At 35.8% G+C, this 235,492-nt stretch overlaps 10 protein-coding genes across 19 annotated transcripts; 5 read left to right on the forward strand and 5 right to left on the reverse strand.

Annotated features, from left to right (window-relative positions):
- The first annotated feature begins 328 nt into the window (after nt 1–328).
- Nucleotides 329–25,389, forward strand: LOC137391634 (piwi-like protein 1). The gene is made up of 14 exons (XM_068078151.1): nt 329–348; nt 3,920–4,044; nt 4,182–4,404; nt 6,716–6,930; nt 9,004–9,209; nt 11,255–11,455; nt 14,066–14,174; nt 14,357–14,713; nt 16,243–16,424; nt 20,607–20,883; nt 21,072–21,246; nt 21,478–21,631; nt 23,641–23,917; nt 24,857–25,389. Exons 2-14 carry the CDS (start codon nt 3,943–3,945, stop codon nt 24,971–24,973), a joined length of 2,595 nt encoding a protein of 864 aa, XP_067934252.1. The 5' UTR covers nt 329–348; nt 3,920–3,942; the 3' UTR covers nt 24,974–25,389.
- Nucleotides 25,390–31,301: 5,912 nt separating this feature from the next.
- LOC137389489 (luc7-like protein 3) lies at nt 31,302–38,650 on the forward strand. 3 transcript variants are annotated; one of them, XR_010978067.1, is made up of 7 exons: nt 31,320–31,421; nt 31,714–32,020; nt 33,730–33,989; nt 34,118–34,622; nt 35,711–35,902; nt 38,263–38,314; nt 38,413–38,650. XR_010978067.1 is itself a non-coding variant. In XM_068075503.1 (6 exons), exons 1-5 carry the CDS (start codon nt 31,320–31,322, stop codon nt 35,854–35,856), a joined length of 1,320 nt encoding a protein of 439 aa, XP_067931604.1. In that variant the 5' UTR covers nt 31,302–31,319; the 3' UTR covers nt 35,857–35,902; nt 38,263–38,650. The 3 variants fall into 3 exon arrangements, 2 of the variants coding, with proteins under 2 accessions (XP_067931604.1, XP_067931603.1); XM_068075503.1 differs by having other exon boundaries at nt 31,302–31,421; nt 38,263–38,650; XM_068075502.1 differs by having other exon boundaries at nt 35,711–35,879; nt 38,263–38,650.
- A 12,169-nt stretch (nt 38,651–50,819) lies between these two features.
- On the reverse strand, nt 50,820–59,339 carry LOC137391979 (uncharacterized). 6 transcript variants are annotated; one of them, XR_010978191.1, is made up of 12 exons: nt 59,127–59,339; nt 58,307–58,394; nt 58,067–58,105; nt 57,810–57,895; nt 57,480–57,564; nt 56,191–56,278; nt 55,949–55,992; nt 55,686–55,776; nt 54,409–54,526; nt 53,771–53,858; nt 53,534–53,572; nt 52,478–53,363 (listed from the first exon to the last, which is right to left on the reverse strand). XR_010978191.1 is itself a non-coding variant. In XM_068078561.1 (9 exons), exons 4-8 carry the CDS (start codon nt 57,849–57,851, stop codon nt 53,311–53,313), a joined length of 312 nt encoding a protein of 103 aa, XP_067934662.1. In that variant the 5' UTR covers nt 57,852–57,895; nt 58,067–58,105; nt 58,307–58,394; nt 59,127–59,339; the 3' UTR covers nt 50,820–51,149; nt 53,270–53,310. The 6 variants fall into 6 exon arrangements, 2 of the variants coding, with proteins under 2 accessions (XP_067934662.1, XP_067934661.1); XR_010978194.1 differs by lacking the exon at nt 55,686–55,776; XR_010978193.1 differs by lacking the exon at nt 54,409–54,526.
- Nucleotides 59,340–59,481: 142 nt separating this feature from the next.
- LOC137391978 (proliferation-associated protein 2G4-like) lies at nt 59,482–73,872 on the reverse strand. Its single transcript, XM_068078559.1, has 10 exons — nt 73,763–73,872; nt 72,424–72,552; nt 69,982–70,087; nt 64,346–64,517; nt 64,054–64,187; nt 63,227–63,387; nt 63,050–63,101; nt 62,849–62,943; nt 60,051–60,178; nt 59,482–59,892 (listed from the first exon to the last, which is right to left on the reverse strand). The coding sequence occupies exons 1-10, from the start codon at nt 73,845–73,847 to the stop codon at nt 59,788–59,790; spliced, it is 1,167 nt and encodes a 388-aa protein (XP_067934660.1). The 5' UTR covers nt 73,848–73,872; the 3' UTR covers nt 59,482–59,787.
- A 229-nt stretch (nt 73,873–74,101) lies between these two features.
- On the forward strand, nt 74,102–123,718 carry LOC137391056 (CLIP-associating protein 1-A-like). Its single transcript, XM_068077401.1, has 36 exons — nt 74,102–74,397; nt 74,752–74,947; nt 77,509–77,587; nt 78,465–78,568; nt 80,123–80,217; nt 80,944–81,019; nt 83,848–83,945; nt 86,170–86,258; nt 97,231–97,332; nt 98,262–98,323; nt 99,757–99,849; nt 100,382–100,527; nt 100,879–101,014; nt 104,459–104,529; nt 105,579–105,716; nt 106,098–106,295; nt 106,832–106,846; nt 107,122–107,183; nt 107,307–107,468; nt 108,587–108,679; nt 109,257–109,409; nt 111,301–111,410; nt 111,683–111,819; nt 112,853–113,000; nt 114,494–114,657; nt 114,909–114,987; nt 116,606–116,836; nt 116,996–117,126; nt 117,428–117,568; nt 118,906–119,053; nt 119,288–119,418; nt 119,858–119,987; nt 120,281–120,409; nt 120,559–120,765; nt 121,291–121,407; nt 123,063–123,718. The coding sequence occupies exons 2-36, from the start codon at nt 74,771–74,773 to the stop codon at nt 123,120–123,122; spliced, it is 4,212 nt and encodes a 1,403-aa protein (XP_067933502.1). The 5' UTR covers nt 74,102–74,397; nt 74,752–74,770; the 3' UTR covers nt 123,123–123,718.
- A 121-nt stretch (nt 123,719–123,839) lies between these two features.
- LOC137391057 (myosin-2 essential light chain-like) lies at nt 123,840–128,157 on the reverse strand. Of its 2 annotated transcripts, XM_068077403.1 has the most exons (7): nt 128,052–128,157; nt 127,743–127,776; nt 126,447–126,584; nt 125,900–126,064; nt 125,728–125,805; nt 124,983–125,012; nt 123,840–124,190 (listed from the first exon to the last, which is right to left on the reverse strand). In XM_068077403.1, the coding sequence occupies exons 1-6, from the start codon at nt 128,052–128,054 to the stop codon at nt 124,984–124,986; spliced, it is 447 nt and encodes a 148-aa protein (XP_067933504.1). In that variant the 5' UTR covers nt 128,055–128,157; the 3' UTR covers nt 123,840–124,190; nt 124,983. The 2 variants fall into 2 exon arrangements, with proteins under 2 accessions (XP_067933504.1, XP_067933503.1); XM_068077402.1 differs by lacking the exon at nt 124,983–125,012.
- Nucleotides 128,158–133,688: 5,531 nt separating this feature from the next.
- Nucleotides 133,689–206,874, forward strand: LOC137389756 (putative elongator complex protein 1). The gene is made up of 30 exons (XM_068075844.1): nt 133,689–133,858; nt 134,954–135,097; nt 140,988–141,174; nt 141,986–142,118; nt 144,627–144,770; nt 145,179–145,302; nt 147,191–147,269; nt 147,539–147,760; nt 148,331–148,498; nt 149,538–149,640; nt 150,707–150,850; nt 151,334–151,434; nt 153,010–153,095; nt 155,289–155,445; nt 157,867–158,059; nt 161,211–161,369; nt 161,741–161,881; nt 162,865–162,950; nt 163,599–163,726; nt 165,373–165,496; nt 166,828–166,925; nt 183,595–183,683; nt 189,535–189,647; nt 190,494–190,618; nt 195,985–196,156; nt 198,769–198,865; nt 199,340–199,467; nt 203,920–204,071; nt 205,185–205,272; nt 206,491–206,874. The coding sequence occupies exons 1-30, from the start codon at nt 133,703–133,705 to the stop codon at nt 206,565–206,567; spliced, it is 3,918 nt and encodes a 1,305-aa protein (XP_067931945.1). The 5' UTR covers nt 133,689–133,702; the 3' UTR covers nt 206,568–206,874.
- An 829-nt stretch (nt 206,875–207,703) lies between these two features.
- LOC137390229 (protein lin-31-like) lies at nt 207,704–209,120 on the forward strand. The gene is made up of 2 exons (XM_068076542.1): nt 207,704–208,012; nt 208,145–209,120. The coding sequence occupies exons 1-2, from the start codon at nt 207,769–207,771 to the stop codon at nt 208,783–208,785; spliced, it is 885 nt and encodes a 294-aa protein (XP_067932643.1). The 5' UTR covers nt 207,704–207,768; the 3' UTR covers nt 208,786–209,120.
- A 647-nt stretch (nt 209,121–209,767) lies between these two features.
- On the reverse strand, nt 209,768–213,919 carry LOC137390711 (uncharacterized). Its single transcript, XM_068077034.1, has 3 exons — nt 213,884–213,919; nt 210,704–210,859; nt 209,768–210,472 (listed from the first exon to the last, which is right to left on the reverse strand). The coding sequence occupies exons 1-3, from the start codon at nt 213,917–213,919 to the stop codon at nt 210,002–210,004; spliced, it is 663 nt and encodes a 220-aa protein (XP_067933135.1). The 3' UTR covers nt 209,768–210,001.
- An 818-nt stretch (nt 213,920–214,737) lies between these two features.
- Nucleotides 214,738–232,485, reverse strand: LOC137389718 (UDP-N-acetylglucosamine transporter-like). 2 transcript variants are annotated; one of them, XM_068075797.1, is made up of 7 exons: nt 232,335–232,485; nt 224,656–224,857; nt 223,790–223,944; nt 222,283–222,405; nt 221,298–221,469; nt 220,524–220,642; nt 214,738–215,117 (listed from the first exon to the last, which is right to left on the reverse strand). In XM_068075797.1, the coding sequence occupies exons 2-7, from the start codon at nt 224,840–224,842 to the stop codon at nt 214,902–214,904; spliced, it is 972 nt and encodes a 323-aa protein (XP_067931898.1). In that variant the 5' UTR covers nt 224,843–224,857; nt 232,335–232,485; the 3' UTR covers nt 214,738–214,901. The 2 variants fall into 2 exon arrangements, with proteins under 2 accessions (XP_067931898.1, XP_067931899.1); XM_068075798.1 differs by lacking the exon at nt 232,335–232,485 and adding an exon at nt 232,189–232,233.
- Between the last annotated feature and the right edge of the window lie 3,007 nt (nt 232,486–235,492).

The raw sequence follows: 235,492 nt of genomic DNA on the forward strand, positions 1-235,492 counted from the left end.
TTACTTTTATTATATTGCTTGTAATCGAATTGCAAAGGTTAATGTAGGTCTAGGTCGGTGCCGTTGTGAGATATGTATAACACTAGTAAACTATGATGGGAGTGATGAGCGTTGTTTGGAGGTAGTGCTTCGGAGAACCTGACAGTCATTGCCGTCGAGCTTTCTATTGGATGGCTCTATAGGCGGGGCGTAAAATTGCATAGACTTGGTTCGATAAAGGCTTGAGCGATGCGTTTTTGGCTATCAGACTTTACTGAACACTTCAAAGAGTAGTAAAGTCGTAAATACTGTAGCTCAAGCTATGATATGTAAATTAGATACAAATATATTTCGTGAACGTCCGTGAAGGTAGCGGTATTAAATTTAGTAATCGTTTGCTACAAATATTTTGAGTACAGCTTATTTTGTTCGATATTTTAAACGCAAAACACAAGTTAGTTGTTTTAATATGCGTAAAAATAAACTCGCTCATAAATTGCTGATTACGTTGTTAGTTTCTCATTTACTAGTAAAAAGCTGCCAATGTAATAGTGCTGTAATAGCTTTGCTATAGATCGTGTAATAACTTTAATAAGCGTGCTTGCAATTATTTGTCTCTATTTGTGTACTTTATTACGTTTTGATCAATAACATCGAAGAGGCGTTATTACAGGCATGTATTAAATTTGCATAGGTGATGCAGCTTCAAATTTTGGTATCCCACGTGCTTATCAATATGGCGGCTATGTTTTGAATCTGCGTCGACTGGATAAAAAATCAAACTGAATATTACAAAGTTTTTATTCATATATATCAAAGTTGATCTGGTTTTCGCCTGTTATTTCCATGTGAGCTTTCGAGCTGCACACATTGCCGCTCTGTGACAGTCTACATTTGTAATATACCTACATTCCCTTGCAGAAGGCTAGTGACGCGTTTACATTGGTGTTTCACATACTTTGTTCATGAAACAAAAACATCTTGTTCATTAGCAATAATTACAATTAACCTGATCGATAATTCATTTCATAAATGTTCAATGGCTGTAAAAATACAATACTTCAAAAACTGTCTTGAGCCACTAGATAACTGATTTCCCATTCACCCATTGAGATAAATATGCAATAATTTGAACGTTAGCAATTTGCTACCAACTCTTGGACCAGTAAACATTTTTTTCACATTTTAAAAGCCTTATGTTAATGCAAATTTTAATGATTTTTGTGCTATCATTTGCTCATGAAAATGGCTAGTTATATCTCAATCATTTTTGTACTTCATGGTTTTTATTAATTATGGATTTTGTTGAAACAATTAAATTCATTATCACCACAATTTTTTCGCAAAATGAAGTTCGCCAGCTCTAAACGACCCAGGATGTGAACCTGAAATGTGATTATGAAAAGGGTCAACATTTTCTCCTAAAGGTTGACTTTTAACAAATTTCACATTAGTTATTTGGTATCAAAAGATTCACTACGTTTTACTCTGCCGTGTTGTAGGCGCACAATATGTGGAAATGTGATTACAAGCTCTTAAAAACTCAAAAACGAACAGTTAATCGCAGCCATCAGAAAAACGTCGTATATTAAGATCTCTTTCTAAAACGGCTCAAATAGGACATAACTGAACAAGATGGCTTCTGTTTACGCTTTCATGCAACCTCATTCGTCGAAATGTTTTCACAAGTATACTTCTCGTATTCAATAAAACCATGTCTATTGTCCTTACACGTCTTTTTCAACATCACTGTAAAGGTCCGGCCACACGTAACGAATTATTCGTTCAATCTGACCGAATCCACGAATTTCACAGAATTCACAGATTTATTCTGCCGAATATCATAGATTCGTCTGAGCTGTGCATGCGCACCGAATTCGTTAACGAAACGCGTTTAATTGGCTAACCAATTTTTTTAGCGAGCACGATTCTAGTAGCTTTGACAAGTGGTATAGTCCAAGACACGTATGACGACACACAATAAAAGTATGACCGCGATATGACTTGACACATACGATGCAACTGCCTATATGCGCTAGAGATAGCGACTGTTTTTGCGACGGAGCTTTTGCAGTATAAAAAGAAATTATTATTATTGAAAAAGAAATAATTCATAGCTTCTAAAACATATAAAAGAAAATTTTGGATACACGATGAGAAGTTCCTGTCATGGTGAACCAACGAGAGAGAACCAACAATAGCGCATATAGGCCGTTGCATCGTATGTATCAAGTCATATCGCGGTCATACTTTTATTGTGGGTCGTCATACGTGTCTTGGACTATACCACTTGTCAAAGCTACTAGAACCGTGCTCGCTAAAAAAAATTGGTTAGCCAATTAAAAGAGTTTCGTTAACGAATTCGGTGTGCATGCACAGCTCAGACGAATCTATGATATTCGGCAGAATAAATCTGTGAATTCTGTGAAATTCGTGGATTCGGTCAGATTGAACGAATAATTCGTTACGTGTGGCCGGACCTTAATGCTGTCATTCCGAGCACTGATATCTCAAAACCCACTAAAAATTTGTATCAATTTTTTAACCTTATCTCGAAGGAGTGCATAGCATCCTCTAATAAACATGACAAGCCTGTTGATCACCTGTGGTATTCGAGGAATGCTGTAGAAATTATTCGCGTTGTTTAGCAGTAAGTATAGGTCACGTGGTCAGATTACGATTGGGCCAAGCCGAAACATAACTATAAAGTAGCGAGCATCTATATTTGGTAAGGGCTCTTCGGTAAAACTCCAAGTGTTTGTCATAAACTAGTGCTACGAGAAGTTTTATATTGAGCCTTTTATTGACCTTTTTGTTCATGTGAAAACATCATATGTCAAAACAATAACCAAATCGTTTAAGTACGTCGGAGAAATAAATTGATTGCAATCCACGGCGGTTTTGTGATGGCGACGATTAACTGTTAGTTATTGAGCTTTAAAGAGCTTGTAATCACATTTCTACATAATTTGCACCTACAACACAGCAGGGTAAAACATGGTGAATCTTTTGATACCAAATAACTGTAATGTGAATTTTGTTGCAAGTAAACCTTTAAGCTGTACATGCTATATCATTCTAAACTTTTTCCGTTCACAGAGAAACGGTACATGTTGCGAACGAATTAGTAGACGAACAAAAGGCTTCGTAATTGTAATATCATTAACCCTTTCGCTGCCAAAGACGCATGTATGCGTTTTCTAGGGTCGAGTGCCGTAGACACATTTTTGGGACTTTCCCAGCAATTGCGTAATAACTTAATTTTATTATTCGTTGACAACATAACCCACGGTCTTTAGGACTTTTATGAAATGGACAGTGTTGTCGGAAGATTTCTCTATAAAATTAGCCTAAAACAATGAAGCAGTTTTAAATTTTTGTTTGAAAATATCCAACCTGAAAACATACATTTTTTGTGTAAGTTTTGTCAAGTACTGTGCCAGGCAAAAAACAGATAATTAGTTACATGACATTATAGCCAATTCAGATTTTTGTGATTATACAGATAATTTAAGTCGCAGCACTGACTCTGATAGTGGTGAAAGTAGGTTTTGTAAGAGTAAGGAATATTGTGGAGGATCGTTTTAGCTTCGCAGCGATCGTAGTTTCACATAGCTTTATCATCGCACAAAGTATAAATACATTGAATTTTTTGAATAGCGATGTTGGCAAAATAAAATATGTAACAAAATGTTCTGAATAGAGTTTGAAATTGATATCTGCAATTTTCGGTAAAATGGCTGGCACTAGGCCGATAGCCATATTTGTACATGGTTGGCAGTGGAAGGGTTGAAGGAAATTTAAAATTTGCCATTATACACAAATTAATGTGAATGTTGATATGCATATTGAGTGAACACATCATACAGCCCATTTATTTTGTACACAACTAACATTTAAGACTATCATGTATCGTTATTCTAAATTATGGAATTATCAGTTTTAGGTATCTAATTGTTAACAATGTCGGGTCGTGCGCGCGGGAGAGGAGTAGCTCGTGGAAGAGGTGCCGCAGCTCAGCCGCCTGCTGACCCATCGAGAAAGCCTGGTCCAGTAAATCCACAGGTGAGACTACTAACCGTGCTTAGTTTGGAACAAAATACTTACTTGAGTATTCCTCTTATAATAAATTTGATGTCGCGTTGTAATAACATTTTTTTACTACTTGCAGTTGCTTAAATTAGCAATTATGTAATATTTAGGCTCATGCTGGCGGTGGAGATGGTAATGGAGGTGGCACTGGTGCCGGGCGTGCGGCGCAAAGAGGTGGTGCTAGAACTATTAATCCAGGCGTTGCTGCAGTCGAAACTGGTATGGCAGCTATGGCTTTAGGCACCGGAGACCCGAGCAATCAGAGAAGAGGTAGAAGAGAGATACGTTATCATGAGCCAAATACTAGACCTGCTCATCTTACAGATAAAAGAGGTAACAGGTGCTCTCCACTTGTTAAAAGTTGTCTATTTCCGTTGTTACTTATTTTCTATTTTTGTCAAATGCTTTAATCTTTACTTCAGGTAAATATAAAACTTTCTATTGTGGCTGAATGTGAATGTATTTCTCATTAAACCTTAACTGTCACGAACAACTTTTATCGTATTTACTAGGTGAATCAGACACGCTGATTCCGATTTTGTAATCAAAATAAAGATTAGGCCACTAACTTTCAGAGTAATGAAGGACTTTTTATAGCGTTTTAATATCGGTCTCGAAAACAACACGATCGGCATAACAAGCTCCGCCCATACATACATGACGTAACCTAGCTTTTTAGGAACAGAAGTTACGTAGGGATGTTTAGACCGATTTAGAATAATAGAGATGCGTGTTTTAAAATCCATTAATATCTAAATTCAGCCTTAAAAATGATATCAGCCTTTTCTAAAAGGTAGATAAGCTATTTAGCATTGCATATTTAAAAAGCGCGATAACAACGCTAGCTATGATAAACCGCGCTTTTTTAGCTCATTTTTCTCGGCGTCCAGCCCATTTAAACGTCATGTAACAAGCTGCGAGCCATTTTAAATAGTTTATATGCTTTTCATAAAAGATCGCGATTATTTTACAGGCTGGATTTAGATAATAATGGGTTTTAAGACACCCATCTCTATTATTCTAAATCGGACTAAACATTCCTAACTTCCGTTTCTGAAAAAGCTTGGTTTCGTCACATATTTATGGGCGGAGCTTGTAATGCCGATTGTGTTGTTTTCGAAACGGATATTGAAACGTGTGGACTAATCTTTATTTTAGTAAACACGATAAAAGTTGTTCGTGGCAGTTATGGTTTAAGTTAAAACTGGCAAACTGCTGTTGTAATATGCTTAAACGTGTAGCAGGGAATAAAACTGCATGTATATTAGCTGATTATCTGCTGCAGTCAAACCTCTACTTAAGATTACACTTACATACAAATTTTTTGACATTCGAGTAGGAATTGAACAAGTATTTGTTTCATAACACAAAGTAGTTTCCATCATATGAAGTTGAAAGTTTTCAAAGGTTGTACATCAGTACATATGTTTGTAGTTCTCCTTTGCATAGTTTTGTTTGATAGTTTTCAAATAATGCTTAGCTATGTTCCACACTTACTTTTATAGTCGATTTCGCATTAAGTATTTTCACACTAAACAGTCTTATTTTTACGTGAAGTTATCAGTTTTTAAGACTTGGTTACTTAAACTTAAGTTGATTTATATGTCCCAAAATAGTTTTAAACTTTTTACTCGGACATACCATGTTATTCACTTGAGCCATGTTTATACTCGGCTATTCTACATAAAAGTTCTTCAGCTGCTAAGCTGGTGTTTTGTCTCAGGTCATTTATAATTTGCTCATATACCGTACTTTTCGGACTATAAACCGCACCCCTATATAAGCCGCATCTGCTTTATTTTCCAAAAACGATAATAAACAATACATAGGCCGCACCTTTGTTTAGGCCGCAGAGCACAGGACGGTGCTTTTTAACGCCGCATCAACTTTGCTGTTTAAAACGACGCCTTTTAACCTAGTGTCTAACGGAACAGTACCGTTAGGAATTGTTTCGTATTTTCTTTCACCGCTAGAGACGCACTAACCGGAGATCCCGGTTAATGTGCCCTAGCGGTGAAAGAAAAAGCCACAGAATAGCCGCACCCTTATATAAGCCGCATGGCTCAAATCGTCAGAAGAAAGTAGCGGCTAATAGTTCGAAAAGTAGGGTTCTAGGAAGACCTGAATTCATACAAAGAAGGTGCAATGGTTAATAGCTATTCAATTCTTCTCAGAACATTCTGATGCATCAGTTCATTGATATACTATTGCTGTATAGAAGCTGCGTATCTTGACTAACTCTGTAATATCCAAATAATTCTACAATTGTATAAATTCTACAAATTGTATAAATAGCTAATTGTTAATTACCTAAAATTAAGCTGCCAAACAATGCCTGTCAATAATTATGCCACTTTTTTAACGATGATGACAATACACACGATAAATTAATGAAACCATAAGTTGAGATTATGTTAGTGGTTTTGTATGAGCTTCGCAGTGTAGTAAACTTCAGTGTTTGGTTCTCTCTGGTCAATTATATTTCCCAACAAAAAAAGCATCATGATAGGTTAACTGCAACCATTTCTATAGAGTAACACAGAGTTCAAAATTGAAAGAGTAGCAATATTGAAAAACTCCAAATTGCTTCTTTAAAATGCTGGTATATAGGCCCCATTTTATTAGCCGATGGTATATTTTGCAGGTGCTACTGGAACTCCTGTAGCACTTCTTGCCAATTACTTCAAGTTGGTTGCTGCGCCTGGATGGCACATGTACCAATATCACGTGGACTTTAATCCACCAATGGATAGTAAAAAGTTGAGACAAGGACTATTCGGCGCTCATGGTGACAAACTCTTCACTAGCTATTTGTTTGATGGGATGACTGTGTTTAGTCCTACAAAGCTTCCTGACGAAGTAAGTGTTCTAGTCTGCAGATTTGTTTAAGACGCAGATCCAGTTTGTGAATGGTGCACTACCTGAAGTCGCCAATAAAATGCTTGTTTATCGCAGTCTTAAATAATAATTTGGTATCGATTAGTTGGTGTAGTTGTACACTTGTGTAAAACTCTTTCAATCAGCTAACGAAAAGTTTATGTTTATTCCGCTGATTGAATATTTAATGTCTGCATCGTTTGTTTGTCGATTCTTTGGATCGCCAGTTATTTTTCTATCGTCTCTTAAGATTACATCGCTGGTAATGCTTTGTGTTTTACAAATTTCTGTAGGTTTCAAGGTCGCTTGTAACACACTAAAATGTTTAGGAACATTGAGTTAAGTTCATTTTCTAATTTGCAAGCGACAAATACTTTTTAGATTCAAAATCATCCATTGCGTCCTTGAAAAGTTGCTTCTTTAAATAATCATTAACGTAATTTTCAACTTGCCCAATTCGAACAAAAAAATCTCCATATATCATTCAAAAACTATTCATGATGTTGTTTAAAACAGCGTTAATTTTAATCAATGTTATTAATCAATCATATTCAAATTGAATTGGAAAAAATACGGTAACTTGTCACTTTACGTTATATAGAATTTCTTACGTAATACAAAGCAAAAGTTTCACATAGTCTCTATGTTAAGTGAGATTAAAATAATAGCAGGTTTCTGTTATGTCCACTGGAAAGGTTTCTGTTATTATGGAATGTCTAATGTAATACGGAAGAACGGGTCCCCCTACATTCTGATGTGCAATGCAATTCGCAGACAATTTGCATGAGCAAAAAATTGATTTTGGTTTTGGGAAAAAAAAACATTTTTGAGCTTTTAAGAGCTTGTAATTACCTTTCCACATATTTTGCACCTACAACACAGCAGAGTAAGACATGGTGAATCTTTTGATACCAAATAACGGTAATGTGAATTTTGTTGAAGTCAACCTTTAAATTTAACTTGACCGTTACACCAATTTTTTGACTCGAGGAAAACCAATAACAAAAATTCAAATGAAACATTTTTACTTGGCTGGTTATACAGCGAGCAGCCAGCTCTCATAGAGTACAAGTATTAACTAGTAAAGAAGGTTATGTCTTTAGTATTGCTTTAGGGGCATATATTTGCCCATAGCTAAAGCCTACCTAACTAGGTTATTTCCTTCATCGTATATCCCAATAATTGCTAAACTGTTTCACAATTGTGAAGGATACCCATACATTTTGGTAATTTAGGTTTATACTTACATTTACTTAATTTAGGTACAGTCAAACATGGATAACTCGAACTTCACGGGACCGAGCGAAAGTGTTCGAATTATCAGAGCGCCCAAGTTATCAGAGCACTGTCACAAGTCCATGTATTTACTTATTTATTAGTAGATACATGTACATATACAAACTATAATATAAATCGAAAGCACAAATGGCTTGTTTCAAATTAAATGCTTCTAATGTAAAGTTTAAAACGTTTTTATCAAAAAGTATAGAGATTTTTCTATCACTTGAGATTGGTTCGTTGTTTGAGGTGAGGTTATTGCCAGGACGTTTTTCAGATTGACATTGGCAAAACTTGATCGTTGTTGAAATGCTCAAAAGAAAAGACATCTTTTTCTTTTGAGCGTTTTACCCACGATCAATTTTGTCGATTTTTCTTGAAGTTTATTCCAAGATTACCTCACTTTATCTCGCTTCCGAAGGGCGATGGCTAAGCGGGTGTTTGGTATAAATCAAAGTTTACCAAACCTTTAGAAAAGTCGTTGACAAAAATATTTTGCCGATGGTGGTAATAATGACGCTTATGAATTACGAAAAGTTGAGGTTTACCTCTATGGCTTGGAATAAAGTGATTTTCTAAAGCGATAACAACCGTTTCGGTAGCTGTTGGGCAAAAAACAGTTCAAATTAACAGTGTTGAGTTCGAGTTATCTATAGCAATTAATCATTACGTGGGAGTGGACCAAAGAAACTGTTCGAATTAACCATGTGTTCGAGCTATCCGTGGGCGAGTTATCCATGTTTGACTGTATATGAATTTACATTTATATACATTTAGGTGACCGAGCTATTCAGCGTGAGGAAATATGACGAAGCAAAAATTCGGATAACAGTGAAAAGAGCCGCTGAGCTGAGTCCTAGCAGCCCAACTTGTCTTCAGATTTTTAATGTCATGATGAGACATATTCTGTCTGATTTGGGCATGAAGGAAATCCAAAAGTCCTACTTTTCACCAAATGGAGCAAGGCGACTGGATGCTCACAGGTTTATTTGTTTTATTTATGTCCAAAGTGTATTCTGTAACACAAGAATAGATTTTGGTGGCTAATAGGCCATAGCACAATAGCAATGTTATCAATTGACGAGTTGGTGTAAGCAGCTGGTAGCTTGATGCAACATAGACACTATTCAGTAAGCCCAGCAGGTATTTTTCTCAGTGACACCCCAACCTATTCACATCGCTTACACTTCCTTGGTGAATTGGAAGACAGTTTTATGTATGGAACAGGTGGTGTGTGTTGTGCTTTCTGTGAGACATAGTTCTCGGGTATCAAGTCGTTAGATTAATTGTACTTTAGATTTTTTTAAATATGAAGGATGTATGGTTTTATTAAGCCTTTCAGTGCCATCCATGTACAACTTTAGATATTGGCCTAGTGCCAGCCATTTTACCAAAATTGTCGATATTTCTTCATGATATGTATACAGTATTTTTCCAATTTAAAACTCTATTTAGATCATTTTTGTAACATATTTTATTTTGTCAACATTTTAACTAACACTGCTATGCAAAAAATTCAATGTGTCTATACCTTGTTCGATGATAACGCTATGTAAAGCAATCGCTGCGAAGCTAAGACGATCCTCCACAATGTTCCTTACTTTTACAAAACTGTTACTTTCACCACTATCAGAGTCACTGCTGCTATCTGTATAATCATAAAAATTTAAATCTGAATTGGCTATAACGTCGTCAACTTAGTAATTACCTGTTTTCTGACTCGCGCGAGGTACTTAATGAACTCACACAAAAATTGTTCGTTTTTAGGGTAGTAGTTCTCAAACAAAAGTTTAAAATTGTTTCGTTATTTTAGGCTAATTTTACAAAGATGTCATCGGACAACGTTGTCAATATCTTGAAAATCCTAGACTGTGGGTTATGTTGTCAACGAATGATAAAATGAACTTACATGTACCACACAATTGCTGGGAAAGTCGCAATTATGCGTCTACTACACTCGACCATAGAAAACGCATTTATGTGTCTACTGCATCGAAAGGGTTAAAGCCATCGTATTATTAATTCCATGAAAAAAATATAAACATTTTTATATTACCTTACTCCAATTGTTGGGTGAACCATTTGCATGTTTTTACGATGAGCCTTATAGCTTGTATTCATGTGTAATACTAAATGCTTTTATTACTAACGCTCGTAATAAATTCTAATGATAGACTTTGATTTGTGGATCTTTTGCAAAATATCAGTTCATAGGTTTGCTTCTTAATCTCTTTTGCTCATTAATGATAGATAAATTGTAAGATTACTGTCATACTCGTTTGCCACGTCAATGATACGAGTGTCACGCTTTCACTGAGCGATAATTTCGTGTTTTGTTTCCATTATGATTGCTTTATATATATTTTTTTCACTAGCTTTGTCTTTAGCTTTGTACCCATAGTAACTAATAACATAAATTTTATACATGTATATACAAATTATGACGAAAAATGAGTGAAAACACATTGTGGGTCTATGGTGCGGTGTCAACACCCAAACAGAGCGGGTGGGAAGTTCGTTTCTACATTCGTTTCTACAATTATTGATCAAATCTTGAATTTTCCATTGTATGCGATGGCATACATTTCCGAATATTTTATGTCATATTTCAAAATATTCGCAAAAAAGGCCGATCCGTATTTCAAGGCATCGCATTAGTTGACTTTGAGATTAGTCAAACTATGGTGAAAAAGGACGAATGGTCATGTTTCGATTTGAATTCCTGTTAAAGTCCACTCTGGATTCGCATTAAGTTCACATCTGTTCTCACTTAGGTGACGATGAGTTTATGATGGGTGTAGCTACTACATCGATTGTGACTGTCTGTTTTCGTGTATTGTACTATTCGCCTTGTGTGAAGATTAACTGCGGGATGGGTTTACTGGTGATGAATAGTCAAGGTGTTGCAAAATCTCATAAGATTTTGACAGCAAAAATATATGTATATGTAACTGCATCAACAGTAGGATTTTAATTTCATGGTTCATTTTAATACTCTACATTTCTGTAACAGATAATTTCTTTTTAGATTGGAGGTTTGGTCAGGCTTTAATACAAGTATTCTTCAACACGACGAGGGAGTCATGTTAAATGTAGACTTGTCTCATAAAGTTCTGCGTACGGACTCTGTCTTGGATACCATGTATGCCCTCTACAACAACTCTGGACGGAACGCAAATTTTCATGCCATCTGCGCAAAAGCTTTAGCTGGTCAAGTCGTATTGACTAGGTCTGTATTTTATGTGAGATCTTCAAACTGTGCAGCGGATGTTTGCTGCCAATAATTAAATTACCTTTTATTATAATCATATCTTTTATTTATATTTCTATCACTTATAGCCATATATTTTATGTACATATCACTTGTTTGAAGGATTAGTTGATGCTGGTTGTCTTGTAGTCAGTAACATAGGTGAATCCTTTATTGAAATAACTATAAATTTTTATCAAACATAATAGCTCCGTAAATATTGTTGTTTATTACCAACAATTATATTGTACAAGTTTATGCGTTTGAATCCAATAGAGCTTAATTAGAGTGGTGGGGGTCCTACCACACAAATTTGTCGTCAGAATAGTCACTTTTAAAATCACTGTCGTCACTTTTAAAATCACTGTCGTCACTTTTAAAATCACTGTCGTCACTTTTAAAATCACTGTCGTCACTTTTAAAATCACTGTCACCTTTTTCATGTTGGTAACCAAAACAACCTCTTTCTTCACATTGTTTATTTTAATACAAATATCCATTCTGGTGGCACTGGGTTGCGTTAGAAACCTGAAACTTGCTCAGTTTGAACTTCTGCTAACCAAAAGCATGGCTCAACCAGCGACCTTCACAAACTTATTAATGATGTTTGGGAGCGTTGCTGATTACTCCGCGAAGAGTGACAGCCGTTTTAGGGCTACATTTCTTGTACTGAAAATAGACCGAGATTGTCTTTAATAATCACTGTCAGTCACAGACTTGGAAACGGATTTGCTGTCAATGTCGTGGCATTACATTGCTGTTTACTTTAATTTTTTGGCAGTCTATAAATGCAGGACCAGATGCTTCAAACCAAAACTAGTGAAGTTTCGGTTGAACGTGTTGATTTATGGACAAATATTAAACCATAACTGCCACGAACAACTTTTATCGTATTTACTAGGTAAATCAAACACGCTGATTCCGATTTTGTTATCAAAGTAAAGATTAGGCCACTAACTTTCAGAGTAATGAAGGATTTTTTAATAGCGTTTTAATATCGGTCTCGAAAACAACACGATTGGCATAACAAGCTTCGCCCATAAATACGTGACGTAACCTAGCTTTTTAGGAACAGAAGTTACGTAGGTATGTTTAGACCGATTTAGAATAAAAGAGATGGGTGTTTTAAAATCCATTAATATCTAAATTCAGCCTTAAAAATAATATCAGTCTTTTCTGAAAGGTAGATAAGCTATTTAGCATTGCATATTTAAAAAGTTCGATAACAACGCTAGCTTGTGATAAAACCGCGCTTTTTGAGCTAATTTTTCTCGGCGTCCAGCCCATTTAAACGTCATGTAACAAGCTGCGAGCCATTTTAAATAGTTTATATGCCTTTCATAAAAGATTGCGATTATTTTACAGGCTGGATTTAGATAATAATGGGTTTTAAGACACCCATCTCTATTATTCTAAATCGGACTAAACATTCCTAACTTCCGTTTCTGAAAAAGCTAGGTTTCGTCTCATATTTATGGGCGGAGCTTGTAATGCCGATTGTGTTGTTTTCGAAACGGATATTGAAACGCTTTAAAAAAGCCTAAATGACTTTGAAGGTTAGTGGACTAATCTTTATTTTGAGCACAAAATCGGAATCAGCGTGTCTGATTTACCTAGTAAATACGATAAAAGTTGTTCGTGACAGTTATGGTTTAAGTTAGAAAAGGTACGGCTACACGTAATAAATTTTTCGTGGGTTCTAACCGAAATCACGAAATGATTGAAACACAGAATTATTTTGAGCTGCTAGAATCGTGCTAGCGAGCACGATCCCAGCAGCTTTTGCAATTAGTATAGTCCAAGAGACGTATAATTACACACAATAAAATTATAAGTGCAATTCAACTTAGTACACATGATGCAACTGCTTAGATTGCGTTATTGTATGTATTTATTGTTTGGACGCTATAGCTACAAATTGTTTATTTTTTAATTATATTTTCTTTTAGCAGCAAAAGTTTTGTGGTAAAAAATGTTGCCATCATTAGCGCAATCAAGCCGGTTGCATCGTATTTACTATGGTTAATTTTCTTAATATTTTTCTTGAGTGTCGTATTATGTTCTCGGACTACATATATCTTAAAATTTGCTAGAGTCGTGCTCGCTAACCAATAATAGCGCAACTTAATCAGTTACATCGTGTGTTCTATGTTGAATTGCTTTCGTACTTTTATTGTGTATCGCGATACATGTCTTGGACTATCCTAATTGCTAAAGCTGTTAGATTCGTGCTCGCTAATAATTTGTTAAATCGTTTCGTCGACGAACTCGGTGGGCATGCACAGCTCAAATAATTCTGTGAATTTCGACCGGTTAATTCTGCGTTTTTCGTGATTTCGGCCGGAACCCCGAACCAACGAAAAGTTTGTTACGTGTAGCCGTAGGTCAGGTATAATTGCCTACGGTCAGGTATACCTGATCGTAGCCGTATCTTTAGTAATACTACTTACACAATCATCGTCACCTACATTGACAAATGGTCGTCTCGTCTGTCACTTTTTAAATATACCTGTCATCAGAATTGTCACAAAACATGGGAGGACCCCCCAGTGGTTAGTCACATTATCTAGCTGGTTAATTGTTTTTAAGGTACAATGATAAAACTTATCGTGTGGATGATATCAACTGGGAGATCCGACCTACCATGGAGTTTCAGAGAAAAGATAAAAAGATCACCTACGTGGACTACTACAAAGAGGTACAGTAGTTATCCGTCGTAACGATAATTTACGCGCAATTTTAAAGGTGTGTAATCCGCCTAGTACTGACCTTGTGACACTATCAATAAAATTGGTATTTCATTAAAAGGTACTGAATTCTGTTTAATAAATCTGTTTGTATTCATATAACTTTTGGCGAGTCGTGGCTCTGTTACTTTAGGTTTACAATGTACAAATCAAAGACCTACAGCAACCCATGCTTGTCAGTCGCCCAAAAAAGAAGGATCAACGTGAAGGAGCGCCAGAGCTGCTTTTCTTGTTACCAGAGCTTTGCACCATGACAGGTCTAACTGACGATATGAAGACAAACTTCCGGCTCATGCAAGATTTAGGTGTTCAAACCCGAGTGAATCCCACAAAACGAGCTGAAACTATGAACAATTTCAGAAATCAGATACGGAGCAATCCAAAGGCGAAATCTCGGTTAGAAAGCTGGGGAGTCCAATACGCAGACAATTTGGTCAATGTCCAAGGACGATTACTTCCACCAGAGTCAATCCGTTTAGGAGAAAAGACGGTTAGTTATTTTCGTATTTCTGTGCTGTTTCTTTTTGATACTGCCATACTCCATATAAGTGCTTCCACGTGTTACAACATGTAATATTTATAAAGGTTGTTAAAGTACTCCTTAAGACTTGCAATCACATGTAGTGGAGCTCTACACTTGAACACTCTACTGTGAAGAAAGTAAGATCAACTTTTCGATGCTCATAGTACCAAGGGCATATTCACTTCCAGCACATTTGTTGTTGATGGTCAGTTGGAAATCTCTTTTCCTTCAGCTAAGCTGTTTTCAATGCTGCAATTATGAGTTTTTACTGTTGTATAGGTCGTACTTCATCACTTTCTCTTTTTTCCTTGTAAAAACTTTTAGACTGGTTTGGGGATCTTTTAAAGGTTCACTTGCAACAAAATTCACATTACAGTTACTTGGTGTCTCAAAGGTTCACCGGTGTCTTACTCTGTTGTGTTGTAGAAGCAAAATATGTGGAAATGTGATTACAAGCTCCTAAAAGCTCAACAACAAACAGTTAATCGCAGCCATCACAAAAACACCGGCGTAGATTGGAATATCTTTATTTGCCTGACGCACTCCAACAGTTTGGTTATTGTTTTGACACGTGATGTTATAACGTGAAATTAAAGGCCAATAAAAGGCTCGATATAAAACTAGTTTATGACAATAACTTTGGGCTCTGCCAAAAGCCCGTATCAAATATAGATGCTCGCTACTTTACAGTTTTGTTTCAGCCTGGTCTAATCATCTAGTCGTAATCTGATCATGTGGCCCAACGTGTTTCTGCAGCATTTTTCGACTGTTGCAGTTGACTAATAGGCTCCTCATGTTCATCAGAGGATGATATGTACTCCTTAGAGCTAAGGTTAACAATTAAATGGAACTTTACAGTAGGTTTTGAGATATCAGTGCTCAAATGGCAGCTTTACAATTATGATGAAATGGACGCGTAAAGACAATAGACATGGTTTTATTGAATGTGTGAAGCATATTTGTGAAAATATTTCGACGAATGAGATTGCATGAAAATGTAAACAGAAGCCATCTTGTTCAACTACGTCCCATACGAGCCGTTTTGGGAATGGATTCCAATATACGGCATTTTTGTGATGGCTGCGATTAACTGTTCGTTTTTAAGAGCTTGTAATCACATTTCCACATATTTTGCACCTTCAACAAAGCAGAGTAAGACATGGTGAATCTGTTGATATCAACTAACTGTAATGTGAATTTTGTTGCAAGTCAACCTTTAAAGAATTTATCTGAAGATGTCTGCTCATTTTTGTGTGTTAGTTTTAATTCCAAGAATAGCGTTACGCGGCTCCTTTTTTGCAATTGCTATCACTCACCATAGTCTTTTTGGGATCTATGATTGTAAAACCAAAAGAAGTTTTTTGAGTGACACTGAACCAACCTATCTGCAACAAATTCAAATCATGGCCACCTCGTAGAGGTGGCCGTAATTTGATTGTAGTTTGTATTCAGAGTTTGTAAAAACAACCAAATGTTATTGCGGGTTGAATTTGTAGGTATCTGCTGGGCCTAATGCTGATTGGGGCAAAGATCTGAGAGGTAGGATGTATAGAGTTGTTGATTTAAGAACATGGACCCTTATATCTATTGAACAACATCAAGAAATCGCCAGAGGCTTTATCAACAATCTTCACAAAATCGCCCCACCGATGGGAATTCAAATGAATCCTCCGAGGGTGTAAGTTATCCAAATCTTTTTATTTTGTGGTTACATTATACTGTCTTTTAGCTGAGTGAGCTCTATTTCATTCTGTTGACAAAAATCTGCTTGTGCATGCTTCATGAGTATATACAGCCTTTACAAATATTACTAAGTCGTCCAGTCTTGCAACTGTACTTTATTATGCTAATCTGTCGATAGTTAAAGATGTAGTTGCGTCAAATTTAAGTTGATCTTAAAAGAAAGCATTTTTTTTTCTCTATCAGTTGATATGTTGTTTGTTGTGTTATGCGATCGCATTGCCAAGATATTTGAAGATTAAAACCGAAAAAATCTGATCGCCGTAAAAACGCTCAGGCCACAAAAACGTGCCCAGACTTGCCCAAAATGATGTCACGCGTTTGGCAACCTGTCTCAATCTCTCGTATTCACATCGGCTATTTGCGATAAAAGTCTAGTCTAAAGGCGTGGTCACACGGACACCGAACCGACGTAGGTTCGGTTCGGAGGCTGGTTCGGTTCGTGGCACACGGCCACCGAAGTAACTTCGCTTCCTAGATAACATACGTATAGAGACAGGACACGGTTTCATTAGTAGTTGTTATGTATTTGAGTTAAATATTTCTATTGTAAACAAAAAAAAACTTTGAGGAACAATTATAAATTATAATTACACAGCAGATTTATCAGAAGATCGTTCGGCTGCTCAAAATAAATCACTCGATACAAATATTTTGCTAACCCTTCCCATCAACATAATTATACTTTTTTTTATTAACATATGAATGTTTTTCTATGCTGAGTACATAACAAACAAAAACAGTCTTTCTCATAGTACTGTGGTTTTACATAAATAAATCAGTCAACGATAGTTCATCAGGATGAATATGACACATTACTTATATTCTACACGAAAGAAAATCACAACCATTCCCTTACATTTATGCAAAACTTAAGTGCAACATCTTACATTTATGCAACACAATCACAAGTCCGGGTGAACCTTGTCGTAAATTGCTTCATGTTGTTTATTTAACGAAATAAAAGTATCGTCCCATTTCTTTTTTAACTTTACTCACACGCACGTAAGAAGAAATGTGACGCGTGCTCGCTAGAATTCTAGAATTTTAACCAGCCAATAAGAGCAAGGGTTCGGCACAAAATTTCGAGCAGTACCGAAATAGTTTGTTTCGGCCAGAAATGTCCTCAGCCGAACTTTTTAGAGCTGAAAACGACGTCGTTTTGCGTCATTTAGTTCGGTTCGGTGCCCGTGTGACCACGGCTTTACGCGGCTCTATTGGCATATATCTTATTTTGTATTTGCTCATGTTGGCTAGAATAAAATTTTAAATCCTGCTACAGAAGCATTATTATGAATGTTTCAAAGGCCTCAAATAACGAAAATTGAAAATTTGTTCTACTCACTTTCTCCAAATGTTGTGTACACATTTGGAGAAAGTGTGTAGACACAACATACACATATACACACAACATTTGGGTACCGACTACCAATTCTGCCGGTCTACGGTAATTCTGTCAAGTCACTATGTTGAACGCGGTCTTTGTATCAGCAGCTACCCATTATACTAACGATATACAGTCTCTTATAAGCCCCGCCCACATTATGCCTGTCGCCTATCTTTGGGGCAGGGCTGTATATCATTGCCTACACCGTCTACGTACTAGTTTCTTATTAGTATTCTTACCGAATACTACCGAAGTGAAATAAGCAAGCCACGTCTTTGAAAAGAATATAGACAGGGATAGAGTTTTAAGGATGAGAAGTCTGCTGCAAACTGGATTTGAACTCACCTTCTCCAGTTCTGCGGACATCCATATACCATATCCAATTCACTACAATATTCTGCAAATCATGTTTTGCATTATCTTCAACAATATTATTTTATTATATAATTTTTACAAGCAAAAATATTTTCATCTCGGCATAAAACTTTTATTAAAAATATCAAGTCGTGGCCACTCAGATAGTATTAGCTGATACAATAAGACAAATTCATCTACTGCAACAAACTCAAACAAAACATGGCTTATGCAGCACGCATTCAAGTCTCTCTTTCCACTTTATGGCAGTTTCCACACTGACAAAGCTTGTTCGGCTGGTGGGACGACATAAACATTCTGTAATCAGTAAAAAAATGCAATAAATGTCATTCATAGATATGTCATTATAAAGCGTATCTATTGACAGCTTCCAAATTGGGAGTTAAATAGATTGCGAGTGTAATTTTAAAAACGAATAAACATTTAATAAAGGCACAAGCAAGCCAAGCCAACGATTCGAAGCTTTGGTTCTGGAAATTAAAGATTTGCAATGATCAATCGATTTTACCCACTTCCTACGAGTGAAAATAATTGGTAATCATGACTCTAATTTACCAAAGAAAATTCGAAAAAATATTAAAGCTAGGTAAAACGTCAGATAAGCTATGAAACGATGATTGGAGATAGCAAAGAATTATCATTTTATTAATTAGTAAATGTATTTATGACTAAAAATATTATATTTACTCAAGTATAGAAGACTCTAAGTTAATTTACCTCCATTCTGTCTTCCTCTGCAGCAAAACGCTGCTGACGCCTGTCAACAGCCTTAGGCTGTCTACTCCAATCTTTTACTAAAAGTTGCTCAAATAACTCTGAGTCGCAGTCGCTATACAAAACTATGTATAACTTAGTAATTGTTGAAACGCGTTGAATCAGTAACGTTGAGAATTCTCTAATGATGAGAATCTTCGAGATCACAGACAACGCGTTTCACGAGTGATAACATTTATTACGGCCTATATAAAGATTTCGCGCTCATGATTGGCTAACGAAGCGACCTCATATTTATCGCTCGTGGTTTCGTTTCAGATACCTTGCTTGTGACGTCACGAAATAGGCACCCGCTGGAACGTGAGCTTTTTAAAAGAGGGCCTCATTCAAACGCATATATCTCTGGACAGGGTTGGTCTACAAAGACAAAAATGGCATCAAATTGTAGCTGATGTTTTAGCCTTTTATGGGTCCTAATTGACTTTTTTGACGCAACTACATCTTTAACTCTTTAGGTATGAATGAATAGGCCAACCACAAAAGTTGGCAGTAGTCAGGGATAGCACTATACAGCTGAATTTTTGTAACTTAACCATGTTTGACATTAATTTTTTCTTCATAATCTTTCTATTTTCATGTTTCACTGGTCTGTTTCTTCAGAAAACTGCTGTTCTGAAAATTTATGGATGTAGTATGTCTCAAATTGCTTCTTATGTCAAGGCCAATATTTGCTTACATTTTATGTTGAACTTCAAGTGTACTGTTTAAAGAAATCATAAATTGAGTTATAACTATATTATTATAACACACGGCTCCAAAAGTGGTTTAAAACCGACACTATTTAGCAGCAGAATTTGTATTTCGGACATTTTATGTACAATAGAAGCTGAGTTATGAGCATCTATTCATCACAAGCCCATTTTATATAATAGTTCTGGGGTTATCAAACAATATGCTGCAAATTAAATAATCAAATAGTAAAAATAAATATACAAAAGCAAGTGACACGTGCAAACAATTTTCATAATACTTGCAAAAACCAAAATAAAAACATTTGAAAAAATAGCATTCTTCTGCACTGACACTTCCAAAAATAGTCTAACTTTCATCCGCTTTCTGGGTTTCCAGTTTCTTCTGCACTGCCTTTTAACCTAAAATCTTCTCCACTGCGGAACCAGGCGATACTAGCGTCAAAACATTTTTTTCTTAGCAGAGCGAGTCAGTTTTGTCCATTACGAAAAGTTTTAAGTGAATGGAACATAGCTTCCATAAGGGAGCTCTGTGTGCCCAAATAACGCTTTATAATTGCTATATCATGTTTACCCAAGCTAACAATTTGTAGCTATAATGTAAGTTTATAATTAGAAGGGTTTTATTAAGGTGTCTCGACCCAATACTGTCAGGGGTCGTTTTCAGGGCATGTGCAGACAACCCGATGTTGTTGGGGCCCCATCTCAAATGGGTTAACAGGTTGTCATTCATCGGCAAAGTATGCTCAATACCTAACGCAGTTTGTTGTTTTTTTATTAAAAGATGGACCCATACAAGATTATTCATGCATTGTGCCATATATGTTATGACTTTGTCAGCTTATCTATTTGAATTCGCTGTTGCTTTTTTTACTGACATAATTTAAATTTGTAGGGTGGTACTCAATAATAGTTCCACATCGGCCTTCCTTGACGCTGTCAGGTCATGCACAGATGAGACTGTGCAACTACTCGTCATCGTTCTTCCATCAAACAAGAAAGAGCTTTATGATGCAATCAAAAAGCAATGTTGTACTGAGCAGCCCATTCCATCCCAGTGTATTACCAGTAACAAATTAAGCAACCCGAAAGGTCTTATGTCTATTGTCAGCAAAATAGCTATACAGATTAACTGCAAACTTGGAGGGGAAGCCTGGGCTTTAGAAATACCTGTGAGTTTGTTGCGTTGTTACCACATTTACATAGTTCAATTTTATACTTTTCTTTCTCAAATTTGCAGATTGTACTGTTTTGTTTGCAGTTTTTCAGCAGTCTGTCCAACTTAGTCAATTTATTCCAAGTGTCTGGTAAACCGCTCAAGTTATTTTTCTACCGTTACTTTAATTTATAAATATTTCAGCTCTCCAAGTTGATGGTTGTGGGAATTGACAGTTACCATGACTCAGCCAAGAAGGGGCGTTCAGTTGGCGGATTTGTTGCCTCCCTAAACACTACTCTCACCCGGTACTTTTCACAGAGTACAATGCAAATGAATCATCAAGAACTTATTGACAGCTTGAAGGTGTCAATGACTGGTGAGTACTCCACACATTATTCTCCAGTTTGCTTGATTCTTGTCCATGTTTGACTTGAGGATAACGTACTAAGAGACTTTTTTTCATTCGTATCAACTTGTGAAAGGTTTACCACAACATGCAAAATATATTTGAGAATTGTAGATAGCTTTCGCATTCACTTGTGAGGTTGTGCTGAAACATCAGTGCAACTTTATGTAGCACCTATTCCACCTTTAAACCTTTTTGTAGCTGCCTTGAAGAAGTACCATTCTATTAACCAATGCCTACCAGATAGGATAATTGTATTCCGGGATGGTGTGGGTGATGGACAGCTCCCTGCAGTTGTAGAGCATGAAGTCAAGCAAATTTTGGCTGTAATGCCCGAAATTGGTACTGGTTATAAGTAAGTCCATTTTAAACACAAATATTCATTAGACAATTGAACCCTGTCCCGATCTGCTGATTTATATATACCGTAAATCCTTATACTCAAGCCGCGCGGCTTGTCGTTGGGCGCGGCTTCTGGTTCAAGGTCATAAGCCGCGGCTAAAGCCAAGTTTTTAAAACTTACGTGAGGCTTAGGGCGGCTTCTCGATAAATACGTTCTCTGCTCAGTTCCTCGCTATAACCATAGAATCGCAGTCATGATACATTTTTATGTACGGGATTTTGGCGACCTACTCGTTTATTTTCAAGGTCTTGTTTATGGAATACTTTAGACTAACGGAAAAATTCATCGCTAATGTATAACTCACCACACTCGTAGGTCATTAAAACCGTTTCATTCCTGACCAGCATCTTTCCATAAACGTGAAGCCCTCTAACAGCGCAATAAAAATCAAGCCGAGACATGGCAAGAAGTTTTTGATGCAAGGGTCTAGGAATTTTAATTCGAACTTGGAAGTAAAAGAAAATTCTTTTCACATGTACTGATGTAGCCTGTTTTCTTATTCAAAAGTACGAGGGTATAGTGAAACCCTTCTCAACACTCTCGCTCCTAAAGGGGTCAAGGATGACAAAACCTCAGTCATTAGCCGCGGTCAGTGGGCGTACGCGGCTTGTTGGAGAATTATTTTTTCTTTCGTGAGTCATCTGGTTTTGAGCACAAGCCGCGCGGCTTGAGGATGAGAACTTACGGTAGTAGAAGTCTGGGTTATTTAAGGCGCTGATAGTGGATATTTGTTTTTCAAACTCTTAAAGTTGTGGGAAACTATGATTGCAAGGATAGATTATATTTTTATATAGAAGATAAGCTTCACATAAGGCTAGAGCACCATTGGCAAATATCACATCTGAATGCATCCAAAAAGTGTGCAGTATTTTCATCACCCTATTAAATATTTGGTCATGAATATACCCTTATCAGTAAGCAACAAAATATTTTGTCTGCTCGTATTCTATGTGAATAAAATGAAAAAAAATTACTTGATAGATTGTGTCAGATAAATTAGTAAATTTAATACCTCGAACAAAGCATTCTTTAGACCAATCCATTTGGACATATAGATGGTCACTCCACCCAAATGATTAATTATTATACGCACTAGGGAAACCTTGTTATATTGCATTCATGTAAATGTGTATCATCTTTGTAAAACAACAATCTTTTGAGGAGACAGCAAATGTTAACATCTGGAATGATTCATGAATTCAATTTCATTCAAAAAGGCGTTTGAGTTTGAAATGCATTTTATAATGGTTTATGTAGTTTTAATTAAACTACTATGAAGAGTAACCTAACAAAGTTTACTTGAAGTATGCAAAAAGTTGGAAAAATACTCATTTATCAGACAACATTCACCAAAAAGATTTACCGCTACAATTTTCTTTCTAAAATCTACTTTAAAAAATAAAACATACATTAGACCCAACAGCAATAATTTCTCAACATTTGTTTCTATAAAAACTCTTAACTGCCTTGTGAACTAAACATAAAAGATGAACCACTTTTTTGCATGGACTGGCGCATGCAAGATGCACATTGGTGCTTCATAACTATTCCAGAAAAACGTTTCACAGCACACCAATCTGGCTCACCCGGTGTAATAAAGGTCTCTGTGTCTGTAACAACGAGTTGGGTTAAGTTTACAACAGCAATTAGCTTGCTACCGAGTTTAACCTATGTTAGACCATTATTTAACATATCACTGTCAACAATATGTCAACTTCTATTGACATGTTGTTCTTGAACATGGAAAAAACTACATGTTGTTTCAATAATGCTCAAAGAAATTCTGTGTAGCCTACTTTTCTTATCAATGAAACTTCCTTTATCTCAGTACTCTTCGTAAAGGAGATAGACAATACAAATGTATCTCTAACAAAGTGTGAAATCTGCGTCTTCTGTTTGTGATGATAATAATAACCTGTCGTCCTGTGTTAACAAGACTCATGTGTGCATGCTGTTTGTAGGCCAAAGGTTACCGTCGTTGTTGTGAAGAAGCGCATCAGTTCCAGGTTCTTCGGCCAGGGCCGTGGCAATGAATTGAGCAATCCTGGCCCGGGCACAGTGGTTGACACAGTAGCAACCCGTCCTGAGTCTTATGACTTCTTCATTGTCTCGCAGAGTGTACGACAAGGCACTGTGACACCCACGCACTACAATGTCATATGGGATGAGTCAGGTTTGAAGCCTGATCACATCCAAAGGCTGACCTACAAACTTTGCCATCTCTACTACAATTGGCCAGTAAGTATTGGAAGAAAAGTGTCAGTCGGGTGTTGATGTATTTTACATATTTTCAACTCATTTTCGCTGTGGACCCTTAATTAGCATAATATGCTAAGTGTTGGCTGTTATGTTTCTGATATCACATAGGAAATAAGTCAAGCAAACCTAGTTTTCAGTCTTGACATTTCACACCTTGTTATCCTCAACATTTGGACATGTTTGTAAACCAAGGTTAATAAGGCTTGATTTTCAATGTGTAAATTATTAATATTTAGGTATTAAAATTGATAGAATTCTTGTATGATTTTCACCAACATTTAGACAACACCCTTTTCCAAATTTGTTTGATATATGATTGAGTCAACCCTAACTACATTGTTGCGTGTCTTAGTTTCTACATTTTGGTAGAAATGAAGATGCACAAAAGGTTGTGAAATTTGGACCAATAGGAACATGATTAATTAGTAGGTATTATTTAATGCAGTGCCTGGTAAAATCTTGACTGCTTCAACGATTTATATATATTCAACGAACTTTCATATATATACACTTTAGGTTGCATAGGAGCTCATGCTGCGATTGAGTTGGTATAATCCAAAAATTGATCCTCTTGATGCCGGATGTTCACTCGCACATTTTGGAATATTATTTCAAACTCACTTTTGTCACATAGTTGATAAAATTGTAAAGGAACTGAGTGGATAAACCTCTCCGATTCATTTTTTACAAAGATATATTATTTATATATATTATATTTGGAGTGAGTTTTTCACAATTGTGATGTTCACCTTACTACTATGTGTTTGAACATCTCGTGTAGAGCATATTATTAGGAGATTGATTGATGTTATAGGGGATAAGAGGGGAATTTCGTAATTGCAAATTAATAATCTTTAATCATTATTGCATCCTCAAGTTCAGATTAGAATGGGTATTACAAATGCCACTCTATTTTAGGGCACCATCAGAGTTCCAGCCCCTTGTCAGTATGCTCATAAGCTGGCTTTCCTTACCGGCCAGTCACTTCACAGGACTCATCACACCGCCCTTTCCGACAAACTCTTCTATCTTTAGAAGAGCAGTCCTCGCTTCCCAGTCATTGCACTGGTGATTTTGGGAAACTGATCTCTGTTCAAAAACATTATGTATTATTGCTTATTTTTGGTTTAGATGATGCCCGTCATCATTATCTAGTCATTTCGGCTTCGTCAGCTGTGAGGTTTAGTTAGTTGCAGCATTGTACTCAGTGTTCGTTATACCCAAGAACCACATTCTTAGCTCAAGCATTAATTTAGCCTCCTGCATAGCATAGCCTTAGAGACATTATGTTACCTAAACACATTTACCCACAGTATTGGATGGAGATTCAGCTGTACACTTGTTAATATATATAACAGTTCATACCTTATGCATAAAGTTTCTTGCAACGATTTTTCATGTATTTTGTCACTTGATAGTGTCTGGTGCCACAATAAAGAGTATTAACAGCAGGGTCTAATAGCATAGATAAAACAGCACATTATATAAAATGGCTTTCGCTTAGGGCACTTTTGGCTAGATACCTTCGTTCAGGTAGTTGTTGTAAATATGCTCGTGGTACCGGTACATTTACCTATGCACTAGTGCTCTAATCAATGACCTTGGGATATATATATGTTGCATTCAAGGGTATCACATGAATTTTTTTTTAAAGCAATTTCTGTCATGTTAACGTAAGGCCCATACAGCAGGTTCTGTTGTTCTTGTACAAAAACTATTACACGCTAGTCCGGTTAACCTAAATACATGAAGGATATCAGTATTTTTGTCAAATGATTTCAATCTATTGAGCCTTTTGTGGCAATGGCAGTAGGCTAATATTTCTTGTTAATCATAATTATGCTATGAAAATGGATTAGCAAATGTTTCTAGAAAAGATTTGATTTTGTAGCATGGGTGTAAAAAACCCACATCGTAGTCGAAAATGTTTCCTTATTTGTATCCAAGTTGTGCTTCAACATTGGCGGGTGTGACTTGGCTAAGGCTTAAGTAATTATAAATATGGCATTTTAAGATTACCATAGTAACACCAATGATATACAGCCCCCCAGGCGGGCTGTATATCATTGGGTACACCCCATTTCAAAAATTATCGATACTGTGGTTGTATTTCTATGTCATATACAGTAATTCCACTGTTTCTGGCTTTCACTAGTGAAGCTTTTTACATCATGAAACTAACTTAGACATCGTTCAAATCTAACACACATCTAATTACTTTCTACCGTGTTTGCTGTTTGTATGATTAGTTTCTAACAGTGTTTGCTGTTTGACATTACTAATCCATTTGGGTCAGATGCGTTTTCATGGACTATCCCGAACATATAATCCCTCAAAAAAAGGTTGAAGTTTGCTAACTAAGCTAATGTTACGATTCATCTGTCAAACAATTTTCATTGGGGATTTGAGCATAACACGTTTGGTAGTGTCGGTTTAGACAACCTTGGCAGGTTAATAGTTATTGCGCCACATGCTGGTAGTCGGAGAAACTGCGTTCATTCTAATAATAAGTATGATTTCAATTTTAGCCCATCAAGCTTTTCTTCTACCCTATGAATGATCAAGTTTTATCAGGAGGCATGTATGTCCTGTATAATCTATATGACCGTTTTACCAAAAAATGCAGACGTTGTTGAACAACATTGATAGAATTACAGAATAACACATAGTTCGGGTGACACAGCAAAAGATGTTTGCAAGGGCATCTTAAAAGCTCTAGATAAAACTAGCAACAGCTTTTAGTTTGCTTTGGCTGGAGCTATGGTAATAATTACTGCAAAGTATCATCTAAACAGTTCAGGGCACGCCTATGCGATACATCAGCTTCTATACTATTTTATACCTTGATATCTACTCAATTCTTAACCATCAGATATGATGGTTATATGTAAGATATATATATGTATATATACCTTAGTGCTAAATGAATGCCCAGGTAATATATTAAGAAACATGTAATGTAAGGTATATATAACCTATAAACACATATCTTATATATATTTATCTTACATTACATCCTATACATCATCAGTGGATGCAAACTGCTAACAAGAATGCATACACTGAGCGGCATAATCATGTTGCTAATGCATTGTACTGAATTCTGTGTTAAGGCTGTCCACAATAATAAACCACAACACCGGTGGGAAGCTCCAAAGAAGGTCAATGAAAGTGACGGCACTAAGTTCCTCTTATACTTTCATATCTAAACTGATAAACATGTCTTGGTAAACTAGCCAGGTATTGTAGTGGTAGACATGAGAACAGGAGGGTTGATACAATAAATATAACAGTACCCGATAGCTACTACATATTCAGCAAAGAAAAGGAAAAGGTACAGAAATATGTCCCACTCAGAGAGGAGATTGAAAAGTGCTAGCTTATAAGAACAACTGTACTGCAGAAGTGATGAAGCACTGGGTGCAATAAAACCTGCACATCAAATGTGGTTTACCAAAAATACCGGCAACAGTCAACACAGGTCAATAGCAGAAAAGTAAATGAATTATTGCTAGGCTAAGATCTTGAGGTGAGTGCTCAAATTTCCAGGTCTCTGGTAGGAAACTCAAGCAGGAGTAGCCATTACTACCCACTTGGGGTCAACCGGACTGAGAAAACAACATTTTTAAAGATACATACATGTATATAAGACATATATCTTGTCTATATAAATGTGTACATATATATCTTATATGTAGACATGTATTAGTTTCCTAACTAATGCAATTTTCTTATGAAAAGTAGTACCAGATTTTTTAGCATGTTTATAGATACACGAAATAATTGATAATTTTGGATTTTAGAATTGGAGGAAAATTTTCTAAATTTTCCATCCTATAGGTAGCAAAAAACCATAATTCAACAAAAAAAATGGCAAAAGCGATGTTCGGGAAACATTTTGTATTTTTATTCTGCTTTTTTGACATTTTTGGAAAAGTTGCCGAAGTACCAAGAGTTCAGGAAAAATGCGGCAAAAATATGATATATTTTGAATTTGATTTGTAAAAAATAAAACTTCAAAATTCAAAAAGTTTTTACAACGCAATTTTGAGTAATTAGCTTCTGTTATGTTTCTGCACAGAAGCAATGAAATAGAGTATTAAATTAGAGAAATGGTTTATTGCACACTCCAGAGACAACTGATTTGATAACAGAAAACCCAAGTATTTATATGTTTGGTCATAGGAAAGCTTTGTAAAAAGCTACAAGCATTATTAATAGCTATAATGAGACAGTACTATAATATATTAGCTTGTATAAAGCTTTAGCTAAAAAGCATAATGTTTGTTGGCAAAGTACCAATAATACTTGGCACTTGCATGACAGAGTATGTCCTGCCTGTAAACTCGTTAGCATGTCTTATCAATCAGCTAAACAAAATATAGATCTTTAATAAAAAAGAGACAGCCTATTTTTTCGTTCGAAGCCATGACTGGATGTTGGAAAAAAGCTCGCGTCGTACCGAATTCAAACTCACTGTAAAGGAAATTGCCGTGTCCCCTTTACTGCTCCCCAAGAATCAAAATGGCTGACTGCAGAGCACCAAGACAAGTGCATGTTTAAACAATATATATGAACTAGCTGTGCTACCGGCGTTGCCCGGGTAATAAAAAAGTCTGGACAGAAAATTGATTTGTATTTAACATATAACAACATTTCCCTTTTGAACTTTCAAACTACATATCATGAGAGAAGTGTTTTGTGTAGTTGAAATAAATTAAGAGAAAAATAAAAACAAATGTAAAGGTTTTAAAACTTAGTCAAACAACTGTAACTTTCTAGCTGTTAGCCAGGCACATTGCCAATGGAAAATTCTAGTAAGCTGCTTAATAAGATAGGCTTCTAATGGCGGTAAGCCATGACTTTGCGTCTGCATTGTTGTCCAGCTACGACTGTTCTAATAATTGCTATAGCTGGACAATCAAACCTAGAATACACATACCGACATAATTTGAGAAATATATATATATATATATAGATACATGTAATTCAGTGTGGCGCATACAAAGAATGACATTCAAGATACTGCCAGTGAGCGATCTCTGTTCTCTCGTCTTATCTGGTCTCTTTATATCATTTATTATGTACTATCACACTTGGCTGTACTATTACACTTGATTGTATTACTTCCCTGAACTGCACTATTACACTGAACAGTACTATCACACTTGACAGTACTGCTACACCGAACTATACTATCACACTGGACTGTACTATCACACTGGACTACTATTACACTGGACTGTACTATCACACTGGACTGTACTATTACACCGGACTGTACTATCACACTTGACTGTACTACTACACCGAACTGTACTACTACACCCAACTGTATTAATACACCGAACTGTACTATTACACTAAACTATAATTGTTGACTATAATAGCATTGTTTTGCTTGCCAAGTTTTTTCTTCTGTATTTGAGAATTGTAGTTTTTGCATTCACTTGTGAGATTGTGCTAAAAAATCAGCGCAACTTTATGTAGCACCTATTCTACCTTGAAAACCAGTACACAGTAGTACTATATGGTGTACCAACAGAGTGTACATGCACCTACATAATATCAGTAGTACTACATTGGTACCAGTACCAAACAGCTTCATACTTGAAGTACAATTTTATTAACCAATGTTACCAGATAGAGTCATTGTATTTCTGGGTCGGGTGGGCGATGGACAACCTCAGATCATATTTGAATGATGACTAACAGCAACACTTTGGCTTTAAACACCCATCTTTACTCCATAAAAAGGTAGATTTACCTAAAAATAGCTATAATCAATGTCTAACAATCATTCTAACCCCAACAATAAACATCAGAAATCCTGTCGATACAAATACCTAGGTCTAACCTGAAGAGTGAGCTAGTTATTATTTTGGTTGGCAGTTGTCTGGCATCTCTGTGGTTTGTCTGTTTTTATAATTACAGTAGATCATCCAGTACACTGAGCGTATCATGAGCGAAGGAAAAGTGGCTGATTATTGCTGCTAGAACGACAACAAGGATTTAACTTTTGACAAGTTTGGCTTATTTGTCAGACAAACACCTTTTCTGCCTTCATTTTGGTCCATGTAAGCAGGTGTATAACTCTGTCAAGTGTATTTGATTGTTTGACCGCTTACCTAACCGCACAGATGACATTATTATTGTCAGTGTCACCGCACAAGTCTTCAACAACAACATCCACTTGCTATTGAGCTTGCACTATGACAGTCAGTGAGTGTTTTCAAACGATTATTAGCCATCATTGCCCGTGGTTGTTGATGAACTCGCATACAACGAATTGAACATTTCCAGAGCAAGACTGATCAAGAATGTCAAGGGATAACACATTTCACCAGAGTTATCTTGAAGGTGCCGGCTTATGATTAATAGGTCGGTAGTTTAAGATGCGCATGGACCATCAGTGATGTTAGGAAGGACATTCAATCGCAATTATTCCTATGGCCATATCTCATGAGCAAATGGTCGCAATATATTTTATACTAGGCAACACTTAACAAGAGAAAAGAAAAAAAGATCAGAATTATTTTATAGTTCACAATTCTTAATCTGAATGCTTTGTTATTTTTTATACAATTTTTGCAGGAGTGTGAGTTGGTGAGTTTACTTCAGGATATAGCTCATCTTGCGAAAAACAGATAATCTCAGAGATAGATATGATTGGCAACATTAATGAATATTAGAAGCCAATATTCAGTAGAACTTTAAAGGTATGCAGCAGTTAGTCTGAGAGAGCTGCCAAGTAACTTGTAGTTGTATGCGGTCTGCAAGTAAAACGGTCTGCAGGTACCTATATGTTGCTCTTCTCGAGCTTGCATATTATGAACAAACATCTAGTGGCTCTAGTATAGCTCTCATATGCACGATAACATTTAACCGTTGATTTATCTAAAACATATAATAGCTAAATACAAAGTTTGCTTCATGGAGTGTAATTTCACGTCGGAGAATCAAGTTAGATTGTCATCAAAGGGAATTGTGGCCAATTGTACAAGACTGACGTGATAGTGTAATCATGGAAAGACAACTTTCAAATTAGTGCAAAGTTAATAATTATTACAATGGGTACTATGTAGTCAACAAGTATTATTATTATCATCAATTAGGAAAATCTGCTGGATGACATACGCAATAATTATTCCATATCAAATTTACCAGTCACCCAGAGCAATCCACAAAAAAAAGCAAATGGCGTTTTCTGAAGTTGTTTTCTCACTTTTTTATTGCGATTATTAATTACACCAGCATTTTTTGGCTTAGTCTCAGTTTGCCAAATGAGTAGTGCGGTATACGGTATTTATAACGAGCATTTCGCAGTCAGGACGGATTTTGCCAGACGACTTACTGACGAGTTAGTTTAGTTTAAAACAAAATGGCGTCGGTTGCGGCGGCATTGCTGGATGAGTTGATGGGACGTAATCGAAACGCTAATCCAGACGATAAGGCAGGCAACATAAAATGGGCAGATGATGAGGTTTGATTGAACAACTATATATGTGTATACATATATTTTATCATTTACATAACATAGATCGAATATATCTAAATAGTTGCCGATACACATTTTCAATGTGTAGTTCTCTAGAAGCCAGCATGACAACTGCGTCAAGATAAGCATGCACTGCGTAGAATTTCAAGAACATCATATTTCAATCAATGTTAGCTCAGTATCGATTTTAAGCATTATGTACCACCTTCAATGCGCTCTTCTCCACATCACTTTGGTCGTCATAGAAGTTCATTTTGTTCATCAATTATATTCGTAGGTTTGCAAGCGCTTCTTGTGTGGATATTGTCCAAGTGAACTTTTTACCAACACTAAAGCTGACTTGGGGCCGTGTAATTTAATACATGATGAATCACTTCGAAAAGAATATCAAGCAAGCGATAAATTTGAAAAAATGGGCTACGAAGAAGCATGGATCGAAGGTTTGGAAGAAATTGTCAATGACGTGGACAAGAAAATAAAGCGTGGTCATCAACGCCTTGCTATGACTCAGGAAGGGGATACTCCAGCAAATCCAGTTTCTGGACCTCGTAATGACCAGATAGTGACGTTGACAACCAAAATCAGTGAGTTTTTGTGAGACTGCTTAAATGATTTTGTGAACTAGCAACATATGCAATTGTGGCAACACGCTTCATCTCTGTCAATAGTTTTGCAAAAAGGGGAAAGGAGTTTGTTGTTTTAACTTGGTTTCCGTTCTAATATACCCAGGTTTAGGTGAATTTTTAGTAAACTTTGGAGAACATTAAACTTCGTTGGTTTACATTAACTGCCACACCAAAACGATGACAAAAATTGATGTAATGAAATATCGTAAAGTTTTCCATCTATAAGTTTGGTTAAGCAGTCTGAACTTGACTTTGGCCTACTTTTGCACTTTTCATATGCCTATATGAAAATGCAAAACAGAAATAGGCAAACATTTGGGCTTAAATGTCAGAGCATTGGTATAATTGTTCCAGCAGGCTGATCCAACAAAAATGCACTCGCTGTCTGAGAGGGTTTCGGAAAAATGTTGCTGTTTAATTCACCATTAATTTTGTTGCTAGTTCAAGTGTTTTATTTCAAGTACTGAAAGTACGTCGTTCTATTTACTTGCAAAAATTTACTGTGAAAAAGTGTATTTATTTTTTTAATGTGTCTTGTATCACAAGATAAGTTCAATTTTTCCAAGACTCAATTCAAATTAAATAATGATAGCTTTGTCAAATTAAACGGGTTGAGAAGAATTAGATTCAATTTATCTGTTTCGTTGAACTATATTTCTCACTTCATTCCACTTCTGTAATTGCAAGAGAAGGTCAATGGTATTGCTTAGACCAGCTAAAAAGTTATGTGAAAACAAATCATCACTATCATTACAGAACAATAGTGTAGTACGATATTACAAAATTTAGACAGCTATTATCAATTTATGTATTGTGGCGGGAGTGTACTAGGTAGAGTTGTTACATAGTAGGTAGGGACAGCACGAGCACTTGGAACAGTAGTAATAGTGGTTGTAGCACTAGCAATAGTTGTAATGGTACTAGTTGTAGCTTTAGTAGTAGTAGTACCGGCTGAAGTAGTGCCAGCTGTAATAGTAGCAAAAGTAGTAGTATCGGTAGTAGTAACAGCTGTAATAGTGCCGGTGTTAATGGTACCAGAAGAGCAGTAATGGTGACAGCTGCATTAGTACCCAACATAGTAGTAGCTACAATATTCGTAGGAATCATTATTTCCAGCCTGCTTCAATCAACATGGACTATTGGTATGTTTATAGGGACAACGAATTACTCATAGTTGTACTTCTGAATGAAGTTTTAATTTTCAAACCTTGATTCAACTCTTTTTTAGTGCTCGTTTGAATAACATAAATACACATACGTGCGGAATACTTATTATATGTAAATAAATGAATTACTTTTATTGAGGAATGGCGAGTGTTTTTAATGGAAATCATGATGTATCATTCTTAGCACTCACCAATAAAAGGTAGTCATTGCACAATATTACTATTCACTACAGGACATGATGTATTTATAATTTATTTGAGGCTATAATGCAGAACAAACCTGCTGTTGCAGATAAATAATCATATTAAGTTAGACTAGCTCATTCCTTTAATCATTTAGTGAGTGGTACAGAAAAGTGTATTGGTTCTGCTATTCCTGCAATTAGCCATTACCTCTACAAGATTTTCTTACCCCACCTTTCAATTCATTGGCAAAATATGCTGCATATGATAGTAGAATCATTCTTTGTACGCGTTGCGAAATCAGCTATCATGTTTTAGATGACTTGGTGGAGAACGCCGAGAAGCTTGGCAATGAAGGCAAAGTGGAGGAGGCTCAAGGTGTGATGAAGCTTTGCGAACAGCTTAGAAAAGAAAGGCATCATCAGGAAAACCTTTCCAATGACCGCCAGAATCATATAGCCCAGCAAGCCAAGCAGATGGAAGTGTGCCCCGTTTGTGGTGCCTTTCTAATTGTCGGAGATGCTGAATCTCGACAAAGAGAGCATTTGATGGGAAAGCAACACATGGGATATGCACAGGTACCTGTCATTGTGTTATCTTGCTCTATGATTAGTCTACGATTGTTTATCTGTACGATTTTTATTTGTGGTATTAATGGCCAAAAGGCTAGCAAACCTGACAATACCTGTAGTTTACCTTTTTTTAGATGAGAGCAACTGTTGAGGAATTCAAGGAAAGAAAGAGGCAAAAAATTGCAGCGCATAAAGCTGAGATGGAGAAGCGACGTGAAGATGAGCGCAAAAGGAGAGAGGAACGGGAAAAAGCCAGACGTCGCTCAAGGTCTCGGGATCGTAGAGGTAATAGAAGAAGCAGTAGAGAAAGGCGTAGGTCTTTGAGCAGAGATAGACGTCGGTCTAGAAGTAGAGATCGGATGAGGCGGAGAAGTCGATCAAGAGATCGTCGAAGATCAAGATCTCCTGCTCGACGCCGTTCACGGTCCAGAGATAAACGACGGTCAAGGGAACGACGCCGATCTAGAGATAGAAGATCTCCAGTAAGGAGTAGACGTAGCAGATCTCGAGATGGTGACAGACGCAGTTCAAAGAAGAGTTCTCGAGCAAGCAGTCGAGATAGGCGGGACCGAAGCAGAGACGGCAGACGAGAACGCAGCAGAGAGAAGAGTGTAGAAAGGGCTAGTCGTGAGAAACTAGGTACGGTTATGTGCTTTTCAACAAAGAATGTGCCTTAGAATAAGTTGTTTTAAAACTAATCATTGAGTTTTTCGAAAATTTTATTTTAAATTAAAAACCTGTCGATTCCCTGAAATGTGCTTTTTAACATTGCCAAATGTTTATGTTGCACGTTTTTTTATGGTTTCATCATGGTTGTGGTAAAATATGTATGCAAATTGGAACAGCTAGAGAATTCTATCGCCATCTTTAGCGAGTCTACTAGCGCAATTGCCGTGTATGTGTTAGTTCACGAAGAAAAATTGATAGTGGCTCTAAAGTCAAACCTTACCAAGTCAACTTATGATCACCTCAATGTTTGAACTTTTTAACATGGGATGTAAAGTTTAAGCAAATTTTCGTCTTGACAGGAAATATTTTTCAGCATATGCGGCATTGGTAGTTCCTTAAAGGTTGACTTGCAACAAAATCCACATTACAGTTATTTGGTATCAAAAGATTCACCATGTCTTACTCTGCTGTGTTGTAAGTGCAAAATATGCGGAATTGTGATTACAAGCTCTTAAAAGTTAATAAACGACCAGTCAATCGTAGCCATCACGAAAGATTGGAATCCCTTTCCAAAACGGCTCAAATGGGACGTAGTTGAACACAATGGCTTCTGTTTACACTTTCATGCAACCTCATTCGTTTTTGTGTTTGCGAAGTCTATGCTGCAAAGAAAAATATCGAAGATTATGTATATAATATGTTTAAGATAAAGTAAAACAAAAGTATAAACTATAATATGAGCAGTGGCTGTCTGTCTGTCCAGTGCCAGGGTTAAAGGTTAAGATAAAAGATAACTTTCAATGAGACTCCAACTCATGACATTCAACTCGGTAGACTGTCACTGTAGCAGCTGCACCAATCAACCACCTTTAAGACTGCCAAGATACTAGTGTATCTCTCTCTTGAAACAACCGGCTACAAGAGAAATGGAAAAATTAGGCAAAAGAATAGCCCAACTGATTTTCAGATCAAATCATACAAAGCCAGTGTGATGAGGTTTTTCTCAGCTCTGCGGAGTTTTAAGACTTTTACTATGTACTTTTCATTTTTTGTTACAGAGACAACTAAGTCTGAGCAGCGAGATGATGGTTCACAAGACACTAATGGTGATGCTATCATGGCTCAGAATGGAGAGGTGAATGATCATAGTCTATCTTCACCAAAGCGCACCACTACTAATATACAGGATGATGGTGACAACTAGCCTTTTCATCCAACCCATAACCGGTATTATCAACAAGTATCATTAGGTAGGTAGGCACGATGTGACTTAGAACAAATACACGCACCTTTGGAAGGTTAGTGGTAGTTGGAGTTTGTTATTTAAATATGGTGCTGAGTGGCGTCATGTAAGCTGCTGACCCGATTGCTGTCAACTTGTTGGAAAATCAATTCTCTTTACTGCGTTGAAACGCTGGCTCTTTGGACCACTCACTCCTCATAGTTGCATACTTATCTACAAAACTTGCAACTCTGCTTGAAAGTTAATATGTGCACTGTTATATTACTTAGCACAGCTAACACACTCATCGTGGCGCAACAAAGCCAGCCATCAGTAAAATGCGTTCATGTTACTCTTGCGCTCAATGATGTGCCTGAGCTCCAACATGATCTCCGTGAAGATGTCAATGAGTAATCGCTGGATATGAGTAATAACGCCACACTGGCTGAACTCACTACTTTTTAGCTTGAGATAAAAAGTTAGAGCCTCCAATAGCTCTCTATTAATCACTTTACACTGAAAGCAGTTTAAAGAAAACTATTGGCCCTAGATCAGCTTAACCCTTTGACCAGGTATAAACCCCCCAAAAACAACCGAAACTCGTGTAATTTATTTTCGAAAATTCCATAAAATCGATATTTTATGAACATGCATAGCTCAAATCCTCAATTTATTTATATGAACAAAAATTTGTGTACATAAACATTCATTTATATATCTACTACTAAAAAAAATACAACCATGTGCAATTGTCCCTGTATGAAATGCCTGGAAGCATTTTTCTCCGGTAGAGTCAAATGCTATAGCATAGCCGTGCGAGCCACCATAACGATCGTTTTTCCTGTATATTCCAAGTAAATTAAAAGTCCAAAAAGTTTACATCACTTATATCATTTGAATTATTTTTATTCTGATCAGACAAAAAATCACTAACGATCGCAGGATCAAATAATCTTTTATTTTACCGTTTTGAAAGTCGAGCCGATGTTGACTGGTTGTTCTAACTTTTATTCTTTTCTAAGGAGGCGCGATTTGTTTAGCTTTTAGCACAAAGCAACGTCTCTCAGATAATCGTTTCATATTGTAAATCATCGACTGATATCCTTTTGATGATATTTAAAACTTACTAGTGTTCATATCCTTGTTTAACGTTACTAGGCGACAGCTTTATAAACGTCTACCGAAAGCGACATAGATGTCATTTCCCCACGCAACCGGTAAACGACATTTTGGTCGTTTCCCCATCCAAAGGGTTAAGCAATCATTTTTTACATACAATTATTTACAGACAATTCTAAGTGTCAAGCATGCCATCATGCAAACAGAACACAGCAGTGGCTGTATGGGCTAGGAAGTGATAAACATTACTAGTTGATTGGAAACTATTGTCTAGTTAGTTTGCTAGTTAGTTCTAAGCTATCATCATGGTGTGTCGTCATGTCATGAATATTATTTAAAACATGTCTATCAATAATGCAAAATGTATTTTTACTTTCGCTAGGTCGATCATATCTACACTTGATGAGTATATTTATAGATATCACACTACAAGGTATTACAATATAATAATTATTTTGTCAGCTCAGTTCTGAAAATAGACTCCTAATGGACAGGTTTTATTGCGGTGCTCGAGTCGGCTTGTTCCTACCTCATTTTTAGTTGCTAATATGGCTGTACCATTAATATTTCTCTGAATAGGAGAAACGAGTAGAGATTTCATACCTGCTCTGTGTGGGGTGTGATGTGGTGATTTTGTGCTCTTTTACCACCAAACAGGCAGCTGTGGTAGACATTGCTACCAATTTCATCCTTTTGTCAAATTTATTTTTTTCTATTCTGAGAGATAATAGTTTCCAAAGGACTCAGGTATAAATTGGATTTTGCTGTGTTATCACGGTTTTAATTAATTTCACCGCATTCATATCATGTCTACAAATGATATGTGGAGCAATTGGGCAAGAGATTGTTGTAACATGATATACCATGTACCATTGATTATGTATGAAGAGAATTGGTGGAAACCAAGACCGCTACCATAATGTACACCTGGATGGCACCAGAATCTATTGCTTCCACCTTTCGCTTTTATTGCAATCAATCCAACTTCATTCAGCCATTGGGCTAGCAGGTATTTGTCATCTCTACTGACAATGTTTGTTGCCAGACCATTAATGTCGCGGCAGTGTGTATTTTGATATTTGTGTATCGATGCCAGCATGCAGTTTATCATCATATGCGTATTCTGTGCACCGTATCGTTACTAGCGTTCATTCAAGTGTTAGCTTCAGCTTCACCGCAAGAAATCAAACGATAAAATGGAAAAGATTCTTCATTTTCAGATCGCTGCAAAAGGCATGTCGTGAAGACGATTATCGTATTTGTTTACAGCTGGCTGAATGCAGAGTCAGAGATGTGACATAACAAGATGCATCATAGAAAGGTATGATTTTTTCTTTACTGTTACGTCAAGAACCTCTGTGAAAGATGAAAGCATGACAGATCGAAGAGCAGACAGAAAACTTAAGGTATGCATTGCAGGCTGTTAGTTTTCTGCGGCCCAATAAGCTGAAGAAAAAGGGAACCCTACTAAGCCAGGTACCTCTTTTGTTCATATTGACTTTGCCCTCACTAATCTTATCCAATATCTCACTATTGTACAAATTTTTACTGTTCCTTTTCATTCTATCAACTACTAGTTTTACTAGTATTCATGTATATAGCCTTTTTCGTGTTTCATGCGTGTAGTTCCATGGAGGAAATATATATGAAATGAGGATTTTGCAATGCTTGATGAAATACAGGAGTTATTGGATTAGTGCAGCGATGCATCATGCGCACCAAACACAAATGTACCAAACTTGCCCCAAAATCGCCTAAGGTGAAGCAATTATCAGGTATGAAACATGCAGTATCATATTCAGTATTTGTAGGTAACATCTTTTACACGATTCACACTGACAGCCAAAAATAACCTATGTAGGTCAAAATTTTAATATTAGAATTTTTGAAATTTAGCAAGCTTACGGCTAAAATGTTGACTGGTAATATGTCGGCCTCATCCAACAGGTGCCATTGATGCATTCTTTGTACTGTAGTGTAAATCTCTTTTCAAAGTTGAAGAAATGGAAGAAATCTCCATCCTCTTCGTGAATTACTACTTCATTTCTTTGTATCAAAGTAATCAAGATATGCCAATGGGTTTGTTCGTAAGTGGTAAACCAGCAGCGACTTTTCATTGGTTGCTAGTTCAAGTAGATGCAAAGGCACCTGGATTTTTATAATATAATCTTGAATTTCTACTTGTATGAAGCGGTTAATATTGGTTTTATTGCGTCAATGAACGCATTTTTGATACGATGTAGATATAACGTAGAATTCAGCAAATATTCCTGTCTACACAGTAATTCCCGATATGCAACACTCTTGTTTTTGAACCATCGCAGTTTTAAAAGTGATAGTATAAAAATACCAATAGCACTTGTGCCAAGTACTATGTAATACAGTTACCTAAGCCTGATAATTTTATGTTATGATTTTATGTTATGTTTAAAAGAATGCTTTGTGCATGATCCTGTATTTTCTGATATTTCTAGTAATACCTGCTATTCGTAGTTATCCTTTTATATATTTCCTGTTTGTGGAAAAAAGGTTTGTGGTGAAGCTTTAGTATAATGTGTAATGAACGATCTGCTGCCTATAAATAGGCTTCCATGGTTAAAAAATTTTCACAACGTTGCTACTTGTTTGCTGTGCAAAGCTAATGCTGGAAACCATACATGTAACAAAACATTAAATACAAATTATTTTTTGTCCCAAACACTAAAGAAGACTAATGTACATTAGCCACAAGTGATGACTCAAAACAATAAGTAATATCAAACGACCACATTTCACCAAATTTTTGCAATTGGAAAGCATTCCATAAACTTTTCAAAAGTGCGCTTCGCATCACAAAAATAGCAAATGAAAAAGCAAGGGATACAGCAGCTCTTCCTAACACCAACATGTTAAAAGTGATAGAATTGTATATTATGAGCATCTGCTAAAAAATTTCTTTTATGTATGCATAATAAAAGTAATAAATAATAGTTCGTGTGTTATGAATTTCACGCTTGCTTTCCATTTTTCCAACCTGACTGTAGACCAACGAAAAGTTTAATGGTCTTTGTGCCAATTTCAGGAAAGACATTCTGATATACCAAAACATATATTAACACTGCTATAATGTTAGGGTTTAAAAAAATTAAATATACTCACGAGAAAAAATAAATTAAATAGCCTTCTTATATAATTACTACCAGCTGGTATTTTTTTTCATGCTGTGAAGGAAGTGCAAACATTGAATAATTCAAATTATCAGTTAATAATTGAATATTTTCCACATTTTTATTGTTTTATTTCAAGCACACTTACATATATATGAATCTCAAAGTTTGTCGTTAGTCTCTCCAGCTCATAGGTGTCCTTTAGCGGGATATTGCCGAGGCCGGGCCGTAGTCCAGACACACAAAAAAACAAAGGTCCACGTAGTTATGAGCAAAAACAAAAGTATCCACCCAAATATCTCACCAATCCGATAAGCAGCACACACAAAAACTAAACCAATCGACAAAGCCACCCATCATGTCAACATATTCCAAGTTTCAAGTCATGTCTTGTACAACTCACCTTATGGTTTCTCAAAACTTGTCCCAAAGTCCCTATCAATTTGAGACTGTCCACTTGCTGTTTTAGAAATGGTCGCCGATAGCCTAGCCTATTAATTAATTACGAGGCTAGCCTAGCCTCGTAATTCAACATTTCAGTAACTATCGGGGCATTGCTGAATGCTCCCGAACTTTTTGATTCTCTCTTTTAGCAATGCCCCGATAGTTAGTGAGATGTTGAATCAGGACGTAATTAGGTTAGGCTAGCGGCGACCATTTCTAAAACAGCAATCGGACAGTCTCAAATTGATAGGGACTTTGGGACAAGTTTTGAGAAACCATAAGGTGATTTGCGCAAGACATGACTTGAAACTTGAAATATGTTGACATGAGGGGTGGCTTTGTCGATTGGTTTAGTTTTTGTGTGTTCTGCTTATCGGATTGGTGAGATATTTGGGTGAATACTATTGTTTCTGCTCATACCTGCGTGGACCTTTGTTGTTTTTTTTTTGTGTGTGTAGACTACGGCCCGCCCTCGGCAATATCTCACTAAAGGACACCTGTGCTCCAGCTATAGCGCTTAAATTCTAGGAATGAAAAATATCTTTATAAAGGATTTGAACTCCCGAAGACTGCAACAGCATGATTGTAAACACGCGCACCTAACCACAAGGCTAAGCCGTTCTTACCAATCCTATCACTCTTACTATATGCTGCACACCTTTTTTGCGATTGCACACACTAAATTACACATTAATACAGTGCGCCCTCGGGTCACGAAGACCTTGTCTAAATATATATTTCAATGTTTGTCTGTCAGTCTGTCTAGATATAGCGATAAAGATTTTGGAATTAGACATCCACTGCGCATTGGATTTGAACTCAGAACCTTCAAATCTGCAGATAGGCATTTATTCTAATACACCACACTTTCCAACTTCGTATCCTGTGGAATAAATTGGGCACATACTCATTGCACATGCCGATCTTTCATGGCTTCATGCTCAATACGAGCTAGAATTATGTGTGAAGCCGTATTAGAAGGAAAATGCCTGCATGTGAAGAAAAATGTTTAAACTCACATAGCCAAAACTATTGCAATATTATTGCGATCGATATAGAGCTGTAGTAAACACAGCAACCGGTACAGTTGAATTACACAGAAATAAAGAGTACGAAAAAATAAACAGAACAACTGGTGAAAGTAGCACATAATTACTTAAATGAAATTTGCTTTTTTGGAAGTTCTATTAGGAATATATTTAGGTTTGTGCATGGTTGTAAGAAACCATTTAATTAATCTAATTAATAATTTGAACTATTGTATTTATCCTGAGAATCTCCCTTGCAGTCAGTCAATTCGGCTAAGACATAGTTTTAGTGTTACGATAGCCCTCCATGGCGCTCTGTTGTTAGCTGTTGTCTGCCAAGAACAAAGAAAGATTTTCTTCATATTCCGTTTGGTTGCATCTTTAAAGCTCAGTCTAGGCTGTCTCTGGTTACGTTTTTCATCATGGATACGTGAGTATAGCGACAAGATGGTAAGCCGGTCATGCTCCATCCTATGCAAACGGCTCAACCATCTGAGGTTTTAAATGGGGTTGTATGTCAGTGAGAGCAGGATTATAAATCGCAGAATTTCTCTATTTGTGATCTTATACTAAATTCCAAAATGTTCTTTAGCCGTCTCATCATATATGCATGTAGTTTATTTGGGCTCTGACCAGCTTTCGGGTCCACATAGCAGAGTCAACGACGCCACTGCTCCGTAAACTTGCCATTCACCATTGATAAAACATCTTTGTTGTTGCATAGCCTAAGCTGAAGCTTACCAAAAGCTCCACTTGCCTTTTTGTTCTGTTACGAAGCTCCTTATCGGTCTGAGAGTAGCTTGTGAGTAATACCCATGTACAGTAATGTGAAGTTGGATGCTTGAACAAGAGGCTCCAGGTCTAGGCTAATCAATGGGTTCAGGAATGGAATATGGTACGTAGTTTGATTGGCTGGCAAAGGCACTCTATTTTCTTGATGTTATTCAGAAAATTTATTTGCCCCCTGTGTGAATTTCCTCAGCATTGTGTGCTGCACTATCGTCTGCAAATAGCATTTCTCTCACGAGGTGTTTAGTGATAAGCTGGGCAATGTATTTGCTGTGAAATGTTAGCCCTATGTCTAGTCTATGTATATCCCTCCATTGACATTCTTGTATTCAGCTTGTAGTGTACCTGGTAAAGCTAAGTGATAGCAGTGTGGTCACTAACACCCATTTTCGTTTAGCACCATTTGTTACTACAAATCCTTAAGAAACTTCTCTACCTTGATCTGGATTTACTTCAAATATCTAAGTAAGTACAGTCAAACATGGATAACTCGTCCACGGATAGCTCGAACACATGGTTAATTCGAACATTTCCTTTGGTCCGTTCCCACGTAATGATAAATTGCTATAGATAACTCGAACTCAACACTGTTAATTCGAACTGTTTTTTTGCCCAACGGCTACCGAAACGGTTGTTATCGCTTTAGAAAATCACTTTATTCAAAGCCATAGAGGTAAACTTCATCTTTTCGTAATTCATAAGCGTCGTTATTACCACCATCGGCAAAATATTTTTGTCAACGACTTTTCTAAAAGTTTGGTGAAATTTGATTTATACTGCGATAAGATGAATAGCACGAGCTAGCCGGGTCACGCGCGCAAGAATTTTCGCCACGCACATACAAAACAAAAATCGCATGTTGTTTTGTATGTGCGTGGCGAAAATCCTTGAGTGCGTGACCCGGCTAGACCGTGATGAATAGTTTTCCGACGTTGATTCCGTGTTGAATCAACGTCGGAATGTTGAATGTTTAAAACGTCTTAAAAAATGTTGTAATTAAACGTATACGTTGTCTGAGCTACAAAAAACTATTCATCGCTTGACCTAAACACACAATACATGTGTACATTCAATAAGTATCTATTAAAAAAGCGTGAGTGATATAGAATGTACCGTAAAACCTCGTAAAACTTCTAATTGAACTGCCTCGGAGTGTTGCTCTTAACGAATCCCAGGTAAAGTAAGGTAATCTGCATAAACTTCAAGAAAAAACGGCGAAATTGATCGTGGGTTGATCGTGAAAATGATCAAAATTTTTCCCCAAAAGAAAAAAATGTCTTTTCTTTTGAGCATTTCAACAACGATCAAGTTCTGCCAATGTCAATCTGAAAAACGTCCTGGCAATAACATCACCTCAAACAAACCAATCTCAAGTGATAGAAAAATCTCTATACTTTTTCATGAAAACGTTTTAAACTTTACATTAGAAGCATTTAATTTGAAACAAGCCATTTGTGCTTTTGATTTATATTATAGTTTGTATATGTACATGTATCTGCTAATAAATAAGTAAATATATGGACTTGTGACAGTGCTCTGATAACTTGAACGCTCTGATAATTCGAACACTTTTGCTCGGTCCCTTGAAGTTCGAGTTATCCATGTTTGACTGTATATATAGTATAAAGCCCTTCATCATTTTGATAGCTTTGTTTGTATATCTATCGTTTTTCAATACACACACGATACCAAATATTCACTTAATGCTATATCAAATGTTTTTGTAGTCTATAAAACAAACATTCAGCTCGTTGTTCTGTGCACTTTTACAAACTTTCGAACAAATGAGGACCATTTTATTTATACTTTGGTTACTTGAGAAACCACTCTCAGTCTCGAGTAAAATCTTTAGTCGGACTTTTTTATTTATTTTGTTTGAAATGATGCATGCCATTATATTCCCAGCAATTAGTAGGAGAGAGATAGGCCGTCGGCCAAGGCAGTTTATCTTGCATTTCCGTTGGCACTCCTTTCAGTGGCAATTTCTGCAGTGATTTAGACTAATTTTGGTATAGAGAATTCAAAACTGAAGAGTTGCCGCAGCTGCCATTCCAGCCTCTATAACAAATTTGAAAAAAATTATATTTTAATATTTATCTCCCCTGTAAATAAGATTCCTTCCATAGAAGCATCAGATTTGCAACTTTTATCAATTATTTTGTAGTGATTTAGAATGGCTGTCAGTGCTGAAGTCAAAATTCATCTATCTATTTTTGAATATTCCATATCCTACGATTGTTACACGCACATGTAAACTATATACATGTATATACATATATGTACATGTGTATATAATTTTATGGTTTAATAGCTTTATTTTACTAAAAAAAATCAAAACACTAATTATATTTTATAACTTGATACTGCTGAATCATAGTAAATAACAAGAACGCTGCAAGCAGTGTGAACATGGTGATGATTATTAGCATTATTATTAGTAGTATTATGAGTAGCTAATATCAACAGTCTTACGAAACGAGATGGGATATTTCAAAATATCGCATATCCTAATTATTTGTTCAATATGTTGAGTTCTTAGTCATTGTCCTCACCATCTGCATCCTCTGCTACCCTCGCGTCAGTTTTGTCTTAGTGCATGCACATGCAAAGCTCTGTGTAAGGCACCTTTGCCATGATACTGGCACATCAGTTCCCTTGGCACCTGGATTTCTGACACTTCTATAGAACTGCTTGTAGAATATCAGGTAGGGCAATGATTCTGGTATTACACTTTACTGCATACTCATCGTTTTTCTTACCCAGTATCCACCCATGTAAAGATGGAAATGATGCATAGGTAAGTTGTGTTGTTGCCTCTTTCCATGTACATGTACATGTAGGTAGCTGCAACATAATGGACACAATGCTCACGTTTTTTCAGCGATTGAAGGGAGGAACTGACTGGCCTAGACCTAAACACAAAAAACCTGTCCCTTAATCTGTTGAAGTCTGTGCCATTTTCCTGGGTGCTATTTTCTTGCCCATAGAGTCTGCATGTGTAACTCTCACAGTGAGAATAAAGTTGCCCCGAAACTTAAATGATTCTCAGAGTCCTTTCATTGCCTGCTGGAAGTCGACTTGTGTTTTAATGAGCTTCCTATGACTCTTTTCCCTTTGCCTGCAAAGGATGAAACTACATCACAGCTAGAGAAACCGTGCAAACCTTATGAGATTTTCATGTTGAATGTTTCTCTCCGAGCTTGGTAGCCTTAGTAGCTGTATTCTTGCAATAGTTTTTGATCACAAAATCCACACAAGCAGCCTTGTACTTCTTAGTATGAGCAATAAGTACATCAAGAATGGTATCAGCAAGTTGAAAGAATGGCACTGGCAGGCAGAGCGTGGATAAGTACCATGGCATCCACAAGGATGGCCCACATCCTCAATAGCTTGGAGTCACTGCATTATGGTAGTTTGGTCATGTCCGCTGTAGATATGAACTAGTCCTCTGAGAAGGTTTCTAACTCAGTTACCCTCTGGGAACCTGGGCTGTAATATCCACAAACTGCGGTTAGAGGCACAGCTTTCTGCTTTTCTCCTTACATAAAAAGCTCCAAGATAATATAGGTAAGTAGTGAACAATCTTAATTGATTTTGTTGAGGCAAGATTGATCAACATTTTCACCACTTAAGCAGTTGGGTATCGAGCATTACGCAGATATACTCATCATAACACTTGTTTGACGAGGCCACCTCTAAAGCAACCACAGCTTGATAAAAGTTCTACAAAATACACGTTCTTCCTGTTTGATGGTAGCAGCATTCTTCAATCCATTTGCATATGTAGACAGGGGGACCGCTCGCAAAATTTGCAAGGTTTTCACCATGCAAATTTACCATGAAACTATACTTGAAGATGTCAATAGGAGTTTAAATCCGTTGGAGGGCCATAGTTCCTTGTAGGGCTATAGGATGCCAATAATTACATACCAGTACAAGTTTTTCTGCAAAACAATACAAGGCACTGTTTATTAATTACTTATCAATTACTTAATCATAGTCAAAGCAACTGAAGAAATCATATCTTAGGTTAATTTACAGGATAGATGGACATACCAGCAGACACAGTTTTGGCTACATGAAGGACAGCTTTGCAAAAAGTTGAATTTTGTGAGTAGTACCGCACCGTATTTTCACAAATCATGCATATATGTTTAAATGTAGATCTTGATGCATATAAGTGGACAGCAGAATTGGAAATTGTGATTTTCTTTGGTGGCTCGTCTTCATCTTGACAAGGTGTATAATGAGTAGCAGGTTTTCGACACTTTTCATGCGGCTAAATGCATGCCAGGACAACATTGACTGAGGATATCACTATCACTTAGTCGGCTTAGACCAATAAACTAAAGTGAATACATGCATGATTTGTCCATTTGATAAACAAGTGCGAGACTAATGGTTAGCGCCTTTCTGGATTAAAATTAATTATTTTTCAAACTGAATACAAGCTTCTTGATCAGTATCCACCACTACTAATTTGTACAGATTACAATGTCAGCATTCCTTCCATCTTAATAACTTAGAAATTCCATTGTCCTACAGCCGACGACCGAAGAGATATTGGAAAAAAAGAAAGGGTACTGATGGTTGAAAAATGCAATATTAGCCATCAAATGGCACTGCAGTGCAATAGGATAACTGCAATGGTAGCTGTAATGTACTGGGTGTGGCTGTTATTATATACAACAAATAGCAATAATGAAGGGAAAAGATTATATGTTTATATCTCTCCCCCTGCAATAAGAGAAACAATATTGGCCAATATTAGAAGCAAAATGCACTGATATTATTAGAATAACCAATATTATTAATATAGTAATAATATAAAACCAATGCACAATTTTGTTTACATTTCAAACCGTCATATCAATGATATACAGCCCCCATGTGGGGGGGGGGGCTGTATATCATTGGTCATAGCTAGCAATATCAAGAAGTTGTGATATAAAGTTTTTAAAAAAATCTGTACTACGTAGTCATTGTTCTGTAGTCATCCAAACTTATAATTAAATATTGTAATAATCTCATAAGAATCGTTAGAAAAAATATCATCATCATTTCCTTTACTTACACTGCGTTGGACATCAGTTAAAATACCAAAGTACTCAAAAGTGTCTAAAATATCAGTTACTTTGAAATCGGCAAAAATGAAACGATTTCAGTACTCCTACGTTAATTACAAAAACCTTCGGCAATTCGACAATGCTATATACTGGTGAAATGTGCACATTAATTTTTCGTGAAATGCGCATGACTTAATTGTTCTATTCTTTGTCGCTCGGCGTTTCAATTTCGGTCTTAACTTTGATAAAAGTAAGGCTTAGCAAGTTTTAATAACGATTTTCGGCCAAATAAATCTGTCTATTTGTGTATAATCCGTTCAGATGGGTAAGTTCTAAGAGACTGTCGACAATTTACAAAGACTTGGTAACATATTTAAATAGGCTTATATGTGTTTTGTATCGTTATTATACTTTCACGACTCTACAAAACGATGGTTAAATTTGTTGATGAGATTTCGAGACAAGGGTTTGCGACGTTGTTGATGAATAATTTTCGTAAGTTGTGTGCACATACATTTATCATAACAACTCTCATACTTCGCTCCCGCTCGTTTGGTCGTGGGATGATTATTAATTATGTAATAAAATTACAGAATAACTATAAGTTTGGTTATCTCACCTTAAATGTTTGAGTGGTAAAGTATCACAGCTATAAAAAAATACTCACCTCAGTGTTTTCTCTCAGCAAGCTCAATTTTGCTGTTGTTAGACTCTGATAGCATGTTCTGTAAATCTGGGAGACCTTGCAGACAAGTTGAAGGCATACACCATTGGAAACAGACCTTTCAGGCTCTTTAAAAAGTGTTTTTTCAGCTTCTAGACAGTGACTAAGTGTTTGACCTGCGTGCTTGGTCAATGTTTATCAAATTAATATTTTGAGAGCCATGTATGTGGGCTACATAAGTCATGTCAAAGCTTGAACCATGAATACACTTATCTTGTATCTTTTTTCTATGATTCATCAGTTTCAAGTTATAAAACATAATTATAAGGTTTGGAATTTTTTCGTATAATAAAGCTATTAAACCATACAATAATATACACATGAACATATATTTACATACATGTATATTGTTTACATGTGCGTGTAACAATTGTAGGATATGGAATGTTCAAAAATAAATAGAAGATGAATTTTGACTTTAGCACTGCCATTCTAAGTTACTACAAAATAGTTATGATAAATGTTGCAAATCTGATGCTTCTATGGAAGAAATCTTATTTACAGAGGAGATAAATCATAAAATATCATTTTTTATCAAACTTCTCATAGAAGTGGGAATAGTAGCTGCGGCAACTCTTCAGTTTTGAATTCTCTATACCAAAATTAGTCTGAATCACCGCAGAACTTGCCACTGAAAGGGGGTGTCAACGGAACATCATTTCTAGAGCTCCTTTGCCGGCTCGGCCCACACCCTAATAGATCTATAATCGCCACATTCTTTCCTACAATGAGCAAAACCTTTGCATTTTCTAATTGGTATTTTTTCAGACTTCTAGATTTCAACAATAAACTCGCATAACCACCCTTGCACATTCATTTCGTAAAGTTTACCCATTCACCATATGTCTGTTGTGCCGAACTATTACCGACGCCAATATAGACTATGCTTTGCACATGCGTAAAAAGTCCATGCTCGATATGATTGGCAACTTGACAGAGTATTTACTTAGGGATTTAGTCTGGCCAGGTTTTATCATTACGATTTTCATAGTCACACATATACTGCATACACATTCTGCGTAACTCAAACAGGTAAGACGCAACAATGTCTTATATCTCTCTCCTGCAACAGGAGAAATGCAATATTGGCCAATATTAGAAGTAAAATGCACCGATATTATTAGAATAACCAATATTATTAATATAGTAATAATATAAAACCAATGCACAATTTTGTTTACATTTCAAAACGTCATAGCTAATAATATCACGAAGTTGTGATATTTATATAGATTTTTAGAAATTCTGTACTACGTAGTCATTGTTCTGTAGTCATCCAAACTTATAATTAATTATTGTAATAATCTCATAAGAACCGTTAGAAAAAGTATCATCGTCATTTTCTCTACTTACACTGCGTTGGACATCAGTTAGAATACCAAAGTACTCAAAATTGTCTAAAATGTCAGATACTTTGAAATCGGCAAAAATGAAACGATTTCAGTACTCCTAACTTGATTACAGAAACCTTCGGCAATTCGACAATGCTATAGACTGGTGAAACGTGCACGTTATTCTTTTCGTAAAATGCGCACGACTTAATTGTTCTATTCTCTGTCTCTCGGCGTTTTAATTTCCGGTCTTAACTTTGATAAAAGTGAGGCTTAGCAAGTTTTACTAACGATTTTCGGCCAAATAAATCTGTCTATGTATAATCCGATCAGATGGGTTAGTTTTAGGAATTTGCGGCAACCTTTTAAAAGCTTGGTAACATATTTAAATAGGTTTATATGCGTTTTGTATCATTATTATAAACGACTTTACTGAAAAATAGTTAAATTTGTTGATAAGATTTCGTTACAACTTACAAGGGTTTGGTGACGGCCGTTAACGGATAATTTTTCGGGAGTTGTGTGCACATGTGCACTTATCATAAATCTCCCAAACCAATCGCTTCGCTCGTGGTCGTGGGATAACATGCCTTTGTGTCATGTGTTATGGGAGACAATGCATAGTAATGCACCAAACACTAAATTTTTATGACCATTCATCATAATGTATTTTTTTTAATTAAAAGAAACTAGCCCTTAAAACTTGGTGACTATGGAAGTCAGCTTTAGTGTTTTGGTTTGAGTATTTGTGTGTAATGCAATTTTAGTCCATTCCACCTACATTATTAGCTGATGAGATATTGCAAATTGTGATATAGTTTGTGTATACCAACTTGCAACAAAGCATGGAACAGAGTATTATAGATAGGATTTTGAATAAGTCGGCATGTTCAACGAGCAAGATAGATCCAATTTATTATGCATGCTTGCCACTATATATAAGCCACGGCTGGCCAGATATTAACATTACAAATCATATTTAACATGGCAGAACTAATATTTCCTGATAGGAAGGAATTTTGTAATGAGAGATTTTGCTATTCAACTGTTCATTTTGCTTTGATTGTTCAACTGTCTTCCACCATCAGCCGAAGTGAATGATGATTTACAAAAGCACAATGATAGAATTGATAGAATTCCCATTGATGCCATTGAATGGATAAATTAAACAGCTTTATTAGTTATTACTAATCAAGTATAATGGATATAGAGGAACTAATCCTCCACAGCTAAGTGAGCAGTTCACTTCATGTGATATCAGAAACCTATATCATGAGCATTTAGTCTGACTCGATATAATTACTGCGGCTTGAATTGGTACCAATCCACCCAGTTGCAAAAGCATATTTCCATCTCGAGATGGCTAAAATTCTTTCTATATTGCACAGATGATAGTTGTGATGCATACCAAGTGATAATGAATTTGTGTACAGAAATTTGCTGAAATCTAAGCATTCACAAACTACTGTCAGCCGTGTAGTCAAAAAGTGGATAGTGACGTAGATTAGAAATGCCAAGTAATCTGACATCTATAGTAAAATAGCCGAAAGACGGATTGCAGATATAACCAGAAGCAAGGAGGCACAAAGGACCACCGCCAGTCGAGACAGCAGCCAGATGGTCTCTTCCTGTCAATAGGAACAATGATAAAAGCATTCTGCAATATCAAGTAGAATGGTCATGCAAATATTGATAATCACTTAATAATTTGCTTCTTCCAATAACATTAGCCATTCTTGAAAAATTAATGATACCACGGGTATTTTTGTAACAATTATAGGGCTATCTTAACAACATCCAAATACATTAACTGAAACAAAAAACAATGAGTTCTTTCATCTTATCATGCGGATACATACAGTAGACATACCTATAATGCAAACCTATATTCCACATACTGTAAAGAATTTATGTAAGTTTTTATTTGTACTATGTAAAAAATTACATATAACGTAGTGTCAAGTCAATGCATGTTCTTCAATTCGATTTAAATAATGATAATCTTGTAGTTAACTTTGAAAATATTGCATTCTCTCTTGCCGCAGTTGGGAGAAAAACTGATGTACATATGTGCTATATCTATTATATATAAAAGTGACAATCTAGTTTGCCGTGAGTGATCATCAGATGTCTTGACAAAGCCCAGAGAATAAGTAGCTGAACAGTTGTGCAGAAAAACATGAAGGTAATTAATTGGTACAAATGTTACTGCCCGGTCTATCAACCTGACTGTCTCGAGTTGGAGTATCATCGGAAGCTCTTATATTCTAACCTTGACCCTTGGCGTAAGCAGTCTCACATTTTTCATGACACAACTAGTGTAGCTAAACACTTTGAAATTTCTAAGAGCAATAATTTGATATTTAGCAGTTACTTTTATTTCTTGTTACTGAGCCTTGACAGTCAAAACTTGATGGCTCATATTGTGAACTCAGTGTGCAGACTGAAACCCAGCACAAGCTTCTGGAAAGGCTCTTAAAGAAAAACTGAAATATGTCAATTGTATTTGTATAGTAACATATACAATGGACTGTTAGATGGCACACAACCGACTAGATTACACTTCACCAAGCCACAAACTGTTGGCTGACTTGCTCCCAAATATAATTAATACCTTTTGGCTGGTTTAGAATGACTATAAAATGATGCTGTCACAATGCGAGCCCTTGCTTCATTTTATATGCCATGTGACTGATAATTTATTTAAAGATGTTTAGTCTTTCATTTTGATATGTCTTAGCGAACATAAAATGCTAAGAGGTTCATGTGGAGCAGCTAAATGCTTTGTCACTAGTGTAGCCATTAAGTAGATAAAGATTTGTGCACTACCATGAATGTTGATGACTAATTACTTTGTGAACAGCTGAAGAGTGGTATAGCGACTAACAACAAAACCTATCACAAACTGTTGCAAAGAGTCTTATGCAAGGAACCATCAGAGTTTTTAAGGTTTTGGGAGTCAATGCGCTTTTATTTTTGAAAATCAAACTACTCATAGTGACAACAATCACAAAGTACTAGTATCTGAATAGCTAATAGACCATTCAGAGTAAATTTTAGTTCCATTGACAATCAATAAAAGTAATAAATACTATTGTGTTAAAGATATGGTTGTAACAGGTCACATAATAAAATGCAATAATACCAACAGCGGAAAATCATTTTTTCATAAAGAAAATATTTATGGAAAAGAGACATCTACGTTGGAATAAATATGGAATTTTGATAAAATAGTAGTTTTACTGCATGTTAAGAAATACCTTAGTGCATAACTGTAGCCAATAACAACCTCTGAGCCAAACTAAAATGTAATTCCGAGTACATAATCATAGAAGAGAATTACACACATGACTGCAGTTTGAACGAGATACCACATTAAAAACACTTCATATTATATACATAATTCCGGTTTCTAAATGTAAATGAGAATACTCGTCATTATGATAATATCGCTTTGTAAACATCTAGTGGCAGAACACAAGACTAGCGCTCACTCATTAGATGATGATAAGTGAGGTCTAAGCGCACTGTCTGCCACTAGACACTAACGTGCATGAAATAGCTTTGTCATCATGATAAATATTCTCATTTCTATTTAGTATAATTATATTTAGTATCTCTACCTAAAACCACTAATCCAAAACCATTTATTCATATACACATAAATATTGACTTTTGCACATATATTATTGCCCATTGACCTTAACAAACTAATCACAGCAATGGTTGCGTGAACTCCACAACTCACTATAATAGTATTCCAACATGCAACAACTGAAGATTAGCACGTCATAAGATTTCACATCCACTCTGCGTTATCTTGATGGAATGAACCAACACTCCTGAAAGGTAGATGAGCAGCCATATTACCAAGTGCATACAACTTCTATAAACAAACTAAACCTCCAAAGCTATATCAGTAGCAGTTTACATCACATGGTGTCAGAAACCTAGATTGTTAGTCATCATTGTAGCAATAGGTAATCACTGATTAGTACAACTCAATACTTACAAGTAGATCCAGGCAGTTCCAATAGATGATTGCTTCAACCTGTAAATATCACAGGTAAATAGATAGTTACATGATTCTACGAAAGAACAAGTTAAATATTAAAGATGGAAGTTGAAACAATCTCAGATAGATTTCTCATCAAAACTCAGAAACTTGAGCATATAAATTACATCATCAATTGTATATGAACATAAAATGCCAATTGTGACAAATCATATAAACTCAACGAACAAATACCTGATGAAATGGAGTGACCTCGATGACACCATTAACCATACCCCATGACTGTAGCTAATCATGGAGTTGGCAGAAGTGAACAACACATCTAAAACAAAAATAGACACATATTGATACATAACGTGATATGAGCCATCAGTAAGTTATCATATAACATGGCTACATCAGCTCTCTTGATCAGCAGTGGTAGTCTGACAAAAAAGTGCTCCATTCATATTCATCATGGCAGCCTTAGCATATGATAAAAACGTATAGGTGGATATGAGATAATCACTTTTAAATGCTAAAATCTGCCATTTATATAGTCTTTGTGACTACTGACATAAACCTGTTGATAAACTAAATAATTTTAGCAAATGAAAAATGCAAAAACTCAATTTGATGCTGAATGCGTTGGCATCAACTTGGGTTGATCATTGCATGGTCCAAGGAAAAGAAGTCTGACTAGAGACAGAAATCTAACCGTGGCTAAATATAACATGTAAAAATCTATATACAAATACGATAATTAAAATTCTATATACAAAGTAAATGAACTTTAACAGCTTATAAAACATTTCATCTACAACATGCTGAATATTCACGCTTAATTTTAACCAAACCATAACAAAATTAATCACTAAAATAGCCTCGCTTACTTTTTTAAGATTTCATTGAAAATTTACAGCTACCAAGTTGGCCACAGGTAGCTTCATCTCAGTTTGACCCATCAAAAAAAACTTTCAGCTGCATGAGGCATCATGAGATGACTGTTAGCTGGCAAATGCATAACAATAAACAAGATCAAATTCACATTTACTTCCAAAGGCAATTTCCAAATGTGATAAGTTTTGTTGCTTTCTGCAAGCATTAACTGTAAGAAGCACTCTGTAATATCCAACCCTATTAGACAGGGATATCACAGGACGCAGGGCTTGAAGATAACATAACTGCACTGTATGAGTGGTCTGTTCAATGGAGTTTGTCTTTTAACCCTAACAACTGTGTTTATATAGAGGTTGGAAAGGACATTATCAGTTTTACTTTAGAGCTAAATAGCACTCCTATCCCACTAGCCAACAGTGTAAGATACTTGGGTGTCTTTATAGAAAATAACTTCAAATGGCATAAACACATATCAAAAGTTCCTAAGAAAAATAATAAAGAGCCAGGAAGTAATAAGAAGTCTTTTTAACAATTCCTGTAAGACCAAACTGATCGCTTAATCCTGGTTCCCATATACGTCGCAAAACACCGGCGACAGCACCACAGGCCATTAGCGGTGAAATGGTAACCTACACGCCGAGTACCGCCGGTAGTTGCGGGTGGCAACGCAAATTAAGCGCTGTTCAAATTTCGCAAAATGCCGCAGACAAAACCTTCCCAAAATGCACTGTATGGGTGAAGGTTACCATTATAGAAACAGCACGACGAGCGAACATTTTATTTGATTACGCAATTATGTTTAGCGATGCAGCTTATATGTGAACAGATGCCGCCGAGCCTAGCCTATCGTCGCAAGCGTTTTGCTGCGCAAGTTACCGCCTGAGTCTCGCAGTCGATATGGGAACCAGGCTTTATAGACATTTTGTGACTAATTCTTGAATACGCCTGTCAGATGTTGAACACCTGACAGGCGTATTATCTATCATATAAGAATTGGTCTTTATATATCATTGGAAAGAAATTTGTGCTGAATAAGATGCAATTTTCAGTTTGAAGACATACCAATTACTTCAAGTTATGGAAGATTATATATGGCAATGTCAACTTGTGAATCAGAAAATAAATTAATTTCGACTTTGAAGAGTTGAAGGCCGCACAATTGATTTGAAAATGTTAGGTTTTCTAGTGCGTCTTCTGGTGTGACAATTATGGTAATTACAATTGATGATACATAAATCTCTGTAATGGCGCGCTGATCTCCACAACTCACCATAGCACTCTAACGTGGAACAGCTGAAGATTAGCGCATCATAAGATTTTATATCCACCCTGTGTTATCATAACGAAATGAACCAACACACCTGAAATGTAGATAAACAGCCATATTACCAAGTGCATACAACTTCTATAAAGAAACTATAAACCTCTAAAGCTATATCAGTAGCATTTTACATCACATGGTGTCAGAAACCTAGATTGTTAGTCATCATTGTAGCAATAGGTATTCACTGATTAGTACAATTCGATACTTACTGTACAAGTAGATCCACACAGCTGCGGTGGATACTTGCTCCAACCTGCAAATATTACACGGAAATAGATAGTTACATGATTCTACGAAAGGACAAGTTAAATATCAATGATGGAAGTTGAAACAACCTCAGATAGATTTCTCATCAAAACTCAGAAACTTGAGCATATAAATTACATCATCAATTGTATATAAACATAAAATGCCAATTGTGACAAATCATATAAACTCAACAAACAAATACCTGATGAAATGGAGTGACCTCGATGACATCATTAATCTGACCTCATGACTGTAGCTAATCATAGAGTTGGTAGAAGTGAACAACACATCTAAAACAAAAATATTCATATATTGATACATAACGTGATATGAGCCATCAGTAGGTACCCACCCATATAATAAGGCTACATCAGCTCTTTTGATCAGCAGTGGTAGTCTGAAACATAGGATGTGGCTATGACAGGATTCATCATGGGGTAGCCTTATAAACTTTAATAGCTTTCAGGTTACATATAACCTGAATCTATTGCTCAAAACCTACACATTACAGAGTATAAATCCTTATTTTTGAATGCTTTCAGTTAACCCTTTGACCAGGTATAAGCCCCCCAAAAACAACCGAAATTCATGTAATTTATTTTCGAAAATTCAATAAAATCGACATTTTATGAACATGCATAGCTCAAATCTTAAATTTATTTCTATGAACAAAATTTTTTGTACGTAAACATTCATTCACATATCGACTACTAAAAAAAATACAACCATGTGCAATTGTCCCTGTATGAAATGCTTAGAAACATTTTTTCCCGGTAGAGTCAAACGCTATAACGTAGCCGAGCGAGCCACCATAACGATCGTTTTCTCTGTATATTCCAAGTATATTAAAAGTCCAAAAAGTTTACACCACTTCTATCATTTGAATTACTTTTATTCTGATCAGACAAAAAATCACTAACGATCGCAGGATCAAATAATCTTTTATTTTACCGTTTTGAAAGTCGAGCCGATGTTGACTGGTTTTCCAACTTTTATTCTTTTCCAATGAGGCGCGATTTGTTTAGCTTTTAGCACAAAGCAACGCCTATCAGATAATCGTTTCATATTGTAAATCATCGACTGATATCCTTTTGATGATATTTAAAACTTACTAGCGTGCATATCCTTTGTTTAGCGTTACTAAGCGGCTGCTTTATAAACGTCTACTGAAATAGACATGAATGTCGTTTACCCACGCAACCGGTAAATGACATTTCGGTCGTTTCCCCTGCCAAAGGGTTAAGGAAAAACTTTTTTTATTGATTAATAGTTGATCAATTTTGATTTCCGTTTTATAAAATGCATGTTTTAATGCGCTTCGTTACCACCTGGCATAATTATTGGTGGACTGTTGGAATGTGAATCAAATGAACTACGACGAACGAGCTCACGAGCAGATCAACTCTAGTCTATCACAGTTTGAACCTTGTATCTAGGTTTGACTAATTAATAGAAATTGGTTTTTAGAAGAGGATCTAATGTAGAACTCACACATTTCGAGAAAATGAAGATTGTCAAGACAGTCTACTTGCCAATGGTCAATCACAGCAGCCTGATGTCCATAACATAAAATCACCTTCAAAACAAGTCATACTACAGAAGATGACACCGAGTACAAAACATGCTCTGTGCTACAAAAAGTCTAACTCCAAATCCTAGAAAACAGAACAAAGCTATATGGCTAATTTTAATACATGATACCACATTCAACAACACCTAATATACAGAAAATCACATCATTGCACCACACACGTATATATCACTGTCAATTAACCTTGACCAACATATAGCAGCAACGATTACATGAATTCCACAACTCACCTTAATCTCGTAATAAAAATTGGTCAAAGATGAGCTCAACATTTCACATTGGTTCTGTGTCAATGTAGTTAGATCTACTAACACCCCTGAAATGTAGATTAAACAGCCATATTACCAAGTGCATACAACTTCTATAAACAAACTAAACCTCCAAAGCTATATCAGTAGCAGTTTACATCACATGGTGTCAGAAACCTAGATTGTTAGTCATCATTGTAGCAATAGGTAATCACTGATTAGTACAACTCAATACTTACAAGTAGATCCAAGCAGTTCCAATAGATGATTGCTTCAACCTGTAAATATGACAGGTAAATAGATAGTTACATGATTCTACGAAAGGACAAGTTAAAAATCAAAGATGGAAGTTGAAACAACCTCAGATAGATTTCTCATCAAAACTCAGAAACTTGAGCATATAAATTACATCATCAATTGTATAGGAATATAAAATATCGAGAATTGTGACAAATCATATAAATGCAACTAACAAATACCTGAAGAGATGGAGGGACCACGATGACACCATTAACCATACCCCATGACTGTAGCTAATCATAGAGTTGGCAGAAGTGAACAACACATCTAAAACAAAAATATTCATTTATTGATACATAACTTGATATGAGCCATCAGTAAGTTATCATATAACATGGCTACATCAGATCGCTTGATCAGCAGTGGTAGTCTGAAACATAGGATGGGAATATAACAAGCATTCATCATGGGATAGCCTTATAAACTTTAATAGCTTACGAATTGGGAAAGACGATCTACAACAAACGTGAACAAATATTTGATCAAATAATAAGAACAAATAATATCCTACTCTTGTAGTTATTTTACCATATGACTTTCAGTTTCTTGTGGTGGTGAAATTTACTAAGTTGATGAAAATTACTAGAAAAACGTCACTACAGTATAAATATTAACACAATTATAAAGGTTACATTAGTTCGGACACCACTTAAATCAAAATTCAGGTTACATATAACCTGGATCTTTTGCTCCAAGCCTGCACATTACAGAGTATAAATCCTTATTTTTAAATCACTTCGGTGAAGCAACAAGAAACTTCTATTGATCAATAGTTCATCAATTTTGATTTCCGTTTTATAAAATGCATGTTTTAATGCGCTTCGTTACCACCTGGCACAATTATTGGTGGACTGTTGGACTGGGAATCGAATGAAATACGATGAATGAGCTCACGAGCAGATAAACTCTAGTCTATCACAGTCTGAACTTTGTATCTAGGTTTGACTAATTATTTCAATAAAAATTAGTTTTTAGAAGAGGATCTAATGTAGAACTCACACATTTCAAGAAAATGAAGATTGTCAGGATACTCTACTGGCCAATGGTAAATCACCGCAGCCTGATGTCTAAAATATAAATTCATCTTCAAAACAAGTCATACTACAGAAGGTGAAACTGAGTAGAAAATTTGATGAGCTGGATAAATCAGATCAAATAACTGCAAAGCAAAGTACATGTACGTAAGTTGCCTCACCTTGTCAACATGGGTGCTCTGTGATGTGTTCAAATCAAAACAATGAAATAAGAAAGAACACTTTGACATGGTGAAATAGAACCTCTAAATTTCATCCGATGAACATAAATAGGCTGCTTACACTGGTATGTTTGAACAGCAAATTGAAAAGAACTTACATGCTAATACTAATTGATCTTGTATTGACTTAAAGATAACAGATGACATGACATTTCAGTATAGTGCAAAGAGATCATGAGGTAAATGGTTGGGGTGGGACTGATTACACACGAACAGTTCAAAGAACAAGACAGAATCTCAACTAGAATATAGAAAATTTCAGTCGCACTTGACGAAAAGAAATAAAAGAACTGACATTTGTCAGCCGGTGTTACAATCGATTGAAGCACCATACCAAGCAACCTGGCCCCACATAAGTAAACCCAGTCACACTCATGATTCAGCTCCCTAAAACGCTACAAACACTTAAGACTCGGCAGCGGCGGCAGCCACTTCAGCTTGAGCCTCTCCCGATTTCTTTTTATTCTTTCGTCTATTCGACTTGGAGCTAATAGGCTGTGCCAAGAGTGTCTGTAAGGTGGAAATACAGAGTAAACAAGAAAAATTGTATGACCCTGATGACTGACAATATGGCTGGTTTTTATTTAGCATAACATTAAAAAGAATTTTCGCAAACAGTATTATCCCGAACTCTTAGTTTGTCCTACAGCACCGTTACTTTAACTTACCTTTAGTTCTTCATCCTCGATTTTATGTTCACTTTCAAAGAGTGACAAGTCCATTGGTAGTCCTGTAATCTTCATCGGACCATTAGGCATCATAAGAACAGTGAATTTTAACTGTGCTACAACCTCACCTGCAGAATAATTTTGTTAGCTGCAGATGTGTTTTCATCTTGAAGGAACATGTAAGACTTGAATGCAAAACAAGAGCTTCATCGGCGACACAACCTGTTGCTTGGACTCAATTTTAATAACACCTTGGAGAAAAGAAATATCGCCTAGCAAACGGTGAACTTGAAAGAAAGACTAAAGCCGAAGTGATGTGAAGAGCGGCATGACACGAAAAGGGATGTGTTATAAATTGCAGTGAAAAACAGATAGCCAAATTATTAATATTTTTAGATGTTTGAGATGACTGATGAATAATACTACCATGATCCACATCAATGAGACCCAAAGGTACTTTAAAAAAATTAAGTTTTACACAACACACAGAAAATAAACAAATTGTGAAAAGCATAATATCCAAATGGCTTCCAAATAACTTATTTGTTTAGCGCAAAATACAATATGGAAAAGAAAAAGTTGACAGAGAATCTAACAAGGGAAACAGCTAAACAAACCCCATTTATATTTTAATAACCTTTTGGATTGCTACAACACCCCTTATGTTTACTATGTTTCATGTGTGTTATGCTTTAGCTGAGCAATATAAATAAAGAGAATGCATAACGGAACACATTGTAAACTGTAAATATTAACCAAGTAACTAGGGGATCGGAGTTAACCTGTGTCCACAAGAACATAACTATACATTGTTGCAAGATCCAATTTAATTTTTTCACTACATCAATATCTGACAAAGACTAATATTTGACAATGGTACTTATAAGTGCTGATGTCAAATAAGCAAGTCAACAAATGTGTTGCAGTCTTGCAGAATGAGTTTGCACTTTTTTTTGCTCCTTACTACGGTGAGCAACAACTCAAACATGCTCCAAGTTGGAAGAGATAGCTATTACGAAGAGTTACGGCATTATTATTAGAAATAGAACAATTGCTGTCACCAGTACTTAATAGAGAATGATCAGAAGTCATGGTTATGAATCATAGATCTATGATTTGTGAAGCCTCAGTAAATGTAATGCATATGACACTGCTGGTCATTGCGAAGAAATTGCGATAAAAAGTTAATGTTTTTGCATAGTGAAACTCAGCTTAATCTAGGCTGTAAACATGTTTTCCGTCAGCTCAAACGCCAGCTGATTGCATTCTTTCATTCAAGTACAGACAAGATAAGATAATGAATTAACTAATCAGTAATCAGAAATGTTTTTTAATAAACCTATTAAAGCTGCGCTATACAGATCTTGAACAAAGGCAAGCATGTGCAGCATTGTTGTTTTACATGTTCAGACATTGACAAAACTGCACTTACACTAATAATATCGAACAAAGACCGACCTTTGGCTGACAAAGCTGCCTTTTTACCATTATACACAATCACGTTCTGATTTAGACAAGAATTTAACAATTCAACCTTCTTGCTGCCGAAATTCGATTTCCAAGCCAAAGAAAAAACTATTTTCCACAAAACATATTAGACTGTTTTATTTTTACTATATCGATTGTGTTCCTCTCAAAGTTTTGAGAAAAAGCGAGCAACTTTGGGCAAAGCGATATTTATTTTGCCTGAACCAATGGTTTTTTGAATGTATTTTTATATGTCGAAGCAAAAGAATGAGTCAAACAAGAGACTACTTTGACAAGCTAGACCGAAAAAATTTGTACTTATCTCAATCTATACTTTTAGAGTTTCGAGAAAAAAATGAGCTACTTTGGGCACAGCAATATTTATTATGCCTGCATCAATGGTTGGTTTTAAAACCAGCTTTTGTATACATTGAAGCATCAGGTCGAGTCAAACAGAGCAATCTGTAAGGAAGAAAAGTAAAGCATCAACTATGTTTTTGGAGAATGTTTTTCTCAAAAAGGCTAATTTATATTGATGTAAACTAGTCATTATTAGTAGCATTTTGTAAAGAAAGTATCATTTTATGTATAGTTCATGAAGATCAAACAAATGGTTTTTGAGCAAAGACTAAAATAGTGAGTGCAAAAATGACCTTTTTTTAAAAATTAATTCGTCCACAGGAGGGAAAACGCTGAGAATAAACTCGCTCAGCAAAGGGTTAAAATTAAAAGACTTTCAGTAAAAGGTAACTTTACCCTTGAAATTAATACTTGATAAAATTCTTATACTATGACAATGATATTACATTCACCATTTCTTGACGGTAAGAATACCTTTACCCGAAATTTAATAATTGACAAGCAAATCAAAGCTTGAGTTTCCCTAGTTATTAATGACTGTTAAAAACTGTCACACATTGAGTATAAAAAAGCAATATACACCTTAAACTTTATGAAACTAGTTTAATACATCATTTCAACAATGCTAGATACGGGTTATTTACACGTATTTTACGTTTTACATAAAGTAAATTTCTTATAATGTAATGATTCTGAACAGATTATTTACATTGTAGAAGTGTGTCGATTGTATTGCCCAATTGGAATTTGCTAATGATTAATCTAAGGAGAGAAGGTACACAGCATTCGCAACTCAGATTATAACTTTCAAATGAGATTCGTGTGAATCGGTAATTATCTCATACGGTACGACGACAGGATATGTGTCAAAAAGTTCTTTATAGCCATGATAATAGAACGCCGCACTTTTATGAACCTATGCAATATTTTGACTATCAATAAAAAGGATAGACTACAGAAAAGATTTTTACCTTCCTTTTCAAATAGAACAGGAAATGGTTCAACAACTGTATGTTTAACACATTCGACTACACCCATCTTGGCTTTGGACTCATCAGCGAATGCCCTACAAAACCATAACTCAAAACTTGTTCAATCAATACAGATTAAATCTGTAGGAGTTATAAGAACTACGAATTATGAACATGAATAGAATGAGTTTAACGGCTTACCTCAAAGTGAAAGGCATTGTGTTAAAATTATTTTCTGCTTCACTGAGAAACGCTAAAAAAAAACACAGAAAAAATTTAAATTTTAATAAAACTTTGCTGAAACAACAACGATGACTGCAATAAGATCAAATCGATGAAAATCGCTGACATAAAAATTTAGTAACAAAAGATCGGCACCTCTGGATGCTTTCATCTTGAGCTGATATATCAGATCTGGTTTTCTTTTATATATTGTAGTACGAGTGTCCCTTTCCTTGGCCTTCCCTTCACCAGAGCTCACCAAAATATCCACTGCATACACTTCGTGAACATCAAATTCACATTTTGGATGATCTTTTCTGTACAAGAGACATTGGTATACCAGATATTCATATTTTAAAGATGTTTGAGCATGCTACATATTTTATCAGCTCACAGAATAAAACAAGGATATAATTGAAATTGTATACATTTGTGATTATCTGAGACATGGTCTTAAATTAAAATCCAAGTACTCCGGATTCATTAAGATATGTTAGAGGCTGATTATAACTCTGAGATACCTTGGAGAGTGAGCATTATGATGCCACAGGTAAAGGTCATCAACATTGATCTTTCTCACAAATAGTAAAAAAAACGTCAAACGTCTGTCTATATTGCGAATAGAGCAAAACAGCGACAGCTGTAAAGAAGCGATTTTAATGCGAAAAATACATAAACCACAAAATGATAGCCTTTTTGACCAACTTTTTCCTACTGTCTATAAAAACGCCTTCGTCCCGTACTGACACTTAGAAATGTACCACTGGTTTAATGAATCCGGTTTGAAGGCGGAAGTTCTTCACTGTAAGAAGCCTGGTACATTTGATTATGATTTTAGTAAATGAGCTTTGGTTCTGGCAAACTGTACAAGCTTTTCGACAGGGTTACATGTGTGCTACTACTAATTATACACCAGTTTAGATCATGACAATCAGATCATATATGAATGTTATAATTGAACCATTACTTCACCGAACAGTCACCTTTGCGCATCTGATGGGTTCAAGATAATGGCTTTTTCTCCATCGATCCTGTGCTGTTGCAACTGGTGAGAAAGCATTCCTTCAACTGGTTTACAGCTAAACTCTTCGACAACCTTCTGTATAGTATCTGTAACCTACATACATGCAATAATCATGTACTTAATTGAACAAAGAAGACATCTGACTGAATAAATGCAATATCATTAGCATACACCCTTACCAAGCGAAACAACATGAAGGATGACATGCATATATGCATAGACATACATATAATCACTGTACTCATACTCACAAGGTAATTTTCATTGCCTCCCTTGAGTAGCCTAAGAGCAGCTTCAGCTGCATGATGAGCTGCCAAAATGGCATCCGCATTCCTACCTGTCACTTTGTTAGATGCACTAGCTCCGACAACCAGTGAATGAGCAACAACCGCAATGAATCCATCGAGATGAGCTCCCAAATCACTATAACAAAATGTTATATCAGAGCAAACATAACGCTATAATGAAAACCAAACTTACATAGTTGCAGTGAAGCAATTTGAATGTGACGAGTAAAATTGAAAACCTATTACAGTAATACTTCAACTTACGAGTGCTCCAACGTACGAGAAACTTGAGATACGAGCCAGCTTTTAAGCAAGTTTTAGCACTAACATACGAGCCATGTTTGAGATACGAGCACTTGAGTCAGTTGCCAAGTATGCCGGAGGTGTTTTATGAGAGCAGCATCACTCTGTATTTTTCAACTGCTCAGGTTATACTGTTATACCGTGTTTTTGTGCGCGACTTTCTGTGCAGAATTATGTGAATTAAACGTACTGTGCGTAGACCAAAAGTTTGCCAGTAAAATGAAAGATAATACAAAGAAAAAGCAAATGATAACAATTGATATTAAACGAAAAAATATTGAAAAATATGCGAAATGTGTATGCGTGACTGAGCTAGCTCGGCAATATATGACAGAAATACAGAAATTCATAATTATCAAACAGAAGGATTATATTCAGGGCATTTAGTTCGCAAAAGGACTAACAATAGTTTCTAAACGGTGCCGCGATCTTCACGACCGCTGATGGCATTGGACAAACAATTGGCCGGTGACAGCGTAACTGAAACGATGCTATGTGAAAAGGCCGACGCTATTTATCCAAACTGTTTAATAGACATTCGGACAAGCTGGCTAGTGGTCGTGCATTAACCATTTGTGACGACACCTGTGTTCGTCCTAATCGCAACATGTTGCAAGGGCGACAAAGGCAAACGTCCTTAGTTAGGTTTATTTTAAAACGGCCGGCTAGTCGTGAAAGCGAAAAAAAAAGAAAAATTTCTCGCTAACCAGCGAGAAACTTCAAACTATGAACACCGAAGAAATTTTAATTACGTTTAGTTGAAAATGAAAGTTTGCTTTTAGGTTTGCTTCTAAGTTTGTCTTTTAACACTTTGATAAAATCCAAATTTATCAAAGTCAAATGTTGTAACGATGGATAACTTATATCTCCCTCCCTGGCAAATGCGAGTGTTAACTCCTATTGTATGTATTTAATTTTACATTTTAATTAATCACATGTTCTTGCATTATTTTTTATTTGTTGCTTTTTGAAAGCATGTAGTACGTAAGGACAATAACCAACATGTTCTTTCTGTTACAATATCTTGTTTTGAGTGTTTTATTTGCTTTTTTTAGAGTATGGAAACCAATCAATATATATTTAATTGTTCTATATATAAATAAATTGCACCAACATGCGAGTAAATTGACATACGAGCTCAGTCTCGGAACGCATTAAGCTCGTAAGTTGAAGTATGACTACAATTTAACATAAGAAAACAATTCTCCATAGTTGATGATTATACATTTTAAGAGTTGGGTAGAGTCAAGATGAAATCTTTTTAAAAACTAAACTTTGGAGCCAAAAATGACAAATATTAACGGATATGCATTTAAATGTCAGTTAAGAAATGCATTATTTGCTTATACAGTACACTCTCAAGACCCGATTACCCTGATATACGATGTTTTTACCTTACCAAATGGAACGTGATGATTTTTTTCACATCAGCATATGAATCTTATTTCACTATACGAATTCAACAACATTTTCGCCTGAGTTCAAATTTGGGAGCCAGTGCTTATTATGCACACAGAAATACAAAACATTTCTCAATGCCTGAAAGAGACACGATGACCGCTTTCTCTTAGTGCAGCAATTTGTGTGTGTAAAAGGTAACAATCTTTTTAAAACCAGTAAAGTTGGAGTTGCGATCCCTTGAAACAAAAGATCAGTGATCAGACAAGTTCTTTTGACCTGTTATAAAAAATCTGCTTTATTACGAAAACGGAGTTGTTCGGGCTTCCTTGCTGAACTAGGTTGAAAAAAGTTCCGATGAGATCGGCAAAAACAATATTGAAAACGAAGACAGAAAATAATGCACACAGGTAATAAATTTTAGCGATAAAAAGTTGAATATCAGTAGAATAGTTACAAATACATACTAAAACTTAGCTGCGTCTGTTTACTAAGCTAGACTTATTAAAGTGAATTCCAAGATTATGTTATACATCTGTCTGTCATGAAAGTAAAAACTCTCTACGGTACGTAATGCACATAACAACGTTACATTTTAATGCAGATCACAAACAATGAATACACTAAATATACTAAAGTTATTTAGTTATTGTTAAATATGCTAAATTTCAATATGTACAGTACTTATATTAAATTTTGACAATTTTTACCAGGGGGTGTTTGCATTGTATAATTACTATGGTTTCTATACCCCTACATACGATTTTTTCACCATATGATGCCAGCCTTGAAAGAGATTAAAATGGTATCCCGAGGGTGCACTGCATTACCTAATTAGCATATTGTTAAAGGTTGACTTGCAACAAAATTCACATTACAGTTATTTGGTATCAAAAGATTCACCATGTCTTACTCTGTTGTGTTGTAGGTGCCAAATATGTGGAAGTGTGATTACAAGCTTTTAGAAGCTCAAAAACAAAAAGCCGCCATAAATTGGAATCTGTATATTTCTCTGACGTCGTCATTACTGTTTGGTTATTGTCTTGTCACGTGATGTTCTCACATGAATTGAAAGGCCAATAAAAAGCTCAATTTAAAACTTATCGTAGCACTAGTTTATGACAAACACTTCGGGTTTTACCGAAGACCTCGTATCAAATATAGATGCTCGCTACTTTACAGTTTCGTTTCGGCTTGTTCTAATCGGCAAGTCGTAATCTGATCATGTGACCCAATACTTCGCAAATAATTTCTGCAGCACTTATCGGTTATTACAGGTGACCAACAGGCTCGTCATGATTATCAGACAATGATATGTACTCCTTCGAGCTAATGTTAAAAAATTAAACGAATTTTCACGGTAAGTTATAAGATATCACTGCTAAAAGTGACAGCGTGACAATGACGATAAAATAGACGCGTAAGATCAATAGACATAGTTTTATTGAATGCGTGAAGTATATTTGTGAAAATATTTCGACGAATAAGGTTGCATGAAAGTGTAACCAGAAACCATTTAACACAGCTATGTCACATTTGAGCCGTTGTGGAAAGAGAATCCAAACTACGACGGTCTCGTGTGGCTGCGATTAACTGTTCGTTTTTTTAGCTTTTAAGAGCTTGTAATAACATTCCCATATATTTTGCACCTACAACACAACAGAGTAAGACATGGTGAATCTTATGATACCAAATAACTGTAATGTGAACTTTGTTGCAAGTCAACCTTTAAACATTATTCATTTTCCTATCACTGTTATTATTACTTGATTAGTTTCCAATCTTTATTATTAATATTATTCTTTTATTCAACCATTTTTGGCAGACATTGTTCTAATAAAATTTCAACTACAAAATACTATGATATTCTGTCACATTTTTTAGTATCGTCGTATTCAAAGAATTGATGGAAAGTTTCTGGTGGGACAGTAACCTTTTTATACTCACACATTTTTATGCAAGAATTGCTACTATTAATTCAACATATTCATGAATTTTATTTTGTTTTATCAGTTTGTATTAATTGTATCATTACCAATTAATACAAATTTAATACAATTAAATTTAATTGTAATTTACTTTAATCAATTTAATACAATCATTAATTAATCACATTTTCACATATTTTGCACCTACAACACAACAGAGTAAGACATGGTGAATCTTTTGATATCAAATAACGGTAATGTGAATTTTGTTGCAAGTCAACCTTTACAAGGGGTTGTCATATGAAGCTCAAGCCTGGTTCAAGCAAGGCCGGATCGCAGGGCAGTGAAATGGGAACCTATGTGCTGAGTACGGCAAGAAGTCAACACAAGAGTTCAGCGCTGTTCAACTTTCGTAAGGAGTCACAAGCAAAACATTCCTGAAATGCGCTGTACAGATGGAAGATTAGCACTTTCAAAACGGTATCGCGAACGGCCATTTTTATATGATAATCAGAGACGCAGTTTTATGTGAACACTCGCCGAATACCCGACATTGCGTAGGTATTAAAAAACAGCTTATAAATAGTTGTAGGTAATGTAGTTTCCTGCCATTTGCCATCAAACTGGCACATTGTCAAAGACAAATTTAAGCGCACTACTAACCGTATTGCTGAACTTACATATATGAGCCGTGAGCGCTAGCTTTAGTCATTTTGCGTAACACAGAATCCTATGCCTATTGTTACCGAGATAATGACTCATATCGCCTCAGAATTCAATGCATCTGGCGTAGCTTAGCGATATTTGCCTGGCGGATGAGAGGTTCTGATATCAACTTCAGTATGAAACGGATATTTCATTCAAAAAAATTTTAATAGCTACAGCTGGACAAACTAAAACACACAAATTTTGAGACTTATATAGATAAGCTGCCAAGCGACCAAAGAGTTTTGCTGAGCGAGATTACCGTGGGAGTCTTGCAGCTGAAATGGGAACCAGGTTTTACAAATCAAACTTGAAAATACAGTGCACCTCGGCCATACCACATTAAATCATTTTAGTGTTGGCATTGTAAGATTAAAATGTCGTAAAAAAACCTCTAGTAATTATCTAATGCAAACACAACATGGTAAAGACATGAAAATTTTATATACGTACTGTACTTATTAAAAACTCGTAAAAAAATAATATATTAACATTAGTAACTATAGCTAACTTATAGTTAACCTAGTAACTCTAGCTTCGTTGCCATGGTACTCATTTTCTTACTTCTTCCTTGAACATATTTATTAAACTTAGGACCCATGGCTAACGAATTACTGTTATATATTGTAGTTGTATACGTATAATAAATTAAAGTTCGTAGTAAATGGTAAAATGCACAATAAATTTTCACTTTTCACAAATTTTCGTTTCACTCAGGCAATATCGAGCATTTACGAAACACGAAGAATGCTGACCCGAGAGAGATCAAGCACCATATCTCTTTGATGGGTTGTGGGAGGGATTTCGACGAATAGCATATCGGCATTTCCGTTAATCCGAGGTATTCAGCACACCGACTGCCAAATTTAAAATTCAAGAAGAATTTTTGTTGATATTGTACGGCAAAAAAAGAGCTTGTATGATGGAAAAACATCATGCTCCACATTGTAAGGCGAAAAAACATCATGTTCCACATTGTAAAGCGAAAAAACTGTTCAACAGGGACTTCGTAACCACGAGGCGCACTGTAACTTGCATTGTTTACAATTGACTATCAACAGCTGCTGCTGAAAGTACAAAAAGAAATGAGTGTTGAATACTACTGTTTATATAAACCTTGAAAAGTACTGTATCATGACTACGATGTTGCGCAGTTGAGAGGATTAATCTGTGAATAAGCAATCCTGCAAGGGATTACTGAACACGGAAGACTCTAAAATATCTCCAATTAAGCAACTAAAAAGACTATGTAACTGTATGACATACATTTTAACAAGATCCCCGTCTTTGAGAACAGCATCCGACTCTGTCTTCAGAGGTGAATAATGGCAGACACAGTTGTTAACAGATATACTGGTGGGGAATGCAATGCCTACAACATAACTCGATATGACAAGGACCTTTACCATCTTCAGCTTACAGTGATCCACTACCACTTTACTATTCAACTTTTACAATCTTAATGGTTTGTGGATATTTCAACAGCAAATCTATTGTGTACGACACGAAGAATAAAATCAAGCTCGACATAAATTTGACAGTCGAGAAGGCAAGCTATGAAGTATGAATGATACTCGCACACAAGAAACTAGGCAGGAAACAAATATAGCTGGCATAACCAAATGTTGCGCAAAGGTTACACGAGCGAAGGTCATTCACAAGATATTGTTTGGGCTACGTGATTTGACTGAAGCATCACAGTAACAAGTCAATCTCAGCTAGAACTGCCCTGATTCTGGTATCGGCACTGAGATTGAGGTTAAGAACCTGGATCAGCTGATCATTTTTTAAGTCTGAAACCTTCTACAGGTCTACTATCAAGCAAGTAATAGTAATTTGGCAAGCCACATTCAAGTTACCATCAATCACCTTATTATTTGCTTCAAGCCCATTGCTTGATCAACGCAGTGGATTAATTTTCTTTTTTTGCTTAGGATGTAAATAATAGGTGTTGTATTTTGCATTTACGACAAAAAATTTATTTTAGCAAATCACGAACAAGTATGGATGCAGTGTAATCCTTCTAATTACTAGCATCACGAAACTAATTTGATCAAAAGTTGGCTCCTCTCTTGACAATAGTTTGTTTCCTGATTTTGATTGTGTTGTACAACTAATTTGTTTCTTTCTACTATTATATTTATACATTGAATATATTATATATAATCACCTTCGAGATTATTTACTGAAATAGTTCGGTGTAAACTATATTGTGAAGTTTACTTGAAAAACACTGTTTTTATTTCGATTTAGGAGCCAATATGAGCAAGCAATCTATTTATTTTTAATGATATACAGTAAAAATAAACTGTACTACCAATAGTATTGTGTAGTGACAGAAGAAATTAATCACAGAGGGAGTTGTAACAGCAATTATCAATTAAAAAAACTGACTAATTTTGTTTGAGTTTTCCAGTACATGCAGTCTTTAAATGTATGTTTCTTTCTTTAATAAATACGAACAGATGAGTGCATTTACATTTTCTGCAACAAAATAAACACTTACCTATGCAGCACACGAGATCTTGATCAGTACCTGAATCGGCGTAGTTTACAATAAGAATCGGTAAATCTAATCTCAAACATCGCTTTTAGGCAAAGCAACAAGGTTTTACAACACACAAATGGAGGGTTGACACTAGGGTTGCACGATAGCTTGATAGTCGATTTCGATAGTTGTCTTTCTCAATATGAATATGTTGCCTACTTTTAGCCTATCGACACATCCGAAACAAATATATCGTTATCGAATAATAAAAAAGTAATATAACCCGATAGTTATCGCCCTCGGATAGCTCAAACACATGGTTAACTCGAACGGTTTTTTGACCAATGGCTACTACGACGGTTGTTATCGCTTTAGAATATCACTTTATTCCAAGCCATAGAGACAAACCTCAACTTTTAGTAGTTCTCAGAAGTCGTTATTACCATCGGCAAAATATTTTCGTTGACGACTTTTCTAAAGGTTTGCAAAAAATCAAATTTTGCCAATCATCCGCTTAGCGATGGCCCTCCGAAAGCTAAGAAAAGTGAGCTAACCTTCGAATAGGTTAGAAAATTGGCAAACGTGATCTTGATTAAAACAATTATATACATCCCTCTGTATATCATTGGTTAAAACGCTCAAAAAAGATGATTTTTCTTCTGAGCATTTCAACAGCGATCAAGTTTGGCTAGTTTTAATCTGAAAACGTTCTGGCAATGACTCACTTCAAACAACAAACCAATCTCAAGTGATAGAAAAGTCTCTATACTTTCTGATAATTTTTTTAAAACGATACACTAGAAGCCTTTTAATTTGCAACAAGCCATCTATGCGTTTGATTTATATATAGTTTGTATATGTACATTTATCTACTAATAAATACATGGACTTGTGACAGTGCTCTAATAACTGGAACGCTCTAATAACTGGAACACCTTTTCCTATTCCTTCCCACAATCCTCGATCTTTTCAGGCACGATAATTCGATAGTTTTACCAGCTGCTAAGTCACTCGATAACTATCAGTGAACTCTGTCGGCTCATTGATAATTCGATACTATCGCTATCGGTGGGACAACTCCAACGATAGTCGATAACACCTTTTCAAACAACAAATGCCATCCTAGTTGACACTACAGTTGTTAAGCTGCAGTCAGCATGGCGAGTAATCATTGTACTTAATCTAAAACCTTAGGATCAATGAAAACTTGTTTCACATACCTTTTTTAACTTCTTTATCTTTGCGGTAAATCTTGCTAGTCCCATCAGACAGTTTTTCATCACCAAAAACACACAAATCTAACACTTTTGCCCCACTAATGCATTTATCAGCAACCTCCTTTATGACTCCTAAAACATAGTATTAAATAAAGAGCCATTGACTAATTTAGTCAATGAAGGCAACAGCTAAGACCAATAAAAGACTTCTAGACACACTATTTATATTTAAGTTAAGTTTAAGTTATTTACAATAGAAATTGACAGGAATATCAAAGACAACAATTTTGTTAGCATCTGTCTTGCAAATACTTCGGATATCAGTTGTTACCAGACAGATGTTTATTTTATTCCTATTTATTTCTATAATCTAGCTGTATATAACAAAAATAAATTTTTTGCATTCAATGTCAATCCGGCTGCAGAACTAAGATAAGTGCAAAAATTGTGATAATGTTATATTTATATCACCTAATAATGTGTTAGCTATGATGTTGCTAGTGCTTTTATTAGAAAATCTTCTAGTGAAATCTGCGATGCTTTGGTTGAATAGAAAAAAGCAATATGGTATATTTTGCTGATGCTGGTGGCAATAGCAAAGATGTTGGAGAGATACAGGGTTAATGATTTGGAAAGTCTTCTTACAAAGCTTGCAATGACTAGTAACTTTTTAACCACATATACGATGCTAATGAAGAACCCAATAAATGATTTCAACAACATTATCTTCTTAATGCAATCAATGCAGCATCATTATGGGAGCAAGTACTTGGAGTAAAGAATATTTCAAATGTTACCGAAGACTGAACTAACCAAGACTTTTGCCATCTAATATTTAAATTTAAAGATATGTTGCATACCGTTACATGGCCAATAAATTCAATTTATTCTAATAAGCTTGATTAACATTGCAACAACCAATCACTAAATTTGCGTTCCGGGCGGTCGTAGCAGTAGACAATATAAATAACGACCCAGCGCGACACAACAAATACTCTCCAATACTATTACTAAAAATAGTGCACCGGTAAGTACATTAGCCGCTTGACGAAGGAGCAGCTGGCCAAGTTGCAATTCAATGTTCTCTATCGTCTATTTATGAGATGTAGTTAATGAAGGCCCACTCGATCATTCTGTGAGTAAAAACTAAAAAATAAACATTGTGTCAAAACTAAGGAGTATCATTCTTAGTACTTTTTTACCACGGAACGGTCAACCAGATAAAAAAAGCCTATAATTTTTGCCTATAAAGGTTCTGCATTTCAAAAAGAATACTTAACGCCAACTATTTAATCAGTTACAATTATTACGGCAAACGATACATACAGATAAAATAACTTACTATTGACAATCTCTGCAACCATTTTGTACTTCGTTACGACTACATCTTGAGCAATAGTTTGTTCTTCTTCTTCCCGCTCCGCCATTGTTTCGCTTCACGTGGTATGAAAGAAAATTTTTTTAGTTAAGTTGCACGAAAATGAACAGTATCCGGTTATCAAAATTTTTTTAACTAAGATTTTAATTACATAAATATAAAATCAATATAAATTTCGTTTAAAAATTTTATTATTATTTTTTTAAAAACCGATAACCGTATTTAAAGATTGCGGATCTTAACTAATGCAGCTGGAAAGTCAATCGCTATTGTATCATGGCGGACGCATATTAGTTGTAGTGACTCTCGTTTAAAATTCAAGTTTTACCCGTGACAAATCATTCTAATGCACTTCGGCTTTTAAAGGATCTGTGCACAAAATATAACTATGGTATCACTATGAGGATGTCATTATGTTATACCAGGATCATATAGATTTGCTAAATATTTGTTGCTGCATATCTGCAGGCATTTAAAAAGCTGTTCAAGAGAAAATTCGTCCACGCATAAGATAGCAACATCCTTATAACGACCGGTCAAAAAGGACGAATCTTTGAATATTTTTGGAGTCGTCACAGGGCTATTCTAATCCTATAAAGGTATTGTGATTTGTACATACCAACCTTTGGAAACCATTATGTTGCAATAAGAAGAAACAAAACGACCTCGCTTGTGTCTGGTAGAACCTATCACTTTTGAATCAAAACGGAGTTCTAAGTATTTTAAAAGACACTGGTGAAGTTCCCTAGTTTGTTTTGTTGCTGAAGCGCAAGCCTCCAATAAACTGCACAGACTGTTTTCTTAATTAACAGTCAATATATCTCTGAATGGCCATTTAGTCATTCTCATGTTTAGCAAAGAAAAATAATGTATTCTTTATCATTCCTGTTGATGTGCTTTTAATAAAAATAGTTTTAGCAAATATTTGGAATCTGCACTATTAAACATTTTAGGCTGCCAACTTGATTCAGAATGAATAATCTGGACAAGTACTATGATGGAATTATAACTCAAGATAATCGGATCCGAACTAACACATACCCTCAGTTAGTAGACTTTCTTCAAAATCCCAAATCTTCATGTGCGTCAGATTGCTTAGATCGTCTTATTGATGGCTTGGCTGGATGGGTCAACAGCAGTAACTTTAAGGTATGGGTTGTACCTGATACTAAGTTGACCATGGCATCTTATATGGTAGAGAGATATCTTTACCAGTTGGTATTTATTGCTTTCAACTAACCAGGGATGATATTATAGCCTGTGCCCTGCTTTGTAATTAGTTGGAGCTTTATATTTTTTAGTTCATTCTAAACTTGAAGGCATATTTTCATTTTATAACTATATTTAACAATTGTGCAAAAAATCTCAATGCTATGTTTGCTACAGTTTGCAACAAAAACTGGCTTTTTCTGTGTAATAGAAGAGGAGTTACGGGCGTCGATCCATTCCAAGCCGAGTGGATAACTGCAAGGATGCGATCAAATAATATGCTATAATTCTGCAAATTTATAAGTTAGGCCTAGATATATAATAATAATCTATCAAATTCTACAAATATATATTCCAGAACAAGCGAAATAAACAGATCATACTTATAATACATACATAAACAAAAATTAACATTTTTGAAGCAAATATATTTGCATCGTTTGCTTGTGAGGTTGCGTTCTGATTGTTGCTCTAGTATGAAATCATTTCATCTTCTGGCAGTTCAATATCTTCTACACTGTCTTCTTACCTCAACTCTTCTTCTGCACAACTGAACTAGTCAATATTAGCGTCCAAACAACCTTTTATTAGAGCAAAACTTTTATGCATTGCATTTTGCACAAATAATGATAAATGTTTAGCTGCATGTGCACTTAGCATAACTTTTAGTCTAAAACTAGTCGTTCATATACCATCGTAAATGTACAGTTTTTCACATTTAGAAGTATCAAAATCGCATTAAGCAAGGAGCTATTATTAGCCTGATACAGATATTGTTTTTATGGTGATGCTTTCAAAGTTTTAACAGAAAAAGAGAAAAGCTTTGGAGATGAACAGCAAAATAATTAATTGTTATTGACGTAACAGAGTCATTATTCGTAAAATTTTGTGGACACTTTTCTAACTGATCACTTGCTATTATGGGTTTGTAAAGATCAATGAATGTCAAAATGGCGGTCAAACGGAGGTGGCATTCAATTTAAGGCTGACGCTATATTTTTCAACCCTTTTCCTACAATGACGGTCAAATAGAAGTGACATTCAAATACAGGTTTTACGTAACCTGTTTATTTGTGATGTTCACTAATTATGGCCTTGAATGTGAAAGGACCAATGATAGAGAAGAATTAATGTTTGTCATGTTCGTATTTGTTTAAGAATGTCCGGTAAACGAGCTGGGCATGGGTTAAAAGTTATACCTTTAATTAGGTCAAATAATTTCAATTCGGTACAGAGAGTCGCTGGCAATTTTTACCAGCATGGTTGTTGCAGATCACTGATGCCAAATAAGGCTTTTATAATAAGACCAGGCAAAATTGGTCACATAAATGCCTTAAGTGATTTCCACCACCGCCTCTTGACACATTCCTGGGTTGTATAGCAGTGTTTTAACCCTTTTGCAGGCAAGTTTTTTATGACTATTCGAGACCCCCTGGGCAGATTAATTTTTCACAAATTGATTTAAAAAAAATCATTGATACACTTTTATTTATGATACTGTATATGCGTATTATGTTTTTATTATACAGGTAAATACAAATATACATTTATAAGTCAAATTCTTATATAAGTGTTTCTCTAGCTATAGTAATTTTGGAAGCATTTGCCCTGGGAGAGGCCTACACCACAGTCTTGACATCATGTGCTTATTATTGTTCCTCTATACCTTTGCCTATAGCCTTTGGAGGACGCCATGACAGTAAAATAAAGTTGTTGCATTCTGGGAAAATATTCAGAAAGCAGTAACAGAAGCATAAACAAGCTACAAACAAAAATCTCCATTTTATTCAAATACGTTTTTATTTCGGATTTTTCGTTCGTTTAGTATTGCAAAAACGATAGTTTTTTTTCTTCTCAAAACGGCTAATTCTTTGGTTGCTACGGAGACCAATATATTTTAGTTTATTATTAGTAAAAAAATTAATTAAAAAAGCGCAATAAGCTCACCCAAAGTCAAATAATCAAAAACGTTCGCGTGGCGACAAAATAGTCGCTCTGCCCATTGGCATCAGTATCGCAAAACGACAATAATGTCGCTATGCCTCCAAAAGGGTTAAGCGTTCATGTCTAGGTCATATGGGAGACAACATATGACCAACATGAAATAGGTCTACACTGCTATTTATTGGGGTTGATTGTGCATACATTACGTTTTCACATATCTGATAAACACATGATTTTGCATTATTTCATGTGAGCTTCTAATCGTTTACAGCATAATGTTGATCTTTTGTATTTGTTTCTCTGTTGTTATAATTTGGCGTATTGAACTTCGTTTTAACGTCAATGGCTTTTTATTGTAATGACTTTTTGTAATAGTGTTAGACTTAGATGAATGAGTGTGCTCTGTACATTAGTAAAAGACTTGCGCCAATCCCTTATTACGCTTGTCACTAATCATTTCAACGGAGCATAGGCATCAGTCACTCAGTGATTCCCTGCGCTTTTTCCTTTTTGCTACTTTATGTTTACCTTCTAGATATTTCGTGCTTACTTTGTAGGTATCGCTCCATGGATTGGACGTGCTGCACTTGTTAGTGAACCGCATGGGTGAATCATTTCGACCCTATGTTCCCAACGGTAATGTCAATCAATACCAAACTGATCATGATACCCATGTAGTGTTACTAGTTTTCTGTGGGAGATAAAATCTCTCATCGTTGTTTGTATACCCTTTTGCGTCAATGAGCATAGCTAACTCTTTACACTGTTGAAATATGAAGCAGTTTGTAAATCGTTTAGTGCTTGCTCCAAATCTAATGACTTTCGAGGTAGGACTGCGAATTACATAGGGCTATTGCTTGTTTGCTTGTAATTGATATTTGAAACAGGGCATTCTCATGGATTCAAATACTCTTCAATGTTAAAAAAACACTGCATCAACTCCTTTAGGTGGCTGAATCAATAGATAGTTTTATGGAGTCAAAGCTTGCAAATACATGGCACTTCTCAGAGTTTCTTAATCTACTCTTTGCAAAGACTAGATGTTTTTCTCAGTTAGGCTAAAGCTATGTTGGCAATTAGTTTAGCAGCAAGCTTAGAGTACGTACTTGAGAATGGCAGCAATGCGGCTCCGATCAATCACTGATACATAGTTTCCAGTTTGTATAGTTTATAGTGGGAACATAGCTTCTCTAGAATGTCAACCATGTGGTATGATTTTCCTGGACTGCATTCGGTTGACCGTCTGTCCTTTAGCTATCAAGCCAATTCTGCTCTTATTAGCCGAAGTTTATTCATTTCAATGTTATTTCTAATTGCATTCTAAAGCTAGTAAAAGTAGTGCTATGAAGGTGAAGCAATTGTGAAGTTTATATACTGTTTTAAAAAACTGGTGTAAAAATGTTAGTAAACTCTTGAAAACTATTTTTGTTTAAAGTGATGTGATATTTTCTCCAGAGTGAATGACAGAGTGAATGATAGGCTGATTGCAACACTTTTATTGGTTATTTTACAGTTTTGGAACCAACAGTAAGTCGACTTGGAGATATGCGTGATGAAGTGAGAGAGGCATCTCAGAACCTACTTCTTTCCCTCATGCACCCAGCCTCATCTCCCAGTGTAAGTGATGTATCCACGCTTTGTTTTCAACACTCATTAGCTGTTGTCATAGTTTTTAACATGGGTATTTTAAATGGATTTTTTCCTTTCAAAACATTTCATGGCGTACTCTCCATTTTTGTACTTGACTGGAATTATTGCAGTAAAGAAATGCATTTAATAAAAAGTTGATTATTGACCACCAAGTGATCTACATATTAGCGTAAAGGTGTTGGCATTTGAATGGGATAGACTTGCTTGTTATAAACTATAGATCGGTAATGCTGTCAATAATTGTCTTGTCTGGTCTTTGCTCACAGCTTAGACACAAATTTAGTTGACAAATAGTTGATACACTCAGTAAACAAGTAGTCATCGTCTCATATCGCACCAGTAAGTATCAGTTGAAATTAGTTCGATATAATTGTAAAGACAATTTGGGGCGAATTCTGTGAGAATCTTGGGTCTGAAACATTGATTTCAAGCACTACCAAAGAGTAGTTGTGTCGTCAAAAAATGTAAATGTATATGTAAAAAAAATCCAATAAAATATTTTTACAAATGGTAAAACTCAAAAAACTAGGAATGCGCATTGTCAAACTTCTGTAAATAGTGCTGTGACACAGCTCTGGTTCGACCATTTTAGATGTTAATTTGGTGTCTATCAATGCATTAAAGGAGATATCATGAAAAAACTCATCATAAAAGGTTAATCACACGATGTGCCATGGACCAACCAATATATGTCGCAACTTTACATTTTAGCGAGTTTTCATAAGATTGACCTAAATTTGGTCATGGAAAGTGTCTGACTGATTAGGGTTAAATTGGAATGCATCAGCCTTGCCAGCCTGTTTTGACTTGAAATGTCGGGTGTTTTAGTAGCCATTCATGCATTCGTTGCAATATATACCTACGACAAGAAGGTATGGCATTGCAATATATACCTACGACAAGAAGGTATGGCATTGCAATATATACCTACGACAAGAAGGTATGGCATTGCAATATATACCTACGACAAGAAGGTATGGCATTGCAATATATACCTACGACAAGAAGGTATGGCATTGCAATATATACCTACGACAAGAAGGTATGGCATTGCAATATATACCTACGACAAGAAGGTATGGCATTGCAATATATACCTACGACAAGAAGGTATGGCATTGCAATATATACCTACGACAAGAAGGTATGGCATTGCAATATATACCTACGACAAGAAGGTATGGCATTGCAATATATACCTACGACAAGAAGGTATGGCATTGCAATATATACCTACGACAAGAAGGTATGGCATTGCAATATATACCTACGACAAGAAGGTATGGCATTGCAATATATACCTACGACAAGAAGGTATGGCATTGCAATATATACCTACGACAAGAAGGTATGGCATGGCAGTAACCACACATTACGAATAATCCAAAACTGAATAATGTTGCATTGTTATATCATGGGCATAGGCCTACTCACATTGGTATAATCTAGAATATGAGCTAGTCTCATCTTTTAAATTTCAACTCCTGGTTGCTACTTTTTCACTCCAATCTTGTGTTGCAGTTTGTCATCGATCGTATATGGCCACAGGCTTCTGTGCATAAGCAGTTTAGAGTGAGGGAGGGTATCTGCACATGCCTACAAAATTTACTTAACCAGTAAGTTCTATGCCATGCATTTACCTAGGTTTGTTAGTAATATGGATGCAGCATGGATCCTCTCTTGTAATGGCACTTCTTATCTGTCCTTGTTAGCGAGAGACAAACTAATAATTAACCTGTTATTGTTAGTTTTTACATGTGGTTATATGTCAGCAAAAAATCCAACGCGAATTGTTTAAATAAGTGAATCAATCTGATTGTTTTAATCATTGGTCTAATCATTGCTCTAATGGTAAATGTGTCCTACATGCGTGTTGTAATAGAGCCACAAGTGTTCAGAGCTTTGTCATTTCTTAACACATCGAAATTAAAGTCTCATAATTTTATTATTCGTTGCAAATTTATGTCGATGCATGGCCTTTTCATGATATACAAGGCAATTGATAATTTTTGGAATGAGTGACAATTAGTAAACCATGCTAGATTTTCTCTATTTGCTGGAAATAGGCTAATAAGCGTGAATATTTTGATTAGGCATTATTTTTTAAACCTGGGTTGAAATGCGCATCAATGTTTACAACTGCCGTTTTACATGTTGGCAGGCGAAAAGTCATTGGTAAATAAAAAAGAACGTCTTTACTTCACATAGCCGACTTTGCTTTGTAAGGAGATTTATTTATATTTACATTTTATTGGTTTCTCTACCTGCTATCTGTATCATTAATTAAGTATATCATTAGTTAAGTATTTTATTGCGAACTTCCCGGTGACCTTCCTTTTTAGCTATGGAGCGAAAAGTCTACAGCTGAGCAAGATTGTACCATCCCTAATCAAGCTAATGGATGACTCAAATGTGCAGGTTAGCTGATTACTTGGGCAGGCTAGATGCTATAGATAGATAAGAGATGCGTGTATGCCCCTCCCAAATTGAATCTATCGTCTCTATCACCTTCAAATATTGTTATCTCATTTGATCGCTTAACTATCATAGGTAAATTGGCTGATATATGTTCATTTTTGCAGCTGATTAAAATATTGATGTCTACCTTTCCACTATGCTACCATAAGGTTTTGTTTCTTGAGTTATATCAGTCAACGGTGCTTTTGTGCATGAACATTTTAGTTATGTTAGCAGATCTGAATATCATGTAACCACTCCAGTGGAGTTTATTATCATATGGCTACTAAGAAACTCTCACTGCGTACCCTATAGAGATACGCTTTACAGAATATCACAATATCTATCGTGGTCTGAGACATGTAATAAACATTCACTTCGTTCTGCATGTATCGGTGATTTTGGAGTTGCCCTCTACATCGCATTTTCATTGATGTTTGACGGACTCGGTAATAACTCTATTGATCCCTGTGAATAATTTCTATAAAATATACTAACATAAACCAAACACGTTGGTTATGACTCGAGGGGTCACTTATCGTAGCTTAAAGGTTGACTTGCAACAAAATTCACATTACAGTTATTTGATATCAAAAATTCACCATGTCTTACTCTGCTGTGTTGTGGGTGCAAAATATGTGGAAATGTGATTACGAGCTCCATCACAATCGCAGCCATCACAAAACCGCCGTAGATTGGAATCTCTTTCCAAAACGGCTCAAATGGGATGTAGTTGTACAAGATGGCTTCTGTTTACACTTTCACGCAACCTCATTCGTTGAATTATTTTCACAAATATGCTTCACGCATTCAATAAAACCATGTCTATTGTTCGTACGCGTATATTTTATCGTCATTGTAATACTGTCACTTTCAACACTGATATCTTATAACTTACCGTAAAAAATCTTTTAATCTTTCAACTTTAGCTCGAAGGAGTACATATCATTGTCTGATAAACATTCTTTTGACACTGATGTTATCATGTGAAATTAAAGGCCAATAAAAGGCTCAATATAAAACGTCTCATAGCACTAGTTTATGACAAATTTTTCGCGTTCCACTGGAAAGCCCTTATCAATTATAGATGCTCGCTACTTTAATTTCATTTCAGCTTGAGCTAATCATCTAGTCATAATCTGATCATGTGACCCACATTTCCTGCCGAATGGGGCGAACAATTTCTGCATCATTTTTTGACCATCACAAGTGACCAACAGGCTCCTCATGTTTATCAGAGGATGATATGCACCCCTCAAGCTAAGGTTGAAAAATTAATTTGATTTTTAGGCTAGGTTTGGAGACATCAGTGCTCGATATCAGTTACAGCGTTACAATGATAATGAAATAGATGGGTAAGGACAATAGACATGGTTTTATTGAATGGGAGAAGTATGTTTGGGAAAAAATTTCGACGAATGAGGTTGCATGAAAGTGTAAACAGAAGCACATCGTGTTCAACTACGTCTCATTGGAGCTGGTTTGAGAGAAATTCCAACCTACTGCGTTTTCGTGATGGCTGCGATTAACTGTTTGTTTTTGAGCTTTTAAGAGCTTGTAATCACATTTCCACATATTTTATACCTACAACACAGCAGAGTAAGACATGGTGAACCTTTTGATACCAAATAACTGTAATGTAAATTTTGTTGCAATTCAGCTTTTAAAACCACTAAATTATTTATAAAAATCTAGAGCCAAGTCTTTGAATGATGCTTTGCATGACGCTTTGCCATGCTTTGTCCACTGTAAGCGTAGCCTACCCAACCCATTCATTGTACATTTTTGTGTACCCCAACCGACACAAAAACTGCCGCAATTTGCCTACAATTGATAGTGGCTCGCAAATGTAATCAAAGAGTCTCATGTGTACCCCCAATTGGACACTTCTTACGTGTAAGGAATTTGCAAGCAGCATTAATTTGTATTTTAATGAGGCAACCAACCTTTCAATACTGCAGTAATTTTATTCTATAATATATCAGATTCTGCAATCATGTTGCACAACAATTGTTTGAGGACAATTTTTTACTGCTGTTGGAAGGAATGCGTGGGGACCGGCGACTAACAATGGACAGTGAATCACTATTAGATTGTCGAGACGTCGAAGCATGTCGAGATGTGTGAATGATATGTTTGATTTCTATTGCACCAGCTAAGCATTGTGGGTTGATACGCTTCGGCTTGTTTTCTATCGTGACAATGTAGCATTGCTATGTGTGCACTTTTTTGGTTACCAAGTTTGGTCTTGTGATAATATATGAAAAATATTTTCAGTTCATAGTATGAAATATTATGAACTAAAAATGGTATGCAGATTTCGCACACCATCTTTCCTTTTCAATCAAGGGGTCTTTAGAGGTTCACCCATTCTGGCATGCACCAGATAGCTGATGTCCATCCATAATTTTTGCTCTCACCTAGCACACTCGCAGACACCTCCAGTTTTTTTATGTACGATAACAATGTCAACCAGCCTCATTGGAGGCATAAAACCACACAGCTAAACCAGCCAGGTGCCTACAGCGAAGACTTGCATGTGTGTTACATGTAGATACGTAGTGCATAAGCAAGTCATCATTGCTTCTCCTACAGACTATAGGTAAAAGTCATTTCTAGCTTGCGCAATCTGCATAGCCGTGAAATTGTATTTAACAGCTGCTGATAGGAAATTAAGTATCGCTGCTCAACTAGACTGGGAGTTAACATCGTAGGGTGTTGGTCTGCACAAGTCGTGAGCTAGTTTTACTAACCATAAAGAAGCTATTTGCATCCTGATTGTCATTTAGGTTAGAGACTCTGCATTGCTCGCGCTGGCTGAGATATACAGACACGTTGGTGAAAAGGTGCGAACAGACATACTACGTAAAGGTCTATCACAAACAAAGTGAGTGCATTCACAACTTGGTTTTTTTATAGGTATTATGCCTGATCTAGATACTTTCATGAGTACTCTGGGTGATTATTGCGGTTGTTTGATTTTTTACTTTTTATTCATGTAATACTAGAATGAACAGTCATTATCGTCTAACCTCTCACTGGCAATTGCTTATTAAACCGAGTCGTATTCTTATAAGTAAAGACACTTTTAGTGTTCTGGCTATCTGTCAATTCATTTATTGTTCCCTTGTTTATTGTTATTATTATGTCTGTTACATTTGGAGGAGTCCAGTATGTATCATTGATGAAATGTTTGTAGTCAAAATTGAGTGAGGTAGTGACTACACAAAGCTAAAAGTAATTTGGATTATGACGTTTCTTTGAGTTGGTCTTTGTTGATATAAAATCAGGGGTTAGCTTTTTAAATCGTGTAAAAGTTGGTTTATGGGTTTGGTTTCATTTAGTTAGCCACCCTAATCTCCTTTTGTGTCATTTAAAAATGAATAGAATGAATAAAATTTTATTATATGTAAATAAATTTGGTTGGTTTATTTCAACAAATGTATCGTACACACTCGTATCGTACACACTCGTATCGTACACACTCGTATCGTACACACTCGTATCGTACACACTCGTATCGTACACACTCGTATTTTGTTGGATGCTTGTATATTCTCAAACAATACCTGACAGCTAAAACGATTTTTCTATGCTCCCAGATGTCTGTGTATATTAAACGGCAAATTAGCAAAAACATTAATGCACTAATTAGATGTAGCAGTTTGTTCAATTTGCCTACAAAGAGTTGAATCAGGCGATGGGTGAAAAAGTAAACTATAGTTTTGTTTGTCATTGCTTTGAAGCGCTCGCAATGTACACTTATCTTTTTCTCTGTGCTCGGTATTGCTCTGTGCTCGGTATTGCTCTGTGCTCGGTATTGCTCTGTGCTCGGTATTGCTCTGTGCTCGGTATTGCTCTGTGCTCGGTATTGCTCTGTGCTCGGTATTGCTCTGTCCTAAAGAAAACAATGATATCGCAAATAATCGTTAATTGTTGGATTACCTTAAACTCCATAGATGATATAGGTGATATTCTGAGATGATGTGGTGTTGCGAGATGAAGTGATATTGTGTAGGTCGTGTCTCGCCCTGCATCACCTTGTTTGAAATTTTACCAGTGATGGGAGGGGATGAGTTCCATTACAGGCTGCATGTTTTCATGGTTAAAGGTTGACTTGCAACAAAATACACATTACAGTTATTTGATATCAAAGATTCACCATGTTTTACTCTGCTGTGTTGTTGGTGCAAAATATGTGGAAATATGATTACAAGCTCTTAAAATATCAAAAACGAACGAATCTCAAAAAGTGTGGAGTGTTAAGTAAGTTGCTATTTCTTATCAATAGCAATATCAGTTAAGTTACATATCTATCTGCAGCTCCAATTATTAAAAATGCTTCAGGATTTCCTGAAAGTTCTCTCAACATATTGAAATTATGTTTATTTTTTTAGTTTCATCATTTGTTTTCTATCGACTCTACATAATGTCAAGGTTGACAGCTTTTGGTTGTTTAAGTTAAATAAAGTGACATTTAAAATAGGTCAATGAGGAGTTATATAAGATGAGTCAGCTTTAATTCGCTATCATTTTTATCTACATTTGTCATCATAATATTCGAAAAAGCACTTCCTTAATGAGTAGTATTTCCCAATTCAGATATCATTCTTGTAAAACCTTTGAATATTTACTAATTTTAAAGTTTTTCAGCTGGAATATTTATACTCACAATTCAGTATCAGTATTCAGAATCAGTATGATTATATTTAACGGTTTCTAGGTATGAATAACTCGTTTGATGGCTCTGAGTAAAATTGAAGGTTTACTCTCACCAGCTTATAAAGCATTTTATGTTCAACTGAAGTTCAATTTGAACAAAGCTTCCAAGTCTTTGGTCCGCGTACATTATTTACTTTTGAGATATAATTTTGGAGTTTCCCTCCTTTAATAGTTGTGTGTGGATAATAACTCCTCACCATATGCTAGGCACTGACCTTTAGGTCGATGTTTGCAATTGTTACTGCGAGGTTCTTTCAATAGCAGAGTAGGCTTAAGTGCAATCATGCTCCCCTTTGTTATGATGTGTGAACAACATTAGGTGACTTTAAAACCTGAGTTTATCTTTATTATCCATTGGTACAGCTACTCTATGTAAATCTGTTTCACAGAATTGCGTTGATCAATAACAAATTTGACGATGTGAAGATGTCAGGCGATATGCTTCCTTCTGCCATCACCGGTCACATGACTTCCTCATGTAAGTTATTAGCTAAAATGTTCCATAATAATTGTACTAACGATTACGTCTTCGCTAATTTTCTATTTAAGTTAACTAGAATGAACTGGGAAGAAAGTATGATTTTTAACCTTTCAAATTTGTGTTCATAGTTTGCCAAACACTTACGTATATTTCTCTGCTGTAAATTTTTCGGTTTGAGAAGTTTTGTTCTGCTCGGGCACATAACTCCATGTATTGCTTCACACATCTGGTTTAACTGGCTCATTAGTCCGACTGACACTAATGATTCTCCTATGTAGTGCCTATAGTCTGAACTTAATAGGCTGCAGCCTCGGATCATCAGTATAAAATCTCAATGAAAACTTGCATATAGAATATGTACTAGCAATGTAATGGGGAGAAATATACTCCTCGCTTATAACATATATTCCACTCTCACTTATGAACTCTGTCCTCTGTAACTGTGTTGTCGTCATTGGCGCAACATTCGTTACTATGAAAGAGCTGTTTATAAACACGCAACTCTCTGGATAATCGCTGTTGCGATATCCTTGAATAGATGTATTGTCTTGGAGACTGTAGTTCATACAGCACTGGTTTGCCTTGGTTCCATCGTTCTGGTGACGCTTTGTTTTGAGATTTATCAGGCTTGACAACGGTTTCTGGTGTGAAATTGTCTTCTTCATTGAAAGTTTACCAATAATCAACTCTGTTGTTCTGTGCAATGTTCCACAGGAACTATTCTGTGAGTGACACTTTCATGGGTGCATAATTGTGACAAGTTCATTTAATTATTTTTGGCAAGGTAGCAACAGTATTAACAGATGTGTCATTAGCATTCTTAACTAGTAATTGTTTGAAAAATAATCAACAATTTTTCTTGAGGTGTTATAGAGAGGACCCAGTGTTGCGTATATCTGTGTGTACAGAGAATAACTCACCTTCCTCGCAAGGCCCTTTGACCCATGCTTAACTTCATAGTTGACCAGCTGCATGCTGACTAATGATAAGCCTAGTGCACTAGTGCTTGCTTTTTACTGTCCACATCTTGATGTTCATCTGTTTACCTTTTTAAATAACCAATTAATTGAGCATAAACCTGTCACAAAGCCGTATTATGATGACAGGAGTTTCAAAATGCTTTGGTAATGTGCAGATTTCCTTGTAGAGTAGAAAGCGTGTAGGTCGGCCGGCCATTCACAGAATGAGGCGTGTAACACCTTTCTTTATAGATTGAGTCAAAGTAGTGACTCAACTAAGCGTTTGAAGTGGTTTCTAAATGTGTCACAACTGGAAAGTCAGTCTATTGTATGTAACAACTGGAGAGTCAATCTATCGTGTGTCACAACCGGAGAGACAGTCTATCGTGTGTCACAACTGGAGACTTAGTCTATCGTGTGTCACAACTGGAAAGTCAGTCTATTGTGTGTAACAACTGGAGAGTAAGTCTATCGTGTGTCACAACCGGAGAGACAGTCTATCCGGAGAGACAGTCTATCGTGTGTCACAACTGGAGACTTAGTCTATCGTGTGTCACAACTGGAAAGTCAGTCTATTGTGTGTAACAACTGGAGAGTCAATCTATCGTGTGTCACAACCGGAGAGACAGTCTATCGTGTGTCACAACTGGAGAGTCAGTCTATTGTGTGTCACAACTGGAGAGTCAGTCTATCGTGTGTCACAACTGGAGAGTCAGTCTATCGTGTGTCACAACTGGAGACTTAGTCTATCGTGTGTCACAACTGGAGAGACAGTCTATCGTGTGTCACAACTGGAGAGACAGTCTATCGTGTGTCACAACTGGAGAGTCAGTCTATTGTGTGTCACAACTGGAGAGTCAGTCTATTGTGTGTCACAACTGGAGAGTCAGTCTATCGTGTGTCACAACTGGAGAGACAGTCTATCGTGTGTCACAACTGGAGACTTAGTCTATCGTGTGTCACAACTGGCGAGACAGTCTATTGTGTGTCACAACTGGAGAGTCAATCTATTGTGTGTCACAACTGGAGAGTCAGTCTATTGTGTGTCACAACTGGAGAGCCAGTCTATTGTGTGTCACAACTGGAGACTTAGTCTATCGTGACAACAGAATATCACACATCTACTAAATACATTTGCTTGCTTTCATATACAGACATGTATACATCGCTCTTTTCTACATCAACTTTTACTTTTTGCCTATGCGTGAAATGTAGACAGTTGTGGTGTATTGTTGGGAGATTTTAATGAGTAATATTATTGGTGGTGTGGAAATCTCCGTCTACATCGTTGGTGTTCATGCACGGTTATAGCTCTCTTCATTAAATAGCCAGTGGTTGCTTTAAATAATTTTTTTTATTGAGTTGCGTTAAAATTTCCAGCAAATAAAAATTTGATTGTCACTTGTGATAGCCGACCTGCCTTATTAATTTGTTACCTGCCCTGGCTTCTGGCATTTGTCATTTCTTTCAGCAGATGCTTGGCAATACTTTTTATCGTTAAATATAGCAGGAAATGGCGTTATTTTGCTAGAAACACGCTTGAAGTTGGATGTATTCATCTGAAGGGTGTTTTTTTTGACATTAAAATTGGCCACTCGTGTGTTTCACCATTGAAATAAATTTTTTTTGGATTTTTAGCCAGCTGAATGTTTCAAGTCTATCGCTCAGATTCCATTTAAAAAAACTCCCATAGTAATTAGCATAAAATCAACCATCAGTTTTGTACCACGACTCTGATATGCTGATAAGAAACTAGAGTTGGTGAATTCATAAGGAATTACATGATGATAACATGTGCCAAGCTTCTTTATCCCTTTCTATCCTTTACTTTCAGCACATCATTACATCCCAATAGAACTCTCTTCTAGCCTCAATCCGTCCACTAGTTTTTTACTAAAAGCTGCTTAGCTCGTTTAGTAGTGCAGATTTTAACGAGAAGGAGAACTAAGGGTTGGTGTATTTGCTAACTAACACTCATTTACTGTGGATATGCAATGAGCAGTCGGCGAGGCCTCAACATACTTCTAAACTTGGAGTTGTCTCATTTCTCAACACTTCATTGATAACAATAGTCATTATTATTACTCTACAGGTTGAAGGAGGACTCGCAGACAAATATATTACCAGAGTTTTTTAGGCTTTACAGATTGTACATGATATATAGCAATCCTTCAATTACATCTGTTACATCTGCGCATATCTTATGCGTGTAGGATATCTGAAAGCAACCCAGTTTCTCCTTTTTCCCAATCTGTAAACTAAATTAAAGTTTTGACAGAGTGCAATAATCATTAGAAAGATATCTTCTATATACTTGTGTTTACATAGCTCAAATGTGAAACTCTGAAGATGTCGATTCATTGATCTGTGAAGCCTCCAAGTTTCTCCGCTTGAGAGCATTGGCCTGGTGGCAAGTTCAGCTTATTGTTACGGATGCTTGTACAGTCTGCCACTAATCTTTAGAGTTCATGCCTTGGAAAGTAGTTATCTAGTTTGTTGTGTTTAGGAATTGTTAATGTATCTAATATGAGTGCCAGATCAGAGAGGTACTCAATGCCTCGAAGATGAGCTTATTTGACCACATCGCATGGGACTAGTCAATGTGCATATAGTTGTAGACTTTATGGAACCTTTCTAAAGAAACGCTTCATTAGCCCTCCCTGTTCACTCATGTTTGTCGCAAAGCAAATGCATGTCAGCTGTAGTAATTTTTGATGGTTTTTTAAATAGTCCATGCCGCTTTCGCAGGGATTTAAGAATTTTGTTATATTTGCTTTAATTGTTGAGGATTTTATACGCCAGCTGGCTTGTCTTATGTTGTACGATTCTATATTCTACTGAATTTTCTTTAAGAATAAAATGTTAAGTTAAACTAGTATTTTGCCGATGTTTGAATAGTTCTCGTAGCAGGCAGGAAGTACTTAATCAACCATAGCATGGTTTATGGGTAGGGTGTTACACAGTTATTTACACTTTTTCTGCTGAACATTTTACTCACTTGCTTTCAGCGGGTACATTTTATTAACTTTGTCATATTATTTTTAAGCGTGATTTAAACAATAATTGATGTTAAAGTGTAATTGTATTTCTCATATACGATTGACCATGATCGCACTTCATTAAATTTAAGAAGCTGTAGGCTTATAAAAACTGTTTCAGAATTCATTCAGAAAGGTTCTAGAGTGCTGTGATTAGCTTTAATTGGTATTAAAAATTGACCATTGGGTTGTTGCAGCAGTTATGTTCATAGAACGATTCAATGATTCAATTTCTATATCTTTGCATTGAACATTCTCAGTAGCTTGCTTAGCAACAACCATTTTTAAAAAAAAAGTATTTTAAAATGAGGAATGTTATAATTTCATTTTAGAAATTTTTTGCATCTCGCAACTTTGCCAAATAGCCTACATCAAATGGGCATGGATGTGTGTCCAGCGTGCTTTTGTTTTATATGTGTGCTACTGAATGCTCGGCGTTGCACTGGTCATAGAAAAAGTTTTTGCATCAAAATTTATTTGTAATCAACATCTACAATAGTTGCCATTCTAGCTTTTAAATGAAGGTATTTGCCTATTTCTGTGTGTGTCCAGCAAATTTATAATTCAAATATTCAAGGCATAGCTAAAACGATTTATTGGAAATTTCTTTTTACTTCTATGTTACACATTCGCTCAAAATTTAAAATCGCTTAAAGGTTGACTTACAACGAAATTCACATTACAGTTATTTGGTATCAAACGATTCACCATGTTTTACTCTGTTGTGTTGTAGGTATAAAATATGTAGAAATGTGATTACTAGCTCTTAAAAACTAAAAAATGAACAGTTGATCACAGCCATCACGAAAACGCCGTAGGTTGGAATTCCTTTTCAAAACGGCTCAAATGTGACATAGTTGAAGACGATGACTTCTGTTTACACTTTGATGAAACCTCACTCGTCGAAATATTTTTACAAATAAACTTCACGCATTTAATAAAGCCATGTCTATTGTCCTTACCCGTCTATTTTATCATCAGCGTAATGCTGTCACTTTGAGCACTGATATTTCAAAACTTACCGTAAAAATTTGTTTAATTTTTTAACCTTAGCTCGAAGAAGTGCATACCATCCTCGGATAAACATGAGGACCCGGTTGGTCACCTCTGATAGTCGAAAAATGCTGCAGAAATTGTTCGCGCATTTGGCAGGAAGTATGGGTCACATGATCAGATTACGACTAGATGATTAGACCAAACAGAAACGAGACTGTAAAGTAGCGAGCATCTATATTTGATAAAATTTTCGGTAAAACCCGCAGTGTTTGTCCTAAACTAGTGCTACTAAACGTTTTATATTGAGCCTTTTTTTGGCCTTTCATTTCACGCGATAACATCACGTGTCAAAACAATAATCACGTCGAGTACATCGTCGAGATAAAGGGATTTCAAACTATCGCGTTTTCGTGATGGTTGCGATTAACTGTTCGTTTTTGAGCTTTTAAGAGCTTGTAATCACATTTTCACATATTTTGAACATACAACACTACAGCGTAAGACATGGTGAACCTTTTGATACCAAATAACTGTAATGTGAATTTTGTTGCAAGTCAACTTTTAAAAACAGAGGCAGGTAATGTAGTTGCCATTGGCTAAGTTTTTTTATCCAATGAATTTGAGTAACTTAAGCTAATGTTTCAATCTTTACTATAATAAGAGTCGTGCCTATCCGAATCCAGCTAAAAGTGTTAGGAAAAAGATTGCACCTCACAGGAGTTGAACCCATACATTTGAATGCACGCATGTGAAGCCAAGCGCACTACCACTAAACCGTCCAGCTACGTTGTCGCGCTTTAGAATACTTGTGCATATACCTAATCATTACGCATCATGATCCCTTAGGGTGCATTGGCCTGTTGAAGCGTGTGTATTTTAACCATTCTCTATTAACTGGACATACAAATGACGACAGACAAACACTTGATTTTATAAATATTTAAAAAAATTTTCAATCCAAAAATACTAATTTTAATGTTTTAGTGTTCGTTTTAAAACGGCTCAAGAGTTTTTCAAATAGATCGGAAAACTACACAAGTTTTTGCTTTTCTCTTTTTGACACGTTTGGTATGGAGTTAAAAGCGTATACGGCTCACTGGTTTTTAAAATTATATCAAACATAAAACAAAAACAAATTAATCGCTCAGTTTTGTGCTCAGTACTTGCACGATTACTGAGGAATTTAGTACAGGCTAAATACAGTCGATGTTTTACTTTACTGATGCTTCATTCCTTATTTATCAGTTGACATGTCGAAGGTATAAAGGAGTAACTGTGAGAATGTCAGCCCAAATCATACATCTTTAGTAATGTTACCTCTGGGAGACACATGTGTAAACAAACACCTCCAGCAGCTTCAAAGCAAAATTTACATGAAACTTTCAGTGATGTTGTGACATAACTTGAGCTAATCTAAAGCATCTCTAGATCGCAGATTTGATATCATGTAAGAACCTAATAGCTGCGTTGCATTGCTCTCTGTGAAACCGACTTTGTGTACTTACCAGTTTTGTTGGCGGTGGTTCATGAAAATCTATTTCTACAATTGAATAACTGATAGCTAAAAATTGTTGGAATTTGCAGAAATCCACATTTCCTTTCAGTATATACCTGACAAAGGCATACCAACCTTATCAATAAGGCGCATACATTGCTCTGCAATACTATGGGTACGCTTTGCACTCGCCTCATTGACTCTGAACAATAACTTCTAACCTGTCCATGCCCATTGATTAAAATTGCCATTGCCAAGATCATTTATTAGCTGAGTCGCTTGGTGCGTGGTTATCCTTATAGATTTTGTTTATCGCTGCTACGTAATCTAAATCTGCATGAAATATTACACTCATCTAAAGAAGTAGGACGTATTCTTTTGGTGACACCGTTCAATTGAGTACGGATAACTCAATTGTCACTCTGGAGGATCTATCTCGATCGTTTAAGGTTTTTAGTTGCAAACGAGCGACTATTAACGTTAGGGTAGAATGACAGACCTGAGCATTTGGAATGACTTGGATACAACACTTAACAGTCTTGATGTCATCACGTCTCGCCTTGCTGGCATGCAACACATAAATGAGGATGGAGACTGGAGCGTTTCTGACACAATCTCAGATTCGAGTAGTCATGACACTTGGTACGACGCTGTTAAGTTTTCGGGTTCAGCTAGTCCAGTTCCCACCGAAGATAGTGCGATGATGGTCAGTCCACGATCGAGCTCTTCTGAAAAGCACGGCTCTCACAGTTCTCAGTCATCAAGTGTTGGCTACCATTCAGCAAATCAGGATTTGAACGGAACAGGTCTGCAAGCATTCTCCGACAGCTCAAATTGGGCTTTAAGTTCACCAAAGTCGAAGGTGCGGTTTGATGAGATGAATCTTGTCTTGACGAAATCACCTACCAATTTCGAGCTGACAACTGCGCAGATGGAAGACTTTGGTGACAATAATAATACCATTTGTCAGAATGTAATCGAAAAACCGTTTGTGTTAAAAGGAATTGTTAAAAGTAGGACTACAATACCGATAACTACCACCAATTCAAAAGGTAAAATTGTTTTTGCAGCTTGTAGTTTTGTTTTTGTAAAAATAGTCGTTGAGAGTTAGTATTGTGTTAGTGCAACGTACCATGGATATTAGGCCTTTCGATGGCGCTGCACCAAATTAGTTTTAGTTTGACGTTTGAATGATTTAATTTTTATGATTCTTGAGGTAAGGACACCAGTCTGAGAGGCATACACATGACTGTTGACTAACTCCGTCATTATTTCAGTCATGTTGTTCTTTACATCTTGCGAAACTGACAATCAGATACATCTCCTGACTGAGCTTGCCAGATATAAGTATGTTGCTTGTTTTTACCAAGTAGCAATATTTCTCTGAATAACAAGCATCGTGTGGATATATTGGATAGCAAGTTGTGATATAAAACAATGGTTGCTGGTTAAGGTATGAATATGTCCAGCTTTTTGACATTAGAGCAACTGTAAAATATTTGTCACAGATTTCATCATACACCTCGCTAGCAGGATACAGCTTCCACCTCTACGTATGCTCTGTTTTTCGTAAAGTAGTGCATATAGTTTGACAGAAAGTGGATGTACCAAGTTTTAGTTCTTGTAGAAGGAGTAAGCCTGGCGGAGGGGGGGTTACAGTTAAAACTGATTTATGGCAAGTTTCACGACAAATATCATACTGAGCCTAGTATACTAGTATGTGTATTGATGCTGGAGCAGCTCCATCGCTCCACACCTCCCAGTCTGTTTATCCTTTTGCTTCATTTGTTTAATCATTAATTTGTAGCCCATTTTGTTTTCATAGTATTATACTTCCATTCAGGTGCAATGTAATGTCATGTCATGGTATTTGTTCACATTGAGCGTGTTGCTAATACTAATGACCAGATGCTTGTTGAATAAACTATAATTTGAGGGTAATTAAATTGGAAATGAGTGCTACTTCTTTTGTGTTTGCTCATTTTTAATTAAATTATTTGCTCAGTCGCATTACTATTTTGGCAAAGCCATGCAGCTGCACTTTCTTTCCAACTTTACTGGCAGTCATTTATGAACTTTCCTAGCACATTATTTCTGCGAAGCAGTAGATTTCCTCTAAGATGATGGCCTCATGGCAAACAAACCAGAGTATTCGATGTATGCTTGTCTTAACCGATCTCATTGGTCAGAGTTGAACTCCGAAAGTGATCATCATTCCAGCTGTTTCCTAGTAGATTGTTCCACGGTTCCATGTGTTGAGTTCTTAAGGGTGATTGAATAAATGGTTTATGAAGAAATAAAGTGAAGATTATATTTTGTAGTAATAAGTTGTCTGATCAAACGCGTGCTTCAGTCGCATCCGGTCGAATGAGTTTGAGTGGCCTAGGCTGTTCCTAGGCTGTTCAGTTGTAAACTTTTAGACTATGGTTACTTCAGCAGCTTCCCATCGGAAGCCTTCTGGACTTTGGAAGTTTTGATCGATTGCAATCTTGACTAACCCCTCAGAGGAATAAATTTGTCATAGCTTGCATTGAATTATGTTTCTTGTTCGTGGTATTTGTGACACAAGGTTGCACATCCAAGATACCAATTCACAGTCTAGTAGTAAAATCTGATGATCTTTTATTTTAGCAAACACATTTAGTATTAGTACATTTATATATTATTAATTCAGTTTGCTTTGTACGACTGAATCAAAAAAGGAAAAGACAGCTCTATAAGATGGACAAATACACGCACACACACGCACAAACAAATATACAGACAGATTTTTTGCCGGTTATATAGTAGATGTTTCACAGTTTCTGGCCGCACAGTTTAATTTGGTTATTGTTCATCTCCTGTTTAACATCAATTGGCAACGCTTGTCTGAAAGTAAACTAATACACTTTCGATACTCTAGCTACTGCACTACTGCACACTATTGTGGTGATATATTATAGAAGGCATTACAATTTCTCTCAGCATTCACTTCTCGGAGACTGAACTGGACTTCTTTGCGAGCATCTTCTTGTTGCCTCATTCCTCTTGGAATATTTTGCATTAATGTTTTAATTTGACTCGCTAGATTAGTATACTCGTTATCAGAATTGTTGGAATAGCCCAGCATGAAACAAAAGATAAGAAATGTGATATATGATTTGAAACATCAAACAAACACAGTGCGTTAGTTTTTACTTTGTGCTGAAAAAGTGCTTTCAATATTGTGAAATGAAGAGCGAACAATCAAGAGCTATCAATGCGCGGCAAAAGTTGGCTTTTATCCTTGCACACGTTCAAGCACCGCCTTTATTAGGTAATCTTTGTTTACGTAATGTTGTTCTTGATCCACTGTGTTTTTACTGTTGCGATTAGTATAAGGAATGTGATAATCTTATTTAAGGCGTATCTATCAATTCAAGGCAATCACAATTTTGTACACATTTTCTATAGCTACTATGGGCATCTTTTCGCGTCTTAGTTTTATTGACAATTAGATGTTTGAAAGTTCCACTCTTTTCCTTGTGCTATGATTCATCACTACTGTAATAACATACCTTGCCTCTTCTGCATTTGACAGACCATTCACTTCTTCTTAATGATGTATTTCTATTACCGCAGCGTTGCTAAGAGGGAAAATTAGTGCTACAAATATGCATGACATTTTTGTATCATTCCACTGTAAAACTGACAGGTTTTTAGACATGTTGATTGCACTGTAGAAATGACAGGTTTTTAGACATATTGATTTCACTGTAAAAATGACAGGTTTTTAGACATATTGATTTCACTGTAAAAATGACAGGTTTTTAGACATATTGGATGCTTTTAAACTAAGATTTTTTTAATGATGTTGAGACCCAATCCAACTCAAATGCAGGTCAATGTCAATATGGTCAACAAGCAATTTCTCAAATAGTTACATCACCAAAACAAACCATAATATTGACTGTCGAGGATGGCTTGTGTACCACTCCTTCTATTTGCTTCTGTCTTAAATTTAATCACTTACTAACAAAAGTTGTGCATTGGCAATCGTTCATTATTTGATTGAGCGATCAACTGACTGCTCATTCGCAGTTCATTTTTCAAAGGTTGTAATCAAGCCTGGCATATAACACTTCTCTTGAGTTCGCTTACGTTTTCCGATGTATGTGTGACCGAGTTAATTTGACCTATCATGTTCATTGTAATTTAGTAATCTAGGATGGTACTGGGTTTTGTCGTCTGGTTCAATTAAGCATTTTAACAATGTATACAAAATTCCTATCCCAAGGTTATTTTGCCTTTCCCTTTTGTTCATTCCGTAACTTGTTGCTTTAATTGATTAAGGATAGAGTCTCCTCCTATATAAACATATTGCTGAATTCATTTTTAGGATGCTTTGTTCATATATATTGTATAAACGTTTAACATCTATGTATATATGTATGTAACAGTGCAGGTGTTATAGCATCTCTTTGCTACAGTGGCATAACCTATTCTATACCTTTTCATTGCAGTCAAAGCTGCTGATGATATTGACCATTCTAAACCTCCTCGAGGCGTTATGTCGGCACCCCCAGCCTCCAGAGTAAAACCTAGCAAAACTACTTCAAAAGCAGGTATAACACTCAAGGGATAGGGAACTGTCACCATAGCTTTTCATTATTTTTATTTCAGTTGGTACAAATGAGTAACACAGTTTAATGTACTGAATATTTCAGCCGGAAGCAATCGTATACCAAGGCGTGCGCGTTCTGCCAGCCTTCCGCCTGCAGGTATAACCAAGACCATCTATTTATATTGTTTCAATGCTGGTGGTATTTGATTTCTACTTTGCTCACCATACTTAAGGTTCCTTCAAAATGCTTAGCATCCTCTATTTCACTAATGCCAAGTGAACACGCTTGTCATGTCATTCAGCTGTTGTATGTATTAGTCCCTCGCTGTTGTGCCTTTCCTCGCGATATGCTGTTACCACGCCACCCATAGGCATGATGCGTCCTTCCATCTCCGGCAAGATGCTTCTACAGTAACTAGTTAGTAGCCAGTCTTGAGAGATGGTTACTAGTACATAGATTCCAACTGGTGGTTTCGTAAACAATATGCTAATTTCCAGATGACTGAATTGCTCAGCCTCTAGCAACCTGCGGGATTACTGTTCCTGCTGGATTACTGTTCCTGCTGGATCTCAATGAGGGTTCCCATTGGTTTTGAAAAAAATTAAATTAACTCCGTGAAAAGTTTATGGCTCTCTATGATGCTTGTGAAAACTCTGAAAGTTTATTGATTTGTTTAACTTCCCTCTCTGAGCATGCTCTGAACCCAGTTAGTACTCAGTTGGCCCAAAGGGTGTCACTGTAGTAGGAGTTATGAGCTCAATTATCATTTCTCATTGGGTTTGCAACGAAATTTGTTTTGGTGTTATCGCATCTTGATGTTAGGCCGTGCTGAGGTGATATTATTGTACGGTTTAGCTCAAGTTCAATGTCCTCATCCACTCATCTTTCTAGATGCAAGACACGATCTTACATCCATTCGTTTATTTTAGGTGCAGGAGCTGTTAGTGAAGATATGTTCACAAAATCATTTGATCAGGTGCCTAGGATAAATGTAAGTGCAAATCCAGAAAATTGTAGAGCAAATTTGAGTGAGCACTTCCTCCCATTCAGAGGGTTTGTGTGTTCATATCTTAGAACACGTAACAGTCATGAGAATTTTGGCTTTTTTGTAAAGAACATGTAAGTCCTTTGGATACAATTTTTGCTTGGCCTTGTCTCGAAGGTGACCGGTTCGCAACCGAAGGTTTTAAGTGCGAGACTTTGGGACATAGGGACCAATCAGGTATAAAGAAAAGCTCATGAAATTTATGTTTATGAAACTTATTTTGGTCCTTTTGTTGGGTGATTACATTTGTTGCATTCATGACTGTATAAACTGTTCGTCAAGAAATCTGATTATCATTGCATTTGTCAGTAATAAATTTTCAAATAAAACACGAACCTCTGTTGCGTTTGGCTGAGCGAGCGTTTGGCTGAGCGAGCGTTTGGCTGAGCGAGCGTTTGGCTGAGCAGCGAGCGGAGCATGACCAAAGCCATTTGGTTGCAAGCTTTTGATTTCAGTTTCCTTGTCCGCATTTTTTAACCGCAGCTTCTGATGTCTTTACCACGTTACCCAAAAACAAACCTTTTTATTACAAAGTATATTGCGCAGAACTAGGCTATATATATATATATTTATAAATTGTCAGTGTTTGTTATACTTCGACACGTCGCTTACTAGAAACATGTGACACTCGCACTGCCAGACATGCCTGTATATATTCTGTTATGTATATCAAAAACCTTTTGATAGGAGTTTAACTACAACTAGTTAGATATAGTTATAACCTATAATAGCTCCTTGTTTTACATTAAAATTCCCATGTAAGTGTAATCCAATATTGAATATTAAAAACTCAGATTATGGTGTTTAAACAGCGCCAGCTCATAAAAACAGATCTTGACGAATGCCTGGTGCAAGATGCTTCTACTTTGCTGCACACGTGCACTGTAGGTTCTTGTTGTAGGGACATTGCTATTGGCACATGCATCATTATCACAATCCAACTCATTGATTATCAATACTATATTATATAATGATTTGTGTCTGAATGAGTCTTGTCAGTTACTTTTTGTGTACATGGATAATAGAGGGAAAGGAATGGATGGCTAATTGGACTGTCAAATGCTCCGATTTGTCTTCATATTAGATAGGTAATTGTTTATAAAAGGAGCTCTTGTGTGTTGAACATAAATCTCTATAAATAAAGGTTTGTATGCCATTCACTGGCCGACTGTCTAGGGACAAATTTTTCCTATATTTCTGACACTATCTTTGTGTTTATGTTTTAAAGGTAGTTGAGAACAAGTATTATCTCCTAACATGAATTTGTTAGAATGTTTGGCTACGGTTTATGGCCTTGCATACTTGAGCATAGCTCTATTTGTGTTTTTGATATACATCATGTTCTGTAGTGAGTGGTCAAAGGTTACACCATTTTATAGATGTTTTCTGGCAGAGATGTTGAAGACAAGCTGCAACATGCCTACTCTCTGCTCACTGACAGCAATGTCGACTGGGAGAAGCGAGTGCAAGAGGTAAGCTATCTTAAAGACACTACAGTACAAACAGATGTTTTGCATCAAAGTGAAATGGTGCTTGGGCTGCCGTGTTTACAATGTCTTCATCATAGTCTCAGCATTAAAGTTTAACATGTTTGTTGGTCTCCGTAAGGAAGGCTTTTGCCTCTCTTGCGCCTCATTGGTCAATCCTGGTAGTAATGAGATTACTTTTCTTGTTTTTAAAAGTAAGTGAAAATTGCATTACCATTATCATGATTAATTCATAATTGTTTAATGTTTGCATATAAGCAACTAATCGCATCAAATTACCTAGACCCGATGTAGGGCTTGTTCAGTTGGTTTTTAAAGTTGTTACAAATTCACAAAGTGTGACAGCCATGAAGGAAACGTCAGAACATTTCACCATTTAGTGTATTATAAATACGATATAAGTATTGATATGATATATCATCTGTCTGTATAGGTAAGGCCGTCATTGGAGTTATTCTATGACTCAGTATTGCTTACTGAGTCAAGTAGTCATCGACTTGAGGTGGCTTATTTGTAGTTGAAAGTTTGTCGTGCCGTAGTACTAGAGGGAGGAGCGAACTACGATGAGTTCTACACGCAAGTCAGGCAGATGGAGACAGCTTTCATACAGGCTGTCAAGGATCTTAGAAGTCAAGTCGTGAGGGAAGCTTGTATTACCATTGCGTAAGCATTTCCTGAACATATTTCTTGTCCGTGGTAGGCCTCGCCAACCAGGATTATTGCCCTCTAGTCTCTCATAGGAATATTATCTTTGGAAATATTTACATTGCATCATCGTGTCAAAGATCTACATCTAATTTAGAAATTTTATCATAGGCAGGTATAGCTAATATCTCAATGCCCATGAATTTTATCATAGGCAGGTATAGCTAATATCTCAATGTTATCATAGGCAGGTATAGCTAATATCTCAATGCCCATGAATGTTATCATAGGCAGGTATAGCTAATATCTCAATGTTATCATAGGCAGGTATAGCTAATATCTCAATGCCCATGAATTTCTTCTTTTTAGTTTTTACGCACAAAACTTGGAATCACGATTGGAGCATTTTTGTGAAATGCTCTTGCCTCCACTTCTATCACTTGTCAGCAACAGCGCCAAGGTTATGGCCAGTTCAGGCTCCACAGCCATCAAGTTTATTATTCAGGTATGGCCTGAGTATTTTATATATATTATCAACCATACTTATGAGCTGGTTTGGTGATTATTGAGACTGGTTTAACACACACACACACACACACACACACACACACACACACACACACACACACACACACACACACACACACACACACACACACACACACACACACACACACACACACACACACACACACACACACACACACACACACACACACACACACACACACACACACACACACACACACACACACACACACACACACACACACACACACACACACACACACACACACACACACACACACACACACACACACACACACACACACACACACACACACACACACACACACACACACACACACACACACACACACACACACACACACACACACATACACACACACATACACACACACATACACACACACATACACACACACATACACACACACATACACACACACATACACACACACATACACACACACATACACACACACATACACACACACATACACATACACATACACATACACATACACATACACATACACATACACATACACATACACATACACATACACATACACATACACATACACATACACATACACATACACATACACATACACATACACATACACATACACACATACACACATACACACATACACACATACACACATACACACATACACACATACACACATACACACATACACACATACACACATACACACATACACACATACACACATACACACATACACACATACACACATACACACATACACACATACACACATACACACATACACACATACACACATACACACATACACACATACACACATACACACATACACACATACACACATACACACATACACACATACACACATACACACATACACACATACACACATACACACATACACACATACACACATACACACATACACACATACACACATACACACATACACACATACACACACATACACACATACACACATACACACATACACACATACACACATACACACATACACACATACACACATACACACATACACACATACACACATACACACATACACACATACACACATACACACATACACACATACACACATACACACATACACACATACACACATACACACATACACACATACACACATACACACATACACACATACACACATACACACATACACACATACACACATACACACATACACACATACACACATACACACATACACACATACACACATACACACATACACACATACACACATACACACATACACACATACACACATACACACATACACACATACACACATACACACATACACACATACACACATACACACATACACACATACACACATACACACATACACACATACACACATACACACATACACACATACACACATACACACATACACACATACACACATACACACATACACACATACACACATACACACATACACACATACACACATACACACATACACACATACACACATACACACATACACACATACACACATACACACATACACACATACACACATACACACATACACACATACACACATACACACATACACACATACACACATACACACATACACACATACACACATACACACATACACACATACACACATACACACATACACACATACACACATACACACATACACACATACACACATACACACATACACACATACACACATACACACATACACACATACACACATACACACATACACACATACACACATACACACATACACACATACACACATACACACATACACACATACACACATACACACATACACACATACACACATACACACATACACACATACACACATACACACATACACACATACACACATACACACATACACACATACACACATACACACATACACACATACACACATACACACATACACACATACACACATACACACATACACACATACACACATACACACATACACACATACACACATACACACATACACACATACACACATACACACATACACACATACACACATACACACATACACACATACACACATACACACATACACACATACACACATACACACATACACACATACACACATACACACATACACACATACACACATACACACATACACACATACACACATACACACATACACACATACACACATACACACATACACACATACACACATACACACATACACACATACACACATACACACATACACACATACACACATACACACATACACACATACACACATACACACATACACACATACACACATACACACATACACACATACACACATACACACATACACACATACACACATACACACATACACACATACACACATACACACATACACACATACACACATACACACATACACACATACACACATACACACATACACACATACACACATACACATACACACACACACACACACACACACACACACACACATACATACATACATACATACATACATACATACATACATACATACATACATACATACATACATACATACATATATATATATATATATAGAAATATAGTCGTAGTTGTGTAATTATGTCTTTGACTACTTTTCAGTTTCTTCCCATAGACAACAGAGAGTGCGGTGTGCTGAATGAATTGTCATATAATTATAGTCTCCGTTGTAGTTCATATTCAATTGGATGGGGTAACCACTGCAAATGTTTTTTTCAATGACTTATTCCGATTATTATACAGCCAAAAAAGTATATCTCTCTAAACTTCCTCAGAAACTAGGTATTTAAGAGGGTACCGAGTCTCGATTAATTCACATAAGAAATAAACATTTGAGCTCTATGCCATTCTCTCTTCTCTTTTTTTACACCAGATATCTAGATGATAAATGATTTCATTGTGTAAAAATTTTTCAACATGTTCAACGTTTCAGCTTTGATGCGAAGTTATATGGGTTCATTCATGTGCTAATTTAAAAAAATTAACAAAATGCATGTCTGATTATAAGTGCTTTTACAATTTGAAAATGTACAAAGGGCGCTAGTTTACGGAACTCCATTTTCGTTGTAACTGTATAACCACAAGATTTAATATCAGCATCTGCTGTTTTAAGATATTAATTGTGTATTGTAGAGATTAATGGAGTGCTAGTTCTGTGTTCCCATTGCCATGGGATAGTTATCACTTTGCCTTAGTACAGTGTAAGAATGCCGATCATTTTGGTGTAAAATATTTCTTATTTTGGCTACTTCATGAGTTCCATGTTTTCAGTACATATTCAGTTCATTTTGTACATTCAGCTCTTAATTGCTGGAAGTGAATCGAGTAGTTCTGGACAAATGTTTGTAGCTTTTATAAATTTTGCAGCATGTACACTCTCAGCGGCTCATACCCATACTAATAGAACACACGAAAAGCAAGGCCAACACCACTCGCAGGTTTGTCACGCAAGTTTGAAATTTCCACAGTTCTATTGACAATATTTGAACATAGGTAAAGCTCGGGGCAAAAGAAATCATTAGATCGGTCATTCGCCGTTTCACTATACACAAAGGTGTGCGTGTTTTGGTTATTTGATTCTACACAAACAGGTTTTATATAACCAACAGTTGCTAGTGTCGCATTCATGTCCTGTCATTGAACCTTAGCTTTCTCTCGCATTGTTTCCCTCCGTATTTTTATCAGCTATTGCTTACTCACATCGCATTTGCTTCAATTGTTAATAATAAAGCATTGTATGGCTTCTAACCCCACGCAGTTTTCATTGTAGCTCCGGTTGAGATTGGTTTACGTTATTGCAGAATGTTCCATCTATGAAAAGTATCACTTATTACGTCTATTACCATACTTGGTAGAGTATACGTACGAGTACGAGTATAATCACTGTGTTTTCTAGCTTCGAATGGTTTCGCAGTTTCCCGCTACTGATGAATTCACACTCTACCGTTTCAATATTTCGGAGTTGCACTGAAGGTCTCTCCAAGATTCGAGATATATCACCCGAAACGAAACTTGTTAAAGTAGAATATCCTTTGGGTCACAGTCACTTTTCAATTCATACGTAGTCAACTAGTTGCACTGAAACGTAATTATTTCATCATCTCGTGAACAACATATCGCAACAATTGTGAGTAATATTAGAACGTTTTCGTAGCAGAAATTCGTGTGATTGTATGCTGAAATTTTTTTACTTTGACTAGGGAGAGCTTAGCCAAGTATTATCGATTCAGATGATTCAGATCCATCAGCAGTGAGCATTTCCATAATGTCGATGTACTCTCAAAGTGAATGCCTTCGCAAAAATTTAGTCAAGTGAAGGCATTTGAATTTTATCGTTTCTATGATTCGCAGTGTAGGCAACTCCGGACCCATTCAAAGTATAGAAACTCGGTGATAGTCTGAAATTCCTACATATGAAATACAGTGCTTTAGAGTACCTTCATGTTCAGCCTGCTGCCCAGACATGATATATGGTATTTGGTGACAGGTATTCGTACGAGTTGATGGAGGCCCTGTTGGGAATGTGGCAGACCCATCATATTGAGCGACATGTTGCTTCTCTTCAGGAATCAATCAAGAGAGGAATCAGCGATGCGGACTCTGAATCTAGAATTTTTGCTAGGAAGTGAGAAGCTTTGCAACATGTGTTTTGAGATTGTGTTGATGCGTTCTCAGAGTCAATTTGAAGGCGTAAAAGATGAACTTAATGGGCAAAACACGTAGTTGAAAGTGTCAATCTTTATTTCTTCCATTTTCTATTAATTATCTTCTATTTGATAACCACCAAATTATTAATAGTTCGCATTCTCTATTATCTCAGTTGGTGATCCAGCCCTTTAGTACTAGACAATAATATGCTTGAACTGGTCACATTGGGTATTTAGACGTAACTTATAAATCAAAGACTGACTTATTTTCTTAGTTGTCTTCATGTTAGGTATTCAATCCACCGTAATATTCATGTGCTTTTTTGAGACTGCATTTACATTTTGTCTTTTCTCTACAGGGCATTTTGGCTTTTTTCACAACACTTCAAGCAACATGCTGACACGCTGTATGATTCCCTTGATGCTAGTCGACAGAAACAGTTGCAAGGTGAACTCAGTAACGCCTCTAGCAGCAACTCGATTAACAGTCAGCCTAGTGGCAGGCAATTCCATGGATCACACGACATGACAGATTCTATAACTTCTTCCAATTTTAAGTAAGCTGAGCTTCTACATGTAGTTTGTTGCTGTGAATTTTCTGTTACTGTTGTTACAAAAAAATGCTTGGAAGGGTGCCAACTAGTAGATTCCTGGTCTTGCTATTACTTTCCAAAATTTGGCCTGGCGTAGCGCACTAATAAATTTTAATTGAGCTGTGTAGATGATTTGTCGTATGGCTTGATTATTTTTATTATTTGTCTCTACTACTGGCGGAAATCCAGTTTTCAGTCATGATGATGAATGAAGCGGGTGCGTCGACAAAGCTCTCTTATAAAATAGAGAGTAGAAGTTTGCATCACTGTTCTTTTTTCCGCACAGTTACTATGCTCACTCAGTCACACACGAGATGGCCGAAGCATACCTAAAAACTTCCTGAAAATTTTTTCACTTCGTCCTCTCAGTGTTGTGCGCTAATCGGGCACTTCTATCATTCTATGTACCTATAGTATACATTTGTACTCAATGACGTGAAATCTGCTTATCTTTGCATTACATTCACCTTCAGCTGTTGTGTTTTACTGTTTCTCATCAGCTATGAAAAACATACGTAAGTAAATCACATTTGGTGTTGCTTATGCCTTTTACTCTTATAGTTACCCGCTCGCTCAAGTCACCAGGAAGTTTTCTCTTGCTTTTTTAGAGTGTTAAGTAGTCAGTACATAGTTGTATATCTGTTCTGAGCACCTTAGAGTTTAACTCGGGGAAGCTACATTGAGTGGCTACCTACTTCTCACTGCACGGAACTGCTTGGCTCCTTCAATTCTTGAGGGCCTTTCATCATTTCTCACTCTATGCATTGCTATGAACTCATGCTTGTTTCAGGAGGGAGCCAGCGCGTAGCTCGGCCCGTGGAAGGCTGGGCTCCAATAGAACTGGAATATTAAGTAAGTCGTCTCACATGTACGTGTGATGTACGCGGCTGCTGCATCTTACCTCTAATATCCTATTATTTTGCAGTTCATTTTTTTTTGTTCATCACTTTATAATATCGGTTGTTAAAACGACAGGTTCTGGGTACGGTTATTTGGCACCTCCTCCAAATCGTAATATGGGGCGGTCATCAAGTGCCCAAGATCTGCCACACATGCTCTCCAAGGCTTCGCCTAGGCACATGCCAAGGCAGCATAGTGGGAGTCAGCAGAATGTAGTAGGAGGTTATGGTTCATTACGTAAGTGCCGGCAGCATGCATCACCGAGCAACTTGCATTGCTGGCACTGCAGCATGCTGCCAGCTCTCGGCATGCATGAGTTACTAAAATGACTGCTGCCTAGCTGGCATGAGTTTGAGTCAATGTTTAAGGAAGATCCTTGTCTCCGCAGTGTGCATATTCGACATCTTATTTACTGAGTCTTAGATTGGCTATTACTAACATTGCTCCCTTAGAATTAGCTCCTGAGTTTTTTTGTTTTTGTTTTTAGTGACAAAGCAATACATGAACATTTTCATTTGCTGTCAGCTTGCTGCGTTCATCAATACATGTCCTACGCTTTGTTTTGCTAGTGGTCTGCCACCGTTTTTAGATATTTGTCCGCATATACTCGTTATTTTTTACGCCTTACATGGATTATGCCCTACAGGATGAAGTTATTCATTTTCTTCAATTATTGTTTTTTCATGCATATTCGGCGTCTAAATTATTCATGGATGAACACATTCGCGAATAAATTAATCTGTGAAAGCAGCTAACAATAGAGTAAAACCTTCACGTGTGTATACCACGTGTTTAGTTTCTATTTAGCTAAGAAATTTGTGTTGTTCATGCTGAGCTATAAATTTTTGACTGAAGCTAGAGGTTTTCACGAATATTCATCGATTTGGAGGCCTTTGGTGAACCAACAACTTGTGGTAAGTTATGAGTTCTTTCATCGTAAAGAACTGTAGGAGAGATTTTTGCGATGATGACGGCGTGCTGAATTCCGAATAACTTGTGACAATCTTAAAATATTTTGTAAAGAAGTGTGATGCATTGGCAATGGGCTTGACTCAAAGCCCCGGCGAATATTTTAAAAGAGTTTGGAACTCAGTTACATTTACTAACTCTGTCTAGCGACTAGTTTTCAATTTGAGGTAGTAGTTATTCTCCCTTGTGTTAAAAAATAAAACCAATTATTCGCGGATTTTAATAGTTCGCAGAATTGACAGTATGCGAATCGGCGAAATATTAAATCCATCGAATAATTTCATCCTGTAGGGTAGATTGTTCATACTTCTGTCTGTTATGGTCTTGTGGATATGTCGTAATATTCAATTGAAAAGGCTCTAAGTAATGTATGCTTTTAACTGCAGCTCGTCCAAGGAAACCTTTAACCACTTCCTCGCACACAGACCACCAGAGCAATGGCACTTCCACCATCAAACGCAGAACTTCTCAATCACAACGTGAGTCAATTGGGTGAAATTTACCAGTCTGCTATTTGCTGCAGGCGATTGTCTAAAAACCGGTCATTCTTTATGGCTTAGCGAATAGCTGCAGGATCGTCGATTGCTCAAATCTACCCTCTGGCAGAACAACCCCTTCTTAGAATTTCGGCAACTGCTGTAGTTGATCTTTCAGCTAATGCTTCATAATGTCCTTTCTATTTAACTATGAGTATATACTATGATTACGTTGGGTTGCTACATGTAGAACTCTTCACCTTTATTACCAAATTGAACAGTACTAGATAATCAATCATAACCTAGCATCAAGGATTAGATAGCTCATTATGCTTGGTTTTTGCTGCTATGAATTACTTGGATAGATTAATAAAGATTATGTGGTGGTCAGAAATTACTTGCGATCAAAACTCACCTTCTCATATCAAGTTACTCAATGTTTAGATGAGTGTACCAGGCAGGCCTAATACAATAGTGTTGCTTCGCTGATAACCCCAACAATCTGGTGTCTAGGCTCGTGAGATCAAGCTCGCTTTGCTATAGAGCTGCAGGTGATTCTCACAGCGCCTATTAATTGTAGCTGGTAGCAGATCTAACTCTCCCTCATCACGTCTCTTCTTGTCTTCAACCTCTTCTGGCCAATCGTCAATGAGCAGACCTCGGCGTAAATCGAACATACCTCGAAGTCAGGGGACAAGCAGAGAGACAAGTCCAGCCCGATATGGCTACTCCGGTAGAATATTTAGAGCATATAATTTGTAGCGCTTGCTATTGCTCTGCAATACTTTACTTTCTCATTGTTTAGCCTGCATGGGCGGTCTCTACAGGAAGGTCGGACCCAACCAGGGAACGGAAATATATCTTTGACTCACACCTGATTTACTTATTGACCTTATTAACAGGATGCTCTTTTTGATGTCATTAGTCTGAAATTCTACTTTAGTCTCAACTGCTAAATTTTACCTAGATGAGATTTGTTACCAAAAAAGGTGTAATATAATGCAATGCATGCCTTATTGATTCACTCATTTGAACAAGGGCTGAGTTACATTCTTGCGTGGGCATAGTGTTGCTTTTTATAAGACTTGTTTAATGATGTTTGGCAAGGTCACTCCATGTCAAAAATAAACTGTTTTAACGCAGTTTATCAGATGAGTTTGTTGTTGAAAATTAACAACTGAAAAAGGCTTGCACTTAGAAATTGATTTAATCCTATTTCCACTCATTCATTTTGACCTCTAATTTGCATGAAGAGATTACGTCTATAAATGTTTCTCGGTGAATTAACTCTTCAAAAGACTCCTATACCTTGATGGCTGTGTGTACATTTTTCTATCAACCTACTTGTGATATTGCTAATAGATGGCACTTTCTGAACTGGAATCATTCATATTAGGTCTAGTTTTTGTAGTGACCACCATTTGAATCCAATTTCTTAATATCAACAAACATTTTATACAAGCCGTTAGTTAACACTATTGATGTTTTCATTTATACATGAAGAAATTGTTGAATTTCTTTTTGATATGCACTCAACCTCTGTAAGAATGTACTCTTAAGATTACACAAAAAGGAGCCAATAAATTTTGGTTTCTGTGGAAACTTATTATGTGCCTGGTGTCAATCGCACCTGTGTTAAACATTTACATTGGAAACAATTAAAACTGTTGTGGACTTGTTTAAAGGTTGACTTGCAACAAAATTCACATTACTGTTATTTGATATGAAAAGATTCACCATGTCTTACTCTGTTGTGTTGTAAGTGCAAAATATGTGGAAAGGTGATTACAAGCTCTTAAAAGCTCAAAACGAACAGAAAATCGCAGCCACACGAGACCTCCGTAGTTTGGATTCCCTTTCCAAAACGGCTCAAATGTGATGTAGTTGTGAGAGATGGTTTCTGTTTACACTTTCTTGCAACCTTATTCGTCGAAATATTTTCACAAATATGCTTCACGCATTCAATAAAACTATGTCTATTGTTCTTACGCGTCTATTTTATCGTCATCGTAATGCTGTCACTTTTAGCAGTGATATCTTATAACTTACCGTAAAAATTTGTTTAATTTTTTAGCCTGAGCTTGAAGGAGTACATATCATTGTCTGATAATCATGACGAGCCTGTTGGTCACTTGTGATAATCGAAAAGTGCTGCAGAAATTATTTGCGAAGTATTGGGTCACATGATCAGGTTACGACTTGCCGATTAGACCAGGCCGAAACAAAACTGTAAAGTAGCGAGCATCTATATTTGATACGGGGTCTTCGGTAAAACCCGAAGTGCTTGTCATAAACTAGTATTACGATAAGTTTTATATTGAGCTTTGTATTGGCCTTTCAATTCACGTGAGAACATACGTGACAAAACGATAACCAAATTTCGTGGCTACGTCATAGAAATGAAGAGATTCCAATCTACGGTGGCTTTTCGTTTTTGAGCTTTTAAGAGCTTGTAATCACATTTCCACATATTTGGCACTTACAACACAACAGAGTAAGACATGGTGAATCTTTTGATACCAAATAACTGTAATGTGAATTTTGTTGCAAGTCAACCTTTAAGGATAATTTTGTGCTTGAAAATGTGTGACATGTTAAATACTTTTTCTCGCCGTGTTTTTTAGCACGAGGGACAACTCCAATTCGTCAGCGCACTACTAGTCAGTCTTCTACGAACTCTCCTCGTTACATTGACGGCACGCAGGATACGGCTGATCTGCTTGCACAAAAATTGGTCAGTTCCGTTAGTTCACAAGAAAAATTCAAATGTTTTGGCAGCACAGTTTCATTAGTAGCGTTTTCACACGCTAGCAATCAATTTATTTGTTTCTATGGCAACAGGAAGCACTTTTGGTCGCTGTTATGGTATTTTAATTGGCTAGCATTTTCCTCACGACTGTCATTATTGTACTTCCTATGAAGCCAAACTTGGCAATGCCTTGCGATGTATTCATTTGCCACTTAGCTAAAGCGCATTCTTGTTTTTCACACTTGCCCGGTTTGCAGAGCGGACAATTGAACAGGCGCTATGATTATAACAGTGATGATGATGCCGGTAGTGAGGTTTCTTCTCTTCACTCAGAAACTATTTCGCAGTTTGGTGCTTCCTCTAGATGTACAGAAGACGTGGGAGATATTTTAAGGTATAATCGAGTGGTTATTTGCATTTGAACTAGAGGTGTAGAGGATATCAAATTGGTCTACATAGCTAAGTTTATAGCTTATGGATTTACCTATGTCTAGCGGTTTTTAATGGTGATCACGGTATGTTTTCTAAGAGGAGACCAGTTAACCCTTTGAACCCTCACGGCTGGTTTTCCGGCATTCACTTGGCTTTGTTTACAAAAGCTGATTTTAAGTAACAGCGTAAACCAATCAAATTAATTCTTGCACAGGATGTTAGACCGGAAGTTTCACTTCCATTTGTAACAGTTTTCAAATGTCTTTATATACTTCTTTCGTTACAATAACCAATTTTATTAGCACGATATCGCGAAAAAATCGATACGACTCGTTCATTAGTAGGTTATAAATGATTGTGATGCAAATGAAGAGTTTTATGGTACTATCAATAATTTTTCAGTATATTTTTGGCCATTAAATGATGATTAACATGTGCTTGATGGATATGATAGTACTGTAAATGTGTTTACGAGTTTTTTAAAAATCGTACGAACTTTTAGTTTCAGCCCGTATAACGGGAAAATACTGTTTTTTTCTGTTTAATGAGGTTTGCTGTGGGTTGCCCGACTATTTTACTAGTGGTTTACCAAATATCATACATTATGTATAATGATATTATACATATCATTATATCATATATTATATTATCAGCACATTTAGATGTATTTAATAAAATTAAAAAACTTCGGATTGTTGGACAAATTGTCCAGGGTTACTGACACGCATTGACAAGAACGGCCATGGTTAAAAGGGTTAAGAACTTGTAGAGCTACTTTTATATTGATGCAATTTATGGAAAGCTTCATCCTTTTATTAAAATTTCAATTAGGCACACCGAGCATACATGGTGAGTGGAGAGCAGGTGGTTATTGCATCTATTTTTTCTTTGGTCATTCGAATTCTATCTGTTTACCTAGACTTCGCTCAAGCAGTCAAATTCTATCGGTTCACCTAGACTCTTCTCAAGCAGTTAAATTCTATCTGTTCACCTAGACTCCTCTCAAGCAGTCAATGGCATGAGAGAAAAGAAGGTCTTATGTCCCTACAATATTACGTGCACAACATCAAGAGCCTAACTCCATCAGAGCTGCGGAGAGTGACAGAGGTTTTTACCCGAATGTTTCATGATCCACATGCCAAGGTAATGTCAGGTGCTGAAAATGGATTGGCCTAATCTCGGACTCGCTATATATACATGTATATACAGTGAAACTTGGCTAACTCGACCTTCACGGGACCGAGAGAAAGTGTTCGAGTTATCAGAGCGTTCAAGTTATGAGAACACTGTCACAAGTGCATGTATTTATCAGTACATATACAAACTATATATAAATCAAAAGCATTGGTTGCTCGTTGCAAGTTAAGGGCCTCTCATGTAATGTTTTAACAATTTTTATCAGAAATTATAAATATTTCCTATTACTTGAGATTTGTTTGTTTGTTTTAGGTGATGTGATTGCCAGGACGTTTTCAGATTAAAATAGGCAAAACTTTCTCAAACTTTCTTTTGAGCGTTTTAACAAAAACAATTTTGCCGATTTTTCTTTAAGTTTATCTGAAGGTCACCTCGCTTCTCCGTGCTTGCGGAGGGCCATCGCTAAGCGGATGATTGGCAAAATTTGATTTTTGCAAACCTTTAGAAAAGTCGTTAACGAAAATATTTTGCCGATTGTGGTAATAATGACCCCTAAGAACTACTAAAAGTTCTTGTTTATCTCTATGGCTTGGAATAAAGTGATATTCTAAAGCGATAACAACCGTTTCGGTAGCCATTGGGCAAAAAAACTGTTCGAGTTAACGAAGTAAAGGTCTAGTTATTTAAAGCAATTTATCATTGCGTGGGAACGGACCAAACAAATCTGTTCGAGTTACCCATGTGTTCGAGATATCCGAGGGCGAGTTATCAGAGTTTCACTGTATATATTTATACTAGTTGTGCTACTCGGCATTGCCTGGGTAATAGAAAAGTCTTTACACAGAAAATTGATTCGTATTTAACATACAACAACATTTGCCATTCTAACTTTCAAACTACAAATCATGAGAAAAGTGTTTTGTTTTATAAACAATGAGAAGTAGTGGGAGTTGCTTGCTATTATCCTGCACGCTATCAGCCAGTAGGTTTAATAATGTGAGCGAACAGCTTTTCATGACGTTATGCTCTGACGTGCGGCATACGCAAATCTGTTGGGTATTTGCTCTCATATACTGACTTATATTGGCCAGGTAGCAATTCAATTTTTGTGGTCTAGTGGATAGCAAGTAGGTCTGGTGAAGGGCAGGGTCTGAGATCGAATCTTCTTCAATACGTAATCTTTATCCCAAGATTTAAGATCTATAGCCAGAATGTGTACATGCATACTTTGAGATATATAAATATATATATATATTGTAACTATTAGTTAATCACCACAAATTTTTTTAAGTAGATTTAGGTCTGCTCTTATCATGTGATAACTATATATAAGATATGTATGTAATTCTTGAATAATGTTTTAAAATCATAATATTGAGCTACTTTTGTCATCTCATTGGATATGATAAACTAATATATTTTAGTTTATGGTGGTTATTAAGGTTATCTTACTTCTCACTTGTTAGTTATATAGATTATTCGTTGATCGCCTATTGCAGGTGTTTAGCATTTTCATGGACACACTAGTGGAAATTATTTGTATTCACAAACATATGCTGCATGACTGGCTCTACATTCTCCTCAGTAAAATGATGGTGAAATGTGGTGGAGAGATGCTGGCATCTGTTGCTTCAAAGACACTCAGAACCCTCGATACCATCATGTAAGAATTGTTCTATGCATGTAGTTCTGCACCTACATTCTATCTGCACCTTTGCAGCTATCAATCCTCTTTCATTGACTTCCTCCTATTTTGTTTGGAGCTGTTGTTCTTTATTGCGAACAAAATCAAGTCAGTTTTTAAATATTTATTTATAATTTGTTTGGTTTTTATTAATTATTGTGTATTTGTTGTGTGATGAATGATGCCTTGCAGGTTGCTGTTATGTAGTCATTTTTCTCTTTATTACATAGGGAGACGTTTGATAACATCAGTCAGTTCACAGTTCTCATGAGGTTTCTCAATGATGGCACACAGAGTCACAACTTTAAGGTGAATATACCATGCATTGTGTTGCATGACTTTCTGCTCTCACTCATACATGCCAATTCTTCAGTATATCCCTCTAAGGTGCTAGTTTTTCCATCGCATGAAGCGCAAGCTTTTACTAAAAGCTGTTCGTCATACATGTTAGGAGTTGTTTGCTCCCTCTCTCTAGTCCTGGTGGGGATGAGTAACTCTTGTTACTCATATTTTGGCAACATGTACAAATCTATGAACACAGTGACATAGGTCAACAACTATTGTACGTTGCAGCCAGTGCAGAATGCTAATGCTGTTTTTACATCTATTGATGATATTTTTGCAATAATGCGCAGTTTTATTAAATGAGCCAGCTGAAAGTTTAGTGTGTACATTTATGCTTTGCAGATTTATGGTCTGTGTTTCTGGTTCTGTTAATCTCTCAACACTGTTACTGGCGAGTTGCTATGCAGTTTCACATGAAATTTATCTGTTTATTCCGATACTTTCAGCCCTACACTAATTGGCACAACATTTTACCAACAAACTTTGTGTCTTTTCTGTCCGTTCCTTCATTAATGCGACGTTTTGTCTTGTCTACTTTCAGTCAGTTAAGGTAGAATCTTCAAACAATTTGTAAGCTTTGGCCGTTACACCTCGCTATTGTTATGTTGATGCATGTGCAGCATTGTGTAGCATCGATTACTTCCTATCCGCTCTCGCCTCTGTTTTGTCCACCTAACGCCGATTTGTTAGAGGACTTGCTCTGGCAGTCTGCACAGCCTACGCGTCGAACCTTTCCTCTATGGGATTGTAGAGCTGTGTGAACAGTCATGAGTGACTGCTCTGGTTTGTTGTTGCGGGTGGATTATACCTGTCATGATTGGTCAGCTTGCACAAATTATATTTTAGCACTTTGGAAAATTAAGCAAAGTTACTAACTTTCACCTCGATATAGATGTTGTGCTATAATAGCTGGCCCATGAAATGTTCACCCGTAACAATTTAGACTCTTTGTCTGTACAACAATATGTTTGATGCAGAAACTGTTCTTACTGATGACTAACTTCAATGATAGAGCATGTCATTGCTTAAATTTGGTTTAGCGCCATGGAAATGTGTACTTCTACCATGCCTTTGCATCGCTTCCTTTGATCTGCTGCTTAGACCTACGCAAGTGACATTTTCTCGTGAGCCATTTGATGCAGTTAACCTTTTGATGGGCTTTGACTGGGTCATCCGCTGCCTGGCTGTGAATTACTAATAAATTGGTTCACACTCTCATGTTTAGTTTTTCTCATTTATTTACCTGCAAACCTTGCCAATTGTTTAAGTTAATTTGGGAAAGATGCTGGCATCTGTTGCCTTAAAGGCATTCAAAACCCTTGTAAGCATTTGTTATGCGTCTCTGCAGCTAAATTGTATCGATTGCTTTCAGCAATCCTTTCTTACTGACTTTTTAATTTTGTAAAGTTTTGAATTTTCGCATTGTTGTTAGTAATGTCTAGTTTAGTTTGTTTAATAGGTTTCTGTGCTTTGTCAGCTTATTTTTTACTGTTGTGGTGTGTTATCTATTGTGTTTGTTTCCTGTACAGCTGTGTTCTAGACTTGAGCTATCCCACTAGCACTTGAACTATCGTGCTTGCAGGTGAAGCTACAGTACCTTCATTATCTCTACCAACTAGTGCAACAGATGGAGATGAGTGAGTTTATCAACAACGGTGACACAAGGGGTGCTGTATCCAAAATTATAAGCTGGGTGGATGAGCCTAAATCTTCGGAAATACGATCTGCTGCCAAATCTGTTGTTGGCAGCATGTTTAACTTAAATCCACCTGAGCTCAACTCTCTCCTATCTGCACTCGACAAATCTCTACAGGTGCAATTTGGTGTTTTGTTGGCTCAGAGAGATCTATGTTGTTTCTGTATAACGTTTGCTAGTCGTCTGTTGTTTTCGTGATCCTGCAGGATTATGCTTTTTTCAACTCCTCATGTGTTGGTGTGTCATTATTGGTCTGTATTGTGTGCATATTTGTAGAACACAGCCCACAAGGTGCTAACGGTGCATGTACAGGGCTTGACGGATACGTTGGACTCACCAGTAAATCCCCTTAATCAAATGGGTGCGAGGCCAAAGCGCGCGTCTCCAAATCCTCGAGTCTCACCCAGGTGAGAATCATGTCTAAAACTCAGGGTCTCCTTGTGATAATTGCCCCAGATACAAGCTCATGCTCATCCATTAAACACTTCGATGTTGGATACTGAGGTACCGACTTTTTTGTTAACAGCAATATTATCAGATGGCCATATTGGAATCCTTTCTCACTGATAATTTAACTGCTTTACCAATATGTTAGCCTGCACTGTTTGTTTCCTTAGCATAACATGATTTATTTCCCCAATACTTTGGATGGCTATCTTTTATGGGCGTCTGTTTGTATATAGCGATCCTATCTTGCTTTATTTCAAGAAACAGAAATCGTTATCAATCAAACAGCAGCAGCATCTCTGACACTCCAAGTGCACAGCCGTCCCACCGAATGAATCCTGATGAAATATTTAAGTCCATCCGCCAAACTACTGCTGATATTCAAAACCTCAGCATAAATAGGTATGCTTGCCACCCAGTCCTTTTAGATTTCTGCTCGCTCAAACTTGCTGTCTTTTAGAGCCCTTTTTTATTAGCTCTTCGCATGTGTTATGATTGCTATGAGTAGACAACCCTAGTAATTAATATTTCTCACTACGTAGTGTTTCTCATGCAACACAAACTTATTTCTGTTTCTGATTATGCATTTCTGGTTTATTTCAGACTACGGTAGGCATTCAGGTTAATTGATGTGGTGTGCTAGCAACAACTCATCCATATCATCTGTTTATGAATGCTTTTCTTTCAATTTTTTTTTTTATTCGCACAATCTATACTCGCAATGTACTTTGGGCTTGTGGCTGCATCAGTCTCAGCACGCTTATTTCTGTTTCCTCTACCGACCTTCCTGCATGCATCTGCCTGCTCAGCAAACTGCTGTGCTATAAAAGATAACGCATTTTTAAGGCTGTGGTCAGGGACACTTCTTTCTTGCGCTAAAGCTAACTTACGGAGGTTTTTTCAAAGCTACCTAATTGAAGCATGGGTATAGTTTCTTGTATATTGTTTTATGAATAAAAACTTAGTAGAGGTGAAGTTAAAGGGGTGGACTGGCAGTTTTTACTTGCAGTCCAAATTGAAGTGCAGGTTTGTGATATTTTAGTTTGTTTACCGATGGCATGCTTTGCTTTTGTACGCTATGATGCTGAACTAAATGAGCTACAGTGATCTCTTACTAATGGCGGTTAAAGGGAACCAGCGCTGACTGGAAAAGATAAAAAGTCACATAGCGGCATCATCTCATTACCTTTTACATACATCAGGGCAGCCAGTTTGTGGAAAAATATATTTATGGTTAAAATGTTTGGTTCACCGCACTGCTTCACCTGAACACAACAGTTTAAACTGGCTCACTTGTTCAGCTTTCAGTCTGTAAGAAAATGATGCATTGAAGTTGTGCAGACAACACAATTTTTTTGAAAGACCTTTGCTCGCATAGCTGTTCTGAAATGGCATCTCAGTTTAGCTATGATTGTTTTCTGAATCCAGTTGTTAATCCAAGAAACTCAAAAGCTAATAGGTAGCTAGCTTTTTTATGTGCACAAAACCATTGTCAAATTTATGCTGACTCCCGCCTTCTCTTCTCGTGCTGCGAACGATAGAATTGCAGCTATTGAAAAATTCTTGATGCACCAGTGAGCAAGGGGCGCAATGTAGCAAGGGATCACTGTACTTTGAAAAACCTGTGTTCACTGAATACAGCAGATGCTTCGCAAAAAATATTGCGGCTTTATCTCGCTGTGCCGTAAGCTACAAATCGGAGATGGTATTTTGTAACCGGTCATGGTTTTCTTGAGTAGTAAACTGGAGGCTGATGAGGCCACAAAGGAACGAGATAGCACATCACAAGACAGCGGAATCCAAAGCTCTCTGCCAGATGTACGGAGTGACTCACCTCTGCACAATCGTGCCATATACAAACCATCAAACTATCAGTCTACCAAAACTGTATGTTTTCACTTGCTTTCATTTCAAAATATTACTTAGCATGATATGTCATGCATGATATGTTTAATTATAAGAGCTGGCTTGTTAAGATTGTTCTATACATTAGTAAGTGTTGGCAAGCCTTTATTACACCCACTTATTTCTTTACTCTTCTAGGTGGTTAATCTTTGCTGAATGAATCTAACTCGAGCTGCATTTTGTATATTTCATCTGTGGAAGCTTCTCTTATTGTAGAATGGGGCGACATTGAAGGAGATAGAAGTAGGTGATGAGTTTCTTGTTGATGACTCAGATGAAGATATGCCCTTTGACCCCAATGACCCTCTCAGCAGAATCCTGAAGGATTTGTCTAACCATGATGAAAGGTGGGGTCTTATTGCTCATCACTTCAATTTTGGCACATTTATTCTTTGGCTTTGAACAGTAGCTATGTCTTTAAACAGTCTTTGTCATGTCTAAGTCTATGCCTTTGATTATGAGCAGCAGTCACTTGATCGTCCCATGTGCTCACTCAACAGATACTTATTTCCTTGGTTCATTGCATCATTTTACAGTTATCTCTTTCCTTCATTCGTGTTTTCTTTGGGGTGATTGCTTGCCTGAGTGTACCTTTTCAAATAAATACTTTGTTCCACATTCCAGCATTAATCTAGTTGTCAGACTGGTTTTATAGCATTTTTGTTTTTTCACGAAATCATTTTGAGTAAAAGATGACACACTTATTTTAATTTTTTATTACTGCAAACCGTTTAACTATTTGCTAAATGACATGCACTTCATATGAAATGTTTGTCTTTTTTTCAGACATGAAGAAAGAAAACGATCAATGGAAGATTTAATAAACATGGCCAGAAAAGGAAATAATGGTGCAAGATGGGACGAGCACTTTAAGACTCTGCTGTTGCTGCTCCTGGAGACCCTCGGCGATGAGGATGTGAGTCGAGCATTTCACTTGATAGCTTTTACACAAGCTGCCTTGCCGAGGTGCAGTCGCTACTGACTTGCTGTTACCGTTTGACTCAAACAGACCTGTATGTGCCTAGCTACATTTCGCTGACATTAAGGTTGCCTACTATCACCCAAATTAGTTGTGTTCAATCATGGCCAGCGTGTAGGTGTTGCATTGCATTAGAACTATTGTTGTGCAATCTACTTGTCATCACTAATTGTGGCTCGTTGACACTCTATACTGACACAAGAGTTGCTTTACCCAGGCACTGTTTTTAGGCATTGATACGAGCACAGGCTCTGCAGGTTCTTCGTGAGCTCATCAAGTGGGAAACAGGCAGGTTTGATCACTATGCTGAGTTGACGATACTCAACGTTATTCAGGCTCACAAGGACTCGAATAAGGAGGTAGGAGTGAGCCTCGGTTTAACTTTTTGCTTTACATAGAGCCTTGTCAGATTTTCACGCATTCATCGATATAAGATCATTGCTTGTTTCGTGAGTCAATTTATGTAATTTCGAAGATTAGTGTTCTAGTTGAGAACGTCACGCTGTAGGTGTTCCGAGCAGCAGAAGAGTGTGCAGTTACGCTTGCAAAATCTTTGAAGCCTGAGCACTCTGCAGTTGTGCTAGCTAAGCTTACGGACACATTGGAGTATCCTTTGTGCGTGGCGGCTATAAAAACGCTCACTCAGGTTATAGAGCAAATGAACAAGGAGGCATTGATGGATATTATACATCGACTCACTCCTGGGCTGATCAAGGTAGGTGTTGTATTCAATGACTAAACATAAGCATAGCGTCACTTTACAGCCTTAAAGCTCGGGTGTGTTTGTGTCACGGTGGAAGAAAATGTATGGCCTCATAAACTCTACATGAGCTCTCTAGCAAATATCGTAGCTTTATTTTCAGACTAAAATTGTATTGATCAGTTTTGTAAGCATGGTTTTAGAGTTGAAATGGGAAGATAAATACAAAATTACCAAAATATCAATTGGTTCGAACCGCACAAAATGCTTACGAGAATAAAACCGCTCCGCATTAATCCATCAAATGCTTCTCGACATCAAACTTATCAAATGCTGTTCTCCATAGTTGAAGCCATTGAGTGAAATCCCACAAATCTCTTAGGCAAACCATTTCACTTGTGCTTATTGATCTACACTCTATCATTTTGCTACACGCTTTTTTCAACAAACAAGACTTGCAATGTCTCGCAAATAGGTTTTATATTTATTTTTTGGTCAAGTACGTTTCATCATCAGATTGTTACTGTGCTAATACTTCAGGGCTATGAGCATGATGAGTCGACTTGTCGGAAGGCCAGCTGTTTCGCATTGGTTGCTCTTAACATGAAGATAGGGGATGATCTCAAACCCTACCTTACTGCTCTTACTGGTAGTAAGGTCAGTATCTACTTTTTAAGAATTTAGTTTTTGCCTTGTATCAAACTACTTCCTGTTTAAAATATTTTACAATTATTATAGTCAATTTACTCATAGCCTCCATATTTAGCTAAAATTATGGTGGCAATTTCAGTTGAAGACTGTCTACAAAGTATTTGAGGACCTCAACAGAAGAACGATCAATGTCACATTTTCCAAAAATACTAGATTTATCTTCTCTTGAATACTTCTGGCCGCAGTTTAGTCTCTGTGACAATGTTTCAGCAAAAATGATCAAGGTTCAGAGATATTCTTGCTTAAAATAAACTAGCTCTTTGCAAAAATGATCAATGTCCAAGGGCTACACAGCAACAACGATCATTTTCCAGTCATGTGATTACTTTCAGCCAATAGCAACGCGTACTTGTTTGGGATTTACTTCTTTGGGACGTTTGAACTATTTAGTGTTATTATGGCTTTTTTAAGTACCTCTCAAGTTAGAAAATAGAGAATTACTTATGCTGATTATGTCAGACTTGTCTATAAAATTATCCCAAAACAATGAAGCAATTTCAAACTTTTGTTTGAGAATTCCCAACCTGAAAACGAACATTTTTGTGTAAGTTTTTTTAAGTGCCACCCGTGTTAGAAAACAGATAATTACGTATGTTGATGACATTATTGCTAATTCAGATTCAGATTTTCGTGATTACACAGACAATTCAAGTAGTAGCAATGACTTTAATACTGGTGAAATTAATAGTTGTGTAACAATAAAGAACATTGTTGAGTATCGTTTTGCTTCGTGGCAATCGTAGCTTCACATAGCTTCAACAACGCACAAAGTGTAGATACATTCAATTTTTTTAATAACGTCATTTGTTTACAAGTGTATAAAAATAAAATATATAACAAAAACGTTCTAGATAGAGGTTCAAGTTGAAAAAATGTGTATACATATCATGAAGAAACATCTGCAAGTTTCAGCAAAATGGCTGGCAGTAGGACGATAGCTAAATTTGTACATGGATGGCAGTGAAAGGGTTAATAACTTGATACAATGAACAGAGGCAGTGGAAGTGAAGGGGAATATCTGAGAAGTACCAATAAGCAAAAAAGAAGTGTGAGCAAAAGCGTGTAGCGTAATGCTAAACAAAATATTGCAGTTTTTCTAGGACACATTAAAAAAAGTTGTTGTAGTACTGTGACGTGTTAATTTTTGTTTGGTTAAAGTTTGGATGGTAGAAACCCCATATTTTACTGCAATATAGCATTTAAATATGGAATATTATAACGTTGTAACATTATCACCTAATAAAACATAATGCGTAGAGAGTTTTGGATTGACATTGATCGATTTACTTTGGAAATCAATGATTTCCAAAGTAAATCGATCAATGTCCGTATAGTGGCTTTAACTTAGGCCATGTTGTGGCACTCCAAATTATGTCTACCGCTTCTTTGTTGATCACATTCCCGGGCAACATCCTTATTGACCACCAACTAAAAGGTTTCTATGATATAAGTTGTAATTCTTTCAAAAAAAAAGTTTGTAAACTTTAAAATGGCTATATCCCAATTTTGAACAATTGTGACATTGATCATTCTTCCGTTGAGGTCTTCATTTATATACTATAAAATCAGTTTCTAATCACTGTCATTATCTGTTGTTACAGATGAAACTGTTGAACCTGTACATAAAAAGGGCTGAAGGGCGGCCGATCGCTGGTACTTAGAGATAACGTATTTTGTTGCAGCCTGCATTTCTTATAATGGTCATTTCTTCTACTGCCATGACGAACCCAGTTGACTATCTAGCTCGTTTCTCAGTGCTACTGCACTAGATTTTACTATGTTACAATGAAAGTTGTGTTCAACTGCTATATTTTTTCTCCATTTTCTTTGCTAATTAAGGAGCTAAAATGAAGCCTTCAGCTTCTGTGCAACTGCTCAGAGAGTAGGCACTCTAATCTTTGCTCCCATTGCTATTGCCTATAGGGTAATCCTATATCACCAGGTACACATGAAATTGCCAGCGTGCACATAATAGCCACAGTAGCTATTGCTTTTGTTTGTTCATTTTTACTAGAAGATTTAGCACTGGTCCATTTTTTATTATTGCTGATATTTATAAGCTCTTCGTTCTGTCATAATGCATTCAATAATGCATTCAATAATTCTAGTGCTTATATTTATTGTACCTGTGAACTACTCCTACTTTTTATCTATGAACACTTGGAGCTAGATTATTTTTTCTTGGCTAATACAATCGTAGCTTCCATTTTTCTTTTCAGGATCCATCAATAGCTTCAATACAATTAAAGTCAGCCAATCTCCTTTGGTATCTGCACTTTAGTGAACTGAGTAGCACAAATGATATCATCAGACACTCACTTGCAAAACCTTTATACACTTATAAATTTATAGATGACCAGAAATAAGTCATTGCGCAGCATGGTTTAGGTGTGATGTATATTTTCTCAACAAGCAAACAAACAGCAACACCACAAAAATCACATGTCCTAATGTCTTATATAAGCCTGAAAAATGTGGTAGATTTGCTGCTCAGCATATGCTAATCTGGATGAGCTCCCTTGGCCAATATATATGGTATATGTGCAAAGATCAAATAAAGCCCTGACTACATCAAGCCGCTACCAATGTAACTAGTTCTATGGAAACTCAATGCAAGATGTGGGTTAGTAAGTAAATCTGGTGAATGTCTTCTGAGATTGTGGAGTATAGAATAGGGGTAATGAAATAGTGTCACTTTTCTCCTCCGTATACCACTCTCTGCACTAAATCTAGAAAATATATACATGTGGTATACTGTATACATTTAACGCGAACCATTTACGAAAAAGCTCTATTGTTAACATTAAGCACAGCTAACTAAAGGCTTTTAAAAAGGCACACTATTGAGTTGTTGATTCATGGTTTGAAATGGGGTGCAACAGTGAGGCGATGCTAGGATTTGATAAAGATCAAAGCATGCTAAGGATGGTCTATAATGCTAAAAAACTAAATTATTGGAGTAAACAAATGATAAGTTCACTCGTCGAGGTATGTTTACCTGAATGGCATTTTAAATAGATCCTTGATCGTTGTGAAGTATGTAACACATTGAACAGCAAAGCTCAACAAAAACATCTAAACATTCATGCAAAACATGATAACAACCAGTTAGCTGAACTGAGATCATATAAGGAGTCAAAAGAAAAAAGTATATCCAATTATCTACAAGCAATACGTGCACACGGGCAGAAAAGGCAGACATCAGCTCAGGCTATCTTTGATTAATTTTAGCATATATGCAGATGAGAAACAATCATAAATGCATTTAAATATGCGCACAAGCAACAATGTGGTATAAAGCCAAATCTATTTCAAAAATAAAATTACTGTTACATCCTTGGAGGCAGTTATTGGATTCAAGCCATTTTTACAAAATAATGGTGACTGGTTCTTGAAATAAAATTATCATCCGCTGTCAAATGCAATCAAACGAAGCCTGAGCTAATGAATTTAGACAATGTAAATGGTACAAGCGTGAAGCAAACAACACACTGTGTACATAACAAAGTCTACTGGCAAACCTTATTGATGAAGAACATGATGAACAAAGTCTAAAAAGCATTAAGCCAAATTGAAGAATCATTTAAAGATTGTGGATCTACTCAATGATGCTACAGCTTGTTAAGACAGCAATATGAAATTTATCAATATATATTATACTGTTATACAAGATATATTAATAATATATCCAACAATGTAAGAAAATCTTTGGCTATTACTAATGATCACCAACAGTCTGCCGTAGTCTTCTAATAAACTACTTGTAGTAACATCAGACATACATATCCAAACTTCGCTTGATTTACACACATTATTGACCGATTGATACTTTTTCCCTAATAGTACTACAGCTGAGACTTGTATTTTGGTTTCATACGTTAACCACTCAAGCAATAGACAATCGTAAAATAGTTCAAACAAAGACAGTGCTTATACACTTAGTTTGACATTGAGGAATAGAATGCAAATTACCGATCTAAAAGATAAGATTTGGCAACACAATGATATCATCAAATAGTAGAGGCAACAAGAAATGACGGAATAAAAATTGAAAGCAATATGCTAACAACTTTAATTCTCTTATTTAAAACATCCAATTATTCATTAAGTTAGTGAATACTCAAACTGATATCAACAGCCAATAACAAAATCACCATATGCCATCATGACTACCAACTGGTAATCTGATTGCAGTGCAAACATCAAGATTATGGCAACCTTATCATACAAGCCTATATGCCCTAGCTTATCTATCCAGCCACTAACCTTCATAGTTGATATTGCCCTGAGAGTCTTCCTGTCCCTGAAACAGTTGTTCACACTCTTCTTCTGTCATTTTTTCACCTGTTAAAATCGATTAAAATATATCCATAAAAAATCGGCAGAGCTACAAGAAGCTATTAAATAGCACCAGAAAAATAGTCGTAACAAAACTAACCGAGCGTGCTCAGTAAGTGACGTAGTTCAGCAGTGCCGATTGTCCCATTTTGTTCTTTGTCAAACACTTTGAAGCCCTCAATAAAATCTTCTGGTTGTGATGTGTCTCTATTCTTGGCAACTTCTTTTAGGACCGGCAGAAATTCATTGAAATTAATCCTTCTCTCTAGAAAGCATAACAAGATACAACTTTGAAGGTTGTCATCACTATCATAGTAGCCCGAAGTTTTATACCTTAGTCCTGCTTGGCAAATTCAGCAGTTTAGAATGGCTTAACGTGGCATTGAAAAACAAATTAAAATTCACCCTCTTCTGTCTTCTGCAAATTATAAGTATTCTTCATCGATAATTTTTGTAATAATATTTATGCTTTAAAGTTCAGTTTGTCTGGCCTTTTAGTGACTTCGATGAGAAATTTTAGTAAAAGGTCATGAATGATAGCAAAAATAAATGTATTAATAGAGTAAATGTAAAGTTGAGTTTCATTGTTAGTAGTAACAACCCGCACAGATTGAACAAATATTACATAAAATAAGCACACATCTAACCTTGATCTTCTCCCATGTATTTTTTCCACTCAGCTTCAGTTGGATTTTGACCACAGGCACGGAGCACTTCTCCAATCTGCCATACATGGACTTTTTGATCTCCTCTATTGTCAAATATGCTGAATGTCTCTTGGTACTCTGACAGAGTACGAAAGAAAAAGATAAAGTACCAGAGCAAACAATAATACCATCAAGTATAAAAAACAACCAAATTCTGTTGCCTCGTTAAACAGTATGCTTAATAGAATTTTTTCTGTCGACATCGCCACCCAGATCTGAAATACTTAGCTGAAGACCTAGAGAAAATTAATCGCAAGGCTCTTAGATAGACATATGGGTTTAGCAAACTAGGTCGTATTTAAAAAAAGGTAGGTAGAGACTGGGAAACCCTTGAACGCAGACAGGAGTTGAACGACCCGCGCACCTTGAGTAAAATCCAATCTCAAGATCTTGAAGTTCATAATTATTCATCGGCTCACACAAACCAATTCTCAATATTTTACTAGACGCAAAAACATAAGACAGACTGTAAACATTTACGCAATGAAAAATTGATTTTTCAATCGAGTTTTCACGTTTTGAATCTACAAACCTTTTCAACTTTTCTCCTCTATTTTACTTTAATTGAACCATTTTATCTCCACTGGCTAACCCAGCCAGATGAAATCCTTTCAGAGAAAGATATACATAGCACAATATCATACGGTTTATAGTCCGAACCTCGACTGGTTTGAAGCTCGACGAGTTTGTATATCGACAACGGTTGGTCCAATCTCGACAGCGGTTGGTCCAAATCTTATTAACCATAGTAGGCCTAATCAGTAAATTTATTAATATTATAATTATTATATTTTTGCATTATTATTTTATTTATGGAAGTTTATAGTCTTACAGTCTATAGTCTTATTATTTTCTTGTGCTCATTGATTTTCTCAATTTCCTCTCTTGAGCAGTTCAGTTACAATTCCGGTATCATCATTATGATAATGATGATGATTATGCAAAGGCATGCTATCAGTTTAAAACTCGTTTAGCTTAGGCCTATATACTTCATCAGATAACAACTGGAGGCTATTTTTAGTTTGAGGGTGTAAAATTTCTTCTATTCCCGCGATATTGGTGGTGTAACTGTACAGCATAAATTGTCGATATTCAGACCAACCTTTGTCTAGATTCGGACCAGCCTCTGTCGAGATTGGGACTTGTCTAGGTTCGGAGTTGTCGATGTTGGGACTGTTATGCTATCATACGAACATAATTTAAGCAATACATACGCCAATATACAGAATTACTAACCTCCAATCATATCTTCTGTTAATCCTCCTCGCGACTAAAATAAAACAGATCAGTAAGAAACGAAAAAGCCGTTGTACTGTAATGCAACACCCAACCATTATTTGCCAAAAACTTTGATTCAATAATAACAACAACATACATGGCACGCACAATTTATGTAAAATTTAAAAAAACCTGCTCAGATTGTCACAGCACAACTTAGCTTGAATCGATAGTTATTTTTATAGATTAACTTTGCGTATTGCACCAAAGATATCAGCCATGCTTTAGAAAAATCAATTTCATAGCTCACTACTATATAATACACACCATCTTCAAAATTATCAGCAAGTCCGCTGTGGAAAAATATACACGTATCTAGTATCTCAAAATTATTAGGAGTGGCCCAGAAAATCGGAAATTATCGCAATGCGCTTAGCAATACTAAATTTACGAAACATTGAATATGTTTTTGTTATAGAATAAAAATTACTACAACATGAATAAAAAATCAAAATTTTTACACATTTTATTTTTTTTACAAATTACACCGTTGTTGTAAAGTACACAGGTCGAGGCCGTACTAATAGCTGGACAACAACACTCTTATTTATCTTGTAACCCACAAAAAGTTATTGTTAACAACTGGACAAAAGTCATAGAGAGGGTATTTCGGAAAGCTACAAATGTGCACTTTTTCTTCTGTCGCCTGTAGTTTTTTGGCATTATGCAACACTGTGGTTACATCAAGTTTTGTTGGTAGCTTAATAAATCACTCCATTTGAAATTACTTCTGCTTCACTCAATTTATGTAACTTTTTGAATTCTACTCAGTTTTAAACTCTTATACTTGAGCCGAGTTGTACAAACGCGTGGCAACAATGATATACAGCCCCAATTTGGGCTGTATATCATTGGTGGCAATAATAGGTTTATTTCCAATCTTTATGAAGTAACATAAAATACAATTACTGCTTTATCGCTAATTAGCTGCTATAACCTTTTTTGCACGCTTGCATTTCATCACACTTTTAAATTTTAATTGTTATTCACTCCATGCAATATTTACAGTCAATCCTGTTCAAAGATGGGTGGCATGCATGAATGAGACCTTATCATGTCTAGAAATTTAGTTGAATTTTAGAAAGAAAAACTTTATTACTTTGGTGGATATATCAACGTATCATTTATTGCTTCATGGCATATCTCCATCCATTAGATTTTAATTGTGAAATTAAGACCTCAATAAACAAAATTAAAATAAAATGTAACCAATCAAGTATATCATACCTAATTAAATACTCCTCAGTGGTCACATCTATACTAGTTACATATTTTTATAATAAGCTCCACTAAGAAACAATGTTTTCATGAGGTTGTTCGTGTAATGTGGGATGCCGTTTAGAATCTATCAGATGTCTGAGTCTGTTTATTCCACATGTGTCCTTTAGCGGGGATATTGCCGAAGCTGAGACCGGGCCGTAGTCTACACACACACAAAAACAACAAAGGTCCACGTAGTTATGAGCAAAAACAAAAGTATCCACCCAAATATCTCACCAATCCGATGAGCAGCACACACAAAAACTAAACCAATCGACTGAGCCACCCATCATGTCAAAATATTCCAAGTTTCAAGTGATGTCTTGCACAACTCACCTTATGGTTTGTCAAAACTTGTCCCAAAGTCTCTATTAATTTGAGACCGTCCAATATCTGTTTTAGAAATGGTTGCCGCTAGCCTAGCTTAACGTCCTGATTTAACATCTTAGTAACTATCGGGGCATTGCTGAGTGCTCCCGATCCTTTTGAGTCTCTCTTAAGCATGCAAAAACCAATCAAAATCGGGTTAACACTATTGTAAACAAAACTTAAGAGGGACTCAAAAGGATCGGGAGCACTCAGCAATGCCCCGATAGTTACTAAGATGTTGAATCAGGACGTTAGGCTAGGCTAGCGGCGACCATTTTTAAACAGATATTGGACAGTCTCAAATTAATAGGGACTTTAGGACAAGTTTTGACAAACCATAAGGTGAGTTGAGCAAGACATGACTTGAAACTTAGAATATTTTGACATGATGTGTGGCTCAGTTGATTGGTTTAGTTTTTGTGTGTGCTGCTCATCGGATTGGTGAGATATTTGGGTGGATACTTTTGTTTTTGCTCATAACTACGTAGACCTTTGTTGTTTTTTTGTGTGTGTAGACTACGGCCCGGTCTCGGCTTCGGCAATATCTCCGCTAAAGGACACCTGTGGTTTATTCCACATGCCACAATTTCATATAGTGTAGATTTGTTTTTTGTCTTTAGATATTAGTGAGATGACAAACTTAATTGTGTAAGTTGATAGAAATTATCAACTCGTTATCAAGAAACACTAGTGTATTCCCAATTTGTATAATTTTGTTAATCCTTTTGCTCTAGCTCTTTGACTCGGGCTTTGTAAATTTTCGATTCATTTATGATGGAAGGCCAATGTAACCTGTCAAGCTTTCAAATTTGTTAGCTTTTATCACTCATGCGTTTAGGCTAGGTGGAGCTTCACATAAACTGCATTTGTAATCTCATATTTTAGTTTAGGCCTATACCATCCGGCAGTTAATAGATGGCACCCTCGGCATATCTCCGCTTTTTTGTGGTTGCTCAGGCGTGTAGTTCTGTTAATCTGTTATACTTTACATTAACTTTAATTATATTAATTCTGTTAATGTTCATTAATCTGTGTTCGCACAAATAATTCAATTAACTCATTCACTGTGAATACACATTTTCACATCAACAATTTGCAAGCATTTAAAGTGATGTTGAACATTTGTGTATCCATTTGCTTATCACTCATTTTGAGTTGCTTTTATTATCTCCTGTTTATATCTAAAATATATAAAATCAAAAGTGCGTGCATAACACGTCAAGGAAAAAAGACACATTTTAGTTTTTTTCCTAAAAATGTTCAGTCATTAGGTGACTCAAATGCTGACAGGTACATAAGTAAGCGCCAGCATACAATGAGTTTTGCAATTCTCTGTCGTAATTCGTAAACAGACTTGTGAAAAAGGTCTAGTTGCTTGTTAAATATTGCATTTTCAACATCACAAATACTGAACATGTATAGGCATATATGTTGGCCACTTGAGTACTTCACGTGCAGTACCATATTCTTTGTGATACCTGCGCATAGAGTATGCCATATCATTGTCACATTGTTTTTGGTTTGTTTTAATGTATATCTTCGTGGTCTCATGGTTAGTCCATCTATACCAGTGGTTCCCAACTGGTGGTCCATGGACCCCTAGGGGTCCACAGGAGGTTTTGAGGGGGTCCACAGGCTGGTGCCAGTATTGGTTTTTCTAGCTAGATATTTACAGCTATTTATGTCATAGTGGTTGAATCAATGATATAAAACCCTAAAAGGATAGGCGACGGCTATCATATGGACGGGGTTTAATCATCGAAGTCTGTTGGGATTGTGCTAGCCCGGGTTTCGGGACTAATGCAATTCTCGCGGGGTGGTCGCGTTGTTTTGTTAGGTTTTTGGGTTTAGACATTTATCATCTATGTGCTTCAACCGCTGGATAGTACCTGATTTTCTGTTAGTAGTATAAACAACAAAACCTGTAACCAGCAAACACGCAATTCTCTCTTTCCCTCTTCAATTTCAGCGATATACTAAGATCCATGGAAAATGAGACATTTCAATTTACCTATTTTTACCAATTTTTAGATTGGTAGGGGTCTTAGTATATGCTTAAATTTAAATATGATTTACTCGAAATCACCCAAACAACAGCCTTTTTTCCCTAGTTTTTAATTGATATTTTTCCACCTATAATATAAATGACAAAGTATTTTGCTGTTGTCACATTGTTTGACCTGGCCAATAAGATGGGACAGCTGCAAAACTGTGCAGTTTAGTTTTTATACTCAAAATCTAAATGTAAAACCCAATTTGGGTCATTTCACAATGGCGTCTATTAATATCATGAATGCTTGTTAATGGCAGCTGACTGATCATAATTGTGACAATATTTGGCAACTATATTTATTTGACAACAAAATGAACCCAGCAGATCGGTAAAATAACCAAAGATGTTTATGAAGATAAAACTAAATCATGAAGAATTTTGGCCTTCCATGATTCATCCATATCCACAGACAGCCAAACACACCCTTCGAACTCTGCTCCCATTTGTGTCTACATACTTATGCGAGTCCGCTTTCTCCTCCATGGTTGTTCTCAAATCGAAACAACGAAAACGACTGGGACTTGAAGACGACATGCGATGCGCTTTGTCAACCATTTCCCCAAAGATTGAGAATTTGGTGAAAAATAAGAAGTACAATTCATTCCACTAACAAACTGACTACTAAAAATTAACAGTCAAAGCAATTTAGTATAGCATTTCTTTATATAAGTAAATAAATAGAAACATGTCAAATCTATTGACTCTTATATTATTCTAATTTATAATGTACGCCAATTTACAATGCATTGTTATAAACACCATATATTATGATGTTTATAAAGGGGTCCATGACTTTTAGATAAAGAGCTCAGGGGTCCATGGCTCCAATGTAGTGGGGAACCACTGATCTATACTTATGTGTGAAAGGTTCATAATACTTCTCCGTTAAGTTTATGCTATATGAAAAGAATAAAATTGTTGGAAGTTGCTGAATATAGAAGTTGAAGACACTCTTTTGCTAAAGCCTTGAATGCTCAGAACAACTAATTATTGTCAAGAGGTTTTACATAAATTAAACTTTATTGATTGTTCTGCCAGTTACAACCGCAGATGCTTCTCCCAGTATTTGACTGACGTGGCTAAAAATTCTAGTTTGTGTGGACTATTCTAGACCAGATATTAAACTTTATTACATTTATAGAAAGAGACTTCTATGTGGTTCACTATCTAGATGTTAAGAGGGACAAAGATAAGCAAATAGCAATTGAAGACACCCTATAACTGTTCAAATATTATTATATCATAGTAGTTTAGATAATGTTGGATTATGTTTTAGAGTTGTCTGCTCGTCTTTATTATTATTCAACTTATATTTTACCCACAATTCTTTTTCTTCTTCCCTTGCTTGATTGTATCCTGATAATGGTGGCTGTATAATAAAAGGACTCAACTATAAATCCCTTATAATCGCGTATAAAACAATAATAACCAACATACGTCTAAAAGGTATTTGCTTTATTATTTAAATGAAGCTAAATATTGATCAGTGGCAATTGTTTTTCTAGCTAGTGCTTTTCTAACAATGCGATGAAGTTATGAAACACTGACTCGACTTATTTCATACAAATAATTTTACAATTACCTTACAGAGAAGTGGAGGTCCTTATTGTCCTCTACTTATTTTTGTAACAAAAATAAAGTTGTCTCACATTTGGTTGCTTGTGTTTTGCAATTCGTTCAGAGATATACATAAATTTATGACTTGTCAGAGTTAACTGTGTTAGTGTACCCAAATAACTGTCTCTGTGTACACAAGTATCTGTTCCAGTGTACCCAAATAACTGTCCCGATGTACCTAAATATTTATCCCAGTGTACCCAAATAACTGTCCCAGTATACACAAATAACTGTTCCAATGTACACAAATAACTGTCTATGCATACACAAATAACTGTCCAGTGTACCCAAATATGGTAAATACAGTACTGTCAGTAACCTTACAACACACATACAAACTGATAAGCATCAGTTAGTATTGCTCTACCACTTCTCGGTTATATAGGGATGCTATGTGATTATGCTATGACGATGCACAAACTTAGAGTTGTGTTATTCTGTTAGCATTTCTTGCCATACTCAGAGGGGTTTTGAATTAAAAAGTTAGGTATAGTAAACATGTACATGTAAACAGAAAGCTTGGTGTCGTAGGTATGGTACAATATCCAAGTGTTGAGAAGGAACAACACGTTAACATTACTCTCAAACCATTTGTTTTAGGCTGGAACTCTAGCATACCATGAGAAATCTCACTGTGGTAGATTATCAGCATTATGGTAAGACATTTTCTTCCGTGTGTAAGAAATGTCCTTGTCTGGCTATCGACAGTGACAATGAGCATGTCTACTGTGCTACTGAGAGAGGAGTCACTGTCTTCGACATGGAGAATAAACAGGTATGCCTTTAACAAATCTCAAATTCTCACATTTCTTTAGTTTTCATCTGCATTGTTTATGCCCTAAAGGTTAACTTATAGAATCTTTAAATTGCATCTGTTTATACCAATAAAACCATGATATTTCGTTTTTCAGTAGTAATTTGATGTTAGAAGAACAAAAGGCCAGTTTTGCAGACAAACAACTCATGATGCAAGCAGTCAGTTTTTCGGCAAAACACAGACTTATGAATTATGATATCAATCTCAACGATCAGCCAATGCATGAACACGAGACAAAAACACTTCTGTTTTCCTTAATTTTCTTAATGTTTTTTTAAGCACTCAATGTTCCCCCATCTAGTTGACATGTAACGTTGTTATGGTTGTCCAGCATAGCAGATAATCATGACGCGAGGTCGAAGCATATTTCACCAATACCATCAGCCTGCGGCGCGTTTATATGTGCCTTATTACCTTTTTAGCGGTGGTTATAGAATTACACCAATCAGCTTGTGCATGCATCTTGTGGAGTGCACTACCAAAAAATTATTTCTCCACACAAATAAAAAATTAAACCTGTTCAAAGGATTTAGCTATTTCCGGAACTCATGTTTAAAACTTACTAATGCATGCTTTGCTATTACAAAAGATGGTTTTGAATGAACAGTTTTTAGATAATCTAGTTCAAAAAATAAGCGATCTTAATATGAATAATGTATGTAGTGTTTCAGTCGTTTTCGGGCGATATTTTGCACAGATTGTGAATCTTCCTGCCCATTTTTATGAATTTAAAATGTTGATAAAATCTGATATTTGCTTGGAATTCCACAAAAATATTACTGGTACCTTAGTCCGTAATGTTATTTTCTGCTGTTTAATGCAATAAAAATTTGTGCGGTCAGTTAATCTTAAATGCTCATTTTTGTAGCTTTTAATATTAAAATTTTATACATTATAAAATTGTGATATTCTGAAATAAGTCAGCTTCTATCTACTGTATATATACATATATATATCTATATCCCCTTAGCCGAATATTTTAACTGGTTTGTATTGACTAGCGAGAAAGGATCTGATCTTAGCACCTTATGTTAACATGTAATAATCCTATAGGTTATTAGAGAGCTCGACTTGAGATCAACAAAGCTGCTCCAACTCGATGATCACATAGTTGGTCTGCACTATAGACTTGATGACATGTCTTTGTGTATTGCCCTGTCTAGTGGAGACATCTTATCCTCGTCATCTAGCACAGAGGTACATTTTGCTTGTTTTCAACTCTCCATCTTCCAGTGTAGAAGATGTAGAGTTGCATCTTGCAGCCTTTAGAATATATAATTATTTTTTATCAGATGTGTAAGTAATTTCTCAATTCACTCTCAGCGAAATTTTAAACTATATTCACCAGGCTAGCTCTTATTGTGTAGCAAAGTGCAGCATCACCACGATTGCATCAATTTTTCACTCCGCATGCATGCGACAACTAGTGGTCAATGTTAGTTATTAGACTAACACAAACTACCTTCAGTTATGTAAAATGGCTGGAACTAGTTTTTCATTGAGATATGTGAATAGTCATGAGATAGTAGTACCTTGCTTGTAATATTCTAGCATTCATTCAAGTTGCATTTGTGTACATTATACATTAGCTTATATTTCAAAATCGTTGTTTCTCTTTGGGCAGACAACTCCAACATTTTATATGCACATGAGAGCTTACGCTATAAATACATATATTTGTGTTTTGAAACAAATCATAAATATAATTAAGTACCTAAGCATTGTACTAGCAACACATTATTTTTGCTCCAAGTGTTTTCTGAAATACAATAGATATTTGAGTGTTTTTGACATTTACAATTATTCAGTTTTATACCCTAGCAAGTATCCCTAATTAATTTAACTTCTGAAAGCAAGCTTTTAACTTAAATGTTTTCAATTTCATATACATCTGCTTTTATAAAAATAAATGAGAATGTTCTGGTAATTTCAATTTATGTAGACTCCCCTAAAGATATGATTTTCTTTACTCTTTATGTTACAGTTATGTTATATCCATTAACCCTCTGGGTGCCATTTTCGCACTTCTGCCAATCTGCAGTGGCTAAGATATATGAAACTTAACAATTGGTAAATGAGCATATGTTCTCAAGAATATCTACAACTCCGATATATTCACAGTGGAAACCTATTTAGATTTCCTATGAAGCAGTTTTAAACAGTTTGTGCGAGTATTTCATTAATAGTGGTAAAAGAAATGGATAACGACAAAATAATACACATTTTTTTGCCATTTTCCAAATTATTTCTATTTATCTAAACTTTCAAATCTTCATAATAGCTCCTTTAACCCGAGTTCCATCACACTATAAACCTCGATACAACTATAAAATATTAAAAGGAAATGTAATATTTGTTAATTGTGGATCTCATTAATAGAAAAAACGATGTTTTTGACAAGTCAATGATCTGAAACCTTTCGTTCCTTTAAACAAGATTTACGTTTTATATGGTGTTTTCTGTCTAATGTTGTTATGTCTATTGGTTTGAATTCAAAATCTTTTTAGTGAAGCATTCCCAGTCATTCGTTTTAGAAGGTTTCTACTATCGATAATTATATTTTGTATGATACAAATGTATCAGTTGATTAATCTTACGTTTTTCCTGAGCTCAACTTCCAGGTTTGTTTTATATTTATACTGAATTATATAACTCTGCTTTAATTTTTTCTCTTTTTTTCAAACTGGTTTCATGTTATCATAACACTTCTAATAAAAAAATAAAATGGCTAGTATTTATACAAGATAACTAGAGCCAAGACAGTTGTTTTTGATTTCAAGAAACACATTTTTTGTATTCGGCATCATTTGGTTCGGTGGTCACTTAAGTCAGGTACTATTCATCATATGTAGTGGAAGGGGGTTCTAATGATAGATCGTTAGATTGCTGGATTAGCGAGAACTAGTAATAACAAAGAACCAAAACAAAATGACATGTTTTTGAGTTAAAAAATGCGTCGCTGAGGAACATTGCACCATAAGTAATGCGGCAGTCAAAGGTTTAAACCAAGTTCAGATTTTCCCAACAAGTCAAAATAAAGTGAAAAAAAGCTATCAGTGCACTTTTTGGTTCTACCATCATCAAACTTGTTAATAAAGATAGTTATAGAGCCGCTACTTCCTGCATCATGGCGCAATTGAAATGTAGATAAGTAATAAAAATATCAGTGACTGATGGGATAAGACTCTCATTGATGAGGCCTCACCCAGACTATCCATTCGAGGAGGTCCTTAAAGTATACTGTCATAGTGAAATGTGTTCTACTGAAGCAGAAGAAACTGAGATTTTACAGGACATTCTAGTTATCGATAAGAAAGCTTCTGTTGAATGCATATTTAAAGATAACAGAAGACTTCTAGCTTTCAAGGTCAAACTTCAAACTCAACATCTTGTGAGCGTGTCATATCTTTAGGTATCAACTTGTCATCATTTCATAATTTATGACAGGCTGAAGCTCTGTAAAATTATTTTTGCATGTTTAATGTTGAACATTTGAATGTGCTGGGTTCAACCTCTGAGGTAAATTATGTATGATCACAAATTCAAACCTTTCTGTATTTATGTCTGAGACATTTTTTGGGAAAAACTATAGCGCTTTTTATAAGTAGCTCGGCTATAAAATGATTCGTAAAGATAGAAAAAGTAATAATGGGAAGGCTTGCTGTATGAAATACACAACTCCTGTATTGCTGCAATAATCACAGCCATTTCTTGCCACAATACTGAATAAACATTTCATAAGATTATATTCCATGGTTCAAAACCATTCTTAGGTTTCTTTGTTTATAGACCACAAAGCTCTTCCGTCAATTAGAACAAGAATTTGAAAGATATTTATCTCAAGGTGAATCGATCTGTCAAGTCTATTGATATTGGAGACTTTAATATCAAGTTATTAAATCAAAGATTAGCTAACAAATGAAGAAACAGACCATTTAAATAATAAATACATTAAAAATCTAAATATTAAATTACATACAAACATTCCATATGCGTCGCCCACGTCTTATCATCGAAGGGAATGCGTTGACCCCCTACTCATGGTACGATGTTTACGTTTAGTAGGTCTGTAGATGTGTAAATGAGTGTGCTATCCAAACACTCGCGGTGTAGATTGCTTTGGATTTTGTAAGCTTAACCTGATTACAATATCAGAGACTCAATGCAGAAGTATTTACTACTTATAGGTTGGTGGCAATTCATGTCTATATTGCAACTATTTCGTCTCGGGAAAAATGTAATATTTTAAAGAATTGGTTTGCAAAATTAATGGCAGTCGGTGTAACTGAAATGCTAGTAGCTATGGCAGTAGAAATACATTTGTACCTATATGGGATTTTTTGTGAGCTGATATTATTTAAGCAGCGACACGCCATAACAGCTGCTCACGTAACCTCTTAAAGGTTATTAAAATGTTTATGAATAAATCATTTATTTATTAGATTATTAACGGGTTCATGTATGGAATCCAAAAGGACTCTTAATGAATGACCTCTCCGGTTTTCTGCCAAAAAACTTGCTTTCATATTTTCAAATGTAAACTGGCAGCATTTGATTTTGCAGGAATCATCTCACAAAATTATAGAAAAAATTTTATCAGCTTATTATCTTCATTGGTTTCAAAATTAACAAAAGTAATTTGTAGATACTTTAAATCACAACGGTTACCAGATTGGTTGGATAGAGAGGCTCAACAGGAGCTAAAACTATGAGGATATTAAAAAAAGATAAGTTCATTGTAAACGCTTCAAAATTCAATGTAACTATGTCACGAACCTTTAAAAAAGATGTTTTGAATCTTTAATAAGGAATTCAAGTCCAGGCGACCCAAAATAAACTTTGGATGATTTTAAATGTTGAAACAAGTCATGCAAACTCTAGTGGTAACTTGTCTACCACCTGAAGAGCTAAATAAACTGAGTCTGTAGCTGACAAACTAACCAACGATGTTAGCACATGATGTGACTCATCAAATAGCATTCACAATTTTTTTATCACATTTTTATGAAGGTAATAAGAAAGCACTTGATTTTCCAAAGTTCACTCCCGACCAGGTCGTAAAATACTTCAGTTCTATAACTTCTATTTCTGATCACAAACCACCAAGTTTTGATGGCATTTCTGTCAAAATGTTAGAACTAACACTTCCATTCATTTTGGAAATTTTAACAAACATTTGTGTGAAGGAGCATTTTCAGGTTGCTGGAAATTTGTCGGAATCATGCCCAACGTTAAGTGAGAGATAACCAGCTATCCATCAGATTTTCTGCCTATTTCAATTTCAAAGCTCATGAGATATCAATTCACATATCCACAAACATTCTTTGTCAATTAATAGTCTAGCTGATTCTCAAACAGATTTTAGAAAAGGTTCACGTTGTACTGACGTCATTTACAAGACTGTTTTCAAGTGTCAAAAGGCTAAGTTGAACAATAAATCATTGGCTTTCACAGCTTTAGATTTTATTCATGTCGTTTGGTTGTGTTAATCATCATTGACTTTAAAAAAAAGCTTCAGAAGATTGGTAATGAGCATAACGCTTTAAAGATCCTGGTTTTATTTTTAAAAAATAGGGCGCAACTAGTAAAAACATTTAATGACAAGTTTTGTATATGATCTTTTAAAGTTGCCAATCAGATCTAATAGCTTTGCTAAGCAAATGATACTGTTTGTTACTAGCAATGAGTATCTTACATGGCTACACGTAGAGCTTAACTGTCACACTGATCTTCAGTTAATATATAGTTGATGTAAATCAAACAAAGTGTCAATTAATTTCTACTTTACAATAATATGAAATTCAATGTAAAATTTTATGGACATCTGTTACGAAAACGCGGTAAAACTAAATTATTGGGCATGGTAATCAATGATATTATCAGTTGGGGCTGTCATATAGAATACACCGCAAAAAATCAAGGCTGTTAATATTTTACAACCTTGTTGACCAATTCTAAATACTACGACAGTAAGTCTTATTATTAGTCTATTTTTGCCATTTAATATATGGTATGGTATACATAGCTATAATAATGTCCCAGATTATTTCCCCTAAGCAAAATTTTTGCTTTGGGGAAATGTCTATTTAGAATAATAGCCGATGTACACTGATGCTATCATATCTTATTTCAATTAGTAAACTGGGTAACTTCCAAAATTTGTTTACTTTTCCTGTTTTAACAAAGCGTTTGACTTGTGTTATTGGGTACAAGATTCATCACAAACAATGTCCAACTTCATTACAGAGTCATTCAATCCTACGAATAGTTAAAATCCTCTAAGAGACAATTATATATTACGTACTTCAAATGTCAGGCCATTTGCTAATTCTATTTCCTCTACATGTTATAATTACCTTTGTATTTACTATTTCCTCTACATGTTATAATTACCTTTGTATTTACTATTTCCTCTACATGTTATAATTACCTTTGTATTTACTATTTCCTCTACATGTTATAATTACCTTTGTATTTACTATTTCCTCTACATGTTATAATTACCTTTGTATTTACTATTTCCTCTACATGTTATAATTACCTTTGTATTTACTATCTCCTCTACATGTTATAGTTACCTTTGTATTTACTATTTCCTCTACATGTTATAGTTACCTTTGTATTTACTATTTCCTCTACATGTTATAATTACCTTTGTATTTACTCTCTAACTGACTTGCTTCTAAACAGTAATCAAACTTATTCCACGCTTCAAAGATATTTTAATGTCATTGCTGTTTCCTTTTTTTAATGTTCTTTTTTCTGGGCTTGTATCCATTAAACATCCTTATTGAATGTGGTTGATCCCAATAAAGTCCATATAAAATCACACATATTTGAAAATTGTGCACTGAATTAAAAATTATTTGTTTATATTTGGTCGCATGCATATTTCATGACAGTTTTTCACTGTTTGACTTTTTGGATTGTAACGATTGGAATAAAAAACGCGTGGCTTTCTAATAAACTTGTTACATTTTCATTTGTAGACAATAACAGGTAAATTTTGTGTACGATACTTTACTGTTACACAAGATATGCACCTATAATGTATGCAGCGCCCTATCCGTTTGTATGTTGCAAACAGGTGGAGCTTGTTGGAAGCATTGCCGAGGGTATATCAGCAATGAGCTGGAGCCCAGATGGAGAATTGCTGGTCATCTTTTCACAAACAGTTAACACAGAGCAAACTCAGGTGTATATCATCATATGCGATGGGAGTGAATTCCAGCCACTCACCGATTTTCCATTTGCTAGCGACAACTTTGGTGAAGGTATGGCATATTTTAATGATTTTACTAGCTGTCTGCTTACTAACTGTCTGGTATGCTTGGTCTTGTAATGATATGGGGATTTTTTTGTGTCTTGTTGGCTGTCTCAGCTGCATCTCCTACTCAACAACTAATAGAGGTATAATTTTTATATAAATACATACTGTTTAATAGCTATATATATTTAATTAAGCTGAAGTCAAAGGAGAGTAGGTTATTAAAGAAGTAAACTAAAAAGTACTGCAAGTTACTTTACATGTTGGAATTTTTCAAGCGCTAGCAAGAGACTCATTTGATATTATTCTTGTTTCCATGTTCATTTGATGTATTGTTTATGTATCAATTAACACTCATTGAACAGCTGTAAGAGTTGTGGCCCCTGACCTACCGCTAAGTTAAAACTGTAAGCGTGTATGTATATCAGTGGAAAGCCAATGAGCTTTAGTAGATTTTGCGATTTCATGTTTATATAGTAGATTCGTTGTGTCAAAAGCCAATTCTCGAACCAGGTTTATGCCGGGTTATAATATAGGTCATTTACAATATTGAGAAACTCAGGAAATTGCGGGAGATTTCGGTGTCATAAATATAATTTTTTTGTCTTACAATATGATGATATCTATGTCATCATTTTGTTTTATTTTTTGTTATTAGGGCCATTGTAGCGAAATACATAATATTGAGAAATTTTTTGCGTGGTTGTTAGCACACATCACAGCTGTAAAACGAAGTCACTATTGTACAATTTGCACATTACATTATTGTACAATAATGCACTGTGGATGTAACTCATTTTACTTGTTATGTTATGCAGCCGAGTTAATCACTGTTGGTTGGGGTAAAAAGGAAACGCAATTTCATGGTTCCGAAGGTAAGCATGCTGCTACCAAAAAGGAAGCTGTACAGGTGGAAGTTCGGCCCACTGATGACGAAAAAGCTAGGATTAGGTAAGATCTCCCTGGTTAACGGGCATGAACTACCCTATTTTCGCTTTAAGATACATACCGTAAAACCTCTAATTGAGCCTTGGTACTCTATTTTTCAACCCTTCTTTGATAGTGGCGGTCAATTGGAGGTGACATTCAATTAGAGGCTGGCGTTGTATTTTTCAAATGGTTCGTCAGAATTTTGGGAAGATCAATTTAACCCTGTTACGGGCGAAGCAAATATTGCCTATATTTTGCCCTCTTTTTTCCGGTGGAGCGATTATTAAACAATTTTAGATGCAATAAATCTGCGAACTTACCTCCGACTTGTCAAAAATCTTTTAATAAACATGCATTGAAAAACTGAGAAATATCTTAACCAGTTAATATATATTGCTTGCAATTAATCTCCGATAATATTATAGCCTTTGTCCTGCTTTGCAGTTTGTTGGAGCTTTCAATTTTTATTTCATTCTAAATTTGAAGTCATTTTTATTTTATATCTATACTTGCCAATGCTGCATAAAAGCTCATTACACTCATTAATATGTTTGCTACATTTTGCAGCCAAAACTAGATTTTTATGTGCAATAGAAGAGAAGTTACGCAGGTCGATCCATTGTAAGATCAGATTATCGCAATTATGCCATCAAATAATATGCTATAAATCTGCAAATTTATAAGTTATATAATGATAATCTATCAAATGCTGCAAATATATATATTCATGAACAAGTGACATAGATGAATCATACTTGTATTACATGCAGAAACAAATATTAATGTTTTTAAAACAAAAATATTTGTATCGTTTGCACGGATAGCTGCGTTCTGATTGTTGCTTTCGATGGAACGAACATCTTTTGGTTGTCTAATGCCTTTCACAATGTTTTCTAACCTCAACTCTCCTGCACTGCTGAACTAGTCGATATTAGCGTTCAAACAATTTTTTGGCAGAGTAAAACTTTTACGCGTTGCATTTAGCACAGATGCAACGCGTAAAAGTTTTGCTCGCTAAACGTAACCTTTGCCCTAAAAATAGTCGTTCATATGCCATCGTAAATGTAAACTGTTTTTTATATACGTGTTCTTCAATGTATCAAGACCGTGTTAAACAAAGGACTACTATTAGCATTAGACAGTTATTAATTATTTCTATGGTGTTGCTTTTAAAGTTTTAGCGAAAACAAAAACAAAAAGCTTTGTAGTTGAACAATAAGAGAATTGATTGTTATTAATGTAAATGATTCATTATTAATACGATTTTGTGGACACTTCTATTGGTCACTTGATATTTACGTATTACTTGATAAAGATCAAAGATTGTCAAAGTGGCGGTCAAATGGAGGTGGCGGTCAAATGGAGGTGGCGGTCAAATGGAGGTGGCGGTCAAATGGAAGTGGCGTTCAAATGGAGGGTGGCGCTCTATTTTTCAACTCTTCTCTCATTGTGGCGGTCAAATAGAGGTGGCATTCAAATAGAGGTGGCGTTCAATTAGAGGTTTTGCGGTAAATAATTAGTTAGCATATCAGTTGTTAAAAAGATCTGTTCTCACAACCATACATATGAAAAGATCTCAAGAGTAGTGTTATATACCAAAGATAAACAATTGTAGTTGAGGTGAATATCACTACGCTAATCAGCTCGACGTGGTTAATACAGACTTGGTTAAAAAATATTTGTAGTTTGTTCACTGTTGGCACTCACAATTCCAGGAAGTTAATGCAAAACTAATTAAATGCAAAACTGATTAATGCCCTTTTGTAATTTTTTTGGTGTTGATGTAAATGATATGTGTTGAGGTTGTTAAATACTAATATATGGGCTTCTTTTGACTTTTGTTACCCTGTTGACAATAGTAATCACCAGGTGAATCTGTGCAGTAAAATAAACCAGGTTGGCATGCAGAGCTATTCTGCCTCGCTTAGGCGCCACACCTTTGTAAACAACTTCTTAAGACAGAATATAAAGAACTCAAGGCACTATCTTTGCAGGAACATGCATATTTGCAAATGTTTCTCATACATTTTTTATATAATCAAATTTAAAATGTTTTTGCAAATAGTAATGATTGGACATTGTTTTAATTTATTTAAGTGTGATGTTGATGTGCAGTTAGTTCCCATTCATCAGTCCAATTTAGAGTTTTCCGCTCTTACTCTTGTATCATACATTGTTTCACACCAGTATTTTATTGCTTATCTTTTGTTGACTATTTTGTTATATATTGTTTATACCTAAGAAGCGCTTCTTTTGTTGCAGCTTGTATGACATTCCAAAATATTTCACTGTCAAAGAAATATGCGTCTTGTTTTGCTTTCCTACCAGATACGTGTGTGTTTTACTTTGGGAATAAGCTGGATGTCCCTGAAGTTGCTGGCTTCTCAAATCAGCTAATATTCCTTTTGTACTTACAGCAGCCTGCATTTTGCACATCTTTTGTATATTTTTCTTGCAGAATCATGTCACTTTTTATGCTTTTTTGCATTTTGGTATTTTCTCCAATATTGTTTCTCGTGTGAAAAATAGGTGGATTGGCGATGGGCGATATTTTGCTATCTCAGCCATAGACTCAGCTCTAGGTGTAAGAAAGATTCGAGTGTGGACAAGAGAGGGCATCTTGCACTCTACATCTGAATTGCTCACTGGATTAGAACACAGTCTAGATTGGAGGTGGGTACAAGTTTAAGGAATCTTGGTTTTATTCTTAGAATAGCCAATTACTAGGTGTCACTGAATATGAGCTGTTTTTGCTGTGCTCCGTCATGCTTTGCTAGGATTAATTCGTTAATAAAAGTGCTTACTGATACATCCAGAGAAAGTTCTTCCACCTTCTCACTATTCAAAAATGCAAACTCATACCCATCATGGTTTGTTAGCTATGTTGATCCCTTCTCGAGCAAGCCATTGTGTGCAACAGTTAATAATATGTTTGAGCAAAAAATGGTGAGGGTATTTGATTGAATTCAGATGTACTCGGCACGTTTTAGCTTCCACACTAGCTGTTTTAATATTCATCCAAATAGTAATTGGATGTTGTTGAGCTGATAACTTCTCATTTTAAATTTTGCTGTTTTATAGGCCATCTGGTAACCTCATAGCCAGCGCGCAGACCCACAAGAACAAGCATGACATAATCTTTTTTGAAAGAAATGGCCTGAGGCATGGCGAGTTTACGCTTCCTTTCTCTATTAATACCACCAAGGTTAGCTTTGCTTTGTCTGGATGGGTTAACCTATGTGATCTGCCTTTTTATGATGACCCATACCACATCCTTGAGTATTATTTCCCTAATAAAACATTTACCTAAAGCACAATACTGCCTAGGCATCAAGTCGGAGTAGTTTATTTCTCGTAGCATTGGTGTTGACAAGGAAGAGATGTTCAAAACTATTTTAAAAAACGTCGTGAAAAGTTCATGGCAAATCTTATAAAGGGTAAGAGAATTCTCTGACATTTTATACATAACCATAACAATTGCTCAGTTCTTTTCTAGTTCAATGTGATTAATATAGTTTCACCAGATGAGTACTAAAATTCAACTACAGATAGTAGGGTGAAAATTCGGGACTGGCCTGTTCCAGATATAGACGTCTCTTGGAGATCTGAGTACTCCGATGAAATTTTGCTTTATCTTCGTGGCTATTTATTCATGAAGTTGTTTTGTCGAAGAGAACTTTGACATAAGCATTACTCTTAGCAATGATATACAGCCCCCCAAGGATAGGTGACCGCTATCAAATGGGTGGGGTTTAATGATCGTTCTCTGTTAGGATTGTGCTAGCCTGGGTTTCGGAGCTAACACAACTCTCGCGGGGCGGTCGCGTTGCCTTGTTAGGTTTTGGAAAACATGACTCGCTGTTATCGTTTCATTAGCTCATTCAAGGCTAAGTCAGTAGACCCCGCGGTTCACGATAGCAAACCTTGAATTTCTACAATGTAGGGGTAATACCTAACCAAAATAATGGATCCATGCAAAATAAAACATTTCAAATTACCTACTTTTGCTAATTTTAAAATTGGTAAAGGTCGTTGTATATGCTTAAAATTGAATATAATTTACCCAAAATTACCCGAACAACGGCCATTTTTTCCTAGTTTTTGATTAATATTTTGCCACCCCTAATATAAAATGACAAAGTCTTTCATCGTTGTCACATTGTTTTACCTGGCCAATAAGATGGGACAGAAGGCAAAGCTGTGCAGTGTAGTTTTCATACTTAAAATCTAAATATAAAACCGAATTTGGGCTATTTTACGATTGTGACTATTAATATCACGAATGCTTGTGAATGGCAACTGGCTGATCATAACGGTGACGATATTGGGATACTATATTTATTTGACAACAAAATGAATTCAACAGATCAGTAAAATAACCACTATAGTTCATAATATTTGTAAATTTACAGGGGGCTTTATTCAGCATATTTGTTTGTTCGGGTGCCGTGTTAGGGTGCCGTGTTCGGGTTCATCCCAACAGAGCTCGATCATTAAACCTCGCCCATATGATGCCCGTCGCCTATCCTTGGGGGGCTGTATATCATTGCTCTTAGCAATACCCAGTCTACCTTGGTCTAAAAAAATCAATCAGAGAAATGGTTTTAACCAAGCCCATTTATTGCATTTGTAAACATTTTGATTTAGTCATGCTTTTGAAGAGTACTGTAAATCGTTACTCACAATTTGTAAGATTGGAGACATGGAAAAGGTTTTGTGTACTAAAAAGTAGTAATGTTAATTTTAAAAGTTGTAAGAAGCCACATCGCTATCAAGCTGCATAGTAGTAGCATTTACACATAATACAAAGTGTTATTTGTTTGTGAAAGTTGTCCGCTTACCATATAGAAGGTTTTTGCTGAGTGACAGATAGCATCTGTTATTTTTGAGATAGGTAGGGTTTGTTGGCACTCATCTCATGAGGATATGCTAAAGCCTCTTCCTTCAGTTCTTGTAAATTAACTTGATCATTCATCCCTAAGGCTGCAGCATTGACATTAAATTCTTGACATCTGTATGATGCTGCAAAAAAGTGATTTATTCACACCATCGGCATGCTTATCTATTTGTTGTTTTATACAATTCTGTCACAGGTCAGGGAGGTCTCCTGGAACAATGAGTCTAACATCCTGTGTGTGTGGATGGAAAACATGAGCACTCCAAAATCCTACGGTACGCAGGTGTTAGATTTCTCCTTATCACTAAGTTTTAACTTTTGCTTTAGATGTTTGATATGAGTTTTTTTGGTGATTTGCTCAATTCAGCCAAAAATGTTCAATTCAGGATATCCTCTCACCACTTGGGAAAAACTAATTTGATCATTGAAAATCAGTAGTTTTTTTCTTGTTTATGATTTATATTTGTTTCTGCTTAAATCACCCAAAGTTATGTTGTCTGTGGTGTCCTTCAACTCAGAATTTTAGTGTATCGCTGTACTTCAGTGCAACTCTGGACGATGAGCAACTATCACTGGTACCTGAAACAGAGCCTTGAGTTTACAGAGACAGAAGAGCTTCCAGTTTATGTGATGTGGGACATTCTCGATGCCTCCATATTATATATACTCTGCGCAAATGGTGCGCTCAGCAAGTACTACATTAACTGGACTACGACCAGCAACTCTCAGACTGGCTCACACCATGAGACTGTTGTTATAGATGGCAGTGAGTATGCGATGTAATCCTGTAGTTGACCTATTTCTTTAGGCCTTAACGGATAGAGAACAGAATATTTTAGACAGATGTCTTTAACCAATCACATTGCTTGTAAGTTATAAAACTAATTTGCTTAACACCTGTAGTTATATAAACAACACATTAACTTTGTACCATTAGTTATATAAGGCATGACCAGTAAGATAGGGTGAGTGGCAGTGTTTTTAGAGACCCGCATGCTAGTCCCGACATGATTTGTACCACAAGTAACAATCGTGCTAGGCTCCAACCAGATCAGCAATCACTAGGGTTTGTTGGTATTATTCATCCATGCACTAGGAACTATTTTTCTTATTTCAACTTTGCTCATATACAATCAATCAACATTGAGGAAGCCTAACGGAAGGCATGTTTTGACAAATATAACCAGTGACTGTACGCTTGAACACATATTATGACTCTTCGTCTATGCGCAAGCTTATGGTTAATCCTCTATTTCTGTCATTTCTGGCGTAGCTATGACCTCTTTAACCATTTCTTAGATAAACGAGTCATTCACTATAATCTTCCGGTTTGCAGATAAACTTTATGTGACTCCCTTCTCTTCAATGGTCGTGCCTCCTCCCATGTGCGCCTACTCTATCGAGTTGTCCTCCTGTGTGGCTTGCATCTCCTTCTCCTACAACCAGCTGGCCATCTTGCTGATGAGAGGAGACTTGCTGGTGTATGAGTTTCCAGCAGGCGAAGGTGAACAGCTGTTTGCTAATGTCTTCTACTCATTCCCTCATTTGTTTAACCGTCAGTCTGTAGCAACTCCTGCCCATTTTTTACAATACGTACCTTTGCCATTGGAAAAACAATTGAATTTTTTATGTTTCGTTGTAGTTTTTTTATACTTATTTCAAGTAAGCCAGCTTTTTTGTAATTATAGCTGGAAAACGATTGCAATTAGTTGATTCTATTGAGTCATGTCCGTACTAACTACTAAGACTCTTATGGCGGCGGTAAATAATAAACATGGTTAAAAATAGGAGTAAGTTCTGGCAGTAGATCAAAAAAGAAATTAAAAAGATTGAGTAAAACATTCCAGAGAAACTAGTGAAAAAGCACGCTTGGAATGCTATTTAGAGGTTATTGTGTGGCCAACCTTGAAATTTGTAAGCATTTCAGTTAAGCATCAGCTGTATGGTAGCATCAGTTTTGAGCAGAGTTAGTTCTATCATAATATGGTCGGGGTATAGGCGATGTATCTGTGCTTCTGTTACATATATGTTGTATACATGTCGGGATATTGATATACATGTATGCTTCATTCTTTATATGTACATGGTATAGTAACACTACCTTCGTATTGCTCGTTGATGTTTTTATATCATGGATGGAGTGAAAGGTTTTTTGGATAGTTCTCGTTAGTGTCACAGTTTTTTAATGCAATAAATGAGAAGGCATTTTGTTGTGGGTTTTTTAAGCGCATCCCTTCTTAGTATTGCATCATCTTTGTAGTTAAATTTAATGTTTAGTCTCCTTGGAAAAACATAACTCCAAAGTGTAATCGGTGTCTAGTCATAAAACTTACCAAACTACATAAGATCTATCAGTTTAATGTTTTTTTGTTCCAAATTATTTTGGTGAATCTGTAGATTATTCCTATCATAAACAATAGACACACAATGAAATTACTAGCACATGGTCTGCTGTTTTTTGCTGAAGCGAGCCCTTAAATCTCTATGACTCACTATACTCACATCTATGCATACATCTATGCATACATCGCATGTTTTGACAGGCTGCTCAGACAAGCTGTTGGAAGGACTGAGGCTCAAGGGTGCCGGGGGCACCGGGTTTAGCGTGAGGTGTAATCTTCCGCAGTGCGTGACTAACTACTCGCTGTGAGTGAGGCATCTTATCTAGTTGTATTTCTATTTCAACCTAAATAAAATGTGTATGTACTATTACTACAAGGTACACTCTAGTCTCTGCCAGCCAGCATCTTCCTTGCTGGCCAATTAAATGAAAAGATCTCACATTCAAGAACTTCTAAAAATTTCGGCTTTATGATGAACATGAGCTATTCTGATTATGAATGTCATGCACCAAGTTGTTTGCTGTTGTAATAACGTCATGTCACCGTTTGCGCTGTTTCCTTTTGCAAACAAAAAGTCAACCTTTTCATTTAAGCTCATAAATAAAAATGGCGAGCGATCATCGACCCATTGATCTATTAACCGACCAGCGGCGGTATGGTCCATTTTTGTTTTCTAGTGTAGTGGCCCACTGGCAGTGCTCTTAGACAGAGCTGTCCAGATGGCATAGAGTGCTTTCGCAAACTGCGCTGTGGCTTGCGTTACTCGCGCTCATTTCCCAGTTGGTCACATGACTACGGTTAGAGCTTGGGGTGGTTTCTCTAGAAAGGATAGTAGATTTCAATGCAAATATCTGCTTCTTCACAGTTACAGTCCTCAACTGTTTATCTTTTCCTTTCTATTCAAACATTTTTTGAAATGTAGGTTGTTAAAATAATGTTCAAAAATATTGCTATTTTTGTGAGAAGTTTAGTTTGCACTAGTTACACTAATATTTATAGATGTATAGGGAGATCAGCAGTGTGTTTATAGACGATCACCATTTCCTGTATTTTTTGCTTTTGTCACTAATTGCAAGCAATAACTGCTTAATCGAAGTATTGAGACATTCAGGCTAATAAAGATGATTTATAGAGCCTGCTGAGTCGTGGCACAGTGATGTCACCAGCGCTATAGCGTCGTACAATTTAGCGCCCAAATTAAGAAAACTGTTTCAGTGTTAACAGCTGGTTGATGACACCCGGTTGTATAACCGCTTACTCTATAGTTTCATCACGCAGCCAGGATGTTCAGTTCAGAACAGCGTCAATTGCTCTCATGATTTATGGCACAGAGCTATGCAAGTTTTGTAAACATGTTGTTTATTATGTAGGCCAGCGAGTGTGCAGGAAGCAGCAGTGTCGTTGCGTCACCTCTGCTGGTTATCCAGAGACGTCTGTATGGTCTGTACCAGAGACTCTTCCGATGTGCTCATTGTCTTTCGTCTCTCTAGCTCTTCCAAAGCTCTTGAGATTGTGTAGGTATTTCTTATCTCCTGCTGATCCCTCTTTCTATCATAAAACAACGTCCTGTCTTTTGGATAGGAGTTGCTCAAATGGTCTCCTCCGCCATCATGCCATTATCATGTCAAGGAATCACATAAGCAACGCGTGAAGTTGGCAATTTTACCTTAGTAATTGGCCATAGAGGTAGAGCTTGTTAGACTGCATACATGCATTATGCTTGGTGACTTCATTGTTTGATTTATGATAGGCCTATGTGCTTTCTTCTTTCGTGGCTTGTTTGCATTGAGTTTTTCACTCGACGACGCATATTATACTGCTATTAATAGAATATTGGGATAAGGTTGGACGCAGTGCTAGCGTACCCCACAACTTCCCTTCATCTATGTTGATCTGGATCTATACTTGACCCATTTTTTAAAATGGCTGCTATGTTTGACTATCTCGTAAAATCTGTAGTTGCTTGTTCATCTCGGGTGCCTCCTCATGTTTTGTAGAAAAGAGCAAAAAGTAGGTAGGGTAAAGGCAGTGTGCAGTGGTGATAATAAGCTGCTCCTGCAATATAAAGATGGGTCGGTCTGGCTTTACAGGAATAATGGTGAATATAACTCTAGACTAATTGCTTTTTAGTGATTATCTTTTGTAAACAAAAGACTTTAATCTCATTATGCAGCCGCATAGGCAGTGAATTAGCATTGTTTGTGACCAATAGGAGTTGTTAGATCATGAGCCGGTGCTACTTTGTTGTTTGTTATGTAATAACAAAAATTTAACGCCTAAGCATCCGTTACCACAATTTGGGTTGGCTAAGATAAGTGTTATTGTTATTATGAATGAATATGTAGGATATGTAGGTTTAGGCTAACCAAACCCATTTGTCATATCACCTGGCTTTTATATTTCATTTGTTACCTTTTTGTCAATCACTGTTTATGCACAGTTTCTTACTTTGTTCTCCCATACTGTGCTCAAATTGGAAAGCTTTGTACTCAACTTCTTACTGCCAATTTGTACAGTAATTGTGTAATTTGTGTTTTTATGAGAAACCTTTTTGTTACAATTTACTTAGTCATTGCTGAAGGCTCAAACCAAAGCCTTATCTTGGTAAAGACTGCGCACTACTGCAGTTTCTCTGGCCCTTTGTGTTAGTCTGACTTGGAGACCAGCGTCTGAAACGAAGTACATCAACTCATAAATTTTGTTATCTTTGAATAAGAGACCATGCTTAGATGGTTTTGTGAGGGCAAATTGTGTTGCACTTTTGTGTCGCAGTTTTTCGTTTCTAACTAATATCAGACTAAAATTTGAGGGCTATCCAAAATTAACATCCATATTTGAATATCTGTGTTCAAAACTGTTGTTGCATTGGAGTTGTTTTACCTATGTTTAAAGGGTTTTTATTCATTATTCTCCACAGTTCATGTATAGAAATGAATGGTTAACTATAGAGGTTCACTTGTTCTTTTTTATCATCTTTAGCTAATGGCAGTTTTATGCATTCGTATTCACCAGGCTGTGGTGTTGAAGCGAAATTCTTTACAAGGCTTCCACCAGCAGGAAAATTAAACATTTTTCCTTGTCTAAACCAGTCTTGTATAAATACATCTATTCCATAAATAGTAACTGAGGTATGAAAGGGGAGCAATTCCTTCATTGAAAAGGTATGTTTTTGTAAACTGACAATTTGAGTTTAAATGCATTCATTGATCTCTTATCGGTCTATAAAACTATTATGATTAAACTATGCCGTGTGTTAGTATATTCGGCTCAGTCGGTTACTGCTCAACACTTTACAAATAAATAAGGCAAAGGCTATAACTAAATTTTAGGAGATAATATTGGTACATGTAGCTGCTGTAAATTTTACAAAATTAACAATATCAAGAGTGTGTAACTCTTTTAGTTTATCTAAATCTTCTATGGTGGTCTATTATTGTTGTGTTTTAAGGAAATGTGTTACTATATCATCTCTTCTAAAATATCTTGCTATTCAAATACAACTCAAGTAGAAATGTTTTTACTGCAGGTATATTCATGGTTGGTCATAAACCCTTTGAAAATTCTCAGAGGCAAACACAGAAATCACTGAATTTTTTATTCGCTTGTGTCCTAAAAACCGTCTTGTTGTTGATACAGTTTTGTAGTTTTAACCATATGCATTGTCACATTTCAGATTACAAGCCATTCTCATCTGGCGGCTCACCTCTTGTCTTTCCTGTTCTCTGTAATCAAATGCAAGTCTGTACCTTTGCTGGAAAGGTTGGTGCAATCTTTTTGCATTATGTTACCAGCCTCACAGTTTTGTTGTGCGGGACATAATGCTTTTGGTATCGGCCGGAAATATTCCAATGCACTGGTTTTGTGCATTAATAATAACAGTGATGCATGCTACTTCTTATGCCCTCTAACCACTGGTATGGGACTCACTGTCAGATAGCCTCTTTGAATTAGCTTTCGCTTGTCAACTGAAAACAACAATATCAAATTAGGTTTATTTAATGTGGTCCATGACATTGCTTTAGGCAAACTTTACTATTTAATATTCAGTCATGAACATTTTTTATCAGCTAATATGGGTAGCCCAGCATAGGCCAGTATCAACTAATATAGGTCGGTATCAACTAATATAGCTCAATATAGGTCAGTATCAACTAATATAGCTCAAAATAAGTCAGTATCAACTAATATAGCTCAATATAAGTCAGTATCAACTAATATAGCTCAATATAAGTCAGTATCAACTAATATAGCTCAATATAAGTCAGTATCAACTAATATAGCTCAATATAGGTCAGTATCAACTAATATAGCTCAATATAGGTCAGTATCAACTAGTATAGCTCAATATAGGTCAGTATCAACTAATATAGCTCAATTTAAGTCAGTATCAACTAATATACTCAACTTGTATCATCACATGAAGGTCAATAGAACAACAAATTGTCATTCTGTACTATTCCTAGCATTTCTGCTACATCGCCTTGTTTAGTTCACCCAATTACCAGAGCATTTTCCTCTGTTTTGGCTACATTGACCTTGCTATTAAAATATTTCATAGCATATCTTGAAGCATGTGAAATACATTGTTTAAACCATTTTCTTTTCTGATTTTATTCTAAAAATATAGTTATTTTTTGTCAGGTTTAATAAGAGATTTTTCATTTACTTCAGCTGTTTAGCTCCTTGATCGCCAGCTCTACTATAAATGCTGTGTCATGTAATAGGCCTATATGTTAGATTCCTTTGAGTAGTTTGAGTCAGTCGGTCACGTTAGCTCGTGGAAATGTAGCTAAACAAGCTTTTGTTCCGCAAGTTAACATTAGCAAGTCAAGAAAACTTAACTAACAATTACCGAGCAGTAAGTAAAGCCTCAGCGCTATTTTAAGTCAACTCTGTGATGAATATGTGTGTGATTAAAGCTTGACAAGATTGGGAAATTCAGTCGATTCACTATTTCACCAGGATGCAAGGGTTACATATGAAGAACGACAACCCTGATTCCTCTCCATATGTGGTTTTTGTTTAGCGATGTCATCCAATGGGTTTTCTGATATCATCGCCTTCTCAAGGAAGTTATTAGTGATGTTCAAATATACCAACAACTTATTTGTTCAACACTAAAATGTATTATTACTTTTCGTTGTCTGTTAAGAGGTGCCAAATGTTTAGGCGAGCAGCTGTTAGTTGCAATTTTAATTAATCCATTACATTTATTCAGGAAATCAAGTCGTAGCGTGTCTTTCCATACCACTGCACGGTTGACACATCGCCTGTCATTATTGACGTCACCTAATAAAAAGCAAGCACTTGCGATTCTTGCCACATCCCTTAAGCGCGTTTTGCTAGCCAGTTACCTACCTACTTAGAGCTCGCCGGAATGATATCACTGCCACTACTGGTCACGTCTATCTTACTGCTTGGATAAACTTCGGCAATTGGTTAATGGCTATGTCGTCATGTTCGCCATACTTGTAAACTTAAAGCTAAACACACAAATCATTGTAATTGGTTCAACCCATATCATGATTTCATTTGGCCCCACCAGAAATATGTTTTTCACAAATATGATAGTAAAATCACTCAAGGATGTTTTTACACAGTCTCTCCATCAGACAAATATTACAAGTTTAAATTTTGCAGCTATTATTGTTGATTCTATTAAACTTGTTGTGTGTCTTGCGAGGACGCAATTTTGTCCTCATATGTGCCAACATTGTAAGAGTTGGTGACGTTATTAATTGTTTTAGACTAATGTGGCATTCTCAATAAACAGTCTTGAAGGGTGGGGATGTAGAATGTAAATGATGTGGAATTCTTGTTTAAAAATATTTCAATTGCCCTAAAATGCGTGTCTATGCAGACTTATAGGAAGACAATATAATAAATAGTCTTGACAATTTACATAATATGTATAGTTTTCGTCAATCCCTTGTCATCAATCTTTTCTTCTAGGAGGCAGTGGTCGGCCTGTCCCTGCGCTACCGCCTCTTCATCAACACGTTAGAGATTGCTACCAACTGCACGTCATTTGCAGTGCATGACCGTTTCTTGCTCTTCACCTCTCATAACCACACAATTCGCTGTCTCAGCAGAAATACATCTCTCGACAGTGAGTCATACTTCACCTATTGTAGATGAATTACATGATTATATTAATGAAAATCTTGCCCCAACTCAGTAAATATTTTGTTCTCAACTTTGAAGAATTGAATGGTCACCATTTTTGTCTAGGTCCTTGTGTTTTATACCTTGTCATAGATGTTAGTAGGTTACGTTAAAATTGGTTTACAGGTATTCTGCTGATACGCCCATGAGCCGCAGGAACAAAAGTTAATACACACGGTTGGCTCTTACAAAAAACTCATGCATAGAATAAGTATTAAACTAATAATTTTACAAAACCAATATGTGTTTTGTACGTCTGTCCATCTGTGCGAGGCGCGGGTGGACGTTGGGGAAAAGGATTGCGTCGTACGAGATTCGAACGCGCGACTTTCAGCATGATAGACCTACGCTCTGACAATTGCGCCGATCGACTGCCCACTGGGGTGTCAGATAAGTCATACGCATAGTCATTGCACCTGACAATCCTTCGTGGCTCGCTAGACCGCCAGGGTACTGGTTGTTATAAAAAAATTCTAATTTCGCATTGCAGAATTCTATGAAGACATGGTTTTTTGTAAGTCTTATAGTCGTCTTGATAAGTTACATAATTTAGCTAACAAACATGGAAAACAAATAGCACAGCAAACATGTGTCTTGAACAAAAAATTTAAACCTATTTACTCTCATAAACATCGAGCCATCTTTAAAAGAAATAAATGATTTTGGTTGCTTGTTTAAGTGTAGAGTCGCTCTCTTCTATGACTAGTTTTGCTGTGTCCTGTATTGTAATTTTATTCAATTACTGCGTTGAGGATTAGTCATATTTGAATGCAATGAATGCTAATTTCATAAAAAAACTATGCATCTCTATGTTTGACGTACTTTATTTCTATATTTAAGCACGCTCATTATATTTTTAAACTAATAAGTTAGACACTGAATGAAGCTAGTACAGCGGTTCTGCATATTCGATATTTACATGTAGATATTAATAAGTGGGCATGAAGATGTTGAGCAATCCCAAGAACCTAATGCGTTGCAGTCGTATGTAACTTTTCGTTTTAATTCTCAATAAAGTTTCTAACCTATTCTAATAATTTTTATTGCCTCAGCGCTTCAAGATAACATCCAATCCATCTCACTATCGCTTTGAAACAGCTTTACCTATTGTTCACTACGCAGTAAAAATTCAGCTGCTCTCCTTCTGACTCAGGTCTTGGCACTATACAAAGAAAACAGATTTGTGGACAATATCATTGAATTAATTTGGCCGGTGCAAGTTACACAATATTACCTCGCTACGTATTAGTATTATTTAGCATTACCTGTACATTCACCAAGCGCTAAAGTTTTATAAATTGAGATGAGCATCTGTAATAAACAAATTGCCCTTTAGCCATTGACTCATACTACTTAAGTTGTTTTCAGTTCACCTTCTTGTTGCTTGTAATTGCAGCAAGTGTTTTCTTTGCTTGGTTTAAACTTAAAATATTCCATTTTTTAGTATCGTAAACTAACCAGCGGAAAATGTTTTGAACACACACAGCTTTTGCATACCCTGATTTTATCATGTGTCTGCCATGTTGTCTTATTTATTGTAAGCGTATTTTATTCTACTTGTATATAGAACTAGTCTAGCTAGTGTAATGTGCTATATATTGGCTGACTTTCCCTGATATCTGCTCGCTCCAGATATTTGCTGTCTCCAGATATCTGCTAGCTCCAGATGTCTGCTGGCTCCAGTTATCTGCTGGCTACAGATATCTGCTCGCTCCAGATATTTGCTCGCTCCAGATATCTGCTCGCTCCAGATATCTGCTCGCTCCAAATATCTGCTCGTTCCAGATATTTGAGGACTAATTTTGTATTTGGTAAAATTAGAAGCAGTTATAGTATATAACTAATTTTCTACATAGTGATAGTGAAGTGACACAACCCCATCATGCCGCTGCAATGTCATCATTGAAACAGCTGTGTCGCTCTCATCCTTTCAAGATTCAGTGTCTCTGTTTTGTATCGAAATACTCGTGCGATGCGCCACCTTTTATCGAATGGAAACGGCTTTAGCGACCAACGCTATCGTACTTGTGCGTGTGCATAGGTCTTGCATCACACAACCATCGCTCTATTATAGCACCTTATGGGAGTAAGATCTGCTTGTCGGCTATCGCTGTATGAAAACTTAGTATATGTCCACCCAGTCTTCGCTTTTGCACCGTTCAACTTCATATCCGGCATCAACTGTCGTGTTACAATGTAGTTGGCAGTGTCAAGCGTTGGATGCGCTGCATTACCATATTAGATACCAGAATCGCAAGTTTTTGCAAATTACCGTCGTTTATAGCTTTGGCAAAATGGAGCTATATTTAGATTAATGTAAAACTATGTCAACATTTAAAACATTCTTTGTTGGTGTCTTTTCTAGAGCTCACGACCAAGTTGACAGATGGCAAGGCACATATCTTTGATGAAACTGTTAGACGTGTAGAAAGAGGGTCCAGAATAGTGACTTGTGTCACAGATGGCACCAAAGTTGTCCTTCAAATGCCAAGGGGAAATTTAGAAGTTATTCACCCAAGAGCTTTAGTTCTTTCTACCATCAGGACACTGTTGGACAGGTATTGCTATTACATAGGCTAGGACACCGTTGGACAGGCATTGCTATGATATAAGCTAAAAATGAAAATCTGGTCAGATGGTCCACACTTCTGCATTAGCAAAGTTTGTGGTATAAAAGCTTATATGATATGATAGCGATGCAATGTTCAATTGAGTTTAATATTAGAGATCTGTAATAACTATAACTTACCATCAAAGAGAATGTACTAGAGCTGCCTCTCCTACATTTTTTAAACATTCTTTTATGCCATCTGCAACTAAAGACATTTCTGATCATGAAATATAAAATATCTTGGTACATACATTAGATGCAAATAAATAAGTAGGTGTTTGCAAAGAACTTTCTATTGTGATTTGCGTTTTACAAAACCATGTCTAAACTCGTGTTAATTAAGAATTTGTAACAGTAAGATGGCATTTCTGAAGAACAAGATCTAAGGCTTTTTTCAGAACTTTAGTAAGGAATAATTGTACTGCTTACATGTAGAAAACATAGCGTGACGCTATGGCCATCAGTGCTTTGAGAATATCTGATGGAGTTTTGTTGACATTTTCCAGGGTGCAACCTCAATTTTCATACATCTTACATCTCAGGCATATCGGAGTTTGAGTGAAAAATTTGAGATATGTTTGCTTCAGATGTCCAACAAAAATTTACAACTCAAACAGTTATCTTTAACCAATTGTGTTCAATAACTGAAGTCCGACAGTAATCATAGTCAAAGCTGTTTATAGCAGAATAATTAAGTTCATTTGATGCTTGTTCTTCATGATTAGTGGCTCTCAGTTTAGTTTTTATACTGACATGAATACGATTCTTTTAAGAGTCATTTCAAAAATGTTTATTTTATTGTATTTGCTGTTTATTCATTCATACTTTCTAAAGGCTGGTTCACGCTATATCGTCATATGTCAGCGTTCATCTCACAAAACTTTGGTTATTGCCTGTGATAACTTCGTTCACACCATCCCAAACCCATCTACATTTACATCAGCATATAGTCAGTGGTATAGCATTCTCATTATCCAATGCATTCACTGAATTGATGAAATACTAGTCCCGCAGCAACTGTAGATAATATAGATCAAGCGATTCGCAACCGGCTAATCATCATTGCTGAAGTGGTACACATTGTACAGGCTGTTGGGAAGCTCGGCGAATGATAGGAAAAGATTGACAGGAGCAATCTTGTCTGACTTTTCGCGAAGCCATCAATTTACGGTGCACATTGTCAACTAATAATGGTCGAGGGGACAATGACATCATACGTCGATATGGTGTGAACCAGCTTTTAGGCTCAGGTATCATTGATGATTGTCTCACTATTATATGCAGTATTTAAAAGTGCCCATAATAGGTGACTAAGTCAAATAAGAACGGCTGTAATGTCGTCGAGAGGTCGTAGTTAGCGATGCTCTTAGAGATGGTACATATGTATACTTAATAGATCTGAAGTTGTTCATCAAAGTTAAAATATCTCTTAAGTGTGACCCATAAGTTTGTTATAGCTATATTTATTCTCGTAGTTATGTATGTAGATGTGTAATTACATTAGTGTACGATGTAGCGGTGCTTGTGTAGGTTGAATCATGTATCTATGTTTGTTGTTGTCATACTCATTGAGTTACGCTCAACTTATATATCTACTCACATATCTCATGTATCTTTACTCATGTATATCTACTCACATATCTCATGTATCTTTACTCATGTATATCTACTCACATATCATGTATCTTTACTCATGTATATCTACTCACATATCTCATGTATCTTTACTCATGTATATCTACTCACATATCTCATGTATCTTTACTCATGTATATCTACTCACTTATCTCATGTATCTTTACACATGTATATCTACTCACATATCTCATGTATCTTTACTCATGTATATCTACTCACATATCTCATTTATCTTTACTCATGTATATCTACTCATATATATCATGTATCTTTACACATGTATATCTACTCACATATCTCATGTATCTTTACTCATGTATATCTACTCACATATCTCATGTATCTTTACTCATGTATATCTACTCACTTATCTCATGTATCTTTACACATGTATATCTACTCACATATCTCATGTATCTTTACTCATGTATATCTACTCACATATCTCATGTATCTTTACTCGTGTATATCTACTTACATATCATGTATCTTTACTCATGTATATTTACTCACATATCTCCTGTATCTTTACTCATGTATATTTACTCACATATCTCATGTATCTTTACTCATGTATATCTACTCACATATCTCATGTATCTTTACTCATGTATATTTACTCACATATCTCCTGTATCTTTACTCATGTATATCTACTCACATATCTCCTGTATCTTTACTCATGTATATCTACTCACATATATCATGTATCTTGGCTCACATATATCTGTGATCCATCAGTTGTTAGGGTGCGTATACTGGTTAGTCATCAGTGACTAACGCTCAGGTACTGGTCAAACATCAGTACTTGGATGTTTATAGCATAAACCCTTTACACTAGTAAGTCATCAATATTATGAACACATCGGAAAATTATAGAACATATGCTTATCTAATAATTCAATAATTAGGTCCTGAAATACACAATTTTATTTTGTTACTCCAAGGTCATATGTTATGCTCAAGTTTAACACTTGAGTGATGTCTTCATTTTAGCAGTTAACAAGATTACGCTGTTTATCTCACATCAACAATATTTCGTTCAGCTTGTTATACATGATTTTAGTCTCAAATCTCACGATGATCTGCCAATCATTTTCATATGTTGTCAATGTATAGGCTTTCAAGTGTTATAAATGTTCAACCACATGCAAATTTCGAAGCAATCATTTAAAACCACTTTATATGTTAGGAAAATCATATATCTGTACTTTCCTTGTCTTTACAAAATTTGAAAAGCTGTCAAAAAACTATTATAAACTGGTGTTTTAGAAATAAATGTATTTGCACACATTTATGTGTATGAGATGTTTATATGTTCACTCATAAAGTTACTTTCTAAACTTGCTAAAACGGTTGATTTTAGCTTCACTAACCTTTCTATGATTGTTCGAAGAGAGTTACTACCTTATCTAAACATTTAGTTTTTATCAGACGTCTGCACTGCTATCTATTTACAGGCTGGAATACAAGCAGGCGTTTATGCTTATGCACAGACATAGAATTAAAATGAACTTGATATGTGACCACAATAGAAAGCTGTTCCTCGATAATGTCTACAAGTTCATATCGCAAGTTGAGACTGTGTCATACCTTAACCAGTTCATTTCTGATCTTTGGTGAGTTACAACAATCCAGCATCATTGGAAAGTTTCTATATATAAATTTGTATTTCAATGACCCTAAGAAAATTCTATTGTCGTACACGTGGCTGGTGCGTCTAATTGGCATATTGCATCATGTTTCTTTGATTTTTATAACTTTAATTTTTAGAATTCTAGATATTCCAATATTTACATCGAAGATATCATTAGGATTTTGTTCAACTCATCAATTTTTGATGCTTCGTGTTTTTTAAAACTTGTTATTCTATATAATATTCATATTATAATATAATAATATGTTCTATATAGATATGTTTGGCATGAGTCGGCTGTTTGTTTTTAGTATGTTGTATGTCAGCTATAAAAGCTTCTGTTGTCATTTTTAGCGAGGAGGATGTTACATCAACGATGTACACAGCATTTTATGATCAAGGAACAGGGGAGAAGCAAGCTACCCAATCACGCACAAAAGTTGATATGGTTTGTGATAGCCTGATATTGGCCCTCAAGTCAATAGACTTTGACAAGTAAGATTCATGATAAATATTTAATCTATATTTTCACCTCATCTACTGTTGGCCTGCAGTGCTAGTACCAGGTATTAGGGAGGATTTACACTAGGGTTTTTATGTCACTTCTTAGCCAATAATATCACCATACAGGTCTCGTTTAATTATATTTCAGCGGCCATCATGAAATTGTTTGTAGGATTTTGTGTGTATGACTGATGCTGACCAGTGTTTGATCTATGATAGATCGTGGTTTAATTCGTTTCTATTTCGTTTTCACGTGAAACTTTGAAATCATCACTTTATGTCACTTGTGGAAGTGTTACACAAGCATTACATCAAATCTATGTTAATAAGTCCTACTTTCTCATTGTGTCTGTCTGTTAGTCCATATAAACTCTGCATTTCTACATTTTTTGGTCAATTTCATCTTCACACGCATATGCTCCGTACCTTCCATCAGGTCACTAAATTATTTGGTTTCAAAAACCCTTTCTGGTTCCTGTGAACCAGCCTCTTGAACACCCACCTACAGGCTATCTGATTGAGAATGAAGAATTCTCGGACATTGCCGGACTTACCGCTAGTCACATATGTATGAAGTTGCTATCTATTTGTCCGACCGATGCTCAATGTTGTTAGGGTGGTGAATTACCTCCTGTATATTCTCACTTAATCCAAACAATGATTCTAACGGCCTTTAATCTCAGATTACGTTGAATTGGATTAGCTTAATCGCTTGACATCATAAGTATTTGATTTATTTCATAAAGAGTGCTACCATTGGCTGTTCTTTTATCCACTCGACATCGATATAATTGAACATAGCCTAGTCAGTCATGTGACATGTTAATAGGCAGAGTTATTTGGCATTATTCTGCCAAAATGCTATATCCAGTCTAGAAATTTAATCTTAAAGCACATTGTACTATTACATATGAACAGATTCTTAACATTACAATGCCGAAATTTGAAGTTATGCATGCTTTCTCATACTTTAGGTATCTCTTCTGTATTCTGACAGCCTATGTCCGTAAAACTGAGCCTGAGTTGGAAACATCACTCACTATTATCAAAGCCCTTTCTGGTATGTTAAGCAGCAATTGATTCAAGTATTTTATGCATATCCCCTGAGCAACAAGAAATACAACAGCACAAATTTATATTGGGCCCATGTATGTAGTTATAAAAGAGGCGAACACAATTGTTAACTAGTTTCTATGAGTTCGAGCATCTTTGGTTATTGATATGACAGTTATTCTGTAACGAGCATATTGATGATATTCAATAAAAGTTTTATGATGGGCTATTTGATAGCGTTTAAACACTATGCCTTTTACAGTGGTTAAAGTAATGGCTCTTCTCCGGCTTTTCCTCAAACTTATGAAATCATTTTTTTTAACATTGCAACATTCGGGCCTTCTTAGGTCCTTCCTTTTTGGTTAACATCATGCCAAATCTAGGTGTCATTTTGCTAAAGCTGATTGTTGCCTCACGAAGAAATATGCATATGTGGCTAACGCAAGCTCATTACAATCGATGTCAATCATAGAGCAAAGTTGCTCCGGTAAATACTGATGTGATGTGTTTGTTTTTCTTCCATGATTGATTGTGTAAGATCATCTTGTCAGTTATGTTTGCATGACTACTGAGCCATTTCCTTTGCAAGTCATTTATGTTATGTGAGGGTTGAAGTAAGCCTTGATTAAATGGGCCCACTTGTTTGGTTCTCTAGAGAGAAGTCGGGCAGAAGAGGCTCTCAAGTATCTGACATACCTAGTCGACATCAATGAGCTGTTCGATGTTGCCCTCGGAATGTACGACTTTGACTTGGTTCTCCTGGTGGCTGAAAAATCTCAAAAGGTTGTTTGTTGTATACATGCTTTATACACAAACTGTTCAAAGCATTCTATGTCTGCACTTTGTACCTCCTTTTTAGTTTTCAACTTTGTGAAAACATTTGTGTTTCGCAATATCATAATCTCTCATTCAATCACCTAGCAACCAGTTTTTCTTCTATTAACATTTTAAAACAAATCTGTTTACAGGAAAAGTTGGAGAGCTTTTCATGTAAAACTTTTCCAATCATTGTGTTGTTATTAAGGAGAAATTTTAACTGTGTGATTTAAGGCAACCAATTCTAATGGAAAATAAATTAAGGATCGTCTCAAATATTATCTTAGAATTTCATTAGAGTATCATTTCTTACAAACCACCAATTATTCTACCTCATCATACGACCCTAGCTGTTATACGCTGTTCAGTTTTGAGCTCACATCCATCGTCCAATTAAAATCATGAAATCAATAAATGATTAGTCTAACATCATGTGACAGATCACAGTGGAATGTTGTTTACTCTTTTCTCAGCTGCATGTGAAAGCCATGTTTTAAAGATTGCAGTCTGTTTACTATCTTACAGACACCATTCTAGAACATGTCACTTCTTACAGGTACTACTTGGAGTGTTTCAGAATTTACTGGTACCAATATTGACCCATCTTACAGGTGCTTTTCCAATCTACATGTATGCTACATTTTACAAATTCCATTACAGATCATGTTACCTTATCTGGGTCCCATTCCAGTACAATCCATATTCTGTAGGTACAATTCCAAAACATGTTATACAGTATCTTACAGGTTGTTCCTGTAAGTGTTACACTTTGTGAGTGACGTTTTGGCACATTGTTGTATTTTACAGATACCATTCAGTACATGAGACATCGTAGATGTGCCATCTAAATTATGTCATATCCTACAGACACTATTGTAGGATATGTTGCTGTTTACGCTTGCTGAGTATTTTCCTAGTACACTTTGTATGTCACGTGTATCATTGCTATTCCTATCGTTCAGGTACCATTCTAATACAATCATACCATCTGGTCACGTAGGTAGAAACTTTGCTTTTTCATCACTAATGTAGAGTAAGTCAATTTATGGTATGAATTTAAGCAAAAAATCAAGATTGCGGGTGTCTTCTGACAGATTCCTTACATATTTGTGGTGCTTTTTACCTTTTTTATGACTGCATGTTCTTTGGTAGTCCAGACAAATAATCCTAATGCAGCTGCGAATGTAAACAAATGCTTTAACGGCTACTGCTGATATCTAGTGGGTTAGCAACGGAAAGACAAATAGCCCAAAGCACTACATTGTCTGGTAGAACTGTCAGTAGAACTGTCGGTCGAACTGTCAGTAGAACTGTCGCAGCCCCGCAGTTTTGCTATACTCCATTCTTATGCATATTCCATCATAAAATTCTCAAGGATTATTGATTTGTCCACATCTATAGTGCTTGTTACAGTTTAATACCTGTTTCATTCGAACTTACTCAGATCAAAATTATCAGCTTTGGTAGCCAAAGAGGGGATTATGGTCAATGACATAAGTAAATAGTTGAGTGATGAAGGGAGACACTTTGGCCATGAGTCTGATTCAGCTGTAGACCTATTAACCTTGTCAACACATAGCAGGTGATAGAGAGAACTTGCACAATTTTTTTAGGATCCTAAAGAATATTTGCTCTTCTTGAATGAGGTGCGGCAGTTGGAGACCAATTATCAGAGGTACACCATTGATCGACATCTAAAGCGGTACTCCAAAGCACTTGTTCACATCGCCAAATGTGGTAATTAGACAAATTTTTATTTCATATCACTTGTTTTGAGGTAAGGGTAAGTTGTGCTTCATTTTGTATTGTGCAAATGACTTTGCTCCACCCAAAAATCTGGATTGTCACGTTTTATACTAGTGTTGCAAGTCGGAAATGCGGCGCAATACCTCCTTGTTGACGTTAGTATCCAAAACCTGTTGCTTTTCCAAACTATAACTCTGTGATTGATGATCTTCTTACAAAATGAATATTTCATTGTTTTACATGGCAGGAATAAGTTAATTATTCACAACTTCCCTGTTCATTGACTTGCAGAGTATATTTAGTGCTCACTTTCTGTACATACTTTCTGTATGAGGCCAATGTACCAAATTGTTTGCACTTGCTCACTGGCTATTATGATGCATGAATATGTGACAATCACCTCTGACTTTGCTGTTTTGGTATTGAACATTCTACATGTGTTTTATATCATCATAGGTTGGTTATACATCATATATATCATCATAACTAAAAATATGAAAGAATACATATACCTGCAGATCGCATGATTATTTATCGCTCATCTGTTGAAACCTACTTTTTGTGTGTAAGTTAATGATAGTTTGTTCACAAATTGTAAAATTCTTCTAATAAATACATTTGGGATTGTGAGACGGGTCAATTAGAGAAGGACAACTTACGGCAGGGCATCCTCCCGGTGTACACTGCAGTATGTTTATATATTTCTCTTTTCTTCAAAGCATTGATATGCAGATTTTACTCAATTTTGTTCAGTAAGCATAAATATCGCTAAATTTATATTGTTCTGTGAGTTTTTGTTAGGGTATACAAATTTTAGTAAAATGAAATTGAACTGGATGTCTCGTCGCTTATGACCACTTTTACTGTTTCTGATACACTGATACTAAAAAAGGCCAGAATGGTCATGTTAAGTTTTATTACACGAATTTTATGTTTTGTTTGCAATAGTACTAATAGTAAAAGTAGTCATAAACCAAACTAAGTTCATTGTAATGTCGGCACCATTCTAGTAAAACCTAGATAGGCTTTTGAGATCCTGGAAAACTACGAGAAAGTTGGCAAATTTTCGGTTTATACTCACATATTTTTGCAAAATCATTGAGATGACATACAAGTGGCTTTCATATTGAAGTACCATAATTGAATAGCAAAGTCAGTTCAAGTATACCACCCATCAATCTCTTTTCACGCCTTAGCTTTCTTATTATTTGATTTGAACTCTGATAACAACCCCTAATTGCGTAGATTGTATCTCTATATAACATTTACTGACTGGGTGAAAATTTGCACATATATCAAAACGATCATCATCATTTATCTAGGATCAACAAGATTTGCAGAGCTGTTGTCCTTAGTCAAGGAACACAATCTGTACAGAGAGGCTCTAGAACTGCATTCTTCAACGTCACAAGGACAACAAGTAGGTATTTTTACCTCTCAAGTTGTTCGTTTCCAATATCTCCATTCTGTCCATTTGTAAAGGTAAACATAAACATATAGTTTTCCAAGTTTGGCTATCATCCGACAGAGTCATGTCTATTTTAGTTCTGACTAATTAAAAATTTCAATATGAACCTGTCAAATTGAAAACCCACCAAAACAAAAGAATTTTCAGGAATGTGATCTTCTCATAAAACTTGCCATAAACTGACATATTAAAATTATCAGTCTGTTATATAAACACAATTATTTATAATCTTTGTCATTGTTTATTTGTGGTATTTACTTTATGATTTCCAAATATGTAAATATTTTGTTGACTTTCGGGGAGGTAATGACTAGTATAACGCTGTGAGGATTACTTTCGTGTTAGTGTTATGATTTGGTATGCGTGTTAACTTACGATTTTGTCTGCATATTACTCTTAGTAAATATATACACTTACGTACATGTCGCTTTGGCAACAAACATTTACTGAGATATTGTCTACAAAAGGAATGAGCAAAGAACATTGTTGATGATCTACTGTAGAATTGAACAAACACTTAGACATGTGTGGCTAAACAGTCATTTTCATACTTGTATTACAACAATACCAATTCATTGCAAAGGTTCCAAAGCCTTTAATGCGTTTAGTTTCTGTGATCACCATTTAGCAACGATTCAGTTTTCAGACTGTTTATAAACTTAACATGTTTTACTTGCTCTGCTTGTAACTTAGTAACATCACATGAAATCAATCTTATGATACATAATTTTCAATATGAGTTTCCTCAAGATCATCCATCAAACAACAAACAATCTAGCTAAGGAGATTTTGCAATAAAGTTATAGCCAATTCAGAAATATTTTCTAAAAATCAGGCTCCAAACAAACAGTAGCAAAGACTCAGAATTGAATCAAGTTTTGCCATTCAGCCATGGATGATGATGGATGATCTAGAAGATCGTTTTTATTAACCATAGTGACTTGTCTCGATGCTCACTTACAAGCTCAAATTACTAGTAGCCCTATTTATGTTCATGCTTTGCTGTCGGTTCAGAGGTCAAATCTCAGAAAATTACTGAACATCCGCAATTTTAACTTGGTCAAAACTTCAGAAAATTCAATTGCGACCAGATGAGTCATAGACAGAACTGAAACTGGTGCGATCAAAGTGTTCTTTAGGTCTGTCCGACATTAGCTATTTCAACTGAAGTTGCTGGGAAGGTTTCAAATGGACCAGAAGTGTTGTGACAGATCTTACCTTTAGGTTATTGCATCATCAACACACATGAATATGGCATCGTCTGCCTACCTGTTTATGAGTTAAACGAACAAACTGGTTCAATTTTCATCATTTGATATGGTTCATAGGTTTGTTCTATTATTTTACAAATCACTAACTTTCCATTGCTTGTTTTTATGAATAGGCGTGTCTGTGTAAGGTCAGAACTGGGGACCATACCAGCCATCTTGTTAGCCGATGATGATCGTCACTCTAGCTTTTTCAACTTGACTTTTACTTACAACTTTGTAAAGATTTTTAACGAGATCTACCACTTGAGCTAGAATATGTAACTTAAGAGAGTAGTCATCAGTTTTAAAACACATACAGATACCATTTTAAAAAATGGAAGAACTTCTAAATTCAGAGTGATGTTGTGCTAAAATATTGACAGTCACCAAAAGTCTCCAGCATAACCATTGATAGCATAACCATCTTATCCAATAAGTTGATATCTGACATCTACATATAGTCTTTGGCATAAGTTGCACATAGATCGGTGCCTTCATTTAGACATTTAGATGAATGCATAACGTACATATTGAGTTTGTTGCATAATGTAGATGGTTAATCACTTAACTTACTCATAGAGTTGATGATATAACTTACCTACTTAGTTGAAAGTGTAATTTACACCTAGAGTTGATGGTGTCTTTAGTGCATTTAACTGATGAAGTAACATATGCATTGAGTTTGTTGTGAATTCATGTAGTGAGCTGAGGGGATTTTTCACATATGGTTTCATGGCAAGATTTACCCAGTTAATTGTTTAATGTATATGCATGTTTGAATTGTAATTTAAAAATTCAATCGATGCATGCTTTCCACATTTATTTTATAGCATAGCCTAAACAAAGTGTATTAAGGGTACATTGAGTTAATGGCTTAACTTCCATATTAGGTAAAAGATAAAACATACACTAGAGTTGATGACATACTTCCCGCATTGGCTCAATAACATTATCTGTACTCTGATTTTATGGCATGACTTACACTCTGAGTTTTTGGTGTCATTCTTGTATGAGGTTAAAAACTTAGCTTACGCAAATGGTTCATCGCAAAACGCGTTCATCGAGTTGAGGTAATGGCATAACTTGTACATTGAGTTGATGTTAAGAAATAAAAGTCAATTCTGATTCATACTGGCCCAAACTAATGGTCCCTATTTATACAGCCGAAATATAAATCAAGATAGATAAATAGGAACCTTTTTCCATCATTTTAGATGTAAATAGCTTGGGAAAACTTTATATTAAATATTTTTATTTGTTTATGGTAAAACTCATTAAGAAGCTGAAAATTAAAAATTGGGTGCATCGACTAAAAATTCCGCTATTGTTTTTCAACGTTTGTATACGTTTGTGCCTTCTCTGTTGAAGCTCAACATATCCATATTTTTAACTTTTGACGTATTTTTGTAGCTATAAATTACTTCAGTTTTTTGCTCTCAGCTACCATGCCAATTCATCTGTATAGGTATTTTAGTGTGTGTTATATTTGTACAGCAGGATGAATGATTTCACTAACAGTTCCGCATTTAAATAGGAAAAGGCAAAATGCAGACTCATGTTGATTACCTTTCCTGATGCAATATGTCCATTATTGGTGGTGGGTAACCTTGCTTGACCTTGAACCTGTACAAGCTCTGCATTTGCTAGCAAGTTGTTTATACAAGGAGATGGTACGTGGAGGATTTATTTCATAGGTTTATCCGGTTGTCAAGTCAAATATTTTATACTATTTATATGTACGTTCTCAAGTCATCATAACTTTTCATTGGTTTCTGTTCAGAACTTCTCCAAAATAATTCCTGTGCAGCAGACAGAATCTGCTCAGACTCGTTAAATCGATGACCTTGAATCTGTACAAGCTCTGCATTTGCTAGCAAGTTGTTTATACAAGGGGATGGTACGTGGAGGATTTATTTCATAGGTTTATCTGGTTGTCAAGTCAAATATTTTATACTATTTATATGTACGTTCTCAAGTCATCGTAACTTTCCATTGGTTTCTGTTCAGAACTGCTTCAAAATAATTCCTGTACAGCAGACAGGATCTGCTCAGACTCGTTAAATCGATAAACTATTTGAGGCTGATCAATGACACAGCAATTTTCTTTTATTCATTGGTTCTTTCTGTTGCTTGGAGATCTCTCATATCATGAATTGGTACCTTTTGTATATGTTAATACTATCATGTGCTCTCTATTAGCTATCTCATCTCATATCCTTAGTTGATGCCTAGCTCACACTTTCAAGTAATGACTTGGTGACTTCTATTAGTTGAGGTTCTTCTGTATTCTGAGTTGATGTCATTTGTTGGTTCACACTCTATCATGCCTTAATTGTTTCCGTTTTGTTAATAATATCTGGTATTGTCAGTTAGTGTCTTTGGTCTTTTAATAATGTGATAACACCGAGTTCTAAAATATTTTTTATCTGAAAGTATAGATATTTTTCTATTATTTGAGAGTTTGTTTGTTGTTTTAGGTGATCTGACTACCAGGATGTTTCAAGATGAAAATTGACAAAACTTGATTGCAGTTAAAATGCTCAGAAGAAAAAGATGCTCCCAGACTTCTCTCAAAATGACGATTATAGAACAATAAACAGGAAGCGTGATTATTGATGTCATTTTGGGGAAGTTATGGCGCATTTTTTTCTTCAAACGATTCAGCTGTTTAACTGATTAAGTTTGGTCGATTTTAATCTTAAAACACCCTGGCAGTCAGATCACCTAAAACAGCAAAATAAACCACTAATGGTAGAAAAATATCTACTTTTGATAAATCTACTAGAATTTGGTGAGATCGCATCTTTAATAGAATTGTAAGCAATAATAAGACCAATAAAGAGTTCAATTCAAGCTCTCCTCTCAGCCGTCTCATTTACAAATTCCGTTTTTAGGTTGACTCTTAAACCTATTATAAATAAAATTGATGGGGCTTTGAATATGGCTTTAATTTTAATTGATATTAAACATGCTGTAAGATTTATGCAAAAGATGGTAAGATATACCAACGTGAGCTCATTTTGATTGTTCAAAGGAGAAATATCATTAAAATAACATGTACGATTTGCCTGGCAACGCTCAAGGCAATTGCACAGTTACAGATTTGACAAAGAAATGACAGTGTTGTTGGAGTAGCCAAATATAAATAGAGAGAGGTTGTTGACACAAGTGTCTTTTAGATTTACCGATATCCATCTCGATCATGCTGCTGTATTAATAACTGCCTCACTAAAGAAAACTTTTCATTTAGGAGGATTTGTTTTAGAATTAGTGGTTAGATGTATTTACTTCGGTGCTCTGTCGCTTTCCAACTTCATTGACTAGTTTGGGAGGCGGTGTTGATTGTCAACCTGTCATAGTATCTGTATGGTCTACTAATAGAAGTACGTAGATGCATGTACAACCGTCTACATGTATATACTATATCATTGACCAGATAACTCTGCAGACTAGTGATAATTATACACTAGTAGTTGCAAGACTCTAGCCATAGTTCCCTTTCCAGCACTGGCAAACTCGTATATGGACAATCAATATTGGGGGACGCTTGAATCCCCAAACTAGCTGTAGCGTCTTTACATATAAATAGCTCCTAGTAAAGGTGACAATATAGATACAAACAATCGCAATGCCTGTTTATTGGCATCATCAAGCTAATTCAGGTATTAATAATGATTGTTTGATAGCTTTATTTTAGACGCTATATCAAGATTGTGCTAGTAATTGTCCTCTGTGTGTAAGAAACAGAATGGAAACACTGTGTATATATGAATCATCGATGAAAGTTGGATGAAAACGATAATACCTTAAACCATAACTGTCACGTACAACTTTTATCGTAGTTTCTAGGTAAATCAGTCACGCTGATTCCGATTTTGTACTCAAAATAAAGATTGGTCCACTAACCTTCAAAGTCATTTAAGCTTTTTTAAAACGTTTTAATATCCGTTTCGAAAACAACACAATCGGTATTACAAGCTCCGCCCATAAATATGTGACGAAACCTAGCTTTTTCAGGAACGGAAGTTAGGAATGGTTAGTCCGATTTAGAAGAATAGAGATGGGCGTCTTAAAACCCATTATTATCTAAATCCAGCCTGTGAAATAATTGCAGTCTTTTATGAAAGGTATATAAACTATTTAAAATTGCTCGTAGATTGTTACATGATGTTTAAATAGGCTGGACGCCGAGAAAAATGAGCTCAAAAAGCGCGGTTTTATCACAAGCTGGCGTTGTTATCGCGCTTTTTTAAATATGCAATGTTAAATAGCTAATCTACCTTTCAGAAAAGACTGAGATTATTTTTAAGGCTGAATTTAGATATTAATGGATTTTAAAACACCCATCTCTATTATTCTAAATCGGTCTAAACATCCCTAAGTAACTTCTGTTCCTAAAAAGCTAGGTTACGTCACGTATTTATGGGCGGAGCTTGTTGTGCCGATCGTGTTGTTTTCGAGACCGATATTAAAACGCTGTAAAAAAGCCTTCATTACTCTGAACGTTAGTGAACTAATCTTTATTTTGAGTACAAAATTGGAATCAGCGTGTCTGACTTACCTAGTAAATACGATAAAAGTTGTACGTGACAGTTATGGTTTAACGTTCATAGATGATCTTAGCGAAATCATTATAAAAGGTACTCATGGTCAGTAACCTAGCTAGGCATGGGGCAAGTTCTGTCAGCTATTCTTAGTGAAATAACAACCACCAGATGCTGGGCCTTTCATGTACGTATTGTATTGTTAACAAGGTAAACCGATTATTTGTGCTTTTGCAGTTCCTAATGAACATTATGCTGCTATACATACTCATCTTGTAAAATAAATTAAAATGTTGTTCTATTTTATTGTTCTGTGGCGGTATTGCCAACCAGCTGTTTTGACAGTTTTAAGTTGCCTTTTAGTGTCCAGGTCTGGTCAGTCATAAAAGTTAATAGCTGCAAAAAATGTTGTTATTTGACTTTGGTAGTTCTATCACTGCCAACTTTTGAACTGTAGACTCGCTTGTTTATTTATCACCTCCAGGTATTCTATTGCACTTAAACCGCTAAGTCAATTCATTTTCGGTTTCGCAAGACATAATCAAGTTACTAATTATTGTAAACTCCTTTGCCACTATTTTAAGCCTACTTTGTTAAAGGTTCATTACAAATCACTTATTTAATATTTCTAATGAAAAGCGTCACCTGTCTAGCATGATTGTTCTCATAATTTAAACTGCTAAGAAAATATTCATTGTTCATTATTTTTGTCTCTTATGTAAGAGTTGTGGTTTTTTTCAGCGATGTGATAAAACCTACCTAATACCACAGTGGGTAACTAGTACTGTGGTTTGTCTAGTCAAATCTCCTACCTCTCCTATGTTTTTATCAGATGCAGCAATGCCGGTTGTTGGTTACAGGAAACCTATCTCTTAGCACCAAAGGAAATGTCTATGTCTATTAGGTCTATACATGTACATGGTGCATTTTGGTAGCGTACGCTCATCTCACTCACTAGTACAATAGCAACTGTTCTGTTTGGTTTTGCAGTATAGCCAAACACACAAGCTGATCTGTTACAATATTTGCTTTGTGTGGCAAAACTGTGAAAAGTTGGGAAAATATTCTAAGACTAATATATTGCACTGTGTTTAATTCTTTCTAAAAACCAAAAATAACAAATATCTTAAGTATATGAACTCAGTGTGAAAAACAAAAGTATTGTATAAAACTTTATAACAATTTCATTTTAAAATACAAAATAAATCAATAAAGCAGTAAATGTAAAAACAAGGTTTTTATTATTGCTTTACTGTGAAGACACGTGAGGGAAAATGTCTGCTCAACAACACGTAATTTCAGTAGTCAAGTGAGTGATAAAAACATGCTGAGTAACTTACTCTAACTTTTACAAACTACAGTTTAGGTCAACTTATATAAGTGTAATAGTTTCTATTTTGTAATGTTTTGCTAAATTCTAGAGTCAAATATTAGAAATAACTTAGTTTGCCTAGACAAGCATTCGCTCAATTTTACTTAAGTTGTTAAAAACTGTATGTAGTGGTGATCATAAGTCGAGGCTTAACTGTATATGTAGAGATTTTTATTCATTTTCTGAGCTTTTTTATCGTGATCAAGTTTTGTTCTTTTTAATCGTGAAACATTCTGGCAGTCAGATCACCTCAAACGTCAAAAACAGTCACAAATGATAGAAAAATACTGATATTTTCTGATAAATCTACTAAAGATTTTTGTAAGTTCATATTTAATGAGTCTTCTTACTCGTTAAAGATGAACTGATTTTATGTTGCGATCAGCCTGACAGACTTATAACCTATTTAGGTTAGTTGGCTTTCTACCTCTTATTGTATCAATTAAATTATTAATTCTGCATCAATAGAAACATTATCTCCTTGAGTTGTTAAAGTTTTTTCAGTGATGCTGCTATTAACTTGCTTTGAAGCATCACTTCAACTGCTTTATGCCATCCCTCATCTGCTATAAGCTAAAACTCGTCTGTTTTGAAATATGACTAGAAAATATTTCACTTTTTTATCTATGTTATGATGAACAAAATCAGATACCAACTGATCAGAATTGCTAGCAAACGGATATGCCATAGAACCTCTAATTGAATGCCACTTTTATTTTAACGCCATCCTCTATGTGAACGCCATCCTTTATGTGAACGCCACCTCTATTTGACCGCCACTACAAGAAAAGGGTTGAAAAATAGAGCGCCACCCTTTATGTGAACGCCATCCTCTATGTGAACGCCATCCTCTATGTGAACGCAATCCTCTATGTGAACGCCACCTTTATTTGACCGCCACTTTAACTATTTTTGATCTTTATAAATTGTTCAACTCCAAAGCTTTTAGCTTTTTTTTGTTAAAACTTTGAAAGCAACACCATAGAAATAACCAATAATGGTCTCAGGCTAATAGAAGTTCCTTGTTTAACGCGGTCTTGCTACATCGAAGTACGTGTGCCTATATAAAAAACGGTTTAAATTTACGTTAGTAGATCAACTTTGAAAGCAGCACCATAAAAATAATTAATATCTGTCTCAGGCTAATAGTAGTTCCTTGTTTAATGCAGTCTTTCAACTTCAACGTAACTTACATAAACAAAAAATGGTTTAAATTTATGATGGTAGATGAACTTTCAAAGCAACGCCATAGAAATAATTACTGTCACAGGCTAATAGTAGTTCCTTGTTTAACGCGATCTTAATACTTCGAAGAACATGCATATAAAATACGGTTTGCAAGTTTTGGGCCAAAGGTTACGTTTAGCTAGCAAACCTTTACGCGTTGCATTTGTGCTAAATGCAGTGCGTAAAAGTTTTCCTCTGCCAAAACATTGTTTGGACGCTAATATCGACTAGCTCAGCAGTGCAGAAGAAGAGTTGAGGCCAGAAGATATTGTGGAAGGTATTGGGCAACTAGAAGATGTTCGTTCCATCGAAAGCAACAATCAAAACGCAGCTATCCGAGCAAATGATGGAAGTATTTTTGTTTTAAAAATGTAAATTTTGTTTCTGCGTGTAATATAAGTATGGTTAGTTTATGTCACTTGTCCATGAATATGTATTTGTATCATTTGATAGATTATCATTATGTAACTTATAAATATGCAGATTTATAGCATGTTATTTAATAGCATCCATGCGGCTATCTTAAACCATAACTGTCACGTACAACTTTTATCGTAGTTTCTAGGTAAATCAGCCACGCTGATTCCGATTTTGTACTCAGAATAAAGATTAGTCCACTAACCTTCAAAGTCATTGAAGCTTTTTTAAAGCGTTTCAATATCCGTTTCGAAAACAACACAATCAGTATTACAAGCTCCGCCCATAAATATGTGACGAAACCTAGCTTTTTCAAGAACGGAAGTTAGGAATGTTTACTCTGATTTAGAAGAATAGATATGGGTGTCTTAAAATCCATTATTATCTAAATCCAGCCTGTAAAATAATCGCAATCTTTTATGAAAGGCATATAAACTATTTAAATTTGCTCGTAGCTTGTTACATGATGTTTAAATAGGCTGGACGCCGAGAAAAATTAGCTCAAAAAGCGCGGTTTTATCACAAGCTAGCGTTGTTATTGCGCTTTTTTAAATATGCAATGTTAGATAGCTAATCTACCTTTCAGAAAAGACTGAGATTATTTTTAAGGCTGAATTTAGATATTAATGGATTTTAAAACACCCATCTCTATTATTCTAAATCGGTCTGAACATCCCTACGTAACTTCTGTTCCTAAAAAGCTAGGTTACGTCACGTATTTATGGGCGGAGCTTGTTGTGCCGATCGTGTTGTTTTCGAGACCAATATTAGAACGCTGTTAAAAAGCTTTCATTACTCTGAAAGTTAGTGGACTAATCTTTATTTTGAGTACAAAATTGGAATCAGCGTGTCTGACTTACCTAGTACATACGATAAAAGTTGTACGTGACAGTTATGGTTTAACACTGCTTACAATGGATTGATGCTCATAACTCCACTTCTATTGCACATAAAAAGCTAGTTTTGGCTGCAAACTGTAGCAAACATATCAATGAATGCAATAAGCCTTTCTGCAACATTGTTAGATATAGATATAAAATAGAAATATGTCTTCAAATTTAAAAAGGACATAAAATTTTTAAAATGTTAACAATTTGCAATGAAAGTCGCAGGCTATAATATCATCGCAGGTTAATTGCAAGCAATAGATATGAACTGGTAGAGATATTTCTCGGTTTCTCCATGCATATTTATTAAGAAATATTTGACAAGTTGGAGGCAAGTTAGCAGATTTATTGCATCCAAAAGGTTTAATATCACTTCACCAGAAAAAGAGAGCAAAATATAGGCAACATTCGCTTTGCCCGTAATAGGGCTAAATTTATCTTCCAGAAATTCTGACCAGCCATTTGAAAAGTACACTACCAGCCTCTATTTGAACGCTGCCTCTAATTGACCGCCACTATAGAGGAAAAGTTGAAAAATAGAGCGCCATGTCGTTCAATTAGAGGTTTTACGATATTTTGTGTTGTCTATTTTTTTTCAAGTAAAAGGTGGTTACTCGCAAAATAAGCATCAGCGCAAGCTACTATTTGAAACAGTACAATATGCATTTTATGTCTCTATTTCCTCTCATTTGCAAATCATGCTCAATTTGGGTTTTATTTAATTTTCAATCATGGACTTATTGCTGGATTGAATGTTATCTAAAGATTAACCATAAAATCAGGTTCAACTTTTTAACTTATTTTATCTGAATGTGACTTCATATAATCGCATTAACAACATTTATAGCACAAGCTTACACATCGTACACTCTCCACGGTCTTTAAAAAAGCAGAGACAGCATTTTCAACATCAATGCATCACAGTTACCTACAGGTGCTCATCAATGAGATCAGTTCAGACTCTTGAGAGTGTTCCATAGTTCTTGAGCAAGTAATTTGACAGTTTTTGGGTTATCGTTTGTGCTTAATGGTAATTGTGAATAAAACATAATAAGCTAGCCGGGTTGCAGTTAGGGAACTAAGTGATTACTCAATATGCTGTAAAAAGCATAATTGCTATGCACTCATATGCATTCAAACCTCTATTTACCTCAAGATACCAATTGTCTCATGTGCGCTGTGAACTTTGAGCAAATAGTTGACTCTTCAATCAAAGTAATAACAAGTTTTTAAGTTAAGTTTTCTTTTAAATTAAGAGAAAAAAAGAGGAAAAGTAAGAATTATGTATTAAAAATAAATTATAAAATAAACAAAGTTAAGTTAGTTGAAACTTCATGCTGTTCAGATGATGATACATATCTCTATCAGCGCATCTACCTCTGAAACTATGTACTTCTGTTCATGTGCTTCTACAGTAAAATTGCTATAAAAGTCTCTTTTTATTACTTATATTGCTTTAGTTTTTCACATAGAATTTAGCTTGTTGCACATAGTTTTTTACATAGTTTAATATAATGTTTTTGTTTTAATGCATTATTTGCATTAGTTGCTGGTTTTTGAGCTGTGGAGTGAATTAAACAAATCACTGTGTATTCTTATGGCAATACGCGCTCCAATATATGAAAAAAAAATTTCACAAATTAACTTCACATCTGAAGGTTTGACTATATTTGTACCTGGTTTCGCTTTGACTTCAACAAAATATAGTTCCGTATTCTCAAAAATTTAACAGGATCTCCGTTCGTCAAAATGAATTTTTCATACTAATATCTATGACTATGCAGTCAATACCACAAAAAATCTCAGAAGTTTAAGATACTAATGGCAAGCGTTTTTATATGGTAATTCTCTGCATGTTCAGAGAAGCCAATGCTAATCTGTTTAATTCTTGCCGGTTACTCATGGATCCTGTTCCGCTCAAGGATAGAAGCTCATTTTTTTGTAGAGGTTGTTTTGGCAGCCTTTTTTCGACACCGACAAGTAGTCCGTCTGCTGTCAACTTTACCAAATTATCAAATTAATTAATACTTGTAGCATGCATCCTTAGATTCGGAACTATACTATTGTTTTCAGTTTTGTTACTGTCAGAAAAGACACATTGTCACCATATACATTATTCTTTTATGACTCACCACAGATTATGTCGATCACTAGGTGGTAACTCACTGCCACAGCCTATTGTTGTGTAAAGAAAATCTGGTTATGCAGAGTACACAAAATTGAATCTGACTCATATGCTAGGAGCATAAGCTATAATAGATTGTGGCACTAGCTGACCGCAGTTGCTCATCGATTATGCCCTTTAATAGATGAATCAGAGCAGCCGAACCTACTTAATCCGTCTGGTGTTTCGGCAAAAGCCCCAAATGTCTAATTCTGCATGTGGCCTCAAGTGCATAGCAGTCATGAACAATAGCTGGCTTATTATAGTCACTTGTCCCCAGGCAGTTGGAGAGATTGTCATGTGTAATAGATATCTGCACAATGATTCTTAAATGCAGCCAGGTAGCTGAGTGGTGCAAGTGGTTCTGTGCCTGGAAGCCTAGCTGAGTGGTGCAGGTAGTTCTGTGCCTGGAAGCCTAGCTGAGTGGTGCAGGTGGTTCTGTGCCTGGAAGCCTAGATGAGTGGTGCAAGTGGTTCTGTGCCTGGAAGCCTAGCTGAGTGGTGCAGGTGGTTCTGTGCCTGGAAGCCTAGCTGAGTGGTGCAGGTAGTTCTGTGCCTGGAAGCCTAGCTGAGTGGTGCAGGTAGTTCTGTGCCTGGAAGCCTAGCTGAGTGGTGCAGGTGGTTCTGTGCCTGGAAGCCTAGCTGAGTGGTGCAGGTGGTTCTGTGCCTGGAAGCCTAGCTGAGTGGTGCAGGTGGTTCTGTGCCTGGAAGCCTAGCTGAGTGGTGCAGGTGGTTCTGTGCCTGGAAGCCTAGCTGAATAGCTGAGTTTAAATCCCGTGCGATGAATTTTTTTCCTAACTACTGTTAAGTGTGGCAGCGGATAGACAAGACACATCTCTTATTATAACCACTAGTACGCTGACAGTCCCGCGCCCCTTAAGAGATTGTCCTGTGTAATAGCCAACTGCACGAATATTCCGCAATGCAGCAAGGTGTTCGAGTGGTGCAGTGTTTAGTGCGACTGGCTACTAAGCTGAGTATCTGCGGTCAATTTCTGTGCTATCTATGCAATTTTATTTTTCCTAACACTCATAACGTGGTTTCGAACAGACACCGAACTTGGCTCTTATTATAGTAAAGATTATGAAGGCACTGGGATGCTCCTAACATCCCATATCTGCTGACTCATAGGCCTGCGTTTAAACCACATCACAACCATTCTTGCTCTTAATTCACTCCAGAACCATTCCTATGCTGTCAATGATTCCACAAGGAAGTCATTTTTCATAATAACTTATCGTTGATTAATTCAACCATTTTGCTGGTTGTGACTTGTACAGATTAACACACTGTCTACATCCTGTCAAGACATTGGTGATTAAAACCCTAATGAATGCTCAGTGTATTAAATATAGCTTTGCTCGTTATGAAAAGTTAGCGCTTTTCCTTCTGAATCATAGTTGTAATTTCTTGTACTGTAGGTGGTACCGAACATAGTTCGTGACTTACCAATTGTCTTAGGTTACGTTTTTTATTTATGTGCTTATGTAGGCAGAGTTTATTTATGGTAGCGGACATTTGTTGCATAATTCTCTCATCAAAATTATTCATGCAACTCTGATCTTTTATGCCATTGTTCTAATCATAGCATCTTATGGTTGGATAGAGTCAACAATATCTGTCCAATCCAGTCTGCCTCAGGCAAATCTCAGGAAGTTGTAGGTGGGTAGGTGGTTGGGTCAAATTGCTGCGTGGTACCAGATAGTCATATATTATTTGATAATTGTTGTCAAAAAGCTATGAAACTGTTGATTCCATATTGTAGGTAAATGCGGTTATCTGCTTTGGCTTGCAAGGAGATGGTTTGGTTACCATTAGGGAAATGCAAGCATTGTAATTGCAATCAGAATTTCCAAGTTTCTATCTTGCTGGGGCTAGTAAACCTGAACCTGTCCTTGACACAAAGTTGATCAATAAAAGTCGATGCATAAAAAGGTCGATACTATTGATCGACTTTGCACCAGTAGATATCAATAGACAATGGATCGATTCCACGTGACTGATAGATCCTGTTGATAAAATATTGTTCATGGACAAAAGTCAGCTTTGAAAAGTCGAGCCAGCTGTGCCAAAAGAAAAAGCAGCGGTGTCACCGCGTAAAGTAAGAAATTTATGTACACATGAAAGGTGTTTCCAGCAATGAATTGTTGCAGTAAAACTACTGTTGATAATGGCTGTTGCAATTATAACTGCATTAGCTTCTAGAGTGAGACATCATGAAACTGGTTAAAAGAGGTCGATCTTGTGTCAAGGATAACTTAACAAATATCGCTAATTTACATTCTAGTAAGATGAACGTTTGATCATAAACAGTATCTGAGTGTGTCTAACTAAATGGAATGTGACCTTCTATATTATATTTGCGACTGATCCCTTATTTATTGGTAAAAAAACATGTTAAAATAGTTTTCTTCTGAATTAGCTACTTGATGGAAAATTCAAATAGAAGTTTTTATCACCTTCAAACACTTATCTTTGTTCAGTCAAGCGTCATATTACAAAATTATATATATACATATATATCACTGTATACCGTAAAACCTTTATTTCAGCACCATGGTGCTTTATTTTTCAGCCCTTCTCCCATAATACAGATTTTATGGAAGAAGGGTTCCTTTCACTCAAACATAAGTTTTACAGTATATATATATATTTATAAATCTCATATATTTTCATCGCCTGTTCGTCAGTCCAGCTATAGCGATTAAAATATAAAAATGATCAATGTGCTTCGCACTGGATTTGAACCCACAAAGATTGCAACCGCAATATGTTAACATGCGCACCAAACCACAAGGCTAAGCCATTCTTACCTATCCCAACGTTCCTACCATATATTGTATACCCTTTTCGCGATTGCTCATGATAAATTATTAATTAATTCAGTGCGCCCTTTGGTCATGATGACTGCTATAAAATTTTCTGCCTTACTATATGGAACACAATTTTTTTATGTCCTCGGATGATTTTTGTCGACTTGTTCTGCCATACGATATCAACAAAAAGTTTTCAAGAAATTAAAAATTGACAGTCTGTGTACTGATTATGACGAAATAACAAAAATGCCAATATGCTATTCGCCGAAATCCTTCCCATAACGCCTGAAAGAGATATATGTTACTCACTATCTTACATTAGTTCAGCGTTATTTGTTATAAGTTATGGTGAAGATGAATTTGAAAACAAATAAGTGATAGAATTCCAGAATTTGGTTTAGTAAAGTTCATAGTAAAATTTAGCTTTAATTAGGTTTAGTAAGCTAAATACATTTAAGTTAAATTCAATGTTTATGTTATAGTCTGTTTCGAAAGTAAGTACTCCTCACTGTACATACTGCATGTAGTGCATTGTAATGTTACATTTTCTTGCAGATCATAACCACTAAATGCACCAAAGTTACTGTAGGTAACTATAGTTACGAAGGATAATATATTTTTCTGTTACTAATTTTTAATACGTACAGTACATTTATAAAATTTTGATGATTTCTACTAGTGGGTATTTGCATTAGATAATTCCTATGGGTTTTTGTACCACTCTATACGATATTTTTGCTGAAACACTGAAACGAATTAAAATCATATACATGTAGTTGTATACAAAATAATTCTTCATTGTAATTGTAGTGAAACAGATTTTATTTAGCCATTACTTGCTAAAGATTTCATATTTACATTTAAACACTTTAACAGTTGTTTTGTTTGTTTTCTTAATTTATTTCAACGAAACACTTTTTTATGATATGAAATTTAACAGTTACAGTATTTTGAAAACTTTACAGTTGTTTTATTTTTTTTCCTAATTTATTTGAACTGCACAAAACACTTTCCTCAGGATATGAAGTTTGAAAGGTAGAATGGTTACTGTTGTTATTTGTTAAATAAAAATAAATTTTTTGTGCAAAAACTTTTATTACCCAGGCGATGCCGAGCATTCACTAGTAGTTGTATAATTTTGTGATATATATGTTATACCTATACAGTATATATATATACATTGTATATATACATTGTATATATACTGTATATATATTGTATATATATCGTTCTGTATTATTCAAACTTGGTTATTGTTAACTGAAAAGTACAATCATGGTAAGGATAAAAAGTCTCGGGTATATTGAGTAATACAACCATTTAGTTTAAGGATTACAGCTATTGTACATTTATCATGTACAGTTCATGATAAATATAAAAACAATTACAGCGATATGCTCTTTGTTACATAAATAAATAATCTGCAGGTGTATGCTCCATTGTGGTCTCTAGAAGGAAACCACATTCACTTGTATACCTTCATGTTATTTCCTCAGCTCTACGTGATTAGTCAAGCAAACATTCCATCAGATTTGGGGTTAGGAAAATGATTAAATTGTAGAAATGGTTTTAAGGGCAGTTACTTGTAATGCTCTGCCAATAAGATAGTTGTAAGTCCTTTGGCAAACTGTGTTAGAACTCTATATGGTTGTATCTATATGAAATGTTTATTAACTAAACAAAGGATTTATGGCAGTTTTTATTCTTTTGTTCTAATATTTATGTGTAATATTTTTAGTTAACTTTTGCTAGCTAATTTATATACATGTATATTTATTTTCAAATCTTATTTATTACAACCGCAGCTGATTTTGTGTCATAATGTTTCTTTGTATGCCAAAAATTCTTCTTGCAGTTCTCGGTACAACAGTCATTTGTCTGTCATTTTATCGTATACGCATCACTACTGTAGTCAACTAGTATCATAATGATCACTTATTTGAAGGAAATACTTCTGGCTTTTGCTGATTACTTGAAACAGAAGAAAAAATATGAAGAGGCAGGAATTCTATATGCCCAGGCGGACCAGCACAGGTATGTTGGGTGCTAGCTATGTAAAATGTTAAAGGTTACGCGTGTAAAAGTGCATGTAGATAGTAACCACCAACTTGCTATTATAATCCAAATGGGGGTAGAATACTAAAAAAATATTAGGCTATATTTCTCGATTAGACAAGGAGGAAATATTGTTATTCTTGTCGGTCGCTCCTATTTCTCCAGATGGTCCATGATGATGACTGGTCAGAGGCACTGTAACTAAATTTTCAAAGAAATGCAATGATGAAATCCTTGTGCGTATATAAGTAGAATATGTCAAAAGGAAGGCACTTATATACATATAAATAGTTCGATGACTAATTTGGTTATTGTTTTGCATTGTTTTATCAAGCCTTTTGGCATGTAGAGCGTGTTGGAATTGATAACGGTCTCAATATTGAAGCAGTAAACTATCCGACAAGATAATTTTTGAAGAATGTCTTGATAAAAAAGCCGCTCGGATCAGTCCGCGTGTGGTACAAACTCCTCAAATAGTTCAAGGAATGTTAATATTTCTATTATAGTCCTGTGAATCACTTTCATTGTCTTTCATAAACATTGCTATGTTATTGAAAGACAATGATAACAAGATTAACAGATTCATCTGTTAATCTGCATTGCACTATTTAATTGCATCACTGACTTTGGCTTGACAGCCTAATTGTGGTCTATGTGTTGGTCCTCCAAAGTAGTGCCTCTGCAACAGCTATGTTTCGGGCACATTGTCTCAAAAAAGCTTTTGCCAGAACCAAAAGATATTAAAATTTTGTTGAGCCTGATACAGGAGGAATAGAGAGAAACTCTTTGGTGGTAGTGCAGTGGTAGTGGTGTGGTAGCAGTGGGGTTGTAGTATCCATGAAAGGTGCTGTGTTTTTGGTTTAAGAGAAGTGCTGGAGCGCTTTTTAGCATTCGGGGAAACTGCATAAACTACTTTATTTTACACAAATTCTTCTAAATAGAGCCTCCAAAAATATACAGCTTAAAAATAAACAAATGTAAAAAGGGTTTGTTCATGATTTGTCTCCACATCTACCATATAAACCATAAGCTTCTCACGCCTTGCTTGCCTGAACTGTTTTTATACATGAATTGTTAAGACAACTGACACTATAACTGTATGTTTTTGACGTGAGCAGAATCTGCTATTCTTCTTAATTGGACTCAATTTTATTAGCTTTGTCAAACTGGTCACACGACTTTTCAAAAACATTTCACAGCAATATTGTGAAAGTTATCGCCGTAATCATGGGATCATGAGTAAGTATAACTAATTAAGAATACGAGTAAGCTGCAGCCATTCAAGTATGAAAATGTCTACCTATTGATCATTGGTATACAGTAAAACTGTTGTCTTCATCTTTTCTACACACTAATCATATGCTCACCATTAAGATGTTGACGTATGTGTCAGTGAAAGGTGAGGAGAAACAAAAAATTTGTATGGTAAGTTTGATCAAAGTATAAGAAAGTTTTATGGGCGTTAGTGAGTGCATTTACAAATTTATGTGTTCTGCAATAGACTGCTGGCTAAAAATAGCAAATAGATCGGCTCAGACATATAATTTCACTGGATCTACTTATCCTATGTACCTTTCCGCCTTGATGCTAACAAAATCAAAGGATGAAATGTTAAGTTTTTGTTGCTATTGCTTATCAGGCAAATTGCTCTATTAAATCCATTACTCTTGGGCACTTCCTTGAGTTAGTTAACAAACGTCTATGTTCTTTACAAATGTCTCATTGTTCCTTTTAAAGGTTGACTTGCAACAAAATCCACATTACAGTTATTTGATATGAAAAGATTCACCATGTCTCACTCTGTTGTGTTGTAGGTGCAAAATATGTGGAAAGGTGATTACAAGCTCTTAAAAGCTCAAAAACGAATATCAGAAAATCGCAGCCACACGAGACCGCCGTAGTTTGGATTCTCTTTCCAAAACGGCTCAAATGTGATGTAGTTGTGAGAGATGGTTTCTGTTTACACTTTCTTGCAACCTTATTCGTCGAAATATTTTCACAAATATACTTCACGCATTCAATAAAACTATGTCTACTGTTCTTACTCGTCTATTTTATCGTCATTGTAATGCTGTCACTTTTAGCACTGATATCTTATAACTTACCGTAAAAAATCGTTAAGCTTTTTAATCTTAGCTTGAAGGAGTACATATCATTGTCTGATAATCATGACGAGCTCGTTGGTCACCTGTGATAATCGAAAAGTGCTGCAAAAGTTATTTGCGAAGTATTGAGTCACATGATCGGATTACGACTTGACGATTGAATAATGCCGAAACAAAACTGTAAAGTAGCGAGCATCTATATTTGATACGGGGTCTTCGGTAAAACCCGAAGTGTTTGTCATAAACTAGTACTACGATAAGTTTTATATTGAGCTTTTTATTGGCCTTTCACTTCACATGAGAACATATGTGACAAGACGATAACCAAATTTCGTGGTTACGTCATCGAAATAAAGAGATTCCAATCTATGGCGGCTTTTCGTTTTTGAGCTTTTAAGAGCTTGTAATCACATTTCCACATATTTGACACTTACAACACAACAGAGTAAGACATGGTGAATCTTTTGATACCAAATAACTGTAATGTGAATTTTGTTGCAAGTCAACCTTTAAATCTATCAGAGCGTGTATACATCTTGGTTGGCAGAACCATTTTTGTTCAGAAAAGTAACGACTTTAACACAGCTCCTTTTCAGCGAAAAAAAAGTTTTCTTTTTCTCGATTACAGTTTGTTTTAATACAATGCAGTTTTGTTAGAATAGGGTTGGTATTTTATATAATGATGGGTAAAAATCTGGTTCACTATTTTATATCTACCAACCAAAATCGTCGAAAATGGTTCCCTTTGCAGTGTTAATATTGAAACTGTTATTAATTCTAACATTCTGTACGTCACCAGATTGGATGAAACCATCAAAACAACCAATTTGAGCTAATCATCAATGTATGTACACATATACATTAGCCTCTTTCCATGAAATGTCTCACTCAAATGCACAAAAGTTTCCTCATCCTATTTCTTTGAAAATTTGTCAAACTGTTTTTGACCAGTCATCATAACAATGGGCTATCCGCAGAAGTAGGAGTCACTGATTTGAATACACAGTCAAATTGCCCTTCCTTGTTCATTTGAAAAATTTCTAGTTTAATCTGTTTGGCTCGGAGCAGTATTTCTCAAGCAATATTACAAAACATGTAACATTTGCGGCACATGCGTAATTCATTGCATTTATCTTAAACTCTTGCGAATGATTATTTACTGTCATATGAACCAAGTAGATGTTCTACACTGATAATATATTTAGTGCTCACAACCATCATAGTGCTGCTCACTTATATCTCATTGGTCAAACCTGTTATTGCTGATCTCACTTCCTTAGATTTCATGACTCTGCCATTGTAATGCAGTTCCTTGAGTAAAACAGAAAGGTGAACCTGTTGAATTATGTTGGTCAAGCATCTAGAGTCCTTCCTCACCATTATTGTATTTTATATCAATGCACTCTTTACGACATCTGTAGCTTTAGTAGGAAAACATTGCTCGTATAGCCTTAGCTGTATCATACTGCAGCCGCATCTACTTTCTGTTTGCTATGGCTGTGTGTAGTTGTGTAAGTAGCAACATGGTGTTATTCCTTGAGTTATCTTATATCTTCAAGCTCTCTCAATAGCACTCATATGTAAAAGGTCTACTTTACTAAGCCATTTTACCATTTCAATAAAATGTCAAGTGTCACAGACCAGCAAAAACTAAACATTTTTTAGCTCTAGCTGGTTGCCAAATATTTATAATACGTGAGCCATCCACACTTGAATCTCCTGTATTTATCTATGACACTTCCGTAACCACTCACTGCTTGCCTTTTTTAACAAACAATCTTTGTTAGACTCTGACTTTTTTTCTAGCTGATGAAATATTCAAGTTCCTAGACTATCTTTGGATAGTCGTTTAATATAATGAATTCAAACATAAATATTACATCATCGACTGCAATAACAGAGTTTAGGTTTTTTCATAGTCTAATTCTGTCAATGATCCTTTAAAATAGTGTTGTGACATTAAAAATTGCAACAGCACAAAAACATTGTAAACATTAAAATACTCGGAAATTTTCGTAAGGACTTTTTTACGCTTGCCAATTCTTCCTCAGTATAAATACAACGTTGTTTGACTTTGCCAAGACAGCTAATATCAAAACTATTTGGATAAGGCTCAAGAATTTAGTCAATCTGCAAACACTTACATCATATTATGTATTAGATTATATCATGTATTGTACTTAGCGTTACAAATAAAGTATTTTGATCGATATTAAGAGGTACAAATCATCCACTGGTGTGATTGTGACTGTCGAACCAAACCTAGATATTGATTTTAAGGAGAATTTGCTGCAAATATTGCATTTCTAGATCGTTTAGTATAAATATTCTCTGAAGGTTGTTTGTTGTATAATGTATCTGACGAAGCTTTTTGTATTGCTTCTTGTCACAAATCTTATGCATTGTTTCGTTCATTAACTGGCTTAGCTTTTGGAAAGTGAGCATAAAGCCATATTCATTCTAGTTCACATGTTCACTTTTTCAAACGAATGTGCACTAATTTATTGAACCTAAAAAATAAAAGGTTATCAAACTAACAAGGTTTATTTTCATTCTCCGCGTTTACAGTATTATCAGCTGACAGTATGTGCTGTCCTGAAGAGATTTATTTTCAATGACTCTAATATGCAGTCTACAGAACTAGATGTTTCTTCATTTCAATAAGTTGTTACAAGTAGCGATGCCTAACACGACCTAAACGATGAAAAAATGACATCATATTTTCAATTTTGGCATGTTAGCATTATATGGAAATGCACTCAAACATATTAAAAGTTAACTTCTCATTGTGGTGTTATTTTCAGTACAATTGTTGACATATAGGAAGTAATTGACTTTGTTTAGTAGATAAGCATGGGCTGCAAGCAAGCCTATATATGCACTTTCCAATCTCTTTTTGATCAACACAGATTTTAATGTTTTCGAATCGAGGTTGCCCATTACAGGGTTTCCTGAGAAGAAGTGGTGGTGGGTGGGGAAAGTCTGGGCACTAGTGTCTGAGTTTGTTAGAGATATTTCTGTGAGCACCAAAACTCTCTACCACATATTCTCATTTGTATATCAATTGGAGTTTTGTGGCATGAACACCTAACCTAACACATAATTTGAGCATAAGTGCTTTTAGACCTTGTCAGCTCTGTTGAATAATTCATCTTCTTTCTCAGAATCCATCTACTGTACTGTTGTATTTATATCGTTATGCATTGATTTGTCGAGTAGAGTATCACGATGAATTTGAAAACTAAATCAACCTTCTACCTGGACATTTGCCAAGTGATAGCCTTTGCACTTTCCTTGATACAACATTTGTTATCATTATTCTGATTCATTATGTTTTAGTACCTTTGGCACTGATACTTTGATAAAATCAAATCTTTCAACCAAGTTACCTCAATAATAAACTGCAGCTAAACATACAAAAGTAACCTTATCGATGTAGAAGTATACATTCAACCTGTGTGTGCCTCTGCTTATCGCTCCACAGGCAACTTTTTAAAGCCTGCAGATGTTGAAATGACAAGGGCTACTAAGCCTTGTACATTTTTTTTGCTTAGCTCTCTTATCTACATAAACATGGTATAACCGCAAAAATTATTACATAACTTTTTTGGTTGCATAAATTTAATTATCATCTTATTTTGTACTTTATGCAACTGGGCAGACCACACATTTATGATCTTGGGTGTATATTTAGTCATGATTGATGGTTTTTTCTTCTTACACAGACTGGCTTCTGAGTGTCTACTGGAGAGTGCAAGCTGGCAACTCTGTGTTATATCTCTACAGAAGCTCTCTCTCTCCAACACTGAGTATCTTCAACAGATAACTCTACTATCTGGTATGGTGTATGCAGATGACCTTCTATATGACCAGAAACTGGTTACGCGTTTTCACTTTGGATTTTCCACCTAAATTTGGTCAGTTTTGAAGAATTTTGATTTTTGTCCAGACTTATATCTAAGCATCTGAAACACATTTTAGATTTTAACACCAAAGACTTTCCATATTTTACTTCAATGTCAACTTTTGAGGGAATGAGACATAAGAATTGCCATGACATAAGACATGCCGTTCTTCTTACGAATCTCTGTTTTAATGTGGCGTATTTTGCAACTTTTAGACGCAATACCAGATCCTGCATTCCTTAAAGACAGCTAATTTTGTGTTCATTTACACTTTTCTAATCTGTTCCTTAAGTATTGCTGGAAGCCGCTAATTACCATATAAAAGCCTCAACCTACACAGAATTCATAAGTTGAACATAACTCTGTTTAGGATACTCTGTTGTAATATCGGATAAAATTGGTTTGCACAATCGTTAAGCCAAAGTCATTGATATTTGACAGCTCTTTGTTTTTTGCTAAGTATGTGCCAAGGGGTATATCTATCTCTATTTTGAATTTGTTTATGTACTTTATCTAATAGAACTGTCAGTCGCCAGCTGTTAATAATGAGTTATGAGCATCAGTTAATTTCTATTGTAAATAGGCCGCAAGCTTTGTTGTCTCTACATCAGCATCAACCAATCAAAACCTGTCTCAACTCATAATCCGGTTATGTAATAGCTTATTAAATATTTATGCTAATACAATCCCCGCTTTCTACTTTTCACAAAAGATTGCATTTTTGAAATGTAACTGAGGCCTACCATGTTGGTTGTTATGTTCTCTTTTGGTTGGTTTAGAAAAGCTTAAAGCACAAAGAGCATACGGTGATGCCGCAACCTTGTTAGAGTTCTATGCAAAGCAGCCTGAGGAGGCGATTACAACTCTGATCACTGGCTCTCACTGGAGTGAGTCAATGCGACTCGTAAGTCTCTCTCATTATGCGTGTTAGTTGTGACACCCATTGTCTCGCGCGTTGTTTAGCCATGGCATAACATGTCACACGAATGATGCTTTTACACAGTAAATCTTCTCGTACAACTATGGAAATCTATTAAAAGTTATAGGAATTTTTAAAATTGCTAGAACTTTTGACGTAGAACTTTACTGATGATGATGAGGTTACTGGACATTTATTTATTACATTGACAACAGTACCAACTAAATATTAAAACTAAGTACTAAATATAAACAGCAATATTATGGAAAAAGTAATTGGTTATGAAAAGTGATCAAGCCGAACATTACTCAGGCATTCGAGCAAATTACATCAATCAAGCAGTTGATACGTGTGAAAACATTCAAGGCTAAGCACAGTTCAATGATCACTAGTTTGTAAAAAAAAGGTAGATGAAATAAAATAACACATACCTTTTGCCTTCTTTCTAGCACTTTATCAAAAATATTTGATAAATACAACAATAGTGTATAAAAATTTTAAATGAAGTTTGTAAAAACATATCAGTTTCTTTAATGGCTAGCAAAACCAGACGGACTAGGGTGAGTGCAGGTAAAATATATATATAGGGCAAAACAAAGATATTTACTTAGTCGTTACTATTCTATTGGTCCCCCAGACTTGGAACCATACTTCGGTCCAATGACTATAGTATAGTAAACGGGACAATAATGAGGTCAGCAACAATAGAAACACAGGTCAGCAAAGCAGCTTAAGTTTGAACAACAGGAAATTGTTTGACCACCAAATATATGTATTTTATTGCTAAAATGACCATACAAACGGATGAAATCATTTCTTTGTCAGGTAAATGTTTCTTTGCGTGAGAGAGTCTATGTACAGCATACATCTACAAGTGTCTTAAAAGTATACAATTCTTTACACTCCCACCAAAAATTTAAAACTTAAATTGAATTTTTTAGTATTATTTTTTATAGGTTTTTTATTACTTTGAGTTATATAGGCCCTATGTATAATCTTTTCTTTGCTACCACAACCATCAGATTAATGTATTCGGAATAAACTGAACTACACATATTCACATTAACTTGATCAATTTTTGGATTGGTCTTTGTCGAATTTACTTGTAGCTTCTTGGTCCTTTTCATGCCTTTTGAGAGTTGTGGTTTTCGTATCTTTGACCTTTCTTATCTCAGGGTCGGTACTTTCAAGTTCCTTGTTGATTTCATGTACATTAAGCATCTCTCTAATGTCAGGTTCCAGACAGTCAGTCAGGACCAGAAAACCACATTGTGTCTTAAAGGTATACAAATCTTTACAGTTATGGTTTGGAGTTATGTTTTTGTATAAAGACTGGTATCAAGATTAAACCTATCATGATTATGTAGATGCCAGGCCTATCAAAAGCTTATTAAAGATAACATTAGCTAAATATGGCAACTAAATATAACAAATAATATAGCTAAATATGGCAACTAAATGTAGCAACCAATATAGCTAAATATGGCAACTAAATGTAGCAACCAATATAGCTAAATATGGCAGCTAAATATAGCAACTAATATAACTAAATATAGCAACTAATATAGCTAAATACAACAACTAATATTTTCAACTGGAGGTTAGTTGTTATTTATTATAACTTACTCTTCATTCCCAGCAAGTTGTGCAAAAATGCCTCTTGGTTTACTCGGGTTCCTGGCTCGAGACCAATTTCCATAACAATATATTTATTCTAATAAGTGATGGCTTGCTGCAAACATTTGTATTCTTTCGCAAATACAATATGCTTTTGCATAAATAACTCATAAAATTAGTTTCAAATGTTGTGTAACAACATGGAAAGCTTTGCTTACTAAAACTGCTAATAGGAAGCCAATGAGGTCATTGTAATAAAACTATTCATAGATGTATTCATGTTATATTCAGTTGTAGCTACTGGACATGAACATTCAAATATACGTGAAAATAAACCCGGTTGTTGACAAAGGTTACTAAGGACACGCATGATTACTTTCTCCACGGTGATGCATTCAGTACTTGTATGTTGTCACTGGAAGGTGTTGATCTAAAAATACTTTGTTTTTCATTTGGAATTCTATCATAATAAACATGCGTGTCTCAGCAAGTCCTACTTGCAGTGGGAGTGTAATTTATCCCAGCCTCCTAGCAATGCTTAATTAGATATGGGCTTGTCCAAATCATTTGACGACCTGAGACAGTAGATGACTGTTTGTGCCCCCTCCCCCTCCTGCGCATATATAACTTTACATGCATGTATGTATGTGTGTGGGTGAAGCTGTGTGGTTGTTTGTCTGTGCACACATGTATATTCATAAAGTGTGCAACTTGCTGAAATCTAACTGGTTAGTTAGATTTTCTGATATGTTTCTCAGTATTTTGAATATATAAAAGAGAGAAAAGATGTCTGTCTCTTAGAATTAACTACAGGATTTTTAATATGAAGGTTTAGTGGTTAGATTGACCGTGTCAAAATCTGCCATTGGCTTGCACGCGATTAATACAGGACAAGCATAAATCATCGGCTTTGCATGATGAGCACACAGCAGCTACAGTTCATCAAATATTTGCATCTACAAATAGCATTAGTCGGCAAATTAAATGTTTGTTCTTTCGGTACTTTGAATTCTTGTTGATTTATGGTTGTTCCCTGTAATGCTATTACTTGGCACCACCATCTTTATTGTGCTCGTTAGCCTCGCAACCCTGTCTGCAGGTACATACTATCAGAACAATTTTGATCATGGCTTCAGAATATCAAACTCCTTTCGTATCTCTGAAATCAAAAACATGCTTTAGCAATTTTCTAGTTGTTTATTTATTAATGAGGAAGTAGTTCTGGCCAATCAAAGCTCACATTCCATCCACTCTCAACCCCTACCAATGTTTTCATTTTTTCTGCTTTTATTAATTTTCAAGCTATGTTCACGTTTTAACAACGCTTGTGTATTGTGTGTTAAAGATGGAGGGTCGCTTGTGTATCGTGTGTTAAAGATGGAGAGTCATACGATTTTACCTACCAGGCCATGACCTTTTCAAGAGAATGAATCACAATAATAGCTTTTGCAGGCCAACTCACTCGTCCTCACCTGCCATAAATCTTAAACATTGGACGTATTTGGGCAATTGCAAAAGTTGATAGCTGGTTCTAAGTTCAAATATTGAATTAATTATGCATGGAAAGTAAGGCTGCATGGCAGCAGTCAAATCATTCGAAATACCCCCAGTTTGCACTTTGTATAAAAATATGTATTTCAAGTTTATTACGGCTTTGTGTGGTAATCGTTGTACCGCTAACATTTCAATATTGTGGCAGGAACTTTTCATATTGTCTTATCAGTGATGCTGATGCCATTGTCTCACAACGGCATCACAAGACATACTCAAGTTTGAAGTTCAAATGCCAATAGTTTAAAGGTGTAAGGTATTGTAGCGGTCATACCAATACACTATTAATGCAGGTGGACACTATTTATATCATGCTATAGAAAACTTTGACGATGGATGCTTATAATGTATATGTACTTTTTGTTCCATTGTTCCTAGCGATATTTGTCGCTATTCATGACCTCCCAAACTTTAGAAGATAAACAAAATAGTGAATCAATCAATTTTTGGCATGTAATTGGAAAATCATTTTTAAAGTTATACAACCAAAGATATGTAGATACAGATTTATACGGTAAACAAATTTCATGGAAGGTTGTTTTGGCAACATTTCACATATTTCATTAATGAGCAGTATTGCAAATATCTGATCATAGAAACCTCGGTTTCTGCTGCTCGTTTCATTCTAAACGTAACTAATTTTTGTAACACATAGATGCGTGGTTGCAGTCACATCAAATTGTATATTTCAATTTGATTTATGTTTGGCATAGTTATTGTTGAGTATTAACAAATGTTTTCTGCAGATGTTTCTGTTTATATTGAATTGCTAAGATATTGATCCTGTTTTTCTTGCAAGTTTTAATTATTCGAACAACTCACAGGTGGACCCAGTGATATTGTATAGCTTACATATTTAATTGTTCTCATTGATCACAGACATAGCTTTTTCCAGGAGGGCATAGTATTACACTGACCAGTGATGTCACCTGTCGACTTCGTCAAGTGCTGTAGCATTTCTAACGCAAACTCACTTCATCTCCATTGCAACAGTTAATTGTTGCTTCTCCGAATGATTATCCCTTGAGGTTTTTGGTGCTAATTTTGGCTTTAGTAGAAAGGGCATGCATACTCTTGATTACAGAGAATGCACTCACTACCTTATGCTCCTATTTTTAGATAAGATTTCCAGTCAGCTGGTACCAATCAGGCATTTATACATGATAACAGCTGAACACGTCATGCGCACTCTAGTGACTCTAATTTAGAAATGTAATGACAAATAAGAAGTAGAGTTCAAACTCTAGCAACAACATTCATAGTGATGGTCAGGAGCACCGTGCTACCACTACCCATTATCAGTCATTCGTATCAAAAGAACAGAGTTTCTGCAAGACTTCTCATTATGTGTAATGAAACAGAAAAACATATTTTGTAAGGTCTTTTGCAATAGGATTTAAATGAACCCCAATTTGTTTATTATTGTAATAACTACGGCAGGTGTTATGAGTTTATCATTTCTCCGATTCATAGTATTTTCCTGTAGAGCTAGTCTGTTCCCAGGCTTTCACATAAGCCGTCAGTTGTTACATAACCTTTTCATCTCGTTAAGAAGTTTTTTATGCTTCTTTCTTTGTGATGTAATAAGTGTCTTACTCCAATGTTAGTTCATCAATCTCACTCAATGCAATTAGTTTTACGATTTTTTAAGGTCTGGCGACACTTCTCTTTTATTGCACGTATTTCACAGACTGCTCAGCGGGGCATTTTTATATAAAAAAATAAAAAACTCGCCAGCATATGCTGTATTGTGAAACGCGTGAGTAAGTGTGAGATGTTGGTCTAGAGTCTTAGGTATGTTTGTCTCTAACGGTGAGTGATTCAGTAGCCGCAATAAGAAGTCAAATAAACTGGTGGCACACGGTGTCGACTGGCTCTCGTCGTAATCATCAGTTTACTTATAGAACGATATCATCTGCGAGATTTCTTGATAGTTGATCTTTTAGGAAAACACTTTCGAATGTTCATTTTGTTTACTATATTTTGTTTAAAATAATAACTTGAAACTCAAAAGATATTTTCCTTTGGCACCTACTTAACTCGCATAGATATTTGGGGCGCACAGCAATGCTTACATAATGTTTTGAGATGGATTGCATATAAGAATTGTGGTTCGCATGCTCAGTGCCAAAAATCTTTTGCTTAGCTTTCCTATTGAGACTGATGATCGATATAATATGTAGATAGAGAAATATGGGAGACACGACTTCATTGAGACAGACTGGAAGCCGGCAGTGAAAGAACATTACCAACAGCTGATGTCCAGCACGCAAACAGACAGCAAGAATCTTCTTGCATACAAGGACAGATTTTTAGCAGTTCTACAGACAAACAAGGCCAAGTCTAGTCTTATTGGTATTGCCTACTACCTTTGTTGTTTATTCATTTGTCTGTGGGTTGCTCTGAGGTGCATTCAGACTCGACCAAAACAGGATCTGCTTAAAAGAATTAACAGAATTGGTTTAAATTCTCTTTATTTTTTAGAATGATTGGTCAATTCTTGCACAATAAAAATTTAACTTTTTCTGATTCTCCCTGGTGACCTCAGAGCCAGCCTGTGAAACAGGTCGACCAGGATCTGCTAGTTAGTTATTTCCATAAGCAATACCTTATTATGATTCATACGGAGCAGTACAAACATTGTTTTTACTATTTTAATGTCTGCTCCTCCGTTAGATTGTTTTATATGACATCATACAGTCTGTCGTTGGCTGGCTGCATCAGGCATTCCTATAGCCATAGCATCCGGGTTCGGCTTAAATCCTCTTATTGGGCAAATCAAATCAATCAGCAAATCATTGGCATGGTTTTTCAACCTATGATCCAGAAGTCCATAAATTAAGATGTTGAATTTGCACAAATAAAACAGATGGGTGATGGAAAGGTTACAGCCTGGTGTGATATCACTGCCTGTTGCTATCTGCTGTATTCGTGGGTGTTTGTATGATGTCACTACCTTGCCAAATTTTATTCGTTTTTGTTCAGCCATCGTCTGCGTATCCTGCATGCCATTGATTAAGGATGTTGGCTGCAAACTGCACTCTCAAGTGACTCTTCCTCCCCTCGATCCAAGCATTGAAATAAAACATTGATAACTCTACTGTTTCTTCTGACCACCTGTTATGTGGCTGTCAATCTTGGTTTCGTAATTGAAATCTCTACAATGCCCTTATCATTTTTCAAAATGCTAATTTTTACATTTATAGGTGAATTGGTGAGACCGGAAGTATACATTTTCAGTAGGGGGAGTCTCTTCACCAATGATGGCAACATATTATCAAATATATATTTCTCTTATCCTAGCATGTAGACCGCATAGGATTTGTCTATAATGTAAATGTTGACAGCATTTGGTACATAACATTGTTTGATACTTTGATATGGATATAGTGCCTTTCATTTTGAGCTTTTTGGTCATCTATATATATAAATAGATGATATAGCTAGCATTCGACAATGATAGATATAGCTACCACTCTATTGCGCTAAGTGAATATAGCTAATACTCTAGTGTGCAGAGTTGACATCGCTAACGTTCCACAACGATAAGTTGATATAGCTAATACTCACCAATGCAGGGTCGTTATAGCCAGCATTCCACTGCGCTGGATTAAAAATAGCTAGCATGTACCATTTAGCTCCGAATTGCCATACATATTACTGTCTCGCCTGCCTATGGCTTACGGATTCCAAGCTAGCCGACACGCTCATACCACCCAAGAATAACAAATTTAGTTTCTATATTATCTGCTACCAAATTATGAACCATTAGTTATTGATGGTGTTTATATAAGAAGTATAGGCCTAATAGGCTCTACTTCTGACAAACCCTCCACCATTCTACCTTTCCTCTTGTTAACAAGTGCCAGATTCATTAGTTTTTATGTCTTTATCTTTTGATATCTGGTTGATTTAACAATGGAGGATGTTGTCACGGTTGCTTAGGTGAGATTAAACAGATAGTTTGTAATGGTGGGTAGTGAAGTCAGCGCTGTGAAAAATTGTCTACCACCTGCCAACTTATGAAATAGAATGGCTTGTTCGTTCACATCGTACCTTTAATTCTTCAAATATTAATTCAAGTGATGCTTGTACTTCTATCTAGTGCCAACTTTCACGCATAATGCTCCACCCTAATATACATGTATTTGATTTATGGCACAAACAGAGTATGATAGAGTTTGATGTGCTGCACCGTACACCAGCGTCATTTTGCCTAAAGGCTGGTTCGCCCTATATCGTCGTAGGTCAGCGTCGTTCTTTTTGCATTAATCGCCGCCTATGTTCACCGCAAACTGATAGCATCGACAAAGGAACGCGGACACGTCGGAAAAGTTGGCAGATGTCAAAGTTTCCTGATATTTTGCTGAACATCGACGACAGTCTGTACAATGTACACCATTTCAGCGATAGAAATATTGTGGTCGCGGATAACGTGATTTATTTTCATTTATGAGAGTCTGTGCGGGACTAGTATTTGATTCGAGCATGCGAAAACAAGGAGGTTCCTTAGAGAAAAGTTAATAAGAAAATTGAGAACATCATGGAGTATTCGCTGAAGCAAACGTGGATGGGTTTGTGATAGTTGGAACATTGTTATCATCGACAATCACCAAAGTATTGTTGCCTCAACCCGAGGTATGGCGATATAGTGTGAACCAGCCTTTAGGGTTTATTCATTAGTGTTTGAAGTGAATCTGTGCGAGAGACCATCTGTTGTGACTATGTCATGCACCTGAGTGAACAGGCTGGAATTCCATATACCCTAATTGCCTCTCAGTTGTTCCTCATCTCTGTAAGGCTACATAGCCGAATTCTTTTAGTGGGCTTTTATCTTCTCTGATCTCGGTTGACCCATGTGGCAATAAGATGAAGTGTTCATGTTTTACTGGATTACACAATTATTTTAAATACCAAACAGGTGACAAATAATAAACGCATATGTAGGGCCAAGGTATCTGTTGCAGGTGAAGAATACAGAGATGTAGATGCTGACTTGTATTCAGACACCAGCAGCGTGACAGGAGGCAGCGCTGTTAGCTCTACGCACTCGAGATCTACTGGGTTGGTTGCTACGATTGTTCTACTCTTGGCTCATCAGCTTTGGGTTTTTGCCAGATATGGCCAGAATACAATGATGCTTGTGCGGTCATGATCTATGGTAATCTTTCGTCTTCTTTTGTCTTGTAGATGCTGCAATTGTAAAAGCTGATGTATGGCTGATATGTGTTGCCAGTGTGTCTGGTGTTGCAACGATTTCTGTTTTGCTTTGACCACCTGTGGTATACTTCTAGCTAACCTAGTTGTTTTTCAATGGAAGTGGTGAAAGATTTTCATTTCAGATGTTTAGACTGCTCATTATGCGTCATGAGCTCTTAGCAAGTATGCTAACTTGGGGCAGATATGACAACAAGCATTAGCCCAGGTTTCTGGCACAATAATGCATTATTTCCTGAACAGAATTTGCTCACGCAATGACATATTGATGAATTTTAGTTCTTATAGATAATAGACTCGCTAATCATAGCCAATTTACAGGAGAACTTCAAAGAACCAGAGAAAGGCTCAACGCAAAAAGTGGAGTCTTAAGGAAGGCAGCAAGTTTGAAGATCTGGCACTCTTGGATGAGATGAAAAAGTTGGTTGTGAGGATTGACAGCATGAGAGGTAAAGGTTTCTTGTTTCTTTTCTTTTGTTGTTTTATTTTATGTTTCCTATTGCTTTATATGTTTTACTTTCCTGTACTCTGGTTGAGTCCCCCTATTCTGCATCAACTTCCTAGTGTGATACAGCGCCTTCCTGTTGGCTAATCCATTTCATCAGTCATGTGCAAACTATAACTCCCCAAACATTTTGTAACACCTTGGTATCGTAATATGAACTCCTTGAGTTGTTACTCTACTCCTGCTGTATAACACCTTCGTATCGTAATATGAACTCTTTGAGTTGTTATTCTACTCTTGCTGTAATAATTGCCCCGAGTTTTTCTTTGACAACAGATAATTTTAATGTGTTTTTACTATTATTGATCAGATTGAAAAGTATTTTGTTAAAAGGTTGTGTTAAAAAATTTCATATGAAGTATTTTTACAGTTTAACATTTTTATCCTTCAAAATGAAATCAAGCAGTTTTGACAGTAAACAGTAAAACAGTTTGTAAACAGTTCAAACTGTTTTCAACTGAAATGCTTGGAAGAATATTTACTTGGAGCAGCAGTGATTTAGTGGTTGGTGATTTAGCGGTTAGCACTCTGGACTGCCAAGTGGCGAGTCAGTGGTTCAATCCTCGCTACAGATATCTCAGGTAAGTGGTTCAATCCTCGCTACAGATATCTCAGGTAAGTGGTTCAATCCTCGCTACAGATATCTCAGGTAAGTGGTTCAATCCTCGCTACAGATATCTCAGGTAAGTGGTTCAATCCTCGCTACAGATATCTCAGGTAAGTGGTTCAATCCTCGCTACAGATATCTCAGGTAAGTGGTTCAATCCTCGCTACAGATATCTCAGGTAAGTGGTTCAATCCTCGCTACAGATATCTCAGGTAAGTGGTTCAATCCTCGCTACAGATATCTCAGGTAAGTGGTTCAATCCTCGCTACAGATATTTCAGGAAGACCATCCGGTTTTAAATTGCTCCTGTGCCTCAATATGGCTCCAAAACATGGCCGCTGCATTGCAAAAGCTGTTCTATCCTAGAGAAGCAACAATTTGCAATATATAAAAAATAATATATATATTATTTTTTATATATTGTACAAAACACAATACATAAAAAAGTATATGTGTACAAGAAAAATAGACAAGACTTGATAAGTCATGCCTGAACAAAGAATGGCTAATGCCAGTGTTCGTGTTGCATCTATTGTCAGTTAGTTAGGGATCCGTTACAAAGACTACTCTGATTTGAGCTAGGCTCATTAGTCAGGTAAAAAAATTACTTTCACCAGAAATAGAGTACAGTGTCTTTTAAAATACAAACATGTAAATTTATTAACCTGTTTTCCCTTATTAACATAATGTCTATAAGAATTCGTTATCATATTGTCACTTTCCCACCTCTGTCTCACCCTTTCTCCTAACCAATAATCATTTACATACATTATACAGTTATCAGAGACTGCCCCCTTCTCCATCTATATCTTATATTCAGTTAAACTAAAGCATCCATCAAACTAACAAAAATCTTTTGTCTGTTCACAACTGGACTTAGCAGTTGTATAGTTTATAGATGTATTTAAGCCGAAATCTATGATGATTTTTTTTCTTTTTTGTAATACATGAGAGAAACAGTTTTTTGTCGTAAAGCAGATGAAACATCTTTGATGCAGGTTTGGAAATATTGAGCCTTATGCATTTAGGTTGCTTAAGCAATTTTCGTAACGTTGTTCGACACAAAAGAGCAAAACCACAAAAGTCGAGGTACCGCAACATAAATTTCATGAGATACACACCGATTGGTTCGTAGGCTTCAGAACAGTTAGTGGTTAGTTAGCACCCCCCAAATCTACAATTAATTTAAAAATTCAAATTTTGCAAATTATATTTGTGCTGACAGTAGCATAGCTATGATAACTTTGACTATTCTCTACCTATGTTACTTTTGCTATGACACAGTTTACTTGTGGATGCGGATACTAGTTTCAGCGAATACGGATAGAATCTGATTGGTTATGTTCCCGCTGACTGTTAATCAAATGGGCACTTTGCAGTAGTTGTAACCATTTTTTAGAACAAATGAATATTATGTTATCTTTCCTTATAGCCATGTTTTTTGTTACCCAGTTTTCCTGATAGAGTGAGCTTGTAAAGTTACTAGCACCCTTTTGGGTTGAATTTACTTTGTTCAAGTTTAAGTATGTCTCTTCAAGCCTATATGAGTTGTTTGATATCGCCTCTTAAGATGATCAGGCAGAATCTTTACCATCAGGAGTTCTGTACTTCCAAACATCCTATCGGCCTCGGGTGCAGTTGTATCTGCGACATAACTTTTGCAATACAAATTTCAATATCATTAGACACAAAAAACACTAATGCATTGCCAATCCACTGCGGGAAAAAATTCACTGTCTCATTCTTGTGTCAGCTTGCTGCTCAGCTTGTGGCCTTTCTTTTAGCTATTTTCTTGTACATGTATTGTAATGACTGACATCGGTATGGTCTGACTCTATATCATTTGCAGATGTGCATATAGTTAGACACTGATGAATTCAACAAATCAATTCATTAAATTCTTTATGCTACCCAGCAAATAGTTACATAATGATTAAAAATGCTAATGTTAGCTTTTCCCTTTCCTCACCAGACCCTGATGAGCCGCAAACCAACGACAGATTAGCAATTAGTCTACCAAAGTTTCCATAATATACAGCAGCTAGTTATGGTCAATCGGGCCTCTCCTTCGCCCATCTATATCCAAACAAAGACTGATTAAGCAAATGATATTCAGCCAGAACCTTCTCATTTACAATTTTATACGCTTCCCACAATAGAATAGTTCCTAATTAAATATTGATCCATGAAAGTGAAATGTCGGGCTGCCTGATTACCATGATGGTGTAAGAAGAGTGATTATGCAAATATGGCCTGTCATGATCAAATAGCCAGTAGCAGAGGTATTTCCTCTCCGTCTCCCTTAATCTCCTTTCACTTATTTATGACTTTCTCTCATTGTTGGTGACGAGTCATTTTCTCAATATCCTCGCAAGTTTTTCAATATCCTCAGGATATTTAATCACATTGTGAAAATTTATAAACTTGTACAAAAATTGTCATTTATAACCGAGTCTTTATTTGCTAATTGAGGACTCATAGATGTTATGGGCAAGGACCCCTCTCTTGCCGCTCTTAAATGTACCCAAAATATATTTTATCAGTTCTAATAGACATTTTATTCATGCTTAATAGGTTTTTAATTCACATTGCTGTTAATACATGCGCAACAACTTGAAAAGAATGTGTGAGAGCTACTTAGAAATGTGTTGCATTGTCGAGATCAAAGAGAGAAAGAGTGTGTTTGTAGTGAAGTTTAAATTACTCGCACTCCTTTGGGGGCCACTTTAGTTTTAAATTTGATCTCTTCTGGTTATCGTGAAAAACAGGAGACATCTGTTTGACTCATTCAGTTGTAACAAATGATAAAAACTAAAGATGCTAGATGGATGACAATCCAATGATTGCAGGATATTCATAAGATAGTCAAGTTTCATACCTTTAATAAGCTACCAAGATTTTGGCTGAAGTAAAAAATTTATTGAGGGTCTTGGTTAATTTGCATGAGGTGGCTTGCCAGAATCATTGACTTCTCTTGGAAACAAGTATGGCAGCGTCTACTGTTGATTTATTAATTTGCATAGGAGGTTTTGTGCAGGTGTCAGCTAGGATCCTGGTTAGCAGCAGCTCGCTCTGCTTATGACACGTCCTTAGCACCTGCATTTTGACAACTATCAATATTGCACATATTTGTATTGACTTACTACTTATGTTATGAAATTTTATATAATGGAAAATTAATATGGAAGCTGTGGTTTGATTGAAAATTATTCCATATTATTCGATCATAAGTCGAATGACTTAACTGCGGTGTCACATTTCTTGAGACTGTCTCATTTTTGTGCATTATTACTGCGGATGTTGTATATTAGTTATCTTCCATTTTTGTCACTCATCTCGTTGAGTCAGACATACACAGAAATCAATAATTTAACAATTTATTACAAAGAGGACTTTGCAATATAATGTATGAAGAACTACAATTCGAATTTGTCTTTCTGTTATGTCTTTATAATTAAGAAAAAGCAAGTTGGTTAGTTGTACATGTCAAAGAACAATTTAAGCCCAAAGCATGCATTTCCTGTTTTTAAACCAATGCTTTCTTAGATGAAATACAGCTTTTAGTAACGAGTTCTAAATAGTAATCAAATGTTCACATCTGAAGGACAAACAAGCAGCAGGATTTCTGCAGCTCTTGTATTATCTTTGTGCTGGTATTAAAATTAAATTACACACTGTTAGAGTATAGATCAGATTTTTTCAGCGTAGGATAAATATTATGCACGAATAGACAATATATATATATTATGCTGAAATGCTGTCTATATTTTATGCGTGCTTTCGTGATAGATGATATGCGGGCTTTATTACTGGCCCTCGTCAGTGTGCAAGAACTAGACAAGGCCACAAAGCTCCAGGATGTTTATTCGGATGCCTTAACATCCACCATTTCTATCATTCCAGAGGTCTGGTCCTCTCATGTGGTCAACTCATCTGCCCAGGTAGATCTTGTGATACAGCAACCCTCTTTATAAATAATTTTTAATTGGACATCAAAACTAATTGGTCAGATTCTTAGTAAAATAGCTTTCTAGCAATAAATCATTGAAAAAGTGGGAGTGATGTAAGGTGAAGATGGAAGGCTAGGAGAGCAATCCTACATTTGAAATCATTATTAATCCTATTAATCACACTATTAACTTTGGTAGAGAATCTTCTGGCAAGTGGCCACCAAACTGCGTAACATAGGCATCTTGTGATTATTGACTTTTGCTCTACTTATAGAGATTACAATATACGATGTTTTCATATGCCTATCATATGCCTACGCCGAAATAATTATTCCAATTATCCAACGGGATATTGTGGGAAAAAGGTGGGAAAGGGAGATACGATTTGATTAGTATTATATCTCCCTACCGCTTTGTTGAGGATGTTTTTGCTTTAGTTATCAAAACATTCGTTTAATCCTGGAGTTAAAAGCCATCACTTCAAATTATAATTAAACTTTAGGTGTGTACTGCAGTACTGGATTAATTCTGGTAAGCGTATCCAGGACATGCACCCAGGGTTGATCTGTTCGTGATTGTAAACTCTCGACATTGTCCTAAGCTTCTGATGTTCATACGCACCATGCTTCTGGTGGTCTAACGCTTAGCAGACCAAAATGCCCAAACAAATAAACTTCAAAACTCTAGTTCAGAATTCTTCTCTCACTTGATTGTTCTGTGGAGAATATGAGTCATTTTTCTCTTACAATAATCCTTCAATCTCAGGAATAATCAGTTTAATCCAGCTAAATCACAGCAGGTAGAACCAACCTGGGATTTTTTCTAAATAACAGTCTCCGCAATGTCTATAAGAGGCACGACAAGATCCGATCAACCTGTTTGGTCATATTAGAGAATTAGTCAGACAAAGTTTTTGAGCTTTGTGCTAAATGAAGTCGGTGGCATCGCTTGCGGTGTGAGATAATCTCCAGCGTCTTCTGTCCCGCTTATAAACGTTTCTTTGATTCGTTGACACTTCTTTATTTTTGGTTCTAATCCAGCAATTGCCTTGTCTCCTTGATTGATGATTCTGACTCACATTTTCGTTTCACTGGATTTCTCTAGCTGACAGGAGAGCAGAGCACGGTGAACAGCATTCTCAAGTTCATGGCAGCGCTTAACACAACTGCGAACCCTGCAGCCACTTCAGCAGGTTTGTAGAATCATTAGTATTTCGTATAACAACATATTCAGCACAAGAAATGCAAGCTACCTGCAAATACTGTAGGATATAAGGAGCTTTTACTACAGACTGTCATTTTGCAATAGCTGTCACTTACCAGTGGCTGTCACTTTCCAATAGTGGTCATGTACTAGTGGCTCTCACCTAGCAGTAGCTATTACTTACCGATGGCTGTGCTTAGCAGTAGGTGTCACTTGCCAGTGGGGTTTTGCCTAGCAGTAGCTCTTGTTTATCTTTGCCTTTTACCCGAGTGATAGTTGTCAATTAGCTATGTCTGTCAATTAGCCATGGCACTGGCTGCTAATTGGCAGTGCTGTCACCTGACAATGGCTGTCACTTGGCAGTGGCTGTCAAGTGACAGTCACTATATTTTCATGACGCATTTAATCTGCAAGTTTGCATCATACGCAAGATGGAAACGGAAATCTTGCAGGTCAAACGAGTTTTGTTACACGAAGATTTTATTGAACGCTTCATGCTTGCGAATGATAACAACGGTGCTTGCGAATGATGCTCAAGAAAATGTCGCGCAAACTATTACATTTTAAACATTTTCCATAGTTCGGTCATTCCCATTTCGATTTGACGAAATAGGAGTGCGCCGCTATAACCTTCGAAGTAGAATTCCTTATCTTTTTTAACAAATCGCCTGCATTGATTCGCAACATGTGAATGTCTATAGAAACACATATCACGTGGTAACTCAATGTGCACACGATTCCAAATCCGCATCATTCGCGTCAGGGAAACATAGTGATTGTCTCTTGATAGTGATTATAAACTGGTAATGGTTGTCATCCTACAGAGGCCTCCATTTTCGATTGATTGTCACATTGACAAAGTTTGAAAGTGTACTTTGACCCGAAATTCAGTTACATCTCCAACGAATAAATTCCCAACATACATTTATTAATTTGGCGATTAAATATATCTGCAACTTTGCGCTGCCTGATGCGTGATGTCAATGAGATTAACATTAAAATATAAGATTTCACCATATCTGTGATCAATTTTAGCACTACAGCTGGCATTGCAACTGGTAAACCACTATTATTTGTTCAGTATTGATCCTAGGATTTGTCCCGCCATTGCTACTGCTTGGCGCTTGCCGTTACAAAAAAAAGGTACAATGATTTTTTATATTTTTTGCCGTGTATCGTCACAATTTGCCAGATGTATGTTTGGCAGAGATTGAAGTGAAGAGGGCCCCAGTCGTGTCATCTGACTCCACATGGAGGTTGGCTATGTTAGCTAAGCTGAGTTAATGCTCAAGAGGTAATGACAGGGGACTTGGACATTCTACGGTCAGTGTCAGAGAGTTCTCAAGCCAATGACTGGAAAGGCACACAGCTAGGCATTATCTATGCCTTCATTTCTGATAGTCATATAACTGCAGTTAGTATAGAGTAATTGGCACTTGCTGGCTGATTTCTCTGAAAGTTCAAGACTCTGCCTTCATTTACTTACAGATAAGATCTAGGGTGCTTTTGGTTAATTATATTTTTTGTTATTTTCGTTAACTGCTAGTTGACGAAGAAATAGCTGTTTACGAAAATAATTAATTATCACTAACATCTACCTGCCTGATTTGCTTGACCTGATCATGCACCATGAGGTGGTAACAGTTTATGCTCAGAGCACGTCTTTGATGAGGAACCGTAAACATCAACATTACGCCTCATTTACTAATTTCTTCTGTAATCTCTTTAAAGCGGGTTGTTGGTTGTTGCTGTTTACCGCCAGGGCCCTTGTCTATATACCGTACCAGTGATGAGGAGGTAGTGAGTCATTCCCAACTTTTTATGCTTAGGCTGTCTCTGATAAAGGGCAATTTCTTTGAGCACAGCATGCCCAAGTCCTGCTGAATCACTGCACCAACTCAATTACTATCAATCTTCATCTTGAAAGACAATCTAGTCAGGATGTACAATAAATTATTTAATTTAGAGCAGAACAACTTTAATTATTATCATGTTAGTAAATCAATGTTGTATACCTAAAGTGTCATTTTACAAGTTTGGTAAAGATTCCTTGCTGCATAGTTTAAACCTCAGTTTTTGGATTTAAACAAGGGCTGATGGTTTGACAGTTGAAATCAATTGACCGATCACCAATAGTTCCCAGCAATCAGTTCTTCAACTGTCTGGTATCAATATCCCAACAAAAGACTGCATTTGGTATACACTCTTCTGTTCACGTTCTTCAGCTTACAAATTAATCAGGGCCATTTTAAGCTCTCGCATTCCTATTCAAAATAGCAAATAATGGCGTGGAACTGCTACGCTGAAGGCGATTGATGGTTGTCATGGATCTGTTGACCAATCACCGTTCTTCACGAGTGGTTGCCTCTGGAAAAGTTTAAAAGAAAGGAGTCAGGCAGTGTTCTTCACATTCACATCTTTATCCAATCGATAAACAACATAACGTACTTTCAAGTATTCGCTTATTTTATAAGAATATCTCGCAATGCCTCGACCGGGTAGAAGCTCATACGTTACTGGAAAACCTCCATATTCATACATTGCTTTAACAGCGATGGCCATTCAAAGCTCTGAAGAGAAAATGCTGCCACTCTCTGGCATTTACAAGTGGATAATGAACAACTTTCCATATTACCGTGAAAACACTCAGCGATGGCAGAACTCGCTTCGTCACAACCTGTCCTTCAACGATTGTTTCATAAAAATACAAAGAAAGTCTACAGGCAAGGGTAAGTCTAAAGCTCTTGTTCATGTTAAGTAGTAATTTACATAATGACTAAAAAAGTTGGCTTGTTACTTCCTGATTGTATTTCCTCTGTTACTTTTTTTGCGCCAATTTTAAGTTGATATTTAATTTGCAGGAAAAGGATGCTACTGGGCCCTTCACACTAATTGTGCAACCATGTTTGAGAATGGATCATTTCTTCGAAGAAGGAAGAGATTCAAGCTCGAGGAAGGCCTATCTGGAAATGTCAAATCTGTATCTAATCCAATTGCTGAAAAGGTCGGAGAAATTGAAAACCTTCCAAGGCCCACCTTGGGAGAACAAGAAAAGAAAGTTTGTCCCGAAGATCAGTTGTACTCACCATATTCCCTAAATTCCATTTCACCACCAGTTATTCCCAGCGCAAGTACCATCAGCACCTTCAATTCTCTGCCAATATCGCCACCATCCCTCGACACTTCAGCCCTTGCTAGACCATCATCCAACCTAGCTGCTGCTTACTCGTCATTGATGATGCAATACACTTTTCCATATCTCTGGTCAATTCCTTCCATGGCCATGCCACCGTATATGGACCCTAAGTTTCTCTCACAATATGCTAGTCTGATATCAAAGCGGGCTGATTATCAAGCAAGACCCTCATCTGCCAGTGACTGCGAATCATTTGGAGATCGGTCATCTCCTCTGTCGGTAACATCAGTTTGTTCTCCAAATTTAGATAGCGATTGCTTTGTCACTCCACAGGATCATGCATTAGATTTGAGTGCCAAACATTAAATTTTGATTCAAATGTTGGAAATATTTATTTTTAATTTTATCAGCCTCACTGTTGTACTAAATCTCAATTTTTCTATTTTTCTAAAAAATATCTATGATAGACAGATTGGAATACTGATACTTTTTTATCAAGAGAATTGACAATTAACTTATTTGATATCACTGGATGTATATAGAGTTGTATATTTATAAAGACTCGTAGTAAGTAGCAATACTATTTAACTTATCAGTATAAGTAATCAGTGTGTAACGTATACCCTCAATCAGTATTCTTTTTAAATGCATTCCAAATACATATTGCTAAAAATGGGCAATAAACTATTCCAAAATTTTAATCACCAATTTGCTTCATTGATTCTTTGTAAGACTTATTCTTAGGTACATGTGACAGATTTAAAAATCTACATATTGCTAAGAATAGGCTACGGAAAGACACTACTATAAAGTCTTCCGAAAATAAACCTTAAGCTTTGCAAAGATGAAAGGATCTGATGACACATTGAACTTGTAAAGTAACCAAAATCCCAGATTAAGGACCTTAATCTTCAGAGTATGCAGCCACAGTTCACTTTTGATCATCACTTAGAATCATCTGTATGCACTGTATCATCTAGTCAGTTATATCGCATAATTATTACAGATTTGTATCTGATTACGTTTTAGATGTTATAAGATTCATCAACCCAGATTTATGCTTTTAAGCAATTTTTAAAGTTATCCATCTACAAAACTTCCGTATAAAAGGAAAACAACTCCAAATGTAAAATTACTATTGCATTGTGTGCACTAGTAATATAGTAAATAGGTGTTTAGTACTGAAATATAATATGACCTACTGAGATTGTATACTTAATATCAATATGAGAGGATTTTAATGATGCTATATCATTGCAACCATTTTATTACTGCAACCAAAATCCAACCATTTTATTACTGTAGTCAGAAAATTTGTAGTGCTGCAACATTATCCGTGTGATCTTTTTGTTGTGCGGAATACTTCAATGCTAAAATTCAGTTTAAATATTATCCATGCAAACATCACACTGTAAGGTTAACATATAAGACAGTTTAACAATTAACAGTGTAAAAATATCTGTCAACCAATTTCATTTTTGCTTTTAGTGTCTCCTGTTATGAGCATAAATTTATCAAGTTAGCACCAGGTCAAATTAGGAAGGTCACTCAGCTGCAAAAGTCTTTACACAGTAAAACAGCATCAACCTTGATCATCGTCTGAACTGTCTTGTTCATCCCGATTAATTACTGCATCTGGTACACACGGGTATTTTCCCCATTGTGTGTAATGCTCATTACGGCCAACTTCATAGTCATTCTTCATAAGCTTGCATCTCATGCACTTGCAGGACTCATTCCATTTTACATGAACCACCATATTTCCAACATCATTCCTCTCAAAGATGGCATGCGGTGTGTTTTTGTGGCCGTCTACATGTTTGAGCATCCGTTTCCTTATCGGAGGTATAATGGTTCTTTGATTGAGTTTGATATTTGCCGGATAGGATGGCACTGTGATTCGATCAACAATCAATTCCCCAAACATATTCTCTTCATCACCATTGTGAACTGTTTTTCGTTGGCATATTTGTTGGTAGTTGACTTGGGGCAATGCTGGAAGATGTATCGGCGCTCTGCTTATATTAGATAGTTGTGACCTATATAGCATACCCTACAAAAATAATATCTTATATTTAACTAGTTGGTTTAGTTAGTAAGATTAGGTATTCATAAAATTTAGCAGATGCCAATCAAAGTAGTCGGCAAAATTAATCTTTTTTCATCCATTTAGTGGTTGTATATTCTTTTCCTTCCGGCAATTCTATCAGTAATCTTTGCAAAACTATCTTTATCGTCATTGTAGATACCAAATAAAATGCCTGTCAAATGGTTTTATGCTCACCTTTGTTGTTTTTGTTGCTTTCGTGGGAAGCGCTGAAGATTTCCATGTTTGAGTTTTTGTAATTTTTGGAACTTTTACATTTTCCATCAAATTTTTGTTGATTGTAAGAGCAATCGCGCTGTCAACTTGTTCAAGGTACCGTCTAGCTAACTTTATCTGCAAGGTATAATTGTTAAACGTTAAAACATTCGTTCTCAAGATCCTCTTGTTGCTTTACATTAGTGGAGTTTGTAACACAAATACCAAATAATGGGAAATTTTAAGGTGGTTATTATTACAGCGGCAAAAAGTTCATTATGAGACATCTCACTTTTAGGTAATGTGTTATATACAAGCAATTTACAGCTGCAATGTACCGCCGGTCACCAGGCGTACTCAAAAGATGATATTGATACCAGAAATGTAATAGATTTTACGGAGCATAGCTGTCTGCTATTTGTAATCTATGGTGATTGTATGAAATGTAAATACAATTATAGATTTCTCAGCAACTCTGCGCTATCAATCATCTGAAATTGAGAGAATGTTTAGTGCTAAATGCCTAATATCAAATTTAGCTCTATAGTACTACCATATCTATTATTGAATTGTTTGGTTTAAATGCCTTCCGGTATACAAGATATGTTTTAATAATATACATGAGCTAAAGGGTTTGCACTCTTTGTCACTAATAAAATCACATCACTGCAATCCTGCAATCATTTTGTCATCGCCACGCATTATCACAACAATTTGTCAGTCAAATCTCGCTTGTATGTCATGACTCATTGCCATATTCTGGCTTCCCACACATATTATTTGTGTTTGTTCTGTTTTGACTTTCAAAAAATTTTTGCTGAAGTAAATAATAGTTAACATCGAGAAAACTGGAGTAGAATGAAAATTACTCACAGGTTTATAACCATTCTACAAAATAAAAGTTAGATACATATATGAAGTAGCTAAAGGAAATATAATATGTCCACACCGTGAGTGCAGTAAATGATTTTAATCATGTGATCCTGGGTGAGATCACTTTCTGGTAACAATATAACAAGTAGCCCGTGTGATGAAAGCGTTGGATGAACACTCCCTCCAAATACATTTATGTTGAACACAAATATCTTAATTAAGTTAAACATTAGTAACATGGCACCCTCTTCTTTAAATCTCATGATAAATGTTTAAAGTCTACAGTGCTTGTGGCATATAACACGTTATAATTAGTAGTATGTTTAATACCTTCTTCCGAAAGGCGTTAACTCCTTCAAACTGTAAACTGAGATGAGCAGTTGCCATTAGATGTTACCGATATTCACATTTGATAGAATCGTTTGCTTTGCTTCGTTAATGAATTGCAATGGAAAATGACAACATGAACGCCATAAATCTAGCACGAATGTTTGTCGTTCAACGATTTACAAGCTGCCAATTACGCCTGTTTCAATAACCTATGTACACAAACTTGGTTTAGTTTAGCAAGTAAATGTTAGTTCCTAACCTAATATTGTATATACTTTATAATTAGATAGTCGATCTGCATTGATACAATTGTTCAGGCGCTTGTTCAAACAAGGCACTAAGTGCGGCGCTCCTTGACATTTGCTAATAGAATCATTGATTTAACGTGTGCTGAGCTCAAGCTGATCACTTGATATATGCCGTTGCAATACTTAGAGCTTCAAGAACAAACAGCATTTTCTGATAATATCTCCAAAGTCGGTTTTATTCAAACATGCATCTGCATGAATTAAAAGTGTGTTCTAACGTTTTGATAATGTAAAGCTGTACTATTTATAACTACCATCTTCAAAGTTTATAAAAGGGCTTCATCCGCAACAAAAGCAAATCTTTCAGTTTTGGCCAATATGGTCTGTACATTTAGCGATTTCAAATCTCAAACTATTTGCATAAGAGTTCACAGCAATACTGATGATTTGACAGATCGTGTCTCGAACTTTTCAGCAAATACAAAAAAAATTTCATCTTTGTTGTTTGGGTAAACTTTAGCAAACAAAGGTCTAGGAATTGTCAGTTTTTCAGCATAAAACTCCTTTCAAACACTAAATTTTTCTGTAAAATCTCGGACCAAGTTCTTTCTTCCTATTAAGTTAACTTTATGCAAGTAAAGCTAAATTTGTTGTTGCCAACAGAGTTTATCCGAATTCAGTTAAAGTCGATGAATTTACAAAGTTAATATAACATAATTTTTATTATTTTGCGGTGTTACTTTATCAACTTACTCTGGTGATTGTTTCATCATACTCACAAGTGTTCTTATTTGTGTTTGTGGGGGCTTCCAAAGTCTTAATAGAATATTTATTTCTAATGTTGATTTCTAATATTAATTTCTAACGCCTAACTTGCCACGCAGTTATTTTAATGTGTTTATTCGTGTTCAAACTTCTAGGTAGCTCGCCATTTCACTTCAGTCCAATCATATTAAGTATAGCTATTTTACAAAGTCGCTCTCAAGCTACACCTAATTAATCTCAAAATATCTAACTTTCAGTCACTATTTAATCTATCAACATTGTTGCTGGAGGCTTAAAAGTTCTCTACATCATGTTACTATCTGTATCTATGGAAGACTGCATTATAGCTTAGGTTGAGAACTGGTGCATTTCCATCGAACAATAAAATAACAATACAATAATTTGTTGTTTTGCTGGAAACTGATGTAAACCCATAGCATTCATATGCAATTATACATTTGTTGGCTAGAAATTGATTTTCGGTTTAGTTTTAGATAAACCCTATGTTAACTAACATACGTTATGGTACTGTTGTATGTAATCAGTGTATATAACAACAGAAAATCAAGCTTGCACTTGTCTCAGTGTTCAATTTTTATGTGGACAACTTATTGATTGTAGCAAACGCTGTTTAATTAATTGCCTGACTTTCTAGCATTTTAACGAAATCGTTAATTACTAGTTTCTGTTAACATAACACATTTTGTCTACGCTCATGATATATTCTTTTCTACTCCATTCAAGAATATCAATGCGCTATGGCCACATGTGTCACTCGAACTCACCCTCCTAATTTGGTGATGTGTGCTTTAATTAGCTTTTATTGGTATTTTATTCTATTAAACTTGTCGATGATTTTGGTATCTACACAACAAGGAATATACCTTCACTGTTTCAATTCATGAGCTGCTTTCGCCGACCTTGTCATATATTCTTGAAGACTAACCTCATTTTCGAGAGTTTCCATATCCACAACATTCATGCTGCCAGTGCCCAGGTGTAGCTCTTTGTCTATCCCTTATCACTCATAGGACTAGTTTGGCACTATCATGGCCAAACGCGCCTGATGAAAATGGTTGCTTACATCTTTGTGAAGCATTGTTTGAATTTAGCAAAGCAAGTTGAGCTTTTACTAGTTTTGAATATGATTAATGCAATCACACGCACATTTAACACGGCCACAGTATAATTTGCATCAATAAATAATATCCCATGTGTTGGATCAGTGCAGGTATTAGGGACATGGTGTGCATAACTATTTTGTAATGTATAGTCAGCCAAACATCAAGCAGAAATGGCATACAAATGTATAGCACTATTATGTATCTTACTGTAGCCATCTAATGTACACATATATCACAACTGAAATCAAATGTACTGCAATGTTTTGCTACAAGCTGTGCGCATTTCATTAAAATTAGTAGTTGAAAATCCAGCTGAATGTTGTTTGACTTTTTAGATTTCTTCAATAAGAATCACTCCTGCTATGTGGTAGTGTATTCATCGGTCATTCATTCCACCGCTATTTAATATACATGCATGATGTTACAAAAACATAGCATGCTTATACGCAGACCTTATAGCAGCTTCTTCAAAAACTTTCATTAGTTTGTAACATTTGCACAGATATTAGCAAACATGGATATAATCATGTCAGATTAGAAGCCGTTAATCTGTTAGGTTCTGCAGCATATGTGTAGTTATATAGCTTCAGGTTGTGTGCATCTGTGTACTAATTTCGCTTATGCGCTAATCATTTCCTACACAACTCCTCGCCATAGAACTTTAAGTGAATGAGGGAGTTGGCAGTTCATATATTTTTAGTACAATTCATTAAGAACTAACATAAACAGCTATATAACGGCTTGGGAAAACAAACAAAGGTCTATAAATTAAAACGGTCCATAAAATAAACAAAAGGTATTATATGTAAGCTATTATACAATGGACCCTGCATGTGCTAGTCATGCTGGCTTAGCTTTTTCAAAGTTCATACCGTATAAAAATGTAGCACCAATGACCATAGGAGCACCTAGGAAAAATCCAAAATTGGGTTCAAAGTCATCCAAAAAGTAAAATGAGATAAATGTAGAGATTAAGATTGAAATGGAGACAGCAAATCCCTTGAGGATGTTGTCAGCATACTTGACAACAATAGCCACTGTCAGGCCACTAATTACCTGAAATCAAAATACACAACATTCACACAGCGATCAGCATCATCAACCTAGCAACAAAAAAACAGCAATTATTGCAGTCCTAAATATTTTCATGTCATATACCATCCGACATCATGTCGAAGTATATACTATTAAATATTGTGCAGTATGATTTTCTATTAAACGGTATGTAGTACTATGAGTCATAAATTCTAGTAATTTAACGAGTCCACTTTTGATCAGAAATATTGAAATATAATACATTTCGTGTTACTCTTCTACTCGTTCTTTTACCTGGTCTAAATCCTTACTTCCAACTTCCCTGTGTATCACTTCTTACAGCACAATCAACAGTTTTTAAATATTTGTTAGCAAGTAATCGGTGTATGCCTAATAAACATGGATTTTACTTAGAACTCAATTATTTAAAAAGATGCATTAAGGCCCAAATCAACCTACGCCGTCTATAAAACTTGAAAAATTTTCATAAATGGCCTCTTTAGAGGACTGACTATGCAAATCAATAATTTTGTATTGTTTATGTTTCATTAACTAATTCTGACAGGCTGAGCACTATAGCCAAGATTATTGCAAGTACTAAAAGTAAAATTGAATGTTGAACTCAGCTTTGAACACTTACTTTCATTAGCTCATCTACAGCCAGCAAGGGTATGACTGAAATATGGTAAGCTAATATAAAGCAAGATTCTTCTTAGGAAACACGAGTGTCCTTACAGCCAATCTTCTATGAAACTACCAATTTTGTGAAACCACACACTAGCCAATCATTGTTGAATATAATGAACCAAACAGCATTTTTCCTGCTTTTTTGATCTCAAAGTGATTCGTCTCAATTGTCATTCAATATGCTGCAATGTAAATTGCTTTGTTGAAAACATTTCAAAATATTACAATAACAGCAACTGTTTTATATTGTAATACCCCATTAAATAGTTGTTAACTCCAAAATTGGATCAAGTAAAACCTATAAAAACTTGTAGATGCATGTTTTTGCGAAATCTCAAAATTTTACATCTTCTCAAATTTCAAATTTATTCATCATAAATAGTTAAAAATAAATCCATTGTTGTGCTCCGTAAGTGATAAAAAAACTGCATTCTGGTGATTGCTAGAGATTTCTTTTCATTAGTTGTCATAACAAAATAATAGTTGTGTAAAAATTAAACACTCATATTTATTCTCATCATGTTTTCAACAAAATCTTGGTGACTATTGGTTTGTGTATGTATAGTTTTAGCATCGCCAGCAAAATTTATGCAGTCAGGCAACACAATTAGCAAAAATTTCATAAGACCAGTTAACAGTAGGTACATATGTGGTAAGATCTGTTAGCAATTATAAAGGAATAGTGAGTGGCACTGTCAAACCTCAGCATTCAAAGTTAATCCACCCGATACTTGCTTTGTATGTCGAGATTACATTGTTTTGTCTAATTCGGCCCGAAGCTTAAAAAATTAACTAGTAATGCTTTAGATAATTACACATAGTAATGTGAATTTTGTTGCAAGTCAACCTCTAAGCAAAACTACATATAAACTACATAATACTAGGTAAAATTTAAGTGAGAAAGTAAATAAAGTCATAATCAATAAAAGGATTTTCTTATCGTCATATACGGTGAGTTAAGGTCTAAGCTGAGCGATACAGCAGATGGACAGCATGTAGGTGAAGATTGAGACAGGTAGAATATGGCCTTGCTTTTTTACAACTACTCTTACTAAGTAGTCTAAAGAACTACCGTAAATCCTGGTGTATAAGCCGCACTTGTGAAGCTAAAAGTTTGGGTTGCGGCTTGTACACGCAGTCTAAAGATTATACTTGTAAATTTCTCACTACTTTCAGGCTAAAGATACTGTCATTAACAAAAGATAACATTGCATATTATCAAAAGATATAGATCTAAATATATGTCCATCTTCATGGTTGTTTGCGTGTCCAGTTGTAGCGATAGCTTAAGAATTAAAAATCCACTACACTCTGGGTTTGAACTCGACATCCAATTCTACAGACAGACATTTACTTATCCAATATTTATTATTATTTATCCAATACATTTCGCTGTCCAACTGGCTATACTATCGATACGTACTTGGGTGCATACTTATTACACATGCCGATCTTTCATGGCTTCATGTTCAACACTGCATCTAGTCTTATGCGTGAAGCTATACCAGAAGAAAAATGTGAGCCCATATGTTGAAAAAAAGTTTAAACTCCCATGACCAACAAGACTATTGCAATCAGTATAGATCTGTAGCAGGCGCTGCAGCCGGTACAGTATGAATTACACATAAATAGAGCACATACACATAAATAGAGCACATACACAGAAATAAACAAAACACTTTCATTTAAAAGTTACAATGGTAAATGTTGTATATATTGACCTAATAAGGTCATTAATTGTGGTTACTATCATGTGACATCTCCAGCATTGGATTCCATTCGTTGGGTCGCATTTCGTTGATGCAAAAACTGTGGCAGCATTTAAGTTGGTACTTTCAAAAGCTACATTCACAACTTTAAATTTAAACACGGCATCGCATTTTTGCCCTTCTCGATAACATGTATTACAACATGTGCTCACTGATTTGGTACTTGTTTACTGCAGAGTAATTTGCTGAAAGCGTAAGGCATAAAGTGAAAAAATATGTGCGTGTATTTGCAATAATAAGATCAGTGTCTGTCTGTCTGTCCATCCGTTTGTCTGAAGCTATGGTTTGAGGTTAATAAAAAGGTTGCTTTTCCCATACTCCACTCTTGACATTCAGCTTGGCAGACCAACATTCTAATACCTGCACCAATCGACTGACTTCGGGTATTTCTAAATAATTGTGCAGCAACTTTTGCTCTGTGCTTTATCTACACACCTGACAATCTCTCAAAGCACACTAGACTGTCAGAGCACTAGTATATATACTAGTACTATACTATATACTAGCATATGCCATAAAACTTCTATTTGAATGCCGTGGCACTGTAATTTTCGACTAGCTCATCAAAATTTTCAGATGATAAATTTAACCCTTCTACAGACAAAGTGATGCTAATGTCGCCTATATTCTGCACTCTCCTTCAGGAAAGTGACATCAATGCTGTTGACCTCAGCATTTTTGCTAAACTGGCTTTCGTATACGCCGAAGTATTAGACCAGTGGTTCCCAACTACATTGGAGCCATGGACCCCCTGAGCTCTTTATCTAAAAGTCATGGACCCCTTTATAAACATCATAATATATGATGTTTATAACAATGCATTGTAAATTGGCGTACATTATAAATTAGAATAATATAAGAGTCAATAGATTTGACATGTTTCTATTTATTTACTTATATAAAGAAATGCTATACTAAATTGCTTTGACTGTTAATTTTTAGGAGTCAGTTTGTTAGTGGAATGAATTGTACTTCTTATTTTTCACCAAATTCTCAATCTTTGAGGAAATGGTTGACAAAGCGCATCGCATGTCGTCTTCAAGTCCCAGTCATTTTCGTTGTTTCGATTTGAGAACAACCATGAAGGAGAAAGCGGACTCGCATAAGTATGTAGACACAAATGGGAGCAGAGTTCGAAGGGTGTGTTTGGCTGTCTGTGGATATGGATGAATCATGGAAGGCCAAAATTCTTCATGATTTGGTTTTATCTTCATAAACATCTTTGGTTATTTTACCGATCTGCTGGGTTCATTTTGTTGTCAAATAAATATAGTTGACAAATATTGTCACAATTATGATCAGTCAGCTGCCATTAACAAGCATTCATGATATTAATAGACGCCATTGTGAAATGACCCAAATTGGGTTTTACATTTAGATTTTGAGTATGAAAACTAAACTGCACAGTTTTGCAGCTGTCCCATCTTATTGGCCAGGTCAAACAATGTGACAACAGCAAAATACTTTGTCATTTATATTATAGGTGGAAAAATATCAATTAAAAACTAGGGAAAAAGGCTGTTGTTCGGGTGATTTCGGGTAAATCATATTTAAATTTAAGCATATACTAAGACCCCTACCAATCTAAAAATTGGTAAAATAGGTAAATTGAAATGTCTTATTTTCCATGGATCTTAGTATATCGTTGAAATTGAAGAGGGAAAGAGAGAATTACGTGTTTGCTGGTTACAGGTTTTGTTGTTTATACTACTAACAGAAAATCAGGTACTATCCAGCGGTTGAAGCACATAGATAATAAAAGTCTAAACCCAAAAACCTAACAAAACAACGCGACCACCCCGCGAGAATTGCATTAGTCCCGAAACTCGGGCTAGCACAATCCCAACAGACTTCGATGATTAAACCCCGCCCATATGATAGCCGTTGCCTATCCTTTTAGGGTTTTATATCATTGATCCAACCACTATGACATAAATAGCTGTAAATATCTAGCTAGAAAAATCAATACTGGCACCAGCCTGTGGACCCCCTCAAAACCTCCTGTGGACCCCTAGGGGTCCATGGACCACCAGTTGGGAACAACTGTATTAGACCGAGTTAAACAAGGAAGCACTCTGAGTAGTTTAATTAATTTTTTTTATTTAGGTAAATTATTAACTATTAATTATTTTGATGGTGTCACTTTTAAAGTTTTAAAGAGAAAACTGTACAGCTTTGGAGTTAGAAAACGGACTTCAATGTCATTACAATAAGAAAGGTATGATCTACCATAACAATGGTTGCTATTACATCGTGTGGTGTTCTTAAAGAGTATTCTTATCATCCATCAAGACGCGATAAAGTCTTCAGGTCCGATTGTAAACCACATTATGAACAAATATGAAGACAATTGATCGGATTTAGACCTTATTCACTTTGAAACAGAGTGTGATTGTGACAATCGATCTTCTCAGGTACACTGTCACTAAAATCTTGGCAACCAATACAGCGTTAACAAAAGGATTTATTGTTACTTATGTAACTGTGTCGTTTTGTTAGTACCATTGGTTAGTACCAATTTGTGCACACTTTTCCTGATCACTTTCTATTATGAGTCTGTAAAGATCAAAGAATATTAGTGGCGTTCAAATAGAGGTTTTCCGGCAATAGACATACCTCTATTACATTGTTTTCTCTGAAAGTGAGGCAATAGAGAAAACAGCTAACTCTCATTGTTCAAATCGAGTTGAAAACTTGTACCGATTTGCAGCATTATATAAAATTTCTTACATAATACAAAGCAAAAACATTACATAAATTCTTTACATTAAGCGTAATTTACATAAAAGGAGCGTCTACTGAATGTGAAAGAACTGTTTTTAGATTCTGATGTACCAAATTCAAATGTTTCTAAAAACTTTGAATGTCATACCTAGGGTGATAGTAACTCAGTTTGACAGTGTAATAGTATGTTTGTGGCAATAGCGAAGTCGAAATACAGAATAGAGCAGAAGAAAGTAAACTGACATACTGATAGGCAGATGACGGCCCATGTAGCCCAAGTGTAGCCTTGAAAGAATCCAGCAGTTTGGATGGCCTCATAGTCAAATAGATATAGGGATGTGAATGCAATAAGGATGCTGGCTCCGGCTAATAACATACAGCAAGTGACCTGATTCAATATCTAAACAAATATTTTGAGGTTAGACTGCATCTCAATTCTTTGGAAACAGCCGTTCTCCCACAAGTTCATCACACCAAATACATTGGTGATGCAGTGGGCGATTGCAGAATTACTTTGTAGAATTACGAGATTTGTTGGTGAATCCGCATTTCAAAAAGCTATTGAATTTGACACCCACGCAAACAGCCTTGGTAATCACTAGATAATTACAGTTGTTACACGAAATGGAACATCGCACCTGCGCTGGGCTGGGACACACCTGCCTTCTACCATCTTAGAAAAATAAATATTGTGACCTTGTTTATAGCCTGTGTCATTCATCTCGATTATGTAAGAACCATAATTGGCATGTACTTTTGTTTTCTAGTTTAAAAGGCAAATTTTTTAACAACTGCTAACAATTTTTCATTTGCATTTTCATTTTTCAACGCACAGGTTTAAAGGTTGTTGGAAAAACAAAAACAAGAATGCTACTATAGAAAAACTTGGGGTATGCCAACTCTGTTACTGTCCTGTTATTCACACAGCTCTCACCAGTGTTTCATGTACCAACAATCTATAAGAATGTGTAACTTACTAAAAAAGATCTACAACAAACAATAGAAGAGACTGAAAACCAACCTAATTGAATATTTCTAATCCATAGCGATTGTTTAGAGCTCTTTAACACCTTTTCAAAGTAGACTCCATTGAAACCGCTCAGACAGGAAGCTAGCAGAACAGCCATCATGCTTGCATAGACAGATCCAAGAGTACTGTCAGACATCGACCCATCATCTTCTGATTTCATAACCTACATGTATAGGTATATATATTAACTAACGCTAGGGATTCAGTAAGTAAGGAATCCAGTGGCTCTGTTGATAAACCCCAAAATAGTTCTAATGTAATGTTGTCAATAGTAGTTTATACACTGTAAATAGAGCTGCATGAATCTGCAGTGTTTAGGGTAAATCTAGGCAGCCAACAGCAGGCTATCACACTAAACACAGTGGTTTACCAAACACTTGTAGTGACTGTCAGAGTGAGTAAGAGTGTCAGCAATAACTCAATAGTAACTGGATTCACCGTGGTGCGGTTGGGAGTTAGTGTGAGGGGACTCTGCCGTATGTGATAAAATGACTAAACAAAAGTTATTTGCACTACAGAAAACCATTCAATGGAAATTATCAACTGGTAAATAGTAAATAAAGTAAAACGCTTTATTTGATATTTACCATTTATTTTATATGCTCTGTCAGAGGTCGACTGACTTCCACAAAGTGGACCTCCGAATCATCCAAAACTGCTTATCTGTCAGAGGTCCGCTGACCTCCAACAGATAAGCAGTTTTGGATGATTCAAATCAAGTCTCACGCAACAAATCCTTGAATCGCTCAAGTAGTCATTGTGTTTTTTTTCTTTCATCTGATTAACTAATTGCTAACCAGGGTACAGCGCATCGAATAGCTATGCTACTGCGCACGTGTGCCCTCATTGCACTTTTTTGTATTTCTAATTGTTATATACTTTTCAATAAAATGAAAACAAAATGAAGATTTAGTATAGCGTACCCATGGTACAACAGCCGTCAGTGTGCCTGTAAAAAGAGAACGTAATAGCCTACCTGGACTAAAACTACACCGATGGTCAGGAGAAGCAAGGCGAGCCACTGGGTCGAGGAAAGCCTCTTGCTCAACATAAATACAGAAAAGAGAGCAGTCGTAAGTATTTTAAGTTGATAACAGACCTGCAACCAAAAGCAAAGTTGTGAGCAATCCTTTACTAAAATGAAAACCACAGATAGTATTAGGTCTGTTATGTCCATGCAATTTTTGAAAATCACAATAATAAAATACAAGCTGAATGATATCTATCGCTCTCTTAGTTCACAAGCCTTCATAATTGATGAACGGGAAATCATTTATGTGTATTTGACTACAATTTCCATTGTAATTCCTTCTGTGTAAAAGAACTCACAGATGGTGACTGTTGAATCAATGTTAAATGGTCATAAATGGTGAAGATGGATATCAAAGCTTTTTATTATTTTGTTACAATAGCAGTTGTTTATATGTACCACAATTGGCACTCATAAAAATCTGGCCAATATGGGGCTCAAACCCAGGACATCCAGTATGTTAGACTAATGCTCTAAGCAACCGAGCTAATCAGCCACATTAGTCTCTGTCGGCCGTCTGAATAATTGTACCTATGAACATACAAAATAATAATAATACAGATCTTTCAACTCGTCCATTGACCATAGCAAGGAGAACAAAATCTCTAGTGTGAAAACCATCATAAAAGTCTGAAGTCTTGGATTTGAAAAAAAAACTTGAATATTAAAAATAAACACCAGTGTATCGAAAATCAAGGTCTTATTTGGGAATTGGGATGCAGCAATATAGTTTACCAGTCAGTTTTCTAGCTGCAATAAAGAGTTAGTAACTATGTGGACAGACAACTCCAGAATTTTCATCAGTCTGGCATTTACAGTATGTTCTGAACACCTAAACTAGTGTGCAAGCCCATCACTTAAGACTTATTTATGTCAGAACGCAACTAAACCTATGGCAAGGTTAAGAACATCATCAACATTTATGTGTACAAACACTATTTACAACCTGCTATACTTGCACATTGTATGCATAGTGTCAGTATTCACATTAAGATACCACATTTAAATTGTAGTCTGTCCTTCTTACATAAACTGGCACATAAATTATAGACCAAGGTTTATCTTAAGACTGTTTCTGCAGACCCTTTTTATTGCTCTAACTCATGCTGCTGTGATTATTTTTTCAAACCCAATGTGGAATTTAAAATATCTAAAAAAATTAGGAGTTTTTAATAAAGCCTTGAAAACTGCAAAGCAGTTTTGAATGCTTCATTGTTATTATTATTATTATTGGAATAATATTACTTGAGAAACTACGATTTGTAGTTCCTTGTAGAGCAGTGAAGAGTCGCAACAGATTTTTTTATACTAGTGGCAGCATTAGGATATAAGCTAATACTATTTGAATAATTTATTAATTTGAAGAATATTATTATTATTTCAACCCCAGCAGGAAAATTGTCAAGAGCTGACCGATCCGCAGTGAGAAAAAGGTTGGGGACCACTGGTTTACCTGATAAGTGGCTGAGTTGAGGTTGCTCAGAGCCACAAAGAGAAGACAATTCTGGCACACATAAAGCAGAGCTGGTACTGAAAGCTTCAAGCATTCTTTGGGTTTTCTCACAACCTCATCAAGGATAGAAGTAAATGTAACAGATATTCGGAATCCTGCAAAATCACCATTGATGGCCTAAGCATGACACCATACAAACGTAAAACGAGACACGAGACATGATCAAAAGCAGTTGACTACGACAGTCAACAGTAATGCGAAAAAACAGTAATGCACTATGACTTGGTTCAAAATGCATTACTAATAGGATGCTACATATAGTGCATATGATTACTAACAGGTGCTACATATAATCTATACTTTGACGGCTTACCAGAGACTGTCAAAGCATAGATTATATGTAGCACCCATTATTTGGTGTCTACCATAAAAAAGCATCATAAAAAAGTCATTATGTAACATTTGTATAGAATAAATGATAGATATGAGCCAATTTTGAATAAGTTTAAACTAAAGTTGCCTGCTCGTGAAACTCAAGTAAGAAGCATGGGGAAGTAACTTTAGATTTTAAATTGGAGTTGAGCTCATGCTGAACAGCACAAACAACGGATTTACAGGAATTATTATTTTATTACTCATTACTGTAACTAGAATAATGCGATTTTTTAAAGCAATCTTTATTGCTTCGATTTGCACATTTAGATTATATGCTAAAAACTCAAACATAAGTCACTTTATTCGTGTTTGCGCATTATCTACAACTGGTCTTATGAAAATGGGTCAAATGATCATAACAAATGTCCTGAGATTCTAGTTAAGGAAACCAAGAAAATTGAAGACTTAAGAGCAGGTTACACAAAACATACCTTTGTTGCAAAAATGTATAGCAATGCATATAAGGAGTTTGGTGACTTCAACGAGTGCGACTGTAGTCCTGGGAAGATAAGGGTGGCTTGTATCCGCTGTACGAGAGTATCTGGTGATAAGGACATGGCTGGCTGTTTGCACGGACAGGAAGCACAGGCTTAAGTATTTCACCATTGAGTTATTCATAGCTATCTTTATTGTCTAAAGAAGCATACGTTGCATGAGCATGCGATAGAGTAAAGGCCAACAAAAAATGGAGAGATTACATAAATAAATTTGCAAAATTTAATACTAATTTGTAAAATTAAAACCATGAAGTAATTTTCGTTTTTTAATTTTTATCCTGTCTGCACATACAAGCAATATATACAACATACAAACAATATAATATTGTCTCTTATATTAATGTTTTAGGTTTTGTCACTTATTGATTAAATAATTTTCAATTTCTAGGTTTAAACAACAGTTTGTGTGTGACCTACATTTAGATGCAAAGCTAGATAACCTTCTTGAAACCACTATAACCAAAGTTGAACTACAGAATATTTTCATCAAGACCAGGTGTCCCAAACACACTACCAAATCAGTTTTAAAAATTAATCTTTTGTAAGGTACAATCAGCTCAGCTGTGTAAGCTATATCTAGGCGAATCGGAGACATCTCTTCAAAGCAACAAGCATTAAAATGCAAATTGACATTTTTGTAATGTATCCTTGATTTTACAAGAAAATGAGCCTATCTAAAAACCAGATAAAAGAATCGTTGTTTATAATACTTACAAGTTGTAAAACTATTAAACGGCATTTTATATAACAGTAAATGTACAGCCCAACTCACACGCAAAGTATAGAAATATTTCTGAGATATTTTACAATGTTCACATTTGTACAATGTTAACATTTGTACAATGTTCACATTTGTACAATGTTCACATTTGTACAATGTCACAATATTAACAACTGAGACAACTATGTTGTCTGTGACAACTATTAAAAGACGATGGCGAGAAACCAAATCTTAAATCTCAAGATCTTAGAGTAGTATTCTGAGTAACTACTCTAAGATAGTCATTGACACCTGATTATTAAAAGCTTCTCTCTTTTTGAACGTCTTATCATATTTCAGTAGATTTTAGCAGATGATGGAAACACTAACTGAGCTAAGATACACATGCATTTACACTTGTTTTAGGACCGTGGAAACGTGTATATCATGTAACTACTATTATTTCTAAATCTATTATTTCTAAATGTTCTTCAGAGTCCTAAGTCAAGCAATATTGGTCACCAACTTGTCAGTATACAGATCTAGCATGTGAATTTATTTTTAAATAAATCATATTAAACTTAATCTATTAGTTTGAAATAGTACCTAAATGCTTCAAGGTAGGTCACGACTTCTACCAACCAAATATTTATCTACTTTCTAGTCTAAAATGGTAGAGATGAAATATTTACTATAACAACAGTATCAACACATGTACTTTTAAATGGCATCAAATTAAACTATGCGCATTTAAAGATGACAGAGCAGACACAGCACTTACTAGCTAAACTTGCAATGCCAAGGCCATCTATTTTTGAGAAGAAAATTTTGAACTGAATGACAATAGCTTAGCTTTATCTTTGGCCCAAACTAAGGGTTTCGTGAGTTCTTTGGTCATTCAGTATCCATGACTACCAATTGGCTGCAAAATCTTGAATAACTGATACCCATAGTGTTAACAGCAAATTAAACCGATCTTTGTCTACACGTGAAATCTAAGTTGTTTGATGCAGTTGGCTCATAAAACGCTAGTTTCTCATAATACTTCTTTATGTTGTCTCACAACTGGGGCTGGTAATGAGGTTACGAGGACAGAGCTAAGTAATCACAAAGAATGAAAATAAGGACCAAGAAAAATAATAGAGTCAACAACTCTCGCCTATAAGCCATAACGTAGAAGTAATAAAAGATGCATACAAATATGGCTGTATAATTCACAGAATTCATTCTTGACTTCCAACAGAAAATTTTTTGTCGCTATTTGAGTTACCAAAGTCTGTACTGATGATGTGTCTGAGTGTTTAGTTATAATCTTTCATTTTGAGCTAATTGGTAAAATATTGGCATGAGATAAAGCAAATAAAAATTTCTAACATTACTGGAAGCAAAGGAGTGTGGTATATGTAATATAGAAAAAATGTGCAAAGCAACTAAATTCATACCTAACTGGTCATCACAAAGATTGTAACATTTGTGTCTGGTCAATGCAGCAATCGCAATACCGTAGGCACTAATCTTTAACCAGTGCCAACACGCAAGTTTTAAAAGATTTTTGTGACTAAGAGAACTCACGATATTCAACGGTTGTCATTTGTGAAAGGTGATTAATAACAATAATAAGATTCCCAGCGTATAAATCCTACTGCTGTGTGGTTGCAATCATGAGACTATTTCTAGCTTCTATATATTGATGTTTCTAACAAAATACGATGAGCTTAGCAACTACAACCGTAGCTTTAGCAATAACAATAGCCTTTAGCTTTTTTAATTTTCAGCAATACCTGAATGAAAAAAGGCCAAACCAGCTATTACTGAGGTGAGGACTACACTGGTAGTTCTGTGCAAACTGCAAAACAATATAAAGCTACCAAATTGCATGACACTGAAAATGATGTTTAGTTGTATTTTGAATAGTTGTTAAACCATTGTGCAATAAGATTTTGTATAGTGTTGTTGAGTTAGACAGAAATATAATTGAGTATTGCAGAAACATAGTGTATGTTTGAAGGGTTCAAAGGCAAGCTCTATGAAAAAACAATAAAAAGTACACAATCAGTAAAAGCTGCCTACATTTGTTTCATTTTGGCAGTGCATTGTGCAAAACACTGCGTTTTATGTTGCAATGGAGCTAGCCTACATCAAAACATGCTGAGAGGGTAAAATTTAATACACAAATATTGTCTATATTACGACATTATGTTAGAGCAAGATGGTGAGATATCAATTTGATATAAACTTTTACATAAATATTTCTCAAAAGTCACCCCTATGGCAGAGCTGCCTCAAAATATTTGCCAGAAATAAACAAGCCAATTAGTTCTAAATTTCCAATTTTAAAGTATACTAGGTTTTAAAGTTGCTACTACTTTACATTTTAGCACTCTAAAAACGTCAGCATGAATACCACCATCATTAAAGGTCCGCCAGACAAACATAATACCTGCAACCTAGAAGAGTGTTTTGTGAAAAACAGTAAAGGAGTATCTCAAAAATGTTCAACTAAATGGTTAAGGCGTGACTTGCGCAAAGGATGATTTTGTGGTAAATGTCAAGGTTTCCAAACTGCAAAGGTGTCATTCCTAGATGTAATGGACAGCAAAGATGTGAAATGGTTTAGTGATACATGCGTTGGCAAATAAAAATGGCAACCGAAGGAGACAGAGAAGCTAACCTCTGATCTCTCGGAGCAAACACTGGCGCAATCAACAAACTCAAGAAAATAAAGGAGATGATCAGCAAAATAAAGGAGATGATCAGCAAAATTGATACAACCCTGAAAATGAAGAATGTAGCTTTGAAGAACAGAAAGGATCAGATGAAAACATCCTATGCAGCAGCAGTTCGAAGCAACACTGAAAGTGCTCAGAAGTGTATCGAGATCAACTCCAGTGCTAGAAGCTTACTAGTCGAAAACTTTGAACAAAGCCAAGCAGAGAGCAGGAAAAACATTACCATACTCTATGGCATCCCATCAGAAGATGGTAAGAGCACTTTTGAGCAAGTAACTAAGATGCTTGAAAAAGACTGTTTTACATACCCTAAGAAGCCAGTAAAGGCAATCCATTTCCAAACCTATTAAACTACTAAACCGATCAAACTAGAATTTTCTTGTGAACAAGCTAAATGGTAGTTACTAAAGGAGCAAGATGTGTGTGGCAAATGTGTGGCATTTGCCACACATCTTGTTGTGTGGCAAATGGCACACAACAAGATGCCAATATTTTCAGCAAGCTTGATAAAAGTAAGGAAGTTAGGAATCAGCAATATGCATTAAGGCAACAAATCTAAGAAATGGAATCAGAAAACAACATGCAGTACCAGATCAGAAACATGAAAACTCAAATTAGAGTTGGGGAATGGCAGTATTTGAACAATTCCGGCCAAATACCAAAGTCAGAAAACCGACGCAGTAGTTTAAACATATTTTTATCTCCAAACATCTATATTTATCACCAGATCACTAAAAAGCAAAACAGAAAAATGATCCATTGAGAAGTGTGATTATGACAGAGTATGCTTAATTGAGACACACATCGACAACTCTATTCAAAGTCAGTCGTCAAATCTTTTATTATAACAATATATCTATTTATAAAAAAAACGAATATTCACGGGGAGGAGTACTGATTGCCATCAATGAATCACTGCAAGCAAACAGATAACACCAAATGGCACCAATGACATAATAATAGCCTTTGTGAGAATTCCAGAGTCTTCGCTAGTAGGATAATATTATCAACCACCAAAAGCTAAAGACCTGTCATTTCTTAATACGACATTAGAAAACTTATTGAAACCATTTCCTAAGGACCACCTTTTGTTGGTGAGAGATATGAACCTACCTGGTATTGACTGGCATAACAACGCAATCAAACCATTCTTGTAAGATCAGCACATGCAGAGTTTATTGACATTATAGCCCAACATAACCTTTGGGAATTTGTTAAAAGACCTACCCACATACATGGGAAAACCCTTGACCTGATCTGCTCAAATCAATCACAAATGATACTCACACACCATGTCATCTATCCCAGTTCAAGTGATCACTCTATAGTAACTGCTGAGATTGACACAAACCTCTCACCAAACATGATGTTCAAAAAAGTTGTTAAACTATTGCAAAGTAGACTTTAATGAGTTTTAATCAGTCCTTGAAACGACTAAACGCAACCTCTTATAAATGACAGACATTGATGAAATGTGAAAATTGTTTTTTACAAATTTACAAAATGCTGTTAATGAATATGTACCAACGAAGACCATAGTCAATCGCCCAATAGCGAAACCATCTCGGTTTACCGAGAGTCAAAACCTTGTTATTGAACAAAGAAATTTCTACAGGATTTCGCGAAGTGGAGACTCATTTGATCAACAATTGTTTACCAAAGCTTGCAAAACAGACGAAAAGGGCCATGAAAAAATCAAGAAAAAAAAATTGAAAGCCAGATTTGTAAATCTTTAGTCAAAGGAAATATCAAACCCTTCTACAAGCCCTTAGAGGGAAATAAAGCCAACTAAGAACCATACAAGGTTGAAACAAGCCGCCACAACTGCTACTGATGAACCACGCAGTCGTGCGACTATGCTGAATAGCTTCTTTTACAGCTAATTTAACAAGGATCATCACTTAGCGAACAAGACAACTGCTCATGTTGTTAATCCTCCAAACACAGATGTGAAAAATGTGGTAAAACTGATACGAGGCTTTGAACCTGGTAAAGCTCCTAATCTCGATGGCATTCAAAAAGATCTAATGATTGACATCCCACAAGCTGCAAGCTGTCTCACTAAAATTTTTGACAAATTTCTAGAGCAAGGAAATCTGTCGCTAGCATAGAAATTAAGCAATGTTACGACCATACACAAATCTGGATCCACAGATGAAGTAAATAACTATCGATCTAACTCACTAACTAGCATCCCATGCAAGATCTAAGGGCATATCATACTAGGAAATCTGCTCGCAAAAGTAGAGAAATACCTCCACAATAGACAACATGGGTTTAGGAGAGGACTATCTTGTGAGATTTAGCTATGTGCAACACCCAATAACATTCACAGGTCTGTTGACCAACATAAAAGTGTACCCGCAGCAGTTCTACACTTCTCAAAAGCTTCCAGCAAAGTGTCATATGCTCTACTGATGGAGAAGCTTATGAAGGTTGAAGAAATAGATGATTACTTATTAGAGCATCTACAGCTTTCTTCATAGCAGATCACAAAGAGTCATACGGGATAGCTGAAGGTCTAGCTTTTTCCTAGTTTCATCTAGTGTTCCACGATGATCTTTTCAGGACCAGCACTATTTTTACTATTCATAAACGATTTGCCAGAAAGTAAAGACTGCTCCGTAGATCTGTTGGCCAACGATACTCTTCTTTATTAGGAAGTCTCATCCACCCTGGATGTTACATTATTCTGGCAAAACCTATCTAAACTTGGAGCATGGGCAGCAAGATGAGGAATGGAATTTAATGTCAACAAGAGAAAAATCTTAGTGTTCAACAGCCCCACCAAGGATTCTATGCCAGTATACATGCTCAACGTCAATGTACTGGAGCAAGTAGCAGAAAGTTGATATCGTGGAGTGACACTACAAGAAAATTTGAGATTCAATAAGCATATACAGTCTATAATTATAACAGCACTCAGGCTACTGAGCATGATCAAGCCTGCACTTCATTAGACGCCTCAGATGTCTAAGCTCTCAGCATGTAAATCTCTTTGTCTGCATCATTTTGAGTACGCAACTACAGCCTGGGATCCAAGTAACAAGGGAGAAATAGATAGGTTGGAGCAGGTTTGAGACCAAGCATTAAGGTTTATAGCATGAATCAAAGGCACTAGAGAATCATTGATACCATGGAAAAACTTGATTCTATTCCGGTTCAATAAATAAGACAGCAACAGCGACTATGTCTGCTAATGAAAATCCTCAGCAAGAAAAAGGTTTATTCTACTCTACCAAAGTCATCAATCAACCAGACCAGACCACTTTATCAAGACTAGGGCTCAGTGTCTGGGCCAACCCACCTCAGTGCAAACAAACAACATGTTCTACCGCAATAGCTTTCTACTAAAAACTATTAGAGAGCTCAAAGAAACCAGCAGAACAAAAACCAGTCACACAGAGCAGCAGTGCGCTACACTTCCACACAAGAAAGGTTGATCTTTCCTGCACTGGTCTGAATATATGCTAAATATGAATCTAGCTTTTGGAAACTTCACCTAAACTTGTTTATAGTGGTATTTATCTGAGGCACGCCTCTTACGCCTTAAGTGGTTTAACGTAAAAAAATATACGAGGTAATAAATACGAAATAATATAGCAAGTCAGATCCAAAAACTTTCAGAGAAAATATTTGTCATAGGCTATAGTCTATACTAATAACAGCGGTGTTTGGGAGCTAGTTCGTCAATGATAAAATTAGTATAAAACATGTTTAGATTAGGCTACATTTGCATAGATTTGGATAATTTAGGTATAACAAAACGACAAACAATTTTAGTGTTTCTCCATCCATATCTTCCACTAGACCGGTACATCGGTTACATCGTTTTCGGGCTCCCAATATTAATTTCTAATAATGCCTTTTATTAAAAACTATTTATACGAGCACGAAGCAAATTAAAAAATGACTTCCACACTTCACAGGGGTTTTAGAAAGTAAATAAAGCTCGTCAGTAATGCAATATCGGATAGAACGTAAAAGCCTTATCCTCAACCTGCCTGGTTGCAAGAGCTCGTCTTTAAGTAAATTTACCTTGCTAATAATGAGCACACTCTACTACCGCTTTTCACTATCTGCTGATTTTTCAAAGAGACAGTTGTTAATATTTTGTTAACACGTAAAAATTACCTTCCCAATTTCAGTATTATAAATAAATTATTGAAGATTTACAAAGTTACCTGCAATTTTTAATAAGTAGTTATGCAAAAAAGTAATCTTGTCTGTTTTCTTATCGCTCCCAAGCGAAGGTTTTTGCGATAGACTCTTATTTCCTCATATTATATTAATTAATAAAACGTCCGATTGTCGTCTCATTTTTCATGCTTAATCTTCGCGTTGCTCCTGACGCACTTCCACATGAAAAGCGCCAACATTTTAGAGCAGGCTCATTGAAGCCCCGTACAGTTTTGGTGGCCGAAGAATTATAGGCAAAAAGGCGAAAAGCAAATACGGTAAATCGCGTCATATGTAAATGCTAATATGATGATAGTTGTCTGCTCATTATCGCAGAGAAAATAACTTACACTTTGATGAAGCATTTTGGGGGTTTGCAGAGTTTGAATTTATTGATCAATAAATCTTTCATATTTTTTAAAAATGAATTAGTCTAAATAAGTGAATCAAATATACTTATTTTTACTATATATTAATTTGTTCATTGGTTAATTTAAATTTTTACACAAATAATCTCAAACTAAACGTGAATTGTTCACTACTATCTTGCATTCAGGATACATTTACAATTTCCAGTTTATTTGATAATTAATATGCCTGCAAATAGAGGCTTTTTGTTATTTTTTATCAGCACAATAAAAGATTGCTAACTAACATTTGTTCAAAAAACATAGTAATATTTTCAAAGTTTTCTGACATGGATAGAAGGAGTGCTAATAGATGAAAACACAACTCTTGGAAAAACTGTTAGTTCGGAAAAGGAATAAATAGCAGCAGTAAAATTCAAATTAAAAAGTTCTATGAAAATGATATGTCATATTATGATAGTCGGTGAAACTATAGATGATAGATGGTAAACTGGCAAGACAAAAGAGGAGGAAGAAACAAGGAAATTGTGATAAAATTGGGTGAATGCCAATGGGCACTTTTACAAACTAAAACTAACAAGTTCAAATATTGAAATAAATAAAAAATTCACCATAGAGAAACCAAAGAGGTTGAAATTGGGTGTGTTGAGTCCATATCAACAAATTATGCAGAGCAAGTTTATTCGCTCATGCTAAGACATATAGCAAGGAAGACTATTATAACACAGGGCTTTGCCTCGACTTATTAAGTGATTGGTTTATGGTAAACTGTCATAGGCCTACAATCAGCATTTTGTCTGGTTTCTTTGGCTAGTTATTAAATGCACAACAAAAGTTCATAATTAAAAGAACAATAGCCGCAATAGTAAGAGTAGGTTTAAAAAGTCAGCATTTATGTCAATTGATAGACAAGCTCAGTGAGGTGGAGTCATAGATATATAAACCTATCTATATTTATATATAGGTTTATATATCTATGGGTGGAGTCCATATAAACTGAGAGTTATAGAGACCAACTCAAATTTATCTTATTACTCATTCATTCTATCTTATTTCTTATTTTTGTCTCTCAACATTAACTGTTGATTGATTTATTATTTGTATTTACAACCGTTTTGGCTGTTACCATTGGTTGGCTACTTTACATGTATATTGATATTTTTATCTCTGCACTTTTGAGTAAGTCATTTTAGTTTTTTTATATAAATTATGTTGAGTTGTTGCATGGACTGCCTTGTGCACAAGTAGAGGTAACACTTATTTAATGTATATTGATTTGTGTGCCACTTATTAAAAAACTAACTCTGTGGAAATCAAATACTGTGTGCATTTGTTATACTCATTACATAATAGTATAACTCTTTTGAAGTATAATGTCAAAAAGTCTGTTTTCTACAATATACTTGAAAGTAATAAACCTAACATTCCAAAGGTGAACATATTGTTTTGTAGCAGCTTTTCTAAGACATACAGAGATACAGCCACTGACCACAGTTTTCCCATATGCACAGAGTCTGGGTAAAAGGCACATGTCACTGAGTGTCACTGCATGGCGGGCATTATGGCTGCTGTATTTCAGTAGTAGTGGCTCGCCTTAATATTTAGTCGTTGTTAGGGTAGAGTCTATCAGTGTTAGTATTGAGCCTTCTTTTATCAACTTAGTAGTATTAGTAACTTCATGAGTAATTATATCGTTGTAATTCGCTAGTATGTAGAAAGTATTCATAAAGATCAAAGGCGCCGTGTCTCAACTAAAACAAAAAACACAACAATCACTATATAGTATTCGTGAGAGAGTTTTATATTAGAGATGTTTAGTTAGCTAAGTCAATGTTAGCAGAGTCAACATAAGGAGCTCCTACGGTTTGTTTATGATGCGTACACCGTTTAGTGTCTGTTTTTACAAATATGCGTTCTGAAAAATTCCATAAAGAGAAATAGAGTGATATAGATAGCGAACATGATTCACAAGTTCTCTAGAAACTCTTCAGTCCACCCTGATAATATTTTTTCAGAACACAATTGTTATAAAAGATACAAAATTTTGTTTAATAAGGATGGCATATGATAGTTTAAGTAGTGAGATGTGAATTGCGTAGCAGGTACAGTACATTATATTTAATGGAAAACACAATGTACACGATATACGACGAGCTTGTTGTACCAACGGACAAATCAATAAACAGTGTTTGTATAATACATCAGAGTTACACTTCGTGTCACTCATGCTAGCAAGGTCACTGTAATTGCTGTCATTAAGAATGAAAAAGATGGTTATTACTTGAAATGTCATAATTTATATGAAAGAATGTACTTTATAATACATGTATAACATTGCAATATTACATTATATTTCATATAGTTTACTATCATTATATTATCTCTTACCATGCCATGTTATATTATTTTGTATTATATTATATAATGCAATATTATTTCATATTGCATAACATCATATTATATTATTTAATATTATATGAAGTAGTACTATGTTACATTATATAACCTGTTGCATCAAATAAATTATGACATTTCAAGCAATAACCATCCTTTTCATTCTTAATGACAGCAATTACAGTAACCTTGCTATCATGAGTGACACGAAGCAAGCGTATCTCTGATGTATTGTACAAACACTGTTTATTGCTTTAGCCTGTGCATACAACAAGCTCGCTGCCATGCATAATATGTTTGCTCATTTTGGATTATATGACTCGCAGTACCATGTGTGCACCGGAGATAGATGGTATATTTAATTTACATGGTTGATTATTGTATTACAATCTTTAATATAG

Source organism: Watersipora subatra, chromosome 3, assembly GCF_963576615.1.
Source record: "Watersipora subatra chromosome 3, tzWatSuba1.1, whole genome shotgun sequence".
NCBI classification, from domain to species: Eukaryota; Metazoa; Bryozoa; class Gymnolaemata; order Cheilostomatida; family Watersiporidae; genus Watersipora; species Watersipora subatra.

Excerpts from the sequence above, each read along its gene's own strand:
- LOC137391634 (XM_068078151.1), top strand. The coding sequence starts at position 3,943 with ATGTCGGGTCGTGCGCGCGGGAGAGGAGTAGCTCGTGGAAGAGGTGCC. Across the intron at positions 16,425-20,606 it reads CAAATGAATCCTCCGAGGGT|GGTGGTACTCAATAATAGTT; the intron begins GTAAGTTATCCA and ends TTAAATTTGTAG. Across the intron at positions 21,632-23,640 it reads GAAATTGGTACTGGTTATAA|GCCAAAGGTTACCGTCGTTG; the intron begins GTAAGTCCATTT and ends TGCTGTTTGTAG.
- LOC137389718 (XM_068075797.1), bottom strand. The coding sequence starts at position 224,842 with ATGAATAACTCAATGGTGAAATACTTAAGCCTGTGCTTCCTGTCCGTG. Across the intron at positions 223,945-224,655 it reads TATACATTTTTGCAACAAAG|GATTCCGAATATCTGTTACA; the intron begins GTATGTTTTGTG and ends GTGATTTTGCAG. Across the intron at positions 215,118-220,523 it reads GGGCCGTCATCTGCCTATCA|GTAATTAGTGGCCTGACAGT; the intron begins GTATGTCAGTTT and ends TTTTGATTTCAG.
- LOC137391979 (XM_068078561.1), bottom strand. The coding sequence starts at position 57,851 with ATGTTGAGCTCATCTTTGACCAATTTTTATTACGAGATTAAG. Across the intron at positions 57,565-57,809 it reads ATTTTTATTACGAGATTAAG|GTGATTTTATGTTATGGACA; the intron begins GTGAGTTGTGGA and ends CTTGTTTTGAAG. Across the intron at positions 55,993-56,190 it reads AGGTCACTCCATTTCATCAG|GTTGGAGCAAGTATCCACCG; the intron begins GTATTTGTTTGT and ends TAATATTTGCAG.
- LOC137389756 (XM_068075844.1), top strand. The coding sequence starts at position 133,703 with ATGAGAAATCTCACTGTGGTAGATTATCAGCATTATGGTAAGACATTT. Across the intron at positions 147,761-148,330 it reads GACTGTTGTTATAGATGGCA|ATAAACTTTATGTGACTCCC; the intron begins GTGAGTATGCGA and ends TCCGGTTTGCAG. Across the intron at positions 196,157-198,768 it reads GGCCAAGTCTAGTCTTATTG|GTGAAGAATACAGAGATGTA; the intron begins GTATTGCCTACT and ends TATCTGTTGCAG.
- LOC137391978 (XM_068078559.1), bottom strand. The coding sequence starts at position 73,847 with ATGGCGGAGCGGGAAGAAGAAGAACAAACTATTGCTCAAGATGTAGTC. Across the intron at positions 60,179-62,848 it reads TGTTCTATTTGAAAAGGAAG|GTGAGGTTGTAGCACAGTTA; the intron begins GTAAAAATCTTT and ends ATTATTCTGCAG. Across the intron at positions 59,893-60,050 it reads TCGAGGATGAAGAACTAAAG|ACACTCTTGGCACAGCCTAT; the intron begins GTAAGTTAAAGT and ends TCCACCTTACAG.
- LOC137391056 (XM_068077401.1), top strand. The coding sequence starts at position 74,771 with ATGAATAATCTGGACAAGTACTATGATGGAATTATAACTCAAGATAAT. Across the intron at positions 77,588-78,464 it reads TCGACCCTATGTTCCCAACG|TTTTGGAACCAACAGTAAGT; the intron begins GTAATGTCAATC and ends GTTATTTTACAG. Across the intron at positions 81,020-83,847 it reads TGGATGACTCAAATGTGCAG|GTTAGAGACTCTGCATTGCT; the intron begins GTTAGCTGATTA and ends ATTGTCATTTAG.
- LOC137390229 (XM_068076542.1), top strand. The coding sequence starts at position 207,769 with ATGCCTCGACCGGGTAGAAGCTCATACGTTACTGGAAAACCTCCATAT. Across the intron at positions 208,013-208,144 it reads AAGAAAGTCTACAGGCAAGG|GAAAAGGATGCTACTGGGCC; the intron begins GTAAGTCTAAAG and ends TTTAATTTGCAG.
- LOC137389489 (XM_068075503.1), top strand. The coding sequence starts at position 31,320 with ATGGCGTCGGTTGCGGCGGCATTGCTGGATGAGTTGATGGGACGTAAT. Across the intron at positions 31,422-31,713 it reads TAAAATGGGCAGATGATGAG|GTTTGCAAGCGCTTCTTGTG; the intron begins GTTTGATTGAAC and ends TTATATTCGTAG. Across the intron at positions 34,623-35,710 it reads GGCTAGTCGTGAGAAACTAG|AGACAACTAAGTCTGAGCAG; the intron begins GTACGGTTATGT and ends TTTTTGTTACAG.
- LOC137390711 (XM_068077034.1), bottom strand. The coding sequence starts at position 213,919 with ATGAATGTTGTGGATATGGAAACTCTCGAAAATGAG. Across the intron at positions 210,860-213,883 it reads TGGAAACTCTCGAAAATGAG|ATAAAGTTAGCTAGACGGTA; the intron begins GTTAGTCTTCAA and ends TATACCTTGCAG. Across the intron at positions 210,473-210,703 it reads AAGCAACAAAAACAACAAAG|GGTATGCTATATAGGTCACA; the intron begins GTGAGCATAAAA and ends TTATTTTTGTAG.
- LOC137391057 (XM_068077402.1), bottom strand. Across the intron at positions 126,585-127,742 it reads AACAGAAGATATGATTGGAG|AGTACCAAGAGACATTCAGC; the intron begins GTTAGTAATTCT and ends GTACTCTGTCAG. Across the intron at positions 125,806-125,899 it reads TCACTTACTGAGCACGCTCG|GTGAAAAAATGACAGAAGAA; the intron begins GTTAGTTTTGTT and ends CGATTTTAACAG.